Source organism: Podarcis bocagei (genome assembly GCF_964188305.1).
Source record: "Podarcis bocagei genome assembly, chromosome: 2".
NCBI lineage: Eukaryota > Metazoa > Chordata > Lepidosauria > Squamata > Lacertidae > Podarcis > Podarcis bocagei.
Window position 1 is genome coordinate 29740034 of NC_138126.1, and position 288358 is coordinate 30028391.

A 288358-nucleotide genomic window follows, 5' to 3' on the forward strand; every position below is an offset into this window, starting at 1 on the left:
CCCTCCCACTGAGATAAGAAAAAAATTGCCATTTTGTTCTCAAGAAGCAAAAAAAAGCTGGTGGCTGGAAAGCCTTTTCTTCCTGCTTTGAAAAGAACTGTGTGAGGCAGGAAAATGTGCACATTTTCAACAACAGAAACTGGCCCACAAAAAGTAATGTCTCAGCACTGTCCCCATGATTAGCAGTTATCACAAAACCTCGTGGTTGTTCAGCCTGGAAGCCCAAACGCCAACATTTTTAACCAGGGACCCTTCAAATCTTGAGTAAACTCTTTAAAGCTTACTGTATATAGTAGACTCTTCATGACTCCTTTCTAGGCATCACATTTTTTGACTATATACAGAATACATATGCTGTTTTCAGAGAGCTTAACTGGCCAGTCTCATCCATCAATATAGAGAGCTCAGAATCAAGAAGAAGCACAGCAAGAAGGAGGAGGAGGAGGAGGAGGAGGAGGAGGAGGAGGAGGAGGAGGAGGAGTTTGGATTTGATATCCCACTTTATCACTCCCCTTCAGGAGTCTCAAAGCGGCTAACATTCTCCCTTCCCTTCCTCCCCCACAACAAACACTCTGTGAGGTGAGTGGGTCTGAGAGACTTCAGAGAAGTGTGACTAGCCCAAGGTCACCCAGCAGCTGCATGTGGAGAAGCGGAGATGCGAACCCAGTTCACCAGATTACTAGTCTACCACTCTTAACCACTACCCCACACTGGCTCTCAAGCAGTGGATGGAGAGCCAGGATCGGCTGACCACCTGTAGGCAATTCTTCTGGCATAGCAAGCCATGTCTGTTTATAAAGCATAAGAACCGCAAGAGTCCGTTACAAGGTGTTAGGTGGCTTTCCTCAGCAACAAGTGTCTCTAATCTATACAGGCCCATCTCAATAAACAAAACAGTTCCTTTAGAGAGGAGCTGGGAAGAGCAGGGGGTGGGACCCCATTCACAATGGTTCAGGGTAGGGTATGGGACAGCCTGGGTAAGGGGCACATGGCACAGGTTAGTGACTGTGCTGTGTGCTAGCCCCTCCTCCAACCTGGGGAATTGATGCTGGTCTGTGACCGTATTAATAAATTCATTCATTCATTCAACCTGGGGAATTGTGGTTGTCTTTTATCAGCCAGGTGTTTTATCAGCCAGGGTCTGTGGCTGCTGTGGCTGAATGCCAGGTTGGCTCTGAGTAAGATCTCTCTCATCCGCTAATTGTGGATGAGGAGGCCGATTTGGTCTGCATCACCGAGACCTGGATGGGTGAGCAGGGTGGAGTTGGTCTCACCCAGCTGTGTCCACCTGGGTACTTGGTGCAGTATCAGGATAGACTTGAGAGTCAGAGAGTTGCTGTGGTCTACAGAAATTCCTCCCCTCTGTAATATGACAACGTTTACCGATGTAATATAAAAATGTTAAAAAATAAATAAAATGCAAATTAAAAAGAAAAAAGAAATTCCTTCCCCTCTCTCTAGGATCTCTGTCCAGTTGTTGAGGGGGCAGGGGAATCTAGTGTGTATATTCCCTTCACAAAGCTAATTTGCATAGTGAACAGCATTCAGAAGCAATATAGCTGTTTTTAATATTTTGGTTTCAACAGGAAAGTTCCATTAATTCCAACAAGAGATATCTGAGCATGCTTTGGTACACTTAAATTCAGCTTGCCTCTTACCTGATCTATTCCCCTTCATTGCAATAATGAAGAAATGGAATCAACTGTCACAAGCTCTTTTTAAATGCAGCTTTTATTAAGGGGCTAGAGAAGCATCCCATTACACAGTCCTTCCTGGGATGATCTTTAGAGATTCTGCTGGTTATCTTATTTGGAGGGCTTTAATTTTTTTAATAACTAAGTTGCAACATTTCTAAACATTGCAATTTCCTTTAACTCGTGGACTTAGCTCATGGTGAAAGGCCATAGATCAGCAGTAGAGTATTTTCTTTCCATGCAGAAGGTTCCAGGTTCAATTCCTGGCATCTCTGGGGAAAGCTGAGAGTGTCCTGTCTGAAACTTTGATAGCTGCTGCCGGAGTAGTCCGGGCTGAACTAGATGGACCAATGGCCTTGACTCAGCATGAGAGAGTGTCCTATAGCCCTATGGTGAAAATGAGACAATTATTTCAACACATAAATCTATTGGTCTGATCCTGTGTGTTACATATTCAAGCTAGCTTTTAAAACAGATGCAAATGTGGAAAATCAGCTTTCCATTCTTTGTTTTTAAAAAAGAATGAAGTGAGAATCAATAAATTGTCATATACAGTAGTATTTCTGTTTTAGATCATGGCAAAAGTGTTGCACAGGTTATTCCCCAATAACTACTTCAATCCTTCAGGATAGAAACAGCTGACCAGACTACTCTTACCTCTAAAAAGCAGGCAATGAGGAGGCCCAAGCATCACACTGAGTGCATTCATTCCATAATCTGGGTGGCACAATCAAAATGATCTTCTCTCTTGTTCTCACCACCAACACCTCTGTCAGTGGTGGTGGACCATGAGAAAGGGCCTCAGAAACTACACAAAGTTATTGAACAGGGTTAATCTAAGAGGGGCTGTTTCTGAAATACCACAGCCCACTTCTGGCAGGTTGGCTAACCTGTGGCCCTGCAGAAGTTGCTGGATTCAAACTCCTTTCAGCCCTAGCCACCATGTCATAAGGTCAGGGAACTGTAGTCCAACAACATCTGGAGATGTTTAGGGATTTCAAAACCAAAGCTAATGAAGTAAATGCTTAAGGAAAGTTAAGTGTGAATATTCTGAGGCAGAACAGGTAATTTCATAAATTAATGCAGTTTGTAATCAGTTTGTAATAGGAAATTCAGTTTGTAATAGGAAATTCGAATCAAGTAAAGTGCAAATACAAATGTAGATATGGGGCAGAATCTAAAACAGGGACTGGAAATATTTAAATGATCATGTATTCTATCTTACGTGAATTAACTTTTCTTCAGAGCTTTAGCGCTCTCTTCCTTTCTTCTGTTTTCAAGGTTTGGCTCTCTTTTAAGAATTAAAGTTTTCCAAATTGCAAATTTGTGTTTCCCATACAGTGGTACCTCGGGTTAAGTACTTAATTCGTTCCGGAGGTCCGTATTTAACCTGAAACTGTTCTTAACCTGAAGCACCACTTTAGCTAATGGGGCCTCCTGCTGCTGCCACGCCGCCAGAGCACAATTTCTCATCCTGAAGCAAAATTCTTAACCTGAAGCACTATTTTCGGGTTAGTGGAGTCTGTAACCTGAAGTGTATGCAACCCGAGGTACCACTGTATTTTTAAAAAGTCTGATAAACATTGAAGTAGCAAAGATCAAGAAAGAAGGGGTGGGAGGATAGCTGTAGAAACAGAGGGATCAAGCAGAGTCATGGGGGGGGCATGGTTTAAAATGCCGAAACTCTTCCATTACATGTATTTGCATTTTTATGACACCCAGAGCTTTACGCACACTCCTCTGGGTTCTGTTTTTCTTCCTTGGGGTGGAGGAATAATGTCAGGAATTCCACTCTGTTGCTCCTCAGAAATGTGCCCCATCGAGAAGAGAGGCAGAGGCCTCACAGGATCCTCTCATTTAGATTTGCTTGAGGGGTAGAATAGCAGCCTCCTGCTTGCACCCCAGAGGAAGAATCCATTCAGGATTCAAGTGGCACACTTCCCAATGGCGTGTTCTAAATGAATATACTCAAGAATGTCCCCTCGGTGCTTGAAGAAAGGCAGCAGCCAAGCTGAAGTGTTCAAAACAGCGCTGCATTTCAAGACATGTGTGATGTTCCGGGATGTTTTATCTCGATATTGTGAGGAACGCTGTAAAAAACAACAACAGTGACTCTTTAATGAGGTTTTAGTTTCCATAAAGAGGAGCACATAATTAGAGGACTTTTAAGGCTCTAATTGGTGTGCTGCCAAAGAAGCATGCCATTGCCCAACACCTGTAAGTCACACTGTGCTAATCCTCATGCTGATCTCTGCCAGTCCAAAGAGTAGCACATCATTGCAGCCATAAAACCCTCAGACGACTTGGCTGTAGTTATCTCTTTGGCTTGCTTTCTACCCACTTCCTTATGCAGCCTAGTCCTCTGCATGTCAGCTTCCAGTGAAGCAAATCCCATTGGTGATCAATGAATGGCGCCGACTCCTAGATTAAGGAGACAACCCCATTTACCCAGGTGCAAGCCCAGCTGAATTCAGTAAGACCTGCTTCTCATGGTAGGCATGGTTAGGGTTGCACTGTACATTTGCTGAGGATGTGTACAAACCTAGCGCATACATGCTGGAAAGAAATCTAATTTAGCTTAACTGAGAGAAAAATACTGCATACATGGTGTAGTAAACAAGTATTATCTGTGTGTATCTGAAGAAGTGTGCATGCACACGAAAGCTTATACCAAGAACTAACTTAGTTGGTCTTTAAGGTGCTACAGGAAGGAATTTTTTTTATTTTAAGTATTATCTGCATCCACTGCTCCCTCTATTGCTTTCCCCATTGCTTATTTCAGACTGTAAACTCCTTGGAGGCAGGGGTTTATTTTTGCTTATGCCACTTGCACTCACGGACTGTGCTGTCACCCCTACTGGGGCTTACTCCCAAGTAAGAAGGGAAGGGCCATAGCTTAGTGGTAGAGGGTCCGCCTTGCAAGCAAAAGGTCCCGGGTTCAATCCCAGGCCTCTCCAGGTAGCTGCTGCCAGTCAGTGTAGGCTTTACTGAGCTAGACGGGCCAGTGCTCTGACTCGGTATAAGGCGGCTTCTAAGGAGACGTAGGATCGGGCTACGAGTCCCCCATCGCGCGGGAGAGGGAGGGCGCAGCTCTTCCCTCGGCGGGAAGACGCCGACTGAGGCGAGCGCGCCGCTATTCGCAGGGACGCTGCGCGGGGAAAAAACGCGCCGGAGTGGCCGCGCGTCCCCTCTCTTCAAAAAGTCCTCCTCCTGTTCTTATTTCTGCCTCCGCTTCGACATGCTGAGGAAGCGCGCCAGCACCGTCCAGAGGTTTGTGAGGGGAGAAGCGCTCAGCCCGTGAGAAGGCGAAGCGTCCCCTCCTCTCTCAAGCAGCGGCCCGGCCACCTCGCACTCGCTTCTTCAGGCGACTAGAGCGCGGCAGAGCGGCGAGCCGGGGCAGCCCACCCCTCCTCCTCCTCCTCCTCCTCCTCTCCTTCCCTCCGCCCAGCGCGCTCGGCTCGGGCGTGGATGTTCGCTGGGAGCTCAGCTCTTCTGGGTTTTTTCCCCCCGCCCGCCTCGCTCGCTCCAACCCGGGCTCCTCGGCTGCCTTGCTCGGCGCGCGCAAGCCGCCCAGAGCCTCTCCAGGGCGCTCCTTGCACCTGGACGCCGCCTCCTCCGGGGAAGCTGAAGTTTGCGCGCCAAAAGCCGGGCAGCGATGGAACCCGTTAACCAGGTAAGGGCGCCCGAGGGAGGGAGGGAGGGAGGCAGGGGAAAGCGCGCGCGCGCTGGGAGGCTTCGCCGCGGGGGTTGGCATCCCTACCCTGCCCTGACTCTGCCCTCACTGGCTTTTCTCTCTCTCCCCCCCCCCACTAGCTCGCCTCCAAGGGAACCTTCCGGGCGCTGAAGGAGCCCCTGGCTTTCCTGAGGGTGCTGGAGTGGGTAAGTCGGACTGCCAGCTGGAAGAGGGCGAGCGAGCGAGCGAGCGGAAGGGGTGGTGTTTGGGCTTGTGTGGGGCTGGATATCTGTGAGTGAGGGGTGCCTGGGTCGGCTGGGGGGAAGCTGTGCCTGGCGTTGAAGGGAATGGCTCCCCTTGATCTCAAGACAGTGGTTTCGGTGACTTCTTGACCCTCTGCTGATTAGGGGAAGGGTGTCCCTTTTTTGGGGGGGATCTTGCAAATCCAAACCCCTCTGGATCTCCACCAGCTGCTTTTCCTTTCGAGGGTGGGAGCAGGAAAACCCAGCTCCAGGTTTTTCTTCCCCTTCTGAGGTAGGAGGAGGAGTGCATTTCTTATTTTATTTTTAAGAGGGTTCTGGCATTCAAGTCCACCTAGAAAGGTTGCTAAGTGCTTGTTTTCTATTTAGGGAATAATAGCCCTCTCTGTTTTGCATTCACTTCTTCTGGCGTGATGAAACAGGTGTGTTTCCTTCTCCTCCTCCCCTCCCTCCCAACCCCCTTCAAGGTTCTGGTGAAGCCTGGCTAGGATTGCAAGTCCCTTGAGGAGGAAGAAGTCGGGTGAAGAATTGGATTTGGGGTTAAGTGCGGGGAGGTGGAGAAAGACACAGTCTTGCTGCCTTTCCTTCCCCAGGATAGGAAATTGGGGAGGGAGATAGGGCAGTGAGAGTTTCCCAAAGTGTAAACACAGGATGGAGTAGAGGCACATGTACCTCCTAGCAACCTGCTGGGGAAAGGAAAGAGGATGGGGGAAAATAAGGGCAGGCAAAATGGTTCAAAAGCTTCTCTCTATCCCTGTTATTCGTTATCTACTGCCCCTTTCTAAGGAGCCTATTTGGCCTCCCCACAAAAACCCTTGAGAAGGCCTGGCTTCTCCTTCCCCACTTTTTGAGCCAGCCCAGGTGAATGGTATTTTAGATCCCAGCCCCCTCCACCTCCACCTCCCCAAACTCAAATTTGTTTGCTTTGTGCCTGGCTTCCTTTGGCTTCATCCACTCTTCTCATTTAAGTGCAAAACGAAAGAACTGACGATATTTCCCCCTCCTTTCTATCAAACATTTCTCCCCCCCACCCCCTCTAGTTGTTATGCATTTAGCAAACTAGTCTCTGGGCTTGAGCAGTAAATTGAGGCAGATAATTGGTTAGCGGAATAATGTCAGTGTTTGTTTCTCTGATCCTTATTCGGAGTGAAATCTGCAGGTCAAATGACATCCATTGCCAGTAGGTCTGAAGGAAGAGGAAGAACCCATCTGAACGGAAAGTTCAGAGCCTGTCGTGGAAGATTAATCACATCCCCTCTAATGTTGAATGGCTAGCAAATTATGTAATATATATATATATATATGAGTGTGTGGGGTGTGTGTTTTGATTCACACATATTATGAACTTGTACATTCGTCTGACATTTAGTACACACATCTGACGTTTGCGTTGCGATACAGAAGCCCTTTGAAGAAGCATTTTTTTGTGATTCTTTTCTTCTCTGTGAGTCCAATGTTAAGTATGCTTGCATATGCACGTATGCCCATATTTCCCCATAAGTTTTCCCTAGCCAAGTAGTTTGCTTTACACATGGTTGTGTGAAACTTAGAATAGTTTTATATCTAACTCTTTCCTACGGAAATGTGTAAACAATGAGGGGAGTGCTGCCAATCTATTATTATTCCCCACCCCATTGCTTCTTGTGCATAAATTCATTTTATGTTTGTGGAATGCATAAGAAAGCTTTTAATAAAAAGTTTTAGCTGCTAATTAAATGCTCTGTAGGAACATCCTTAACTGCTAAATGAAGTGTGCCATAGAAACAGTTCATCAGTTGATGGGAATGCCTGTTGGGCATGAATTATATGCTTTGAGCCTACCTTTTCTACACGGAAATGCTGTTTGAAGGAAATGTATGTTGCTGGGCTAAATACTTGCAGTTTGTATCTTAGCCTGTGAATACTGTATTTTAATAGTTATTACAGTATCTCTATTTCAAGGATGGGGCAGAAGCTGAAAGGATTAAGTCATATGGCCTATCCAAAGTCTGAAGAACACCCAAAACAGAGCAAAAACAACAACAACAACAACAACAACAACAACAACAACAACAACAACAACAACAACTCAGGGAGCAGGGAATCTAGCTGGTGGTGAAGGCTTGCTTCAGAAAACCAGTTGTTGGTGTAGAAAACTAGCTAGGCTAGAAAATTCTGCATACTTTGGTTCCAAACAGTGTTGCAACTGGAGCCTAATGATGATGATGTGCTTGTTTCGTGCATCTTATCATCCAGCTAGACAATCACAGTGAAATACATTGAAGGACAAGTTAGGCATGGAAATGGAGCTTTTGCTTTCTGCCCATAATTTAATTGTGTTGCTATATCATGTGTCTGCCTGTCTGTCTCTGCAGCACATGTGGTTGGATCTGTGTTTATTTTATAGCAAACCATGATACATTAGGTCACCTATGTCTGCTGAAGATTTTTGGATTATGTATATGGAATTTCACATTATCTAGGCAGGGTAGAAATAATCTAGTTGTGACTATCTATGATTGTCTTAGAGTCAGTTAGAAGAAGCTTGATGCTTTCTGTCATATGACCAGTATATCATTTTGTTTTACACGAAAGCCACAATATCTATGTACCATTGTTTATGCATACCATCCTCTGTGCTTCCTGAACTTTGCAATGAAACTTGAACTGGGGCCTTTTAAGGGAAGGGTGAGGCATTGTGGCAGGATGGAAGAGACTACGCAGACTTTGAAGAGAAAGTGCTTCTCCTTTCCCCACCCCCTCCTGCCCACCTCAAGGTTCTTCTGTTGCCTCCCTTTTTTCAGCCAAGTCAAAGCAGAAATGTATGGAGCATTCAAAGGAAGATACAAAGAATGCTATCCAGAGACTGCTATCAGCTTAATACGAGGATTGCACCACGTACACTTCCTTCTGCCAACTCAAACCTACAGATCTCTTGAGCTTTGAGCCAGAGGTGTAAAACACTTCAGGGATTGGACAGCATGACTCCATGAGGGTGCTTATGGGGTGGATTGCTGACCCACAAAGAGCTTGGCTTAAGGAATAGTAGAACTGTAGAGTTGGACGAGACACCAATGCAAGAAGGCAGCAGTCAGGGCTTTATGGTGCTATCGATTTTGACTCTTTAGTCTTTTCAGCCACATTAGTTTTTGAGGAGCTTTCTACAATTAATAGCATCATTTGCATCAAGTATCCATCAAGAATCACAGAGTTGTTCAGACTTGTGTAGGCTGACTATATAGCTTGACTCTCACCCAATAGTCTGTCCCCTTGGACAGATTTTGATATTATGAAAAAATCTTCAAAATTATGACTTTTAGGTAGGAAAGCGAAACATTATAATTCATTTTTCTTCCAAACTGATATGTTGCTGATTTCCTAGAGCAGTTTATGATAAAGCTACTAAAGCACAGTGTTTTCTGTTTTCTTAAATGCCCTTTTTATTGACTAATTTTCTAGTGATAACCAGCCAGTGACAAAACTCAGCTTGATTCAGCCTCAAACCTAGTTCCAAAGATGTAACCACATTATTCTCCTGGCAAAAGAAAAGAAAAAAACCCCAAAGAGTTTTGTGGCATCTTCTTGTTTTGTTTCCCCCCCAGCATCTCACATCCATATTTGGATATATGCCTCTTCAAGTTCTCTCCATTGCTTTCTGCTGTTTGCTCCTTGCATCCACACAAGCCTTGCTGTTAGTTTCAGATCATCCGCCTGTGGTTCCGCCTTGGTCTTTTGAAATTGTAGGCTCTCCATTCTAACCCTGCTTTAGTCCATTGGCCTAAATTGCCCCTTGTAACATGTCCTGCCTTATGTCCAACTTCAACTTCATGGCCTTCACCACTCCATCCATAACTTCTGGTCTCTGTCATATCCAGTTACTAGCTTTTCTGTCTTTTATATTCCTGACATTGAACATTCCATGGTACATTGTGTTATTCTTAAGCTGTTCATGTTTCTCTGTGTCATGGTCCAAGTCTTCTCTCCAAAACACATCACATGTAATACATTATTTTAGTCTTGGCTGTGGGTTAAACCACAGAGCCTAGGGCTTGCCAATCAGAAGGTCAGCAGTTCGAATCCCCGCGATGGGGTGAGCTCATGTTGCTCGGTCCCTGCTGCAGCCAACCTAGCAGTTCGAAAGCATGTCAAAGTGCAGGTAGATAAATAGATACTGCTCCAGCAGGAAGGTAAACAGCGTTTCCGTGCGCTGCTCTGGTTTGCCAGAAGTGGCTTAGTCATGCTGACCACATGACCCGGAAGCTGTACGCCGGCTCCCTCAGCCAATAAAGCGAGATGAGCGCTGCAACCCCAGAGTCGGTCACAACTGGACCTAATGGTCAGGGGTACCTTTACCTTTAGGTTCAATCTTCAGTCCTACCTTTTTTGATACTTCATTTAGTTCTTCCAACATTTTTTTTATAGTTCTTGTTGACCTTTGGCTATTGCAACTATATCTTCTGCGTATCATAGACAATTTAGATCTCTTCCATTGATGTTGATTCCATTCTGGCCTCTTAAAGGCTAACAAATATCTTATGCCTTTTGTGGATCAAAGTTTACCGCATAAAATGCAGGAAGTGCTATGAGTTGCAGGTATACATATTGTATACCTGAATATATACCAACCAACACGGGATAACGCTTCATGCATCTGATAAACTGGACTGTAATCCATGAAAGCTTATGCTATAATAAATTTGTAAATAAATAAAGAAATACATTTGTGCATCTTTAAAGTTCCATAGGGCTCTTTATCACTTTTGCAGCAAACCTAAACACACTGGCCAGTGTGTGTATTCCTCTAAACATAGTGGAACTAAAAAAAGGAAACACTTAGGGTCACACAATCATCCTTGCCACATAATAGGTTTTAAATCTCACATCTCCCTTTCTTGCACTTAATGCTCCATATGAGTTGTCATTTAAAACTTAAAATAGGAAACAGCAACCTTCTGCTCATTTTGTTTTTGTTGTGGCAAATTCTACACCAGTTTGCATCCATTGACACATATGCTCAGAGCAGTCCAATTATGCCCCCTTAATTGCCAGATTTACAGCTGTTTCCTTTTGAGTGTTTAATGGCATGCAATATGACCAGTTTCTCTCCCTCTTAAAATAAATAAAGTGCTGATTGCAATGGAATCAATCTGTTTTTAACTACTCTTACTAATAGTGGTGTGTTCTTGGCTGATGCTACCATGCAAAGATTTGAAGTGTTTGTTCACTGTTTTTCATGCGAGGAGACTTGATACTGGAGTGTCTAATAAAGTTCTCAGTTTTGACATCTTTTCAATAGTATGTTGAGCTACAGTACTATGTTTCCTGCAGTGTCTCAAGAAGGCCCGCATCTCAAAACAATTCTCTTACTACAAGGGGAAGCCCACATGGTGCTTTCCTTATGTTTGTTGGACTCCAACTCCCATCATCCCTGACCATTGGCCATACTGGCTGAGGCTGATGGGAGTTGGAGTCCATCAAATATCTGGAAGTAGCTAGGATGGCTACCCTTGAGTTACTGTGCTGCAGACAGTGTATCTCGCTGCCAGCAGCAAGGTGTAAACCCTGAAGTGATCTCACATATTCATAATGTTTGAATATTCATTCTTTGGTGACCAGAGTGGTGTCATGATGGTTTGAGTTTGACTATTTCAATAAATTGTGTTAAGCTTTTTATAGCATTGTGTTTTAACTGTTGTAACCCTCCCTGGCACTTTCATATGAATGACAGGTAATAAAACAACAGCAGCAACAAGTAAGAGGAGCATTATTCACAGACTCTGTTCTTGTGGTTCAGGAAGTTCTATCTCTTTCCTCCCTTTACATCCACGGCTGTACCCAGCTGCCTCAAGCAGCCTATTCAGGGGCCCTGGATAAGGCTGACCCAACTCGGAGACCACTCAACCTGGATTGTCATGGGAATAGCCACACAAGTGGTAACATTTACATGGAAAGGGAGGATGACTCCTGATAGATTACTTAATTTATGAATAGTCAGTGCAATCACTTCAAAGTGTCCCTTTCTCTCAGATGGAATTCATAAGGTTTTGTGCTTTACCAGGTTACAATACTGGGGCTAATCTTGCAAGTAGAAAGGCAACTAGGGCAACAGTGGAAGAAGACTCACAGCAAACTCAACCGAGCGCATCTTAAAGGCCATTTTCCTAGAATCATAGAATCATAGAGTTGGAAGAGACCACAAGGGCCATCGAGTCCAACCCCCTGCCAAGCAGGAAACACCATCAGAGCACTCCTGACATATGGTTGTCAAGCCTCTGCTTAAAGACCTCCAAAGTAGGAGACTCCACCACACTCCTTGGCAGCAAATTCCACTGTCGAACAGCTCTTACTGTCAGGAAGTTCTTCCTAATGTTTAGGTGGAATCTTCTTTCTTGTAGTTTGGATCCATTGCTCCGTGTCCGCTTCTCTGGAGCAGCAGAAAACAACCTTTCTCCCTCCTCTATGTGACATCCTTTTATATATTTGAACATGGCTATCATATCACCCCTTAACCTCCTCTTCTCCAGGCTAAACATGCCCAGCTCCCTTAGCCGTTCCTCATAAGGCATCGTTTCCAGGCCTTTGACCATTTTGGTTGCCCTCCTCTGGACACGTTCCAGTTTGTCAGTGTCCTTCTTGAACTGTGGTGCCCAGAACTGGACACAGTACTCCAGGTGAGGTCTGACCAGAGCAGAATACAGTGGCACTATTACTTCCCTTGATCTAGATGCTATACTCCTATTGATGCAGCCCAGAATTGCATTGGCTTTTTTAGCTGCTGTATCACACTGTTGGCTCATGTCAAGTTTGTGGTCAACCAAGACTCCTAGATCCTTTTCACATGTACTGCTCTCAAGCCAGGTGTCACCCATCTTGTATTTGTGCCTCTCATTTTTTTTGCCCAAGTGCAATACTTTACATTTCTCCCTGTTAAAATTCATCTTGTTTGTTTTTGCCCAGTTCTCTAATCTGTCAAGGTAGTTTTGAAGTGTGATCCTGTCCTCTGGGGTGTTAGCCACCCCTCCCAGTTTGGTGTCACCTGCAAATTTGATCAGGATGCCCTTGAGTCCATCATCCAAGATGTTGATAAAGATGTTTATTCTATGATGGTGGCAAAGAAGTTACTGTTTTCTATCACCATCGCATCTGTTCAGTGTTGTGCAGTGGAATTCCCCCATGTGATGAGGGACTTAATTGAAATCAGTCTGGCCAGAGAGAGTCTCTGAGTTCCGGCACCTCTTTGTTCCATTACGGCAGCTCTGTAGAGTGGGGGGAATCACTGAATTCTTCTGAGTTAAACAGCTATCACCTGATCCAACACATTTTGGGTTGGGGGGGAGCAAGGGGAGTGTGTGGGTGGTGGTGGCACAGCTCCAGAGATTCTTGGATGGAATTGATTGGATGGAATTGATGAGATTCTTTCTCATCTGGCCTTTGGACTAGTTTGGGGACTGAAACTGACTTTGTTGTCCCACTGGATGACTTGAAAGGGAGATTGTTGGTGAGTGTGACCCTCTTGGTTCTTCTTTTCAACTTATCAGTGGCATTTGACAACAGTGGCCATGGTTCTTCTGGGTAACCTTATGGGGATGGGTATTAGGATTGTGGTATGGAACTGCTACCATTTATTTCTGACCACGAGGACACCCAGTGGCCTACAGGATTCTGTGTGGTTCCATCTTGTCTCCTATACTGTTTTACATCTATAGTGTATCACTGGAAGAAGGCAGCAGAAGATTTAGGGGGTGGCATCATCAATATGCTGGTGATATCCAGCTCTATCTTTTTTTTACACATACGCTCCTAGGGAGAAAATGGAAACCCTAGACCAGTGTTCCCCAACCTTGGGCCTTCAGCTGTTTTTGGACTACAATTCCCATCATCCTTGACCACTGGTCTTGCTAGCGAGGGATGATGGGAGTTGTAGTCCAAAAACAGCTGGAGGCCCATGGTTGGGGAACACTGCCCTAGACTACTGATGGGGTATAACAAGCTAAAACTTAATTCAGAAAAGACAGAAGTACTTGGGGTGGATGGGCCACCCAATTCAGGTTTAGGAGTGCAGTCTGCCTTGAATGTAGTTGCATTCCTTCTAAAAGTCCAAGCCTATAGTTTGGAGGTGCTCCTTGACATGGTGTTGCTGCTGAATGTACAGGTTTTGAGGAGCATCTTTTCATGACTTCAACTGGTACATCGCCTACAGTCTTACCTGATGAAAGGACCTTGCCATACTCACTCATGCCCTAGGTACCTCTAGGTTAGACTACTGTAATGCGTTCTAGATAGGGCATCCCTTGTAAAAGGTTTAAAAGCACCTGCCATTAGTGTAAAATGCTGTTGCCAGGGTTTTGACTGGAATGAGGTGAGCATAACATATTATTCCATTTTCTTTGATCTACTCTGTGTGCCAGCTTGTTTCCAGACTCAATTCAAGATCCTAGCTTTTACCTTTAAGTGCCTAAATGTCAAGGTGGTGTTACCTCTTCGCAGTAACACTCCAGTACACTCAGCATGATATTTACAGTCTTTATTACATATATACAACAGAACAGCTACAGTTCAAAATCATGTGTCCGAACCTGTCGAGTCAGATTCGGGGAGTGGCTTCTTTAGATTCCAGCACCAACAAAGTAGGCGTGGAAATCTCACGAGACGTCTATGATCTTTACGTTTCATTTCTCTCCTTGCCTGTGCTGATGTGAATGCTCCCCCCCCCCCTTTCTGAGTCTCCCGGCTCTGGTGGGTTATAGGGCTCTTCACCGTCTCTGACCCCCTGCTCCGCCTGACTACTCTCCGCCCCCTGTTCTGCTTCATGCCTCATTTCCCTGTCTTCCTCTTCTGACAGTCCCTGCTCAGAACCCTCCCCTGCTACTGATGAAGCAGCGCGTTCTGGCTCTTCCCTGACGTGGGAACCATAAGGACTTCCTTCTTCCATTTCCTCTATTTATCATTTGAGGCCCTGACTTGCTCTCCTTAGCTGTCTGAGACCTACTGGATGGCAACAAGGAACAGGGTTTTGGTGTGTTCTTGGGGTGGCAACACCTATCCTATGGAACACCTTTCTGGTTGAGATGAGACTCTTAATCTCAGGGTTGTGCATTTGAGCCCCACACTGGACAAAAGATTCCTGTGTTACAGGGCATTGGACTAGATGATCCTTGTGGTCCCTTCCAGCTTTACGGTTCTGTGATTCTAGATTCACCAAAACCTGATACTGTACTTTATGATTTTCAGCATTTGGTTAAAATGTAGCTGTTTAGAATGGACTTCAACTGAAGGACATTTCTCTCCTCATTATATTAGGGTTGTTTCTTTTTCTGTGCATTCAGTTGCGGCTTTTGAGGCTGCTTGGGGAGAGATATGAATTGTTTTGTGAATTTGGTTTCTATTGTTTGTATATTGCACTGTTTATGTAAGCCACTTCAAAGGGTTCCTTTATAGAATCATAGAATCATAGAATCATAGAGTTGGAAGAGACCACAAGGGCCATCGAGTCCAACCCCCTGCCAAGCAGGAAACACCATCAGAGCACTCCTGACATATGGTTGTCAAGCCTCTGCTTAAAGACCTCCAAAGAAGGAGACTCCACCACACTCCTTGGCAGTTTTAAAGATTAATAAATAAATAAGTTCAAAATATGCATGAGAAGACAAATATTTTGAATGGGTCCTGGCTGTGTAAACAGAGTCCACCATATGACATTATTTTCCCATCACATGAATCTCTGGTGGACAGTGGGACCAAAATTTTAAAAAAGAAATGTGACTCAGCCGGGTGGTGTTCAAGTCTGTGCTTGTGGTGTGGCTTTTTATCATGGTGCATGAACTTGCCCCAAAGCTGCTATAAGCCAAAGACACACAGAATTCACTTGTGTGCAAAGTAAGTGTAGCAGACAAGCAAGCTACACAGGTGTGGCAAAAGTTGGTAGCAGGACAATGAGACACACACCCCATTTCTGAAGCAAAGTGTGAGACCTTCCACCTCATTATCTCATAGATTATTCATGCTGATTTACACAATTGCTCTGACTAATAATAAGGACACTGGCACCAGGATTAGAAAGAGACGTAGGATTTGGGGTAAACATGTGTTTTTTCAGTAGCTATTGGTATTATTCCTTTAGTTTGAGTTGAGTTTTTTGCTTGTAAAAGGGATTGTGAATTTCATTTGGTAAAGTGGAGTTTTGTTGCTTTTTAAAAAACTTTTATTTACAGTACAACCCCGTGAACTTTTACTTGGAAATAAGTGTGCATCAGCTGGGAGCCCTAGAAATGCGTTGTTTTCTTTAGAAGTTACTCTTTCTTCCTAAGCCTTGAAATATCAGTTTTACTAATTTTTAAATAGTTTATTTCCCCGCTCGAACAAAACCTGACTGGCTTGCAGCTTCTGTTTTGAATTGCTGTCTTGGTAGAAAACATTAAACAAACACAAAACAGGCAGAGGGCAGTTAGTGAATCAATCCTTGGTTTCCTTTCATCTGGAGAAAACATCTTTCCTTTTCAGTGTTGCTTTCGTTCTGTTCTTTCTGTTCCTCTCACCCTCCTTAACAGGCATTTCACTTTATCTTGAGGCAGAAATTGCAAAACTCTTTAATGTACAGATAATGCTAGTGCACTGCATTTATCTGTCCATCTGTAGCTGGAATTTATTTTCAAGCCTTACCATGGCAGTCTTCAGATAATCAAAGCTGATAAGCCTCAATTTTCAACATACATCAGCATAAGTAATGGGAGAATGAGGGCAAAACAGTACTCTAGGAACAGAAATGCTCTGTTTGGGTCAATGTAAGTTGGAAAGAGCAAACATTCCAGACAACAAAAACAAAATTGGTTGGAGAAGATTCAGGGCTATATTTTTGTTGTATTCTGCAATTAAATGTATCACATCTAGGGTTGAGTATGTACTGAATGGGGAAGAGCATGTCCAGAAACTTTAGCTGGTCCAGAGTGGCACTCTGAGAGTGACTCAACATTTGGGTGGGACAGACAGAGGTCTAGGCCTGTTTTGTTTTCATTGAGTACATATTTGTTTTCAGACCAATTAGGGGGGGTAGCTTAATCCTAAATTATTTAATTTATTAGATATCTAAAGGACCATTTCATCACATGTATGCAGTCTTGTAGATGCAGGTCAACATCAGAATTCCTTGTGCCTCTGCATCACCAGTGAGTTTAGCAGGTTGGCACTTAGAGGCATGAGCTTCTTAGCTGTATCCCTTCATCAACATCTATTTCATCAATGTTTTTATTTCACTGTATTGCCAGTACATGGCTATTTCTAGAGGGTCTATGGGGACTGCTTCTATTGTTTTTTAACTTGAATACCATTTTCCACTTTGGGGTGTGTGTGTGTGTGTGTGTGTGTGTGTGTGTGTATATGTATATATGTATGTATGTAAAGGCAGGATATAACTATTTTAATAAATTGATTAAATGCAGCACTTACTGTTTTTACAAAGATGTTTGCAGTGTCAAAATATGATGATGATGATTTTGATGATTCCTCCCAGACTTCTTTGTAGAATATTAGTATATTTGTTAAATCAGACTTACTTTGATATTTGATATTGCTTTGATATTTTGTAGCCAAATATGATTGTGTTGATCTACATTCTTTTTTGTGAAACAGTGTCAGGAATGTGAATGTGACACCCTGTTTACTATGTGATCCCTGATGGGATGGATTACTTTACCCTATTGGGAATTGAGTTTGAGTAGTTCATGTATATTCTTAGCGGTTTTGTAAGCTGCTCTGAGAGCCATTTTTTAGAAGGGCGGGGTATAACTGCTATACCAGCAGCAGCTATAGTGTTTGCTATGGTATATTTAATGCACCTTTTCAATAGAATGGAACAATCTTATTTCCCTTCCACCTGACTTGGAGTGGCTAAGCCTCAATGTCTTCTGCTTTTGTTCAGTTTGTATGTGTTTATGTTTGAGTAAGCCCAAAGAGTACATAAGGTGCTCTGCACTGCTGTAAAATACTTACATGTCTTGTCATAAAATGAAGCTGCTTACAAATCTATCTTTCTTTGACTGCTTATTTGACGGCAGTACCTGTTTGGAAACCTTAATAAGCAAAGAGAGGATATGATGCTTTTACCTAACATTCTATTCATATATCCCGCCCTGCTCCACCCCACCCCCCGCCCTCCAGCAATTCTGTTTTCAATAGGTCCTATATAAGGCACATACGCTTTATGCTGCATCCAGGCTATAACAAAACCCACTCTTCTGTCTGTTGTCCCAATGTACTTTCATACATCTCTGCAGTTATAGTAGCATGCAAAGTAAGAAAGTTCCAGCGTAACTGAACTTTTTGATCTGCTGGTGTGGGGTTCTGTCATCAGCTTAATTTGTTTTTGTTTGGTTTAGGCATGCTTTTTAATAAGAAGATATAAAGCTGAAAATGAATGAACTGCAGCTAAAATATTATGTTCATTTTTCACATGGTCTAGTCCTAATCTGAAGACTGCAAAAAACAAAGCCATGCTTCCCCTGCCCACCCCCCTAATATTCTTAAGAGGGTCTCTTCTCCAGTCTTCAGAGAGTGGATGGAAGTGGAGAGGCAGAAAATGGTCCTCCTTTCCTTCCACTCTGTAGTTTTAATCTGAAATCTTAGGCGAAACTGCTCCCGCTAATGAAATTCCTTGTTGCAAAACGCACCTCGAACAATGGGAGTTTTGAATGCTGCAGGATATAATATTTGAATATTTAAAAATTTATCAAATGAAACTATAACTGGGAAATGGTTCTGACCAGCAGATTACTGGACTGTGCCTCAATTTCCCTAATTTCTGCAATTATGTAGGTAAATGCCCACATTTGCTCAACAGGTGACCTTGCTTCCTGTTCTGTAGACTCTGCCTCTTTCCATTATTAGAGGGCTGCATTGTGGAACCTACAATTTATTTTGAAGGCTTACAGCTGTGTCTCTTGGTGAGAGCTGTAAACAAACATTTGCTGCCCTTACCTGAGTCTCTAACCCGTTGCATTTATATATCGTGTACTGTAACAAAAGTGAAGGGAGAACGGGTACCGCTGCCGATGAGTCATCAGGTGCTGCTGCTCTGAATCTTTTTACCTTTGTGTTGTTTCACCAAGAGACATTGCCATCATTTAAAGCCTGAGAATATATGCTTGCTTTTCCACATTTCATTACTTCTTCACATTGCATATGATTAACTTAGGGAATTCACTATTACAAGGTGGTTAGAATCATAGAATCATAGAATCATAGAGTTGGAAGAGACCACAAGGGCCATCGAGTCCAACCCCCTGCCAAGCAGGAAACACCATCAGAGCACTCCTGACATATGGTTGTCAAGCCTCTGCTTAAAGACCTCCAAAGTAGGAGACTCCACCACACTCCTTGGCAGCAAATTCCACTGTCGAACAGCTCTTACTGTCAGGAAGTTCTTCCTAATGTTTAGGTGGAATCTTCTTTCTTGTAGTTTGGATCCATTGCTCCGTGTCCGCTTCTCTGGAGCAGCAGAAAACAACCTTTCTCCCTCCTCTAAGAGGAGGTTAGATGGACACAAACTTGGATGTCTTTAAAAGAGTTTTTATTTGAAATTTAAAAATGCAGATAAAACCAGTAAACACTTTTCCTGGTCAAAGTCCATAGAGTTGTGTTGATCCCATAGAACAAGACGACAGAGAGGCACACGGGACTCTTATCTGAACAAATTACTGTTGAAAATATATACAGTATAAGGTTTTCAGTGACCCAGATCTTCTTCCTCAGGCAGAATGTTTGAGGGAAGAAATGAGAAAATATTTAGATATTTCTGTGCAGAGACTCCCTGCTGTGCCTGGCTTATCCTATTGTCTGCAACCCTTTCAATATTAAGATGAAGTTGATGCAGATCATGCTTAACTATATTAAATGTAGGACATATGCTGAAGCTTCAAGATATACAAAGGCTTCCTAGACCAAAGAAGTAAATAAAAATCTCCTTTTAGGTATCCCTTTGGATCTGTTTGGCATTACTGGGTGCAGAGTTATGTCACACTAAGAGAATGCTGTAGTGGGAAAAGTTGGAGGGCACCCACGAATTTTAAAAAATGACGTGAGTCCTGTGTCACCCTGAAGACTAACAACATTAGAATGTGACCTTGCATGGCCAAAGTTATGCCACAATACATTTGTTAAACTTAAAATGCCAGAAGATTCTTTGTTACATATTTTTTTGTAGCAATGGATGCAGCACAGCTATTCCTATAGACTTTGCAGATTCAAAGTTCATCAAGGGAATGTACATAAAGCTATTCTCTGATCATGACATTGCTAGCAGTTGTCTACACTTCCAGCTCAAAAGCAACTGAGAGGAAAGGCAAAGTGTCTGCGTATTTCTGTCAGCTTGAAACTTTTTAGTACTTCTCTCCTGTTATCACTTTTATACTTGTTTTGACTCAAGTGTGTTTCATGGACCCAACCTGGCTGAAGCACCTAAAGCTGAAATATATTCAAACATGCCTGGGAGTAAGTCCTGTTGAACAAAATGGGACTTGATTTTGAGTAAACAGGCATAGGGCTGCACTGTATATATTTTATTATTTTAATTAAATTTGTATACCACCCTTCATCTGCAGATCCCAGGGCAGTTCACAACAAAAAATTGCAATACAGTGGTACCTTGGGTTAAGAACTTAATTCGTTCCGGAGGTCCGTTCTTAACCTGAAACTGTTCTTAACCTGAAGCACCACTTTAGCTAATGGGGCCTCCCGCTGTCACTGCGCCGCTGGAGCACAATTTCTGTTCTCATCCTGAAGCAAAGTTCTTAACCTGAAGCACTATTTCTGGGTTAGTGGAGTCTGTAGCCCGAAGCTTCTATAACCCAAGGTATCACTGTATAAAAACCACAAAATAAATAGTAAAAACAAGAATACCAACCAACCAACCAACCAACCAATAATTCCCCCTCTCCCAACACATTTAAAAGGGCATTGGATGTTAATAAAGGCCTGGTTGAAGAGGAACATTTTTTGCCTGATGCCTAAAGGCATGTAACGAAGGCGCCAGACGAGCCTCCCTAGGGAGACCATTCCACGACCGGGAAGCCACTGCAGAGAAGGCCCATTCTCATGTTGCCACCCTCTAGACCTCTTGTGGAGGGGGCACATGAAGAAGGGCCTCAGAGGATGATCTCAGGGTCTGGGTAGGTCCTTGAGGTATCACTGTCATTATACAGGTCAAAACCAGCGCTTTGAATTGGGCCTGGGATCTTGAGGGGGCATATGACAATTTCTTTTTCAGAGGTTACTTTTCAAAAGCTCCTCCCTGCTCACACACAAATTGGCCACCCTGTCAAGTATGATCTAGTTGACATTCCTGCACTGTAGGGGGTTAGACTAGATGACCCTCAGAGTCACTTCCAACTCAGCAGTTCTATGATTCTATGAAATTGCCAGTTTGAAAGTTTCATGAGAGAGTTGTTGAAGGGGAATGTTGCCTGTAGATCTCATGAGGTGTTATAATATAAGGGGTTCACAAATGCATGTAAAGTTTGCTCTTATTGTTCTTCCCAGATCCCAGTGTCAGTGATGGGGGGACAACAATATATGCTGCAAACAAGGCCAAACCTTGGTTTGCCCATGCTCAATATCTTGAAGTAGGGCATGCCACTGTGTAAGTTTATATGTCTCAATTGATAGGCCAAGATATTATCTATCTGTCTGTCTGTCTGTCTGTCTGTCTATCTATCTATCTATCTCCCTGCCACTTCTCGCTGTGGGGACTCACTGTGATTATTTGAGGAAGGACAAAAAATCAAAAATATATTTAAGATATCGAAATAATACGGTGAACTCCACAGCTTTTATGGATGAGCACCATGGAGTTCCATGTTTTGTTGTTTTCCAGCACCATGAATTAACTATGCACATCCTCTAAGTACGTTAGAACCTCCAAATCCCTTCCCTTCTTTTGGTCTATGGGAAATTTTGCTACAGGTCTGTGTTAAGAGCCCTGCCAATGAGCTCTGATTTATTAGTCGTTACGATTTGAATCCAGTAACCAAGGATTCAACAGGCAAAGCATAAGAAACAGAAATTTCCATTTGGATATAAGGGATCTGGCCTAAAGATCTACCATTCTAGGGATGCTAAAATATAAACAAAAATGACGATTATATTACTTATACTCCACCCAAGTGGCTGGGTTTCTCCTTATTAGAACAATGTATTAATATAAAGAATAGCATGCAATGTATTTTCTAACCTTTTTTGTGATGCTCATTCCCTGCCTTTCAAAATATTTTATACAAGATGAAGGATGTCATGGGAATGTCAAACATTCGTCATCTTCAGCCTGCATCTTTTCAGGTTTTCTCTTTTAGTCCAGGTACAAATGGTCACAAAGTGTTTTGCAACAAAACGTCCATTTTGGTGTAGTAGAGAGGACCGCCCCCCCCCGCCACTTTCTCTAGACTTGCTGAATTAGACATGCAGTGCCAACTGTGGAATTGTGTTGCAACATCTGTGAAAAATCTGTGATGCCCATGTTTAATTTTTAAAAAAATTGTATTCAACTTTTCCCCTCAATAAAAATAAGTATTACCTGAAGTTCTGCACATAGCAAATGGCCAGCTCTGCAGACTAGTGGAACTGTTGGCCTGTCAGTCTGATGTTTATTGCAGAAGAAATACCTGATGTAGCAGGCAATCCTGTAGAACACGGAGTTTGAAGTACATGATTGTAGACTTAAAGTACAGAGGAGGTGGGAGGGGAGGGGAAGTGGAAGAAATGTCCTTCCAAATTTCCAAAAGAAAATTGTTTGAGATCCTGTTTACCTAAGAGAAGGGTTTAAAGCAGTGCTTCACTGTGCATCTACATTTCAAAAGAATCTTCTTTCGGTGTTTTTAGTCCTTCCAAAATCCGCTTCTTTACTTGCTAAGTATTAACTGCAGCACTAATATGCATTTCTGCAGATGAAGCGAATCCATAATCTTCTTCTTTTTTTAAGTTGAAATTTTTACACTTTTCTAATTTCAGTACAAACTATGTGGTACAGTGCAAACTTATAAGAGTACAGCAGCAACAAAACAAGGAGGGGTTGTTAAAGGAAAGGAAGGGGGGCCACAGGAAAACAAAATGAAAACCTAGTACTGTAATGCACGTCCAAGCGTCAAACATACAGCAGATGCATAACAAAATGTAGAGCACAATATTCAGGAAATTAATGTAAGGAAGCTGCATGAGTTAATGTGTTGTGATTTTCCAGCAAAAGCACCCAGTGTGCAAACCAGGGCCAGTGAGGAGTGTGGTCTGGGGGAGGGTTCAATGAGTCCTAAAATCCTTCACCCCTTCCTTTGCTGAAGCTAACAGATGTGGAAATGAATTCTATGGGGGTAGGGGGAATCGCAGCAGCAGGCTTCTCCCCTGATCTAGGTGCATTAGCTTACCCTCCAACACTCCACTTGAAAATAGCGATATTCTGTTGGGTGCCGTATGTGCAAATGATTCTCCATATATGTGGCCCTCCAAATGCTGTTGGATTCCAACTCCCTTTAGCCCAAGGCAGTATGTCCAATGGGAGTTGGAGTCCGATAACATCTGCAGGGGCCACAGCCCTTCTAGTGAAGATTCAAGTGGCAGAGGATGTGTGGGAGGGGGCCTTACCGCAGGGCCTGCAGCGTGCCTGAGCCATGTGTCTCTCCTGGGAGGGACGTGTTGGCTTGGGTGCCTGCAGGCTCTGTGCTCCCTGAAACAACAGCGTGGGACTTGAGTCTGACCTCCGCCTCTCCCTCAGCCACCCTACAGCTGAGGGGGAGGTGGCAGAAAAAGCTCCATGCAGCACACCCCACCCCCATGGGCAGCTCGCCCCACCCTGGCTGCAGGATGGGCTCCTGGCAGCTGAGCAGCTAGCTACGCCACTGTCTAGAAAGATTTCCCATCTGCACAAACCTGCACAGGTGTGTGTGTGTGTGTATATATATATATATATATATATATGCAGGTTTTGGTGTCTTCGGGTGTCTTCCCGTGTAAGAGTTGGGGTGTCTAGGCGACGTTTCGACGAGGTCTCACTCGTCATCTTCAGGCTGGTGCTTTCGGCTTCTTGTTACTGGAACAAGAAGCCGAAAGCACCAGCCTGAAGATGACGAGTGAGACCTCGTCGAAACGTCGCCTAGACACCCCAACTCTTACACGGGAAGACACCCGAAGACACCAAAACCTGCATTCCTGTACCCGTGAAAATCTACGAAAGCAAATATCTCACCTCTACGGGGAGGAAACCTTCCAGCTGACAAGAACCTACGAGAAACTTGAAATCCGAAGAGCCACCATCTTATGTGATCTCTTGTTCCTACGCAACTGCCGAGACAACAACTTAATTCCCACATGCTTCCAACTTAAATTCCACTCTAAAACCCCAGCTACCGAAAGGATCCTGAAACGAACTGAACTATCCCTAATCAGAAACGAACTACATAAGAAAAGATACCTACTAAACCAAACCAACAAAGATCTGCTCACTCTTCACCTCAAACTCTGTAACAAAATCCACCCTGCACTCTGGGACAAATGCAAACAACTAGCCGTTTGGAGAGCTGAAACTGAGTCCTCACATAAGACAGACACACACACCAACAAACTCCACAAACTAGAGAAACGCCAGAAACCCAGCCACCCTCCACAACAACCCATGAAACAAACAGTACATAACATATCAGACAGGATCCTCACCTCAACTGAAACCAAAGTACTCTCCAAAGGTTTCAACTTTGCAGTCGCCCCGAGACGCATCCCCACAGAAAACATCATATGCGGAGTCGAAGCTAGCCTAACCAAAATCAACCCAGATGAAGCCAATAAAATCAGACTTGAAGTCACCAACATCCTCTGCTCCAGCAAACCACCCAGAAGCAATTTACACAAAGAAGAACAGAAAGCACTCACCAACCTGAGGAAAGACAACAACATAATCATTCTCCCAGCAGACAAAGGTAATGCCACGGTTGTCATGAACACATCGGACTACCAAGCAAAACTATCAAATCTACTCCAAGACCCTACCTACCAACCTATAAAAACAGATCCCACCACCTATCTGGAAAAAACCACCAAATCCAAAATAAAAGCCTCTCCTATCAGTGAAGAAATCCAGCTAAGAATCATCCCCAGAGAAAAATCATCCAGATGCCCCAAACTCTACGGTCTCCCCAAGATACACAAAGAAGGAACACCACTCAGACCAATAGTCAGCTCCATAGGCTCACCTCTACAAAATCTCGCTAAATTTCTCGCTAAGCAACTTCAGCCCTATGCAGAATCTATCGCTTCACACGTTACAAACTCCTTCCAGTTCATAGAAACAATAAAGAAGCAAAACCTACATCCCGATGACCTACTTGTGAGCTTCGATGTTGTATCTCTCTTCACACAAGTGCCCATTAATGAAGCCTTGACAGCCATTCAAAACAAATACAATCCCCCCGAATACATCCTGGACCTGACCAACCACTGCCTAACCAACACATACTTCATCCACAATGGACAAAGATACAAACAGATAGAAGGAGCACCTATGGGATCACCCCTCTCACCGGTCATCGCAAATCTGTACATGGAACACTTTGAAACCAATGCTTTAGACAAGTCAGAACACAAACCCAAACTTTGGCTCAGATATGTTGACGACACCTTTGTAATTTGGCCACACGGGAAGGAAAAACTAGATAGCTTCCTCACACATCTCAACAGCCTACACCCCAAAATACAATTCACTATGGAAATAGAAGCCAACAACCAACTTCCCTTCCTTGACGTCCTAATCTACAAAAAACCTGATGGCTCCCTAGGACACACTATCTACCGAAAAAAACACACACCAACTGCTACTTACATGCACAATCACACCACCACCCTGCACAAATAAACTCCGTAGCCAAGACTCTCATCTCCAGAACCAAACGCCTGGCTGACAAAGACCACTTGACAACTGAGTTACAGAATCTCTCAAATGTGTTAATCGCCAACGGATACCAGCAAAACAGGGTTACGAAGCTAATCCAAAAAGAAACACCCCCCAAAAACCAAGACACAGAAGAAAACAATGGCATGGCCCTCCTTCCTTATATCAAGGGCACTACAGATAAAATTAGCAAAATCCTCCATAAACACAATATCAAAACAGCCTTTTGCACCAACCAAAAAATAGCCAATATCCTCAGAAACCCCAAAGATAAAATCCAGTTAGAAAACCAAGGAGTCTATGAAATACCCTGCAAAGTCTGCCCAGCCACGTACATTGGACAAACAAACAGACGAATAAATGCACGTATCGCAGAACACAAGAATGCCGTTAAAAAAGAAGAAAAAACTTCCTCTCTTTACCAACACATGAAAGAAACAGGACACGAAATTAATTTTGCAGATTCCAAATTGCTCTTTAACATGGAACATCACCACAAGAGAATAATCATGGAAGCCATCGAAATAGAGAAACACCCTCACAACATGAACAAGCGTGACGATACGTCCCGCCTGCCAGACATCTGGAAAATAGCCCTCCCCACAAAAACCGACACCAGAACCAGAGGCACACAGAACGCCATCTCCAATCAACCACACCAGACCCAAACCCAGACCCTCTCCACAGATAAATTACAGACACCATCCAGTAGCCAAACCATAGTGGCACCTCCGGATGCTGCACCCCCCTGCAATCCCTACACAGATCTGGCTGGCACAGGGCACAAAACCACAGCTCGCCCCTATACACGAAGCCAAGCCAGAGCACAACTAAATGCAGTACAGCCATCTTCTCAGAAAAACTCTTCACAAGCTCAAGAGGTCAAGACACGAAAGCTTTAGCAACTAATCCACACCTAATGACCCTCCTAAGTGGTACTCAGAATATCACTCAAGAAATCACTCAAGATATCCCTCAAGTAATTAATGAACAAAAGAAGAAAAGGCACACTAACCTGGGAACTTCCTCTCTGCCCAGAACGTTGGAGGATATACACCACACCCCCTCAACAGTATTTATAGGAACTCAAACACTGAGATCCTGCTCTGTTCCAGTAACAAGAAGCCGAAAGCACCAGCCTGAAGATGACGAGTGAGACCTCGTCGAAACGTCGCCTAGACACCCCAACTCTTACACGGGAAGACACCCGAAGACACCAAAACCTGCATTCCTGTACCTGTGAAAATCTACGAAAGCATATATATATTCATGCAGACTGAATATGCTGGTGGTATACACTATGGATGGGTGAGCTTATCTCCTTCCCCCAACCAACCCCACTGCAAGTGAACCCCAGCTGGAGCCAAGTGCAAATTAGAGATTTTGATTGGAAGCCCATACTTAGAATTAAGGAATAATGCACCTTTGATAGCATCTCAGTCCAGGAATCTCTGCCCCACCACCCAGTACTAGAACTGAAACAATCCTTCCACACACAAAAACTGTTTCTGGTTCCCACCCAACCCCACTTTCTTCATTGCACAACCTAACTGGGGATGGGGAGAGTTCTTGCTATTGTTAAATAACCAGGAGACAGAAATCCTTGGTGATCTACTGCAAACCACCCAGAGATCTAGTGTGTAGATCCCCGTCCACACACTATGAATGATATTTTTCTTAAATGAATTGATAGCTCGTTGTTAAGAGATACCTGCATCTGCAAAAGAAGCACAAACCTTTCCCGCTCCCCCAGCTGTCATCATTTCTCCCCAACTCATTGCAGCCCCTTCCCAGGATGCCCTTCTCTTATCCTGACTCAGTTGAAATATTACAGGCTGGGGAAAGGACATCAAAACTCACTGCAACAACAAGGGCAGTAGGCAGGAAAAGGTGTTTAATTATTAGTTTACATGGAGCTGAAGATGTCATTCATGGTTTTCGCTGTCGTCACAACTACTTGAAGGAGGAACAAAGGTTCTTTAAAGCCCTTCAGGGGAAATTTCAATCATTGCAGTTGTTATTGTCATTATCTTCACTCCCTCTGCTAACACATTTATATCACACTTTTGCTCCAAGGAGCTCAAGGTTCTGTATGCATTTCTCGCCCTCACTATTTTATCCCCCACGGTAACCTTAGGCTGAGAGACAGTACCTGGCCAGCAGTCATTCAGTGGGCTTCATGGCTGGGGGGGGGGGAGATTGAACCCTGATCTCCCAGGCCCCTCTAACTACTATACCACCCTGGTCCTGCCACCACCAACCACTTTGTGTTTTGCCCTCACCCCTGCTTTAGACATGGCTGGAAGAGGTGAAAGCTCGCTGTAGTCAGGTGCAGTTAGATTCTGAATTTCTTGGCCTCTTTCAAAGTACAGTACTCTTTATCCAGTTGCTCCTTTCTGGAATATTTTTTAAAAGAGAAATAGTTCTCACTCGGCCCTTTCTTTTACCTGATAAGAGTCTCATTACATCAAGAGTTTACAGAGCCCTTTTGAGAATCACTGCTCCTGTGGGAGATACATTAGTCCTACTTTCTTCGTTATTCTTTCATTCTAGGTATTAAGGCATTCTTTCACACACACACACCCTTTAACAGCTTAGTAAGATTTGCCTGTTCAGTTTATTTTAAAGTTTAAAAATGGGCTGCAGTAACCCATTTCAGTAGCTTTCCCCAGGGGTTCCTCGCTATATTGCTTTCTGAATCTCTGTGGGAGAGTTGGTGGAGTTGTTAGATCATTCAGGCTTTTAAACTCAACTTAAGTTTCCTTTCCCAGGGAATTCTAGTGCCTCTTGTACCCTACAAAGAGAGAGCACACCTTCTCAAGGAAAAGGATCTGGCTATGTTTAGGCTGGAAAAGAGGAGACAGAGAGGATATGATAGTCACCTTCAAATATCTCAAGGGTTGTCACATGGAAGATGGAACAAGCTTGTTTTCTCTTCTCCAGAGGGTAGGACATGAATCAATGGCTTCAAGTTACAAGAAAGGAGATTCCATCCAAAGGGGGATTAGACAAGTTCAGTGGCTAGTAGCTATCAAGGGCTATTAGCCGCAATAGTTAGCTTCCACCTCCACTGTTGAAGGCAGCTTGCTCGTGAATACCAGTCTCTGAGAATCACAAAGTAGGGAGAATATTGTTGAACGTGTGTTGTCGGGCTTGCAGGCTTTCCATCAGCATCTCACCATCCACTGAGAAACAGGACTAGATGAGTCTTTAGTCTGATCCAGCCGGGCTCCTCTTATGTCCTTACATAACCCAATTATTTCAAAGCCTCAATTCTATTCTGTGTTTTACTTTCAGTATTCAGTATAATCACCAAGCCATGCCATCTTCATCATTGGTCCAGACTTGCTTCATGTACAGTTAGGGCACTGATTTTTCTATCACGGCTGGAGTTGGTATGTTCAGTGCAGGAGAGGCTGAGCTAGTTCAGATGGGAATTGAGCTGAAAGAGCAGATAGGCTCTTGCACACTGGATATTTTTGAGGGGATCGCTACTAAGAACTGTCCTGGGCAAAATACTGGTACTGTCAGGTGTATTGTTGCTTATGGGAGCTATCTCGTTGACGCAAGTGTGGTGTAATGGTTAAGAGCGGTAGATTTGTAATCTGGGGGACCAGGTTCGCGTCTCCGCTCCTCCACATGCAGCTGCTGGGTGACCTTGGGCTAGTCACACTTCTCTGAAGTCTCTCAGCCCCACTCACCTCACAGAGTGTTTGTTGTGGGGGTGGAAGGGAAGGGAGAATGTTAGCCGCTTTGAGACTCCTTCGGGTAGTGATAAAGCGGGATATCAAATCCAAACTCTTCTTCTTCTCTTCTTCCTTTGCTAAGGTCTCCTTACACACAATCCCAACAATCATCACTACTTCTTAACTTTCACAGATTTCAACAGGAGAGGGTCAAGCTGAAGTTTAACCCTCCAACATAAAAGTTGCACCTTGAAAAACCTTAAGCATGGCCCTTAAAAAGGTAAAGGACTCCTGACAGTTAAGTCCAATCGTGAACGACTCTGGGGTTGCGGTGCTCATCCCGCTTTACTGGCCGAGGGAGCCAATGTTTGTCCACAGACAGTTTTTCCGGGTCATGTGGTCAGCATGACTAAGCCGCTTCTGGCGAAACCAGAGCAGCACATGGAAATGTCGTTTACCTTCCCGCCGGAGCAGTACCTATTTAGCTACTTGCACTTTGACGTGCTTTCGAACTGCTAGTTTGACAGGAAACATGGCCCTTAGTATTCCTAAATTGAACAACAGAAATAAATAAGGCTGGAAGTCTATTCAGAATTGCAGAAAGCCCAACTCCTCACAATGGAAGGACACTTGTGAAACATGTACCGAGGCACAAGGTACAAAATAAGCTTTGTATCTCATTATCTCTTCCCTAAGCCATCAGCTGTACTGACTGCCTGTTTTCATCCAAGGACGTGTGTGTGTGTTTTCCACTTCAGTTGCCAAAAAAAGAAATAGTTAAAATAAGTTAAATCACCTATTTTTGTACTTCTGAAGAGACCAGTTAAATAAAAGGCTCTTGCTGACTGAAAATCCAAGAGTGTGCCAGACCTGTGCGATTAAGACCATATGTTTCCTAGGTGATAAGCTCTTCATTCCACACACACACACCCTTCCCCGCTGGAAGACTTTTGAAATAGGGGAAAGGAAGATTAATCCTCCCTCCTGAGAGAAATAAGAGTCCGTTGACTAATTTTTTCAGCATTTAGATGTTATAATTAATGCATATTGATTCACCCACTTTTGTTTCTTCACCATATAATGAAACAATTAAAGGGGAAAAACTTCAGTGAAGCGAAATCTGATTCTGTGCTGTTCTATCAAACGTGTTCTTTCAAACCTGATATCCATTATGCGAAGGCATGGGGAGAAATGACCACTTACCATGCACACATAGAACCTTTTTTGAAAACCATCTACACAATTAAACAAAGTTTTGGCAGCCCAAGGCACTACTTTATCCTATAGACAGCATAAATTGTTTTACCTACATAAATGTTGCACTGCTGTTTGATGAGATGTAAAGGCTTTGCCTTTTGCAAGGTTTGCTTGTAGAGGCACTGGTGTTTGGGAGGTCACTCCCCAAAAGAAATAATTCTAACACTGGGAAGTCAAAAGGCATTGGTCCCATTACCCACCCTCTGTTTACAGCCCAGCTATTGCAAAAATGTCCATTCATTCCTGCTTTCTGCTTTCTGTTCTTTAACAAATTACTGTTTTTATCCCATAACTGCTAAGCTTACACAGAAGTCTTTGGTGAGGAACTTTGTCAAAAGCCTTTTGAAAGTCCAAGTAAATAATGTATATCACAGGACTGTCCAACTTCGAAACGAGCCATTGCTTACTGTTGTAGGCAGAGCACATCTTATTCTGATTCAGAAACAAAGCAAACATTTTAGAGAAATGTGTAACCTTAAAACACATTTTGAGAGGTGTTTTCATCCTGCAGGAGCTGCAGATATATCTCAACATTTAGAATGGCTCTCCAAAATTTCAACAAAATATATCTTTGTTATGCAATTCTCATTTTTTTGACTTGGTATAGTTTTTATTAAGGGACGCTGGTGGTGCTGTGGGTTAAACCACAGAGCCTAGGACTTGCCAATCAGAAGGTCGGCAGTTCGAATCCCTGTGATGGGATGAGCTCCCGTTGTTAAGTCCCAGCTTCTGCCAACCTAGCAGTTCAAAAGCACGTCAAAGTGCAAGTAGATAAATAGGTACCGCTCTGGCGGGAAGGTAAACGGCGTTTCCGTGTGCTGCTCTGGTTCGCCACCTGGAAGCTGTCTGCAGACAAACGCCGGCTCCCTTGGCCAATAAAGCAAGATGAGCGCCGCAACCCCAGAGTCGGTCACGACTGGACCTAATGGTCAGGGGTCCCTTTACCTATAGTTTTTATTGGATCATTGGCTGATTTTGGATGCTTACAACAGAAGACTGACGAGAGTGACTTAAATTACTAAAGGGCTGTATTTCTGACTATCACCCTATCTCTGTAGTTTCCAAAAGGCCCTCCAATCCCTAAGAGCCAGTGTTCAGGGAACTGCAGAAGAAAGGAAAGTTAAGATCCAAATCAGAACGTCCCTGCTTTGCAGTTTGTTTGGACTTTGGGTCCCTTCTAACTCTACAATTCTATGTTTACCTTACAATGTGTGTTTTAGGTTTCACAGAGTTGGATACTCATGTGGCAGAGTTTCTCAGTCCTTCCTTTATAGCATTCAGTTGTTTTCCTATTTCCAATGCACATCTGCTTAAACGTTTACCCCTGCCACTCCTATGGGAAAATTCTATCAGCTTGTAAACAAAGTTCAAATGTATGCTTTCTGTTTGATGGTTTGTTTGCATGCCAACACCATTATTGCTACAGGAGTAGGAATTTGATTTCAGGTGGAGGGGTAGAGCAGGCATAGGCAAACTTGGCCCTCCAGTTGTTTTGGGACTACAATTCTCATCATCCCTGACCACTGGTCCTGTTAGCTAGGGATCATGGGAGTTGTAGTCCAAGAACATCTGGAGGGCCGAGTTTGCCTATGCCTGGGGTAGAGGTTTGGTTCAGGAGGATGGCATGAAACAACTCTTGATGAACAGTTCAGCATATGTACACGCCCCACTATTAGATGAAACACAAAGTTCCAGATAACAGAGGCCCATTCTATTGCATAACACAGTGGACAAAGCAGTATTTTTGAAATACGGTAATTATCAGTTCATGTCCCAGAGGCGGATTTAGGACAGTGCGAATGGTTCTGCTGCACTGGATGCCAAGCCCAGGGGGCGCTGCAGAGCGCCGCAACTATGACATAGTGAATTGAGCAGAACGAAAGGCCCACATGCAGGGCGCCACTGAAATTTGAAAGACCAAAGTCTGCTTTTGTGTGTCTCTTATGGCTATCCAGCTTGATCATCTGTGTTCATGAAGGCCACAGGGTGGGATGAGGAAGCATCACCTTGTTTTTTTATGGCCATGTAAGTCTCCTTGAAGTAAAAGATCTGATGTGAATATAAATTGGGATTTTCCTGCCAACTAGTGTTTGCTGAAGCTTGCAGTAATATTTGTTTCTGTAAGGTGATGCTATTGTGTAAGCCAATTAGCCCTTTGCTGGGGTGAATTAGGCTTTGATTGAGCTCTTTCGGGCATACTCATTGTATGCCGTGCATATGACTCATTGAACACACCAGAATTATTTCTTGTGCATAATTACTAAATGTTTTTGAAGAGGAGACACCCATCCTCCCACTTGCCCTTTCAGCCCTCCAGTTGTAGGGGCCAATAAAGCAAGAGGGATTGGCTGTTCTTTAGGAATCAAGCTGTTTTTCTGTTTTTTTAAAAAAATCATTTTCATGCTTCAGAGACTGAATATAATGATAGTCACATTGTGTGTAAGCTACTCTCTCCACACCACATTACACTAAAAATAAAATAAAAAATGACAAGCATTTTAGGAGCAGTAACCTAGATGACAGTGGAGTAATGATCTACACTTTTGTTGTGGTTTGTTTACTTAATAACCTGCCTTCCTGAAACCAGTTCCCTAGACACAATTCAACCTCTGTCTTGCCTACATGTCCACGTAGTTAAATCCAATGATAAGTGAGTCGAAAGCAATACCAAAAAATCCTTTGAGGGACTTTTGAGTACATTTTATCTTGGAACAAATACAGTGGTACCTCGGGTTAAGTAGTTAATTCGTTCTGGAGGTCCGTACTTAACCTGAAACTGTTCTTAACCTGAAGCACCACTTTAGCTAATGGGGCCTCCTGCTGCTGCTGCACCACCGGAGCACGATTTCTGTTCTCTTCCTGAAGCAAAGTTCTTAACCTGAAGCACTATTTCTGGATTAGCGGAGTCTGTAACCTGAAGTGTATGTAATCTGAAGCGTATGTAACCTGAGGTACCACTGTAACCATGTCAAGTTTGAATGTTATGAGAGTGGTAACTGCCCAAATCAGGTTGCGCTATATAAATAAGTTAAAATGTTAGCCATCACATGATGAATCGTGCTTTAACTGCTTGATACTTTAATGACATTTTTAATAAAACACATGCAATTATATTTAATGCAAAAAGATGCATAATATGCATGCAAAAGATTGCGACTGTTGGCATTTCTTCAGATTTACCAATGAATGTTACAGTTTCCTGGCTTTCTAACATCATAAGGCCAGTGTCTCTTGCATTGTGTAAGCAATAATTTACTCTTGGTGATGATGCTTTGCAAAAGGATGGCAATTACTGATTCACACCTGGCTTCACAAACACAGATACCCAAAAGGTAATGGTTTTTACTACATTGTATATTTGAAATAATTAAGGATAACTTATTCTCAGTTGTTCCTAATTCTGTCCTTATCATTCAGAACTGAAGATGCTACTGGTGCTGGAAGCCTACAGCTGCAGCAAAGATGCATAGGAAACTGATACCTCATCTGTGTCTGCTATAAATAATGACAAATGGCTAGGCAGTAATCAGTAACTGCTTCTTGATGGCAATTTGGTGCCATTTCATTTTACTTTTTTTTCCCAAAATTGGATTTAAGGGGCTATGGCTGAGAAAAAGAAATCCTTGCATAAGAATGAAAAGGACTAAAATGCTTTTTGTTGCTGGCCAGCACCCAAGTTCTGCCAAAGATGTGCTTTGGTACCTGCTTGAGACAGGCTGCCTCATCATATCTAATGGTAGGACCGGCCCTGAGTACCATCATCTACTGTGCTGAACACTCAACTCATCTCATCTCCTTGCACTATATGAGAGGTACCTTGATGCTGTTCCAAGACAGTGATCATCATTCTGTACAAGTGATGGAGAAAAGCCTGTCCATTATTCTGGAATTATTTTATTTTGCAGGGTTGAACTGGTGGTTAAGAAACAGTGGTGTGGAAGGACAGTCTTTCCATTTAGAGCTGATGAAATTTTACACTGTTGAGTAGTGTTTTTTTACTGTGCAGTTTGTTGGACTGAGGAGTTATGGGAAGCAAGTGGGACATAGATGGTAACTCTTCCTCACTTGCCAGATGCCACTTAATTAATTGCAGTCAAAACATTGGCTTGCACTACAACAGGGTAAGCCTGCATAGGTTTTGGCTAGATTAGGGCTAGATTGTAATTTGCAACTCACAATGGATGAATATGAGTTCTCTCAAGTTAATTACCTGTCATGGACTGGTTGGACACAGAGGAATGGTGGGAGGAACCAGATCAGGACCACCAAGGGAAGAAGGCTCAGAGCCTGGGGAATGGTGGTGGAAGAATGATGAAGGGTCAGAGGGGAAAGACTTGGAAGAGGAGATGTTGGAAACTTAGAGGTAACAGGACTTAGTGAGCTGGGAGAATCTGTGGCAGAGAGAAGTCCAGAATAAGAAACTGAAGCTGGTGCATGGGAGGAGGGAAGCCAGGAGTCAGAGATCTCTGACTGGTGAAGAGTTACAGGTGTCTCCCCCTTCTGCCTCAACAAATTCCCCTACCCTCTGTCTCCCAGAACCAGGAGAGGCATGAAAAGGGCGGAGGAGAGGTTGGCTGCATGGAGGCAGAGTCTCTGATTGCTTGGAGAAGAGAGGACTTAGATGGTTGTGGGGAGGCAGGAACTTTCAGTCTTGGCAACTGACTTTCATGGAGTAAGACCACTGGGAATGAGCTGCTGTTCTCTTTAGGCCTGACACTCTGCCAAGTCTGTGGAGATTGTATTTTTTGCTACTAAAGAGTTAACTCCAACTTTGAGCTGTGCGATTACTGCCCAGCAGGCTTTGTGACAGTACCTAAGTTCCAGTTACAGGTGAGGTCAGATGTACGTGTGTAGCATGCTCCCTGTCTTTCTGCCTGCTTTCAAATTTTCTATAGGTTTTGGTGGCTAATAAACATCTTTTTCTGACAGGCGTTTGGAGGAGAGACCTTATTGCTGCTGCTATAGTAGTTATTTAGTGATTTATTGTTACATGTTTTTAAAGGATTGCGTTGTTTTACTTGATTTTATGGATTATTATTTTATTTAAAAAATCTATTTGCTTTGTTGTAAACCTCCCTATGGCTTGTGCAAAGGGTGGCATATAAAAAAAAGATAAAAATTAATAAATAAAACACTTCAGCACTAAAAGCCTGATAGAGAAGGACAGTGAGAAATATGAACTATAAATGTTAACTGAAAAAGGCTGGTTTAGCAGCTGTGTGTACCTTTTCTGTATGAATGAGAGAGAGAGAGAGAGCCCTGATTACGAAATGCTAGGTAGCAGCTGTGGTGCACTTTGGAGAAGGATTACCAGATGGTTAAGTGATTAACTTGTCTCCATGGAGATCACAGAAATAAAACCAAATCTCAGAGATGTAAGGAACATGCTAGGCTTAGATATTTTTTAAAATGTATATATGTAAAATAACACATATATGTGCCAGGTTTGTTTATATGCCTTTTCAAGAAAAATATGGCGGCTTGTTTGACATACTGAAGACAGCTTCAGTAAACACTCCTGTCACAAACCTGTGCTCTTCCATTTGGAAGTATGATGCATGTTATCATGGGGGGGGGGTTGCAAGGGGGGGGATACTTCGGTAACAGATTGTTCCTCTAGCAATACAAAATGCTGAATTGTACAGATGGGGTGCTTAAGTGTGTTGTCCTAACAGAATGTTAAAGATTATGTGAAGGTTAAAAATAAATATATACATACTACCTCCCCCTCCCCAAATATTCACTTAACCCTACAGCAGCAACAAAAGAGAACAGCTCATTTCTGATCTGAATTCAAAGTGCTGGTTTTTGAAATGGCAGCTGCTATTGTACTTTAAAGACCTACATAGTCTGGTTCCAGGATAGAGCTGGACTGCACACTTGCAAATGGGAATAAGCTGTTGTGGGTCCCTCACACATCCCACAATCAAGCATGCACTACAAATCTATTCTATTGGCTATAACAGAATTTGTTTTTCAAGCCAAACTTCAGTGAAGGGGGTGGGGGAGCAGAAGGAGACCCCCTTGGGAGGCAGGGAAGGCATCCACAATTGCATGTGCACTCGTGGGCACCATGTTGACAACGTTTGTTTTAAGATATTGAGGACAGGGTCTACTATTGAATGCTGCTGCTTTTGGAGGTAAGGCACACAATATTTTCTGCGGTGACACTATCTGAAGTGGAGATCTGCGCCTAGACGGATATATTTGACCTCTGATTGAATCTACTCAAATACTGTAGGTAGCATAAACATTATTCTTTAGGAAGACATTTGTTTAGCTGGACTCTTGCTGGTGCTATGCTAATAGGCCACTTCATTTCATTTTCTGTTTGGTTTCTGTGGCCTGAATAGCTGAAGTCCTCTTCATTGTATCTATTATAACATTGACCACCATCAGAATCCTGATACTGAGCAGATTGGTGAGATAATCGTTTTACAATACAATATGTGAATATGTAAGTGGCCGGCTGTCCTCTGGAGGCTTAAATCATCATTATGGAAGGTGCAGGTTGGTGTTTGGAGGAAGACTTCTTTGATGAGACTCTGGTGCTTGGAGGAAGGAATTATATTTGTCAGTCCACTTTTTGGGGCGTGGGAAGAGGGAGCCATATCCAATGTTAGGCACACTTGAATTAAAAATAGAACCTGACTAATGGTGCTTTAAAAATAATATCTGAAGGGCTGCCTACTTCTACATGGCCCACTCTTTGAGCTCAAAACAGATACATCAATAATCACAAAAATTAGTAGTTGTGTGTGTGTGAGGCATCTAATCATAGCCTGCATTTTTATCAAGGCTTATAGTTTGATTAGGGTCTGTATTTTAAAATGAGCTTAAAGATTTTCAAATGTTTTATGCCAGGCAGAAGACCAACTGCCTAAGTACTTTGGCAAGATGTTTATCCTCCTGGACAAGGGGGCCCCCTGATTTATAGCAGAAAACAATTCTCAAAGTCGTAAAAAGGGAATTACAGGCTGAGACCAAGGTTACACTGACCCTACATAATTAATAGTTGGTAAACAGTAAAATAAAACCATGTGCCTTAAACTTGAGCCATATCTTCCTAAGGTTAAAGGCCAAGAGTAAATGGAAAAGAAAACAACTGGCTGAGAAGGGAAGTGTAAATAGAAGAAGAGGCTTTTATTTTGAGGCTGTAAACTGGTCCATCCTTTCCTTTGAGAAGGTTTATTCTTCCAAAAAGGCTATCTATGATAATGTATGAAATATACTGGCTTAAATGTAATTATGCAAAGGATCTAGAAAGAAAGAAATGTTAAATTCTTATTTCATAGAGTCATATTGCTGTAGGAGACCAGGGGGGCAGATGAGCCCAGCCCCCTGCCAGACAGGAGACGCCATCAAGCACTCCTGATATATGGTTGTCAGGCCATTGTTTAAAGACCTCCAAAAAGGAGATCTTTCATTGATGATGCATGAGAATGTGAACCCAAGATCCCTGACATCTGTCTAAGATAAAAATTTAAAACTATTAACCATCTGTTTTGGAGGGCCATAGGGCAAGGAGGGCAAGAGGTGAGCTGGTAATTAAGGTTCCTTGTTGAGACAAATGTAAGATATATGACTACTTATTTGTCATTTATAGATAGAAGAATATATAGCTTTTTGTATCCCATAAAAGGCAATAGGAAATGGGTGTATCTTTTAGGATTGGTTATAGCAATCAGCCAATAGGAAATTCAACCAGGCTGATTGGACAGAGGCAGCCAAAGGAGGAGCAAGGGGCCTGGACTGAGGGAATATAAGTGCTGGCCATAATGACAGGAGACCAGGCCAGAGCTTGGTGACCATATACCACTGTGCCTCTCATTTATTTGTCTGACAAATAAATTATTATTTTAATTTCTCTATTGCTGCGTTGAATATTTCATTCCAGCTAAGCGTTAACCACAAGCAGGGTGCTACATGTGCTTTAAAGAGTAAATGGCAGTCAGGGTGTTGATCTAGACTGCGACCATGGCAGTGTGGAGTGGGGACTGTTTGCCACTGCCATGGTTCAAATCTGGGTTGAAGAGGACCCAGCAGTTTCTATTAAAACAAAAGAGGCAATCTTGCCATTGCCCATTCTGTTGTGATTATCCTTCCAGCGTGGTGTAGAGAGCCAGCGTGGTGTAGTGGTTAAGAGCTGTGGACTCGTAATCTGGTGAGCCGGGTTCGCTTACCCGCTCCTCCACATGCAGCTGCTAGGTGACCTTGGGCTAGTCACACTTCTCTGAAGTCTCTCAGCCTCACTCACCTCACAGAGTGTTTGTTGTGGGGGAGGAAGGGAAAGGAGAATGTTAGCTGCTTTGAGACTCCTTAGGGGAGTGATAAAGTGGGATATCAAATCCAAACTCTTCTTCTACCTGTGCATGGCCCTTTGAGGTCCTGCTCAAGGTGACCTCCACTTTCAGAATATTGTTAGGTGCAGCTAGAAACAGGGCCTTTTTTGTTGTTGGCAGTGCCCTGTTTGTTCATGAAATGTCCTTCCCAGAGTAACTCCCCCGCCTTTTTTTTTTTAATGGTGGGTATACACCTTTTTCTATGTTCCTTGTGCATTTAATAACTGATAAGTGTCAGTTCTCCTGTCTGTCTGTTTTAAATGCTACTCTCTTTGGCTGTTTTAATTTTTATGTAAGTTTGTCGTGATGTGCACTACTTCAGTTTTTTATGTCTGGATTTTGTTGTTCTTTCGTAAGCTGCCTTGAAGGCCCCTTTTGAAGCAGAAAGGTGAAATATAAATAGATAAAGGTTGTAGAGCAGCCTGCTGCAAATGTCAGTAATTTTATTTTTGCCCTCTGAAATTTATTTATTTATTATTATTTTAAAAAAGCATTCAAGGCAAGGATCACACATGCATAAAATGCTATAATGTGTCAGTATATTTTTCTTAATCTCTTGTTTCACAGGCATACTATCTGTGTAGTGTAGAATCTCTAACTTGTATGCATTCCCCCACCCCACCCCCCCAAAAAAAATCATAATGGAATTTATATACAGCCTGTTACACTCCATCTCATGGCAGTGTACAAATTAAAAGTGCCAAAAGAATAAAATCACAGTAATAAAAATAAAATGCAACTGATAACCAATAACCCAAGGGCATAATTAATTAATACGTGGCATGTTTCTTTTTTTAGGTCCTCTACCCAATAACCTAGTGGCATTGTTCTCAGTACATATCATAATAAACTATTTACGTGAGTGCAACCTTTGTTTGAAAAGGTTAACTTTTTATTTTTACACCAGACTCTAATTTCAGTCTTCTCATGCTAAAAATATTGCTTTCTGCGCAGCACTAAATCAGCACTTGCAGGAGATAATTGAAGCTTTTTTGTCCTGGATATACTTCTGCAGATATGTTGTCTTTCTAGTTTTCATAATCAGATTGGGTAATTGAAGGGGGGGGGAATAGTACACAAAAAATCGAATTGTGAAATGTGACTATTAGTGCACAGTGATCCACTGAGGATGAGCAATGAAAAGGGGAAGCCAAAAGCTGCTTGATATGGTGGGGTTTTTTTGTCCTACTCCAGATACCTAAAGAAAAAAATCAGAACTGTCAGAGCTGCTTGAAGATCCTAGCTCACAGAGGATCACGCTAGCCAGCGATCATTAAGTAAAAGTCTTTATTGAATTACAGTTTCCATTCTCACGCTGCTGCGCGCAAACTCTACGTCTAGTAGCTAGATCGGCGAAGCTCCGTCTGAGTCTCCGCCCCGTGTGCACCAACTTAATATCCTAGCCTTGCTCCACCTTTTCCGCCTGACTGTCCTCCTCTGGGTCCCTCTACCCCCCGGGGCTTCTTCCTTCCGGGATTCTTCTGACGCTGACCCGGACCCTCCTGCCTCCTTGCGCCGGGCTTTAGGACCTGGTTCCCTTTCGGGGCTGCTTACTGCGCCGCCTTCCTCTGCATTTGAACTTGGCGCGCGCGCCCAACCTTCCACTTTCCTCTTAACCGTTTCTTCGCTCCCCGATGGAGGCGTGGCCACTCCTGACTCATGCCCTCCCTCCTGTGGTGAGCTGCCAGCGCTTCCCCCCTGGCTCCCTTCCTCTTCCCTGCTTCCTGGCGGTGACGCTGGTCCCGATTTCCAGCTGCTCCCCCCTGAGTCCCCTCTGGCTCTATCTTCCTGGGGTGCCCCCCTAGACTCCCCCCTTGCCCTGGCCACTGGTGCTCCTTTCTGTGAATCCTCTGATTCACTGGAAAGACTGGGAGATCTCGGGTCGTCGTCATCACTCATCTTTTCTTCTGCCTCCTCCCCTTCGCTCTCTGTCTCCTCCCTTGCCCGTGCCTCTGCTCCTAAACCCCTGACATCCATCCCCCCCTCGAAGCCCCCCAGTCCCCCCTCCCCTCCTTCCGGTGCTGGAGCTGGGGGCTGCTGTTGCAAAGGGACGAACGTCGGATATCGGTCGCTTCCCGTGGCGGGCCTCCATCTGAACTCTTCCGGGTCTTCCTCCCTGCTCTCGTCGACGACGGTCACCTCCGCTTCCATCTCTGTGCCGCCGTGCTCGAAACCAGGGTCGTCCCCGAAAATGTCCATGTCCGTCTCTCCCTCACTTCCTCCTGGCGGCGTTGCTCGTCCTGAGCAGTCCAGCCACTTTCTGCGGAACTGCTCCTCTGGCCTATCGTCCCACCAATACGAGGGTTCTGAGACAGATCCCGAGGGTGACCCCTCCGGGGAACGGACGTCTCGTGTTGGTTCCTCGTCCGAGTCGAACCCCCGGAACGTGCTGGCCGAAAGCGTGGGCGTGAAAAGCCAGTCGTCGAAAAAGTCTGCTGGCATAGGTCTATGTGGGAAGAGGGCATGAAACTCGTCTTTGAGCAGAGGTTCGTCTAAGGCGTAGCCCGGCACCCAGCTGTTCGCACTGGCCGGGGTGCCCTCCTTGGCGAGAAAGTATTCTACCCCCTCTTCCCCCCATCTGGAGTCCAAAATCTCCGTGACTTCGTTGATGCGCTCCTTCTGTGCCGCTCCCGCGTGCCCTGTTCTGTCTCTGGCCGGACTCGGCGCCGTTCCGGGTTCCTGGAACCTGTGCGGTGCCTTGTAGGGAGTGAGCACCGATCTGTGGAATACCGGATGCATTCTGGAACCCTCCGGAAGTGCCAGTCTGAAAGCTACCGGGTTGACCTGCTCTTCGACTTGGTAGGGCCCCAGTTGTTCATGCCCTAGTTTCTTCTTGGCCAACGACCTGGCCGGCACTGCGTGGGCCGCTAACCAAACCCAGTCTCCCACGTGGAGCTCTTCTCCAACCCTTCTGTGCTTGTCTGCTTGTACCTTGTATGCGTGCTTGGCCAGCTCCAGGTGGCGCCTCAGCTGATCGTGGACTTCCTGCAGCTCCGACGCGAACGCATCTGCTGTCTGCGGCTCCCCCTCCCCCATTCTTTCCAGTCCCGGGAAGGTTCTGGGGTGCCTCCCGTTGTTGGCGAAGAACGGCGTGACCCCCGTGGATACGTGCTTCGTGTTGTTGTAGGCGAACTCTGCAAGCGGCAGGTAATCCACCCACGTCGCAGGCTGTTGATTTGCATAACATCTCAGGTACTGCTGCATGATGGCATTGACCCGCTCCGCTTGCCCGTTGGTCTGCGGGTGTCTCGCCGACGCCAGGTTGATCTTGACGTTCAGGAAGCCCATCAGCTTCTGCCAGAAGTTCGAGATGAACTGCCGCCCGCGGTCGGACAGAATAGACCGTGGCAGACCGTGAACCTTGAACACGTGGTCTATGAACAGTTTGGCGGTTTGCTCCGCCGTGGCCACCTTAGCACACGGAATGAAATGCGCCATCTTGGAAAACAGGTCCACCACCACCAGCACTGCCGTCTTGCCCCTTGAGCTGGGCAGGTCCGTGACAAAGTCCAGGGCCACCCTTTCCCAAGGTTCGACCGGAGTTTGCAGCGGCTCCAACAGTCCGGCCGGCGGTTTGTGCACTGGTTTGGCCCTCTGGCAGGTGTCACACCTCGCCACGTAGTCTGCGACCTCCCCTCTCATTCCAGGCCACCAGAAATCCCTGGCTACTAATTCCACCGTCTTCTCCTTGCCAAAGTGCCCGGCCGTGGGCGCGTCGTGCAGCTGCTGCAGCACCTTGGCTCGAAGTTCGTCTCCCGGCACGTAGATGGCCCCTTTACGGATGAGCAATCCATCTCTTAGCTGGAAACCGTCGGCCGCTGCCTTGCCCCTTCGCACCTCTGCCATCTTTGCTTGTGCGAAGGAGTCCCCCTGCAACGCTCGCCGCACCGCCTCTAGGTCCACGGTCGCCGCGGCGGACGCCCACACTGTCGGTGCGAAGATGTGCATGGCGGCCGCTGGTGTTGCATCCTCCAGATACTGTGGCTTACGGGAGAGAGCGTCTGCCATGATGTTGGTGTCCCCCGGGACATACTCTATTCGGAAGTCGAAGTTCGCAAAGAACTCAGCCCAACGTATCTGCCTCTGGTTCAGGAACTGTGCCGTGCGCCAGTGCTCTAGGTTCTTGTGGTCCGTGCAAACCTGCACCGTGTGCTTGGCACCGATCAGAAAGTGCCTCCACGCCTTGAACGCTGCATGAATGGCCAGCAACTCCCTGTCCCATATGGTGTAGTTCTGCTCGGACTTGCTGAGCTTCCTGGAGTAAAACGCTCCCGGTCGCCACACCCCCTGCGGGTCTTTCTGCAGCAGGACCGCCCCCACGGCTCTGTCCGAAGCGTCTGTCTCCACCCTCATCGGCTTGCTGGGGTTGACATGAAGCAGCTGCTCTTCCGACGCGAAGAGACGCTTGAGTGCCTGAAAGGACTGCTCCGCCTGCTCTGTCCAAATGAACTTCTTTTTCTTGGAGCTAAGCGTGTCAGTGATGGCCGCCGTCTGCATCGCGAAGCCCTTGATAAACTTGCGATAGAAGTTCGCAAAGCCGACAAACCGTTGGACCTCCTTCCGGTTGCGCGGGCTCTTCCAATCCAACACCGCTCGAACCTTGGCGCTGTCCATGGCGAGCCCCTTGTCAGACAGCTTGTAGCCCAGAAAATCCACCTCCGTCACGTCAAATTGGCACTTCTCCAGCTTGGCGTAGAGCCTATGTTGCTTTAGCCTGCTCAGCACTTCCTTGACGTGCTTGTCATGCTCCTGCTGCGACTCCGAAAAGATCAGGATGTCATCTAAGAAACAGACGCACGTCTTGTAGAGAAGTCCCGCCAACACGTGATGCATAAATGCTTGAAAAACGTGGGAGCCATTTTGCAATCCAAAAGGCATAACTCTATATTCGTAGGTCCCCAGGGGCGTGAACATGGCTGTCTTCCACTCATCACCCTCCCGCATGCGAATGAGGTTGTACGCCCCCCGCAGGTCCAACTTGGTGAACACTCTGCCCTTCCGTACCTTTGCGAGGAGGTCGTCAATTCGGGGCATGGGGAAGTCCGATGGCCTAGTCACACTGTTCAAAATCCTGTAATCCACTACGAGTCTCTTTTGGGGCGTGTCCCGCTTCTTAACAAAGAATACGGGACTGCCCCCCACTGCCTTGGACTCCCGGATGAAGCCGCGCTGCAAATTATGATCAATGAACTCCTTGAGTTCCTGCAGTTCGTCCTCAGACATGGAATACAGCTTCCCTTTGGGCAGCGCCGCCCCCGGCAGCAGGTCAATTTTGCAGTCATATGGTCTGTGGGGGGGTAGCCTGTCTGCCTCCTTCTCGCAGAAAACTTCCAAAAATTCAGCGTACTTGTGGGGAATCGCTTGCAGCGTGCCTAGCAGCAGCTGTGACTCCTCTTCCTCTCCTTCCTGCCTGGGCACGATGCAGTGTTCAGCACAAAAGGAAGAGCCGAAGGTCAGCTGCCTCTGGTACCAAGCCATCGTTGGGCTGTGCTTGTCCAGCCAACTCATGCCCAATACAACGGGCGTGTCAGATAGTTGAGTGACGTTGAAGCTGATGATTTCTCTGTGATTCCCAAGTCGCATCACCATTGGTGGCGTCTGCTTCACCACTTGCCCCCCGAGCAGCTCCCTGCCATCCACCGTGACAACCTGCAGGGGCAGTGTGGCCGGCAGCAACTGCACAGCGTGCCTGTCGACAAAGTCCTGCCCTATAAAGTCCGCATTGCTGCCTGAGTCGATGGTGATTGGCACGTCTATGGTGATTCCATTGGGCAGCTGGAGAGATGCTGTGAGCCTCACTACTGGTTTGGGCGGGAGGGGGTTCACGGGCTGTAAAATCTCTGGGGACTGCGTCACTAACACGTCTGGCTGGGCCCCAGTGCCTCTTCCTCCAGCCAGACTGCGTCGTTTCCCTGCTGTGGTCCTCCTTGCTGCGTTGCTGCAGTCACCATTGCTGAGGCTGCAGTGAGCTTGTGGGGCCTCTGGGGACACTCTTTTGCCATATGCCCTGGTTCCTCACAGACGTAACACTTCCTGTTCCCTCTAGGAGGCTTCGCTTTCACTGCTGCCGGTGCTAGGGCTCTGGTTGCTGACTGAGCCCTTGCACCTCCAACCTCCATAGGTTCGGCTCCTCCTCCTGGCGGAGGCGTGGATTGCGCCCGCGCTGCTTCTCTGGGAAGGAAGGAGGGGCCCCCGGCTGGTTCGCGCCCTCCACGCCCTTCGTCCCTGCTCCACGGACGTCCTTCCAGCCTCACCCCCACTGCCAGTGCCCTCTGAACGACCTCCTGGGTGGTTCGGGGTCTCTCCCCCCTCGCGATCTCATCTTTAATCGAGTTGTGCAGCCCCTCCCAAAAGAGGTCTCTTACAGGAGCCGAATCTCTGTCCCATTCCAGGGCACTGACCAAGGCGAAAAAGCGGGCATGATACTGCCTGACGCTGGCCCTCCCTTGTCTCAGCCCATGCACCTCCTTCCGTGCAAGATCCACGTCAATACTTGATAAAAAGCACCCATCCATCGCTTTAATAAAGGCATCCGCATTCTGGAGCGCCGGATCCTTATCTCTCCATAAATTGCGTAGCCATGCTTTCGCATCCCCATGCAGATGGGACATGATGAACCCCACTCTCTCTTGTTCATCTCTAAAGTCTTTATGCAGCAGTTGCAGTGCGCACAGTACGTCGGCTCTAAAGTTGGGATACTGTTGCAGGTTCCCATCGAAGTGAGAGACTAGCCCGCCTGTCCGTCTCGCCAACCCAATTCCCTCCTGCCGGGGTGTCTGCTTTGTCAGCACGTCTAACCTGACCTGGAGATCCCTGCAGGCGGCAGCTGCCTCCTCCTCTCTCTTCCTGGATGCGAGAACCTCGGCGTTCAGTTGTGCCACTGCTTTTCTGAGGTCCTCTATCTGCTGCTCAGCCGTCATGTCGTCTGCCGTTCGTGAGCTCGCTAGTAGGCACCTGTTTCTCTCCCCTCCTCGAGGCTGTAGATGCCCACAATGGAGAGACGGAGCTTACTGTCAGAGCTGCTTGAAGATCCTAGCTCACAGAGGATCACGCTAGCCAGCGATCATTAAGTAAAAGTCTTTATTGAATTACAGTTTCCATTCTCACGCTGCTGCGCGCAAACTCTACGTCTAGTAGCTAGATCGGCGAAGCTCCGTCTGAGTCTCCGCCCCGTGTGCACCAACTTAATATCCTAGCCTTGCTCCACCTTTTCCGCCTGACTGTCCTCCTCTGGGTCCCTCTACCCCCCGGGGCTTCTTCCTTCCGGGATTCTTCTGACGCTGACCCGGACCCTCCTGCCTCCTTGCGCCGGGCTTTAGGACCTGGTTCCCTTTCGGGGCTGCTTACTGCGCCGCCTTCCTCTGCATTTGAACTTGGCGCGCGCGCCCAACCTTCCACTTTCCTCTTAACCGTTTCTTCGCTCCCCGATGGAGGCGTGGCCACTCCTGACTCATGCCCTCCCTCCTGTGGTGAGCTGCCAGCGCTTCCCCCCTGGCTCCCTTCCTCTTCCCTGCTTCCTGGCGGTGACGCTGGTCCCGATTTCCAGCTGCTCCCCCCTGAGTCCCCTCTGGCTCTATCTTCCTGGGGTGCCCCCCTAGACTCCCCCCTTGCCCTGGCCACTGGTGCTCCTTTCTGTGAATCCTCTGATTCACTGGAAAGACTGGGAGATCTCGGGTCGTCGTCATCACTCATCTTTTCTTCTGCCTCCTCCCCTTCGCTCTCTGTCTCCTCCCTTGCCCGTGCCTCTGCTCCTAAACCCCTGACAAGAACCTTGTTAAAGTTCATGTTGTTTCCCACCACAAATGCAGGCCCCAAATATTATCACTTGTTGATGAAAGTTTTTCCATTGATGAAAATGAGAAAGCAAAAACGCTTGTGTACTAAAAGAAGTTTCATTTTAATTTGTTTGGGGGAAATCAAATATTCGTTTTATATATATATGTGAAAGCAGTCAGGTTTTTTTAGAAAGGCTGTGGCCTCATTCTACAAATCCTTTTTGCTTGCTACCAGCCGCTTGCATACATCTATCAATTCCATGTCATTTCATGCAAACCGTTCATTGCATGACATTTCGCCCGCAAGTAGTTCCTAGCAAACTTTGTGTGTCCCCAGTAGCATAAACAGTGAGAGGCTAGACTCATGATTTCAAATTCAAGAAATCCAGTTACAGCGCTTTGTGTTTTGTTTGTTATGAATTGGTGATGGGAGGGGCAATGTCACTTGATCAAGGTTTTCGGAAATGAACCCTCTCCTCCCTCAAGAAAATATTGAAACTATGGCTAGAAACAATAAGCAAGCGACCTTTCCCCAAATCTGGTTCGAAATGGTAGTTAATGATGGGAGAATGGTCTCTGGGAGATGCCCCAGAGTACTGGCTGAACTACAATAAGATGTTTACAGTTCTGGAAGCATAACGAAACTTGGATTTATTTCAGTGCATCAACAAAAAACTTCCTGGATGGTATTAGAAGCCAAATACATAATATAGAAACTGTATTTTGGAGCTGCATTCAACCAAGCTAACAAAGTGGATTGGCTCAGGCATCTACTAGATGACTCCTTTAATTGATTGTTAGATTGCTGCCTTACAGAGGCAACCTCATGCTTTTGCGCAACAGTAGTTCCTCTGCTTTTATATCTGTATTTCTGTCCCTTTATGGCAGAAATGTAGAATCTGGGGTCCTCCAGATGTGCTACACCTCATCTCCCCTCAGCAGCACCAGATGAAAGGTGGTGCAGGTGGTTCTCCTGCACAGGGCACCAAGTTGAGGGGGTTCATCATCACCACCATCTATATATGGGTACCTGTCAAGAAGATCCATTAAAAAAGCAGCTGTACCGAAAGGAATTATTGTGAAAATAAGAAATATTTGCAGGGGGGCCCACCAGATTTTGTCCTTGCTCAGGTCACCATATTACCAAAATCCACCCCTAGGCCGTCAGCCCCAGCTAGCAAGGCTAGTGATCATGGATGATGGGCAACCTATCATCATAGGATGATGGGCATCATGGATTATGGATGATGGGCAACCCAACATCATAGGGCAACCTATCCCTGCTTTAAAGAAACTAATGATGACTTCAAAGGGGGAGGGCAGGTATGAAGGTTCCATTGCAGAAGATTATAGGGTATAGACATGATGTAAGAAAGCAGAAATGAGGCAGTCAGTGCCAAGATCAATTAGGTTTGTGCACCTCTGGTGAGGAAGGCATCATGCTTCTGTATACCAGTTTGTTGGGAATCACGGGTAGGGAGGATATTGTTTTGCTCTCGTCCTGTTTGCCAGCTTCCCTGAATCTGCTTTAAATGTAAGGTGCAGATGGAGCCTACAGTCCGCATATCGAAAAACACGCAGAGAGAATAAAGTGGTTGAGCGCAGCAGAGCAATGAGAATGAAGCGGCTCTGGTTCTATTGGCTCAACTTGTCACTAATCTGGTACAAAATTGTTAACATAGCAAAGCTGCTTAAATAGAAAATGCAAGCTTAACACAAAAACACTGAATGATTTAGATGTATTAGTACAGCTATTGGCCTCGGGCAGCCCAGCACTAACAAACCACAACAAACTGATCCTTAAGTGTAATAGGATTTGGGGTTAGGGTTATTTGGACTAATTTTCTTTGACTTTTAGTTTCTGGGTCTTTGGGGAAAACTCTCTCTCTCTCTCTGTCACACACACACACACACACACACACACACACACACACACACGTAATGGGCAGTTTTACAACTTCTGCATCACTTGTTAACTGCATTCATACCCACTTCAAAGTACCTTTTGACATGATGTACAGTGTATTTCTCCTCATTTTGAATGATGCAGTTGCTGGAGGACAGCATTCTTCACGTAAAATACTTGCAAATCCTTCCCCAATCAGTCTGAAGTCCTTCCATCAGGCTGACTCCTTCAGTGCCCACAATATCAAGTGATGGTGATTTTCATGTGTGAATGAGACATCACAGATAAAGCACCCATGTCACCCAGTATCCAAAACAGTACTTTGAAATGGTCAAATTATACCAGAGGTGGTTAGCTTGTGACCTTCCAGCTGTTGCTGAATGGTAACGCCCATCATCATGTTTTCTGCTGCTCCAGAGGGTAGGACCTGAATCAATGGATTCAAATTATAGGAAAGGAGATTCCAACTAAACATTAGGAAGAACTTTATGATGGTAACAGCTGTTTGACAGCAGAATGGGCTAGACTTGGCCTTTCCGCAACCCTTGAATGGTACATTTTGGGGCTTTCCACTGGCCCCCAATGGCAGGGAAACAGCCAGTAGGATGCCTGCCCACTCTCATGTTGGCTGGCTGAACTAGGGGAACTGGATGGAGGGTGACACTTTTGCCTAATCCAACACAAGCAACTCAGCATAAGGGAAATTTAGAGTGTTTTGCCTGTCTTTAATGTGCTACAAAAACTTATGTCTTGCCCTTACTTTTAGAGCATTAATAGAATCCCCTGGACTTAGCCAGTCCAACCCTGGAATTTCCACATGAGTTCCTATTCTGAACATGCCTCTTGTTAGGAAGAGCAATGATTCATGCAGGAACCAAGTGGTGACCCCCTCTGAATATGCAGAATTCTACTGAATTTTAGGCTGAAACATCAGGGCCGCATTTGCTTCTGGTCAGCCTTATGGGGGCCACATGCAAGTGGTGGATTTATACAGTAGGCTAGTTTTCACACACACCTACTTCTCTATCTTCCACCTGTCCAGGGAAGATTCATTACCAGAGCTCAAGGCATCCAGACCAAAAAATACTCAAGGAGCATGCTCAGTAGGGCTAAGGAGGAATGTGGACTGGGGAAAGGGAGTGTTGAGATTGTCCCAAGGGGCTTTGAGTTCTGCATTTCCCTGAGGGTCCCTGCCCCTGTTTTTCTGTGCATGAGTGTCTTCTTCTGAAGTGACTTGCCCATGCAATGCAAAGACATGGCAGAATTGATAGACCGGTGGAGACTGATAGAAAAGGGGTGAAGCCAGAGCTGTGAATCGTATCATACGCAGACTCCTCTGGGGGTCTGTGCTTTGGCCATTCCAGAGCCTCTCAATTTGTTCTAGGCTAGCTAGCAGTTCAACATTGTTGGACGGGAACTGTGGAAATTATCTAGTCCAACCAGCTGCTCTGTACAGTTTGCAGTGTTACAGCATCCCTGGCAGGTGGCTGCCCAGCTTCTGCTAACAGCGAAGGAGAGCCCAACGCCTCCTGGCTGTTCCACCTTTGAATAGCTCTTGTTGTTAAGAAGTTTCTCCTCATGTTAAGCTGAAATCCGCTTCGCTGCCATTTCTGCCCATTAGCTTTTACAGCCCTGCACTGTAGAACAACAAGGGACACAGGTGGCGCTGTGGGTTAATCCACAGAGCCTAGCACTTGCTGATCAGAAGGTCAGCGTTTTGAATCCCTGCGACGGGGTGAGCTCCCGTTGCTCGGTCCCTGCTCCTGCCAACCTAGCAGTTCGAAAGCATGTCAAGGTGCAAGTAGATAAATAGGTACCGCTCCGGCAGGAAGGTAAACAGCGTTTCCGTGCGCTGCTCTGGTTCGTCAGAAGCAGCTTAGTCATGCTGGCCACATGACCTGGAAGCTGTACGCCTGCTCCCTCGGCCAGTAAAGCGAGATGAGTGCCGCAACCCCAGAGTCGGTCACAACTGGACCTAATGGTCAGGGGTCCCTTTACCTTTTACTGTGTAGAGCAACAGGGCAGAAGTCTGTTTCCTTTTTCTGTATGATGGCTCTTCTGATAGCAGAAGGCAACTTTCAAGTTCCCCCTTAATCTTCTCTTCTCCCAGCTAATACAGCACTTTCAAACGTGTTCCTCAAAACCCCTCACGTTCCGGCTGCCCTCCACTCATGAAATACTAGTTTGCTCCCACAAAGTTTGGGAATTGTTGTTTTAACCTCTTGACTAACTTTATGGCCTGATCTTCGGTTTTGGACTAGATTGCACTGGCAGAATGGTATGATTGAATAAAGAGCAATGGTGTTGGGAGTGTGTGTGTTTAAACTTGGGAGGAGGATGGAGAATTGCACACAGCATCAGGCGCAAGGAGGTCAGTAAGGAATGTTGTCATTGCGGGGTTGGGTCAATAAGTGGACAAGTGGAGCATGCACTTTACGACTTTCTGATTTATAAAGTGGGCTTTTTCTCTCATTACAGTACTTCCTAAGTACTTGCTCTTTTAGTCAGACAGTTGTTGCCATTATGATGTGGGTTTGTAAAACAAGAGTTTGTTTGAAGATCAGGCCTTTACTTATTTGATCAAGAACTTAGTGACACCTGGTGGCAGTCTTCATATTGCCTCACAGAAAGATTGTTCAGCAAATTATATGTACTGTGGGCTGACCCACTTTTGCTAATAGATTCCTTTTTAACCTTGCTTCTGTGAAAATCAGCTTGTTTCCCTAATGAAAGCGTGCTAACTGTAGATAACAGCAATATGCTGCTATGGTGATACCAGCTGTCCTCATTTTTTTTGTCAAGATGATCCAGAAAATATTCTGCATATTGAATGCAGAATTTTCTCTCTTAGAAAATATCCTGATTTATTTTAAAAATAAAAGAATGTATGCAACATACAGGAGTCCATTCATATGATATGGGATGTTTTTATTGCATATACATTACATGGAACATTTCAAATAAATCCAGCATTTGGCAAAAATAGATACTTATTCTATGTGAAGCTGGAGTTATTTAATAGGCTGTGAGCTTTCTCTGTGATCTGGAATGGAAGAATGAGAAGAAATTGTCTATTTCCTATTTACAAATTTCCTATTTCCTATTTACAAATGAATTTACAAATTCTGGTGCTGTTTTTGTTTTGTTGTATTTTTGAGCACACAAGTTGATTTTTCCTTTGCTGAAAAAAGTCCACAAACAAACAAACAAACAAACAAACAAGCAAGCATATCTGAAAATAGTGGAATAGGAATGTTGGCTGACAACTGCTATAAATAGCTCATTCCATGTTCATGATTGGCCAAGATCCTTTATACATGCATAACTTTTGCACCCCAAAATCCATAACTAAATAGTTGGAAACTCTTTAGAGGGGTGCAGCTTTTACAGAGGATTGACAGCTTAAGGTCAGTATTTGGAAATCTAGAAACTTAAGTTGCATCTTGCTTTTGGCTAATGCAGCAACCACATCCTGTTATTTTCTGTTTGCCTTCTGAAAATGCTTTACTACCAGGAAACAGTTGTGCTTAATTTTGCCAGTTAATGAAGAGTAGGTGTGGGAATTAGTAAGGAACATGTGGATTGGAGTGGATGAATAAAATTAGTAAGTAATAAGGCTCACTTTTACATTTTGGTCACACACACACACACACACACACACCCACCAGAGGTGTGGCCTGTTGCCCAGAAAATGTTACCCTTTCTCAGTGGCTGCCCTGGAATGGGCACAGTTATTGCACTGGAGCTTTTGGACTGAAACAGGGTCCATAAATGTTATTCTTTCATGAATTACACCTTGTGTTATTCAACCAGCAATCCTGTGCTGTAGGGGTGCCTTGTACTTAGCTCTTTGCCCTGCTGCAGAGATATCTGCACCTTGTGCTATAAACCACATTCAGTTATTTTGTTGTTAAGTTATTGTGGTTAAAAGCATCTCTGTAGCCTGCACCTGACTCAAGCTCTCACTTAGCTTTCCTTAAGAATTGAATTGACTTTGCTGACAAACACCTGCTCTACACAGCTGTCTCCCCACCCCCCAAAAAAATTACTCTATGCAAGGGTTCCGTGTATTCTGCAATATGGAATTGTGTCTTTCCATAAATTTTTTAAGTTTAAATATGTAGTATAATCTAAGTCATGGGTTGTAGTCTGTGAAGGACAGCAGATCCAGCATCATTCTGCCCTGAAAATGTACTGGAAGTGATGGGGGTGGGTGGGTAGGCACTTGAAAGGAGTGGAGAGGATTAGGAGACAGAAAAGCAGAGCGGGATGAAGAAGGACGAAGCAGCGAGAAAGAGTGAACAATACAAGGGAACAATGGTGAGCAGATCCCTTCCAGTCGGGATTCAGGCCTCATCATGGGACTGAAACTGCCTTGGTCGCACTGGTTGATGATCTCCGGCAGGCTAGGGACAAAGGTGAGAGCTGTTTCCTAGTTCTGCTGGATCTCTCAGCGGCGTTTGATACCATCGACCATAGCATCCTTCTGGGCCGTCTTGAGGGGCTGGGAGCTGGGGGCACTGTTATACAGTGGTTCCGTTCCTTCCTCCTGGGCCGTGTTCAGAAAGTGGTGGTGGGGGATGAGTGTTCAGACCCCTGGGCTCTCACTTGTGGGGTGCCTCAGGGTTCTGTCCTCTCCCCCATGCTTTTCAACATTTACATGTGGCCGCTGGGAGAGATCATCAGGAGGTTTGGGCTGGGTGTTCATCAGTATGCGGATGATACCCAGCTCTACCTCTCTTTTAAATCAGAACCAGTGAAGGCGGTGAAGGTCCTGTGTGAGTGTCTGGAGGCGGTTGGAGGATGGATGGCGGCTAACAGATTGAGGTTGAATCCTGACAAGACAGAAGTACTGTTTTTGAGGGACAGGAGGCGGGCAGGTGTGGAGGATTCCCTGGTCCTGAATGGGGTAACTGTGCCCCTGAAGGACCAGGTGCGCAGCCTGGGAGTCATTTTGGACTCACAGCTGTCCATGGAGGCACAGGTCAAATCTGTGTCCAGGGCAGCTGTTTACCAGCTCCATCTGGTACGTAGGCTGAGACCCTATCTGCCTGCGGACTGTCTCGCCAGAGTGGTGCATGCTCTGGTTATCTCCCGCTTGGACTACTGCAATGCACTCTACGTGGGGCTACCTTTGAAGGTGACTCGGAAACTACAACTTATCCAGAATGCGGCAGCTAGACTGGTGACTGGGAGCGGCCGCCGAGACCATATAACACTGGTCTTGAAAGACCTGCATGGGCTCCCAGTACGTTTCCGAGCACAATTCAAAGTGTTGGTGCTGACCTTTAAAGCCCTAAACGGCCTCGGTCCAGTATACCTGAAGGAGCGTCTCCACCCCCATCATTCTGCCCGGACGCTGAGGTCCAGCGCCGAGGGCCTTCTGGCGGTTCCCTCATTGCGAGAAGCAAAGCTACAGGGAACCAGGCAGAGGGCCTTCTCGGTAGTGGCGCCCGCCCTGTGGAACGCCCTTCCAGCAGATGTCAAAGCGATAAACAACTACCTGACATTCAGGAGACATCTTAAGGCAGCCCTGTTCAGGGAAGTTTTTAACGTGTGATATTTTATTGTATTTTTGGTTTTTATGGAAGCCGCCCAGAGTGGCTGGGGAGGCCCAGCCAGATGGGCGGGGTATAAATAATAAATTATTATTAATTATTATTATTATTATTATTATTATTATTATTATTATTATTATTATTATAGCAGAACGGACCTGGAGTGATGGTGGAAGGAGTCACTTGAAACACAAAGGAATCGTCCAGCTTCTAGCACAGTGCATTGCAGTTCCCACAAGAGGCAGAAAAATCATCATGCTTCCCCCCCCAAGACCCTCAGCAGTTTTCAAGTGATTTGTAGGAGAGGAAAGTGAACGCCTGGCTCTTTCACTGCAATGTTTACTAAGCTGCTGCTGTATCAGTGAACAGGGTTTGCCATGTTAACTGCAAATGGGAAATAAATTTGTCAACAGGAACAGCTGGCTACCCAAAAGAAGATCCTCACCCCCGCAAAAAAAAAAAAAAAAAAAACCATTTTAAAATTGTGCAGGGGGGGGGGTGCCAAAGGGTGTGATACACACAGGCACCATGTTCAGAAACCCAAGAGCAAAGCCTTCCACTGCTATCTTGGAATTTAACAAGGTATGGTGATTGGAGGAGATTATTAAAGTTACAGACATTGCGGAATAAGGATTCTGTGTATCCAATGTATTTTATTCCCCAGATTTCAAAAGCAAGTGACATTACTGAGCTGTGTTGTTCTGGAGTAATATAAGGAAATAAGAGTGCTCTTAGAAACAAATTAAGAATTTTAAAATATATGTTTAGCCCCTTAACAGGGGCAGTGCTTTCAGAAGTGCTGCATATAGTCCCAAGCAAATTGCTTTGTTGTGATGATCTTACTATTTGAAGAAGAAGAAGAGTTCGGATTTGATATCCCGCTTTATCACTACCCGAAGGAGTCTCAAAGCGGCTAACAATCTCCTTTCCCTTCCTCCTCCACAACAAACACTCTGTGAGGTGAGTGAGGCTGAGAGACTTCAGAGAAGTATGACTAGCCCAAGGTCACCCAGCAGCTGCATGTGGAGGAGCGGAGACGCGAACCTGGTTCCCCAGATTATGAGACTACCGCTCTTAACCACTACCCCACACTGGCTCTCTATTTGAGGAAATAGATGCATTGGTGCCCACTTCAGGCTTTAAGCCCTGGTCCTATTTGTTGCTCCCCACCCCCGGCATTAAAAAGATGAGCTGTCTTGTTTTGATAGGGATATTTAATAGGAACATTTCAGTTTGCTGATTTTTAATCATCTCCAGAAAATGTGTGAACAGCTTGCTGTTTTGCTGAATACATTTGAAAATATTTGGCTAGTACCTTTTCAAATAATTTATTGTCCTGTTTTGATCTTATATTATATTCATAACCTCCTACATATGATGAAGGCTACCACACACACATACACACATAGATACAGCCTTGCACTCTCTCTCTCTCTCTCTCTCTCTCTCTCTCTCTCTCTCACACACACACACACACACACACACAGGAAGATACATTTTCACAGCCATCTGAAATAGAAAGTGACAGCCGTGGAAAAGCAACATGTCATGCAACAAAATGTTCACTTTTGCTAACACTTAGGATTTTTTTTGTTAAAAATCACAGCTTCTGCAATCATTCTCCAACCCTTTCGAAACCCTTAGACCCTGAAGCCGTACTGTAACTGAACAAACAAAAGTTTGCAGTTTTTGAGGTCTATATATAAAGTTTGAGTCAACAGTCAGAGGATTCTCCATCTTAAGTTTCAGACACTCCAAGGTACATAACAAGTAATGAACAGAAATGTTCCCAGTTGTGGTTTGGGGGCATCATTTATTGAACAAAGTGTGACACATACACTGCCAATTAATTCCTATCTTCATGTTAAAACTGTCCATCTTAATCAGTTTTTAACCCAATGCACAAATGCTTGCAACTGTGAATGTAAAGAAGAGCTTTGCGTAGCAAGGTCCTGAACCCTCCCCCATTGTAGAATAAAGACACTTGACACCAGAATTTAGGTTAATGGGCTGAAAAAAGGCCACAACTTTATTGATTACAGAATGTGAGTGGTATTGGAACCAATGACTATATCTGACTCCTGCCCACCTGCCTCCCGTCTAATAAGGGTTAACCACCAATAGCCCTGTTGATGCACATCAACTAGGAATTCCCCCATGATCACCGATAGGGGTCATGCTATGGCCCTGGCCCCATCTGGGCTTCAGACAGAGGATACGCCCCCCAGATTCCTTTAATGGAATACCCTTGAAATAGGAGGAGTAGGTAATGGCCGCCACCTCCCCTCACCTCCAACCAAGTACTCCAATGCCTAACTGCCAAGCCTTACAAAGTGGTGACAATTTGCTATGAGGTAGGTGAAAAACCAAGTGTCTGGTGCCAATTTACCAAGTGGAAAAAAATCCTACCAGGCCCCTTCAACAGGTGACCAACTGAAGTCCATAGCAAGGTCAAAGGAGAATGACCTAACCTTAGGGAGGGAGGGAGAACTCTGCAAGCGGGAGTGAGGTAGAAGAGGGTGGGAGCCTGGCCACGGCTTCTTTAAATAGGCTAAGTCACGCCCCCCTCGGCTGATTGGACGTGACGCAGCCAGGAACTCCCTGTGATGCGGAGCTACCTAAGCTCCGTGTGAGGGATCGGGTTCATGATCTGCCCGCAACATTGACTCCCTGCGAGAGGAATCGGCTTTGCAGGATCAGAACAAAGGCCTATCTAGGCCAACATCCTGTTTCTCACAGAAGCCAGCCAGATACTTAAGGGAAACCCACAAACAGAGCATGAGCACAATTGCTCTCTACTGCTGTTGTCCCCCAGCGATTGGTGCTTAGGAGCATTCTTCCATCATAGCATTTAGTCATCATGGCCAACAGCCATTTAGAGCCGTGTCTATATACAAATTTGTCTCATTCCAACAAAGCCACCCAACTCCTCAGCATTTCAGGTAGGGCTGAGAATATTCTCAGTCTGAAACCACGGCAAGCCATTGCCAGTCATTGCGAATAGTACTGAGGTGATTCAGTATAAAGCTATGTTCCTAATCACATTTATTTACATACGTGTATATATATATATATATATATGCAGGTTTTGGTGTCTTCGGGTGTCTTCCCGTGTAATAGTTGGGGTGTCTAGGCGACGTTTCGACGAGGTCTCACTCGTCATCTTCAGGCTGGTGCTTTCGGCTTCTTGTTACTGGAACAGAGCAGGATCTCAGTGTTTGAGTTCCTATAAATACTGTTGAGGGGGTGTGGTGTATAGCCTCCAACGTTCTGGGCAGAGAGGAAGTTCCCAGGTTAGTGTGCCTTTTCTTCTTTTGTTCATTAATTACTTGAGGGATATCTTGAGTGATTTCTTGAGTGATATTCTGAGTACCACTTAGGAGGGTCATTAGGTGTGGATTAGTTGCTAAAGCTTTCGTGTCTTGACCTCTTGAGCTTGTGAAGAGTTTTTCTGAGAAGATGGCTGTACTGCACTTAGTTGTGCTCTGGCTTGGCTTCGTGTATAGGGGCGAGCTGTGGTTTTGTGCCCTGTGCCAGCCAGATCTGTGTAGGGATTGCAGGGGGGTGCAGCATCCGGAGGTGCCACTATGGTTTGGCTACTGGATGGTGTCTGTAATTTATCTGTGGAGAGGGTCTGGGTTTGGGTCTGGTGTGGTTGATTGGAGATGGCGTTCTGTGTGCCTCTGGTTCTGGTGTCGGTTTTTGTGGGGAGGGCTAATTTCCAGATGTCTGGCAGGCGGGACGTGTCGTCACGCTTGTTCATGTTGTGAGGGTGTTTCTCTATCTCGATGGCTTCTCGATCGAGATAGAGAAACACCCTCACAACATGAACAAGCGTGACGACACGTCCCGCCTGCCAGACATCTGGAAATTAGCCCTCCCCACAAAAACCGACACCAGAACCAGAGGCACACAGAACGCCATCTCCAATCAACCACACCAGACCCAAACCCAGACCCTCTCCACAGATAAATTACAGACACCATCCAGTAGCCAAACCATAGTGGCACCTCCGGATGCTGCACCCCCCTGCAATCCCTACACAGATCTGGCTGGCACAGGGCACAAAACCACAGCTCGCCCCTATACACGAAGCCAAGCCAGAGCACAACTAAGTGCAGTACAGCCATCTTCTCAGAAAAACTCTTCACAAGCTCAAGAGGTCAAGACACGAAAGCTTTAGCAACTAATCCACACCTAATGACCCTCCTAAGTGGTACTCAGAATATCACTCAAGAAATCACTCAAGATATCCCTCAAGTAATTAATGAACAAAAGAAGAAAAGGCACACTAACCTGGGAACTTCCTCTCTGCCCAGAACATTGGAGGCTATACACCACACCCCCTCAACAGTATTTATAGGAACTCAAACACTGAGATCCGGCTCTGTTCCAGTAACAAGAAGCCGAAAGCACCAGCCTGAAGATGACGAGTGAGACCTCGTCGAAACGTCGCCTAGACACCCCAACTATTACACGGGAAGACACCCGAAGACACCAAAACCTGCATTCCTGTACCCGTGAAAATCTACGAAAGCATATATATATATATATATATATATATATATATATATATATATATATATATATATATATATATTTTACAAAAATCCAACAAGGCAGTGTATACTGTACAGTAGTTGTGACAACAATAACAAATACCAGTAAAAACATCTGTTAAATACTGCTTGGTCAAAAGGAAATTCACATCTCATAGCCCTGTCTGTATAGCACAATCTTTGAGTGATTACTTCAGTAAGGCAGGCCTGGTACCTGACAAATCTCTACTGGCAGGAAATTCCACAGGGCAGAACCTGCCACACCTTAACATATTGTGTTAGTGAATTCCATAGTTTAGCGATGCACCATGTGAAGAAGTTCTTCTTGCACTGTTCAGCTTTGTCGGACGACCTTGGGTACTAGTATTGTGAGAGAGAGGGGGATGAAAACTCTCTATCCGGTTTCTCCACAGTATGCATGATTTTGTAAACCTCTATATCAGTGGCATGATGAATCTAAACTGGCACCAGTCCTAATTATCTGCATCTGTGGATTGTCACAAACACTCATCCGGGGATTACTTGGATATTTAACATTAGTACTGATCACTGATCATTATCATTAACACTTAATTGCCCTTCTCTGGTCTTTTAAATATTATAGAGCAGAAGGCTATTATCTTTTAGCTATTTCCTCCTGGGTCAGCAATTTGCAAACTTAACCATTCTGCATTCATAAGAAATGAGGTGTATGCATATGGTGGTGCTTGTGTTGTATTTAGCCACAGTGATTTAACTGTGTGCTATCCTCCTTAAGAATTAATTTAATTTAATTTAATTTAATTTATTGTTTGTACTTGCCCACTTACCCAGTGACTGGGACCATGGTAGGCTATAGTTAAAACAGGTACAGCCAGATTCTTTCATCCCCATTTCTCTAGATTAGGAGAAACCCTGCTGCTAGGTTGTGTTTTTTATACAGAGAGCTGTACAAAAGCCTGTTAGTTACCAACACTTGTTACCAATGCCAGCATTCAAGAAACAACAGGAAACACGCCACTGGTGTGATTTGAAAAGGGGGGTTACAGCATAGCTGTCAACGTTTCCCTTTTTTAAAGGGAAATTCCCTTATTCCGAATAGGATTCCTTGCAAGAAAAGGGAGAAGTTGTCAGCTATGGGTTACAGTCAGCCAAATGCAGGAAAACCTGAAATATACCCCCCCCCACCTCTCCACCTCCTCCCCATTCAAGCTCAGGGTATTTCCCTAGTCAACTTGTTTTTTCTTTAAAAGCAATGCACCATTTGTTTTATTTTAAACGGCAAAATGCAGCATTTTGGAGTCCACAAAAAGCGACGCTTTTATAACTCAGTATGCCTTACTAATGGTGCAATTTGCTCAGACAGACGAAAATATCACCCAAATCACCTTTATTCACCTCATAATTCAGGCTGTACACAGGGTTGGTACACACCTCTAATACAAATACCCAGTGCTTCTCAGACACTCTGATATTAAATGGCCAGAGTGGGCTACAGCACATTTAAAAACCATTAACACTGCTTTCTGGAAGCATCTAGTAAAGTCAGAGGGATCAGCTTTAGCTTCTTCCCATGCAAGCGGATGGATTGCATGGCTGAAGTGAATAAAGAAGCAATTCCCAGGCTATTTATGGTGCACTTGCCTCCTGAAGGCAAAAGTGAAACTCTCTCTTTTCAAAGGCTACAAATCCTGTATCCACTTATCTAGGAGTATATCCCATTGAACTTAATGAGACTTAATTCTGAAAAGGCATGTGATAGGATAGCACCCCTATAGCAAGATCTGCCAGGATGAGCAGGGTTAGGATCCAGCAGATCTCCCCCAGGGCAGGAGGATCCCTGTGTTCTGCTGTCCCTCATCCTTGGCTCAGCCTGAGATATGCTGCCTGCATTACCATCCAACAAGCCAGATGAGCCAAGCATAGCAGACCCAAAGCTGGTGTGAGCCAGAAAAGGTGGCATTTTGTGGGTGAGGCTAGGGACCAGAGGGGGAGGTCCTAGGCTAGATCCTAAGCCCATTCAGCTGGGTCACATAAACCTGACAACCTGGCATAAGCCAGCAAAAAGGATGGTGGTACCTCAAACACTATTTTTAAAGGCTTGCTTTCCCTCTGCAAGGATTAGTCAGCAGTGGCCCTACTCCTGAATGGAGTTTGGATGTTTCCTCTGGCTTAACTTAAGCCAGGCTTGCTTTTTATGCCAGTTCTTGTGCGTAGGATTGCTCCCCAAGCCTGTTCATTCATTACTGCATTTGCTCCAATATCTAAGGGTGCATCCACCTAAAAAGACTTTGAAAATGAGCAAACAGTCCATGGGAAGTACAGGCAGATACCTGGAGAAGAAACCCAATTCCACTAGCATGGGAGCTGCTGGCGTACATGAGATACAAAATGCCATGCCTCTGCAAGATACTTGGGAAACAACCATATCCCTGACCTTAAGCAAGTAGCTGATTAGGTGTCTTTTCTGAGACTATTGCAGGAAGTGGGCAAAGAAAATGGGTGCAGGCATGTTTGTCTTCATTATGCAAACATAAACTATTCCATTCATCCCAGCAGGCCAATTTAGCTAGGCCGTTACACCCAGAGTAAATCTTAGCTACAAAAGAGCACAATAAATTCTACTTTGTCATTGCATGTGCACAGCCTCTCCAGATTATGCTAATGCGGCTAGCACTTGGGGAGCTGGAAATATTCAATGTGAAAATCCTGTCTAAACATTTTCTGTTTATGTAAAATATCCAGATAAGGAAAACATTTGAATAAGGAATATTTTCTTTGCTTTACGTAACCTCCTGATGATGCTTTCATTTCCTCATATGGAGGGAAGTAAGGTTTTCGAAAGGGGAGGAGGAAAGGTGGAAGGCAAGTAAGATACAGTACTCCCTCGGGTTACATACGCTTTAGGTTACATACGCTTCAGGTTACAGACTCCGCTAACCCGGAATAGTACCTCGGATTGAGAACTTTGCTTCAGGATGAGAACAGAAATTGTGCTCCGGCGGTGCGGCAGCAGCGGGAGGTCCCATTAGCTAAAGTGGTGCTTCAGGTTAAGAACAGTTTCAGGTTAAGAACAGACCTCCGGAACAAATTAAGTACTTAAACCGAGATACCACTGTACTGTTGTGTGTACCCCAATCTCTGAGCAGCAAAAGACTCCAGGGGTTCCTGCATTTACCTAGGATGCAGTTACCTTGGAATGAAGGCCAGTGTCCTTAAGATAATATGGTTTTATTTACACATACATCCAAGGCTTTTTTCAGCTGGAATTCACTGGAACTCAGTTCCGGCACCTCCCAAGTGGGCGCCATTGCCATTGTAAGAGAACAAGGGAGGCATTCATGGTGAGTTCCGGCACCTCTTTTTCTAGAAAAATAGCACAGCACACATACATGGAGAGCCTCACAGCATTAACGTTCTAATAGATCTTGCTTCCCCATTAGGTTTCCAGGAAAGCCACACTTTTGGGTCCAGCACAAAGCAGACATGTCTCCGTGTATCCAGCTTACGTTGATACTCTTTTCCCAGCCTCATAAACCCGAAATGTCTGTTGTTGGAGTCACATCTGCAAGGAAGCAGTATGTGTCTGTGGCAACATGTATACTAAACCATCCAAGGGGTTAGGGCTTTAAAGTGTCATAGATTCATAGCATTGTAGAGTTGGAAGGATCCATGAGGGTCGTCTAGTCCAGCCCACTGCAATGCAGGAATCCTGCACACAGCCGTCCCTGGGTAGACTCGAACCACCAACCTTATGGTTAACAGCCAGGCACACTGACCTGTTGTGCCTTATGTGGTGGTACAATTTGAGATAAGCTCACATGAGACCATCTTAAAATTCTGGCCGTGTGCCATGTCCATAACAAAGCAGTTTCCCTATTGCCTGTTCCTGGTTGCTCTGCAGCGCCCTCTTGTGTCACATTTTAATAATACATTGTTGTTGTTTAGTCGTGTCTGACTCTTCGTGACCCCATGGACCAGAGCACACCAGGCACTCCTGTCTTCCACTGCCTCCTGCAGTTTGGTCAGACTCATGCTGGTAGCTTTGAGAACACTGTCCAACCATCTTGTCCTCTGCCGTCCCCTTCTCCTTGTGCCCTTCATCTTTCCCAACATCAGGGTCTTTTCCAGGGAGTCCTCTCTTCTCATGAGGTGGCCAAAGTACTGGAGCCTCAGCTTCACGATCTGTCCTTCCAGTGAGCATTCAGGGCTGATTTCCTTCAGAATGGATAGGTTTGATCTTCTTGCAGTCCAGGGGATTCTCAAGAGTCTCTTCCAGCAGGGGAATAACACATTATTAACAAGCAAAATGTAACGTGTCCACTATCTATGTTATGGAAATAATTACTTAACACTTCCTTGACGTTATCAACCATGAGTGTATATCCACCCTGGTGTTGGGGATGGGATGGGAGAAACTACACATTATGTACAAATGCATGTAGTGAAGCCCCTCCCCATTTAGAAACACCCAAAAGAGGTCTGTTGGTCCTACCAGATATTTGAGAAATCTACAAGCTTTTAATGAAAAGCAGCCATAGGCAGCTGCAGTTCTGAGAGGAGGAGTGGTAGGGAGGGTGAGGGGCTGCTTAATCCTTTCCCAGCAGCACCGGCAACAATTTATTTTTGTACCCTGTGCATCTGATTGGGTTGCCCCAGCCACTCTGGGTAGCTTTCAACATAATATATAGAAACACAACAACAACACAATAGAACATCACACATTAAAAGCATCCCGATACAGGGCTGCCTTCAGGTGTCCACAGGTCGTATCATTATTTCTCTCTTTGACATCTGACAGGTGGGTGTTCCACAGGAAGAGTGTAACTACTGAGAAGGCCCTCTGCCTGGTTCCATGTAACTTCACTTCTTGCAATGAGGGAACCACCAGAAGGCCCTCAGAGCTGGACCTCAGTGTCTGATCTGAACAATGGGGGCGGAGGTGCTCCTTCAGGTATACAGGGCTGAAGCTGTTAAGGGCTTTAAAGTTACACACTAATACTTTGAATTGTGCTCAGAAAACATACTGGGAGCCAATGTAGGTCTTTTAGGTGTGGTGTTATATGATTCCAGTGCCTGCTCCCAGTCTAGCGGCTGCATTCTGGATTAAAGCCACCATTGCCCTCAAAATTGCCCCATCCCAGTGAGGTTCCATATATTTCTTTCTGAGGCTTCTGCAACTGGCAGGTTCATTACATCTATTGAACTTGAAGCTCAGGAACAGCAGGTTCCAAGTTACTTACAAGCACACATCTGGAACTCTGTGAGTGAAGAAAGCTGTTTGGGAAAGCAATCTTTTGTGTGAAGGCAATGGGTGGGGAGGAAAGAGATGAACAGACCCTCCCATCTTTCACTCAAAGCTGCAGCCTGCTGAGGCTGCTTTTTTATAAATAAATAAAAAAGAAGCAAAACTGCCAGGACTTCATTACACACACTTGCACGTAATGTGTAGTTTGCTCCTCATTTGCCTGCTTTCCCACAGACTTCCTTAAAATGGTGGCTGACATGTGAGATTAATTACAGAGGCAATTAAGTGGCTGTCACACAGGAAGAGCTTGGTTCCATATGGTTTGTACGGGGGGAGTCCGTATGCAGCTCCTGAGACACTTGGGTGCCACAAATTTTATCTTCTGTTGTTTTGAGATCACATGGTTGCAGGGCAACATTTGAAAATGTTCTACCTGCGGCTAAGGTCTTTCCCCACCCAACTCCAAAGGGTTTGATACTGCCCTTCTAGAAAGGACATGAATAATAATCACAACATGTCTGCCCACTGTAACTGTAGATCAGGCAGGTTCATAAAATGCTTACCGGCAATTAAAATACAAAGATTAAGTGTAGCATTCCAGCCAGCCTTTCTCAACCTGTGAGTCCCCAGATGTTGTTGAACTACAACTCCCATCACCCCTAGCTAGCAAGGCCACAGCTCAGGGATGATGGGAGTTGTAGTCCAACAACATCTGGGGACCCACAGTTTGAGAACCACTGATCCAGCTCATGTTGAGTTTTTTCCATTACGAAACTCCCTGGATTGCGGTTGGCATAAACAACTGGAAGGTGAAAATAATTGTTTAGCATTTCTATAGGGCTTCTGTGCTGCCCACAGATAATGGCAGTTTTAAGAAAAATAAAAAGTTTTAAAATGAAGCCCAGTATAAGAATGGAAATCCAAGCAATTACCGGTAATCAGTTTGCACTGAAAGCCTGTGTGCGATAGAGGACAAAGTGCTGGGCTTTTCCTTGAAGGGCTTCAGTTCAAGTTGCTGCTCAGCCACAAAAGTTCCATTGGTTCTTATAAGTTCTATTACTTCTAATAATTTGGGAGTAGCCAGGACTCTTGTACGGAATAGAGAGAAAATGTAAGACCAGTGGGACTTTTATTTCAAAGCCCAACTGCCAAGTTTGGAGGGGCATGTAACTAGGGAAGCCAGGTCTACACCAGATTTGACCAGTGGTCCAAAGGTTCCCACCTTGGTAATAAAACCTTAGATAGAATCATAGAATCATAGAATCATAGAATCATAGAATCATAGAATCATAGAATCATAGAATCATAGAGTTGGAATAGACCACAAGGGCCATCGAGTCCAATCCCCTGCCAAGCAGGAAACACCATCAGAGCACTCCTGACATATGGTTGTCAAGCCTCTGCTTAAAGACCTCCAAAGTAGGAGACTCCACCACACTCCTTGGCAGCAAATTCCACTGTCGAACAGCTCTTACTGTCAGGAAGTTCTTCCTAATGTTTAGGTGGAATCTTCTTTCTTGTCGTTTGGATCCATTGCTCCGTGTCTGCTTCTCTGGAGCAGCAGAAAACAACCTTTCTCCCTCCTCTATGTGACATCCTTTTATATATTTGAACATGGCTATCATATCACCCCTTAACCTCCTCTTCTCCAGGCTAAACATGCCCAGCTCCCTTAGCCGTTCCTTATAAGGCATCGTTTCCAGGCCTTTGACCATTTTGGTTGCCCTCCTCTGGACACGTTCCAGTTTGTCAGTGTCCTTCTTGAACTGCGGTGCCCAGAACTGGACACAGTACTCCAGGTGAGGTCTGACCAGAGCAGAATACAGTGGCACTATTACTTCCCTTGATCTAGATGCTATACTCCTATTGATGCAGCCCAGAATTGCATTGGCTTTTTTAGCTGCCGCGTCACACTGTTATCACTATTTATCAAAGGGGGTGTGTGGCTCAATTGCCCATCATCTTGCCTTGTTTTCAGTATTCTCATCTGCAGCTCGTCTTTCAGTTGGGACCGGGAGAGGTAGAGTACTGAGGACGAAAGAGAAACCTGGCTACTAAAAGTGACGTGTGAATGATTATGTAAACCCATATAGACCATGAATTCCCAAATCAAGCCCTGGAATTTGAGATTTATTTATTTGTTCTTAATTTTGAATATAGGAAGAAACATACAGTCAGTTTCCCCCATTTACCCACCCCCTCATGATTTCTTCATTTAGTGTGAGTTTACGTTCATGACACAGTGACTGCAACACTAAACGATGGCTTGTGTCTGTTGAATGGTTTCTTTAAATGTAAAGGTTCATCATTGTTCCACTCCATGTGTGTGTCTTTAAGGGGCCAGAGCAAGGGCCAGAGCAAGATAACGAGACCCAGCTTTACAGCTGTGAAACATAGCAGGTGCTGCTGAGTTGTATTTGATTAAGGCGTGTCAGCATTTGGGTAGAGTATATAAGGAGCAGCACCTAGCTCTCCCATTACCCTGGGGGATGGGTTGGTGGTTGGGTCTGGTTTGTTGATGTATTTAGTGTAAATGGAGTTTTTGTTTTTCTTATTAAAACCTTTAAGTTATTTTTGAGTCCTTTCTTTTTAATGCATGGTCTCCCCAGCAAGCTCTCTGCAGCGCTACTATACTGCAAAAAAAAAAAAAAAAAAAGCCATCATCTTTGGTTATGGCCCCAGCTGCTGAGTGGATGACTGCATATTTTTGGACTCTGAGAAAGGTTTGAAAACTCCTTCTCCTGTTAGCGTAGTTTTTGTGGGTCTGGAAGAGTTCCAGAATGGTTGACCGGGTCCCTGAAGCTGAGAAGGCTCTGGTCTTCCCACAGCTAACAGATGAGAACTATAGTTTATGGTCTTTTCGGGTGGAGGCGCTTTTGACCTCTAGAGAAGTATGGACCTATGTAACTGATGACCCTCCTGACCCTGTAACTAATGCTTGGTCGAAAGGAGATGCAAAAGCCAGGGCGATAATTAATTTGGCAGTCAGCGACCAGCAAGTAGTCTATATAAGAAATAAGAAAACTGCCAAAGAAATGTGGGACAGTCTTGCAGCAGTGCATGTTAGAAAAGAGTCAGCGTCTGCATTGACGTTTTTCAAGCAGTTGTACCAGACGAAGTTGCAGCCTGGTGGTGATTTGGCAGCACACTTGAGACGTCTGGAGGCAATACGTGGCGAGTTGATTCGAAGGGACATGGAGATACCTGATATTCAGTATGTTTTTATCATCCTTTGTTCCCTTAATGAGGACTTTGATGGTATAGCTAGCCAGATATCTGCCGTTCCACCAGCACAATTAACTGTGGAAGGGGTAACGGCAAGATTAATGGGCGAGTTGGATAGAAGGGAGGCTTGTGCCATAAGCACTCCTGTTTCCAGAAAGAATGAGGAATGCCATATGCAAACCTGTGGCGATACAACTGCATTTAAAGCTGCAAAGCGTTGTTGGTTCTGCAATAAGCAAGGACATTTTGCAAGGGACTGCAGAGCCAAAAGAAAGCAAAGTACTCCCAAGCCTGTTTCTGTTCGTCAATCACGGTCGTCAGCCCAGCAGCCGACATCGTACCGTAAAGACAGAAACGAGCCGCGAGCTTTTCATGCTCGGACAACAGATCGTAAAAGACCTAAAGATGCCAAGTGGAAGTCTTTTGTTATCGACTCAGGAGCATCGCAGCACGTTTGCAATGATCGAAGCTTGTTTATTTCTTTCGAAGAGGAAATTGGTAATGTACATTTAGCCAATTCACAAGTCCTGCAGTCGCTTGGCAGGGGTACCGTTAAACTTGACTCTTTAAACATTACAATAGCGAACTGCATTTACTGCCCGTCAATAGACAATTTATTATCAGTAAGGTGTTTTGCTCATCAAGGGATAACTGTGCGTTTCTTAAAGTCAATGTGTGAGTTTTTCGAGGGGAACAAACGTCTATTATATGCCCGGGAATCTGATGGTTTATATAGACTGTATTTTCGAACCTACTCCCAATCGCCTATAAATTGCAGAGCAGCACAGTCAAGCCAGGGGTTGAAGAATGTAAGACCACATTCTGGATGTGTCCACATGGCGCACAGATTTCTGGGACACCTGAATTTTGCTGATGTAATTAAGACACAGAATATTGTCAATGGCCTCAACTTAAAACCATGTAAATTCTTTATGCAGTGTCTATCCTGTTGCAAGAATAAGATTAAGGTTGCACGCAAGGGTAGGTGCTCAGATAGGAAAGTAACTGAGCCATTTGAGCGTGTACATTGTGATTTAGTTGGGCCACTCCCACCATCATTAGGAGGTTCAAAGTACTGGCTTACTCTGATAGACCAGTATAGTAGATATTGTTGGACTTATGCAATAGCTGAGAAGTCCCAAGCATTTGAGAAGTACAAGGTTTTTTGCAACTGGGTAAAAACGCACTTCAACAAACCTATTAAGAACCTGTTTTCTGACCGGGGCGGGGAATTTGTTTCTGAGGATTTTGAGAAATTTCTGGAAGCGCAGGGGACTACTCATGAGTTATCTTGCCCCCAAAGTCCCTGGCAAAATGGGCTTGTTGAAGTTGTGCAGCGTGACCTGCAGGCAGGGGTTAAAACTTATCTGCACGATGCTAATCTGCCCAAAGCGTTTTGGGCTGAAGCACTCCATGCTTTTTGTTATGTTAGAAATCGCAGTTATCATTCTGGTTTAGATGTCACCCCCTATGAGAAGCTGTTTAAAAAACGCCCTAATCTGAAATACCTACGCATTTGGGGTTCAGATGTAATTATGCATTATCCTGCTAAGCAGAAATTGGGTGAGCGTAGTGTCCAGGGAAAATTAATGGGCTACCAGCAGGGGGCGTACAGAATTTACATACCAGCAACTGGCAAATTTCATATTACCAGAAGCATGATACAAACTGTAAATTGGAATGGGGTTGCTGTTTTCCAAGATACTGATGGTATAAATGATACTGAGGAAGAAGAGGAAGCAGGAGCAGCAGCAGGAGGAAATGGTGATTCTGAATTAATAGAAAAAGACAAAAAGCCTGTTGAATCTGATAATTTGTTTGAGGATTTAAAGTCACAGGCACCCGAGGGGAGGTTAGATTCTCTTGAGTTTTCTGACCGTGAGCTTAGCCTACAGGCACCTCTTCAGTCTGACAATGATGATTTACAACCTGAAACTAGTAGTTCACTTAGTCCCATTAAGTCTGAGGAGTCTGACTCTCCTTCCGGACTGAGACGTTCAGATAGAAAGAGGCAGAAGCCACAACGTTTCGCAGATGAACACTTTAATACTGTGTATGCCAATAAGGTGGTTTTTGAGCCAAAAAGCTACAATGATGTTCAGAATTTACCTAAGCACCAAGCTGTAAATTGGTATAAAGCTATGAACTCTGAGATAGCTTCTTTAAAAGAGCATAACACTTGGTCTCTTGTACCACAAACCCCAGATATGAGACTTATTGATTCAAAATGGGTTTATAGAGTTAAAATGAATGACAAAAATGAAGTTGTAAGGTACAAGGCAAGACTAGTTGCTAAGGGTTTTCAACAAATTCCAGGAGAAGATTATGATTTGTGCTATTCACCAAGTGTAAAATATGAAACAGTTAAACTTTTGTTAAAAGATGCATCACAACGTGGACATTCTGTTTATCACCTAGATATAAAAACTGCATATTTGTTTGCAGATTTAAAAGAACAAATTTTTATGCGTGTTCCTGAAGGCATAGACGCCGCTGAAGGTTTGGTATGCAAATTAAATAAATCCCTTTATGGTCTGCACCAAAGTGGAAGGAATTGGCACCAAACTTTAGCAAAAGAATTGCTAGATATTGGTTTTTCACAAGGAAAGGCAGACAACTGTGTGTTTATAAAGGAAAGGGCAAACTCTGTAACAAAAATATGTGTGTATGTAGATGACGTGTTAATTTCTACAAAAACTAAACAGGAATATGAACAGGTAGTTTCACAGTTACAGAAGAAATTTGATGTGGTGGAATTAGGCATTGCTAAAAATTACTTATCCATGCAAATTGAGAAAGGCAAAAATGGATCTTTTCTAGTTCATCAAACTGCAAAAATTGATGATCTTGTGGAAATGCTATGTTTAGAAAATGCAAATGGGAAGGAAACGCCTATGGTGTGTGGTTTCACCTTTACAGGTGAAGATAAGCCATTTCCTAACAAAACTTTGTATCGTTCTGCTATAGGCAAGCTAAATTTTATTCAAAGAATCTCAAGACCAGATATAACTTATGCTTTTCACTTTCTGGCAAAATTTGTGGAAAAGCCCACTACACAATGTTTCTCTGCTCTTAAGAGAGTGGTAATGTACCTTAAACATACCAAACATTATAGGTTGCAGTTTACACCCAGTATTGATAAAGGTTTTGAAATTTTCTGCGATGCATCTCATGCAGTGGAACAAAATAATTGTAGGGGTGTGTCTGGTATGGTGTTTTGTTACAACGGTTGTCCATTTGAATGGAAGTCCCAGACACAAACCATTATTTGTCTCTCCACAACAGAGAGTGAATTATGTGCATGCGTTCAGGCCACTCGTGATGTAGAATGGTATCTGCAAGTATTTGCAGACCTACAGATGCAAGTAACACTACCAGTAAAAGTTTACCTTGATTCCCAGAGTGGACTTGCTATCCTGTGTTCAGAGACCAATACGCAGCGCACTAGAGTCTTAAGATTACGTTTAGAATTTGTAAAGAAACTAATTGCTGATGAAATGGTTGTATTTAAATATGTTCCAGGTGACAATCAAATTGCGGACATTTTTACTAAAGCTCTTCCAAAGGTTACACATGAAAAACATGTACAAAGTATGCTTTATGTTTTTGTTCCACAATGATGAACCGCAGGGGAAATGTTGAATGGTTTCTTTAAATGTAAAGGTTCATCATTGTTCCACTCCATGTGTGTGTCTTTAAGGGGCCAGAGCAAGGGCCAGAGCAAGATAACGAGACCCAGCTTTACAGCTGTGAAACATAGCAGGTGCTGCTGAGTTGTATTTGATTAAGGCGTGTCAGCATTTGGGTAGAGTATATAAGGAGCAGCACCTAGCTCTCCCATTACCCTGGGGGATGGGTTGGTGGTTGGGTCTGGTTTGTTGATGTATTTAGTGTAAATGGAGTTTTTGTTTTTCTTATTAAAACCTTTAAGTTATTTTTGAGTCCTTTCTTTTTAATGCATGGTCTCCCCAGCAAGCTCTCTGCAGCGCTACTATATTGCAAAAAAAAAAAAAAAAAAAAAGCCATCAGTGTCCAGGAGGCGGTGGTCATGGATCTGAGACAATTACTCCAACCAGAATACATTTCAGTGGAGCTCACGCAGTCAACTATGGGTTAAAGAATGTTGAGTAACCGAATGAAGCGATATACCTTCCTTTGTGAATGGGCTCCTGGAATGCCAGCAGTTGAAACACATTACTCATGTCAAGGGGCAAAACATGTGTCAAGGAGCTGTGGGGTTTTGCCTTTAGCCCTGCCCTAACATTGCACAGTGGCCCCTGGCTGCTCCCTCATGTTTTTCCATGTGCTGGGTGAAGATTTGCTGAAAGTGCATTAGCTGTCCCTGTGAGTGAGAACCCTGAGCACACAAGGGTTGCGTATAACAGGGATTCCCCTAACATATGCAGGTAGAACAACAAAGTTATGCACTAGCAGAAATGCTCTCCCTCCACACACTGTCAATCAAGTGGAGGCTGATTTCCTAAAATGTATTTAGGCTTTGTGTTTAGTTTTGAGCCATGACCCTCCCAGTTATCTAGAGCAGACATAGGCAAACTCAGCCCTCCAGATGTTTTGGGACTACAACTCCCATCATCCCTGACCACTGGTCCTGTTAGCTAGGGATGATGGGAGTTGTAGTCCCAAAACATCTGGAGGACCAAGTTTGCCTGTGCCTGATCTAGCCATTAGTTGTTGGGGTAGGGGGTGTGGGGCTCTTTAAGTCACCTGTTCATTGGCTTTTGGGTGGGGACCTTCTTTGCCTGGACCAATTCTCTGTGCTTCACTTGGCATCTTTCTGCTGGGAGGAAGGATTTGGTTGTCTAATATTTATTCTGTAGCATCTCTTGAGGTAATCATGTGATTTGTTCAGTTAGACACAGAGCATTGTTCCTGCTGCTTAGTGATAACAAATGGCAGAGTTTTAATGTGCTGCAGATGTCTGTAATGGTGCATCGGGACATTGGAAAGCTTCCAAAGAAGGAAACCTTTTGCTACTGAGACTCATGTGCCACAGGCTGAAGCCGGAAATCAGCCCAGGCCGTAATTGCATACTTTGTCATGGTGTAAATGGATCTAAAGCCCTAAATCTCAATTTGAGGTGCATTGTGCAGATGTTGGTCATTAGGACATTTTATCTGCTGCTCTCGCATTCTTTTTTTTGCTCCCGCCTCATTTGCAATCACTTTAAGCCATGAGGGTACACATGGCTATGAATAATTTATTTTAAAGACGTAATGACTGCCTGAGTTTGAAACATGTTTTTTTTCTTCCTGAAATGTTTTGATGTTATCAGTCGGCTTGCCATTTTGTTCATTAGGGCAAGTTCACCGTAATGTGAAATAAAGGTAATGTTAACTGCCTTGAAAGGACTCGCCGCATGGTAGGGCAAGGACTGAATTTACATGAGCATTTGGGGGTCGCTAAAAAGGAATGGAGGGCAAGCTGCTTTAAGCTGGAGCGTCTGGAGCGCACTTCACTCAGCTGGGGGTCAGGAGCAAGAGTCTTGCAGGGCAATAGAGTGAGATAATAGTACCAGTGGCAATGCGAGGATAATGGCAATTTGCAAATTACAATCTAATTGATTATAACAAATTAAGCCCTCTGCAGTCCTGGCACTACTTATTTTATGCCAGCAGCCTTGCACCTCTTACATCTTGCCCACCCTTTCGACTCTGCAGCACGAAACATTCGACAGGCATTTTCAGGAGATTCCTCACCTAAGTGGCAGTCCCATTCTGGGAAAGAAGAACGGTTTGGGTGATGTAAATGAATGTATTGGTGCCTGCTTCTCTGTCCCACTCAGGAATGGGGAACCTGGTGGCCTTCCAGCTGCTGTTGGACTCCAGTTCCCATCAGCTCCAGTCAGCAATCAGCGATGATAGGAATTGTAGTACAGCCACATTTAGAGGGTCACAGGTTCCTCACCAGTGGTCTGGCTCAATATATTCAGAGGCAATCCACATCTGATGCTGGAGGTTAAGCAGCCATCATGACTAATAGACGTTTATCGTCTTATCCTCCATATATATCTGCTTGATACCCTTGTAAAGCTGTGCAAGTTGGTGGCCATCACTACATATTATGGAAGTGAAATCCATACTTGTGCTGTGTGAATATATATTTTCTTTTCGCTGTACTGAATCTCCCAGTGTTCCACTTCAGTTGTGCGAGATGCCATGCCACCTCTTCTGGGCAAAAAGATTTGGAGCAACAGCTGGGTTTTTCTTCAGCCGAATGAAATGAAATATGTCAAGTGTTCTTAGCACAGCAGCTTAGGATGGTGGTAGTACCTGAAAAAGTTTCCTCGGGAATCAGAATAAAGTGGAAGGGATGGGTATCATCCCCTTCCTAGGGTTGCTTCTATTTGGCCTTCTGGGTAGGCTTCTGGGCCAACAGAATTTCCTCCTAGGCTTTCTGACCCTCTCTTCCAACTCTCCCTCATCCCTGTTTCGCTGTCTCTCAGGATAAGGGCTGTGCATGTTTGACAAGCCTCGTCTAGGGACCCCAATTACTGTGAGACTTGAGGGCAAATATTTTACAAGGGAACCTTGCAATGCCAAGTGGCTAGCCCTACTGTGGAAGCAGCTCCCTTTCTGATGTTTCTCTCCCTGGCTCCCACCTTCCTCAGGTGGTGCAAAACCTCACCTTTTGCAATTTCCTCATCTCCCCAACCTCACCAAATCTGACCTTCCTTTCTGCTTCCCCCATCACGGCTACATTGGTGCCTTAAATATATCAGCTCAGTATAAACAAGCACTTAAGCCAGATACCAGCAGAGGGCATATTGCTTTCAAAATAGGCTATGTGCACCGGCACCTTTTAATTATAAAGGTTGTGCTTGTATGTATTCTAAGCTTCTTTGCAGACTATTGGAGAAGCAATTTCTTTACACTATAAAATGATTAGGCTTGAAAACTCATAAAAACGAATTCTGTTAAAATTAAAGGCATTTCACTGCTATGCCATTCAAAGCAAATAGCATGCGGTAATGTAGCTGACACTTGCAAAAGGCTTTGTGAGAACTATGTGATTTCCCCCCCTGAATATGAAACAAGCACAGTGCTTATGTGTTTATACATCATGTGCTGCCCACATTTTTAATATCTGGTATATAGAGGTGAGACACATAAGAACACAAGAGCCTGCTGGATCAGTTGGAAGGGACCCTGAGGATCATCTAATCCAATCCTCTGCAATTCAGGAATATGCCACTGTCCCATATGGGGATTGAACCTGTGACCTTGGTATTATTAGCACCACACTCCAACCAACTGAGCTACCCAGTGGTGATGGTGCCAGTTTAGACTGTCTAGTCCAGAATCCTGTTCTCACCAGTGGCAAAGCAGATGCCTGTGGGGAACCTGCAAGCAGGACCCAAGAGCAATAGCACTCTCCTGTCCTGTGGTTCCTGGCAATTGGTATTCAGGTGTATTACTGCCTCCAGCTGTGGAGGAAGAGCACAGCTATCATGACTAGCAGCCATTGATAGGCTTATCTTCCATGAATTTGTCCAGTCCTTTTTAAAGGCCATCCTAGTTGGTGGCCATCGCTACCTCCTATGGAAGGCAAGTACCTTTGTTTAAGTATGTGCTGGGTGAAGAAGTACTCTTCTTTTATCTGCCAACATTCAGGTTCATTGAATGTCCACAATTTCTAGTGTTATGATAAGAGGGAGAAAAACTTTTCTCTGTCCATTTTCTCCCTGCTATGCCATAATTGATCATGTCACCTCCTACTGACCTTGTCTCTAAACGAAACAGTCCCAAATGCTGCACCTAGATTCAGATATCTTAAGACTGCCCAGGATTGTCATGGAGATAACATGGTGTTGCGCCATGTGCAGCTCCTTAGAGCAGGGGTGACTAACCCGTGGCCCTTCAGATGTTGCTGGACTCCAGCTCCCATCAGCACCAGCCACCAGAGCCAGTGCTCAGGAATGATGGAAGTTGTAGTGTAGCAACATTGGGGAGAGGGCAAAGGGGAGCCAACCCTGCCTAAAAGGAAAGGCAGGACAAAAACACAAACAATTGCTCTTAAACCTTGCTTCCTAGTACAGTACTTAAGAGGTTAACACCTCCCTGAATGAGTCCAGTTTTAAAATCCAGTCCAAAACAATTCTCTGAGATCGTCTGATGATTTGAGTATAACCATGTTCAGTTGGGTTCATTAATTTCAGATATGAATTCTTTTTACTAAATAGAAAGAAATTCACCGTTTTCCAATATGGCAGCTTTTCTCCAAGTTTGATTTGAGGGTGGCCAGGGAGGGTGCAAGACTTTTTCCGCAGCCATCAAATGAACATGCCCTACAATTTTCAGCTTATTGTTCAAAATATCTGGGTTGGGCCTAAAATTTTGTTAATTGCAGTGGTCTAAAACACTCTTGCATTCACCACATGGAAGAAGTCCAACCCTGCTCCCTGCATAAGTGCTTTTCAAAACTTATTTATGTCCTTTATCATTGCTGCGCTTTAGTTGTTTTATTTCTATTCATTTTTTAGAAAGTTCTGAAACTAGACCTTCCCTGTGGTTCTGGGGCTATAGCTTAGGAACCTAATGATTCCGGTTTTTGACACTCAGTCACATACATTTATATTTTTAACAATATCGTTCATTCTAAAGAATGGATTTTAATCTTAGATGTTTTTAGTTTTAGATTTTTATAAAGTTGCATATCCCACCTTTCTAATACAAATGTGCTACTCAAGGCATCTTACAGTACTCAAAATCACAATGGGAAAATGCAGCAAGAACAGAAAGCAGAGTCTTAAAGCACTTCAGCCTGGCAAATTAAAGGGTTGTGGGAACAAAAAGGTATTCACAGGCTGACGGAAAGCATTCAGAGAGGAAGCTTATCTGAACCTCATGGGGCAAGCTGTTCCACAACACTTGTGAAGCCACTGAGAAAGTCCTGTTCTGTGGACAGAACACAAGGCAGGACTCCCCCCCCCCCCCAGATCTAGATGATAAGAGAGGATAAGTCCCTTCAGATGAGATGGACCCAAGCCATTTATGGCTTTAAAAGTAATAGTCAACGTTTGAATTGGACCTGGAAATAACTTGTTAGCAAGTGGGCAAGTGCTGCAGGGTGCATGTAATATGAGCCCATGGGCAAGCACTCACCAAAATCCTTGTTGCTGGATCCACTGATGTTTCCGAAGACTCCTTAAAGGTAATCCGATAATCTAGTTCAGGTGTTACCATAGCCAGGTCAGACCTCTCCAGGAGCAGCTACAGCTGGGCAGAGGCACCCTTGCAATGTGGGCATCCCAGTCCAAAGCTGAACCCAGGACCCAGGACCCTGAGATTAAGTCTTGTGCTGCTCAAGACCAATTGCCACCTGAGCAAAATGCCCAGGATGATTTTGAGATGGACAACAGAATCAAAGAAGCAAACGAAGGAGGAAATATTATAGTAATAGGTGACTTCAGTTACCCTCACAGACTGGGTACGTTTTTATTGAAAATAATTAACAAAAGAAAGAGTCTTCATGGCACCTTAAAGTTATTGTGACATAAGCTTTCATGGATTATAAATTTGTTAGTCTTTAAGATGCCTAATAAGCATCTTAGTTGTTTTTCCTGCAACAGATTAACATGGCTACCCCTCTAAAATTTATTTTAATGCCTTGGTGCTTTCACAAACAAAACAATAAAAGCAACCTTAATAGAATTTTAAATATATTTGATTCTATTGTTGTTCGGTTTTTCTTTTGTTGGCAGATGCTGCTCTCCTGATCTTCCATGTCTTGCACAGCTCCGTCACCCCACCCACCCAGCTATGTGAGAAAGTAATATTCAGCGTTGTGTGTCAGAGTAGGGTAGCCAGAGTGTTGACAGCATTTCAAGCCTTCGGCAAAGTTAAATGGGCAGACAGGGTTATCTGCTGCAAGCTTCCTGCCTTGCACTGTTTCTTCCCTAATGCCTTTGGTTAGCAGTTGGGTTCATTTAAAATAATATCAAAGGTTCTGTTTGAGTTAGCATAAATATTTGCATTTCGTAGTTTACATCAACTGAAAAGATCTGGGAGGTTGAATTATGCTGAATCCATTTTGCTTTCTGCGGAAGCAGTGGAATTTTAATTGACTTTACTTCTCATGTGCATTAACCCGTGAGTAATATCTGCTTACATGTAGAATTCAAGGAGAATAAAGCAAATCCGTTCCACCACATTAAAATTACTGCTGGCAGGAAGGCCTATTTTTGCGACATTTTTCCCAAGACAACCCATTTATGAATTTTCACAAAGAGAGGATTATGCCTCCATTTTAAATGGCTTCAACACAACTAGATTTCGCTCGAAAAGGAAACTTAACTAAATGCACTCAGCCAATAACTCGTTTAATTTAAAAGAGAAAGTGCTGGAGGAGTAGCTATGTTAACCTGTTGCAGCAGAAGCAAAAAGAGAATTGTGTCACCTTAAAGGCTGACATATTTGTTGGGGCATACGCTTTCATGGACCAGAACTCTCCAACATATGATCAGCAACTATCCTTAGGCCCTATGGAGAGGCACCAAAAGGAATTGAACAACTTGAAGTAAACATTCCTATGGAAGTGTATGAACATATTTCAGGAACTAGCACTCCCTTATCATACCTTATCATATCATTTGTGGTATGATAAGGTAAAAGCACATAAAGCGTTTAAAAACCATATTGTTAGAAAAGCATTGTTTAATGTTTGGATAAGATATAAGGATTTGTTAGAAAAGAGAACTCCAAGATGGTTGTCACCAATGGAAGCGAAGGTACAGAAAAAACTCAATATGGAGGCCAAATGGCCGAAATATTGGGAAATTTTGGAACAAGATGGAGACAGAATAAAATTACAGAGCTTTGAAAAATTGAAAAACAAAGTGCGAGATTGGCTCCATTATTACCAAATAATGGAGGCATACAATTTGGACAAGAAAGTTGGTTTCCAATTTTTCAATTTTGAAAAATCAAAATTGGAAACAGAATTGTTGGATCCAAAAATTAAGAATTTGTCAAGAATGTATAACTTGCTGTTGAAATTGAACACTCGGGATGAAATGGTGAAATCAGCTATGATTAAATGGGCACAAGATGTTGGACATAACATAATGATGGCTGACTGGGAACAGTTATGGACCACAGGTATGAAATTCACGGCATGTAATGCCCTAAGAGAAAATTTAATGAAAATGATTTATAGGTGGTACATGACACCAGTCAAGCTTGCAAAAATTTACCATTTGCCCGACAATAAATGTTGGAAATGTAATGAGACTGAAGGTACATTCTTTCACCTTTGGTGGACATGCCCAAGGATTAAGACATTCTGGGAGATGATTTATAACGAAATGAAAAAGATATTTAAATATACTTTTCTGAAGAAACCAGAGGCCTTTCTCCTGGGCATGGTCGGCCAAATGGTGCCAAAAAAGGATAGAACTTTTTTTATGTATGCAACAACAGCAGCAAGAATACTCATGGCGAAGTACTGGAAGACACAAGATTTACCCACCCGGGAAGAATGGCAGATGAAGTTGATGGACTATATGGAAATGGCGGAAATGACTGGCAGAATCCGAGACCAGGGAGAAGAATCGGTGGAAGAAGACTGGAAAAGGTTTAAACACTATTTACAGAAATACTGTAAAATTAATGAATGTTAGAAAAATGTTGGAATGAAGTTATATGGCTTTAGTAGAAATGTTATAAGGAATTAAGTATAAATAGATTAATAGAGTATTAAAGGGAAAAATAAGGTTAGAATGTGTTAAGATAATTATAGGATAGAAAGCAGAGGAAGATGGAAAGGAATTGCTGAAACAATTAACAGAAGTGGAATACAAAAAGGGAGGTGTGAGGAGGTCGTGGAAATAAGTGAATGAAAGATAAGATATTGAAATTGTTTTGTGTTTTAAATGGTTTTTGTTTTGTTTTGTTAGTCTTATGTGTTAGTGTTTTGTAGTGTTACTGTATTGTATTGTATTGTTGTATTGTTTTTTTTTGTTTTTCTATAGTGTTGTAGTTAAACTGTTGGAAAATTAATAAATATTATTAAAAAAAAAAAAGGAACTAGCACTCCCGCCATGAGCCACCACCAAGAATCATCTGTTTTCTATCCAAACTCCACAGACAGGTACCCCATGGTCTCAGGCATTTACAGAATGGCATTGACAGAAGCAGTATCTGTCTTTGTTTGGTGGTGGGGGTGGCGAGGGGGGCATTAAGCAGATATTCTAACTGCACAAATTCCCTGACAGGCACTCCACAAAAAAGAAAAAGGCTGAGTTATTAGCTCCTTGCTTATACCCTGAAATAGGACTGGCCTCTCAATAGGAGTCTGCAGTTCCTATCCACTGTACAGTAACTAACAGGGCACTGCTGTCACTCAGTGACATACCTGTGCAAGGACCATTGGATCATCCTGAAAGCTGTCTATTCCTGCTGCCTCATTAAACTTGCGCTGCCAAACATGGCATTTCTCTAACACTGGACTTCTGTTTACACCAGGATTGCCTGTTAGGCACAACTCAGCTGGTGGCTTGAACTGGTCCATGTTACACTCCAGTCAATAGGGTTTGCAGTGCAAACTTTCAGTACTGAACATTGTTAGCTCACATAGGAAACAGGACGACTCCTGGCACCATATGGTATTGTGAGTGAGGGGTGAGGGGCATATGAGCCTGAGCTTCTACAGCCACTGCCCACCATGAACCACAATTGGAAGGATTATTATTATTATTATTATTATTATTTATATACCGCCCTATACCCAGAGGTCTCAAGGCAGTTCACAAAAAAGATCGCAATATATAAAATCAAAATAAAAACAATAACCCAATAACACACCCATACCCCCCCAAAAGAGCCACATTTTAAAAGGATATAGGATGTCAGTCAGGTCAACCAAAGGTCTGGTTAAAAAGGAACATTTTTGCCTGGTGCCTAAAGGTGTATAATGAAGGCGCCAGGCAAACTTCCCTGGGGAGAGCATTCCACAGATGGGGATTGGCAGTGACAGCAGAAATCATAGAATCATAGAGTTGGAATAGACCACAAGGGCCATCGAGTCCAACCCCCTGCCAAGCAGGAAACACCATCAGAGCACTCCTGACATATGGTTGTCAAGCCTCTGCTTAAAGACCTCCAAAGTAGGAGACTCCACCACACTCCTTGGCAGCAAATTCCACTGTCGAACAGCTCTTACTGTCAGGAAGTTCTTCCTAATGTTTAGGTGGAATCTTCTTTCTTGTAGTTTGGATCCATTGCTCCGTGTCCGCTTCTCTGGAGCAGCAGAAAACAACCTTTCTCCCTCCTCTATGTGACATCCTTTTATATATTTGAACATGGCTATCATATCACCCCTTAACCTCCTCTTCTCCAGGCTAAACATGCCCAGCTCCCTTAGCCGTTCCTCATAAGGCATCGTTTCCAGGCCTTTGACCATTTTGGTTGCCCTCCTCTGGACACGTTCCAGTTTGTCAGTGTACTTCTTGAACTGTGGTGCCCAGAACTGGACACAGTACTCCAGGTGAGGTCTGACCAGAGCAGAATACAGTGGCACTATTACTTCCCTTGATCTAGATGCTATACTCCTATTGATGAGGCCCAGAATTGCATTGGCTTTTTTAGCTGCCGCGTCACACTGTTGGCTCATGTCAAGTTTGTGGTCAACCAAGACTCCTAGATCCTTTTCACATGTACTGCTCTCAAGCCAGGTGTCCCCCATCTTGTATTTGTGCCTCTCATTTTTTTTGCCCAAGTGCAATACTTTACATTTCTCCCTGTTAAAATTCATCTTGTTTGTTTTGGCCCAGTTCTCTAATCTGTCAAGGTCGTTTTGAAGTGTGATCCTGTCCTCTGGGGTGTTAGCCACCCCTCCCAGTTTGGTGTCATCTGCAAATTTGATCAGGATGCCCTTGAGTCCATCATCCAAGTCGTTGATAAAGATGTTGAATAAGACCGGGCCCAAGACAGAACCCTGTGGCACCCCACTAGTCACTCTTCTCCAGGATGAAGAGGAACCATTGATGAGCACTCTTTGGGTTCGGTCAGTCATCCAGTTACAAATCCACTGAGTGGTAGCATAGTCAAGACCACATTTTACCAGTTTCTTTACAAGAATATCATGGGGCACCTTGTCAAATGCCTTGCTGAAATCAAGGTAGGCTACATCCACTGCGTTCCCTTCATCTACCAGGCTTGTAATTCTGTCAAAAAACGAGATCAGGATAGTCTGACATGACTTATTTTTCAGAAATCCATGCTGACTATTGGTGATCACAGCATTCCTTTCTAGGTGCGCACAGACTGTTTGCTTAATGATCTGCTCCAGAATCTTCCCTGGTATTGATGTCAGACTGACTGGGCGGTAATTATTAGGGTCCTCTCTTTTCCCCTTTTTGAAAATAGGGACAACATTTGCCCTCCTCCAGTCTGCCGGGACTTCGCCTGTTCTCCAGGAATTCTCAAAGATGACTGCCAGTGGTTCTGAGATCACATCTGCCAGTTCTTTTAATACTCTTGGATGCAGTTCATCTGGCCCTGGAGACTTGAATACATCTAAACTGGTGATTAAGAGTCTCATGCTCCAGTGACTGAACGGTCCCATTAAATGTGCATTCTGCAGTCGACTTCCTTTGTAACGTTTTATTTTGAAATCTTTAAGATATTTTTGTTTCCTGCCGATTATGTTGCTTTGGGTGTAAACTTTATATTTGACTTTCTTCAGTAGTGTTTTATTCTAGATTGTTTTATTTGATGTTTTAATGTGTTGTAATCCACTTTAAGATTTTTTTGTCTTAAAAAGCAGTGTAGAAATGAAATGAATAGTAATAAAAATGATAATACGTATTAAGAAAAAGAAAAGAAAACAAGCTAAACACTCCACCTGTGTCTGACTAAAATCACCCTTGTACAGTGTCAGACTCAGATCTTGTCTTGTGCTTGTCTTGGCAGCAAGGAAGTCCAAAAATTGCCTCCGGCATCTACAGTTGTTCTCTGCCCTTGAGTGTCTTCTTGCTCAGTCCTGGTTCTGCTCAGTTCTTCCAGTGGTTTGCTGCTGAATCGCACCAAACAGCAATCAGGTTTTCTGCATATTGCTGTTTGTTCCAGTTCAGTGGTAAAGAGTGTTGTTTTTTTCTGGGGGAAAGTGAGCAGGGTAAATGTAAAACCACTTGGACCCGTACTTTCCAGGCACAGGATAAGCAGGCTTGAACATATTTCAGGCACTAGCCCAATGTACTAATACTTAGCCTTACACGATTGAGGGCACATCCACATTTCTGCTCACACACACAGTTCAGCTCTGAATCAGAACTCACAGCAGCCACTCAGACCTGTGCCAAGAAAGCACGGAGCAAGTGGGAAACCGCTCATACCTGTGTTTTCTACCCACAGTACAAGCAGAAGTATAGGCAACTCCTTTAAAAAAAAAAAGGAAAACCCATCTCGAAGCAGAAATAAGTTGCTTCTGCAGCCAATGTGAAGTCAAAGCAGAGTGAGATTGGTAGTTTTGTTCATTGTGCTTCACAATCAGGATGATGGTCCTCTTAGTTCCCTGTGCTACAGCATTTTGCATTGTCTGCAGAACCAAGATGCCAATCTGCGGAGCATTTTCAGAGGGATTTTAGGTGGTCTGTTTCAGACTCAGTCTAGGCCTGTGATTCGCCTGGCCAATTTGAAAGGCCTGGTTAGGACACAGAGGAGTTAAGTGAGCAATCCAAAAGGGATTGATCAATGACTAGTAGTTCTCATACCCAGCTGAAGTTCTCTCTGTCTCTCGTATTTTTGTGTAATATTATATTTCTTTTTATATTCTGCCTTTTCCCCAGACTGGGGCTCAAGGTGCTTTACAGATAAAAATACAATGCTGGGGTCAGGAGAGTGGCGCAGCTGGCTCTGCCCAAGCATACTGGGTGCTGCTGACCAGCATTCTCAGTCATATGTGAAACATCACAGATTTTCTGAGGGAACCGAAGCTCATTTGTGATTTCCAAGAAAGCGGTATCCTGGCAGCAATAGAAATGGAAGTTCTATGCACCAATATCCAAAACAGTGGTGCACCACAAGCCATCAAAGAAGTTAAATACTTGATAGTATCGCAGCCCACCTGTCAGCTGAGCTTCCCAATGTCTTCTGACAGCTCGTCTCTTCAGATCAGTGAGGCTTTCTCCGAACTCTCATGTTTCAGTATCAGCCACATAATTGCATTTCAGTTACATAATAGGCAGAAGAAAAAGAATCATTACCGTAGCTGTCTTTGATGTTAATAAAATTGTTGCATTTAAAATATGTACATTTATCCTGGCAATAAGGCAAGAGAGTGAAAACACCTTGTGAGCTGACAGGTTTATGGCATCACACATTGCTTTCTTCATCTGCTGCTCTTCCTCTTTTTCCCCCCCTTTTTTTTGGTTTTTGATAGGGGATAGCTCCCCTATCATCAGACAGGCCTCAAAATCTAGTCATGCCCTTAAGGCGAGCAAGCTGAAGTCTTTAAGATGGGAGGGAGATGAGGTCTTTGTTCCTTCAGCTACAATTACTGAGCTGGACTTCCACTTTGTCTCTCTCTCCCCTGCCTTTCCTGATCAATCTGCTGTTGGCTTTTGTAGGCCAAGAAATCAGCAGGCCTGTGCACAATGAGAAAGTTGCAGCGCTTATTTGGGTGGGAGATGGGAGCCTTTCCGAGTGACAGCAGGGCTATAGAAAGAAAGGGCAGAGTGAAAAGCCAACAGAATAGCACCAGATTTCTGATATCAGTAGCTGATATAATCCTGGCAGTTGATACAGTGGCGTTTGCAGGGCAGAGACTCATGGATTTGATAGTAAGTCAGCCACAGATTCCTGTAACAGATGCACAACATGGGCACACTGCAAAATTACATTGCAAAGTAACGAACTCCTGCTTTGCAGGGGCTTGGACGAGAGGATCCCTTCCAAATTCCAACTTTACAATTCTATGATTCTATGGGCAAAATACAACTAGAGCTGTATCACTGAGCCAATTCAGTCAGTTTATTGGATCACTTAAAAGACCTCACGATCAGATTTATATATCTGATAACATACAGACATATAAAAATGAGATGCGAAGAGCAAATACCCAGTGGCGTAGCGTGGGTTGTCAGCACCCAGGGCAAGGCAAGTCATTTACGCCCCTAACCCGTGGATTTGCGCCCCCTAACCCGTGGATTTGCGCACCCTAACACTAACCCCCAGATGTTGCGCCCGGTGCGGCCGGCCCCCCCTGCACCCCCCACGCTACGCCACTGCAAATACCTCTTTGTTACATTTGTTTGGAAAAGATTGTAGTTCATGTCTTCATTGGTCTCAAAAGACTATCATTTATATTGATTCATCTAAATAATTAACCATATTTGAAATATATTTTCTTGCCTTAATTATTCCAGGTTTTTTTATTTGCAAAAATAACAGAAAAAAGAAAAAACAAATAATATAATAGTGATAAAACCACAGCATATAATAATAATAATTGCAAGCTGACCTTAACACTAAGAGTTATTCCATAAATCCTGTTTTAATTGTATTAATTCATATTGGCAGTCCAAATAAGTATCAAAACAAAATTGAAATAAGCAATGCATTCAAACTTTGAAAAGCTGTTAACTGACAAGAATAATGTTTTACAATAATAATTGTTAGTTTTATTTAAAATGATAATCAGGAAACTTAAAATAACTTCAGGCAGTGACAGAACTTTTCAGAGCTGTATGAAGACTCTATATAGAGTTTCTGCCTTTGATCTTTCACTTCGTTTTCTGCAGACTGAACTAAGAAATGTAACTTAATATATCTTTAAAAATGAAAAATGAGCAATTAAAATTAACCTTTTCTTTTGGGATGTAGCATTTCTTTTGTAACAATGGATCATACTAATTATCAAAGTGCTTTAAATAGCATCAGTTATGCTTACGCAGTTCTGTCCAGTTATTGAGTTCACCTCAAGGTTGGATAGTATATATTCAGTTAATTAAAGTTGGAAAAAGTAATGAGTAAGTGTATAAAATTAAGAGAGAGAGAGAAGAAAGGGTATATTTTTAATTAGACAGTACAATGTGCAGATTGAAGTTGCAATTACTTAAAAATAGCCACCAGATTTCAAAATACAGTTATAGCTAGACATGATTATTTAATGAATAGATTCATACATCCATACAGTAGCAAAGAGAGAGGCACCTCAAGTGGTTAGAATAAGGAAAATGTGATGGAAACCCTAGAGGAAATGTCTGTGCTTCTATTAGAAAAGATTAAAAGATAGTCCAGAACGTTCGCAAATTCGCTTAAACTGTGAACAATCCTGAGATCTATGAATACAGAGCAGTATCCAAATTTAATAAATAAACAAACAAACGATAAAACCTTTAATGGAAAAGACCCTAGGTCAAATAAGTATTTTGTAGTGGTTTGTTTTTACATTTGCATCTTTACAAGATGCCAACCTAGTTATTATGGGGACATTATTATCTGTCATCATCATCAATCTTTATTACGGTCCAGAGACCCAACAAATCATTACAAAGCAATACACAATTCATGCAGCCTACCTCCAGGTTAAACAAGCATTTTGTTCAGAATATAGGGATCATTTGTTCTTGCAACCACCGATAAAAACTTTGCCACTGCTAATGTTCTAGCATTTGTCCGGTCTTCCAGTAGGAACCTGACATAGTGAGCCTCTGATTTCCCCGGGAAAGGTACCAGCAAGGGTATTATCAGTTCAGCCCTGGCTTGCTCATATTTTGCACAATGCAACAATTTATCTGTAAATCAGTGAGTCCATGATCAAAATTAAGTGGCTTGGATCTGAATGGGCCCTTCTGCTAGCAGAAGGCCTTTTCTGCACATGGAATGATTGTTCCTTGGCTCAACAAAGTAGCGTTGTAGGAAGAAAGTGACCACAAACTTAAGGAAGTTGCACAAATCCTGTGGACCTTCTTATGGCCCAGTAGAGTTAGCATCCTAAAGTTGGTATTTTCCTTGTTCGCTACGTTCTGGTACATTTTGACACTTTGCTGCAAGAATTCTTCCTCTTCTAGTGCTTGCGCAATAGCTCACCAAATAGCACCAACACAACATTTTCTCTCTCTGTTCATAGTTCTTTGCATCCTGGATCAGATTTGGGAGTAGCCAAACCCTCACAGCTGCTACTTAGAGTTTAACCAGTTTAGTTTAATGCCGGATGAGATGGGAGTCCACTTAGGTTTATTCCATTATTCCTTCAAATTGTTATCTATGGAATAAGGAAGGGTACCAAAACATGACTCCAAGAACAAATACCATTTTATATTTTCAACAGGGTGTCATGGCATCAGAGGACGATTCACTTTCTCCAGTTGCACAGATTTCTCCCAAACTTGCATTTGTGTTCCAGTTTGTCAACTGTCATGTTTTTAAACAATCTCATTTGACCTTGTTGGCTAATCTGAAATAAAGCATTTGGTTTCAAATGATAAAATGCGGTCATTGTTATGAAAAGTACTTATCGGATATTACTGAACTTCTAATAAGAAGAGGTTCTTTATCCTAATTAGTTTTGAACAGTTGCTCTCCATGGAAAAGGATGGTCAAATAAAAAGTGTTCCTTAACTCCAGAGACATGGTGCATCTGGTGTTGACTCATTAGAAGGAAATTCTATTTTTCAGTTTGTTTTCATTACCCCATTTACAAGGAATCAACGATACATATCTAGAAAAAGGGGCACTGCTGAAATCAGAGGGGAAAAACTTCTGCTTCCAAATAGTGGTAAGCAGCAAGAGAAAGAAAAATGTTCCATTTTTCCTCTTGCAGTGGCAAAATTATGAAGTTTTTACATGAAAACCCATTATATAGATTGTTATCTGGATAACTGAGAATCTCATTGCTTGTTTGTTTTGTTTTTTTACTGCTCTTGTTATAAGCTAACATAGCTATAGGATTTTATTTATTTGTTTATATGATGATTTTATCTTGTGAAGATTAAACCTCAAAACAATAAAAAGGTAATTAGCTGAGAAAGGCAGTAAGCAGAGTAAAAAGAAAGTACAACAAGAAGTACAAACAATGTATAGACTGCAGTTGCAATTCATAGAATCACAGAATCACAGAATTGGAAGGGACTTCAAGGGCCATCTAGTCCAACCCCCTGCAATGCAGAAATCTTAACTAAAGCATCCAAGGCAAATAGACATCCAACCTCTGGTAATAATTACAAAACTACATAATATTTCATTATTGTGTGTGTGTGTTTGTGTGTGTGCGCGCACACATGCACACACACACACACACACACACACACTTGTTCCTACAGTGACAAACACTTTAACGGGCTGTGGTAAAATTAAGCAGGCTATGCTGAACAATGAACATGAAGGTACTGAAATATGATTGTGTGCTTGCCTGCCCCTTATGCACTGCAAGTGACTATGACACCTGATTGAGATTGTGGTAATAAAAAGTATGGGGACACAATATGGCCGCCCATTGGTTAACAAAGGCTTCCATGAGCTTGCAGCTAAGATTCTTGAAGGACCACCAGCTGCTTGACGTGTCTACCTGTACCTTAAGCAAAAATACCTTGCTATCTGGTGAGGATGTTGCTGTTTTTATCAGGGAGAGGACCTTCTTGGTGGTGTAACTTCAACTAAGGAATGGCCTTTGGAATGGTTGCTGCCTTTCAACTGGCTTTTTAAAATTTTTGTTGCACTTTAATTGTGTTGCCGTTATTTCCTTTATATGTAAACCAACCTGAGAATTCAGTTCAAGGGCAGCATCTCAATATCTAAAATAAACAAATAAAGATGGTTCCCTCCACATCCCCTATTGGCAGCTTGTTACATTGCAGCTTCAAGTTCACCTATTAAGTATCTGAACGCTCACTAAGATAACACATATGCCAGTCACTAATATTTCTACCTAGGCATTTTCCCATCTTTTAGACACCCCCCCCCCATTTCGGTGGTTGTGTGAACAGGATCGGTTCAGTACTTCAAGAATTCTTGCTTTTTGACCAAGATGCAAGCAAAAGGAATTTTAGTATTTCATGGGTATGCATGATACAAGTGAGACGGCAGAGTACTCCTGTTCAGGGTGCTTTCTTCCAAAATATTTGATTCCATTCCTTCTCCCCTGATTGGGATGTTTTTGGGTTTTCAACTCTCCTTTTAAATATTTTGGATTTTTGTAGTTCTTCAAGCCTCAGGGTTTCCCCAAGCTCGCTGACACTTCTGGTGTGTGTGGTTGGTACCATCTTGGCTATACGAATTTGCTATTAGTACGTAGGATTTTAGCCCCATTCCTCCTCTGCTTAGCTTTGGAAAGATACTGCATAGATGTAATGGAATGCTTGCTTTGTTTGCCTGTGACTCCTCTTGTCCTTAAGTGTCAGCCAAATAACTTGGTTCGCTTTATCCACGCCATCTCCCTCTCCCATCCACCTCCATTGTCTGCCTTCAGGATACTAGCAAGCCTTTTTTGTTTTGAGGACATGCAGCATAAGAGTTTTCAGAAGGCTGACAAAAAGGGAACTGGGATTAAAGGCCTTCTGCCTGAATATGCCGAGCTTTTACATTAAAAGGATATGATTGCTTTCTGCCCAAACAGTGCATCACGTGTAGAGGAGCTGGGGCCAGAGCCTATTTAATTTATTCGTGAATTATCTGGAGTCAGGGGGGTATGTGGATGATAATTGTATGTTTCAGGATGGTGATACTAGATAACTCAGTCTCTGCAAACTGGGCTAATGGGCAACAAATGGCAAAAAGAGATTTGGTGTAAACAAGGGCAATGTCATTTTCACTGGGCCAAACAAAAAGAAGAATCCTCACTTAACCTTTGTGCTGAAGGGAATCTGAACTGTCTGTGATTCTCCGTGAAAGATCTTGCAGCGTGGGGGGTGAATAGATCACTAAAACATCAATGTGGCTTTGAAAAAGACAAGTTAGGGATCACAAGTGGGGATCTGCAAGAAAATGTTGGAGTGTTTCTTGAATTAATACCTCACAGTCTGCCTCTTTCCATATGAACCTACTCAGACCCTGAGATCATCTCTGAGGCCCTTCTTTTGTTCTGGTATTTTGACTTATTACCTGCCCTGAGGTCCCTGGGAAGTAGGAAGCGTAGGAGCTTTATAAATAAATTGTAATTATCAGTGTTACTAATTTTGTAAGACCAACGTCACTGACGTAGTAAAACTTTCTGGATCTTCTGCTCAGCAGTCTGGAGTTGAAAATTGATGAAACCACTAGTGCCCATCAAAATATTTCGGTTCGAAATCTCACCAGAGGGAGTCATGATAAGTTGAAGGATACCTGCACAACCCTCTAATCACAGTGACATGGCTGATTTGTTTATGAAATGCTAATTTTGACTTTTACGTTGAGGTCAGGTTCTTGCATGAGTTATCAAGATAAGTGCAGATACCTCTTTTTATAGCACTTAATTGTCCATCTGAAATATTTGTCAAATACCCACTTAGATGTTTCACATGTTTGCTTTAAAAAGTAACTTTGTGGTCTAGCTAATGGAGACTCCAGAGATAACAGGCAGGCCCCTGGCCCTGTTCTTTAATAATAATAATAATAATAATAATAATAATAATAATAATAATAATAATTTATATCCCGTCCTCCCCAGCCAAAGCCGGGCTCAGAGCGGCTAACATCAAATGTATAACATATTAACATAAAATCAGACAATCAATTAAAATACATCCTCAAATCAGAGCAGGATCAGAATAAAATCCAATCGGATGGCAACCCGCAGATTAGGGTTGGGGACCTTAAATGCTCACCAGGCCCAACTGTTTGTGCTGAACTTATATGGGCCTGTGAGAAAAATTGGGAGACCACTTTCATGCAAGTTCTTATGAAAGGGGAGAGGGAGTCAGACTGAACCCCGACCAAAGGCCTGGCGGAACAGCTCCGTCTTGCAGGCCCTGCGGAAAGATGTCAAGTCCCGCAGGGCCCTAGTCTCTTGTGACAGAGTGTTCCACCAGATTGGAGCCACAGCCAAAAAAGCCCTGGCTCTAGTTGAGGCCAGCCTAACCTCTCTGTGGCCTGGGACCTTCAAGATGTTTTTATTTGAAGACCGTAAGTTCCTCTGTGGGACATACCAGGAGAGGTGGTCCCGTAGGTATGAGGGTCCTAGGCCATATAAAGCTTTAAAGGTTAAAACCAGCACCTTAAACCTGATCCTGTACCCCACCGGGGCGTGCAGCTGGTATAGCACCGGGTGAATGTGATCTCGCAGCGAGGACCCCATAAGGAGTCTCGCCGCGGCATTCTGCACCCGCAGAATGTTTTTTGTATTGTATTGTATTGTATTGTATTGTATTGTATTGTATTGTATTGTATTGTATTGTATTGTATTGTATTGTATTGTTTTCTGCCTTTCATTCCATGGGTCCCAAATTCTGACTTCTTAACTAGAATTTCTAAGGTTAAATCCAAAACTGGAGCATGTGGAGAAGTGCCTTCTTCTTCCACATAAGCCTGCCCCTCCTTTGGGTGTTTCCACCTTTAAAGGTTAGGTAGGTTTCTGAGAAAGAGCCATAAAAGTCATAGACACTCCCCGCCCTCTAGAATGGCCTCCCCAGGGAGGCTTCCTCAGTGACAGGCGCACAGGGACCTCTCTTGTGCCACCTGCTCAAGAGCAGGAGTATTATGCATGGGGGGCCTGAGCCCCCATCTGCTTTATGTAGATCAGGCTTCCTCAACCTCGGCCCACCAGATGTTTTGAGACTACAATTCCCATCATCGCTGACCACTGGTCCAGCTAGCTAGGGATCATGGGAGTTGTAAGCCAAAAACATCTGAAGGGCCGAGGTTGAGGAAGCCTGATGTAGATGATTGTTTTGACCAATCTTATAAGGTTGTTGTATAGATTAAGGAAAGCTGTTTATATGGAATATCCGGGGGGCGGGGGCTTATATCAATAGTATCATCAGTGATTTCATTTTAGAAACTTATTGCAAGATAGTGCTTGTAATTTGCCCTCCAAGGTAATCTGCTCTTTGTACAACACTGTAACTAGAGTTCCCATGAGGGCTGATTTATTTATGATTGTAACAAAACAATTATCCAACCTGCCTGACTTAATTGCTTTTTAATGTCGTAAAATGATGTACCAAGCAGTGTGTGTTTTAATCAGCTAATTGAGTGGCCAAACATAAAAAGCACCCAGTTCTTTGAACCAGACCTTTTATTTGCAGCTTGGAGCATGTAAATAGTTCTTCCAATTGTGAAAGATTAAGAACAAATTTACATGTTTCGCTGTCTCTTCTTAGCTTGCCTCACTCTTAAGCAATTTGCTCAACATAACAGGAGTTGTGGTGTTTCACACACTCCACTGGCCAGTACTGCTACATGAGGAGCAGGCATGTGCCCACAACACCTCACTGCAACACAGGCTGCTTTTGCTGAATATCTGAAGGTGCGGACCAGGAACCAAGATGATGGGCAGGTTCAGATGCCAGAAAGTGGTCACAGATAATTTAGGTCACTGTAAGGTGTGTGTTTTAAGGCCTTACAGTTTTGCCTGGAAACAAGCTGAGTGAGATCCAGTGACAATATTTAAGTACAGATTAAAGATACTAATTACAGTAGGACCCGGTTAATAACTTACATTCTAGACCAACTATGTGTATTCATCAGGTAAGGTGAAATTCATTTTTATGGCTGCCCGCTAAAAGCTCCCCAAAGCAGTACATAAAAAGGTTAACCACAATAAAATACATATTGCAAAACATATTGCAGAATGTAATAGACGTACCAGATGGAGATTCTGGTGGTGGACCAACTACAGTTGCAACAGGCACAACTTGATCAACTGCAAGAAAAGCTGGTTCTCGGACCCTGAAGCTGTAGGATTGACCTTGAGGAAAGTCTGCAATCCCCACTCCCAGCACTGCTTGTGTGTACACCATACATTTAAAGTACACACCATACATTTAAAGTACACTGCAAGAATCCTGGGCACTCTAGTTTGTTAAGAGTGCAGGGGATTTTAGCTCTATGATGTGTCAACTATAGTCCCCAAATTTCTTTAGGCAGTGTTTTAAATGTGTGGTGTGTATGCAGGCTTGGCCTATGCATACAAATCTCTGAAATATGTTTCTGTAAAGCAGTGTTACCATTTTATTAGTTTTCTTTTTTCATTTAAAGTTTGCTTGTTGCTTTCTGTTGCCTTGTTGCAGAAATCCATGCTTCTCAAGCGTGTATTTTGAAACCAGAAGGATTGCTCTGAATTTGTTGTTTTTCTTTTGATAGTCCTATCGGTGTCATGAAAAGCGGGCATGCTCTGTCAATACATTTTCTACATATTGCAGGCATATGAACAATCCACACATTCTGTGGAAAGAACCAACCTGATATTAGATGAAAACGAATTGTGAGATGGGGAAGAGCATTGAGATGGCCGTTTTGTAAGTTCAAGTTCTCATGCGTGAAATGGCAGCACTTTCAGAACTTCAGGTTTATGGAGGCTCTAGCAAACGGGATCTTTAATAAGGGATCCAGAAATGTTATGACAGCACATAGAACAATGCCTAGGTAGTGTCCCAAGTTGCAGACCCAATCTGACAGACATGGGACCTGGAATAAGCTCACACTGGGCTTTGTGTGTTGGTTTCTTTTTGTGGCCCACAAGGACATCTCAGGGTGTCAGCCATCAAAGGTCCTTTTTTTTCTTCTGCCATTACTACCGGCTCAACTCAGATGGATCCAAGTGTTCAAAACATCATTAAAGGCAGTTCTGCACCATACATTTAAAAAACATCCAATGCACATGACTTCCCCCAAAGATTCCTGGGGGCTGTAGTTTCTACTCACAAAGCTACGATTCCCAGGACCTTTAACAAAATACTGCTTTTCGTGTATGTTTGTGATGGAGAAGAAGCTCTTGGAAAGCACTTGGAATCAGTGGCGGAGTTAGCTGCATGGGCGCCCCAAGCAGTGGCCAGGCCGTGCACCCGGGAGGGGGGAGGGAGTTGTGGGGCGGCAGTATGATCCGCCGCATGTGGTGGCACCTTGAGCCGCTGTGCACAGGGGTGGCAGGGCAAGCCTCCCACAGTGTGCCTTTTTGTCACCCCCCCCAGGGATGACACCTGGGGCGGACCACCCCCACTGCACCCCCCCTCCTATGCCCCTGCTTGGCATTAGCTCCAGTTGGCTCTCCAAAAAAGGTGTCTGTGTCAGACTCCACCCTTTTTATTTATTAAATTTATATACCACCCTTTGTCCAAGGTTCACAGGGCAGCTAAAAGTATAAAAACACAAAAATACACAGCATAATAACAAACAAAGCAATAACCTCCCACCATGGATCCTATGTTGGTGATGGACACTAAAGGACTGCCTGGATTGTCCCCTTACAGGCACCAAGCCCATCTAATTCTCTGGCCTGCCTTCCATGAACACAGTCTTAACAGTGAATCCGTAAGTGACTGTGGAGGCCAATTCTGGATCCACACGTCCTTCCACAGTGGGGACATGGGTTTCCGGGCGGAAGTTGATCATGGTGAGGGTCTGCCAAATGTTCCTTCCTTTTAGCACGTTTCTCCCTTTCGTCCTGAGTTTGAACATTTTCAAAGTCCATGACAACTTTTGGTAAAGGCTGTTCTCTAGTTGGAACACTCACAAGCCAGTGTTTCCCAGTTATCAGTGCTTATGTTACATTTTTTTTTAGATTTGCCTTGAGAATGTCTTTAAACCTCTTTTGTTTTCCATCAGTATTACACTTCCCATTTTTAAGTTCGGAATAGAGCTCTGGCCTACTACATACTTAGCACAGAGTTTTATTACATGTATCAGTGGAGAGGAGGCAAGGAGTGTCAGCAGAGAGCAGTTTATTTTTTGCAATAGAGATGTGATTTGTACTATTACAGACACATAATTATTGAGGAGCAGAACCAACATTTGCATAATGCAGTAGCCTCTGACTTTGCTCATTATATAAGCTAGTATATGCATGTTCAGTTAAGTGAGCCATCCTCTCTACCCTCACATTCTTGATCCTACTTCCAGTGGACACAGGTGGGCAGTCAAATGTTTTGGAAAAGTAATTGGTTGCATTGCGCTTTCCCTAAATTAAACAGCTTCCCTAGCTCTAGTTGCCATAGCAAAGAAGTTGAGTGTTCCCTTGATGCGAGCAATAATTATGGTGATTATGGAATGATTCCCCCCCCCCTTTTTGGAGCAGCTATTGCAAGTGGTTATATTCCGGTCCAAAGTACAATGTGAATGACACGTTAATTGTGTTTGAAGAGAAGAGGAAGCTGCTCTTTTGCTAGGGAAATGACTGTGAAACAAAGCCCCAGAGGTGAAACAAAGAACCAGCATAATAGTTCAGTGGCAGCAAAAATAAATGCGCCGTGAGAAGGGCACACAGAAAGGACTTCAGTGCCAGCGAAATGTATTCAGTTTGGCCCAGGTGATTGGTAAGCATCTGCTGTGCTGTCAGGGGTCCCCACCTCTGTGCCAGGGGTCACCTAGTGTTGGCAACACTTAAACTCTGCTCCCCCGAACAGTGGCGTAGCGTGGGGGGTGCAGGGGGGGCCGGCCGCACCGGGCGCAACATCTGGGGGTTAGGGTTAGGGTGCGCAAATCCACGGGTTAGGGGGCGCAAATTACTTGCCTTGCCCCGGGTGCTGACAACCCACGCTACGCCACTGCCCCCGAAGGCCCCAATTTCCAGACATGCTTCACCAAGCTCACACTTAGATGTCATTCCTAATGGGACCCTCAGGGCAGTGAACAACCATCATAGAAACGTAGCAATAGACCAAGTAACAAGCAAGCTTCTGCTGAAGTGGACTCCAGTCTACAAAAGCTTGTGCCATGTTTAATATTTGGTGTCAGTTCACTGTTGGAGGCAGTATTCTACTGAATACCAGTGCTGTGCTGTTTGCAGCTTCCCATAGGTGTCTGGCTGGCTATGGTGAGAACAGGATGCTAGACCAGACAAGCCTTTGTCCTGCTGCAGATGCTGGTTTTCCCTACAGCCTGATGTGCAGTTTCTGTGCTAAGTCCAAAGAAGGGCATTTACCTTCAGAATGTCAAACAAGAAAGAAAGCAGGACTACTACATGTATTCTGAATAGAACATGACACTGGATGCAGAATTCCTGTTCCATCACAGCAATGTGAGGCACTGCTAAGCAGGGTCAGAATGAAGCAAGGAAGCATGGTGGTAATAAGGTTGTGTGAGCAGCTATGATGAGCACAGACGAATAAGCCCTCGTACCCACTGCTGCCAACCTGGCACTTCCCCCATCCTCACAATTATGCTGCCTAACTTCTTCCTGGTCCAGATGAACAGCAACAGAACTTAATTCAGCTGAAGCAAAAAAAAAAAAAAAAAAAAATGCATCATTTGCATAATTTATACAGGTTGCAGAATTCGGCTTTTCATGGCACATAATTTTGTTTTTTGATTGTAGCCTACTGTACACACATCCCTGGCAGAGTGTAAACTATTCAATAGCAGCAAAGATGTTTCTGCCTGCCTCCCAACTGCACTGGCAACCAGTGAAAACAGGAGTTTAGAATCTTTTGTCTCCCCTCTTCATTTGTCACATACATTATTTGTTTGTTATTTATTAATTTGTTAGTCACTTTATCTTGCCCAGGGCAACCCAAAGCAGCTTAAAACTAACCAAACAGACAGACACACACATCCTAATACATAAAAATCAAGAGGAAAATGAAATATATTAAAAACATCCCATCCACAGATAGGTAAAAGCCAAGGCCTGGTTATAGAGTAAAGTTTTCACCAAGTGAGCCTCCCATATATGCCTATACCTGAAGGGCAGCAACTTGATTATAGAAAGAACTGAACTGAACTGGAGGCAGTGCCGGATTTACGTATAAGCTAAACAAGCTATAGCTTAGGGCCCCACTCTCTTGGGGGGCCCAAAAAAATTTAAAGGGAAAAAACCTGGATGTACATTTCCAAAATATAAGATAAAAAAGAAATAAAACAAAACCTACATACAGCAACAGTGTTTTGTGTTGTGTAGGCTCCTATGATGTAAGTAGTGGGCCCCGCCTGCTAGCCTGCTCCGTAAAATATGACTAGTTAGATACCTATTAGGTCCATAAATTACCATATAGCATATATTCAACACACACACAAAAAAAACCAGTGACAATTTGTTGTTGACAAAGGACAGCTGGACATATAAAGGGCCCCATTACCTTCAGTAGCTTAGGGCCTCAATAAACCTAAATCCGGCCCTGACTGGAGGTTATACAGTGGTACCTCGGGTTAAGTACTTAATTCGTTCCAGAGGTCCGTTCTTAATCTGAAACTGTTCTTAACCTGAAGCACCACTTTAGCTAATGGGGCCTCCTGCTGCTGCTGCACCGCCAGAGCACAATTTCGGTTCTCATCCTGAAGCAAAGTTCTTAACCTGAGGTACTATTTCTGGGTTAGCGGAGTCTGTAACCTGAAGCATATGTAACCTGAAGCGTATGTAACCTGAGGTACCACTGTAATCTGTGATAGGGCTTCTGATAGTTGGGACAGAGATCCAAATCCTAACCATGTCTACTCAGAACTAAGTCTTTTTATAAAATTGGCAGGACTTATTCCCAGGTAAGTGGAGTTAAGCTTGTGGCCTAAATTCCCTATTTTTAACTGGAATAGAAGCAAGTAGATGCGCATCTTTATTTCTGTCCACCACAGTGAGCTTCTTGATCAGGGGTAGGCAACCTAAGGTCCGAGGGCCAGATCTGGCCCATTCACCTTCTCAGTCCGGCCTGCGGATGGTCCAGGAATCAGCATGTTTTTACATGAGTAGAATGTGTCCTTTTATTTAAAATGCATCTCTGGGTTATTTGTGGGGCCCGCCTGGCGTTTTTACATGAGTAGAATGTGTGCTTTTATTTAAAATGCATCTCTGAGTTATTTGTGGGGCATAGGAATTCATTCATTTTTCCCCTTCAAAATATAGTCCACCCCCCCACATGGTCTGAGGGATGGTGGACGGGCCCACGGCTGAAAAAGGTTGCTGACCCCTGTTCTTGATGCTAAGCTGATTTCTCTCATATTTTTATTCATGATTTGCTTTGTAGTGTTCATCTCTGGCCGCTAGAGAGCAACCATGGCTCAGCGTTACTGTCTTTGCTAAAAGAGCATGAAAGTAGTTTGATATTCAGCTACTCAGGAAGGGCGGCGATTTAAGTGAAAGAGCATTGAGTACAGGGTGCATTGTGGAGGGGTGTGTGTGCTATATTTGCTTTTTTAACAGCTACCCAGCAACTCAGAGTGATCTGATGAGAGACTGTAACAGTGACAACTCTGTGTTGCTGTCTCTGAAGTGTGATTGATTTTTGGCAACTGGCAACATGCCTCTGCCACATTCCATGTTTTTTGTTTTAAATAATGGTTCCTAAGATACCCATGCAAAATTGCAGAATTAAGCTGATGCCTGCATGCTTCCTTAAGTCACCGCAACCTCCTGCAGCAGATAGCTGGCATACATGAGGTATGGACTTCCTTTGGGAGACAATAGAGTTGGCTGGGAAGGACGTAAAGAGACCTGCTGATCACTTCCTTTCTAGCCACACAAGGCCTCAAAGTCATTTTGCTGGTGAGAGAAAATACGTCAGACCATGAGCCATACTGCTAATTTGTGACACTGCTGCCCCACCAGGTGGGTGAAAGGGACCAAGAGGATAGGAAATGTGGGGAAGATCAGGGACTTTTATTTGTAAGGGTTAATTTTGTCTTGGGCTGGGCTGGGCCAAGGACGAATCCCAAAAATGGCTCCCTGTTCCCCACAAGGGAAGCTCTACATGTGGATCAAGGGGGAAAGAAAGATCAACATCAGGATCCTCCCACCTGAGGCAGTGATCTCATCTTGCTTTATGTGTGGACCGGCCCTGAATAAAGATCAGCATTGGGATCATGTGCCCCTGTGGATTCTGCCGCCTGGGTCAGTTGCCTCATCTTGCCTCACAGGTGGGCTGGCCCTGGTCTTGTGTGTGAGAGGGTGCAGAAGCAAAGGAACTATTCTTCAGCTACTGACATTGTAAGATCTGATCCATTGGGAGCAGCTACTCCTGTGTTGATTGGGAACAGACTGCTGTTTTCATTTCACCCAGATACAAATGTGGCCATTCAGTAAAACCCTGTTGCATTTGATCACAGTGGGCTAGATGGTCAGATGAAAAGTGAATATAGTCAGGCCTTGGAGAAATAACTCTTCAAAAAAATTCCATTAGGCGGCAACTTGGGGTTTTTGATTGACAGATCCTCTTATGAAGCTAATATTGTAAGTTTGGCTATGAGTAAAATAATGATTCTTGTGTGGGAAGCAGGATAAGGAAGACAATTAGTAGTTTAATAACAGCTTTCTGCGGGCTGAATAGTAGCTGGAAACTTAAAGTACAGTTGATGGTAATCAGCTGATTTTTTTTAACTCCTAAATAAAAACAACAACAGCAAAAAAAATGAATATAAACCCATCTTATAATAATAATAATAATTTTATTACGGCCGTAGGCCCATACAGATAAAAACAAGACATAAATAACAGCTTGTGCACGTGGGAAAAAACAGCCGCTAAAACACTACTATAACAATAAAATACCCATCTTGCTCCTTCCTACCTTTCAGTGTTTTCTGTTTTTGCATGATTGGTGGTGCATTTAAACTGCCTTGTATTTGAGAAAGAGAGAGAGAGGAAAGGAGGTTGTTTCTGGAAGTGAGCGAAGCACAGAATAGTGGGCATGGATGAACAGAGCAATGTTAACATGGTGCAAGTAATGCTTTCATGAACTGTGGAGTAAACTGCCTGATACAACAGAAGCTGAAAGGTTCTCCAAGGTTTATGAAGAGAAGATGTATGGATACTTAGTCTGGCCTCCTCTTAAAAATATATATGGAAAAGGATTCTTCTCATGATTTCCCTAGTCATTTCCCCCTGTTGTCCAGCTTTTCTTACTATGTGCAAAAAATGTCTGGATATGCATAAGGTTCAGGGCTGGTCTACCCATAATGCAAGATGTCTGAAAAATGTCTGGATATGCATAAGGTTCGGGGCTGGCCTACCCATAATACAAGATGAGACAACTGCTGCAGTATAGCAGCAGATCTTGAACTCAGTCTTTCTTCCCTTCTTGTTCCTGAAGTACAGTATATCTTCCCTGGCAGGGAGGGGAGCACCATTTTGGGGACCACCAGAGGTGCCAAGATGTCTTGAGCTGGTCCTGCTAAGACTGAGTTGCTTCAAGTTGCTTTTTCCCCCTTTTGAGGAGTCGTCCTTATTCTTTAAGGATTCAATTCTATTGCATATATCCCCAGAAGGCTGTTGTATTCTCCCCTCTTGTTTTATTTCTTCTAGCCAGGGGCATGGCTAGATACTTAAAAGAGAAACAAATCTGAATATAATGTATATGTATAGTTGCTTCTGGGCAAATTAAGGTGGCAAGTGGGCTCGGGGATGTTCTGATTTCTTTAAAAGTCAAGAGACTGTTACATGCATCTCCCATGTAACATCTAGTTTGTTGTTGTTGTTTAGTCATGTCCGACTCTTCGTGACCCCATGGACCAGAGCACACCAGGCACTCCTGTCTTCCACTGCCTCCCACAGCTTGCTCAGACTCATGTTAGTAGTTTCGAGGACACTGTCCAACCATCTCGTCCTCTGTCGTCCCCTTCTCCTTGTGCCCTCCATCTTTCCCAACATCAGGGTCTTCTCATGAGGTGGCCAAAGTATTGGAGCCTCAGCTTCATGAGCTGTCCTTCCAGTGAGCACTCAGGGCTGGTTTCCTTAAGAATGGAGAGGTTTGATCTTCTTGCAGTTCATGGGACTCTCAAGAGTCTCCTCCAGCACCATAATTCAAAAGCATCAATCCTTCGGCGATCAACCTTCTTTATGGTCCAGCTCTCACTTCCATACATCACTACTGGGAAAAACATAGCTTTAACTATACGGACCTTTGTCAGCAAGGTGATGTCTCTGCTTTTTAAGATGCTGTCTAGGTTTGTTAGGTAAGAAAAATGCCTGGGATTTTACAGGGTTTGTGCTCCCTTACAGTGTTTTGTTTCTGTGAATAAAACAAGCACGGGGGTGGGGGTGGGATGTCAGTTGCCTGCTCACATGGATGCCTCAAAATTTGAAATATTTATTGAGTCATGTAGCATTGGGTTGTAAAATTTTGAGGCCAGCTTCTAGAAACATGAAATACTCTTCTAGCCTTGAATACAATCCTAGAACAAGACACTTTCCACCCTTTGCAGAACACCGCTGCTGTTGCTGCCCTTAGAAAGTGAGAGCCAGAGCATATATTTATATTTCTAGGATTTGCTGAAATCCTTATAAAATTTGCCAGGAAAGCTGGAAGTGACTTACGACATGATTGTGACTGCTGAAAGCACCCCAGCTACATGAAGCAGAAGAACAAGAGGTTTGGAGATTTGCTGCCGCACTGTGCATTGAGTTCATAGTCTTGTTCTTTCCCACTCCAAACAATACTGCTGTAAATCAGAAATGATTCTACTGTAAATCTTAAGGATCCAGTCTGCAAAAACTTTCTTACTGAGAACTGTTTGTTTTTTTTAATATAGCTGCCAGGAGGGTGTCTTTGTTTACATTTGGCATGCCAAAAATCCCTCTCTGAAACCAGCTTACATAATAATGTTTCAGCCCTGGTTTACTTATTAGCATTGCAAACTGCAGCAGTAAGCCATGGATTGATGCACGCTCTGTGACATTTGCATTTAGAAATGAAAAGGCAAGTGTTCATTAAGTAGTGTGCCATTTCGAAAAGGAAAGGGGGGGAAATACTTCCAGTTGTATTTAAGGCTTAATTAATTAGTGTGTGTGTGTGTGTGTGTGTGTGTGTGTGTGTGTAACGTTCCCCAGATACTTTTTGCCACAAGGGTTATTAGCAAATGCACACTGCCATCTTATTATTTTAGTTGCTGTGGCTAAGACATCAGCCTATTATAGCATCCTGAAAATGCCTTTAGCCTTGTAAATATTAGAAAAGAGTCTGAATATAAACCACAATAGTTCTGATGGCGCCTGGGAATTAAATTGCATAGTTCTAGAAAGCTCTAAATTGCAAGTATTCAAACATAAGGACTTGAGGCCTGATGACACTTACATGTGTTATGCAGTGCTGCTGTTTTGTTAATGTTTCTCTAAATGGTAGGGGTGAGGTATTTCTGAGAGTACTGACCATTCCTATAATTCAGGTGTGCTTTGAAGGTGTTCTGTGGGCTGAAGCAGCTATCCTCAACACTAGAACTTTCTGTGAAGGACAAGACCAGGGCAGTCTGTCAATGTTTTAAGCTTTTGTTTTGTTTTGTTTTGTTTTGTTTTATAGTGGCTTTATTTTTTTGTCATATTTTTAGGTAGGCTTGAGTTTTCTTTTCATAAAAAAGTGACTAAATGCAATTAAGAATAATAAATAATATTTGCCCATCTACCATTCTGTTGTGTGTACTGCTTAGAAAGGATTGGGATTAAGTGGTCTTTAAATCTCCCGAAAGCGATAAATCACAACCAGCACACAGGAGACACCTGCAGCCCTATGCTTCCATACCATGCAATTCTACTCACAAGGGAACTCTCTCCCTAGAAAAGCCAGACTGGCTCCCTCCTTGTTGTCCTTCTGCTGGCAGACTTTCTTGTTCCAACAGGGAACTGGCAGCTTTTAATGAAAGGGCTGGTGCCATGCTCTTCTTATTGTAATTATTTGTATGGTTTTATTAGATTATAATAAATTTTAACAATGTTTAATTGTTCTTCATTAATTGTTTCTTCTATGTTTTTAGTGATTCTTATTTTTATCTGTAAGCCGCTTCAATTATTATTATTTTATTTACCATTATTTATTAAATTTATATGCTGCCCTTCATCCAAAGATCACAGGGCGGTTTACAGTATAAGGTTGTTGGGCGCCTGACTCCCACCAGCCCCAGCCAGGGCAGACAGTGATCAAGGATGATGGAAGTTGCTGTCTGAAACATCTGGAAAACCTATTCCCACCATCCTCGATGTCCCTGTCAGGAGAAAAGGCAACGTATAAATAAAATATAATAAAAATATAGTAATATTTACAACAAGTTTAGCAAATGATAACCTTATTGCCTCTTTAAGTAGTGGTCAGGTTCCTCGTGGCACAATCTCTTGAATTCCTGTAGGCTTTCTTGTGTGGAGGAAAAGTCCAATTAAGTGACTATATATTTCTCTTCTGATCTTTGCTTCGATCCAAGAATTCTTGCCATGTGAGCAAGAAGCCCTTGCAGTCCCCGGCCAAAGTGCGATGCCATAACCACCTGTGGTCTCAAGCTGCTCCTGAGGGTCTCCTGACCCTTTGGAACCAGAGTGAGATCTTTTGGGATCTTTGGATCCAAACTCTATGAAACTCAGTGAGAGATGTGGGGTTTAAATAACAGTGGCAGGAGGACGCAGATCATTCCCGATTCAATTACAATGGGATTTTGTCAATGGTAAGTTTGGGATTTTTTCCTCCGTGTTTCTCAATCACCTTTTCACACTGTGTTGGATACGCCTGTTGGTCAGTCTTGCATCTTGTTACTCTACTTGTTCTTGCTGCGTGTCATTGTGAGATGCGTCCGGAATGTTGACTAAGTGCCTCCTGTGTCTCGTCCAGTGTAAAAGACATTCATTCATCAGGCAGCTGTGATTAAGGCAAATTCCGAGTGAATTTGTGAAAGTTTCTTTCTTCCCTGTGTAATCTGTATCTCTCTTTATTTTGCAGAGCTGACAAAAGAGAACGAGGGAAATGAATGGCCTGGCATTGAAATTTCCCCCAGCAATAGGAGATTAGAGAGAGATGTCTCTTGGGTCTTATTCTTTGGAAGTCCAATACAGTTCACCATATACAAGTATTCCCATACTATGCTTAGGCTTTTCGGTTCATTGTTAGACATGGCAGCTTATTATTGGCTTAGCTTCAGAATGTTCCTGCAAGTCACTCCTGTGCCCAAACGGAAATGCAGATTCCATGGACTCTAAAAAAAAGTGAGGCATTGCAAGAGCTTTCATCACCATTTTCTTTTTTCATACCTGTCGTAGCGTCCTTTTATACACTGGAGTGGCATCAGAACAATCCTATGTTATATTAAAATAACATAAAACAGAAGAGGTTTATGAATTATGTAAAGCTATGCCCAGGCTGAAGTGACTTGCTGTTGGGTTTAGTGCAGGGCTGGAGTATTTTGCCCAGCTTTCTCCAGCATTTCACGGGGATAGGAGTGAAAATGCTCCCCCAAAGTTTGATTTTATCTTCGGGGGGGGGGGGATTCTAAGACATTTCATGACCAAGATGCAAGTCTTCTTAAATAACCAAGGATTTCACACACACATAATTTTTTTTAAAGGAAAAAGTGTGTTGCTAAAAGCAGAAAGTCCACTTCGTTTTGGCCACCAAGGAATTTCAGCTGGAGAATCTGACGTTCCTGATCACAGAATTTGCACCCTCTTGCCCCCCATTTCAGAATTCTAATTCTCACTTCCGTGTTGTCATCGCTAACACTCCAGCCCAGAAGTGAGAGGCCAAGTTCTTCTCTCAATTATGCTGATTCAACGCCATTAGGTTCAGGAGGGTTGCAGAACATAGCCCAATGACTCCCTCGGGTTTGGCCCTCTCCTGATTAATTTTTAAAACACATGACGTGCATTAATTTTATTTTGAGATTGTGCTTGTTTTCCTCTACCTTTGATGTAAAACAGAACTGCACAGTGATCTGTCCTCAGTTATAATAATAATAAAAAATGTTTCACTGCAATGTTGTACCTTGTGGTTTTCTTGAGCATGGCTTAGTGGTCATAGAAATGAATTACAAGGCGGCGGCGGCAGCAGCAGCAGCAGTGGAATACAGGGAGAAGCAACCAGTGAACTGATCTGATGTTGATTCAGTAAAATCAAACAGTTTTGCAAATAGTGAGCCATCACGGGAACCCGATCACTTTCAGGAGATAATGTTGCCATGCATTTCTTCTGGACGACTGGCACACACAGCCACTTTCACAAAGTAAAAGAAGGCGTTTTTGAGAATTCAAATCTTGCTGAAATGTAAGTGGCAGCTCAGTGTTCAGGTTAAACAAGCCACAGGCATGCTGACTGACCCTCCCCATTACTCCAAGTTGCAGACTAACAAACCAGGGCGGGTGCAGAGAGCAGAGTCCACACGGTGGACTTCAGCGCCATAATCAAAGTAATACCCATTTCTCCTGCTACAAGTTCCTCCATTCTTGGTTCTTTGCAAAGATCCCAAACCAGGATCAGAGAAATGCATTGCCGGATGCCCCCATGTTGGTGCAAGATAGTTTTTGTTCATTTTTTCTTGCTAAAAGATAAAATAATTTAATTTTCTGCTCTGCCTTGGGGCATCTGGCATTGCGTTTCTTTGAGTGTGGTTGAGATGAGTGTGTTTAAAAGCATTATCAGGAAGTAAAACTGTTTTTGCTCCGGGGCTGGTTCACACTCATCTCAATTATCTATACAGGCCAGCAAGAAGTATAATCAAAGGTTCAAGGACATCTTCAAGCCAGGCAAAAAGCACTCAAGATACAAAGGAGGACAAGGAGTGAGGACTGGGGAGAGTCCAGAGGACCAGATAGAGTGCCGCATTTGGCCCACCGGCATAAGGTCCCACATCCCTGCTAAAAGCTACCAGTTAAGAGATGAGTTGTCATAGAACTGTAAAATTGTAAGAGATCCCCCATGAGTCATCTAGTCCAAACCCTTGTGGTGCAGGTATCTCAGTTAAAGCATACATGACGGATGCTGAAACACTCACAGCTTGTTTAAAATAGATGATAGTTGTGCAATGGATCAAACCTCAGCTTTCAGGATTATCTTTGCAAATGGTTCACGGACAGCCAATTTAAGTAAAATATTTGTGCTGTTCTGAAAAGAATTCCCATAAGTGCCAAGTGTGGCGTCAAAACTAATGGCTTTTTCACACATTATACTGCAACCAAAGCCAATTCTAGCTTGCTGGATGATGCACCTTTGTAAGATGTGTATGCAAGCATGTTTGCACCCATGTGTTATCTTTTCAGGTGTGTATTTAAGACAAGATAAGTGTTTATCTAAAAATGCAATGTGTGAAGAATTACCATTACCAGTAAACTACAGGAGTTTAACTGGAGTACAGTTCCTCCTCCTATGTCAACATTTTTCTCTCTTGTGGTTGTCTGAAAAGTGGAGGTTCAAATTCGTAGCATACTGCTTCACATCACCCTCTTATTTCCACAGTGCTTGCATATATTTTGGGAGCACAACAGTGGAAAAATCACGCTGCTCCATTCTCTCCATGCACAGCCACTTCATTGATTGATAACTGGGTGTCTGGTTGTAGCGTTGTGTCATTGAGGACACTCTTTGAATGCAGGGGTGATGGAATAGCACTTAGAAGCTGTAGCTACAATAAGCAAACAACATGCAGCATGACCAGATATGGCTTAAGTTTCTCTGTATATTGCAATCTCCATATTGCAGTCGCACCCACTCACCCATCCTTGTGCTACACATGAATCCATATAAGACAGCTAACACGTGTATATATGTTCACGGTATGCATTTGCAACATAAATCTACTGCTTCATCCAAAAGTATGAGTAAATGACTAGCAATGGCTACTAGCCGTGATGGCTGTGCTCTGCCTCCACAGTCAAATACAGTATCCTTCTGAATACCTGTTGCTGGAAAACAGCAGGAGGGGAGAATGTTCTTGTGCTAAGATCCTGCCTGCAGGTTTCCCATGGGTATTTGGTGGCCACTGTGAGAACAGGATGCTGAACTAGGCAGCCCATTGGCCTGATCCAGCAGGCCCTTCTTGCATCTGTAAGATTGAAACGTAATCTTTCTTTGCTATCCTAATTGTAACGATGATGATGCTAATTTCGGTGGGTGTGGAATGGAACATATAAATTCATGTCAGGCAATCCAGCTGGGTAATGATTTGCTGAAAGGGGGGAATTGATTCAGGATGATCTCTGGGTAGGATATTAATCTGAAGAGCTGGGTGGCAGAAACAGAGAGAGGAGAGTGGCAGGGAGAAAAGAAAAAAGTAAGTGACCCCTGGATGGTTAAGTCCAGTCAAAGATAACTATGGGGTGTGGTGTGTTAGAATTCCTGCTCCATGATTGCAGTTATGGGATTGTTGTTTATCACATGATGGTGTATATTTTGACTCCACAGAGTGGGAAGTGACGGAGACAGGATGTTTGTGTTACTGTGTTCCGTGAAGTGGGACTATTGTCCTTTGTTCTTTCTCTTTGCTTTCTGATGCTAGAGAGAGGGGGAGCCATGTTGCAGTGCTCTGTGTATGTTTATATGTAAATAAAGTAGATTAGCCAAAATGCTGAGTTGCTGAGGTCTGTTACACAAGCTGTGAAGACTCTGCGGATCCCAAAGTGTGCTGATGTCTGTTGCCATTGGTCGCTGTGGTATTCAGGCAGAAGAGAGCTTTTGAAGCTCCTGAACGATTGACCAGGAGGGAGGGAACACGACAGTCGGGCATGTGTCTCTGCCAGGGTCCTACTTGAGAGTAGGACGTGCTCCTGACATCTCGCTGTTCAGCCCGAGGGAGCCGGCGTTTGTTCGGGTCATGTAGCCAGGATGACTAAACCGCTTCTGATGCAACGGGACACTGTGATGACTGCCAGAGTGCACAGAAATGCCATAAGTACCCTGCCACAGCGGTACTTATTTATCTACTTGCACTACAGTGGTGCCTCGCAAGACGAAATTAATTCGTTCCGCAAGTTTTTTCTTCTTGCGAGTTTTTCGTCTTGCGATGCACGGTTTCCCATAGGAATGCATTGAAAATCAATTAATGCGTTCCTATGGAAACCGCCTTCAGACCAGGTCCGTGGACAGTCTGTCCCCCGACCTCTTCTGAAGGCTGGGGGAGGGACAAGGGCTTTTCTTCCCACCCCCAGCATTTTAAAAAACCCTGGGACAGCGGAGGACTTCTCCGCTGTCCGGGGCAATCTTAAAATGCTGGCGGGCGGCATTTTAAAATCGCCCGGGACAGCGGAGGACTTCTCCGCTGTCCGGGGCGATGTAAAAGCCCCTGGGAAGGCAGGCAGGGGGGACAAAGACTTTCGCCCCCCGCCCGCCTTCAGAAGAGGTCCAGGACCTCTTCTGAAGGCGGGCGGGGGGGCGAAAGTCTTTGCTCCCCCCCGCCTGCCTTCAAAAGCCGTCCGCGATAGCGGGAAGCGCTTCCCTGCTATCCCAGACTGCTTTTAAAATGGGGACAGAGGGGAAGCACTGCTCTGTCCCCTCTTTTGAAGCAAGGGGCTGCGGGGAGAAGATAGCTTCTCCCCGCCGCCCCTTGCTTCAAAAGAGGTCTGGGGACAGCGGGGAAGACGCGCTGCGCTTCCCGCTGTCCCCGGACCTGGGGCTGCGGGGAGAAGATTGCTTCTCCCTGCCGCCCCTTGCTTCAAAAGAGGTCTGGGGACAGCGGGGAAGAAGCGCTGCGCTTCCCGCTGTCCCCAGATCTCTTTTGAAGCAAGGGGCGGTGGGGAGAAGCGATCTCCCCGCAGCCCCTTGCTTCAAAAGAGGTCCGGGGACAGCGGGAAGCGCTTCCCACTGTCCCCGGACCTGGGGCTGCGGGGAGAAGATCGCTTCTCCCCGCCGCCCCTTGCTTCAAAAGAGGTCCGGGGACAGCGGGGAAGACCCGCTGTCCCCGGAGCTTGCGGGGCAAGCTTCGTTTTGCGAAGCAAGCCCATAGGGAAATTCGTCTTGCGAGGCAACTTGAAAACGAAAAAACCTTTCGTTTTGCGAGTTTTTCGTCTCGCGAGGCGTTCGTCTTGCGGGGTACCACTGTGTACTTTCCTATCGGTTGGCAGGAGCTGGGCCAGAGCAATGGTAGATCACCCCATCCCGCGAATTCAAACCCGCCATCAGCTTTGGCCTCTCTCACACACCACCTGCAGGTGGGTGCTAGCAGATTAACCCTGAGGGAGTTCAACCTTTGACAGACAGATGGCTCCCACCCCATATATGCTAAACTACAGTGGTGCCTCGCAAGACGAAATTAATCCGTTCCGTGAGTATCTTCGTCTAGCGGTTTTTTCGTCTTGCGAAGCAACCCTATTAGCGGCTTAGCGGATTAGCGCTATTAGCAGTTTAGCGGCTATTAAAGGCTTAGCGGCTTAGCTGCTAAAAGGCTATTAAAGGCTTAGCGGCTTAGAAAAAGGGGGGGGGAGCGAAAAAAAAATCTCAAGATTCGCAAGACATTTTTACCTGCATGTGCAATGAAGCTGCTGTGTTTTATTGCCTTGTACACAGTAGCCAGAATAAGCCGCTGGGGCAACTATGGATGTGCTAACATAATAATAATAATAATAATAATAATAATAATAATAATAATAATAATAATAATAATAGTAGTAGTAGTAGTAGTAGTTTACTGAGTCTCCCCAGCCACTCTGGGCGGCTCCCAATCGAGTGTTAAAAACAATACAGCATTAAATATTAAAAACTTCCCTAAACAAGCTGCCTTCAGATGTCTTTTAAAGATAAGATAGCTGCTTATTTCCTTCACATCTGAAGGGAGGGCGTTCCACAGGGTGGGCGCCACTACCGAGAAGGCCCTCTGTCTGGTTCCCTATAACCTCACTTCTTGCAATGAGGGAGCCGCCAGAAGGCCTTCGGTGCTGGATCTCAGTGTCCGGACTGGATGATGGGAGTGGAGACGCTCCTTCATGTATACAACATACAATTTAAAGCCAGCAGGGGGAGAGATTTTCCACATCCGTTGCCTATGGAGTCCATGTGATTTGCATCTTGTGCTTGTGGGGTCAATAGCAAAAAGCAGGTGTTGTTCATACTTCACTACAGCATGATTGACCTAAATCCAGTGCTTTTTTTTCCTGGGGGTATGCATACCTCTAAACATTTTGTGAATCTTTGTACTTTTGTCCATTTACTATATTTATTTTTCCTGATTTGAACTATAAAATGGTGGGATGGAAATGTGATAAATAAGTAATAAGTCATGTCCCTTCACCTTTACCTTTACATGTTTAGTTGGCGGTTGTGGTGTTTGCAGGACCTTTGCGTTTTGTGTCTCTGTTTTTTTGTTTGTTTTGATTTGCCAGTCCTGGCTGTTCACATTCAAAGTGCCCCCTTACCAGTATTTGCCCCACAATTTCTTCTCAAATGAACACGAAGGTGAATGAATAATGTTCAGGCTTATTTAGCACGAGCCCAGGACCCAGTTCTCCGCAATGACCTTTCCCACAAAGCAAAGCTAGTGCGTTCACAGGTCTGAGCAACGATCTGTGCAGCTCTGTGGCACTTCCTAGACAAGAGCTGAGCACTTGCTACAAAAGCAGCCGGGTCCCTTCTCCCACCAAGGGAGAAAGTAGTATTAGATTCCTGTCCTTAGACTGTGTGTAGTCATTCTCTAATAACATGAGACCATTTCTGCACCGTTCCCACCTCCCTCTAGCAAATAAGGCTCTAGCTGCTGCCTGATTGGTATATCATCTCACTTTCCCTGAGCATTGATTTTTTCTTCTTCTTGCTTGCTTTTTATTTGCTTCATAAAAACAGGGACAGGAGCTACTGCTGGCTACTGAGGAGCTTTTGGGGTGACTCTGTTTTTAGCATGAGCCAATTTTTGTCTTCTTTCAGATGAGGGAAGTTGGATTATAAAACCTTTTGTAAATGTGTATGGTGATATTTGCTCCGGTAAGTTAATAACAACTGTAACCAGTCAATGTTCTTTTTCCTCTAGGGGAACTCTTATTTTAAAATCCAAAGCTACCTTTGTTACACTGATCTGTGTGTATCTGTGTCTCTCTGTCTTAGCAACTGCACCCTAATCTTAGGTGATTTTGTTTCTGTGGGTTTCCTTGATGTTTATTAAAAATACTGCTTTTGGGGGTAGAGAGAACTGTTTTAGTGAACTTATTCTGCACTTCGGGAAGCTGTAGTGATGTGTGCATAAACAAACAAACAAAAAAGATTGCAGAATTTATTTTAAAATTATCGTTGAATCTTTGGTCTGTACTGCCCAAGTGTTTTCAGAATATTTTACTTTTCTTTCTTTTCTTAAAGTAATGCAGTTTTTTTGAACAAACTAATGCAATATATTGAAAAAAATATCAAAATTAAGGACAGGCTGCATGGTGTCATACTGTAATTTGATGCAGATGTTTGCTGCCATTGGATAGTATTATGCAAAACAAAATAGTTAAGTGATGGTATCACAGCAGCTGACCATTTCTCACAATGCAGATCAATAGCACCTTTGGAGTTGTTATTAATCTGATACAATCTATGCATGATTTCTTCTGTAAAGCAGAGATTTTTTTGTGCATTAAATATTTCACTGTGTTTTGTTTTGTTTTTATATACTACCTTTTCATTGAAAACATTCTTTATTCTATGTAGTCATAGGATATAGCATTTATTTTGATATGCAGCATTGTAATACTGTGTACATTTATGACACAGTACAGTAACTCTGTAGCTAAGGAAAACAAGCGGTGTGTAAGTGGTTAAGTTGCACAATAGAATTTCTGGGTTTGTAACGATGAGCATTGTAGCTTTTGCTCCTCCTGGAAATAGTGGCTTTTGATGCCAAGTGTTTGAAAAGTACAAGCAAAGTCCATTAATTGTTCTACTGCTCGGCACTGTTAACAATCAGAATACATGTATGAACAGAGATTTCCTTGTTGTCTTTCAGCACTTAACTAATCCATCAACCTGCACCCTGACACATTTGCTATCATAGTATCAGTCAAATGGCATTGTTCAAAGTATGGAAGATGAGATTGGTTTAAATGGAAAATCAGAAAGAAAACAATAGCAGAACAGTGGCTTTCAGGGGGAGTTTAAAACCTTCTGTTCCAAATTTCCTGGGCAGCAACTTTAGAATGGGGATTAAATTGAAGCTGTCCCATTGTAGATTTCCCCTCCCCCAAAAAATAACCCAAAGTCCTTTGATTCTCACCTGCTTCAGCCAAAATCAATGCTAATAAGTTTTGCAGAGTGCCCCTTTTCTGGTCTCCAAGTGTAAAGGATAGTGAAGCATAATGGAAAGAAGGGAGAAACCAGTAATTTGAACGCATGGCGATAAATGTTACTAATTTGAATTTTTGTGATCATGTAATAGAATCTGAAACTTTATATAAAAATGTTAAATATTTTAGATAATGCACGAGCAAGCATATTCATTTCAGAAAATTATTATATGGAGTGTAAACAAGTTAGTGTTCTTTTTAGCAATAGCAAGCCTATCATCATCATCATCATCTTGCTATTGATAACATAGATGCTTCCATAGCTAGAATCCAAAACATTATTCCATGCACATGGGATCACTTTAATTGGGGACGAAAGAACAGTAAAGGAACTACTTGCTTGGTTTTGCCACAGAACCAGATACAATATTTTGCCTCACTGCTCCCAATATGTGCAAGTTTCAATGCCTTATAAACCTAAGACAATCAGATCCATGATATCCAGAGATGTGGATCAAGGATCGTAACAAGTTGCACATTTGCAGCTGAGATAGTCAACACTGAGTACCCCCATTTGTCCATAGGTCCTCTAGAATATATCACACATTATTTTTGGTGGTGGTGAGTGACAAACCTGTGTCTGGGTTTTCTTCTTCTTTTTTTAAGTTACCCAAAGTTTATTCCAACCAAACCAGCACGGGTGGTACACATATATAGCTTACTGCTATATGAGTCAACACACTGACGTCTTAGACTAGCTCTATATAAAAGTTTCAGCAGTGCTCATGCCCTTGAGTGGCTCTTGTAGCTGGTGAAGCTGCAGCTGGGGCAGAATGTGGCAGCTCGACTGCTCACTGGGGCAGGATGTCACCAACATTTTAGCCAACTGTTGAAAGAATGCCACTGGCTGCCAATTAACTCCTGGACTAAGTTTGAGGTGCTGGTTTTGGTGTATAAAGCCCTATGCAGCTTGGGATCATCTGAAAAATTCTGTCACCCCTTAAATATACAGCCAATCATGGTGCTTTGCCAGTGATGGCCTCCTGCAGATCTCATCTTCTCAGGAGGTCCAGTCTGCACAATGTAGGATTCAAGCCTTTAATGTGGTGGCAGCTACCCTTTGGAATTCCTTCCCCAGAAATATTACACAGGCACCATCTGTAGTCTACTGGAGACCTTCCTGGCTCCTTACTCACCATGCCCTCTGACACAGCACAACTATGTTTTGGGCTACATTAAGAGTTGAAAACTTTTGATTTGAAAAATTATCATAGCTAGGATAAAGCCAGGAGTGTGTCAGGCAGCAGAGGCTAGTGGACTTCATCAGGAATGGAAAAGCTTCTCTGTTTGCTCATGTAGATAGAGCTAAGTGAACCTGTGCTTGTGTCCTAGTGTGTGATGAAGGAACTGCACACAGAGATGGATAGAAGGCAAAGCCTATTGCTCTGCCAACAACCACCGAGTCCCTTATGGCTCAACTATCAGGTGTGCGGTTGGCAGGGCAAGCATCCTTCAGTCATTCACACTAGAAGTAGCCAACCAAATCACCCCACCCACCCCAGATCCTGTTGGGCCACCAACTCCCATCAGTCCCTGATCCAGCCTGATCAGTGGTCAAGTATGATGGAGCTTGTAGACAAGTTGCATCTAGATTGGCTACCTGCTGAAACTTAGTGTGCATTGCGTAGGTTATATAGTTCAAACATGCATACTACATAAAAAAAGGATGCTTCTACCTGTAACTCAAAAGTATTCCAATTTTACACGCACACCTAAAACCTTGCCAATGATTTATAGGCTAGCCACTAAGCTAGTAGTCCTCACCACCATGTCCCATGACAGCAGATTCCATAAACGGATTGTGCTTTGCATGAATGAGGTGCTGTATGCCTGTTAAAACAGTGTCAGTCTGGCCGTCAAAAGCTTTGCATGCTACCCGTGGTGCTTTTAAGGAAGCTTGATTCCTGGTCTCAACTTTTGTGCCTCATTATGTATCAGCATGCCTCGAAAGCAATCCGATAGCTTCAGCAGCTGTTAACAGATGGGTGCAGGCAACTTGTTATATTGGAGCGATTTAGTCCAAAAGGGTGAGGAGATTAGGGTGCAAGCTTTTCCTAATTAAAAAGTGGCATCAATTTACATCTACCACTGCTAGAGGAAAGAGAGCTTTTGCTTTACATCTAGGAAGCTGGCCTGAGAAAAGTCTGAACGGAGCTGTCCAAACAGAAATGCTCACACCTGGCTGATGCAACAATTATGGCTATAACACAATTCAATCTGATTGATTTAAGGTATTTATATATCCCTTTCGTCATACAGCTCAAGGTGGTCACAATCACACAATAATTTCAACTAGCTCCCGAGAAGAGGGCAATATTCCTTAACAGCTGCTGCCACTGGACTGTCAGTACCCCCCCCCCTTCTGATACCATGAACTTTCCCTGCTGTGTTCCATTGATAAAAGGCTTAGTGTGATCACACCCCTTGTGCTGTCCTAACATCCAGGTCAAGGGATCCTAGCATACAGTGCTAAAAGGCAGCAGATTGTCACTCTTTAAATCTTTCCAAGCAATGAAGGGGGGGGGGAGTTTTATCCCTATTGTCTGACCTCTGCATTGTAGGAGCACAAGATCCAAAATGACTCTGGTACATCACAAACAGCTCAAAACTGCAATACCCCAAGGACTGCCTTGGCAGGAGCAGGGACCAAGCAACGGGAACTCACCCCGTCACGGGGATTCGAACCGCCGACTTTCAGATCGGCAAGCTCAGTGGTTTAACCCACAGCACCAACAACATCCCTAACCCACAGTAGTATACCACCCTTCGTTTGAAGGAATGTGGAATGCTCTCGCCAGGGAGGCTCACCTGCTGCCTTCATTACATATCTTTAGGTGCTAGATAAAAACATTCCTCTTCTTCAGAGCCTCAGCTAATTAAACAATATACGGCCTTTTAAACTGTGTTTGGCATGGGGGTATTGCTTTTGTTTATTACTATGTTACATATTTTTGTGTTTTTATATTGTACACCACCCTGCAAACCTAGGATGGAAAGCAGTATAGAAACGTGTTAAATAAAATGAATATAAACCTCAATCATGTTATCAAGGCATGGCATTTCTTTCTGTCCCCATGCTGGATGGGGCAGATGGGAGTCATAGTCTAAAAGGTCTGGAGAGCACTAAACTGGAGAAGGTTGGCCCTGCCCTTTTTGCACATCTTGGGTGCTCTTTCTTTTTACAAGAGGAATCCAAAGTAACATGGTAGCTCTTACAGCGTGCTGCATCCCACCCCAGCCAGGATCTCAGCACCAGTCGAAGCTATTTCCACCAAAGTCGTTTCCCTCTCTCAAGAGCGGCTTTTGTGATTCTTACAATATCCCTCCCAGTGGCACGCTGAGTCAGTGCATCTTGCTGTTAACTGGAAGTTTGGTGGTTCGAGCCCACCCAGGGACGGCTGTGGGCAGGGTTCCCGAATTGCAAGGGGGCTGGACTAAATGACCCGTGAAGTCCCTTCCTGCTCTACAATTCTGTGATTCTATTTCACTCTACGTTCCATAATGGTACCTTGGCACTTTGCAAGCCTGTGAAGTCTTTTTATTTTTGTTGCAAGAAGAGAGGAGGAGTGAATCATTTATGCACTGAATAGCAATATGTCAGGATCGATTGCTGAGCCCTGTTATCACCGAGCTATTCTGAGAGCTGATGTTCCTCCCCTCCCAACCGCTGAGCATCACCACTAGACAGCCCTGTCTCGGGGCCAGCTCCAGCACAGCGTTTTCCTCCGCAGGACTGCTCTTCAGATTATTATGGAGAAGACAAATCAAGATGGATGTTGCAGGAAAGATATGTGGGGAGGACACTACATTCCAAGAGCCTGGTGTTCCTAAATCTCTCCAGAGGAATCCCATGCTGATTTCCCTCCACTTCTCCAACACAACATCTCCACCCATGCCTTTTTCCTATGGGAAAAACTCCAAAAGCAAACAGATGCCAGAATTGGTTGCTGGTATTACCATCACCATCTCTATATTTAATACGCGGAGGTCTATGGTCATATGAGGCTGTCTTGTATTGACTTGGACCATTGGTCCATCAAACTCAGTACTGTTGACATTGTTTGGTTCTCCAAGGTACCCACAACCCAACCCACCCTCTTTGCTACCTTATTGTCATTTTTTCACTGCAATTCTTGGGATTCAGCCTGGGATCTTTGCACCTGAAGCACATTTCTAAGCTACAGGGCCCTCCTCCAAGTTTCTACATAGAATCCCACCCTCTTTTTTATGTAGGTTTATGCAGACCTTTAAGAAAAAGAAATACTTTTTGCAGTAGCTAGCCAGCAATCTGTGATCTTAGTTTTTATGTGGTCTTATTTTATATATAGTGGTTGTAAAGTGCTCTAGTTTATTAAAAAATGAAATTGCAGCATAGGATATGTTTTTATAAATACATCCATAGGTTTGCTGTAATTTTTCCGCCGCAAGGCATGGGGTACCAGCAGGATCTGGTGGGGGAAAGCTGGGTGCTTCATCAATGCATCAGTCCCCCAAGGCTGTGTCTAGTGCAAAGCTGTAGATGGATGAAACACGGACACTTGCTGTCTGCCTTGGGCTCCATGTCAGTTGTGTGACTCACTCACACACACAGGGTTGGCAGTGCAGTGAGGTCCAATCGCTAGCATACCTTATAAGGTCATGATGGTGCTATGACGCTCCTATAATAGGGTTGCTAGCATCCGGCAGTAACAGCCCTCCAGGAAAACCATGGAACAGGCTCACAGCTTTATGGTACAGGCATCTCCCCACTTATGTATGTTCAGCATGCGTGTTCCCGCTGACACACGCGCTGAAAACAGCACCTAAAGGGAGTGGGTTTGGGTGGAGGGGGAAGATTCAGATTGGTCCTGGTTTCATATTTGGTTCAAGACTGTTCTCAGAATGTTTTCATTATTTACTTTATTTGTTATTTGCCGAGTACTGATGACTTTAGTGATGAGCTTTCCAAATACTGGTGATATTAGTGTTGGGGCCAGGCAGGTCTCACTAGTGCCAATGCTAATATATGATTTTGGTGTCAAGCTAAAATACTCCTTCTCACCCAGACTTTTGATGAGATATGAAATTTAAGTGTTTCCACGGGGATAGCTGACTCTTGCAGAAAAATCAAAGAGTTTAAAGACAAGCTTTTGTAAACTGCACTTCTTTGGATATATGAAGTGCTACCCTCAGCTACAAACATTGGAGCCAACTCCTAGCCAACCCCCCATAAAATATTTGAGGAGATCGCCACCACCATCCCAGAGAAACCACCCCTCCAATTCTACACTTCTGTGCTCAGTTCTGAGCATGGTCGGAAAACCAAAATGCATGCCCTGCTTTTCTGGGGTACCAAAGTGGCTTACAAGTGGCTTTCTTTACCAGTTAACACTTACATTGTCTTACATTGCTTTGCATTTAGCAGGACCTTAATTTTTTCCTATGTTGTCAAGTTATAAAAGATAGATGCATAAAACAATTTGCACGATTTCATTCCCCATTCAGTGATGTAACAGCAGAAAGAATTTTCCTTAACTGTACCTGGAAAGATCACACATGGCATGCTGTACTTTTTAAAAAGCAAAATCTGAAGTGTGTTGAAAAATATAGCACGCACACACACAGCTAACCAAGGAAAGAAACATATTACTGGGTGCATTGCAAAGATACTAACATTGCACATGCTTACCCGAATGGGATGGGTAAAATATTGCGCATATCTTTTACTTCTGCTCCAGTGAAGAAGAATAAGAGAAACTGAGGGTAACAAAACATTTGTGTCAAGTTCTCCAAAGAGCTCCTACATAAAATTAATGAGGAGTTGTTAAAATAGACTGTGATGTTCACAATTGGCGCAACGTCTAGCGTGATGATAATGAAGTTAGCAACCTCATTAATTCGACATCATCTTGGATTAGGTTTAATTGAAGGTTGCCAATGAGCAATTTAAATTATAAATAATATAATGCAATAGAAGCCTTTACTATAACAATAACTAAGAGTTTACAGTCATCAGTTGCAAACATGGCAGTGTGGTGTTTGGGGTTTTGGGGTTTTTTGTCTCCTATTCACCTCTCTGACCCATCTGATTTCCTTGGGTAGGTTTTTTAAAAAATCCCAAGTTGAATTCCCACTGCATTTTCTTGATGAAGTCCTCCTGTTATCTACAATTGCTGCTCTGGGGAATTGCTGCTGTACAATAACTGCTGGAGATCAGTGAAAGAGCATCTGCTTTGCATGGTTCAATCCCTGAGATCTCCAGTGGGGTTGGCAACTTCCCCTTGCCAGAAACCCTAGAGAGCTGCAGCCCATCAGTGTAGACCAGGCATCGGCAAACTCGGCCCTCCAGATGTTTTGGGACTACAACTCCCATCATCCCTAGCTAACAGGACCAGTGGTCAGGGATGATGGGAGTTGTAGTCCCAAAACATCCGGAGGGCCGAGTTTGCCTATATCTGGTGTAGAGAATGCCAAGCTAGATGGGCCAATGGCTGGACTCAGTGTAAGGCAGCTTCCTATGAGAGATGTCAATAGATGTATAAAGCAGTCTCTAGGAATAGGGAGGGGAGGGAATCACTATGCTAATCTAAGAACAAAGCTGCTACTACAAAATAATAATAATGAAATGAAATAAAGTGACTGCAGTGACCTTATTTATGAATTTATTTGGAGAAATTCTAAAATGCACCTTCATCCAAACATAGGTTCCAGCGTGACACTCATAAAAATTCCAGAAATCAATGCAATGTTGAAGTAAGCAGTAAAAATAAAAACAACATTATGAGTTGAATCCAATTTTTTAAAAGTCATAATCAGAGTAGACCCACTAAAATCAGTGGGTTTAAGTTAGTTGTGAGATCCATGAGCTTCAGTGGGTCTACTCTGAGTCTGATTTATTCCCCCATATGAACCGACCCAGACCCTGCAATCATAATCTGAGGCCCTTCTTTGTGTGCCTTATCCGTGAGATTCCAGGAAGATGGCAGCATGAGAACGGCCTTTCCTGTGGTGGCTCCCTGTTTGTGGAATGCTCTCCACAGGAAGCCTTGCTTGGCACCTTCATTTCATATCTTTATGCACCAGGTGAAAATGTTTCTTTATGACTAGGCCTTTGGCTGATCAACATTCTATGTCCTTGTGGTAGGAGCCTTATTGGTTTGTTTGTGTTTTATCATGTGTTTTGTGTTTTCATTTTTGTATTTTTATATTGTGAATCGCCCTCTAATCTTTGAATGAAGAGCGGTGTACAAATTAAACAAACAGGAATAAAATAATAATTTAGTCAGATGCAACCTGTTAAAACCTCATGTGTTGGCCTTGTCCTGATATACTTTCCAAAGGTGTGGATTTGTAATGTGGAAGCAGCAAAGCCCTGCTGTGTTATGCTTCCACAGAGCCAAGTGGAGCCAAGGCCACCCCAGGAATTTGCCAAGGGCAGTGCTGTGTTCTTTGGAGGGAGCAATGACCTGCTGCTTTTGGCAGCTGATAGAAGAGACTTTCCCCCTCCACAGTACTCCTTTGGTCTGTGTACCTTTGCTCCTCAGGAACAGCAGGGAGGAAAGGAAGCGTGTGGAGCCTACCGATAGGGTCTAATGCGAAGAAATTGAACTTTCCGACATTGTGTGTTTGTGTTTTGGTTGTAAAATGGTTGCTTTTTGCTTTAGAAGGGCTCTCGGGCATAGCGAGGTCAAAGGTTCACAAGATGGTTAAAAAGTACAAGGAAATTGTACACAGGAGGGTTAAAGGTTCAGGCGATGGACCTGGCAATTGGGAGGAAATAGCATTTATCAATACCTAAACTACTGAGAGAGCAGAAGGTGGTTGATGGAATTCACAATGGCATTTAATGTTTCATCATAGAATTGCAGGGTTGGAAGGGATCGCAACGTACATCTTTTCCAACCTCCTGCCAGGCAGGAATCATAGAATAATAGAATCACAACTAAAGAATCTCTGGCAGATGGTCATCCAACCTCAGTTTAAAAACCTCCCATGAAGGAGAGTCCACCACCTTCCAAAGCAGTTTGTTCAGCTTCCAAACTGCCCTTAATGTCAAAAGGTTCCTCCTAATGTTCAGTCAGAATCTTGCTCCATCTTTCATGTGAAAGTCCTTTAGATATTTGAAGATGGTTATCATTGAATCAAAGAACTGTAGAGTTGGAAGGGACACCAAGGGTCATCTAGTCCAACCCCCTGCAATGCAAGATCATATCTCCTCTCAGTCCCCTCTTTTCCAGGTTAAACACACCCAACTCCTTCAACTGTTCTTCATAAGGCTTGTTTTCCAGACCCTTGATCATCGTGCTCAGCCTCCTCTGCACATGTTCCAGCTTGTCAATATTCTCCTTAAATTGTGGCGCCCAGAACTGGACATAGGTGTGGCCTGACCGAGGCAGAATAGAGTGGTACTCTTACTTCCCTTGATCTAGACACTACTTCTGTAGTCATTGTTTACATACTGGACTTTTCAGGGATGTGGTGGTAGCTGATGCCGCAAGGTGCTGCTGTTTTGCAGGCATCTGCTATCTTCTGAGCTACGGATCTTAACTGAGAAGGTAACATTCTATTACTTCTGCCCACGGCTTGCCCACCCAAGGGGCAAAGTGGGGCGATCACCTCAGGAGGCAGGATCCACAGAAACTGCAGATCTGGCCTCCAAGGAACAAGCTTCTTGGAGACCAGATATGAGCACCCCGAATGCCGCCTCTACAAAAGGCAAAAGGAGACCTTGCTGGTCTCCTCCCAATGTAGATCTTTATATAGATCTCACTCCTTCTTCCCTGGTGGGGTGAAAGCACCTTTTTGTGGTTTGCCTCAGGTGCCAAAATATCTTTGGCTGGCCTATATCTGCCCCATCCCAACTATGGTAGCATTCCCTGTCCCCTAAGACTGAAGGCGAATTTAAGCATTGCAGTTCCTCTCTGGAAGTGCTGAGAATTATTTCCATGTGGCAATGTTCTATCTGGCAGGAACAGTGCCTGAAAGCCATATACATTTGCCCCAACCAGCACCATACATTTGACTTATTGTCAGGCTTCGGGGAAGCGGCTTCCTCCTTACCTTTGGCCGTGATAAGCAGAACAAAGCAAAAATAGTATCTTACCATTTAAAGATATTTTAATGATCACAGCGAAAGAACAAAGAGTCCATTCTCAGAGTAAAGGTGCTCCCAATTAAGGTTTACACCCACTCCCCCCCCCCAAATCACCCAAGTCACTTCCTTACCTTGCAGCCTGATCTGGCAACCACTGTGCCTTCTGTGACCTAATCTCAGTGACCTTGGACTGATTGGCTGGACACTTTCCAGCGAACCGGAGTCTGTTAGCTCTCTCCCTCCCGGTTGTTCTCCTAGCTGTTCACCCCCCAGTTCTTCCCAACTTTTGTCTTCTGAACTATGTCCCTCTGCGAACCACTGTTTCAAATCTATACTGTCCCACTGCTCCTGGGAAGATTCAGGATCCTGATAAGGAGCAGGTGGAGGCTCCCACCATTCCTCAACTGTGCAGCCCTCCTCAGCACAGTCCCTGACACTTATATGGGCAGATACACACAACTGAGCCATCCCTGTGGAATGAAGCTCTAAGATATTATGCCTCTGGTATGGAGCATCATTGCCTGGAAACCCTGTGCAGGAAAAACATTTCAATTGATGTCAGCTTCAAAACTCTAGAAGAAGGGATGTCCTCCCTGGATTTGATGAACTCCGACTCCCATAAGCTCCAGCCATCATGGCTGCTTGTCAGGAGTGATAGGAAAAGAGGCAGCTGTCTTTTGCTGAGTCAGACCAATGGGCCATGTCAGTAGTGTTCACATTTACTGGCAGCTACTGCCCAGGGTTTTAAACCGAGATCTCTCCCAGCCCTAACTGGAGATATCAGGAATTGAAGCAAGAACATTCAGCGTGCAAAGCAGATGATCTTAGCACTGAGCTATGGCCCTTCCAACAACGTTCAGAGGTGACAGAGCCTAGGACTTGCCAGTCAGAAGGTTGGCGGTTCGAATCCCCACAACGGCGTGAGCTCCTGTTGCTCGGTCCCTGCTCCTGCCAACCTAGCAGTTCGAAAGCATGTCAAAGGGCAAGTAGATAAATAGGTACTGCTTCGGCGGGAAGGTAAACGGCGTTTCTGTGTGCTGCTCTGTTTCACCAGAAGCAGCTTAGTCATGCTGGCAGAAGTGGCTTAGTCATGTACGCCAGCTCCCTCAGCCAATAAAGCGAGATGAGTGCCGCAACCCCAGAGTCGGTCACGACTGGACCTAATGATCAGGGATCCCTTTACCTTTATATGGCCCTTCCAACAAGGTTCAGAGGTGACCAGAATTAGGGACACATCAAGTGCTTTTAAAATTGCTTCCTTCTCTTCTGAGTTGTCATTATGGGCAGGGAGATTTTTCCTTTCCTTTCCATTTTATTATGATGACTTTGCAGATGACCTACTTCAGAGCACCTGGTGCTGGTTATTGCAACTTCAAAGACTGTTGAGGGGGGAGTTCAAATGTACATATATTTATACCAACAAATGCAAATGAGAAATTGCAGCAATCGTTTACTCCTCTGGGAGAGGTGGCAACCACATGTGGATTGTGCAGAAGATAGAGAGTGTTTATGTGCCCTAGGAGGCTGATTGCCTTACAGCTGTGTGCGATGGATAAGCAGAACCAGGTCTTCTATCATGGATTAACATTCTCTCCAAACTATTAATCCCACTTTGATTCTTTGATCAGCATTCTTGCTGATCAAGTTTCCTCCATGGACTTGAGCTCATTTTGCCTTTATCCTAAACTCTCTTATCAAAATGATCCAGATTCCGTGAGTGTCCTTCACATCATGTCCCATGTTAGCACACATTCTCAACTTCTGACTTATTAAATACTTGGAATGTTTATTGGAGCCATGTGGATCACTGAAGTTGCATTGCATTTTTAAGGCATTAAAATGGAACCCCTTTTTTTTGCAAACAAAAAAACCCAAAAACAAACACAAACCTCAAATACACCATATGGTGTATTCAAAAAGACTGGGGCAAATTTATACTTTATATGAAAGAAAATTGTAAACAGTTGAAAACGCTTGTAGGTTTGAGTTGAAATGTTTGGTAATGGGAAATTAAGGAGCTGATTTACATATAAGAAGGTGATTGCTAAAAGATTGATATAAGGTAAAAAAGTGGATATAGGTATGCGAAGAAATTGGTAAAGGTGTGTGGAAGTCTGTCAGAGGGAGGGAAGGAAGTTGATGCTTTATTTAAGCAATGCTTAAAGTTATGGATTGTTTTTTTCTTTGATTTTTGATATGTAATGAAATATAGAAAACTTAATAAAAATTATATATATATATATATAAACAAATACACCATATGGAAACGAAGCTTCACTGGAAACTAAGACTATAATGGCCAGCTTTCTGGGTGCACTTAAAGCAAAAAGTTTATATTCTTTAGTTGCAACTCATTTGTAGTCTTATTGTATTAGGTGTCCTGTACACCATTTAGAGACCATATTGATTAAGCGGCATACAAATTATTGAAATAAATAGGTAAGCATTGTTGCAGCAGTAGCATTTATAATATCAGGCAGGGTCAAAGGAGCGGCATGCAAGCTTCAAATCCAATCCAGTGAAGAGCAAGTCCTTCCTGCCGGGATCTGCATTTCCCAGCACTTCTGGCTTGCACCTGACTCACAGCCATAGCAATGTACCAGATGCCAGGAAGCCTTCCTCCATCTCACCATGCCTGGTAATTGGAGGAAGGCTGAGGAGGTTTGAAGACAGAGGGGAAGCAGAAGGTATGGAGGCCTCCTGGGGGATGGAGAATCTGTCTCCATCACACTCCCAAAAGCATCCTTAAGGGTATGACAGAATCCAGTTTTGCTTGGAATAGAGCTGTTTTCTGAATTGGAAGTGTGTGGGTGTGTGGGAATAGCTCAGTTTTCCATTGCAGATAAATGCCCTCTGGACATACCAAGGAACCTGCTAGCATCTTAATAGTTTAGATTAGAATACAATTGAGTTTTATTCTATTTCTATTAAAATATAATGAGAGAGGAGGAGTACTAGTATTCCATTATGTGGTTAAGCTAAATGGTGTGTTGAAGGGAGAGGGGGGAATGGTTATTTTAAAATAATCAATGGGAGATGATTAAGATAAAGCTTTTCTTCAAAGGAAAAGATGGAAAATTGTCTCCCTGGAATTAAACTATTATGCAAGTAAAATTATTAGAACATGATGGTTACTCAGTTTAAAATATTCACAGCGCCAAGTGCCATCATCCATCGATTTAAGAATCATATTAAGTGGTTTTCATCTTAAAACGTGAAGTACTAAATTGGAGCGTCTGCCGTTAAAGGCAGCATTCAGGGAACCCTTTAATGGAAAGTAACAGAAATGAAGACACACAGACGACTTTTAAAAAGGATTAGATAAATTCATGGAGAATAAGGCTATAACTGGCCACTAGCCAAGCTGGCTATGCTCAGGAGGGGAGGGTCTTTTTTTGTTTGGGTCATGTTTGTGTGGTGTAGTGGTTAAGAGCGATAGACTCGTACTCTGGTGAACCGGGTTAGCTTCCCCGCTCCTCCACATGCAGCTGCTGGGTGACCTTGGGCCAGTCACACTTCTCTGTAGTCTCTCAGCCTCACTCACGTCACAGAGTGTTTGTTGTGGGGGAGGAAGGGAAAGGAGAATGTTAGCTGCTTTGAGACTCCTTCGGGTAGTGATAAAGCGGGATATCAAATCCAAACTCTTCTTCATCATCATCTGGTTGACCTCTGTGAGAGCAGGATGCTGCCGTAGATGGGCCACTGACCTCATCCAAAAGGTTCTTATGTTCTTAAGAAGATAACTTTGAAATAGAAGCTTTGAGCAACAGGTGGCCCATGTAAATAAGGGCAATTTCCACAACCTCCTCAAAATCTGAATATTGGCCTATGCCCCTCAATAATGTTTCTGGTGCAAGTGCAGGAAAATCTTGGTTTCCCAAAGGGAAACACCTCACCGGATGGTAAAAGTGTTCTTGGACTGTACCACTGTACAGTCTGATGCAGACTGAATGATCCTGCCTGAGTATTCAGTCATATAGGCCTGGTTCACACATTACAATAAGCCAAACCACAGGTTACCGTGACTGCACAACCTGTATGTACGGTGTGGGTCTGTCCCACTCTGGCTAATGGTAGGGCTGGTCCTGACATCTTGGATTCTTTTGGGCAACCTTCCACAGTGGTGTTTCATGGTGGTTGCGGAGTTCAGGAGTGGCAGAGAGAAAATGCATTACCTGGATCCAGTCCCGACTAGAAAATGTATGTTTTGGCCTGGGCGTTGCAGATTGCCAATGAGCCAAGCATCAAAAATGTCACTGGGCTCATGATTGAATCTGTGCACAAGCATGTTGGACCATATTAGATGGTTGTGTATATGTATATCTGGGTGGATGGATGGATTTATGGATGGATGGATAGATGATAGATAGATAGATGATAGATAGATAGATAGATAGATAGATGATAGATAGATAGATAGAGAGAGAGAGAGAGAGAGAGAGACAGGTGATAGATAGAGACAGATGATAGATGATAGATAGATAGATAGATAGATAGATAGATAGATAGATAGATGATAGATAGATAGATATAGATAGATGATAGATAGATAGATAGATAGATAGATAGATAGATAGATGATAGATAGATAGATAGATAGATGATAGATAGATAGAGATCGATGATAGATAGATAGATAGATAGATAGATAGATAGATGATAGATAGATAGATGATAGATAGATAGATAGATAGATAGATGATAGATAGATAGATAGATAGAGATAGATACATAGATAGATGATAGATAGATAGATAGATAGATAGATAGATGATAGATGATAGAGATAGATGATAGATAGATAGATAGATAGATAGATGGATGTAGAAAAAGCCCAGTTTATTTAGGCTCCTTGCTAAAAAGGAGAGGGGAAACCAGTTTTGGTTTGACTGTTCTAATAGTATGTATGTTGCTCGGAAGTTAAATCAGCAATAGGAGGAGGAAGAGTCTGAAGGAAGAACAGGAAGTAAGGAAATAGAGATTGGGAGATGGATAGAGAGGCGAGGAGAGAAGTGTAGGCCCTGTAACTGTTTGAAGTACTTATAAAAAAGTACACTGTTGAGAGCTGCTCCTTTGATTACACAGACAATGTCAAATGAAACAGCTGAAGCCTACAACACACGTAAAACCCAGAACATTTGGTGCAAGTTGATGCTGTCCTATTTGTTTCCAGTGATTTATTAAAATGTAAATGCTAAAAGTGTACATGTGACAAATAGGTGTTTAAGAGCACATGCTTAATAAGGGTTTAGCCAAGACTGGCTATGGCTCCCTGCTGAAGGTACATATGGAGTTGCTGTTTGATGTGGGAATGGCCCTAAAAGTCCGTTGTTGTTGTATCTGATTTGCTGACTTTGCTCCTATCCTGCACCAGACAGCTTGGTGGGGTACCACCACTGATCCAGTCAGGCACATCACCACTGGGAGGTAGGGAGGCAGCACTGATGTTAGTGCAATGCAAACATGCCAGCAGAGCCAATCCAGTGCTCCTACTAGTGCGTTTGCTCACTTCATTCTCACTCACCCTTCACCCAAAGGCCCCAGGGTGGGTTGCGGCATTACAGCCTTGCCCCTCCCACTCTGTCTCCTAGTCACAGGTTAGGTGAAAGGTGGTGCACAGCGTCTGATACTGTATGTATATGAAGCATCCTTATACTAGCTCTGATTTCTGGCTCATCTCACCCAAGATTGCTTTCTCTGACTGGTAGAGGCACCAAGGCCTTGGGCAGGGATCCTTGCATTGTGGGGATCCCTCTCTCTCACCCCTGCCCCAGTGCGAGGGCAACAGTTATGATGTAAAGGAACAAACAACGATTTGGGATAGAAATTGGTCACAACTTTATTGATTGCAAATATAGATGGACTTTGGCTCAGGCATTGGGCATATATCCATTTCAGCCTCCTGCTAGAGGGCTTAAATTTTGAACAGGGTTGTGCCAAGGATTGTGGCCTTACCAAGAACGAGGTGGCCGACCCCAGGCCATCCCTGGAAGCTCTATGGCCCATCTGCCCCACGCTTGGCTTCTGGATAAAGACTTCCACCTAGGCCCCTTTAGTTAGGTTGGGTGATGCACCAATTCACCCCAAATCTTGATGACTAGGATTCCAACCAATGCCTTACCCACCAGAAGTTATCGGTTTTAACCCTGGCCAGTGGACCAGGGCAAGATTTCAGCCCTCAGGTCTGCCGTCCAGGCTCCTGCCACTTGGATTCCCCTTGCCACGCCTTTTGCCCTACAATGCTGCCAGGCAGGGAATTTAAACGGCCGCCCACTGGGATATGACTCCTTACTGTCCCGGGAATGGAGGGCAACCCACGAGGGACTGCAACCACTGCCCACCCAGAACAGGGTAAGCGGCCATTAGAAGCTTTTGGATCCTTCTAACTAGAAATTCCATGGACTGAGCCGTGAATCATCTGCATGCAAAGTGTCTTCTCTTCCACTGAGCTATATCCTTTTCTTGCATACTGGAATGAGTGTGGACGCCGTTTACCTCTTCATTTATCAGATTATTCGAGTTCTGTCCCTGGAATTCCTAACTGAATTATCACCTGTGCATGGATTCTCACTTCCAGCCTTCAGAAGACGGCATATCAGAATTACTCATGAAAAGTTCCCCACACAAAAGCGTGGCTTTAAGAAGAAGAATTGGTTCCATAACAATTGACAAGTGACAAATGTTCAGAAATACTTTGTACCTGACTTGTTGCACATTTATTTTGGTGCTTCTGAAGCACCTTGTTAAATGGAGCTGCCTCCATTTTCCTTTTGGTGTTGTTGTTGTAAAAAAATCACAATAATCAGAACTTCATCAAGATACTACGCAGTGTGAATTAGATTGAATGCTGACCTGCTGTGGCAAATGCTGAAAGTCGAATGGCTGAAAGCCAATAATTTCATCACACTACATAAGTACTCCATTGACTTGCTCTCCTGAAGCACTTTTGATGTCAGCTGGAGGCAGGTAGATTATGATTCCATGCCGGGGTCTAACATTTCACAACCTTTCCTCTGCTTATAAACTGAAATATTTTTGAGGAGCATGGTGTTGGTGCTAAACAAGATTCCCTGTACTTCATTCAGTGCATTTTAAGTCAACAAAAGGCAGAACTTAAATGCAGCAGATATGTTCTTATATTGGGGGGGGGGGGAGGATGAAATCACCTTATAAATATACAGCCATAGAACAAAAAGATGCTATATATCTATAGCAAATGTGGAATCCTTTCTGCAATGCATTTTCTCCAGGTTTCTTGGACCCCAAGTTAACAGTCAGTTGCTGGCCACTCTCAGTAGCATCCTCCCTTAAAGGATCTAATAGCCTTTTTAAAATAATAATAATGAACCATAGCAGGTTTCCAAAGGATAGTTTTGCAATGCTGCAGTAGTGATACAGTACAGTTTGCATGCAAAATGTTTTTGATTAAATCTCTTGTATTTCCAAACAGTACTTGGGAAAGATTCCTATCTGGAAGGCCACTGCCGGTCAGTAAATAATGTTGAACAGGACCAGGGGTTACCAATGTTTTTGTAAACCAGAGAAACTGCTGTGGACACTAGACACCACAATCTCTTATTCTATTGGCTACAATAGAATGCTTCTTCAGTAGAATGTGACTCTTGAGCTAGATGGATCAATAATATTGGTTGATATAATGCATCTTCTTAGGTGCTTTCATTGTCTGATCCCAACATCACATGGGCAGCAGTGGTGGCTGTGTTCCATCCTTTGGTCACTATACCAGGCAGTGGTGGGAAATGGAGTGGGGGTGGGGATACCCAAGCACAGTGTTTATAGTGTGAACCATCCTGACCTAATGAGGGCAGGTTAGAGGCGCTGCCTTACCTCTTCTAAAAATGGTTGCAGGACATGTGAAGAGCCAGGCCTTTTATTAGTCAGATCCTGTGTCCATGCGCTGATGGCTCGCAGTTCATCCAGTGCCTTTTGAGTCAACAAACACAGAACTTAAATGCAGCAGATACGTCCTAATACTTTTTGTTTTGCAGGGTGTGGGTGTGTGGGTGTGTGGGTGTGTGAGAGAGAGAGAGAGAGAGAGAGAGAGAGAGAAATAGCTATATAAATATACGGTATTGTCCGATTGTTGGCATTTGAGAGACAATGGAGTGCACCTCTGGGGATGAAGTCAAACCACTGTGTTAGCAGCACCAAAGTGACCTCCCTGGGGCGCAAGCCTGGGCAGTGTGTATGGACGTCCTGAACTGCCCAGATGACAAGACCCCCTTCTTGGCCTCACTGATGTGGTCCAAAGGAAAGCAGAGCAATGAGTTTGGCACCAGCTTGGCTGCAGGAGTTGCCAGAAGGAGGCATGCAAAATGCCATCCAACCACCTTAGGGATTCTGAATTTGTGTAGGGTTCACTCCTTAGTCTTACGTTCCCAGGTTGACAAGCCCAACCTGCCCCTCACTTCCCTCTACAGCTCGTGCAGAAACTGCCTTCTTGACTGTTGGACCCACCATTAATCTCATTTGCTCGATCTGCCAGAGCCTGTCTTCACATGTGGCAGAAGTCCCTGATTCACCAAGGGCCTGACACCTGGTTTAGCCAGTCAAAGCCATTTCCCAAAGTGTGGTTGCCGTCACGTGTTGACAGTTTCTAGGCACCACGGGTGAGAGCTGGGTGCAGGGCAGGGACCAAAGGTAGACAAACTACCCTAGGAAGAGCACACCATGTCCCCCACCAGAAGTACTACCCCCCCCCAACACCCTATACACCCCACACTATCCTATACTGGCTATTTATTTATGACCACAGTATTTTTTTCCAGATTCTAAACACCACTGAAAGTTTGTGAACTGAACACAAGATTGGGAAAATGAGGAACTGAGAGAAACCGGGTTGACAGATCTGCCCAGCTTTACTTGGAGAGGATGTTGAACGTGGGCAAGAGAAGGCTGATGCCCCGCCGCTGTGTCTCTGCTCCCCTATGCCCACCTGTGTTCTTCTAATCAACTTCTACTTAAGCTGTTTTAGCCACTGCTCACATAAGCTGAGCTATTGCCCATTTCACAAAGGTGGCTTTCTATTTCCTCACCTGGTGGGCATTGCCAGTGGTCATCTGAGAGCACAGATGAACCTCAGACCCAAGTAGAAGCCAAATAAGAAAAATACTCTGCCCTATTCAGCATGAAATGGAGGCAAATCCCTCTCCCTGATGCTGATCTTCCTCCCTGCCACAGTGTGAGAAATTGTAATTCTCTCAACTCTCCCAAAATGTGCTGGTTGCAGACTTGCTACTGGTGAGTGGCTTTGCCTTAACAAGCCGTATCTCCTGACAGGTGACCTATTGCCGGAATGACAAGATGTCCTTTAAAGCAGCACACTGGAAGTGCAAAACTCTTTTACATTTGTTATCTAGCTAATCCTCAAATGTCAACCTAGTTGTGTAGCTCAGCATTATCGTTAATGTAATTATTCGGTTGTATCCAGTTCTATCCCTCCACTGAGTAGAAAAGGGAAGGTGATTATTATTTTTTGGAAATCCGTCCCTTTGTCCTGTAGCTCCTCTGCACCACCTTGCACACTGTTTGAAAGGGTCCACCAAGCCTCTGGAGCAGATTTGGTGGGGGCATAAAGAAAGAAGAGGACTGCAAAGAGAAAGGATAATTAGAGGGGGAACTCCCCCCCCACCCTTATGTTTATGGAATACTCTCAGTGCAGGGTCAGTTCAGGGAAAGAACTGGATACAACCCATTATAGTGTGCTTGAAAGAATCCTTGCTCAGTGGAAGAATTGCGTATGTCACAATTCTTGCCATCCTTGTCATTTGCCTCGTGCAGCAAAACCTCTCAGGTCAGCCCTGGACTCAAAAAGGTCTTTTCTTTTTTTATAATTTTTCTATTAAGTTTTACACAACAAATTTAAATTCAAACACATCAATCACCTCTTCATTTAAGATTCCCTGAATTCTCTGACTTCCCTCCACCCTTCCATAGTTACCATTATCAATCCAATTTTCCATCTGCTTATCTTATTTCCTCTAAGCTGTTAAAAGAATATTGCCCATTTTTCAATTTTTTTGTACATTACAAGCATTACTCAAATCCTGCCAAAGTTTTTAGTTGTTTACAGTGTTCTCTTAAGTACATTAAAAATCTTCCCCATTCCTTCTTAAAATTCTTCTCTTCCTGGTTTCCAGTCACTTTTGCCATTTTGCGATAGTCCACCATCTTCACCAGCCATTCCTCTGCGGTTGGAACTTAGTCTTCTTTCCACCTCTGGGCCAGTAGTATCCTCGCTGCTGTTATCACGTACATGAATAGTCTTTTCTGGTCTCTCGGAATCTCTGTACCTAAAATGCCTAACATAAAAAACCTCTGGTTTTTTCACAAATGTTATTTTAAACATATTTTTCCAACTCATTGTACATCATTTCCCAGAATGTTTTAGTTATCTTGCATGTCCACCACATATGGTAGAATGTGCCTTCTTTCTCCTTACATTTCCAGCAAAGATTAGGTAAAGGTAAAGGGACCCCTGACCATTAGGTCCAGTCGTGGACGACTCTGGGGTTGCAGCCCTCATCTTGCTTTATTGGCCGAGGGAGCCGGCGTACAGCTTCCGGGTCATGTGGCCAGCATGACTAAGCCACTTTTGGCGAACCAGAGCAGCGCACAGAAACGCCGTTTACCTTCCCGCTGGAAGCACTTTGATGTGCTTTCGAACTGCTAGGTTGGCAGGAGCTGGGAACAAGCAACGGGAGCTCACCCCATCGCGGGGATTCGAACCACCAACCTTCTGATCAGCAAGCCCTAGGCTCTGTGCTTTAACCCACAGCGCCACCCGCCTTTTCAACTATGACCACTAAGCAGGCATAGGCAAACTCCGGCCCTCCAGATGTTTGGGACTACAATTCCCATCATCCCTAGCTAACAGGGCCAGTGGTCAGGAATGATAGGAAGTGTAGTTTGCCTATGCCTAAGAGCCTAAATCCATCTGTGTGGAAAGTGGTGTCAAGCTGTGTATGCACCATAACTTTAAAGCACAAAGAATATTGGGAACTGTAGCTTATCTTTCACAGAGCTACAGTTCCCAGCACCCTTAACAAATGATAGTTCCCAGGATTCTTGCTGGGGAGGCAGAAATGTGCTTCACATGTGTAAGTGTGTACGCAGCCTAAGAGACCCTGCGCATTTGCGGTACATTGAAGCCACTGGAATTAAAATGAGGCATTGGGGAGAGGGAATGCTGCTTCCAACAATGCTTTTCCAGGGCTCACCAAATATATTGTTTTCTCCCTTTGCCGCACAATTTGTAGCTGCACGATTAATACCAATTTACAATGCTGTTCCCTGTGCAACTCAATTAATTCCAAGGGGAGATCAGCTCTGAGTGTTTTGTTAGAGGAAATAATTGAGCCTCATTTACTTGTGAGAGGTCTATTGTTCATGACATAGTGGCAACAATTACAGCTTCAGTGTAAATATATAACAACAAAATGCACACGGAGCCGCCTCGTCCCATTTTTTTCCTGCCTGTCAGTTTGGCCCTACCTGGGCCTGGACAAATTGTTTCATTAACATTTTATTACATCTTGCTATTGTTGTTCAGAATATGTGAGCAGCTGAGAGACAGTTTGAACAGAACTGCCCAAAAAGATATTTTTTTCATGAGCATTTATTCCTTCACATAGCCCATTTATAGTCAGTGAGTGGCCCTTCAGCCAATAACTGAGGCCTGTGCTGACCCAATAAATTTTGCTGCCTGGGGCAGTGAAGGAAATGGCTCCCCCTCCCTCAGTATCCAGGGCCGACCAAGCTCTTTTAACACCTGGGACAGAAAAATTCCACGACCTCCTCTTTCTGGAAGTAAAACAGAAAACAACAATAAGCTAAATAACCCAAATTGCTGCTCTTTCATGATGCTGAAAATCTGCTGCATGAGGTAACTCTGACTCATGGCAGGCTGGTACGGCCTTGTGGCCTTTTGCAGCCATTCTAGGCTGGAATATGGTGGTGGGCCTTTAAATGTTGCTGCTAAGCCATTGGGTGAACCCACAGAAAAATGAGTCACTTGGCACTGCTATAATGTCTAAAGGTCGTCTTAAAGTGTGGAAAGGGCTGTCGCTCAGCAGCAGAACACACGCTTCAGACACAGAAGGTCCCGTACTCAACGTGGGCACCTCCAGCTAAGAGGGCCCAGGCAGCAGGTGATGGGGAAGACCTTTCTGGCTCTCAGACCCTGGGGAGCCACTGCCAGCAGTAGCAGCTGGTAGGGCAGCTCACCTGGCAGACAATATTGGGCTAGAGAAACACATAGCCTGACCTGGCACAAGGCAATTTTCCATATTAGCATAGCAAGCTGCCTTATGCTGAGTCAGTCTCCTGGCTCTCAAGAGTTTCAGACAGAGGACTAGGGCTGGGTAATATATCCATAGATGTATCGTCCAAAACCAGTTTGAAGATCATATCGTGATATTGGTTTCATAGTTTTTGACCTGGCAATATATTGTGGATCATGATGTGTGTGTGTGTTAGTTATGCAAAAGTCACAATGTGGGGAAAACTGTGAAACCAGCCAATGTTCCTCCTTATTTCAGACACTATGATACAGTAGATCAGTAGATCTTGATGTTTAGCTGGTGATATATCATGAAGCTGAAAACCAGATATCACCCAGCCCAACTGTTCACCTCTGCATAGTTCCAACTTTATTTCAGACATTGTGATATTGGTATATTGCGAAGTTTAGCTGGTGATATATTGTGATGTTGAAAACCAGATATTGGCCAGCTATTCCCCCAACCCTATCTGAAGATATCAGGGACTGAACCTGAGGACTTCTCCATGCAAGGCAGATTCTCTGCCACTGAGCTGAGAGCCCCTTCTGTGACAGGGGAGAATTTATGTGGCTGTGGATGCAGAACTAGAAAGCACTAATTCTTACGAGTTGGTTCAAAGGTGTGATCTTGACTATGTTGTGCAAATGAAGTTTGCTTTTGTTCGCGTTTGTGCGCCTTAATCGTGAGTCTTTCTTTCTGGGTACCCCTCGTTCCTTTCAGCTGGAGTTGCCATGCCATGCTAGAATAAATTCCAAAAGGGGAACAATGAAACTAGAATTCAGCTGCCCGCAGTCCTAAGAGGTAAAAGCAGATAAGTGCTATTAATTGTGCTAAAAGCAGCCCAAGGACAAGGGAACACACCACATGTGAAGAACTGCAACAAAGGAATGTTAGAACAGATTTGTAGGGTGCTGTATTGAATGAGCTAGTTTTCTAGTGCTAGGTTTGCTTTGTGTTTGTAGACAGCATATGACATACAATATTTATAATGGCTCAAATAAATAGACTTCGTCCTTGAGCTCTTGTTGGGCCCATCTTCACGAGGTAATAAAAGGAATGTGTCCTCCAAGAAGATTCAGTGAATTGATTCAAGTGTAGAAAGCTGCAATATGCTGTCTGGTTTCCAAATCTGCCTATTTAATAGGTTTAGCCGCTGCTTGCGTTTGTAAATTCAATGCTTGCCTAATACAGGGATAGTCAACATGGTGCCCTCCAAATGTTGGACTCCAACTCTCATCACTCTTGACAGGCTGGGGCTGATGGGAGTTGGAGTCCCACCAGACTGGGGGGAGAAACAGGGCCGGCCCACCCATGAGGCAAGGTGAAGCAACCACCTCAGGCAGCAGGTCTCCAAGGAATGCATCGCATGCTGCTGCTGCCATGGTGCATTGCACTCTTTAGAGGCTGGCTGTGCTTCTTCCTCAGCAGCCCCCCACCAATGCTACCTCTACAGCGGCCTCTTGGCAAATAGGAGTCGCTGCTCATCTCTTCCCACCCTTGTTTCCACCAGTGTAGATCTTTATTCCCCACCCCCTGTTCCTGATGTCAACTTTCACTTACCCTTGTTCCCTGATGGGCAGAGTGCCATTTTGTGGAGAGGTGCCAAAATGTATTGGGCCAGCCCTTGGGGGAGTTTCTGCATAAAATAAGCATCAGTACATATACCCAAGCAGCACATACTCTCAGCCAGGTGTCTCATCCTGCCCAGAAAATATTTAGCAATATGTTTGGCATCAGCTTGGCTGCAGGAGTTACCAGAAGGAGGTTACAAGGTGCCATCCAATCGTCTTAGGGACTCTACTCTGGATTTGCGTAGGGTTTACTCCTTAGCCTTTTCTTCTGAAGATATCCAGCAAGGCAGTGGAGGTTTAGGAACAGAGTTTATGTTCTCCTAGATGAGCTACCTTCCCAGACTGACAAGCCCCATCTGCCCCTCACTTCCCTCTACAACATGGGCAGAAACTGCCTTCTTGACTGTGGGACCCACTCTTGGTCTTGTCTGCTCAATCCGCCGGAGCCTGTCTTTGCATGCAGGGGAAGTCCCTAACTCATCAAGGGTTTGAGAGCCATTGGCTACCCTCACTTGGTTTAGCCGGCCAGTCAAAACCGCTCCTGGGTGTGGCATGCTGTGGCATGCTGACAACTTCTAGGAGTCACGGGTGAGAGATGAGTACAGAGTGGGGACCAAAGGTACACAAACTATCCATTAGGATACCCTACACACTGTGGTTTGTATGAACTGGCTGTCAAATTCACTTTTGCTTTGGAATGTCCTTGTGTCTCTTTGCGTTGATCTATATATACAGATATATAACTGCATGTAACATCTAATAATCCGAAATTACAATTTAAAGTTGTTCGAGGCAGTCTTGCGATGAATTGCTAGCGCTTGGAGCAGGAGGCATTTTCTTTAAGCGTGGCTCCTGATTAGGAATGTAAAAATCGATAACGTCTGAAGTATTGTGAGAGGACTTCCTAAATATGGCTCATCATGTTGGAAAAAATCAATGCAAAATGGGCATGTGGAGTCAGTGTGTCCTAAGAGGGGAGCATTAAGGAGGGTTAACCCATAGAAGCAGGCAGGAAGTAGTCACTAAGGATGAAGCCGGCAAAGGATAGGAAACGTCAGTGATGCTTTCGTTTGATGAAGCTCTTGTTGGTTTCCTGTATGTTGGGTTTTTTGTTTTGTTTTGTTTTTTGATTTTATTAACTCCCAATGGTGCCCTCCCAATGTTTTGGGGGTCCAGCTTTCATTATTCCTGCCCGTTGCTAATACAAGTTGGACCTTACAGTAGTTGGAGTCCAATATTGCCTGGTGGGCACATGCTGGGTTGCTTTCTTCCAATAACTCATTCTTCTTCATTTGAGAGCATGCAACCCTTTGCTGCGATTCACAACTACTGTTTCTCTGGGAGGACAAGTCACTGGCTTTTGATTTAACACTGGTATAGTATCCGTATTAAAATGAAGACTATGCTACAAAAACCCATTAACTTCTGCTTTGGGGGGGGGTATTGTTTTTGCTTGTTATTATGCTATGCATTTTTGTGTTTTTATACATTTAATCGTCCTGTGGTCTTTGGGTGAAGGGTGGTACAGAAATTTATTAAATAAGTAAAATACCTCTTTCCTCTTCCAGAGGACACCTATAATTGTACTGTCATAACTGCTATTCCACAAATGTTTTCACATGCTAAAATTGCACTGGTAGATGAGCTAAAATTACACATGCACATCTATATGTATGTATGTATTTCCCCCCACAGCTTTTTGCAATCTTTGCATTTGCAACATGTGGCGGCTATTCTGGAGGACTGCGGCTCAGCGTGGACTGTGCAAACAAGACAGAGAGCGACCTCAGCATTGACATAGCCTTTGCCTATCCATTCAGGTAATCTGTTGTAGTTCTTTGCCATTCACATGCAAAGGGGTAGCCATTGTCTACTGTGGTTCAGTGTAGTGCTTCCTGTAGATATTTGCAGATGACAAGACATGCAAAGACTTAAGGTGATGTCACTTACTGGTGCATGTCAAGTTGCTTCTAAGCTGGAACCCTTTAGCACTGCTGAGGCTTTGCTTTCCCACAGTTAGCTGGAAGTGGAATTAAACTGAAGACTCCTCAGAAGCACTCAGATTAGCTCCAGCTGATACGTTTGCACCTCACTGACTTCCCTCTGCCAGTAAGTGACTGAGGTCTACTTGACAAGAATCTAGGATAGTGGCTCTGCAATGCCTGGTGACCTGCCTCTGGAAGCATGTGATATTGTTGCACACCATCCCAATCTCTGAGTGGTGCAAGATTTCAGGGGTTCCCAGGGTTTGTGTTTCCTTTTGGGAATGAGGCACAACAGAGACTGTGGTGACTTTATGCCATTTGGTTTATTTACGTATATATGCAGCCCAGCCAGATGGGTGGGGTATAAATAATAATAATAATAATAATAATAATAATAATAATAATAATAATAATAATTTATTATTATTATTATTATGCAACCTGAGCCTACGATGGAGGGGGTTCACACCATCAACACCCCAAAAAGGTCTTGTTTCTCCCATAGCCATAGCCTTGGATTCAAACAGAAATCAGACATTGCTCTCAAACTTTGCTCTGACTCTCTCTCCAGCTTGCTGCTTTACATCTAGGTCACACCACTGCCCCTTTTAACTCAATGCTTTGTCCATTTGTCTCTGAGTAGAGGGAGGGGCCTTACCTATTTAAGCCTATTTCCTTTGTTTTCTTAATGGCCCATCACCCAAGTGATTGCCTCAACACAAGAAGCCAGCCTGGTTTATATTTTGACACTTGCTGGATTCAGGGGTTAGAAGGATCTTGCATACAGCCTACTTCCAACCTCCCAAACTTATAATGCATTTATATGGCAGTGTTCTTCCCCATGGCCAAGTCTTGACTATAATTTTTAGTCCTGTTCACAAGGCTAATGTTTAGGCACAGCAATGTTAATGAAAAGTTTACCAGAAACAACAACAACAACAACTACTACTATCTGTAACTACTACCTATCTGTAACTACTACTACTACTACTACTACTACTTCTAATGAGAAAGGTGTGAGAATAGTGATAAATAGACTCTCGATTTCCCCCCAATTTAATCATTTCTTTAAAAAAGAAACTTTTAATTTTTATAGGAAAATAGTACTGTGCTGCTATTAAAAAGTGGGGGAAAGATTAGTTGATGGGTGTGCTGAACTGGTTACTGGCCACAAAAATGGACTACATCAGAGTCAATAAACTGAAGCTCAGTCCAGACAAGACTGTGATGTTTCTATTGGGTGGTTCTTCTGACTGGACAAGTGGTGTAGACCCTTCGCTAGATGGGCTCACATTCGCTGTGGAAGGGCAGGTCTGTGGTTTGGGGGTGGGGTGGGGATCCCCCTAGATCCACTGTTGTCACTTGAGTACCTTCCACTAGCCTTGACTGGTGGCCCAGCTACAACCTTATCTGGATGATGATAACCTGTCTGCCATAACCTAGGCTCTGGTAACTTCAATATTATATTACAATATTATATTGCATTGTGGTTTTCATGGGTTTGCTTTTGAAGACAGGTGAGGTGAGCCAATCATATAACACTGAATCTGGCACAGGTGCATTGGCTGCCTGTATGCTTCTTTTAATCCATAAAGCTCTTTATGGCTCGGGGCCCCAGTATCTTTCAAAGCACCTCTCCCACTATGATCCTACCTGGACCCTTCGGTCTTCATCTGAAGCTCTCCTCCAGGTGCCTCTGACTTCTTTTGGTTGAAGTTCCCTGGCTGTAGAATGCTGTCCCCAGTGAGGTCCACTTAGTGCCATCATGAATGTCTTCCATGTACTAGGTTTAAACATATCTCTTCGCCCAGACATATGACAAATTATGACAAGTTGGCTGATGGCCTACTTGATGGAAAGTTTTTGCTGCTGAAGATTTTTGTCCTTTTTCCCTGCACTACGAAATGGTTTTCTTGACATATGTTGTTTTTGGTTTTGTGTCATTCCTGTTGGGCTCTTGACATTTTGTAGGAAGTGACTAACAAGTTAAATAGATAAATAATTCTCAGAATGTATGAATGCATTGACTAACAAATTGCCTTTTAAAAACATCAGCTCTCCAAAAGATTCAAATATGTCTTGGTTTCATAGCATCTGAGCTAAGCTGTCCTAGAAAGCCTTTTTTAGCCTAGTGATGTGTCTGATGTGTTTCATAAGCCAGTTTTGGGATGATAAACACCAATGGAAATGAGGGCAAGTGTCCAATGCCAGAAGTTAACAATGCAATATTTTTAAAACCCTGATGTTAATAAGACATAACACATTCACAAGCAGATGCAATGCAAAAAATAAATAAATATGGCTATCAGCCTTCCCCATCCCCCTTGCATCTAAACGGTCATGTCCTGCATCTATAAAAAGTCCCCAAACCTAAAAGTAGATTCACAGATATCTATTTCTTTCTATACAAATTCTATTCCAAGAAATGTTTTTAAAGACAGCAACACCATCTGTCTGTAAAATGGCTATTTCCATCAGACATCATTTGCTGTTTTGCTTTTGAGTTCCATTTATGTCTTTATTGATAGTAATGCTGTTCACTAAATGGATCTGAGCAGCTGGCAAACTCGTGAATTGTTGTTAATTTATGAGATATTTATGCCATACTTGTGCTCCACAGACTTGTACTGCCCTTTATTACAAATGTTAAATTTCCCCCCTTTTTGCTAACTTTGCTGTTCTGTACAATCTTTCATCTCTTGCTTCTTTTAGTATTCATGAAGCAGCTTTGGAAAATTGAGTTATGCAAATTTATAATTTGATTCTCTTCCAAACTTGTCACATTTTATGAGTGTTCTTCACAGAGGATGGGAGGGAGTTCCACAATAGAAATTGCTATTTAAGATGTTGGTTTATATATGTTATTAGTTTATAATAATAATAATATATAAGAAAGAAAGCTTGAAAGCCAGCGTTATTTGGCTCAGATCAGAAATACATAGCTTATTGAACAGAGGTATGCATGATACTTGCTAGTGCACTCCATCTTTATACTTACCCCTTCCTTCCTCCTTTTTTGGTGAGCTGTGATTGAAGTCTTCCTCGGTTAATTAACCATAGTTTCCTGTGAAGTGTGAATCAGGAAACTGTGGTTATCAGCAGGGGCAGACATCTTTCACAATATGGCGCCCTGTGTGAGGCTAAAATTTGGAACCCCCAAATGGATCTTCTCAATTATGGATCTTCTTAATTTTGTTTCCCTTCAACTCGGCACCCTGTGAAGGGGAACCAGCCACACCACCCAAAATCTGGTGATGTTACCAGTACTGGAACAAGCCAGAATATTACTGAAGCCAATTTCAAATCATGTAAGAGCCAAGGCTTATTCTCATCACCATAGTTCTCCAGTTCAGATGTTCTTAGAACTATGGTTAATCAACCCAGGAAGTCTTCAAAAAGAGCACAATGAGAAGGTGGGGAAAGGTAGCATGAGGCTGGGGCATGCGAGTGAAAGACTGCCCCACTACTCTCTTTTTTTAAGGTTTCTCTTAAACCTACAGTCTGGCACTCCTGTTGCCATGATGAGATGCGAGGTTGTGTTTTCTTCAGTATTGTCCATCCTTCATGCTGCCTTGCTTCCGTTGAAATTGCAATACATGCCAGATATAAGGTTGCCCTGTTTGAAGGAAACTTGTAATAGATCTGTTCAAAATTGGGCTAACTGTTGTGATTAAGTATGGATTCCTGGTGCCCATAGCTGCAAAATACTGAATTAAAAAAGTTAAAGTTAACCTCAAACTGTTGCAATTCTCACAGTTTTATTATTCTGTTAAATCTGATTGTGGTGTCTCTGCCCCCCTCCCCCATCCTCTGTTTCTGCAATGATTCACTGCTTTGAGATTTCAAATTATGCCCACAGCATTATTCAAGGGGAGAGATGCAGGAATACCTATAAATGGTTGTTTATTCAATTGTGTCCAGAAAGAGGAAGGAGGCCTATTATATTGCTCCCTGGATAGTTCCCCTGGGGAAAGATTTTTGAAAGAGAGTCTTGAGACAGGTTTGTTTGTTTTTAACAGTGAGGCGAAAAACTGTTTCTTATTGCTTGACTAGGATAAATATATTGTATAAAAGGTTTTTATGTTTGCTCTAGGTTCCCAACAGATCACAGTGCCCTGGAGACCACCTATGTTAAAATGTATCTTTCAGCTTGACTATGTCTGAATTTTTGTGATGACCAATGCTTTTTAGCAAATGAATTTGACTGACACAAGGCGTGTGGATATCTTGGCTTATTAAGATAATGAACATCTAGCTGTTGACACCATTAAGGGATCCCTGACCATTTGGTCCAGTCGTGACCGGCTCTGGGGTTGCAGCGCTCATCTCGCTTTATTGGCCGAGGGAGCCTGCGTACAGCTTCCGGGTCATGTGGCCAGCATGACTAAGTCGCTTCTGGCGAACCAGAGCAGCGCACGGAAACGCCGTTTACCTTCCTGCCGGAGTGGTACCTATTTATCTGCTTGCACTTTTGACGTGCTTTCGAACTGCTAGGTTGGCAGGAGCAGGGACTGAACAACGGGAGCTCACCCCGTTGCGGGTATTCAAACTGCCGACCTTCTGATCAGCAAGTCCTAGGCTCTGTGGTTTAACCCACAGCGCCACCCGCATCCCACATTGACACCATTACCTTCATGCAATATAATGTTTCAGAAATAACATCCATCAGTGGGCTTACTTTAAAACCATATTGTTTATTAAAAGATAGTCTGCCACACATTACTGGAAAGCCTTTGTTGTGGTGGTCTTTCTGCAAAATAAAAATAAAAATCCATGCTTAATTTATTAATTTAATATATAAATAGAAGGCATTATTAATACACTGTCAAGTGGAGATTCATATAAGTTGTCCCAAATAAGCAAAGATATGATCTACTCTGTTATTGACTAGTGTGTATAGAGATGCTGTGTTAATAAAGGAAGATATGAGTCTCACTTGGTAGGATATTATTCATTAATACAGAGAGAAATAATAAAGTTGGGGTTTTATGCAGAATACATCCTTGAGCAGAATTCTTACGCTTTTTTTTTTGGAGTTTGATCAAGCATTCCTTCATGCTATGAAAGGGCTTGAGGAAAGTTTTGTTGGTCAAGAACCACAATTCATGGGATGGTAGAAGGAATAAAAAAGGAAGTGAGTATACAGTTACATGACATGAGGCCATTCATCCACTCCCATTTATTGTAAAGCAGGCATCCCCAAACTCGGCCCTCCAGATGTGTTGCGACTACAACTCCCATCATCCCTAGCTAACAGGACCAGTGGTCAGGCATGATGGGAACTGTAGTCCCAAAACAGCTGGAGGGCCAAATTTGGGGGTGCCTGTTGTTAAGCTTGGTTTGGATACCCAAGAGCTAATGGTGCTGAGCAAGAAGACAGTTTCCTCATCAGGAGGAACTTGTGTATATTCCTTTCTGTTCATGTAATGACAAATACTCAAATTTTTGACATTCTGCCATTGGATATAAACCTACATTAGGCCCACTTATATATGCAGATATCCATATCTCTGATATCTTTTTCCTTACACTATGTCCAAGTCCGCTTGTTCAAATCAAATCAATCTTTATTACAGTCCAGAGACCCAACAAATCATTACAAAGCAATGCACAATTCATACAGCCTACCTCCAGGTTAAACAAGCATTTTGTTCAAAATGCTTGTTCATTCTTTCTTACACATACACACATTAATGGACACAGGTCCACAGTTCCTTAGGGCCACATAGTCCCATAGGTCTATTATTATTATTATTATTATTATTATTATTATTATTATTATTATTATTATTATTATTATTATTTGTGCAAAGCTGGAATGTCCGTAAGCATTTCATAACCTTGCATTCCAGCACTAACCTCGTGGCTAGCAAGATCTTGTTTCAATGTTCTGAAACTCTACGTTCTTATAGCCAACAGCAATGGTGGTTTCAAAAGTTGTGCACCTTTTGTTTGCCTCGTTTTGTTTTTGTTTACTTGCTTTGGAGTGGTGGTGGTGAGTAAAATCACTATTTCCCCCCTGCAATCCTTTATATTAATTTGATACCTTAGTTGTCCGTCTGCAATCCTGCTAAGAGATTACAGTGGTGCCCCGCAAGACGAATGCCTCGCAAGACGGAAAACTCGCTAGACGAAAGAGTTTTCCGTTTTGGAGGTGCTTCGCAAAACGAATCTCCTATGGGCTTGCTTCGCAAGACGACAATGTATTGTGAGTTCCTGCTGGTTTTTTTCCTTTTCCCCCTCCTTTTTCTAAGCCGCTAAGCCGCTTATCAGCTGATCCGATCAGCAGATAAACCGCTAAAAGCCGCTGATAGCGCTAATCCGCTAATCCATCAATGGGCTTGCTTCGCAAGACGAAAAAACCGCTAGACGAAGAGATTCACAGAATGGATTCTTTTCGTCTTGCGAGGCACCACTGTACTCAGAGCTGACTTTGAAAAGAGATATATAGATTATGATTCAAATGTAACAGAGAGTGCCTTTGCTGGCAGTGCTGGCATCAAAAGGCCTGAGTAAATCACCTCTGTATCTGTTAAATTAGGACCTTCAGCCACTCAGCGCCTTTGTTCAAGAGACAGGTAAGCTTCTTCGTGGAAAGAACATCACAGGTTTTTCCTTCACTGCACCTGGGAGTGAATAAATCTGTTTTTGTGCAGCATTTCTTCACCAGTTCCTCCCTGATTTATGATTACTGGTTGACAGTGGAAGAGTTGAGGGGGTGAGCCTGAAACAAAAGATGCCACGCAGAGAGCCCACGGAGCTTGTACCTGTCGTGACTGTCAAACGCTGTGCTGGAAACAAGAAGCTAAAATTTAAAAATTTGGATCTATCGGTATGACTCAGTTCTAGAAGCAGTTGTGTGTTTGTGTCAGTTTTTCTCTTTCTTCATCCTTGAACTTGGTGCAAAAGAAAGGATATCTGCCGTGGCTTGGAAAGCGTTGGAACAAGACGGTGCAGCTGATCATACAGGAAACTGTGACAGTTACTGTATTTTTCACCCTATAAGACACACCCAACCATAAGACGCACCTAGTTTTTAGAGGATGAAAACAAGAAAAAAAATTCTGAATCAAATGTTCTTGAAGAGGCTTTGCACGGCTATCCCTAAAGCCAGAACAGCAAGAGGGATTGCTGCACAGCAATCCCTCTTGCTGTTCTGGCTTCAGCGATAGCTGCGCAGCCTGCATTCGCTCTATAAGACGCACACACATTTCCCCTTACTTTTTAGGAGGGGAAAAGTGTGTCTTATAGAGCGAAAAATACGGTAAATAAACAAATGGTACCTAAACATGAACGAACCAAAAGCCCTTCCCTAAGAAGGAATTGATCTAGAAAAGAGCTATTTAGCAACACACTTAACTAAATTTTGTACAGTTGATAAAGTGGAGCTTTTAAATCATAGAATCATAGAATCATAGAATCATAGAGTTGGAAGAGACCACAAGGGCCATCGAGTCCAACCCCCTGCCAAGCAGGAAACACCATCAGAGAACTCCTGACATATGGTTGTCAAGCCTCTGCTTAAAGACCTCCAAAGTAGGAGACTCCACCACACTCCTTGGCAGCAAATTCCACTGTCGAACAGCTCTTACTGTCAGGAAGTTCTTCCTAATGTTTAGGTGGAATCTTCTTTCTTGTAGTTTGGATCCATTGCTCCGTGTCCGCTTCTCTGGAGCAGCAGAAAACAACCTTTCTCCCTCCTCTATGTGACATCCTTTTATATATTTGAACATGGCTATCATATCACCCCTTAACCTCCTCTTCTCCAGGCTAAACATGCCCAGCTCCCTTAGCTTTTCCTCATAAGGCATCGTTTCCAGGCCTTTGACCATTTTGGTTGCCCTCCTCTGGACACGTTCCAGTTTGTCAGTGTCCTTCTTGAATTGTGGTGCCCAGAACTGGACACAGTACTCCAGGTGTGGTCTGACCAGAGCAGAATACAGTGGCACTATTACTTCCCTTGATCTAGATGCTATACTCCTATTGATGCAGCCCAGAATTGCATTGGCTTTTTTAGCTGCCGCGTCACACTGTTGGCTCATGTCAAGTTTGTGGTCAACCAAGACTCCTAGATCCTTTTCACATGTACTGCTCTCAAGCCAAGTGTCACCCATCTTGTATTTGTGCCTCTCATTTTTTTTGCCCAAGTGCAATACTTTACATTTCTCCCTGTTAAAATTCATCTTGTTTGTTTTTGCCCAGTTCTCTAATCTGTCAAGGTCGTTTTGAAGTGTGATCCTGTCCTCTGGGGTGTTAGCCACCCCTCCCAGTTTGGTGTCATCTGCAAATTTGATCAGGATGCCCTTGAGTCCATCATCCAAGTCATTGATAAAGATGTTGAATAAGACCGGGCCCAAGACAGAACCCTGTGGCACCCCACTAGTCACTCTTCTCCAGGATGAAGAGGAACCATTGATGAGCACCCTTTGGGTTCGGTCAGTCAGCCAGTTACAAATCCACTGAGTGGTAGCATAGTCAAGACCGCATTTTACCAGCTTCTTTACAAGAATATCATGGGGCACCTTGTCAAATGCCTTGCTGAAATCAAGGTAGGCTACATCCACTGCGTTCCCTTCATCTACCAGGCTTGTAATTCTGTCAAAAAACGAGATCAGGTTAGTCTGACATGACTTATTTTTCAGAAATCCATGCTGACTATTGGTGATCACAGCATTCCTTTCTAGGTGCTCACAGACTGTTTGCTTAATGATCTGCTCCAGAATCTTCCCTGCTATTGATGTCAGACTGACTGGGCGGTAATTATTTGGGTCCTCTCTTTTCCCCTTTTTGAAAATAGGGACAACATTTGCCCTCCTCCAGTCTGCCGGGACTTCGCCTGTTCTCCAGGAATTCTCAAAGATGACTGCCAGTGGTTCTGAGATCACATCTGCCAGTTCTTTTAATACTCTTGGATGCAGTTCATCTGGCCCTGGAGACTTGAATACATCTAAACTAGCCAAATATTCTTGTACTATCTCCTTAGTTATTCTGGGCTGTGTTTCCTTTGCTGAATCATTTGCTCCAAATTCTTCAGGTCGGGCATTGTTTTCTTTATCGGAGAAGACTGAGGCAAAGAAGGAATTGAGGAGTTCAGCCCTTTCTGTGTCCCCTGTTTGCATTTCACCATCTTCTCCTCTGAGTGACCCCACTGTTTCTTTGTTCTTCCTTTTGCTACGAACATACCCATAAAAGCCTTTTTTGTTGCTTTTAACCTCTCTAGCAAGCCTGAGTTCATTCTGTGCTTTAGCTTTTCTGACTTTGTGTCTACACGTGCTGGCTATTTGTTTGAATTCCTCTTTGGTGGTTTCCCCCCTTTTCCATTTTTTGTACACATCCTTTTTTAATCTTAATTCAGTTAAAAGTTCTTTTGATAGCCACCCTGGCTTCTTTAGGCACCTTCCATGTTTCCGTCTCATTGGTATTGCCTGACGTTGTGCTTTTACTATCTCCCTCTTAACAAACTCCCAGCCATCATGCACTCCCTTTCCTTTTAGTATTGCTGTCCATGGGATCTCACCCAGCACTTCCCTAAGTTTTATGAAGTCGGCTTTCTTAAAGTCAAGAAATTGAGTCCTAGTATGCTTGGCTGCTCCTTTCCGCTGTATAGTAAACTTCAGAAGAGCATGATCACTCGCGCCTAATGATCCTTCCACATCTACCCCACTAACTAGGTCATCAACATTGGTTAGGACCAGATCTAAAATGGCTGTTCCTCTTGTTGCTTCTCCCACTTTCTGGACAATGAAGTTGTCTGCAAGGCCAGTGAGGAATCTGTTTGACCTTATGCTCTTGGCTGAGTTTGACGTCCAACAAATATCCGGGTAATTGAAGTCCCCCATTACTACTATCTCCCTTCCTTTTGCATGCTTGGCCATCTGTTCCAGGAAGGCATCATCTATGTCCTCCGTTTGGCTTGGGGATCTATAGTAAATTCCCACAATGAGGTCTCTGTTATTCTTCTCTCCCTTAATTTTGACCCAAATGCTCTCACTTTGGCTTTGAGGTTCTAAATCTTGGATCTCTTCACAGGTATACACATCCCTGACATATAATGCCACTCCTCCTCCTTTCTTGTCTGGTCTGTTTCTCTGAAATAGATTGTATCCCCCCATTATTACATTCCAATTGTGGGACTTATCCCACCAGGTTTCAGTGATGCCTATTATGTCATATTTAGTTTGCTGTACCAAGAGCTCAAGCTCATCTTGTTTATTTCCCATGCTTTGTGCATTAGTGTACAGACATTGAAGTCCATTGATCATTCCCCCGTGTCTCTTATTTAAGGATTTTTTCCTCCCACCACTAGGTCCGCGTGCTGTTTGCTCCATTTGGTCTATGACATTTGGATGATCATCTTCATTAATTGATAGACTCCTACCTTCAGGAGCACTGTCTCCCTCCCCCACATTAGTCAGTTTAAAGCCCGACTGATGAGGTTTCTGAGATTTTTGGCAAAAACATTTCTCCCAACCGTTGTGAGGTGCAGCCCATCACTTGCCAGAAGTCCATCTTCAAGAAACTGCAGTCCGTGATCTAAGAATCCAAACCGTTCCTGTTTACACCATTTGCGAAGCCAGCTGTTCACTTCCACTATTTTCCCCTCTCTCCCTGGGCCACGTCGTTCAACTGGGAGGACAGACGAGATGACAATTTGTGCATTTAGTTGCTTCAATTTCCTGCCAAGAGCCTCGTAGTCTCTTTTGATCTTCTGGAGGCTATTGCTTGCAGTGTCATTGGTTCCCACATGAACCAAGAGGAAGGGGTATTTGTCAGTGGGTTTTATGATTCCTTGCAGTCGTTCAGTTACATCTTGGATCTTAGCCCCGGGGAGACAACACACTTCCCGAGACATCTTGTCAGGCCCACAGATCACTGCTTCTGTTCCCCTCAGTAGGGAATCCCCTATTACCACTACACGCCTCCTCTTGGGTTTGGTCGGGGTTCTACCGTGAGCTGTCCGTTCCAAGGTCGCCTGCACATTCCCTGAGGACTGACTTTGCTGCTCGTCTTCATATACCTGATCGACTGTAATGAGGGAGAGATCCTCAAATGGAGTCTGCTCTTCGTCTTCCATGCTAGGGGAGAGGACCTCAAAGCGATTGTGTATTTCTAAACAATCAGAGTGAACCCTGGGCCTCCTACTTCTTTGAGTCACGTTTCTCCATATATCTGGCTCCTGTGTTGGTGAACTATCCTCCTTCTCAGGGGAGTCCCCTGTCTCCTCCTTGGTGGGGACGGTGTGCTCTGTTGCTTCCAAGAAGAGCTCCAGCTCTCTAATTCTTTGGAGCGTAGCTACACGTTCCTCCAGTTGCTGGACTTTGTCTTTTAAGAGGGCAATCAACATGCAATTGCTGCAGGTAAAGCTGCCTGCAACCTTTGGCAAGATGGCAAACATTTCGCAGGAATCGCAGGCGACTGCAGCTGTTCCCTCCCCTTCCATCTTGAGATCGTGTCGTTGGGGGTGGCTACAGAGGTCCTCCATCATAAAAAGCTTGAAGACAGGACAAATAACTTCCCCCACAAAAAAACCTAGGTCTCCCCCAACAAACGTTTGAGACTAGCTCCCCTAAATCTAAAAGATGGGTATAACTGCGCGCGCCACTAGGCCCTGCAAACTCTGATAAGCTCCTCCCACAGCTAATCCCCTGCCTCAACAGAAACCCTGCCCCCTCTGACCTTTACACAGGGAAAACAGCTAATCAGCCACAAAGAAACACACACACACACACACACACACAAGAAAACCCTTTTTGCTCCTTCTTCAACTACTGTACTTCGCCAATGGTAATTTTAAGAGAGCATTCTCTTCCCATTGGCATGTTTTATAAATTATTCTTGCGGAGCTACGATAGCGAACCTCAGGGCCTCCTGATGTTGCTGGACCACAACTCCCATAATTCCTGACCATTGGACATTCTGGCCGGGGCTGGTGGGAACTGGAGTCCCACAATGACTGGAGGGCCACAAGTTCCCCTTTCCTATTCTGGAGGGATGCACACATAAGGAAAGGCTAACAATCAGAATTTACACTGAGAATTAAGCTGAGATCTGAACTAAGGGCCATGCCCAGAACTGGCCACTGGCCTACACTGGTTCTTGCTTGCTGGGCTGATGAAGCATCCATTCAATTCTATTGTTTTATTTCTTTATTTCAATCGTGTATATTCGGCTAAGCAACATAATTTTTTGTAAGCGATGTACAGCAAAGTTGTCCAAGGGACACAAAAGATAAAATCAATTAAAATCAATCAGGAAATCAAATTCCTTTCCCCCACCCCCACCCCCCTCACACCTCATATAGTAAAAAAATAAAATAATATCTGCTGGGTTCAGTCTACCCAGCACTTTATGCATCTGTGTTCAATAATGCATCAGGACAGCCAGAGATCTGAAGCTCTGCCAATTAATTATACAAACCGCCCCGCCAGGATGGGCAGCAAGGAATAGGTCAGTGCTTTTATGATCAACTTCCACAATTCAGTGTCGCGTTGTGGTCCCAGCAGTGCAGTTTCCATGTAATTTGGGGCTTTTGTGAATGGATTAGCCTAAGCGGACCTTTTTTCGTTGTGTTTCTTTTTCTAAATTGCTCTCACTTCAGTTGGAAAGGAAACAAGCAAAGAGTGTAATGTTGCACCCCGCCGTGCAGAATTTGGGAGAAGTATCCTTCAGGGCACACAAAACTCTCGTTGTGACATTTTCAGCAGCTCAGCTCCCCTTTTTTATATTTAATGCGACCTAATGATAGAAAGTAGACCCAAGGCTCCAGCATCTTTCTTAGGAAGGTGAAACTACAAGTGTCTTCATTTAATAGTGATCCCGGTGGTCAAGAAGTTATTATAGGTTTGGGGGGCAGGGATGGGACAAGTCCTAACCCAAATTTTGCTGCCTCATGTATAGGACCCATGACCTTGACCTGATTTTCATTGGTGTTTCAAAGGGAGTAGAAAAATAAGAAAAGCTTGTTCATTGTGCTGCCAGGGCTGGCAAAACTGCACAGATGCATTGGCTACTTAACACAGAGATGTTTCCCTCTTTTCATATACTGTGTGCTGTAGCCTTGTGCCAGAGGATTGCCTGGGAAACCAATTGCCTGAAAGGCTAGCCATTTTGCAGCCTAATATGAAGGACCAGATGAGCATCCTCATCACTCTGACCAGACAGCAGCTGAATCTTTCCTCCACACTGACAATAAGGCAGCATCTTCCGTTGTGCTTAAGGGGCAGCGGGTTAACTTAGGGTGCACAAGTCAAGATACGAACCATACAGGCACAGCCCTGTCCTCTGAACACGTGGGCACCACTCATTACTACCAGCATCTAATGCCTAGGGCAACTGACACACTCTGCCCAATGGCAGAGCTGGACCGGATTGTCTAGTGGGGAAATGTGACTCTGATTTGCTTGTGTCGCAGACTCGCTTCCTCTGCAGCAGGGAAATTTGTGAGCAGTCACAGAAGAGGTGAATTATACATAGATCTGCAGGAGTGTACCATGAACTCTATAACCTCCCATTTCATCATCAAGTCTCAGCTTTGCTCAACCCTAGTTATTATGGGGGGGTAATGTCTAAAATACTTTTGTAGTAATAATAATAATAATAATAATAATAATAATAATATTTTATTTGTATCCCGCCCTCCCCAGCCAAAGCTGGGCTCAGAGCGGCTAACAACAGTAAAAATAACACAGTTTACATAAAATCACAATCAATTAATTGATAATCAAGTAATTTCGTTGTCCCCGAAGGGGGCAATGACAATAAAGATATTATTATTATTATTATTATTATTATTATTATTATTATTATTATTATTATTAAATATATTCTAAAATCAATTCATTCTAAAATCAATTCAGAGTCAAATTAATGGCAACCATTGGGCTAGAGTTCTATGAGGATTACAGAAGGAGGGGGTCAGACTGTGCCTTGGCCAAAGGCCTGGTGGAACAGCTGTGTCTTGCAGGCCCTGTGGAAAGATGTCAAGTCTCGCAGGGCTCTAGTCTCTTGTGACAGAGCGTTCCACCAGATCGGGGCCACAGCCAAAAAAGCCCTGGCTCTGGTTGAGGCCAGCCTGTGGCCCAGGATCTCCAAGAAGTTTTTATTTGAAGACCGTAAGGTCCTCCGTATTTATTACAACTCTGCTTGCAGTGAGATTGAAAGATTAAATGAATGTGTGACTCAGTGCATTCATTCATTCATTCATTCATTCATTCATTCATTCATTCATTCATTTTTTTATGGTTATACCTCCTCTGTCCCTCCTACCAGAGCCCAGGGTGGCTTACAACTGCCTTAATAACAGAGCACAACTATCACATGGTTAGGATAGCACTTTGTTAGAGAAGGGCTGTATCTCCCAATCTCTGAAGTACTCTCAGAAAAACCATGACCTTCTACAAAGGCCTAGAAAGACCCCAGCCCATTACAAATGGAGATGGGCAGATTTCACCCTTCACTAATTTCTGCAGGATGTAAGAAATCGATCCTTTAGAATATTGGCTCCATTTGTGTTACCCAAAATACATTTATCCATGGTTTGGAAGACTTTAATTTAGTTCTCTGCTCAGTGCAGTGATGGATAGGGTATGTAAATGATTATTCAATCGACATTTCTGACTGATGTTTTTCCCCAGCTCAAAAAAATGGAAAGAAATGTGCAGGTAGGAGGGGATGGGGTTGTATGTTACAGATCAGCTTTTCAAAGCCTGCTGCAAAAATTGTTCTCCATTAATGCATTATACTATGCATTATACCGGAACTTATCAATTGTCCTCATTCCACTTCCCCAAATTCCCCAAGCTACCTGTATGGTTTCAGTTTCCACTCTTTTAAAATCCTGAAAGCCTTTGTACTTTGAGAAGAGTGTGGATTCCAGTTCATAAACTTAATTTGTAGAGTTTAGAATGCTCGAATCCATTAATTGCTGTTGTGGAAGAGAGATGGAGAGCTTATAAAAAAGGAAAATTAATGCCTGGATCAAATGCTTAAGGGGGGGGAAATGTGCTTTTTTTCCCAGTGGTCCTTGCTTATCTAGTTGGTGCTGATGGTCAGCACACTCATCTTTCAGATCATCCTAATTCTGTACCGACCACAACCCAATTGCACTCATTTGTAAACCTTCTTTACCACCACTTCTCCACTGGTGGAACAATCATAATAATGCAACGCTGAATTCCACCCAAAACTTAGAAATTGCAGAATCTTACCAATTTTTGTGTGTATCCATTCTCCTAATGGATAGACATTCTCCTAACGGATAGACTTATTTTGTTGTGGAGACAACAGCTATCTCAGCTGGCAAGCTCTTAAGGTTGTGATCCTGTTGACAGTATGGGATGGGCCCTTCTTTAGATAAATTCTAAGCCATTCAGGTCTTTAGAAGTCAAAACTAAAAGCTTGAGTTGGGATTCATGACAAATAGACAACCAGCACAGATCTTTGAAAATTAATGACCCCGTATAGTCTGGTCTGTTGAAACTCTGTTCACTGCATTTTGCACCAACTGCAGCCTCCAAAGTGTATTCAAGGGCAGCTCCATGTAAAACAAATGGCAATGGTCGAAATAGGGGGTTACTAGAACATATTAAACTACAGTCAGGCTTTCACCTGTCCCAGGATGGCTGTAACTGGCAAACCAACTAGAGGTAGGATAAATCATTGTTTCTCATTTTCCAAAAGAACTTCCTGGCTTCTTTCTTTAACTCCAGAGGTTGAAACTCCATTTCTACATCCTGCTACAACCTAGCAAGTCATTATTTTTCTTTATAACTGTGAGAATACATGGTGGAGATTTCAGATTTCTTCCCATGGATATATCCATAATAAGTAAGGAGGAGTCTGCTGCTGAGAACCAGTCTTTGCCAGCCTAATTGGACCCAGCCCACATTTCTCTACAATCTGTGGAAGAACTTGCTGCTGAGATGTAGCATTTGCCCAGCTCAGTTCAACCAAGCCAATATTGTGGGACAGAATTTTTGCTGGAGAGCCAATGACCACCCAGCTAACATTAAACCTAGGTTTACCTGTTGTTTGCAGAGCACGTTACTAATGAGAACCAGCATTTTCAACCCAAAGATTCCCCCTTCCCCCCTTTTTTTTATCAAGGGACTGAGTCAACCCATCCAAAATGCAATTCTCCAGGTGAGGCTTGCCTGTTTTCCCCACCTGTGTAATGAATGCAGGTCTAATCATTCCCTATATGCTAAAGCAGAAACAATAGTGCATTTGTGCCTGTACCAAATGCAACCTTGAGAATACATTCAGACTAATTTTAGCTGATTCACGCTAGCTCCTCTTAATGATGAGAGGGTTTTCTAATTTTTGAAAGCGTAGATGATTTTGATGCATACCAATCAGGATGAGTCTGTCTGCTAACACAGCTTGACTGTCTGTTGGAGGAGCTTTCTCAGGAGAACAGAATATACCTGCTTCTGCCATACACTGAGAGGAGTAATGAGAGAGCGAGGAACAGCAAAGAATAGTTCATCACTGCTATGAATACCTCCAATTACTCCTGCCATTCTGTGTGTTGAGGAGTTTTCTGTTAGGGAAGAATGGGGCAGCCCAAGGGAGGCGCAAGCTACATATTACACACCACCTGCAATTTAAAGCTAGGAGGTTGTCAGGGAGCAATGAATGATGAAAGTTACAGGAAAGTGCCATGCAATCATGTGCATATTTGCCCAAGCTGCATACACACATTTTATTCTAGAATCTATGGAGACTCTGGACTCAGTCCACAAACAACACAAATCTGTTGCGTATTTTGCATTCATCAGAAAAGAACCTCAAGGAACAATTCATGCCCACTGCCTTGTAGGACATCTTTGGGTGAAGTCAAGGCTAAGGAGTAAACCTTACACAAACTGAGGGTGGGGTTCTTAAGGCAGTTGGATGGCATCTTGTATGTCTCCTTCCAGCAACTCCTGCAACCAACCTGGTGTCAAATGTATTCTTTTACTTTCCTTTGAACGATATCAGCGAGAAGCCCAGGATCTTGATTGTTATGTACTGAGTTGAATAGGATCCAAAATGCATCAGTCGGATTGGTCCTAGAACAATAGGATTCAGAATGCAGCAGTCTGATTGGTCCTAGAACAATGCGGCAGTATGATTGGTCTACAGGAGCCACCCGATCCGGCTCCAGATGGAAGTGAATCCACAACCTGATTGGCCTACAGGAGAATTCCAGAATTAGCCAATCACGTGCAACCCATTGTGTAAATAATGTATATAAGAGAGGACTTTCATTCCTCCTCACCACTATGAGCTGAATAAAGAGCATGAAATCCACTCTCGACTCACTGATACACACTACTCAGGCTTGTGCCCCAGAGAGGTCACTTTGATGCTGCAAATGCAGCATGTCCAATTGAAAACAGGTGTAGGCTATCCTGGAAAGGTGATGTGTGTGTTCACCTCTACCCAGTGATGTTGTGGGTGGGTGTGATTGGGCAATGATTGGAAGATAGAGAAGCAAGGTTGTAAGAGTGTTTGTGCCACTGCAGTCTATTTAAAGATTACTCAGGTCTTGATTCAAGGGGTGCTGTGTGGATTAATAATAAATTTTATTTATACCCCGCCCTCCCCAGCCAAGACCAGGCTCAGGGCGGCTAACAACCAATAATAAAAACAAGTTGATTGAAATACAACTTAAAAAACAAGATTAAAATACAACATTAAAACAATTAAAACATTAAAATGCAGCATCACAGGAGGAGAAAGCAAAAAAGAAAAGGGGGGAGGGAATCAAATTGATAAAGAGATCCTGATCCTACTGAAGTCCATGGGATTTAAGTTCTTCTGTTTTGAGTGTCCTCTATATTTACCATACATAAGAAGCAACTTGTTTATGCATTGCTGCTTGCCATCTAGTGTTTTTGTTTTTCTGTGCCCTAGTCCATCTTCTGTTTCAAACACTCTCAGTAACCTTGGTTAGCTTTAGGGGGGGGCCTTTGTCTCCATGCTTTGCAAAATTGCAAAGGCAGATGCAAAGAGAGAATTCCCCCTCCATGAGAAGACAATAAACCCTGATGAATAGTATTTGCATAACTGAGATGGAAAACCTTAAAGACTAGTCAGAAAGCTCTGGCTTTGTTTAGAAGCATCCTTATCACACTTCTAAGTTCTTTCTTCTGCCCAAATGGTTTTGTCCACATGGCCTGTAGGCCTGTGTGGGTGAGGGGAGATGTGTGCAAAGAGAGAAGCAGCTGTTGTTGTGCGGCTGTATGTGTCAGGGACCGTGCTGAGGAGGGCTGCACAGATGAGGAATGGTGAGAGCCTCCCCCTCCCCCTGCTCCTGATCGGGATCCTGAATCTTCCCAGGAGCAGTGGGACAGTGTAGATTTGGAACAGTGGTTTGCAGAGGGACATAGTTCAGAAGGCAAAAGTTGGGAAGAACTGGGTGGTGAACAGCTAGGAGAAGAAGAATCAGGAGAGAGAGAGTTCATAGACTCCAGTTTGCTGGTAAACATCCAGCTGATCAGTCCAAGGTCACTGAGATTAGATAAGGTATCTACACAGAAGGCACAGTGGTTGCCAGATCAGGTTGCAAGGCGAGGAAGTGACGAGGGTGACTCGGGGGGGGGTGTTAACCTTAATTGGGAGCACCTTTACTCCGAGAATGGACTCTTTGTTCTTTCTCTGTGATCATTAAAATCTATTTAAATGGTAAGAGACCATTTTTGCTTTCTTCTGCTTATCCACAGCCAAAGGGAGGGAGGGAGCCACTTTCCCAAAACCTGACAGTATGCTAGCACAATGTGGAGAGCAAACTTTTAATATTAAAAAAAAAAAAAATGTGTCAAGCATGTTTCAGCACCTCAAAGCACAGACTACATGCCATCTAGCTGGTTTTATAAATTATTGAAACAAAATACATCAGCTGATAAATGCCAAACACCACATTTTTCCATGTATAAGACGCCCCCATGTATAAGTTCCTATTTTAAGGGACTCCAATTTAAGACAATATGGAGATTGCCCCATGTATAAGACAACCCACAGTTTTTCACATAATTTGTAAGTAAAAAAGCCTAGTCTTATACATGGAAAAGTATGGTACATACAAATATATACTATTAGTGGAAACTATGGGATCCACTTAGATGGGGAAACTGACTAAATACACAGTCTTTATGCAGTCCGAAAACAGAAGACTTCTATAAGTACTAGCAACACAAAGCAACTTATGGCAATCCACCAGAAGTTCAGAGCTCTCCAGGACAGATTTCTAGGCAGCAGCATCACTGAGTTTTTGCTGCAGTAGAAGGCTTTCCTTGTGCTTCTGCTCCTCTCTTCTGTATACGTGACAAGTGTTGGTAACGGAATTACATAAATGATGGAATCAAATAGTGCTTTCCTACTTCAGATTAAGGGATGCGGGTGGCGCTGTGGGTTAAACCACAGAGCCTAGGATTTGCTGATCAGAAGGTCGGCGGCTCGAATCCCCGCGGTGGGGTGAGCTCCCGTTGCTCGGTCCCAGCTCCTGCCAACCTAGCACTTCAAAAGCACGTCAAAGTGCAAGTAGATAAATAGGTACCGCTCCAGCGGGAAGGTAAACGGCGTTTCTGTGCGCTGCTCTGGTTCACCAGAAGTGGCTTAGTCATGCTGGCCACATGACCCGGAAGCTGTACGCCGGCTCCCTCAGCCAATAAAGCGAGATGAGCGCTGCAACCCCAGAGTCGGTCACGACTGGACCTAATGGTCAGGGGTCCCTTTACCTTTACTTCAGATTACTCAACATGTGCCCCACTAAGCCAAGTGCAGCCTGGCTGTCATGTTCAGTGGCTTACAAGATACTTGGTAGCCTTCCAGGTTTGGCAGTTCCAAAGGCAGGAAAAATGGAGTACTGTATATATTAGCTCCTGGCAATCAGTGGCTGGTGGGCTCAATGTAACTCAGCAGGTCACAAGTTGTGTTGCCTTGCAAGCTTTGAAGTGGCCTGTGGTTCTGTGGCAGTGTGGAACTGGAAGTGGCTAAATGGCTGCTATCTCTAAGTTTCTCATTGGTCATTCATTTGTAAAAATAAAAAAAAGTATTAGCTTAAGACCCAGGAATTGACCCACTGAATTCTAGAATGGGGCAGTTATATAGAGATGATCATATAACTGTCACCCACAGGCAGCCCAACTGTTTTGTTTTCTTAATTAAAAACTAATCCAACTCTCTGTCCTCTCATTCTGGATTTTAGGTTGTACCAGGTGAATTTTGATGTTCCCACCTGCGAAGGCAAACGACGAGAAAAACTCTCACTAATAGGCGACTTCTCTTCTTCTGCGGAATTCTTCGTCACTATTGCAGTCTTTGCCTTCCTCTACTCCTTGGCCGCAACGGTGGTTTACATTTTCTTCCAGAACAAATACCGTGAAAACAACAGGGGCCCTTTGATTGTAAGTGTTCGTTACACAGACAGCTTTGTTCCTATTTATTGATTCATTTGTTTAGCCTCTCGCTTTGAATACCCTCTGTTGGGTCAGTCTGAGTTCTGGTGTAGTATTGTTTTTCTTTGACACCAGGGTTGAATGAAATATTCAGTCGTCTGACATCATTGCTGAACACAGCAATGAAGATTGCAGAGGAGATGAATGGATGGATGGATGGGACTCTATCAGTCAGGACCACAATGTATATGCTCTTCAGCATATAATCCCTGCTGCATATAATATTATGTCCTTATTTTATTTTCATTTACGGCTTTGCACAAACTTCACCCTTTTCATTTTCAAACCTTTCCCTCTAATTTTTTTATCAGAACTAATTTTCCATCCAGATCCTTCTGGATCCTATACAGTGGTACCTCAGGTTAAGTACTTAATTCATTCTGGAGGTCTGTTCTTAACCTGAAACTGTTCTTAACCTGAAGCACCACTTTAGCTAATGCGGCCTCCTGCTGCTGCTGCGCCGCCGGAGCCCGATTTCTGTTCTCATCCTGAAGCAAAGTTCTTAACCTGAAGCGCTATTTCTGGGTTAGCGGAGTGTGTAACCTGAAGTGTATGTAACCTGAAGCATATGTAACCCGAGGTACCACTGTATCAACCTTCCTAATCTGAAGCACCACTTTAGCTAATGGGGCCTACCACTGGCTCGCGATTTCTGTTCTCATCCTGAAGCAAAGTTCTTAACCCGAGGTACTATTTCTGGGTTAGCGGTGTCTGTAACCTGAAGCGTATGTAACCCAAGGTACCACTGTATTGCTTTGTCCAATTCTGCCTCTGTGCAACCCACTACTGGCATGTGGTTCCCTATCTCTGTCTAGAATGATGCAACATACAGTTTGGTATTGTCTATCTGGATCCCTTTTAAGGATTACTACTACTACTACTACTACTACTACTACTACTACTACTACTATTACTATTGTTCTTGTTGTTGTTATTTGCAGATTACACCAATCTTTATATTCCCATTTTACTGCCATGTCCCATCTATTGTTTCTGTAATTGCCAATTATTTCACATTTCTCCCCTTTTTTACTCAGTAAATCATTATCTGCATCTCACATTGTACTTTTCATTTTATATAGCACTAACTTATATTTCAGTTATATATTCTTTTTATCATTTCTGTCTGTTAATGAGGCGTCTGTACAGTTCCATTGCCTGTTTGCTGGGACTGGAACAAATCTTCCAAATGCACTCTACTTTGGTCTGACTCTGGTTCCTCCTGGATCCCACCCCTCGCTTGCCAGAAGGCTAAAATTAGAACCTCTTTTCTCCATCCACCCCACGAATGACTGAAGAAGGAGCTGGCAGGATGTCTGGCAGCACCGCCTTAGTTAATTCCAATGCGAAAAGCTGCAGAGCTGCTGGAATATTAATTAGAAAAGCTATACCCAATATAAAACAAACAGTCCTGAAATGTGCTTTGAGACTGCTTTAATATAGAATACAGTATCAACGCAGAGGCTTTACAACATTAAAATTTCCCCGAAGTAACAAAACTCTTTTGCAACATTTCATTAATTAAAAAAAAAGTGAAGCTTTGGAAGCAATACTAATGATTACATTGTATCAATTATTCATGAAAAGTTAAACGCCTTTTTCTTCCGCTGAGAATTTAAAACAACCTTTATTTTCATTGTATATTGATTATTCCCTTTCCAGCCAAGTGGTAGCTTTAATAATAATAATAATAATAATAATAATAATAATAATAATAATAATAGCAGGATTCGGTCTTTTTTCCCCCTAATGAAAAATTCCATTTTCTTTAAATAATCCAGCACAAATATATATATATTGTTTCACAGGATGCTGTTGGCATGCAATAAATATTTGATGTTAATGAGGATTTTGTGCCTCCTTTAAACCTGCAGATGTCTCAGTTTCCCAGAAGAACTGAGATCCACTGAGATCAATGGGGCATTTGCAGCTGAAGGCTGCAAATAGGCAAAGGGTTGTCACACACAGATGATGGAGCAAATTTGCTTTCTGATGCGCCAGAGGGTAGGATCCGTGCCCACAGGTTCCAGTTACAGAAAAGGGGATTTTTCTGATCATTAGCTGAAACATTAAACATCATACCTGATGGCATGAGCTGTCGGACAAGGGGACAAACTACCTTGGGAAATGGTGGACTCTCCATGATTAGAGGTTTCTAAGCAGAGGCTGGATGACCACCACGAATGAAGAATGCTGTTGTAGTGGATTTCTTGCTTCAGAAGCATACAAGCACTGCCAGTTACTAGACAGAGCTGGAGAAAAATAGCGCCTCGTGTACACACCATTTAAAGCAGATAATTTCCCCCCTCCCATAAGCCTGAGAACTGGACTTAACACCCCACAGAGCCACTGTTCCCAGCACCCTTAGCTACTGTAGTTCCCAGGATGCTTTGGGGGGAAGTCGTGCAATCTAAATGTGCTTTATGTTTATAGTGTTTTGCACAGCCACAGCCAAATTTGTGAAACTGAGACCTACCCTGTTTGCTTGGGAATGTGTGGCCTTACTTCTGAGTAAACAGGGTCCTCGCTGTGAATCTTGGTCATCAGCACATTCTTTTCTTTTTAAATGAAAATATCCCAAGTGTTACTGAAAGGCTCCATGGCTTGATAGGAGCATGTGCCTCCTTCCACATACATAAATTGAAAGGTAAAAAAAAAAGTTTGCCGTTTCACTGACCATGTGCAGAGTGCTTTCTGTCTCTTCAGCTGGGCATTGACTTCTAAACAAACGTGCCCAGGGAGCTGTGACTGACAGACGTTCCTTAGCAAGGGACGTTAAAAATGCCTACCTATCTTCCAGCTGCAAACTAGAAGAACAAGGTAACAGTGAAATTGGGGGCGAAGGAGCCTTATGTAAAATCATAGTCATACAGTAAACAGCTGGCCACGCCACCATCTTGTGTATACTAAACTTTGCCTCATAGACAAAGTTTGTGATTAAGTTGCTGTCCGCTGTAGCCACAGTCCCAGAGACTGGGAAAGGCATTTTTCATGGTGGCAAGTCGTTGCGGTTTTCCAAAAATCCACCTCAGAAAAATGGCCTCTGCTTACACCAGGGATAGAGAAGCCTAAGGGCCACATTTCTTTCTGTGGAACCTCTCAGGGGCCACATGCCAGTGACAGGCAAAGTCCTAGGCAAAAGCGAGCAGAACGATAGACATGTGAATTTGACTTTTGTTCCATAGGCTGGTTTCTTCAGCCTCACCTCTACCCTCTATATCCTCTGTTTAGGCCAGCAAGAATCATGATCAGGGTTCATGAATAAAATTACCTCATTCTTTGTGGAGGAGTCTTAATCTGCCCCATTTACAAGTCTTAAGGAGGATTGTCTATCAATTAGCTCCCATGGAAAGACAGCACTGGAATAGGCACACAGACACACTTACAGAGAAGTTCTAAAATTAATCTCAGGAAGCACCTATTTGACATGTAGGACTGTCCATAGCAAACCCCATGCTTTAAAAAGAGGAATTGAGTATGTATAAACTCCATAGGAGCAAGCTGTATGGGCACCATTCCCTGCGCACTTAATTTTAACAGGGCGGTGTGGTCGAAAGCATATTTCATCATTCAGCAGGCAGCATTCCCTTGCCTGGGTTCCGCTTGACATGTAAAAGACATTCCCAAGTCATGGGCTGCACCTAATCTAAGACGGATGGCCCCCTATCTGAGTTCCCTGACACTATTAGGGCTCCATTATTTTCAGGGCAGATAATCCTGATTAGCAGGGGTTGTGACAGAATCTTAATGCACTGACTCCTCTGCTCTTTTCAGTAATGTCTTTCTAGTCCATAAAGCCTGAACTAGCCACAAGCAGAAAATAAACCATTGTAATAAACCGTACCAAGGTTGTAATGTAATGGTGACATTTTCATTGCCTGCGATTTCTGAAAATAATTAGATGGGCTATCACACGCTGCATAAATCAGGGTTGTGTTTCCATACAGTCTCAGGAGAGAGACAAATTGGATAATCAGTAGCCTGTATAAAGGGAACCTTTTCGTTGATCTGCACTTTCTCCCCCATCTCTGCCACATTTTCTCGAAGGAACTCTGGATGGTGTAGCTGCTTTGCCTCCCTTTTTATCTCCACAATAACCCTGAGAGGTAGGTGAGGTAAAGGAAGTGGCCCAGGATCTGAACTCAGTTCTTCCCAGATGGTGAAACTACATGTTAATGCACCACAGCAGGGTGCTGCTCGGAATGACATCCCTCTCTTGTATTGTCTCATTGGGACTGACAGGGAATGGGGCAGGGAGACAACCAGCAGGTGGCGCCAGAGCCAATTCCTCCTTCCTGCTGAGAGGTACAAAAGCAAGCAAAATTGAGGTAGATGAAGGCTGGCTGAGGGCATACAGATGTTGGTGGGGCCCCCAGTGGCCCCAATGCCTTATGCTCTACCAGCCTCAATGGACACCAGCCACCATTTCCCCTCCCCCCCGGTAAATTTACATTTGAGCCACACATCTATGACCCACTTTCTTACGTTACTCTGTTGCTAACATAGCCGTATGCCTGCAATCATTCCCTTTGATTGGAGGCCTTGGTGAGAGTCCTCCAGGCCAGCATTTAAACCCTGCCACAAAGCGCTTTAATGTTTCAATGCTTGTGATTAGCTCCGAAGCTTTAAAACACGAGCTCTGAGGGAAACCGAACTCCGGTCACCGCTCATCAGAGCCCTGTTGAGGCTTTGTCATTTTCGGGCCTGTAATTCTTACGTTTGCCTTCTGGTAGAATGCACACAGAAGGATTGATGTTTTCCTCCACATCCCAGAGAGCGCTGGTTTTCTGTTGGTTCTCCAATGTATGCTGAACGCCAAACCTCCTCCTTACATATGTGTTGGTATGGCTTCTTGCCATGATGGCCACAGAAAGGCTGCGTGGTTGGGACTGTGTTGCCCTCCTGCCTTCCCAATGCTATACATCACTACTGAGCTGCAGGCGCTGTGGTGGAGACAATCTGATGCTCCCGCCACCGTGTTTGCACTGCACCAACACCCCACAGAGCTCATGCTGCCTTGCCCCTCTCGCTTTTGATTACGCAACAACAACACATGATGTTGGGACGACTGGAGAGCACTGATCGCCTACATGTGAGGAGACACTGATGCAGGAGTACTTTGAAACCAAAACAATGCAGAAGGCTGTACCCCATGCCCCTCTGCCCCATTCAGGCATCTCATGAACCTGCACTGTTCCATTTTCTCTTTTCTTTTCGTAGGACTTCATTGTGACGGTGGTGTTTTCGTTCCTGTGGCTCGTGGGCTCCTCTGGTTGGGCTAAAGGGCTCTCTGATGTGAAAGTTGCTACAGACCCCGACGAAGTGCTCTTACTGATGTCGGCTTGCAAGCAGCAGTCAAACAAGTGCATGCCTGTGCGCAGCCCAGTTATGTCTAGTTTGAACACTTCAGTGGTAAGAATTTGCTTTTATGTTATCGAAAGGCAGGCCGGGGGGGGGGAGCATCCATGGAAGAAGATGGATGGTCCTTAGCTATGAGATCAGACAAGAGTTTTGGGTTTTCTATTTCCCTGCCAAACCACTGGAGTCCAACACGCACCACATCATGACTTCACCTAATTCACAGGCTCTTCTGTGAAGCATAAACACCAGAGAGGGAGCAATGATAATAATCTGAGCAACCGACTATAGTAAATGACAAACTTCTTACCTGAAGATTAAAAGACTGGGTGCTGTGGCACACTTAACAATCAAGATGCATTCATCAAAGTAGCTTGGAGAACAAGCATGCAAAATAACTTGGTAATTAGATTATGCAGTATTTGGAGTAAAAGGGAGTTCTTACTTACCTATTCTTACAGATGATTGCCAACGCTACTACTAATGTTACTGTTACTTCCACCAAGGGAGTTGTCATCTGCCTTGCAAAAGAGTTCCTTTTAGAATGGTTTTAACATCTTTGCGATCAGAAAAGGCAACTAGGTAGTGATTCATCTTATCTAATAATGCACACAATAATTAACAGGGGCCACAGGCGTGTAATGCCTCCTGCCAAAGTACGTGAGTCTTCTTTGAATCAGGGACCAGCAGTCCTCTTACTGGAAGAAAGCTGTAGGCAGCCTTTGGTAGATTCCTGTTTACTCCTATGATCTCAGTTTATAAACACTAGGATCAGCTAGATCAATCTTTCATTTGCTTTAATGGGATGACACGCTTGGCCCTTGGTGTAGACCAAAGAGCTTGTAGAAAGAAAAGCAAACATGATCTTAATTGCTGGAGTGATCTGTCTGCATCAATAATCCTCTTCAGTCTGAACGCATAAAATGACAAGTGGGAATGTGCTGACCAAGCCCCATCCCATTGATGCCAAGGTATGTGCAGGCAAACACTTCCTCACCATGGTCGATGTTCGTCTAAAGGGGGCTACCTTACTCACCTGTTGGGAAATACTCATCCCCCTTCAGAATCACATGGGCCAGGGAGGGCACCCAGGACACACAGTATCACTGAAGGTGCTTGACCTGCACATTGTTGCTTGATTCTTCATGCATGGAGATCCGAAGGAGGCTTAGATCAATCTAGAGCTGGGAGGAGGAACATGCCCCCCCCAGGTGGCACTGGACTGCAGCTCCTATCACCCTTGACCATCGGCCAGGTTGACGGGAGTTGGAGCCCAACACTGTCAGGAGGGCCACAGGTTGATGGCAAAACCATATGTGAAAATTCATCGAGTTTTTAAAAAATATATATCATTATTTATACATTTCACTAATTTTACAATCATTCTAACATTTCAAAACTTGACTTCCTTCCCCTTCTTTCTGCTGTTCCTTAAATTTATTTCTAATATCTTCTGCATATCCAAATTAACTTAATTTGCTCATTTATCCATCTACTTTAAATATGTTCTCTTATGAAACTGCCGATTATTACAATAATCCTGCCAATGTTCTTATCTGTTTACAATTTATCTGTGAATATTCAGTAAACCATTTCCATTCCTTTATTTTTATCTTGATTTCTTATTCTTCTAGTATGTTTCACCATTTCTACATAGTCCATAAGTTTTTGTATCCATTCCTCTTTTGCTGGGACTTCTACTTCTTTCCATTTTGGGGCAAGTAACATTCTAGCCGCCGTAGTAGCGTACGTGAATAAGTTTCTATATGGTTTAGGTAGTTCTTTCCCTATAATTCCCAAAAGAAAAGCTTCTAGGTTTTTTTCAAATGTTATTTCAAACATCCTTTTCAATTCATTATATATCATTTCCTAGTAAGCTTTAACCTTACTACAAGACCGCCACACATGATAAAAATAACCTTCTTTCTCTTTACATTTCCAACACGTATTTGATTTAGATTTATGCATTTTTGCCAATTTACTCGGTGTTAGATACCATCGATATATCATTTTCATATAATTTTCTCTTAGACCGTAACATGCTTTAAATTTTATTCCAATATCTACTGCCCAATGTATCATTGAGGATTTTACTTGCTCATCCTTTGTCTCCCATTCCAATAATATTTTTAGACAGCACTTTTACATTACATTCCAACAGGTCTCTCTCCAGTTGTGATATTTGTTCCTCAAACCTTCGTATCCTATCTTTCTTAAATACTTCATTCAATGGTGATATTGTATCCATGTTGTTAATTTCCCTGATAATTCCTTAAATTCTTTTAATTTATACTCTCCTCCCTTTTGTTTTAATAAATTTCTATAAGTTGTCAACCCATCTATCATATTGTTTTTCTTTACTGCCATAGCTTCCAAAGTGGTGTTTTTACCTCTAATAAATTATTGTATTTATCCCATACTCTATACAATTTTTTCCTAATTATATGATTTGTAAATCCTTTATGAACTTTCACCTTTTCATACCATAAATAAGTGTGCCAGCCAAAAATATTGTCATGATCTTCTGAGTCTACAATATGTGAATTCTGTAATGTCATCCATTCCTTCAACCAACAAAGACAGGATGCCTCATAATATAGTCTCATATCCACGTCTTGATTTACTTCCCATTTAGGTCTTCGGATTCTTGAACTTTATTCTCTGGGCAGGAAACATTTGGTTTGTTTTCAAGGAGACTGGCTGGCATTCTTCAGGCACGAGGCACCCTCAAGACACCATGGAGAAGCAGTCTGGCAGCTTTAACCAAGGTGGCTACAATCAAGATAGCTACGGGCCAACTGGTGGCTATAACCAACAGGGAAGCAGCTTCGGGCAGCAGACCAACTATGGCCAAGTGGATGAATTTGGCCAGCAGCAACAGAGCAGCCCCACCTCCTTTGCTAATCAAATTTAGCACGCACAGAGTTCCAAGAGCTCTTACATTGAGCATTGTGTGTGGAAAGCTGAAACACAGTGGCAGGCAGCAGATTTCTCAAGTTTTAGATAAATGTGACAGAATTTCATCTAAATCAAAGGTCTACGGGTACCATCCGAAGAAGGTGGGTTGTGGTTCTTATTTTGTTTATATATGAAGCATCTTCTCCTTGTGAGTAGATGATTGAGGTTATAGTCATCAGAGGTGGTGGATTGGGGTAAATAATTGTTGTATGTACTGTATAGATAACCTTACGGTAGATTTGTATGTGTATGGTGGCAGCATTTTGTAGCCTCGAGTCTGTAGTATATGATATGGAGAACACAACTGAATTAGCTTTAGATTTTCTTCTGCATTTTGGTGAACAGCAAAATGTGTGTTTTCGCATTATTTCTGATCGTATCACAATGCATGCATTGTAGCGCCTAAGTTTTCAACTTTGCCTGTCTATGACTGTTGGTTTACAATATTTGGTTTTGGGGTTTTTTCTACATAATAAATTTATTTGACATTTGTCCTGATTAGCAAATTTGCAGAGTGTCTTAGTGCATGAGGCTGCATCATTTTCACGCCAACAGAATGTTATGAACTGTGTATATGGGATTTTTTCAATACCACCACTACTACTGCTTTTTAATTGGTTTGTTTGTTTGATATAATGTTTTAGATAATGTATGTATGTATGTACGTATGCCTATTTTATATATTTTGCAGAGTTGGATCAACGGCTTACCCAAATCTTGAATGCTGCATATAACTAAAACAGTTTTCCTTAAAAGGGCATTCAGAAATAATATGCTGTAAACTGACCAATTTGTTTGTTTAATCGAGCTCAGCATTCCTTCTTTAAATCCATATTTTGATGTTTTGTGACTCTTTGAACGTGAACTGTGTAATATAAGGACCAAGTAACTGTGTTTACATGTTTACAAAGGTATTTATTTAATTAGGATAACAGAGGTGCAGATATCAGTAAGTGAAACTATCTGGTGGCAAACGCCACCTTGACAGATAGCGCAACAGAGCATGTGCACATTCAGAGCTGTTGCGAAACACTTTTCCTCTATGGCCATTGATGGTGAAGAATGTTTTTCTCTTTAAGCTGTTTCAAAGTTGTTCAACGTCTGTTTGGTCCAGTCGTTATGATGATGTATACTGGATTTGGTGCTATTCGTAAGTAGAAAGAGAGTGTCAAACACATAAGATCTCAGCAATCGAGAACACAGCCATTTCCTTAGCGGGGTAAAGGTAATTTAGAGATCATGCTGATCTCAAATTGTGCGTAATATTTTTCCAGGGGAAAAAATGGTTTCTGCTCAGCCATTTTTCTGCAGAACCCTTTAGCTCCATGGCAAGGCAACAGAGCCAGACTTCTGCTGCTAGGTGGAAAGCTTTGTTTTCTCTTTCCTCCAGCAATAGACAGGACTCCACATAATAAGCAGCAAAAGAACCCAAACCATGCTGCAAAATGGAGCCAAATTTTGAGAGCAGCAACCTCTCTCACACTGCAAGGGGAAAGACATTTCCATGTCTCCACATATACACATATGTACTGCAGGGAATTGGTAGGGTCAGGAGGGAGTTAAGTACTGAGTTGCTACCTTGCCTCAGTCTCACTGATTGAGACTCATCCTGGTGAGAAAGTGTCACTAACCGCTAACCTAAAACACATTGGATACTGCGCAGCAAAGCTAGGGTCATCTTAGCATCCCTTTCAGCTGCCCTGCAACCCCCCGAAACTCAGTTTGCAGCCTACAGATGAACACACCACTGTAAAAACTGAACATCTGCATTTCTAAATAGAAGTGTATCTGTCTATGATATCATTGTATGAGCTGTAAATGTTCAAAGCATATTTTAGCATAAAACAGCATAGTCACTTATATGATTGTTGTAACCAATGTATGACTGCTCAGTGGATGACTCAATATTGTGATATATCTATTTGACCCGCATAAATAAAGATTATTGCATACAATGCTTGTTTAAAGGCATGTGGTGGTGCCGCAACACACACATACACACACACACAGAGAGAGAGAGAGGGGGGGGATAAAATAGGTCATGCATCTTCTAACCATCCATTTTCACTCCAAGTTATTGTCTAACTTGGGCTTCAACCTGAAATGACAAGTCAGCTTGTACATACATTATGTTTGGATTGAAAATAATGGGGGAAATTATGTTTTCTGTTGGATCAGCTTAACCTGATATGGGAATGTGCAACATAGTCTTGAGTATTCTTCTGCAACTTGATAGTCTTTCAGATATTTTGGACTACAGCTCACATCATCCTGTGATTCAAACTATTGGAGAGTTACAGCGCCTGCTGTGGCTGTAGAGGCCAATATTGGAGAGACATATTTTGTTGTAGCTCTGCAGTATTCAGCTAAATAACTGTGTGAGCGGAACAACGTCCACTTGCGTAATGGGACTGTCCCTCCTCTCCTCCCCGTACGCACACTGTGACTGTTCCAAACTTGCTCCAAGGGTTTGGGGAACACCTAGAACAGATGTTGGGGTACATGAGAGGGGGAGAGCATTGAACTGTACAAGGAGAAGTCCTTGTGCTGATAAAACCTGAGCGCTATGTTGAATTTCACCCCAAAACATCTGGAAGAGACTTGGTTGGAGAGAGTTTATGCAGCCGTTCATCATTACAGATGAGAAAGGTAGCAACATTTCAGGAATACAAGTTACAATGGCCTGAACAAATTTGTCTTGTTGGCAATGGGCTATTTGCAAAGCTGAGTGACAAATGACATTTGTATTGTAGGAAACATTCGACATTCACTGTCAGGGTGTTTGGTTTTGACATTTATAAACATCCCATTAAACAAAGTCATATGGGTGGCTCATAACACAATACCAAGCTACAATCAAAACTTATATTAAAGTATACCACCTAGTGTTTTTTCTGTTAACCCCCTCCCCCACTAAATCAGCAAAAAAAAAAATCAAAAAAAATCAACAACACAAAACCAGCACAGAACAGCACAAAATCAATCTCAAATGGCCTAGAACCAGCACAGGGGGAAATCATTAGTGCCTAGAAGGAGAAATATGTAATCACATAATTAACATTCTTTCAGAATCCCTGATTTATGTGCTGTAAGCTGCCCAGAGTGGCTGGAGAAACATAGTCAGATGGGTGGGATATTATTATTATTATTATTATTATTATTATTATTATTATTATTATTATTATTATTATTATTATCATCATCATCATCATCATCATCATCATCACCACCACCACCATCATCTGATTCTAAGGCATAAAAATGGGGGGAGGGGAGACTCTGCAGGATCAGATCAAAAGGATCCATCTTTTCCAACACCCTATTTTGAACCACAGCCAATGAAATGCCTGGCTGTGGCATTGAGAGTGTTGCAAGATTTCCTGTTTACCAACAGGAATCAATAAATTCTTGCTCTGGATTACCTTGAGACTAGAGTTCATAGACTGCCTAGCTTCACAGATATATTTTTCCTCCAGGAAACCTACACAGCACATTCGGAAAACAAACCCAGGACTTAAAGTTCACAAGGAGAAGCAGAAAGCACATAGCAGTCAGCCTTGTCTCTTGCAGTCTAGCAAAAGGGTGAAAACAGAGTGGTTGTACAGAGTGGTTGTAAAGAGGCATTGTAGGAAACAGATGGAAGGGGAGTTGAGCAGCTGATGGCTTGACACCTTCTGCAAAGCCCAAAATCTAGCATAAATGCCTCCTTTGCCATAAGGGCACATGCCAACCCTGAAGAAGGCACATCATTATGTATTTAGCAAAGAATGGGAAGCAATGAATCATAGGCTATTTTCAATCTGTGCTGTTAAGGTTGTACTGGCTTTGCTGTCAGGAGGAGACTGGAGATATCACAATAAAAAAGGGTGATGAACGTCTTGCCTCCGGCTTGCATGGTGACAAGAATGTAGAGGAATTCTCAACATGGACACATCATGTATCTTAATCTTATAAAGAACGCCAGAGATTTGTTGCCTTCTAACAACACTTTCTTTTAGGCAACTGGAGAAGACTCTTGGTTAGGAAAAACATAACATTTTGTTCTGATGTACCTCTGTCCTCTGTTAGTGAAGTTAACTCTTTATTCGAAGAAAACAAAACAGTGACGGCCTAGTGATCACAGCAACTCTTCCCGTAGGTCTTGCCCCAATCAGACAGTTACAAGAACTGAAAACCCCTGCCTTCTCAACACTCTCTAAGGCTCCTCCCCTGGGTCCTTCCCCAGAAGCCTATGGCTCAGTTGCCTTGTATCTCATTGCTCTACCTTCTTCATTCCTCTTTGTGTTGTGGGAGACCAGAGGGGAGGGGAGCTGGTCGCAGCAGGAGGGGGAGTTTCTCTGGATCCTTCAGCAGCCTACCTCACTTCTGTCTCCTGGCTCCCTCTTCTCCTGCCTCTGAATCTGGACCGCTCTCTGCCCTAGCTTCTTCTTGCTCACTAAAACCTGTTGCCTTTTCAACTTCCAACACCTCCTCCCAGTCTGCTCCCTTTTCTCCCTCTGACCACGCATCGTCATCCCACCACCAATCCCCTGGCTCTGAGCCTTCATCCCTTGGGGGTTCCCCAGCTTATGCCTCCCACCACTCCTCTGCATTCAGCCAGTCCATGACACCTAATCGTCAGGACCAACAGTTAAGGATGATAGGAAGTGTAGTTCAACATCTGGACATTCAATAGATTCCTCACCCCTGGTCAGTACATTTGGCTAGCATAGTAATAACTAGCCAAAGGGCTCTGCAACTCATAGATACAAGGCAAAGGCCAAACCACATATGGCACTAAATGCACTTCTATAAACACTTACCACCTCATCCTGTGCTGCTTGGCACAATGGGCACTAATAGCAGCACAGGAGACAATTTCCATTGAGATCACAGAGAGGGAAGGGGTAAGGTCCACTGAGCGTGCCATCATGACCAGGGGTCAGCAAACGTTTTCAGCAGGGGGCCAGTCCACTGTCCCTCAGACCTTGTGGGGGGCCGGACTATATTGGGGGGGATGAACAAATTCCTATGCCCCACAGAGATGCATTTTAAATAAAAGGACACATTCTACTCATGTAAAAACACATTGATTCCCGGACCATCCATGAGCTGGATTTAGAAGGCAATTGGGCCAGATCCGGCCCCTGGGCCTTAGGTTGCCTACCCCTGATCATGACTATGGTCCCAATATATCCCTGACATGCTTTGTCTTAGGACACATTTAGTTGGCCCTAAGTGGAAACTTTGCGCCTTGAGTCTTTGATGTAGCCCAAGCTATAAATCTAAGCAAATGCATGCTCAAACAGTTCTCTTTCTGTACTATGGTTTGCACTACCTTGCAAATGACAGACTTTTAGTAACGACATTCTAGAACAATGCATAGGGCACCACAAACTATAGCAGCTTGATAGTAGTTTATTGCATTGCTGCCCCAGGCAAGCTTACTCAGCAGCAAGTCATGCTGCGTTCAGTAGACCTTACTCCCACGATAGGTAAAAAAGGTAAAGGACCCCTGGATGGTTAAGTCCAGTCAAAGGCGACTATGGGGTTACGGCACTCAACTCGCTTTCCGGCGTTTGTCCACAGACAGCTTTCTGGGTCATGTGGCCAGCATGACAGAACCGCTTCTGGTGCAATGGAACACCGTGACTGAAGTCAGAGCACACAGAAACACCGTTTACCTTCCCACCACAGCGGCACCTATTTATCTACTTGAACTGGCATGCTTTCAAACTGCTAGGTTGGCAGGAGCTGGGACCGAGCAACGGGAGCTCACTCCATCGTGGGGATTCAAACCGCTGACCTTCCAATCAGCAAGCCCAAGAGGCTAACTGGTTTAGACCACAGTGCCACCCACGTCCCTTATATCTCCCAGGATAACCATGCATGGATTTGTAGCCCTGTTATTTAACCATTTCCCTTATTAATGGAATAGCTACAATCTGTGTTCAGATGAATAGCGCAGTTAGCTATTTATCAGTAAATTAATATCAATGAAGTCGGTCATTATTTTATCAGCAGGTACCACTGCACACACACACACACACACACACACACACACACACACACACACACCCTGATGAATTCCTATTCTGCATCACAAAGTATTGCTTGAATTGCAGGATGGTTCTGAATTATTCTTAGCAGGGCCTCTGATATATTGATGAAAAGAGGCTGCATGCGACATTTATTCCATCTGCCTTGTCTTTGCCACCTACCGTTATCACTCATATAACTCTGCTTTTCCAATCTTTGCTTGCTCCCTAAATGATTTAATCTGAGCTACAAAGGTCGTTTCTCACATTAGACAAGAGGGGACGCAGATTGCCACTCGGTGCATATGAAACAGGAACCTGCAGCCATTTACAGGGTCCCTGGCAAGCATTCCTGTATGATAAAATACCACACACACACCCAACATGTGAATTGGCCCTACATCTCTATAATTAGTTCCTTCCTGGAGCTTTAAACTACAATCCTATATCCACTTACCTGGGAGTAAGTCCCTCTGAACTCAACGAATTCAATTGCTTCTGAGTATAGGATCATGCTAGTAACCACCTTAATTGAAATCCATCATTACTAGATGGTATCTTCAGCGACACCTCAGCATGACAGAATAGATACTCATTCGTTTGTTACCAGATAAACTCTGTATGTTCTTTCAGCTGGGATGAACATAAGGACATAAGAAGCACCTTGCTGGATCAGGCCAAAGAATCATCTAGCCCAGTGTCCTGGTCTCAAAGTGGCCAACCAGAAGCCTACAGGACCTGAGTGCAACAGCACACTCCCCACTTGCAATTTCCAGCAAGCAGGATTCAGAGGCACCACTGCCCCCACAGGACATCTGTTTTTTATTCAATATTCACAGAGAGAGGCTTGGGAATGCAGCCTCTAGGAATAATGGCGTTGTCCTGAGTGAGTCTCCACCCCCCCCCCCATGTGTATTGGTGCAGGTGTTGAAAAGTGTCCTCTGCCTTTGAGCTCTTTGTTCTCCCACTTTCAATGTTGGCCAGGTCCTAGAATAGAGGTGGGTCTGGAATGCCTTCTTAAAGACACTGTGTCCATCAGCTGTCACCCCCTGCTGGTGCTTCTTCTTCCTCCTCCTCCTCCTCCTCTCCCATTATTTCCCAGCTTTTCCCCTCCTCTGCCTCTGAGCTGTGATCTCCCTCAAACCCCTGTTGTAATTCTGAACTGTCTTCTTCTCTGGAAAGGCCAGTCTAGCGATGCGGTCTCCACCATTCCTCCTCTGCCCAGTACCTGACAACTGCCTAGGTTTTTTGTGGGGGAAAACCAATGTAACCTAAAATATATATTCACAACCAGTGCTTTTTTCCTAAAAAAATGTTTAGGGGTACTCTCATTTTCCTACCCATACAGTCATACCTCAGGATAAATACACTTCAGGATAAGATTTTAGGGTTGCGCTCCGCTGCGACTCGGAAGTAACAGAGTGTGTTATTTCTGGGTTTCGCCGCTCGTCCATGTGCAGATGGTCAAAATGACATCACACGCATGCACAGAAGCGACAAAACGTGAGCTGCGCATGCGCAGACACGCAGTCACATCTTATGTTCTGTTCAGGAAGCGAATGGAGCTCCGGAATGGATCCCTTTCACATCCCAAGGTACCACTGTATTGAAATACCAGCCCTTAATGAGGCCAAACTTAGATTCACAATATGTTAGGGGTATGCCTACCCCTGCATACCCTCAGAAAAAAGCACTGCTCACAACCTACAACCCCTACTATCATACCTCCTTCAACAATGAAGGTAGTACATAACCATCATAGCAAGTAGCCATTGGTAGCTTTATCTACCATGAATTTGTCTAATCCTTCTTTAAAGCCATCCAGATTGGTGACTGTAGTTACATCTTAAGTGTTGCACATGTAAATTCACATTGTGGCACATGTAACATGGACAGAGATAGCCAAACTACTGTCGTCTGTGCTCAGGTAACTTTTAGGTGAGATCAGGGGTAGTCAACCTTTTTGTATCTACCGCCCACTAATGCATCTTTCTTGATGGTAAAGCTTCCTTACCGCCCACCAGTGCTCGATGGAAGGAGGATTCAGCTTGTGCCGTAGAACCCCCTACCGCCCACCTAGAACCCTGAAACGCCCACTAGTGGGCAGTAGGGACCAGGTTGACAACCCCTGGGTTAGATAGACACAATGTTATTCACAGGGCTGCCTCTGAAGATGGTTCGGAAACTTCACCTGGTGTAGAATTTGGTGGCCAGGTTGCTCACCAGGACAAAGCAGTTTGAGCATGTAGCACCAATCCTGGTCCAACTGCACTGGCTCCCAGTGGTCAGGGACGGTGGAAGTTTTAGTCCAGCAACATTCAAAGGGCCGTAAGATAGCTTTAAAAATGACACAGCCAAAGGTAGGAAATTTGTCCCGTGGACCCTCTTGGCAAATGGGTGTTCAGCTTTCACACAATTCTTTTCAGATTATTTTATTTTATTTTTTTTATGCTGGGGAGACAGAGAAGCTGGAGAGGCAGTTTAAATCACCCCACAGCCACACTTCCCTGATGATGATCCAGTTCTCCATTCCAGTTGATACAAAGAGATGGGGGTTGCATTTTAAGATGAGAGGACAGGAACATGCAGGTGATTATCTACAAATGCAAGGTGAGGCTCCATAATCCCTGAGGTACCTTGAAATTCAAAAATAGCCTTTTCACATTCAGTATGGTGATCTCTTTCTGAAGCATGCCTGGAATTGAAGCGATAAATGATATGCCCTCACCTGCGCAGTCATAGGCCTATTATAGCAGCTCCTCAGAATGACATTTTACCAGCTTTATCTTCAGAAACAAGTGATTAGTATTTTAATCATTAGTGACCCACAGAGCTCAATTTAACTGTCAGAGCTGCACAAAGTGTGTTGTCAGCTGAAGAGCATAATGGATTTCTAAAGCTGAGTTTTACCACAACCAAACCACTCCTGAGTCTTGCTGTTCACACCTACAGGCTAAACACCATTGTCACATCCTGCGCTGACAAACCACTTTAAAAGACCATATATTTAAAGCGCATCTGTCAGAGCTGCTTGAAGATCCTAGCTCACAGAGGATCACGCTAGCCAGCGATCATTAAGTAAAAGTCTTTATTGAATTACAGTTTCCATTCTCACGCTGCTGCGCGCCAACTCTACGTCTAGTAGCTAGATCGGCGAAGCTCCGTCTGAGTCTCCGCCCCGTGAGCACCAACTTAATATCCTAGCCTTGCTCCACCTTTTCCGCCTGACTGTCCTCCTCTGGGTCCCTCTACCCCCCGGGGCTTCTTCCTTCCGGGATTCTTCTGACGCTGACCCGGACCCTCCTGCCTCCTTGCGCCGGGCTTTAGGACCTGGTTCCCTTTCGGGGCTGCTTACTGCGCCGCCTTCCTCTGCATTTGAACTTGGCGCGCGCGCCCAACCTTCCACCTTCCTCTTAACCGTTTCTTCGCTTCCCGATGGAGGTGTGGTCACTCCTGACTCATGCCCTCCCTCCTGTGGTGAGCTGCCAGCGCTTCCCCCCTGGCTCCCTTCCTCTTCCCTGCTTCCTGGCGGTGACGCTGGTCCCGATTTCCAGCTGCTCCCCCCTGAGTCCCTTCTGGCTCTATCTTCCTGGGGTGCCCCCCTTGACTCCCCCCTTGCCCTGGCCACTGGTGCTCCTTTCTGTGAATCCTCTGATTCACTGGAAAGACTAGGAGATCTCGGGTCGTCGTCATCACTCATCTTTTCTTCTGCCTCCTCCCCTTCGCTCTCTGTTTCCTCCCTTGCCCGTGCCTCTGCTCCTAAACCCCTGACATCCATCCCCCCCTCGAAGCCCCCCATTCCCCCCTCCCCTCCTTCCGGTGCTGGAGCTGGGGGCTGCTGTTGCAAAGGGACGAACGTCGGATATCGGTCGCTTCCCGTGGCGGGCCTCCATCTGAAGTCTTCCGGTTCTTCCTCCCTGCTCTCGTCGACGACGGTCACCTCCGCTTCCATCTCTGTGCCGCCGTGCTCGAAACCAGGGTCGTCCCCGAAAATGTCCATGTCCGTCTCTCCCTCACTTCCTCCTGGCGGCGTTGCTCGTCCTGAGCATTCCAGCCACTTTCTGCGGAACTGCTCCTCTGGCCTATCGTCCCACCAATACGAGGGTTCTGAGGCGGATCCCGAGGGTGACCCCTCCGGGGAACGGACGTCTCGTGTCGGTTCCTCGTCCGAGTCGAACCCCCGGAACGTGCTGGCCGAAAGCGTGGGCGTGAAAAGCCAGTCGTCGAAAAAGTCTGCTGGCATAGGTCTATGTGGGAAGAGGGCGTGAAACTCGTCTTTGAGCAGAGGTTCATCTAAGGCGTAGCCCGGCACCCAGCTGTTCGCACTGGCCGGGGTGCCCTCCTTGGCGAGAAGGTATTCTACCCCCTCTTCCCCCCATCTGGAGTCCAAAATCTCCGTGACTTCGTTGATGCGCTCCTTCTGTGCCACTCCCGCGTGCCCTGTTCTGTCTCTGGCCGGACTCGGCGCCGTTCCGGGTTCCTGGAACCTGTGCGGTGCCTTGTAGGGAGTGAGCACCGATCTGTGGAATACCGGATGCATCCTGGAACCCTCCGGAAGTGCCAGTCTGAAAGCTACCGGGTTGACCTGCTCTTCGACTTGGTAGGGCCCCAGTTGCTTATGCCCTAGTTTCTTCTTGGCCAACGACCTGGCCGGCACTGCGTGGGCTGCTAACCAAACCCAGTCTCCCACGTGGAGCTCTTCTCCAACCCTTCTGTGCTTGTCTGCTTGTACCTTGTATGCGTGCTTGGCCAGCTCCAGGTGGCGCCTCAGCTGATCGTGGACTTCCTGCAGCTCCGACGCGAACGCATCTGCTGTCTGCGGCTCCCCCTCCCCCATTCTTTCCAGTCCCGGGAAGGTTCTGGGGTGCCTCCCGTTGTTGGCGAAGAACGGCGTGACCCCCGTGGACACGTGCTTCGTGTTGTTGTAGGCGAACTCGGCAAGCGGCAGGTAATCCACCCACGTCGCAGGCTGTTGATTTGCATAACATCTCAGGTACTGCTGCATGATGGCATTGACCCGCTCCGCTTGCCCGTTGGTCTGCGGGTGTCTCGCCGACGCCAGGTTGATCTTGACGTTCAGGAAGCCCATCAGCTTCTGCCAGAAATTCGAGATGAACTGCCGCCCCCGGTCGGACAGAATAGACCGCGGCAGACCGTGAACCTTGAACACGTGGTCTATGAACAGTTTGGCGGTTTGCTCCGCCGTGGCCACCTTAGCACACGGAATGAAATGGGCCATCTTGGAAAACAGGTCCACCACCACCAGCACTGCCGTCTTGCCCCTTGAGCTGGGCAGATCCGTGACAAAGTCCAGGGCCACCCTTTCCCAAGGTTCGACCGGAGTTTGCAGCGGTTCCAACAGTCCGGCCGGCGGTTTGTGCACTGGTTTGGCCCTCTGGCAGGTGTCACACCTCGCCACGTAGTCTGCGACCTCCCCTCTCATTCCAGGCCACCAGAAATCCCTGGCTACTAATTCCACCGTCTTCTCCTTGCCAAAGTGCCCAGCCGTGGGCGCGTCGTGCAGCTGCTGCAGCACCTTGGCTCGAAGTTCGTCTCCCGGCACGTAGAGGGCCCCTTTACGGATGAGCAATCCATCTCTTAGCTGGAAACCGTCGGCCGCTGCCTTGCCCCTTTGCACCTCTGCCATCTTTGCTTGTGCGAAGGAGTCCCCCTGCAACGCTCGTCGCACCGCCTCTAGGTCCACGGTCGCCGCGGCGCACGCCCACACTGTCGGTGCGAAGATGTGCATGGCGGCCGCTGGTGTTGCGTCCTCCAGATACTGTGGCTTACGGGAGAGAGCGTCTGCCATGATGTTGGTGTCCCCCGGGACATACTCTATTCGGAAGTCGAAGTTCGCAAAGAACTCAGCCCAACGTATCTGCCTCTGGTTCAGGAACTGTGCCGTGCGCCAGTGCTCTAGATTCTTGTGGTCCGTGCAAACCTGCACCGTGTGCTTGGCGCCGATCAGAAAGTGCCTCCACGCCTTGAACGCTGCGTGAATGGCCAGCAACTCCCTGTCCCATATGGTGTAGTTCTGCTCGGACTTGCTGAGCTTCCTGGAGTAAAACGCTCCCGGTCGCCACACCCCCTGCGGGTCTTTCTGCAGCAGGACCGCCCCCACGGCTCTGTCCGAAGCGTCTGTCTCCACCCTCATCGGCTTGCTGGGGTTGACATGAAGCAGCTGCTCTTCCGACGCGAAGAGACGCTTGAGTGCCTGAAAGGACTGCTCCGCCTGCTCTGTCCAAATGAACTTCTTTTTCTTGGAGCTAAGCGTGTCAGTGATGGCCGCCGTCTGCATCGCGAAGCCCTTGATAAACTTGCGATAGAAGTTCGCAAAGCCGACAAACCGTTGGACCTCCTTCCGGTTGCGCGGGCTCTTCCAATCCAACACCGCTCGAACCTTGGCGCTGTCCATGGCGAGCCCCTTGTCAGACAGCTTGTAGCCCAGAAAATCCACCTCCGGCACGTCAAATTGGCACTTCTCCAGCTTGGCGTAGAGCCTATGTTGCTTTAGCCTGCTCAGCACTTCCTTGACGTGTTTGTCATGCTCCTGCTGCGACTCCGAAAAGATCAGGATGTCATCTAAGAAACAGACGCACGTCTTGTAGAGAAGTCCCGCCAACACGTGATGCATAAATGCTTGAAAAACGTGGGAGCCATTTTGCAATCCAAAAGGCATAACTCTATATTCGTAGGTCCCCAGTGGCGTGAACATGGCTGTCTTCCACTCATCACCCTCCCGCATGCGAATGAGGTTGTACGCCCCCCGCAGGTCCAACTTGGTGAACACTCTGCCCTTCCGTACCTTTGCGAGGAGGTCGTCAATTCGGGGCATGGGGAAGTCCGATGGCCTAGTCACACTGTTCAAAATCCTGTAATCCACTACGAGTCTCTTTTGGGGCGTGTCCCGCTTCTTAACAAAGAATACGGGACTGCCCCCCACTGCCTTGGACTCCCGGATGAAGCCGCGCTGCAAATTATGATCAATGAACTCCCTGAGTTCTTGCAGTTCGTCCTCTGACATGGAATACAGTCTCCCTTTAGGCAGCGCCGCCCCCGGCAGCAGGTCAATTTTGCAGTCATATGGTCTGTGAGGGGGTAGCCTGTCTGCCTCCTTCTCGCAGAAAACTTCCAAAAATTCAGCGTACTTGTGGGGAATCGCTTGCAGCGTGCCTAGCAGCAGCTGTGACTCCTCTTCCTCTCCTTCCTGCCTGGGCACGATGCAGTGTTCAGCACAAAAGGAAGAGCCGAAGGTCAGCTGCCTCTGGTACCAAGCCATCGTTGGGCTGTGCTTGTCCAGCCAACTCATGCCCAAGACAACGGGCGTGTCAGATAGTTGAGTGACGTTGAAGCTGATGATTTCTCTGTGATTCCCAAGTCGCATCACCATTGGTGGCGTCTGCTTCACCACTTGCCCCCCGAGCAGCTCCCTGCCATCCACCGTGACAACCTGCAGGGGCAGTGTGGCCGGCAGCAACTGCACAGCGTGCCTGTCGACAAAGTCCTGCCCTATAAAGTCCGCATTGCTGCCTGAGTCAATGGTGATTGGCACGTCTATGGTGATTCCATTGGGCAGCTGGAGAGATGCTGTGAGCCTCACTACTGGTTTGGGCGGGAGGGGGTTCACGGGCTGTAAAATCTCTGGGGACTGCGTCACTAACACGTCTGGCTGGGCCCCAGTGCCTCTTCCTCCAGCCAGACTGCGTCGTTTCCCTGCTGTGGTCCTCCTTGCTGCGTTGCTGCAGTCACCATTGCTGAGGCTGCAGTGAGCTTGTGGGGCCTCTGGGGACACTCTTTTGCCATATGCCCTGGTTCCTCACAGACGTAACACTTCCTGTTCCCTCTAGGAGGCTTCGCTTTCACTGCTGCCGGTGCTAGGGCTCTGGTTGCTGACTGAGCCCTTGCACCTCCAACCTCCATAGGTTCGGCTCCTCCTCCTGGCGGAGGCGTGGATTGCGTCCGCGCTGCTTCTCTGGGAAGGAAGGAGGGGCCCCCGGCTGGTTCGCGCCCTCCACACCCTTCGTCCTTGCTCCACGGACGTCCTTCCAGCCTCACCCCCACTGCCAGTGCCCTCTGAACGACCTCCTGGGTGGTTCGGGGTCTCTCCCCCCTCGCGATCTCATCTTTAATCGAGTTGTGCAGCCCCTCCCAAAAGAGGTCTCTTACAGGAGCCGAATCTCTGTCCCATTCCAGGGCACTGACCAAGGCGAAAAAGCGGGCATGATACTGCCTGACGCTGGCCCTCCCTTGTCTCAGCCCATGCACCTCCTTCCGTGCAAGATCCACGTCAATACTTGATAAAAAGCACCCATCCATCGCTTTAATAAAGGCATCCGCATTCTGGAGCGCCGGATCCTTATCTCTCCATAAATTGCGTAGCCATGCTTTCGCATCCCCATGCAGATGGGACATGATGAACCCCACTCTCTCTTGTTCATCTCTAAAGTCTTTATGCAGCAGTTGCAGTGCGCACAGTACGTCAGCTCTAAAGTTGGGATACTGTTGCAGGTTCCCATCGAAGTGAGAGACCAGCCCGCCTGTCCATCTCGCCAACCCAATTCCCTCCTGCCGGGGTGTCTGCTTTGTCAGCACGTCTAACCTGACCTGGAGATCCCTGCAGGCGGCAGCTGCCTCCTCCTCTCTCTTCCTGGATGCGAGAACCTCGGCGTTCAGTTGTGCCACTGCTTTTCTGAGGTCCTCTATCTGCTGCTCAGCCGTCATGTCGTCTGCCGTTCGTGAGCTCGCTAGTAGGCACCTGTTTCTCTCCCCTCCTCGAGGCTGTAGATGCCCACAATGGTGAGACGGAGCTTACTGTCAGAGCTGCTTGAAGATCCTAGCTCACAGAGGATCACGCTAGCCAGCGATCATTAAGTAAAAGTCTTTATTGAATTACAGTTTCCATTCTCACGCTGCTGCGCGCCAACTCTACGTCTAGTAGCTAGATCGGCGAAGCTCCGTCTGAGTCTCCGCCCCGTGAGCACCAACTTAATATCCTAGCCTTGCTCCACCTTTTCCGCCTGACTGTCCTCCTCTGGGTCCCTCTACCCCCCGGGGCTTCTTCCTTCCGGGATTCTTCTGACGCTGACCCGGACCCTCCTGCCTCCTTGCGCCGGGCTTTAGGACCTGGTTCCCTTTCGGGGCTGCTTACTGCGCCGCCTTCCTCTGCATTTGAACTTGGCGCGCGCGCCCAACCTTCCACCTTCCTCTTAACCGTTTCTTCGCTTCCCGATGGAGGTGTGGTCACTCCTGACTCATGCCCTCCCTCCTGTGGTGAGCTGCCAGCGCTTCCCCCCTGGCTCCCTTCCTCTTCCCTGCTTCCTGGCGGTGACGCTGGTCCCGATTTCCAGCTGCTCCCCCCTGAGTCCCTTCTGGCTCTATCTTCCTGGGGTGCCCCCCTTGACTCCCCCCTTGCCCTGGCCACTGGTGCTCCTTTCTGTGAATCCTCTGATTCACTGGAAAGACTAGGAGATCTCGGGTCGTCGTCATCACTCATCTTTTCTTCTGCCTCCTCCCCTTCGCTCTCTGTTTCCTCCCTTGCCCGTGCCTCTGCTCCTAAACCCCTGACAGCATCCAACACACATTTAAAGCACATGACTTTCCCATACCCTGGAAAAAAGGAGACTGAGAGGTGATATGATAGCCGTCTTCAAATATCTCAAGGGCTGTCACATGGAAGAGGGAACAAGCTTGTTTTCTCCTGCTCTGGATGGCAGGACCCAAACCAATGACTTTAAATTACAAGAAAGGAGATTCCAGATTTTCTGAAATTAAGAGCTGTTTAGACAGTGGAACAAACTTCCTTGGAAGGTGGTGGACTCTCCTTCCCTGGGTATTTTTAAGCAGAGGTTGCAGGGCTATCTGCCATTGGTGTTTTAGCTGAGCTTCCTGCACTTCAAGGGGTTAAAATAAATGACCGTTGGGGTCCCTTCCAGCTCTACAATTCTATGATTCTTGGTGTGCATGTAGGGTCCAAGAGTTCCAGAGCCAGCCCCTCCTTCATGTCAATACAATACGATACGATATGATATGATAATCTTTATTGTCATTGTCCCATACAGAACAACGAAATTGAAAAAATCTATGTCAGGCATTCAAAACCAACAAACCTGCTATCTCAGGTATCCCTGCCTGGACAACCCCCTAAAAACTCTGATACCCCATAATTAAATACAATATACTGCCATAGAGACTACGTTGAAATGTAAAGGTAAAGGGACCCCTGACCATTAGGTCCAGTCGTGACCGACTCTGGGGTTGCAGTGCTCATCTCGCTTTATTGGCTGAGGGAGCCGGCGTACAGCTTCCAGGTCATGTGGCCAGCATGACTGAGCCACTTCTGGCAAACCAGAGCAGTGCACGGAAATGCCGTTTACCTTCCCACAGGAGCGGTACCTATTTATCTACTTGCACTTTGGCGTGCTTTAGAATTGCTAGGTTGGCAGGAGCAGGGACCGAGCAACGGGAGCTCACCCCATCGCAGGGATTTGAACCGCCGACCTTCTGATTGGCAAGTCCTAGACTCTGTGGTTTAACCCACACTGTCACCCGCATCCCTTCCAGAGACTACCTTACACTGTGTTTAAAACCACAATTACATTTGGATAGAAACTGTTTCTCAGGCAGTCCTAGTCCTATGTCCTATGTCCCTAGTCCTATGTCATGTCACAAATGACTTTTGCAAGCCCCCTAAGTTTCAAGAGTAAATTGACACACAATGCTGCCCAAAGCTGGTACTCAGTCTAAACTAGAGATGGGGCAGAAAGACGAACCTACCCGATTCACAAGATCTAAAACAATATGTGAACTGAAACAGCCATCCTTTGGAATTCGCAGCTCTCTGAATTTTGCAATGCGCACCTCCAGCCGTGTAATATGCGCAAAGGCTAGTAATGTTTCGATGCAAATGCACATGTTAGCAAAAGTAATGCAAAAGTGTGCTACAATAGGCAAAAGAGCTTTGCAAAAAGAAATTTGTGCTTTAGGCAAAATTGCATATAAATGTGTGTACAGGCACAAATTCACAATTGATGTAGAAGTGTGGAAAACTGCACTGAAAAGGGGGGAAATCAGAAAGTGAGACAAGCTAAAATTGATAGACTCACCCTTCCCACATCCAAAGCAGTTATTGGTTCCTGGCCAGTTACTCTAATCTTCCCAACAGCATAACTGAAAACGTTACGTGCCATATTGTGGGGTTCAGCTGGAGGGGAAAACAATCCAGATTATTACTCACACTTCATGTGAAAGCTCTTTCTAATTTTCAAGCTGGGAGCAGATAAATTTCTGTGTAATTTAAGTGTGTTAACTGAAGGAATAATGAGCATGGATTACATGCATTTTGGCAGTGACATTGCAATTACAGGCTCTCTTTTATTCATAAGCCTTCCCTAAAGAAGGCACCAGGAATATAAGAAATCTTAAAGCACTTCCAAAAAGGGCAAGGGTGGGGAAAAGAATGGCTTGAAAGATGACACACTAAATATGGTGTGGGTGAGATGAGGTGAGGTGTATGGGATGATACGTTCCTAGATAATTAAAGATAATTAAAATCCAGAAAGAGTGATGGTTGTAGATATCTATATTTGCTTTGGCCTCAGTAATTTCACTGCAGCTAAATGAGGGAGAAGTCTTAATTCTTTCAGCCATCTGTTGCAACCTTCTTTCTGTGTCGTCATCATGTTAAATAAAGAGTCGCTCCAGAGAGTTTTGTCGTTGGAATTTATCACGGCACTGGAAATACTAGGTAGAAATTTGAGAAGCAGTGATGTGCAGTGGCCTATAGGGATGGGTTGGTAGGAAGAAGAAGAAGAGTTTGGATTTGATATCCCGCTTTATCACTACCCTAAGGAGTCTTAAAGCGGCTAACACTCTCCTTTCCCTTCCTCCCCCACAACAAACACTCTGTGAGGTGAGTGAGGCTGAGAGACTTCAGAGAAGTGTGACTAGCCCAAGGTCACCCAGCAGCTGCATGTGGAGGAGCAGAGATGCGAACCCGGTTCACCAGATTACGAGTCTACTGCTCTTAACCACTACACCACGCTTGGAAATTTCACGTCACCAGCAGTGCAAAGAGCTCAATGCTGCGGTGGCGGCCATATTGTCCAAAGGAAAACTGCTGGGGAACACCAAAATAATAATGAGGGCAGAGGGGGAAATGAATCTGAATAGCAGCTCTGTCTAATTTTTTTCCAGTTGCTTTCACAAAAGGGTCGCATGTCTCAAAACACATTGCCAGTGTTACAAAAGCAGAAAAACAAATTTCAAAACCATTATTTAATTTCAAAAACACGTGCAAGCAAACTATGTATGAATTTTTTTCGACATTCCAGAGTTGGTTTCCACAGATGAAAGGATATAATTTTTATATCAATTTTCTAAATATAAAATTTGATATAAAACTATTCTGTAGCATCAGGGATGCTCAAAACAAGTGTTCAATATTTTACTACCGAATTTATTTGACGTATCCTGAAGCAAACTTACATTTAAGTGAACTGCCCTGAGACCTCTGGGTATAGGGTGGTATATAAATTCAATAAGTAATAAATAATAATAATAATAATAATAATAATAATAATAATAATAATAATAATAATTTAATGTCTCACAATGGCAGAATTAGGGCTCATAAAACATGCCATACATCCAAGGGGGCTGAGGTGAATCCCAGTGTTTAAGCCCCACATAAACTGACAGGGGGATTAGCACTCACGCCATAGGTTAGGGTGGGCTCAAAATGTCCTTCAGATCTGGGGAAGCGAGATGGTTATACATTTTCAGCAATAGCTCATTTGGCATCAGACTCTTAATCTCAGGGCCATGAGTTTAAGCCCCACATTGGGCAAAAGATGGTTGCGTTGCAGGGGGTTGGACTAGATGACCCTTGTGGTCCCTTCCTTTTTTAAAAAATAATCTTTATTAATTTAAACTACAAACTTATACAAAGAATTTACAATCTCATACTACAAAAAGAATATTAAAGAAAGGACAATTAAGAAAAAAGAAAATAAGAAAATACAGAAAAAGAAAGAAGAAAAAGCTAATTTACGTATATAAAAAAGCCTTAATCTTCCTAATTAATACTTAATTAAACACTTAGATAAAAAAGACTTCTGACAAAATGAGTCTTCCCATCATTCTCATTGTACTGTTTATTTTTTTTATAAAAAAAAATTTATTGGTTTTTCAACTTTTATGAAGACAAAACACACAAAAAAAATAACAGAAGACAAAAACATGTATAAATTCAGAAAATCTTAATTTCCTAACCCTGTTTCCTGACTTCCCCCCACCCCCCCTCGTGCATCCCAATTCCCAAAATTGTGTCAGCAAATTGGTATTTCTCCTCTTAACCATCTTATTCATCTTATTACCTCTTTTATAAAAAATATAGATTTTCCTAAGTTGGACTCAAGTTCTCTTCCATCGATTTCTCATTTTGTCTTAGTTAAAAGTCATATTAACCAAACCTAAAGGTCTTGAGTGTTTTTAAGATTCTCTTCTTCCCTCCCTCCCATCCCCGGTTTTTGTCCCTTCCCAATACAAATCCAAAATAACAGTTCTTAGCCTGGGTTCCTCACGTCCGAGGCTTTCAAGTCTCTTTCAGTCCCTCTCCGCCGGTCTTGTTGGTAGTCCTTTGTGTCAGTCATCAAGTCTGGAAAAAGTTCTTTCACCATCAATTCTCTTCCCACAAGGAGATTTGAAAATAGCTGCTGAAAAATTTCCACAAATCCTGCATCTTCAGAGTCAAAGTCAGAATGGAGGCCCCACTCATATTTCTTTGTTTTAAATTCCTGTATTCCATAAACTCCCGGGACCTCCTCCTTCATCTTCTGCATCTTTCGCAGGCTTGTGGTGAATGTGTTCCAATAATCTCCTTGTCCGTATTCCACAGATGTCGGCTTTTGGTTATTACTTCCCAGCTTTACTTTCTCTTTTTCTTGTTTAGTCTCTTGGCCCTCTTTAGATATCATTTCCCATTCAGCTGTGGATTCTTTCTCATTCAAGTCCTCAATACAAACAGCAGAGTTGCCTGTTCCAGAAGTCAAGGTCAAAAGCTGTTTATTCATTGCCAAACTCTGCTCTTGTAGGATTCCCACCAGTTGAAACATCCTTTCGATTTCCGCTAGTAACTTTCCATCCACAGCCATTGTAGCCATTGTAGTTTCACAGAGTTCCCCCTAGGGGGAATCTGGTTACTTATTAGTCTTTTCTCCAACAATCCTTTAACTTATTATTGTTACTTTGTTTCCAACAATTTTAGTTCAATTGTAGCTCATCATAGTCCAGAGGGATCTTAAATAGCAACTTTTCCACTCTAAACTGCCCGTTTGACAGCTTTGACAGCTGTCAAACTCCGCAGCTCTTACACAGGCACAGAAACAGGACACTCCCGGGCCCGGGAGGAGGGTTGTTTAAAGCAAAAAGAAGGTTTCCAAAGCTCCACTCTCCAGCTCAAAATTCACTTTAGCTAAATCTTGGAAGTTAGTGTCCTTTTTAACTCACCCCTCCAAGGGTAGGCTCTCCAGCTTAGCTCTTATGTCGTTGCTTAGATGGTCTGCAGGGGGGGTGCGGACTTCCTTTTAGCACACCCCCCGGTCGTCTCCAATTCAGGATAGTATTTTTAGAATCCAATTCCGTCTCACTCACGGGTTTTTCTTTCAGTCCAAATTTCGAGGAAGAAAGTCAGCGCTCTCCGGTCATGGCTCGCGGCTTCGCTCCACCGAGGTAGCGATCGACTCTCAGTGCCACGCCACCCTCCGTATCCTCTCCGCAGCCTTTAAAAAGGCTCTTCGTGGATCGGGGGGCGCTTAAGGCACCCGCCGAGTCTTCAGTCCGCAGGCTTCCGCGCCTGCGGTTTTTAAGGGTCCCCGCGTCGCCGGCGCGGCAAAGACCCGTCCTCGGTTGAGCCGATTCCCTCCGCAGCTCGGAGGGAATCCGCCATTTCCAGGTCGCGCCAACCCGGAAGTCCTCCATTCTCATTGTACTGTTTATACTTTCATTGTTTTTTCGCACAGTTTTATATTCTTTAATATTATTCCCGTCTACTCCACAAACGGTATTTGTTGTGTTTACAAGGATCACTCAAGTTCTGTTAACATGGTGTGATTGGTACCATATGATCTTATATAATCCTTAAATATTCTCCGTTCTCCAAATATTTTCTGATTCAATAATCCTCTAACTCTTCCCTTGTGGTCCCTTCCAACTCGACAAAATTCTGATTCTATGTACGTGGGCTGCATTATACCCTGAAAAATGGTTAATATAAATTTGATATCAAATCAATCAGATTGAAATGCTTTGATATAAAATTTTAATATAAATTTGATATCCCTTGATTTAAAATTTATATCCTTCCATACAAAATTCATATCAAAAGGTGAGACCACCTGTCACTTTCTTTTAGAGATGATGGGTGGCAATCCCTGTAGTTTTCTAGCTCAGAAGCACAATCCGAGTCTCTTCTGCAGGTATAGTCAAACAGGACATTACGGCTGCAATCCTCTGGATTAGTCCCATGCAGTTCAATGAGACTCATGCCCAGGTGTGTGTTCAGCACCGCAGCCTGTAAACTGCTGGGTGAAATCTAAATGTAGTATCTACATTGACCAGAAAGTACTGCATTCCTTAAACAAAGTGATTTCCCCACCCCAATTTCAATCTCATGTTAGCATTCACACGTTGTTGTCAACTCATATTCACAAAGTGTTCGCAGGAAGTGCAAGATCAGGGCCGTATTTACCCAGGGGTGCAAGGGGTGTGGGGCACCCAGGCACCAAATTCTGGGGGATGGGGCGCCAGGTGCCCACCGCTGAAGCCGCCTAAACTCTTAACTATCTACCTGTTATGAAATAATAAATAATTTTGATCAAGCTAGAAAAACAAAATACATATATACCTAGGTATTACCGAACTGTATACCTACTGTTTCACTAAAGGACTTTCAACTTTTTGTGCTCATTTGCCAAAGATGCGCCGCGCCAGCGGCGGCACTTGTCATTCACAACAGCGGCACTTGTCAGACTCAACAAGTATAAGTCTATTGTAAATAAATGAGCAAATAATAAAGTTTGTTTCTTTTCCCTCCCTTCTTTCGTAAACAAGAGATAAGGCATAAGCATGGTGTCTGCCATAAACATAACGAAAGTTAATTTAGGAGCTAAACTAAATTTGGGGGTGCTGGGCAGATCTTTGCACCCCGGCGCATATGCTAAAGACTCCCCTGCTCAAGATGGTTTTTAGCACCGTGCACTGAAGCAGCCTGAGCCAGGTGTGTTGCACAAGCAGCGATGAGCTTCCTTTGTTAATCTCTCAGCGTAGAATGTCCTCCCGGGCTGATTTATTTTGCCAGCAACTTAGTGACCAGAGAGCCTTCCCATTATTAATAGGCCTGGCTGGTGAGCAGGCTGCACCCCCTTCCCCCTTCACAGCTTGTGTTTGTCTTTTTTTTACAACCTCGGAAGTTGCTAAGAGATCGTAAACAGTGCTCAGGCTGTAGCAAAAGATGTGTGGCTGTGCATCTAGCGCTGCGGACAAAAAGTCATATTCTCTAAATCAGCCGGGAGATGCTCCTTCTTCGAAGAAAGGCACAAATTCAACTTCCAAGAAGATGGCCAAGCCGTAAGTGTTAATCCTGACCTCTTTCCCTCTAACAGGCTCTCCTACAGTTTCCTTGCTCTCTGTGTCTGTGTGAATGAGGTTCCACAGGAGAGGAAAAGACAGAGGTTTCACAGCTTGTGGGCTGGGCTGTAATGAGTTTCTCACACTTCGGCAAAACTAATCATACTGTCTATTAAAATGTTAAATCCTAGGGGAGAATAGGAAAATCCTCCAAGAGCATTTTCTTGATATGCGCTTAAAAAAATTGATTACTTTATTTTTCAAACTTCCTTTTGAAATCCCAGAGCCACTTAGATGGGCTTCTCACTGGGCAACTAGCAAACCCAGGTCGACTCCTAGCCACTAAGGCTAGTAGAGGGAGTAGAGTCCACAAACAGAAGCCGGAATTGTCCAAAATGAGTTGAAAACATCGGAGCCAAGTCCTAAGGGCCAAGGTCCCTTTGCCACCCCCTTATAAAATATTTGGGGGGCTGCCCCCCCAAGTTAATGAGCTTTGCCATTCAAATGGTGTAGGTTGCACCATGTCATGTGATTATGTGGGGCAGGGCTTACCTGCCCCCCAATATTATATTCAAGTTGGCACCCCTGGTTCTAAAGGTCTTTTCTTAAGATGTGTTCAATATACACAGGCACAGATTCTATTATTGCATGCAGCCGAATCTGATTATGTTTTGAGGGGCATTACATTTTTATCCTATATCTCAGAAAAGAAAAGAAACTTTTAACGAAAAGGAGAGTGACCAGCCCAATATTAAAAGCCCTCCCACTATGCTCTCAGATAATAAAAAAAATCATTTCTTGCTACATTGACCACCCAGATATACCAGTAACAATGTCTATTTAATTTCCAGTATTCCAATATCCAAGCAGCTGGCTTCCATAAAAGGTAAGTGAGCTACTCCCCTTGTTTCCTTTATAACATTCATCTATTTTCCTGGACAGGGCAGCATAAAATGCTGTGATGCACATAGCATTTCTAACAACGTTTACTTCTAACCTTATTCTATTGGGCTCACTCCCAGGTTATTGGGGTTAGAATTGCAACCTGAATATATATTGCAACACAGAGCACACACCATTCCCATCCCAAAGCCAAATGTTTTTTAGGTTCTCTTAAGAACGTCTGAGGAAACAAATACATTTTTAGTTGATGCTGAATTTTTTTTTTAATGAGTTGGTATGACGCGGGTGGTGCTGTGGGTTAAACCACAGAGCCTAGGACTTGCCGATCAGAAGGTCGGCGGTTCGAATCCCCGCCACGGGGTGAGCTCTCGTTGTTCGGTCCCAGCTCCTGCCAACCTAGCAGTTCGAAAGCACGTCAAAGTGCAAGTAGATCAATAGGTATCGCTCTGGTGGGAAGGTAAACGGCGTTTCTGTGCGCTGCTCTGGTTCACCAGAAGTGGCTTAGTCATGCTGGCCACATGACCCGGAAGCTGTACGCCGGCTCCCTAGGTCAATAAAATGAGATGAGCGCCGCAACCCCAGAGTCGGTCACGACTGGACCTAATGGTCAGGGGTCCCTTTACCTACCATACATTACTCAGAGGGGAGGACATTCCATCAATGGAGTGTCACCGCTGAGAAGCCCATTCCTGCATCATTACAGAATGAAGCTCTTTCCACACCAGGATGTTAACAAGGCTCCTCTATAGATTTTAAGGGTTGGGCAGGCTCAGGACTATTTTCGCAAAATGGCAACTCTAACCATCAGCCTGAATCACAACCCTCTCTTAGTCTGCAAGTTTGTTCCACTTCTAAGCAGGCATCCATAGTGCTGGGCTCTATTACAGCACACCGGGCCACCGCTAAGGGTCTTCTAAGCCTTTCTTTGAATCCTGCAGCCGGCTCTTCTGCAGGTAGCTCACAACCATCAACACCCTCGCCGTACAAATGCAGTATGCAGTGTCATTGCTGTCAACTGCAGGAAGCTCAGAATAATTTACTCTCGCTGACTCTGGACTCTACTGTTCTTCTTCTTGTTGTTGTTGCTGCTTAAAAAACTGCTTCCGTTGGCCTCCCACTTATTGTATTTCGTCCCTCAGCTCTAGGGAAAGGCTCAGATCTGGAGAAAGCTGTTGCGACAGCAGCCTTGGTTTATGACAACGTTGCAGACACAGAGGGCAAGCTCAGCAAAGCCGAAGCAAAAAAGTTGCTCGAGACTCAGTTTGTGCATTTCATGCAGGTAAGTGGGTTGAAGGAGTGATCAAGCTGGTGTAAAGGGAACATCGGGGGAAGAGACCAAACTCCTCAGCCCTAGGCCAAGAGCATTGCCAGGCCCAGTTGAAAGTACCAATATCACCTTTAATAAAGCCTTAATAAAGCCTCAACTTTCTGGGGTTTAGAATATGTGAAGGAACACCTGCTGAGAGCTACTGGGGGTGAGGAGTTGCATGGCACCCAACATCCCATGGCTAGCTGAACGGGGGCTGGTGAGGGTTTAGGGGCCCAGAATCTGGAATTCCCATTTCTGGTGATCTTCTTATAATAATTTAATAATCATAATTTATTATTTATACCCTGCCCCATCTGGCTGGGTTTCCCCAGCCACTCTGGGCGGCTTCCAACTGAATATTAAAAACAATCTTCTTCTTTGAAGGGTAAACAACATTTGGTGAACAGTTAATCTTATGTGGGATCCTGTTGTTGGTTTTTTTAGTATTATTGCTGCTGTTTTCATTACGTTTTCTATTGCTTTTCTCTTAATACAGTTTTCTATTTTGTCGGCTCAGAGGACCAAAGAGCAGCATATGAGATTTTAGTATAAGCTCCTCTCCAGGCCTTAAAAAAAGCAGTGTGTTTTCAGAGCCTTTCTTCTGGCAACTTCTTCTGACATCAATCCATGTCAGCTGGTCACACATACCCTTTCTTTTCTTTTCCTTTTTTACCATTGCTATTTGTGCCTTTGGCATGCTTGCACCGAACGCATTTGACTGTGTCTGTTAATAGTCTCTTGACGTGCAGCACTTCCCCTTAAATTGACCCTGATTCTGCAACCTATCTAGGAAGCATGTTTTGTAACTGTTCTGCTCTCCCTCATTAGCAGCCGTGATGAAAGCAGCTTCCATATTTTGCCACAACATGATTCACGTTTTTTCACAGGGTCAGGAAACCAAGCCAAAATACCAAGAGATCATTTCTGCTCTTGAGGAGAACAGGGACGGCGAAATTGACTTTGAAGACTTCATGGTTCAGTTGCTTAGCCTCACCCTGATCTCCGATCTCCGGGAAGAGATCCGAAACGTGAAAAAAACAAAGTGATAAAGGATGCTGGATTGAACAGATCTTTTGGGTGGTGGGATGGGGGGGGGAGAAACTAAGGGGAGCATCTTATTTTTATGGCATGTTTCCAGAATGAAAGATAGATCACTGGTATCCTTGGCAGAATTGTGGAGCACAGACGTATGGGTGACTCCCCACTTATGCGGGGGTTTCATTCTGGCACCCTGCGTGCATAAGTGAAAATTCTGTAAGTAGGGAGCACACGCTAAACACACTTTTCATGCCCTCTCTGCCACTGTCTCTCCAATTCAGATAAAAAATGCTGTACCAAAAATATCCGCAATGGGATTGAAGCTCTGGGGGGCAGCTATCCCACACATCAGCTGTTAGGCGGGGAGGCTGAGCAGCCTAAACAAATTCCCACTGTGCCTCCAGTCTCTTTTCTGCCCCCACTAAAGCCCTCTTTGGACTCCAGAGAGAGTCTCCTCACAAGCCACCAGGACTCTCCAGCTCTCTCTCCTGTGCACGCCATTTCCTGGTGTAAATGGAATGATTTAATTTCCTGGCACCACACATATACACAGTCACACACAAGTTCATCACACGCAAATTGGGGGATGCCAGTATTCTAAAAGGCTTTTTAAAAAAAGGTTATCCACCTTCCGTTAGGCTCTAGTGTGACCATCAAGGATCAGATGAGTAACCAACAACCCAAATCTGTGCAGGTTTGCCCATTGAACTGTGGGGCTTATTTGGAAGTAAGGGTGCATTTGGCTGCCAGAGATTGCAATCCTGCGCACTCTAATCAGAGAGCGTCTCATGAAACCTTTGGATCAATAAGCTTTTGAGTACATATGCATAGGTTTGGGCTGTAAGAGCAATTTGCATTTCAATTGCAAGTTAAAGGGCGAAGAAGTATGGCGAAAAAAGAGATACTGGCCCAAATCCAGAGATACTGGTGCACAAGAAGGTGTTGCATGAAGCAAGCAATGGGGGTGTGAAGGCTTTGTGTGTTGGCCCCGAATACCTTACAAGCATTCCCATCCACACCAAGACAGATGAAATGGGAATGTGCACTTTCTGGAGCAATGGAGAAGCCATGAGTTGACTCACATAAGTGTCTTGCCTTTACTGAACTCCACCTGCAACCCCACGTCTGTTAGATTACATACACATTATGCCCTGTATCACGCACTCCCTTGTACCGTCTCCTCCACAAGAACCCTAGCTGGGTGAGCATGTGAAGCAACCTTAAGAGTGGACCAGGTCTACAATACAAATAGTTTCATCTCCTAGGTATATTCATTGACTAGGCTATTGTGTGGGAAATGTATAGGAAAATACCTAGAGTTAGTATTGAGGACTTTGGGTGCTGCAATTAAATGTTGGCTTATTGAGCTGAGTTGAAAGATTATATTGAACCTTAGCCTGATGCATTATAACGAATAAAATTAACGCTAAACCAAGACAAATAACGGTTTATCTATTTATTCTTGTAAAAGGTACAGAGCTGTCAAAAGCACAGAATTTCCTTAATGTTATTTCACATGAAGTACATTCTCAGGCATCCTGAAACTGGTCTATCTTGGCTTTGCCTCTGGACAATTTTGTGACAGCTAGAATCTCTCTTTTCAGATGGTCCATGTTGCGCAAAAGGTAGTGGGGGGACATTTCTTTGATAACCTGTACACTGATTATTCAAATGTCAGGTTTTCAGCTCACAAAGCAGCCCTGAGCGATGATAACTTTGGAAGGCTGCACATTTACTTGGACGTAAGTCCAACTGATCACAGTGGGACTTCTGAAGGATAATGAATGAGATCATGCTGTAGGGTTATTGACAACACAATCCTATGGAGTCCATTCCTTGGAAATAAACTTCATTGTGTCCAGAGATGTTTATTCCCTACTAAGTGTTTAGGAGTGTGGCCTAAATGCCATTGAACGCATTGGGCATCATTCTCAGAAAACACATTTATGAATGATATCGCTAGGTTTGTCCTAAGAGACTGAAACAGTTGGAGGATGTGTCTGGGAGCAGGGAATTCTGAATGCTACCCTTTAGCTTTACCAGCTCCTGTTTATGAAAAGTTTCAGAACTTCAAGCAGAGTGTGTTAGAGCAAATGTCTATTAGTGTAAACACAGTGTGTGTACTTTGTGAAGACTCCAGAGATCTGAAGGGAAGACCCCAGATATTCTTTCCTGTTCTGTGGAATCTGGTCCTCCATGTAGGATGATGATCAGATGCAAAAAGAGAATAGGACTTTTAACAAAATACAGTCGTACCTTGGAAGTCGAACGGAATCCATTCTGGAAGTTCCTGCAGCCAATCGGAAGCCATGCCAGACATTCGGCTTTCGAAAATCGTCTGGAAACCGAAACACTCACTTCTGGGTTTCAATCATTCGGGAGCCGATTTGTTTGGGAGCCAAGGTATGACTTTATAAGGAACCTGTTCAATACAATTCAGAGTTTTTGGCTCTGCCCTGGTTTGCAGGCATGGTCATGGCTGCCTTATGTAGCTGTTTGAATATTGCACTATTATAGACCAGGGGTGGATCTACACACAGGGGTGTATATAACAAAAGGGGGGGAAACGCTATGTAAAATCACAAAGAATATTTGTCCCTCTCCAGCGCCATCTAGTGTTGCATGTTTATAACACATTTAAAACACTGCTTTTTTGACTACTGTAGCTTAGATTCACTTCCTCACTCAGCCATGAGGGGTGACTGTGTGAAGTAATCATTAGCTCACAGCCTAACCAACCTTAGCAAGGTTGCCATAAGAATCAACTGGGTGAAAAAGAGAGCTATGCATGCCCTGAGCAGCTTGGAAGAAGAGTAGGATGCACATGCAGTAAAATAAAATGGCGGAAAACTAGTGGATGCAAAATGCAAAGATACAGAAGAGGAGGAGGAGGAGAAGAAGAGGAGGAGGAGGAGGAGGAGGAGGAGGAGGAGGAGGAGTTTGGATTTGATATGCAGCTTTATCACTACCCGAAGGAGTCTCAAAGCGGCTAACAATCTCCTTTCCCTTCCTCCCCCACAACAAACACTCTGTGAGGTGAGTGAGGCTGAGAGACTTCAGAGAAGTGTGACTGGCCCAAGGTCACCCAGCAGCTGCATGTGGAGGAGCGGAGACGCGAACCCGGTTCACCAGATTACGAGTCCACCGCTCTTAACCACTACACCACACTGGCTCTGGCACCATTCATAGTTGCATAGAACCATAGAATTTTAGCGTTGGGAGGGACCCTAAGAAGATTTTTAGGCAGATGTAACTTGCATGAAAATTCTAAAATTCTAAAATCCCCTCTTTTACACACCTGTTAAAAGGTTCAAGAGCCCTGTCTGCTTTGGAATCTGGCCACTCTACTGAGTATGCCATTTTAATATTTTAACTTTAACAGGTGCATTTTTGTACTCATCCCTTGGCAGGAGAACTGCATTGCAAAACTCAGGGAAGCGTGAATTTCAAAGGACAGCTGTGTTCCAGTTTGTGCATTGTTTCAGGAAGTGCAATTTCACCTTTAGATGCAGACCGAATTGAACCTGTTCCCCATCGCTGTTGACGCCTGCATATTAATGTACACCTCCCCACACAATAGATTTAGCAAGGAAACATTAATCTCTTAGAGGAAAGTGCAACTCAACAATGAAGAAGATTTCCTGGCTACATTTGGATGATCGTTAGGCTTGTCAGGGTCCCACTGAGAAATGGTGGGTGCTTTCCTTATGAGATGAACTAGCTGGAGTACTTCCTGTCCCCTTGTTCTGCCTGTCCCGTTGCTAAGCCTCCTTTCTTGCTTGTGGGGTGAAACGAGGTCTTACGATGGAGAAAACCAGGTGGCCATCAAAGAGACGGAAAGAGCACTGGGGCCAGACTTTCACCAGCTGCATCTCCGTTTGGTGCGTCAGAGATTTTAATGGGAGAGATGCAATCCCTGGCAACAGCTTTAGACAGTTAAGGGGGGAAAGTGAGAGACACAAGGTAGTGGGTTTTAGGAAAACTAAGCATAGGCAGCAAGCTTTCAGAGAGCAACATGCATGTTAAAGTGAGACGAATTAACTCTAGCAAGCCTTGCCTTCCACGCTAAGTATGTTTCTAATTCCCCTATTTTAAAAAGGCAAAAAATATGTCTAAGTAATTAGTTGGAAGGAAAATGCCCCTAAAAGGCCCTGGAGATATCAATGTGTCTACAAATGTTCCAACCCTTTCATTTTCTCTCTCGCCTGAGCAGAGGAGGTGGGCGGGCGGTCCTTTTGCCTTGGCACGCTCTTATTTTCTTTAAGCAGGAAGAAAGAGAAATGGGGGTAAATTAACCCATTCGCTGGTGACCTTCGGTGCTAATGAAGGAGTACAATATAGGGGCTTAAGGACAGATTTAGCTCACTGACACCAGAAGCGTTGTGCTATGGCAACCTGCGTTTCTCATGTCCATGCAGTCCACCTGAAAGAGGAAGGCTAGGGTGGATTGACTTTGCATTTTCAACCCACACGTCCCCCCTCAAGGAGCTCTCCATCCCGCTTTTTATGAACAGAGCAACCCTGTGATGCAAGTTAGGATGGAAGAAGGAGATTGACAGAAGGGCACCCAGAGGGACTGTAGCTCCGTGGCACAGCACACACTTGGATGTGGGTACAGTGGTACCTTGGTTCTCAAACACCTTGGTACTCCAACAACTTGGAACCCAAACACTGCAAACCCGGAAGTAAGTGTTCCGGGTTGCGAACTTTTTTCAGAAGCTGAACGTGCTCTGTTTTGAGCGTTACGCTTCCAATTTGGGTGCCACACTTCCGTTTTGAGTGTCATGCTGAGGACTGTCTGTTTTTGCTATTTATTTTGCGTTTTTGTTTTTGCGACTCTTTTTGTTTTGTTTTGTTTTTTGTGACTGTGTGGAACCCAGTTTAGCTACTGATTGATTGATTGTGTGACCGCAGTACATGGTTTATTGCTTTCATTTTATGGATCAGTAGTCTCATTTTATAGTAAAATTCATGTTAAATTGCTGTTTTAGGGGTTGTTTTTAAAAGTCCGGAACGGATTAATCCGTTTTGCATTACTTTCTGTGGTAAAGCGCGCCTTGGTTTTGGAACACTTTGGTTTTGGAATGGACTTCTGGAATGGATTACCTTTGAGAACCAAGGTACCACTGTATAATCCCCAGCATCCCTAGGTAGGGCTGAGAGAGATTCCTGTCTGAATCCCTGACATAGATACACGATACTAAGTTGGATGGACCAAAGGTCTAACTTGGTAGAAGGCAACTTCCATCCGAGTGTGACACTTATAGTGTCTCTCAAGGCTGGACTATATTGGAATGTAGCAGGAGTTCCCATGTGAGCCATCTTAGATACAAAGGAGAACAGGCCTCCTGCTCTTTTAATACTTTCCAGCAGGTCACAAAAGCTATACCTGCTGAAATTCCCTCTTCTGCACAACTACTGAAGGTGCCGGAACCTAGCTTCCTTGTGGATCTGCTCACCCTAGAGTCTTCTCAAGGCAAATAGGAAATTCCTCATGTTTCCTCAAGTGAATGTGGTTCTTTCCTGTTTTTATGGAAAAATCATGGGGGGAAAGCAGCAGTGAGGTTGTCCAATGAAGCTTGCTGTTGTGTCACACCTTGCCCACTCGGGTGAATGAAATTTAGCACAACACGCTGGCATATTGATCAAAAAGCCACCTTTCTATAACACAACAGGGACTGCTGTATGAAAGGAACACTGGAAAAGAGGGCAGAAGCCCTTGCATTATATTCAAGAAAGCTAACACAGGGGCCACAGAGAGTGGGGAGGGGTAAGGGAATGGAACAAACTGTCTAGAGTCCTGAACAGAAGCATACCATGATGCACACTTCTATTGGAGCTCTCACTTGTACAAGTCATCACCTCCATTAATTTGGTGAGCCCAGCAAGGCTACTATTACAGTCTAGTCACCTGTGTTCTGTGTTTGCTTTGAGTCTGCTTGTCTCTATAGCTCGGTGTGTGGGCAGTGGAGGTTTTCGCCTTAAGCAACTGCAAGTTCAGGCATGTGCCTCTTCAATTCAAAATGTGTGTGGGTCTATTTAAAAAAACAACAACCCCAAACCAACAAACCTAAAGAATGTCTTCAAAAGAAGTTGAGGAAGCTGGCTGCTTGCCACTCTCACACCAGCTAAATCAATAGCAAACAAGTATCAGGGTAAGTGATCCCCATGGCAAAACTTTGTCTTACTGTACATATTTGCAGAACAACTTCTTCTAGCAATTACCAAGGAATGTCACCGAGCTTGCACAAAACAAACTGCCGGTAAAAGAAATGGCAGTCAATCCAAGATCAGGCAGCAGCTGTCTGGATGAATTGATCCATGCCATATAATTAGCTATCCCTCCCCCTTTTTTTTAAGGAAGTGGCATGGCTGGAATGGGTATATATTAATACCTGGAAACGTACCAAGGAACTAATGTAGTGAAAAATGGTAGTGCTCTAACCGAGGCTGGTAAACAGATCCTTTTCCCATTTAGAACATTTGCTATTTTTATAATGTCAGCACTAGAGGGAACAACTTTATTAGACAGCAATATTTTTGCGAGGCAAGGTGTGTGTGGTACCTGTGCCCTGGCTGTGTAAACTCTGGAATTTCATTTAGTGGCTGGGGTTTCTCATGGTATAATTGTTTTTAAAAATAGAATAAATGTTCCCTGAAATATATTAATAATAATGGAAGCAGAGTTTGTTCAGTGGTGGAGCACATACCTCAGCCATAAGACCCTTAATCTCAGGGTTATGGGTCCAAGTGCCACATTGGGCAAAAAATATTCCTGCATTTCAGGGAGTTGGACTAAATGGCCCTTGTGGTCCCTTTCAGCTCTCCAGTTTTAGGATTCTATGTTTTGTCCAGGGTTCAGTCTCTGCCATCTCCAATTGAAAGGCTACAGAAGCTGGTGAAGAGGAAAGAGAGAGACCTCTGCTGGAGAGTGTTGCTGGGACTGAAGTAGCTGGACTAAGACAGCTTCCCATATATCCAGCTGTTAGGAGAGTAAAGATATATGTGGGCAAACTTCAATAGAAGAAGCCAAAGGGAAGAATCAGGACCTTCAGTGATTTGCCACCCAGCAGCATAAGTGATGAAATCAATGGCCACCAGTGACCTTCTAGAAGAACCTTGTGGATTAGCATCAATTTGGCACACGTGATGCTGCCTTCTGCTGAGTCAGACCATAGATCCATCAAGCTCTTTATTGGCTTGCAGTTCTGGCTAACTCAATATTGACTGGCAGCAGCTCTCCAGGGTTTCAGGCAGGGTCTCTTTAACTACCTGGAGATGCTGTGGATTGAACCAGACACTTTCTGCATGCAAAAGCACATGCTTTGCCATTGAGCTATGCCCCTTGCGGTTGGCAGGCTCAGGGCCAGATTTAGGTTTGATGAGGCCCTAAGCTACTGAAAGTAATGGGGACCTTTGTATGTCCAGCTGTCCTTTGTCAACAAGAAATTGTCGCTCTTTTTTGTGTTGAATATGTGCTATATGGTAATTTCTGGCCCTAATAGGTATCTAAAGCCATTTGCACATAACAAAATATGTATTTTAGCAAAGTAATTGTTGAACTGAAATACAATTAAGAAGAAGTATATTAAAAGTGACATTTGGGGGGGCAAGAAAGTGGAGCCCTAAGCTATAGCTTGTTTAGCTTATACGTAAATCTGGCACTGGGAAGGCTGCTAGTTCAAAATTATCCTCACTCCCCCTGCCTTACTTCTTTCTGAAACTTTAAGTGTTACTTAGAAAGCTTTTTGGCCACCTCACGAGAAGAGAAGACTCCCTGGAAAAGACCCTGATGTTGGGAAAGATGGAGGGCACAAGGAGAAGGGGACGACAGAGGACGAGATGGTTGGACAGTGTTCTCGAAGCTACCAGCATGAGTCTGACCAAACTGCGGGAGGTAGTGGAAGATAGGAGTGCCTGGCGTGCTCTGGTCCATGGGGTCACGAAGAGTTGGACACGACTAAACAACTAAACAACAACAAAGAAAGCTTGACTAAAGGCACTGGAGAACAAAAGTTCCCAGATAATTCTTAGTTGGGCGGAACCCTGGGGCAGGTTTCTTTATTGTACATACATTGCCCAGTTGCCAAATTCATCTTTTGTTTTCAGACTTTGTGGCCAGGGCCGTCTCTACCCGGGGGTTCAAGGGGTGTGGGGCACCCGGGCATCGAGCTCTGAAGAGCCCTAGGCCAAGTGTCTGGGGAGGAGAGTTGCAGTCTGGAGAGAGCAGAGCCCGTCCGAGTGTCATGGGCTCTTCTGCCGCAGGCTCTGCGTCCGGGGCCAACGAGGTGATGACGAGGCGGCTGGCTGGCTCCACCCAGCGGGCGTGCCTGGCAGCCTTGGACTGGTCTAGGGCTATCGAGGGGCCTGCCCACCCAGCGCACGTTGCTAACCCCCCAGGCACATGGCTTCGCTCAGTCGCCACCATCTCATGTTCTGCACTGCTGTGAGGCGCTGAGGCGGCTGGCCATGTGGGAAGAGGGAGGCGGGTGATGGGGAAGCTGAAGTGGAGTATGAGGAGGAGGAAGGCACCACCACCATGGAGGAAGAAGAGAGGCGCCCCAACTCGCCCCTGTTCTTCCTCCTCTATCCGGGCCACGGGTTTGCAGCCCCAGAGCGCCTGGAGAGGCCCCCCGGGGGCCCTTGCAGGGTCCCCTTGTTGGGATTTTCCATTCCACCTTTAGTGGCAGGCATGGGATTGTTACTTGTCACACATCTGTTTACATTCCAGGACAGTTTGCTGGCACAAGCTGAACTTTCGCTGTATTGTTTTTCTTTTGCTTTGACTTTCTCTCTGAGGAGATGGCAACAAGAGACGACATGTTTCTTTGTCTTGATTTATGCTTAATAAATCTGTAGTTCATAGTACAGTGGTACATTGGGTTAAGAACTTAATTCATTCTGGAGGTCCGTTATTAACCTGAAACTGTTCTTAACCTGAAGCACCCCTTTAGCTCATGGGGCCTCCTGCTGCAGCTGTGACGCCACCACACAATTTCTGTTCTCATCCTGAAGCCAAGTTCTTAACCCAAGGTACTATTTCTGGGTTAGTGGAGTCTGTAACCTGAAGTGTCTGTAACCCGAGGTACCATTGTATTATTAATGTTATTGAATACAATGCTAGTAATTCTGTCCTGCTTTCTAATGTTGCTTTCACACTGCAGTACCTGTTGCGTTATGGAACTGTGGCTTTTTGGTGACATCCTGGGGTGTCACACTGACTCTCATTTGTACCAGTGACCATGGTGTGACACAACAACAAATGTCATTGGACAGCGCTGTTAACCCCCTGCCCTTTCTGCGCATGCATGCTTCTGTTCCCTCATGATTCTCCCATGAAAATAGCTGGAAAGAAATGTATGCTGCCACACCACCCAAAAATCCACCACTTAAGTCCTGTGATTTTCTGGGTTAATAGGGTTGCAAAAAGATTTTTTTCCTGGAACAAATTAACACAGAAATAAGCCCAAAACGTCTGCCATATTGCACCAGATTTTCGGAAGTCACTTTTATGTCATGCGAAAGCCCAGATATAATGCAAAAATTAGCAGGGAAACATCGGGGAAACAGAATAAACTGCTATGGGAATGCAGCCTAGCTCAGTTCAACTGTACTCTATTGAGCTCTGTTTCTGAATTTTCTGCTGATTGATTATTGGCATCGTTTTATTGCTCTTTTAAAATTGCAGTCTATGTTTTAAATTAATTGATTTCATTCCAGTCAAATAGGTTTTTATTGCATTAGCCGTGAGGCCATAGCATGATATACATTGAAATAACAACATAAAATGGGGATGGGGAGATAAAGGTAAATATCGTCCTGGGCGATTACTTAAAGAAAGAAAGAAAAAAACTGCTGAGGCTGGAGGAGGACCGTTAAAGGGTCCTTCAGCTCCTCAGATATGTCCTAACTCGATTGTCCTTGTACAATAAGGCTACTTGGAACTGCGTTCGGTTGTGCGGCGTATCGACTGCAGCTGTGGTGTTAAGGAAGAAGTTAGTGCCGCTTTCCTCTTCATCACACTAAGCAGGAAGTTAGCTGTCATCTCAGTAATCCAACAATCAGAATCCTGCAAAAAGAGGGACACTATCCAAGGCTGGATTGGGAGATGAAGCTTATTCACGAGGGGAGTTAAAAACCGAGATCTTTCATCTGTCCAGTTGGGACAGAAGAGCATTACATGTTCCATAGTCTCCAGGGTCGTGTCATTACAGGTGCATGTTCTGTTTGCGATGGGAACTCTGGAATAACGACCCGACAGAACTGCTGTAGGAAAACAGTTGAGACGGGCACAGGTAAAGGCCCTACGCTTAGCCTCCGAAGAAATTGTGAAGCAGTATAGAGGGATCCCTTCAGGGGGTGGAATAGCTAGGGCTAGGCCTGAACACGGTCCTCTTGCATAGGAAGCTGTGTTAGAGAAGTCAAGTTGCTGTAGTTTCTTTTTGATTAGAGGTAGGGCCGCCGGGCTGATACACTCTAAGTTGAGAACAGTTTTACAATTCAAATTGAGAAGAGAGCGGAATTTGAGGTTAATTGTAGTTTTCCAAGGGGAATTATGAATGTCTCTTAGGATCAGATTGGAAAAACCACCTCTAATTCGAGCATCCGATGCTAATAGGTGGAAGCTGTAGGAAATGGCTCGACTCCATGCTCGTTTGACAATTGAGGGCTGGGCGAACTCGAGACGTAGGGCTGCACCTGAGACACATCTCGGGACGCCGGAAAGAGATCTCAGAAACATATGAAGTGGGCGATCCAAGTTACCTGATATTGCTGTAGTCCATACTTCACATCCATATAATAATTTAGGGACAACTTTAGCATTAAATATTTGAATTGCTGCTGGAAGATGTTTGCCGCCCTTATTCTTATTATGAACTATCTACTGATGGGATGGATTTAAAAGAACAAAAACAAATAAATTATTTTGATCTATCAAATGCTTCAAAAAGAGCTAGCATCTTTAGTATAGGCATAGCTTTAGAGCTAGACAGAAGTCTTTAGTATAGTGGTGAAGGAGGTTTCTTTTTAAATAGTGTGAGATATAGTTCTGCCACTTTGGCAAAGGAGGATTTCTCCATCCTTTCTGCTTCTGTCTCCAAGCAGCGGCATTTTGGCCAAGTGTAAGATTAGTGGGCTTGATATGGTACAAACTGGACAGAAACTCAATTGACCTTTACCCTGCAGGAGATCACATCTCTTCCCATCACAAAACTATTGTTCAATTGACAAATTTCCTGTGACAAGAAAATGGTATTCGCCCACACAGTAGGAAGAGTTCTTAAATGGACTTGGTTTTTGACACTCGCAGCAGAACTGTAGAGAAGAGGAGGGGCTAGAGTGGTAACTTATCCTGGCATTCGTGAATGTTCACTGACAACATATCTAGATCAAAACGTGATGCCTTGAAAAATGGGTTGAAATCAGATGCCGAGTCCTCTGATGCAGGCAGTTACTGGAGCATTAACCAGGGCAGTTAAATACACAAAAAAGAACTGAAAATAGGATCAGGGGAGTGGAGACTCAGTACAGTGGTACCTTGGGTTAAGTACTTAATTCGTTCCGGAGGTCCGTTCTTAACCTGAAACTGTTCTTAACCTGAAGCACCACTTTAGCCGCCACGCCGCCGGAGCACGATTTCTGTTCTCATCCTGAAGCAAAGTTCTTAACCTGAGGTAATATTTCTGGGTTAGCAGAGTCTGTAACCTGAAGCGTATGTAACCTGAAGTGTATGTACACTGTATTGGAAGGGGGCAAAGAAAGTTCAGATACTGTAGTATAAAGGAAGCAGTGCAACACAAAAGTTCGTTGAGATCCTTTCAGCACATCTCCAACTGCTCTATTATAGCAGCAATGGTGAAAGCTGTGTTTCTGTGTAATGTCTGGTTTTCTGAAACTCTTTCAGCTGGCGAGGAAGTCAGTGAAATTCTCCTCCACCTCTGAATTATCTCCCATGGACCTTTATTCGGGAAGAACGTGAGCAAAATGATTGCAGTACAAGCACCTGAGACAGATCTGGGCATGGTTTCCAACAGACAGGTCAGAGTTCCTACCTGATTGGGTTTTCTCTTTCACTTCAGTGGAGAGAGCAAAAATATGCAAGCCCTGAGACACACAGAGCTCCATTGAAGTGACTGAGGAAGCCCTGGCAGCCGGGTGAGCTCAACAAATACATCACAGCTCCCATATCAGCAAAAGGGATTTATGGGATGGAGACATGAGGTGGAAATCTTGAACACAGCGATATGTACACTGAAGTTAATGGGATTTATGTGTGTATAAATATGGATTGCAGCCTAAACATTTTATTATTTGCTCTCCTACATCCCCAGGTCCATAATTCCCCAGACTTAAACTACCTTCGATTGTTTCTCATTCTCTCTATCTTTCATATTTACATTTTTATTGATATTTTAATGAAAGCTGTAGGACAAGATATAGGAGCCACTTGGAGTTCTGATAAGAAAAACCCTTGTGGAAATCGAAAAAGTTAAAAATTACATTACATTGAATTGGCTAAACTAACAGAGGTAATCGGAGACCAACCTAAACAAAAGTTCAGAACAGAGTGGGGGAAGTGGAAAGATTACTTTATAAAACAGTGTCCCCAAGTGAAAACCTGGACTTGTTTTGATTAACTTCTGCAAGATGATTTATGATTCTTAGGTTATGTATATGAGACAATCATAATAATAATTCACAAAGGAAACAGTTGAAAAGAAATAAATTTAAAAGCCGATATCAGGATGAAGGAAGTCAAAATTTTATGTTATTTATATTTATGTGGTGTAAATGTATAGGTTTCGTTGGTTGTAACTTTTATTGTCATTATCTAATTTCAAATATCTTTTTATTGCTGTATATATATTTTTTCTTCTGTTTTGTTGTTGTTGTCCTGATGTATCAATAAAATCATTTTAAAAAGAAAAGAAAAGAAAAAGTAAAAAATCACAGTTCCATCTGACACTGGAAATGGTAGCAAGAAATATATGTAGTAAATTATGTCTTATATCCCCAAACCCAAAAGCAGTTAGAAAAATATTGGGATGCCTTGTTAGAATGAATTTACATCCTAAGGATGCATTCACTTTAAGAAGGAATCATAAAGAAAAAGAAGGGGAAAGAGGAGCAAAGTAGACAAAAACAGAATGGCAGGCTGTACAAGATTCTGCTTGCACAAAACGGCTTTGCCCCCATCCTTTCCCCCACTCCCCCCCCAATTGGCTGGGGGGGGGGCAGGAGAGACCCCAGAGCAGTGTTCAGGGGGAGGAGAAGAGGGAGCATCCCATCCCGCAAGCTGCAATGCTTGTGCAGATAGAACAATGGGAACTGTGTGATACTGAATTCCACCCTACAGACTGAATGAATTGCTTTTAAAAATGTGAAAAATTGCTTCTGCCGTCTAATTATGTGAAATGCCTAAGCTCATCATGGTGGTTAATTAGGTTAATGTGAACTACAGTGGGGGGGCTTTAAATTATATATATATATTTAAGCCTGATGGCTTCCAGCGGCCGTGCCAGGAAGAGACAGGCGTATTGGGAAATGATGCATTGGGCAGTATGCACCGGAATGGGGAGAGGCCACTAAGAAGTTTGTCAGAGATCTGTAGTTCAAATTAAATATGAGGGTCTGGGAAGGAGCTACAGACAAATGCATTTAACCCACAACAACAACCCAATCTTGCTTTAGCATGATCAAATCCAGCACATCCCTCCACGATGCTGCACAGGCCTTTTTTAAAAAAAACAACCCTTATTTTGTACATCATTTGTCATGCCTGTGTGAGCATCATGGAGGGTCCAGCTTTATCACGCCACGGGGTACCATCTGCCGCATTGTGCCTGTCACTCTCTGGCATCCAATAGAGGGCTCCCTTTCTCTTGCACATGCATTATCCAGCTCATCGATACCATATTTTATCTGTCTCCATTTGCCTCCTGTGGTTCCTCAGGGTGGTTGACAAATGAAAGTGTAAAGACAAAGGCTTTGATCCTGCCCGGAGTATGATAAGTTTGGCGGTTTCAAGTCTGGCAGATGCGTCTCCCAGAATCCTTTGTGAATATGTGAAATATACTTGGAGTCGAGAGTGGATTTCATGCTCTTTATTCAGCTCATGGTAGTGAGGAATGAAAGTTCACCCAAAATATTTGCTTTATATACACATGATTGGCTAATTCCGGGATTCTCCTGTAGGCCAATCAGGTTGCGGATTCACTTCCACCTGGAGCTGGATTGGGTAGCTCCTGCAGACCAATCATACTGCTGCATTGTTCTAGGACCAATCAGACTGCTGCATTCTGAATCCTATTGTTCTCGGACCAATCATACTGCTGCATTTTGGATCCTGTTCAACTCAGTACATAACAATATGGAAATTGGGGAGGCTGTACAGTCGTACCTTGGTTTTCAAACAGCTTAGTTCACGAACAACTCGGAACTTGAACATTGCAAACCCGGAAGTAGGTGTTCTGGTTTGCGAACTTTGCCTCGGAAGCCGAACGTCTGGCACAGCTTCTACAGCTTCCGATTGGCTGCAGGACGCTCCTGCAGCCAATCAGAAGCCACACCTTGGTTTCCGAATGCTTCAGAAGATGAACAGACTTCTGGAACGCATTGTGTTTGAAAGCCAAGGTACGACTGTACAGTGGTACCTCGGGTTACATATGCTTCAGGTTACATACGCTTCAGGTTACAGACTCCGCTAACCCAGAAATAATGCTTCAGGTTAAGAACTTTACCTCAGGATGAGAACAGAAATAGTGCTCCGGAGGCGCAGCAGGAGGCCCCATTAGCTAAAGTGGTGCTTCAGGTTAAGAACAGTTTCAGGTTAAGTACGGACCTCCGGAACGAATTAAGTACTTAACCCGAGGTACCACTGTACTTCCATTCACTCTGACAACGTGAAGTGCCATTACCAGATGCGATGACAGCCACCGACATGGGCATCTTTTAAAAAGAGCTTAGACAAATTCCTGTAGGATCAGACTATTGATGGCTTCTTGTCATAATGGCTGCTAAGGTCCAGAAGTTGTTTGCTTCTGAATTCTCATAACGGGAGATAATGAGTGGCAGAGCACCATTGCACTCATGGCCTTTGGAATGTTGTACTAGGTGGGTCATTTGTCTAATCCAGAGAGTTCTTCTAATGTTCTTCTGGCACTAACTGGTTAGCAGCCGCAATTTAAGGTTATTTAAGCCTCTCTGCATCAAAGAGCATTTTCATGAGAACACTAATTATTCTCCAACCCGCTCCATTCATCATTTGAACAATTGCACTAGGAAAGCTGTTAGAGACAATCATGTATATTCATGTTCAGAATCCAGGAGACTCTGTGCTTAATTAATGTTACTGGGTTCTGTCAAAAAAAGAAAGAAGGAAGGAAGGAAATTGCACAGAAATGGAATAAAGTAGTTCTGCAACAATCTAAAGGGGAGGGGGGACCACCACCAAGCTGAAATGCCAGTTTGGACTGATTCCTACGACCCCCTGCAAACCAGCTCTAAACATCCAGAAAATTCAAAGCTCATTACAGTTGGTTGCAAAGCCAGTCATGTTAGGGCAGGGCATTTTGATACTGAGAAGCATAGCCTCCTACCATTCCTGGTATCTCCCTAACACCTGGGACTCAGCTACATTAGTCAAGAAACAGTGTTTTGAATGTGTTATATACATGCAACACCAGATGGCACCAGAGAGCAAAAGAATTTTCTAAGCAATTTCCCATAGTGTTTTTTTCCCTTTTGTTATAATGTAAGGTTACCAGATTTTTTTCCAATGAATCCAGGGACACTTCATTGAAATGAGTCGGAATGATAGGATTTTGTCAGGGGACTGATTTCTAAATCTGGGGACTGTCCCCGGGAAACATTATAATGATTTAATTTCTGACTTGTTTATAGTGTTTTTTCCTGTGTGTAGATCCACCCCCAGACTTAAAAACCCCAGTGATTCGTGGTGGGACTAAGATAGATACCTATCATGGGAAAGGAGCAGGCACATTGTTTGTCATTCCTTAGATCAAAGAAGTAGCTGTCACTATCTAGGCAAGATGTGTGAGGCATCGGGAATATTCAGATGTATTCCTCCCTGCCCAGTTCCTCCTTGCCCATCTTTGCTTTCATGCACACCAACACAAACATAAGAGACATAAGAGAAGACCCCCCCACACACCCCATGTTGTTTACACTGGAGAGAAGGAGCTACAGATCTTTATGCCTGCATGTCAACTGGAGATCAAATATCTATGGTGCATACGTTGTAGTCTTGAAGATCAGGAACTTCTTTGGTTCCAAATGGGAAGGTTTCACTGACCGGATATTACAGATGCACCCCTGCCTTCCAGTTGACCATTGCAAGCCCTGACAAATTTGTCACTACCCAAACCCAACATATAGTACTGCCAAATGAGATTTTCCACTAGGGCAGGGGAGACTTTGGGCCTCCTTTTAGAAATGTCCTTGGCCCTCATGGTACTTTGTTATGAGTATGGCCAAGGGCTCCTTTCAATGGAGGGAAAGCAAGGAAGTGCTACAACAACTGTAACTGGCCTCAACCTGGACCACTAAGCACCATGGTGGAGGCTTCCCAGCACCAGGACAGTGGGAGTAGGGAAAAGGATCCTGTTCATTTGCTGGCAATTCATCGTTTCATCTCTTGCAAACAAAGAAATGTGCCTAAGTTGAGGGCTGTGCAAATTATTTTCCTTTGTCAAATTAACCTCTAACAAGTCACCTGGCATAACCAATCAATAAGTGAAATTAGTCTCTTTCTGTAGCTGCATATAGATTTCCCCAGTGTGGCTGCCCATCGCTTCCCAGGCACGAGGATGACAATGATGAGTGCCTGTCACAAACTCCATGAATATTAAGGCCTCGTTTATTGGACAGCCTTAACTAATGAGATGCATTGAGAGTCACTCGTCCAAAAACAATTGCATTTCAAGGAAGCCCAGTACTGTAAATCAGAGGGTTGTATTGATGGGCTCCTGTGAATTTGCTGCAAATTTCCAAAAAAGTGCACATGCATTCTGCTTACTTGTTTCTCTACCTTCTTCACGTATTGACTTTTTCAGTGATGGGAAGAGACAGTAGGTGCAAATTTAATAATTCCAAACTTCCTAGATATGCATAGAAACCAGATTTTGAAGAGCCTTGGTATGTGATACCAATCAGGATTCCCCTGCTCGATCCAAACAGGTTTTAGTTTTCATTTAACCAGCACAATGTGATATAGATAAACAAATTAAATGGAGCCACCTAGAGAAATCATCAGCAATCTGTGCTGGAAAATAAAAAGAGAAATATACCCCCTTGCAATTTTTGGCATCCAATTTCTTCTTTTTAATTTCATTCCTTTTGTCAGGGATCCAAGTGTCATAATAAAAGCACATAATCAGAGGGGAAGGTGATGGACTAGGAATTGTAGCAACGTTAAGAAACGCATCAAAACTCTTTGTGTGGTTTCCAGCTAAGTTTTAAAAAATCTTCATTTCACCATGGTCCAAATAGGATTCAGGGCCATCTACTGCTATTAGTCATCTTTTTAAAAACAAAAAACAGCAGCAGCATGTCACCCCATTGAGTTCAATGACAGCTGCTCCCCATAAAATATACTGATGAATCAGTGGAATGAATTGGTGAAACAAAATGGTGGGGGTGGGTGATTCAATGAAACTATTCCTTCTGTAATGACTCAGTTCCATGATATATTTTTTTGGTTAAATCACTCTTTTCCACCAGCTCTAGTTTTGATCAGCATTGCTTCCTCAGTCAAATTCCAAGATGAATTTAGAGCCCATGAAAAAGGTTGAGCCAATGTGAAAAATTTATCTAGCTAAGGAAACATAGTTGATATTTCAGAGCAGCAACAAGCATCCTGATATTTCATCCTGACAATCTTTTCAGTGTGTCCAGATTTTAAACAAAAAAAATTGCAAAGTGTTAATGGTTTAAACCAACATTACTGATGATCCAAGATAGGGCCACCTAGAATTGATTGCTGTCACTGCTGTCACTATGGAGATGTAGTCAAAACATTTACTTACAGCTCCAATATCCAACCTATAGAGGCCTCCAGATCAATAGGTAATAAGTAAATTAAACTTCTAAGGGAATTGGTTTTCCCCATTCCTCTTTTTCCTCTTTTTAATAAACCTCAATACAAAGAAAGCAATTGATCAAATTTTCTTTTTTAAAAATTAAAAAATGATTAAATGCCATTTTCATATCAGAGTTATTGAATTAGACATTGTTGATTTATAAAGCACTCAGATGCTCAGGGAAATCATAGCAAAACGTAGGCCCTTTTCAAAGTTTCAAGGATCCTAATTAGATATACAAAAACCAGGAGTAGTAGTACAATCAAGAAATTGCCTTTCAGCTGGAAAATGGCTTTAGCTCAATGGGAGATCACAAGTTGGAGTTGCATAAACTTCTAACATCCCCAGAAAAAGGATATCAGGTAGCAGAGATATTGGAGAGCTATTGGACTATGTGCATCCTTAGTCAAATTCATGCCAGATTTAGATGTTAGCTATGAGCACATAATACTAAATCAGGGTTTAGCACTATATGAATGAGATAGAAATGGGGTGGTACCAGATCCCACATCCCCTACATCCTATTTGAGTGTTTTTTGCCTGCCCAGAATGAGTCCTTGCACTCTGATAATGCCTCTTGTTTGCCTAGGTAGAGGAGATAGATGCTCTGACCACTTTCGCCTCTGGATCTGCCCCCTGGAAAGTTGCCCTTGAGCGAATGTGGACCTCAGGCTTAATAACGTTCCCTACCATAATTTCATAATACAAAACTCATGACACGATGTCCTTGTATCGTGGGCTTCCCTGGCTTCACTCTACTTTCGGCAGTTGCTTAGAGATGCAGGGTGATACAACGATACTGTATGGTGTCTTTCCAAGGACAGAGCCCATGTCTCAACAGCCTTCAAAAACAAACATGGCTTCATTCTAAAAACGTTTCTTTTCATCCATATTCAAAAGTCCATCTGAACCCCACTCCTTGATACTAAATCCATCTTCCCGCTGAAGACTAGTAGAGAAATAGATCGGATGTGATTAAATGATTGGCTTTAAAGGCTGAAGACGTTATGGATCTTTAGGGAATTTCATTGGCATGTTCTTTTCAGGAGAGAGACTCTGAGACACCGAAGATATGCTTGTGAGATCCAGATTGTTTCTGATGGGTTCTTGAGGGACCTTCCACTTTCTTGCTCCTGACTTGCTGTTATACTGATAGAGATTTCCTGTGACTAAGGAAGAAAAGAAAAATGGTGCAACATTGCATTATTACCTGTGAGTAGAATGAATGCAAAGTTAGTTTCATTTCTGAAAATTTTGCTTCATATTGATGAAGAATATCAGAAGTGCCTTGCTTTATGAAACCTAAATCCCATGTAGTCCAGCATCCAGTTCTCACTTTGGCCAACCAAATCATAGAAACCTAGAGTTGGAAGGGACCATGAGGGTTATCCAGTCCGACCCCTTGCAATGTAGGAATCTTTTGAACATCGTGGGGCTTGAACTCATGGCCCTCAGATTAAGAGTCGCATGCTCTACTGTCTGAGCTATTTATGAGAAGCCCACAAGCAGGGTCCTTCCTTTGTAATTCCCAGTAACTGGTATTCAGAGTGGGAAAAGAACACAGTCATCATAGGTAGTAGCTGTTGAATACGAAGTACTGAAGGAAATGAATAAGTGAGGTCCAGGAGGCCTGGTGGCACCATCTACTGCCAAAGGATTTTCCATACAACCCATAGAAGGCATGTGTAAATGATTGCTGCAAATCATCTTACTCCTCAAATACTGACCAGATTGATACAGTTGAACTCTGGAAAAGGAAACAGATTTGCTATACAGGCTGGATCTCTCTGTGCTAGTGTGTTTCCTTATATCAGAGCTTTCCAAACTGTGTGCCGCGACACGCTAGTGTGTCAGTGTGTCGTGTGAATGCTCCCCACATTCCTCCTAGGGAGGATATATTACCTGGATCTTTGGCTTCTCCGTTGAACACAGTTTCAGAAGTGGAGGTTTCCTGAAGTGAAAACAATAGCAGTCAAGTTTCATAAACATCATAATTAAGAAATGACTTGGTTTCCATTAACATCAGTACCTCACCAGCAGCTGCAGCAGGAGAGAAGTAGCAGCCAGACCAACTGCAAAGCAGGTAAAAGTTTTGAACCAGCACCCTTCTTTGCCTTGATGCTGATTTCCACTGAAGGAAGAGGAGAGATGCTGGACCATCCCTGGAGGAAGATGCTGGACACACCCACCGCTGATTTGCAACAGCCTGATACCAGACTTTTGGGTGGGGAAGTCAAAGGGAGGGGGAATATTTGCTTATTTAGCTCCTCAGATGTTGTTTTGCTACTACTCTCATAATAGTCAACCATTGGCCATGCTGCCTGGGGCTGATGCAGACTTCCCACGTTTGCTTTAATGGAAGTGATGGCTCTCTCGGTACCTCGGGTTAAGTACTTAATTCGTTCCAGAGGTCCGTTCTTAACCTGAAACTGAAGCACCATTTCGTTCCAGAGGTCCGTTCTTAACCTGAAACTGAAGCACCATTTTAGCTAATGGGGCCTCCCCCCACCGCCACGCCACCGGAGCACAATTTCTGTTCTCATCCTGAAGCAAATTTCTTAACCCGAGGTAATATTTCTGGGTTAGCGGAATCTGTAACCTGAAGCATATGTAACCTGAAGCGTATGTAACCCAAGGTACCACTGTATATATATTTTCTTTACTGGGACACGGGTGGCGATGTGATCTAAACCATTGAGCCTCTTGGGCTTGCTGATCTTAAGGTCAGCAGTGCAAATCCATGCAATGGGGTGAGCTTGTGTTGCTCTGTCCCAGATCCTGCCAACCTAGCAGTTCGAAAGCACACCAGTGCAGGTAGATAAATAGGTAGCACTGCGGTGGAAATGTAAATGGCATTTCTGTATGCTCCGGCACTCATCATGGTGTCTCTTACACCAGAAGTGGCTTAGTCGTGCTGGCCACATGACCCAGAAAAGCTGTCTACAGACAAACGCCGGCACACTCAGCCTGAAAGCTGAGATGAGTGTTGCACCCCATAGTCAAATTCGACTGGACTTTGACCTCATAGCAAAAATGGGTATACTTATTTAATTATTGTGAACTTTCATAATAAAATTCTTTACTGGTTGTGTCATTTTTCAACCAGTGTCACAATACTACTTACTGTTATCACTTCCATGTTTTCTTTCTGGGTTCCTGTATCAACAATAAAAGTCATTTTACTTATGGGAATAAAATCAGTGAACACAGACACACATATTATCCATTATATGGATATAACAAAAAAAACATTATAGCAACAGTATTTATAGTTCCACAGAAGGACTTACCTAAACTATATTTCTTTATTCTGTAACAGAAAGACATTTAATGGGAGTAAGGCATATTGCAAATACTTTTACTTCCATGTATATAGAACATAAGGCATCAATTCTCGCAGATGCTTGCAGCAGGTGGATCAAAATGTGACCCAGCATTTATTTTCACTGGCAACTGAAAGTTCAGGTCCTTGAATCAACTTACCAGATTGGCTTATGGAAGTCTGTCTGAGGTGGGAAATGGTAGCACAACAAGGGAGGCTACAAGACTGGTATTAAAGACCTCCCCCCCCCCGCCCCCCGTTTTTCCATAGAAAACAGAACTGCCACAAAGGATCCCAACTCTAATTGTATGCACAATCTTCCTGTCCTTCACAGGTTTCCACAGAATTTCATTCTTTGGATTCTGGCCATTATGTCAAAAGACATACCTTTTTATTTCCCTGGGAGTTTTGGTCCGCTGTTTCAGACATGCTTCCTTACACCCGCCATATCTCCATATCAGAAAAAACCACCAAGCAAGCAATCCAACAGCCATAATTGCCGCCAGTGTGAAGATGAATGGAACATACCAATTATCAGAACGGAATGTGTTGACTGATGTGTATACAATGGTCAGACCTTTCTTTGGCTGTATGGGGAGGGAGGGAGGGAGGGAGGGAGGGAGGGAGGGAGGGAGGGAGGGAGAGAGAGAGAGAGAGAGAGAGAGAGAGAGAGAGAGAGAGAGAGAGAGAGGAATCTCTGAAACCATTTTAGTTTTGATGCAGTGCATGGGAAATCCAAGCTAAATCTCAACAACAACACAAGACACTGTAGGATGGCTCTGGGTGAAGTGTGATTAAGACTAACTAAAAGAATGTGCCTGGGGGTGGGAAACTATTTAGAACACAAAAATGACATGTCAGGAGTGTTTAAATAGGATAATCTACCCCAAGAATGGGATTTCGTGTCATGAGGAACATGCAATAAAATGTGTATATAAAGACACTGCAGAAATGAAGGCATTGTTGTTGATGCACAATTCAAAGTGTTGGTGCTGACTTTTAAAGCCCTAAACGGCCTTGGTCCTGTATACCTGAAGGAGCATCTCCACCACCATCATTCAGCCTGCGAGAAGTGAGGTTACAGGGAACCAGACTGAGGGCCTTCACGGTACTGGTGCCTACCCTGTGGAATGCCCTCCCATCAGATGCCAAGGAAATAAACAACTATCTTACTTTTAAAAGACATCTGAAGGCAGCCCTGTCTAGGGAAGTTTTTAATGTTTAATGCTGTATTGTGTTTTTAATATTTGGTTGGTAGCCACCCAGAGTGGCTGGGGAAACCCAGCCAGATGGGCAGGGTCTAAATTATTATTATTATTATTATTATTATTATTATTATTATTATTATGCTGTACAGATTTATTTTTTTCTGCCTCACTCCCCCAGCTCACATCCCAAACCTACAGATAAGGTATACAGAATTAAGAGCACTTACTGATTGCATGAGCAAACTCCCCCAGTCCACTGGCCTAGTGCAGCCTTCACTAGGGATGGATGGATATGTCATTTTTGGCTTCTTCGAATATCTCATTCCTCCCCCCCCCCAAATCTTAAATTGAGTTTGCCCCCATCCCTTCATCACTTCGAAATTATTATTTTTAAGTTCACAGGAAAACACATTTTTGTGCCTGATTTCCCCTAGTACAATGATATTTTTGTGTTATTTTGACTTATATATACATTTTTTTTGTCTGCGCTTTTCAAAATGTAAGCATTTATCTTTGCATTTTCTGCGCTACACTATTTGGAGAAGCACAAATTCTGAAGGATAGCTGCCTTTTGGTTCATGTATCGGTTCAGGAAATGTGAATTAGCCAGATTTGCATAGAAACTGGATGAGATTTCTCCTCCACCCCTAGCCTTTATAGATAGGCGGAGGGGTGTACCTAACATGTGCAGCAATGAGAGTTGTGCCTTTCTATTGTGGCATAGCCATCAAGGCCACAAAAAGGAATATTGGGGAAAAGGTAGACTCAGAGACCAGACTGAAAGTCTGGGCAGCTGCTAAATGATTTCAGGTGGGCGGGTGGGTTGGGGGAGTCCTCTTGGAATTCAAGCATAGTACCAACATCACTAGTCCTGAATGTTGTTTGATAAAGAACTTTAACAAAGTTTGTTCAAAGCCATTATGCCAAACATTGCTAAAATTGACAACTCCCAAAGGGCTGAAAACTCAAGGAGGTTACATCCAATTTGGCCATTCTGCAGCTAATCCCCCTCTGGGATTTCTACATTTTGCTTTTAACCAATTAAGGAATACATTCCTTTTTAATTTTATGCTCAAGTTAGCAACCAAATAAACAGAAGTATTCAAGGCTTTCCTTTCATGAGATTTGGCAGCCTGTCTGAAGCTGTGGCAAAAGTGTCCCCCTCCATCTCCGCTATAGTCATCTTGCTGTGGGCTCTCTGTTGCATTCGCTGAACAAAGCCACAAGTGTGGCTGACAGCCAGGATATTGAGTGGCTCTGAACAGCCTCCTGACTTTTAATAAGAGGGAAGAGTCAATTTGAGTTGTTCTCCACACCTGCACTTGCCAGGCAGGGATTGCTTTAACAGGCAAAAGCAGAAAGAGTTTGACTTGTTATCTTTAAAACAAACATATCCTTCACTTCCCCCATGTAGCGCCCCACCCCAGGGAAAGAAAGTTTGTTAATAGCATCTTCTGTAACTAATTCAGTCTTCTGAACAATAAGACCCAGGCCTTTTCTTTTTTGGATTTCTAATATCAGTAATTCAAAGAAAAGTACTACGGGAAGGCAGGGGGTTGGATTTGAGTAGTTTTTACTCAGAGTAGATCCATTGAAATTAATGGACCTAAGTTAGTCATGGCCATTCATTTTAATAAACGGACTTTGGGGCTGGATCTACACACGGGGGTGGAAATGCTATAATTAAGTCATAAATTAGATCGTTATAACAAAAGAAAAAACCCTATGTAGAATCACATAGATAAATTTTGTGCTCTACAGTGCCATCTGGTGCCACATCTTTACAATGGAGTTACAACAATATAACTGACTGAAAGTAGCTGAGTCCTGGGTAAGTTAGTTGAGTTGCAATGTTCAGGGGCCACTTGCAATTCACCCTTACTCAAAAATAAGGATGAGGAACCTATGACTCCATAGATGTTCTTGAACTACAGCTCCTATAAGCCCCAGCCAGCAGGGCCAGTGGTCAGGAATGATGGGATTTTGTAGTCTAACAGTATTTGTACAGTCACAGGCTGGTAGTGCAATAGCTTTGTAAGCAAGCATTTTGGTTTCCTTGCAAATGTCCCAGTCCTCAAACACTCTGCACTTCAATCGGGAGAAAGCTGCACTCACAGGCGATGCTGGATTTTGGCATCAATATTGGCCCTTGGGAAAGATAACTGCCCAGGTATAAGTGATTGACACTTTCCAACGTTACACCATTGAGTTGGGTGATACTGTATGTTTATGAAACATGGACCACTTATAAACACCATCTCCAACTACTCAAAAGATTCCATCAAAGGTGTCTCCGAAAAAAAAAATACATATCACTCGGGAAGATAGGCGAACTAATGCCAGTGTGCTGGAAGAAGCAAAGATCACCAGTGTCAAAGCAACAATTCTTCAACAGCAACTCTGTTTGACTCATCATGTTGTTCAGATGCCTGATTATCATCTTCCAAAGCAAACTACTCTATTCTGAACTTAGAAATGAAGAAGAAGAAGAAGAAGAAGAAGAAGAAGAAGAAGAAGAAGAGAAGAGTTTGGATTTGATATCCCGCCTTTCACTCCCTTTAAGGAGTCTCAAAGCGGCTAACATTCTCCTTTCCCTTCCTCCCCCACAACAAACACTCTGTGAGGTGAGTGGGGCTGAGAGACTTCAAAGAAGCATTAAAATGAAAAGCATAATGCTGGTGGTCAACAAAAGAGGTCTAAAAACTGTCTCAAGGGAATTTATTTTTTTAAAAAAAATGTAGTAAAAACACTGGCCTGCAAGTGCTCCAGTTGGAGAACAGCCTTTGCCAAAGGTGTCATGAACTTTGAAGACACTCGAACTCAGGACGCAAGGGAAAACGTGCTAAGAGGAAGGCACATTTGGCAAACCCTCACCGTGATCAACATCCCACCCGGAAACCTATCTCCCCACTGTGGAAGGACATGTGGATCCAGAACTGGCCTCCACAGTCACTTATGGACTCACTGTTAAAACTGTGTTTATGGAAGACAATCTTTCTCGGCTAGAAGTGATTGCCAAAGAGGACGAGACAGCCATAGGTTTCTCACCAATGGGTAGCATTTTTCCCACTGGACACCAGTTTGTTTCACTTGGTCTTTGCTAAACACAAAGTACTACTTACATCAAAATATGGCGTTGTTGGAGGAGGAGTCCTGGTTCTAACCACAGAAACATCTATCAGGACTGTTCCTGTCATAGCTTTGGAAACAGAGTTATTGTACAAGTTGTCATCTATAATGTGAACCACAAGATGATACTGGGTCTGCATGTCCATTCTATCTTCAAAGTCGAAAGGGCTTTTCACAATCAGTCGCGGTGAACTGGACCCTCGAATTGGGTCAAAACCAAAATGGTTACCACCATTTCCTTTGCGTGAAGAACAGAAAGAGAGATTAGAATGCCTCTAAATGCCTCTAAATTTTATCTTATCTCGGGTGTATTTTTATACAAAAAGGCTTACAATGAATGCACTTTTAGTGGTATCACCAATGGCAATAATAATACCTTTTAATTATTTTCTTTTGTCTGTATATATATATGCTTTCTCTTTTGAAATATGCAAAATTCAGTAAAGCATTGATTTTAAGAATGATGATAATAATGGTTCCTTTTAAAATGAATATTCATAAAAGATGCACATTTGAAAAGCAGATGTCAAACAAAGGTACAAACTAGGCTTGCAGGGGCAGGGAATTGTTCTTCCCTCTTGAGAGTGTCAGTGGTTATGATGGCCTGAGAGGCATTACAGTGTACGACAATTTCATGGAACTAATCCTGTGTACACACCAAACATTTAAAGCACGACTCCCCCACCCAGCAAGAATCCTGGGAACTGTAGTTTCTTAAATGGTGCTGGGAGCTGTAGCTCTGTGAAGGGTGAACTACAGTTTCCAGGATTCTTTGAGGAAAGCCATGAGTTTATGAGGCCCGAGAACCTATGCCCTTAACCATCCATAACCCAGAAATCAACAAATGATGTTTCTTCTCCCACCAGCACATATCCATGCCAGAAAAGGTTTCACTTATTGCATTCCTGCATGACTCACGCACAGCTCTTCAAAGCACAGAGCCTCTCCGTTTGGTGGTTAGGGTGGAGACTGCAACCCTAGCTAAGCCCAACGAGGTTTGGAAAGTGTTGTTCCACATCAAAAACCGTAAGGAGACATTTCGTGATGCCAGAACTTTTACCGGAAACAATCTCAAACCGCATTGAAGTATCAGCAGAGTCTCTATCGTGGCAGGTAAGCCGAAAGCTGTTTATATTTGTTCCTGGGGAGGTACTGTCAAGCACTGTTGCTCTATAGGTAAGGGGTGTGCATAGGGGGGCTTCATCATTCTCTTCTCTGATATCTATTGTCACCTATTAAAAGAAACAACAGCAAATCAAGAGAATCATAAACAAAAGGGGCCTGCAGAAGAGTGCTGAAGGGGCATGGCTCATCTACTGTTGCTAACAGGATCTAACGCCCTGGAAGAAAGACTGTCACAAGACATAGCGGTGTCTACTTGCTCAGAGGAGATAAAAAGGAATGAGATGATTCAGGGAGGATGAGTCTGTCAAGGCAGTAGCAGGAGTGGGGCTCACTGTAATGCCTCTCCCCATATGAACCAACCCAGACCCTGCAATCAATGCCTGAGGCCCTCCACGAGAGGTCCAGAGGGTGGCAACATGAGGACGGGGCCTTTTCTGTGGTGGCTCCCCACTTGTGGAATGCTCTCCCCAAGGAGGCTCGCCTGGTGCCTTCATTACATATCTCTTGGCACCAGGCAAAAACATTCCTCTTCTCCCAGGTCTGTGGCTAATTAAACAATCTATGGCCTTTTAAACTGGGGGGGTGGTGGTGGTGGTATTGCTTTTGTTTGTTAGTATGGTTTGTGTTTTTGTGTTTTTTATATTGAAACTACACTGTGATCCTTGGATGAATGACAGTATAGATATTTAAAAAGGTAAAGGTGCCTCCTGACTGTTAGCTCCAGTCACGGATGACTCTGGGGTTGCGGTGCTCATCTCGCTTTATTGGCCAAGGGAGCCGGCGTACAGCTTCCGGGTCATGTGGCCAGCATGACTTAGCTGCTTCTGGAGAACCAGAGCAGCGCACGGAAACGCCGTTTACCTTCCCACCGGAGTGGTACCTATTTATCTACTTGCACTTTGACATGCTTTCAAACTGCTAGGTTGGCAGGAGCAGGGACCGAGCAATGGGAGCTCACCCCGTCGTGGGGATTTGAACCGCCGAACTTCTGATCAGCAAGTCCTAGGCTCTGTGGTTTAACCCACAGCGCCACCCATATCCCTATAGATTATTATTATTAATTAAATATATAGAAATAAATAATAATAATAATACCTCCCATCCCCCATGCTGCTGCTGTTTACTGGGGATGGGGAGAGGGAGGCAGTGGTGAGGTTTGGTGTTCTGCACCTCCATTCTGTTGCAGGTTCTACTCAAATATTAGAAACCAAAGGGTGGGAGGCAGGGGAATCGGCCATGTTCATTTACACAGAAAAGATCAAAACACCAAGCAAGCTGGAAATGCCAGACTCAGCCTAAGGGTTACTTGCCTCGGAGATGATGAATGGTTTCTCACCTGAAACATTCATGAGTAATCTCAGTAAGCTCATGTCTCAGAACAGCACTTGGATGAGAAACACTGTAACAATGCCCCTCCCCCCGGCCACACACAGAAGCACACTAGAAAATTAAGATGCACAAGAAGAGTCGTCTGGACCAATCTAGTCCAGCATCCTGTTCTCCCAGTGGCCACCAGGAAGCCTGAAAGCTGGACATGAGCTCAGCTGCATTTTTGCCCCCATCAACTGGGGTTCAGAGGCATAATGCCTTTGTGAAGCAGCCAGGTGAAATATAGTCACTGGCTTGCCTCCACCTCGGGAAAACTGCTTTAATAATTCTCAAAGAGAATTGCTTCAGGAAGCTTTCCCCCTGCAGGTGTGGGGACTGAACAGCAGTAATGGCATTTTCCAGTTGTTTGCAAGCAAAGGAAAACCGAAAGTACCAGCACTCCTCCTTGATCTACTTGTGCAAGAAGGAGACAGTAGCATTTGAAATAGTAAGGCATGGTTCTCAGCAGTTTTTACGATTATCTTTTTTTTTTTAAGTAATTATATTTATTCCAGGCTTAAAATGAAAGATGCTGGAGCTCAAGCCAGTCTGAAACAGAATCTTCTGACTTGGAAACTCTGAGGAACTGAGATCTGGTTGCATAATGAGCCCCTGTGGGCTAAAGGATGAGGAAAGCTCTCTGTACAACCTAATAGGCACTCACTAGCAAGTCTACAGGTGCAGAAAAGAGCAGTCCTTATCAATGCATAATATGGGAGATTCAGGGGACAGGAGCATGCTGCTTCTCTCACAGATTGGATGCATTCATCCAACACCTTTAATATTCCACAGCTACTGTGGACAAGGAGACACAGCCAAAGAGGTATTTCAGGGACCCTCCCCACATGTTAATGTGGGGCAGCTGCTCTTCCAAGTGGGTTGGCCAGGTGTCCTGTTTTACAAAGAACAGTCCTCCTGAAGGTGTCCTGTATCTGAAGTCCTGCCCACTCCAAGTGATGGAAAAGAGTTTCTCCCTGAGTTTCCAGAGAGCTGCTGCCAGCCTGAGTAGACAGTACAGGGATCCATATCAGACCCTCCAAGTGTCCCTTTTTCCCAATGGACAGAAGCCATCCCAGTTTCTGATTTGACCTCAGAATGTCCTGCTTCTCCTTAGGACATCCCTATTTTAATCGGAGAAATGTTGGAGGGTATGGCGTTATCCAAGCCCCCAAGCCATCTGAAGGCAGCCCAGTATAGAGAAGTTTTAAAATGTTTAATGTTTTATTATGTTTTTATATATGTTGGAAGCCGCCCAGAGTGGCTGGGGCAACCCAGCCAGATGGGCCGGTATAAAAGTTGTTGTTATATAAGACATTCCTATTTTCATCCTATTTTCATCAGAGAACTGTTGGAAGGTGTGCCATATGGATGAAAGGTCCAAGCTGGTATATATCAGCTTCTTGCATTCCTCAGATACATTACACTTGGGGAGGGGATGTTAATTTTAAAAAATGCAGCATAGATGTATACATTTGTCCCAAGGTGAAGTTTTGGTGTTAACTGAGCACCTGTATTTGACACCTATTCTGGTGGCTTCGCCTCTGCACTTCTAGATCACCCTAGGGCCAGGTCTCTGCTTGGCTGACTGAACTCCATCTGCCCTCAGGGCCCATGACACCTGTAATTAGCTTATCTGCTTTGTAGCAGCATGTAGGAGACAGAAAGTGTTAGCAAAGTGCTACTGCTGCTGAGAAAATCAGTGCAGCTGAATTTTTCAAATCGTTTTTTAAATCACTGCAACAAAAGTCCACAAGCAACAGGGCATTGCTTAAGCAGAAACCTGCTCTCCAGAAGTCAGAGAAGAAGCTGCTCTGATCAAAGAAGGACAGAGAAACAGCAAGAGGCATTTTACACGACAGGTTACGCTTCATCTCCTGTTGGAGCAGACTAATTGCAGCCTAAGTCCGTGTACTTTAATCAATGTTGCCTCTCCACCAGAAAAAAAAGATACATTTATGTAGATAAGGAGAGTATAGTGGTACCTCTGGTTATGTACTTAATTCGTTCTGGAGGTCCGTTCTTAACCTGGAACTGTTCTTAACCTGAAGCACCACTTTAGCTAATGGGGCCTCCTGCTGCCGCCGCGCCGCTGGAGCACGATTTCTGTTCTCATCCTGAAGCAAAGTTCTTAACCCGAGGTACTATTTCTGGGCTAGTGGAATCTGTAACCTGAAGCGTATGTAACCTGAAGCGTATGTAACCCGAGGTACCACTGTTAAAGCTTCTAAGACACTTTCTTTCCCCACCCAGTAAAATACTTCTTTAGTTTTTGTACCCTGCCAAGCCAAAAGAGGCCCAGCAAGCCATGTATTCTGGCTTGCCAGGTACTTGACACACCTCTTTTGGGCAGTCTGCGACATCATTCATTTGAGCTTTGTTGGGCCACTGTACTAGTAGCTGGCTTAATGTGTCCCACTGCAAGCAACTGTTTTCTTGGATTTATGCAACCTGTTCTGCTCTTTCGCTATGCTGATTTTAGCCTCCTTGATTTCTGTGGGATTAATCCAAATCACCAAAATCAGGTCATTAAATTTAAGTAACAAATCTAACTACTTTGTGATGTTCGCAGGAGCAGTGCATCTGGATGATGATGATGATTGTTGTTGTTGTTGTTGTTATTATTATTATTATTATTATTATTATTATTATTATTATTATTATTACAGGGAGAAATGGAAAACCAACCAGAACAGTCTCTTTGGCTTAGGCACGATCTGCTGTTATGTGTTCCGCATGCCCCCCCAAATATATATATTCTGTTGTACCTATCATTATTACACCCTAGTGTTACAGAAGAAAGTGCTGCAAGCTTGTAATTTATTATCAATGAATGAGCTTTCTGTGTTACAGTAATCCTATGCTTGTAGGTGTTAATTAAAATGTTCCCAGCAGCTAGGGACAGAACAGCAGTACAGAGACATGCTCAACAGATGAACTGCTTGCTTGCGGTGCATCCGTTGCAACAGCCAGCAGCTCCAGCTGACCCCAGCTGTGACCAGGACATCCAATGCTAACTGTCATGACTTTGCATGACAAAAAGGCAGGCTGGCATATAGAGCCACACCTTCCTCTCTAGATGAGGAAGGGGAGGTCTTTGCTCATTTCTGATATACAGTGGTACCTTGGGTTAAGTACTTAATTTGTTCTGGAGGTCCGTACTTAACCTGAAACTGTTCTTAACCTGAAGCACCACTTTAGCTAATGGGGCCTCCTGCTGCTGCCGCTGCACCACCGGAGCACGATTTCTGTTCTCATCCTGAAGCAAACCCGAGGTACTATTTCTGGGTTAGCGGAGTCTGTAACTTGAAGCGTATGTAACCTGAAGCGTATGTAACCCGAGGTACAACTGTACTCGTGTTTTTATACTGAAGCCCCTCATGGCCCAGTATATAAAGTATGCTGTAATTTGGGGTGTCGATTCCAATATGTCTCTTTCCTCAAGACCCACTGAGAACCCTAGCCCAAAATGGAGCTTTTCGTATTTCCAGAGTTCAGAGCTTTCCTGGTCTGACTTGATGCTTGGCATACCGCCACAGGGTGCTTTTGAAAGGTGGCCCTTCTCGGCTAAGTGGTGTCTAGCAGCCCCCCCCCCCTTAGGGCCTGGAGGGGGGAGAGTGTGGTCTCCAAAGGCTGATCGATCGCCAAATGACTGATATTTGTGGAATACAGTTTATCTACATTGTAATATTGCAAACAGTTTTGCCTAACAATTTAATTTGGAAGGTACTGATTCAATAAAGCTCGAAAGGAAGGTTTGGACAATTAATGATTGGGAGTTCCTGTGCCATTAAACTTCAGATAACAGACTTGGACAACATCCCGGATTGGAATGGAGTCAGAGGAAACTACACTGATAAAAAGACAGTTGGAAAAATATATACTAATAAAGCTGTACTCGACGGATGTTTGACATGATTGAGAATCGTAGACCCAGGGACGGAGAATTATAAAGCGTCAAAATCGAGATGTGGAAAATATGGACACAACAAGGAGAGGCAGAACTGAGATGTGGAGATATGCTTCAGAGATCCAGACCGTGGGGAGCTCCGAAAAATTAATAATTATAATTTGGACTATAATTTGGTCTTTTTAATTTTAGTTTTTTATTTTAATTAGAGTATTATGATTGGATAGATTAATTGGATGTTTTTTATTGGAAAAGCAATAAAAATGATTTTTTAAAAAAAAAAAAAAAAGAAAGGTGGCACCTTCTCGTCCTCCACTAATCCACATGGGACAGACACCTTTACCGACAAGATGGGGCTAGAGCTCTTCTGAAAGTTGTTTTCTGGTTACTTCTGCTTCGCAGGATGCCAGACCAGATTACTGCAAAGAGCTTTTTGGTGGTAAGATTTAATGATCTTTGTGTTATTGTCTCCATATCACTCACCAGGTAATCCTTCCTTCCTTCCCTACTCTTAGTTGTTTCATCTGTTCCCTTGCCCCCCCATCTGCCTCTACCCTCTGCAACCCTATAGTAGTAGTAGTAATAAAATAATAATAATAATAATAATAATAATAATAATAATAATAATAAATGTTATTTATACCCCGCCCTCCCCAGCCAAGATCGGGCTCAGCGCAGCTAACACCAGGTATAAAAACAATTGATTAAAATACAACTTAAAAACAAGATTAAAATACAACATTAAAATGCAGCCTCATTTCAGTAGAAACTCAAATCAAAAACTTTTTGGGGATGAAAATGTCAAATCTTCACCAAGGCCAACTATCCAGACTGGTCCTATGTGGGCCAGAAAAAAGCCAGGGAAGTCCCCACATAGGAGTTCCATCACAAAAGAAGAAAGGAAAAAGGAAAGAAGGGGAGGGGATCAAGTTGATTCCAAGCCAAAGGCCAGGCGGAACAACTCTGTCTTACAGGCCCTGTGGAAAGAAATCAGATGGCCTTCCATTTTTTGACATTATTATTCTTCATCCATGACTTCCTTGACTCCTTTTCAAGACAGAGCTTCATATGATGCATGGAGCTACCACGTAAAAAAACACCCCTTGTGTTGAATTCTTTCCAACAGCCCATAATTTGTGATAAGAACATAAGTCCAGCATCCTTTTCTCACAGTGGCCTACCAGATGCCCGTCGGAGCCCTGAAACTGTTGTCTCAATCCAATCCACCTTGAAAAGATATCTAAATTGGTGGCCATTACCATATTTTGTGGCAGAGAATTCCAGAGTTTAATTTACCTTTCCTTCTTTTCTAAAAGAAATGCTACTTTTACTGCTCAGCACTACATGTCTAGCCATTAAATAAGTTCCTTTGGGGTATGTGATATGAGAGTTTTGCTCTTCGGTCATGTTGATGGTTTGACTTGGAAGAAGCAGTGAAAACAAAGGCGAGGCCTACCTTTGGAGTTCTTAAAATGGTGTGGCAAAGGCACAAGAGTTTCTTTACAATGGTACCCTATGAAATAAAACGGTTTGCATGACACCCGCCTGCCTTTGATTTTCCCATTCTAGTGGACCGATTGCCAATAATTCAGCTACTATAGAAAGGAAAGTTAAAAGAACTGGCTGGATAATGTTCATAAGAAAAATTGTTAACTCAGACTTACTACAGTACTAGCAGTTCTGGGATGAAACAAATCACAGTCAACAGCTTCAATGATCAGTTTGTACTGCTGGACAGATTCGTAGTCTGGTTCTGTTATCAGTCCTATCACTCCAGACACTGGATCCAACCAGAATATCTCAACGGGGTAAAAAATGCCTCCATGGCCTATTCTATAGGTCACACAGTCTGATGGGTAGTCTTCATCTGTGGCGGTTACTTGTCCAACTTTATGGTGAGCTGTAAGAAGACAGTGGTGTTTTACAAGTGCTAATTTTCAGACTCGATTTCATTTACCTGGAATTAATGTAGTAGTGACTAAGTGGAGCCCTCTCCTTTTTCAACAGTGAAAGCCGAGCGCTCAGAAAATGAGCCTATTACTGTGCTGCCTTTGTAAGGCTTATTAGCAATCCCTTCTTATTTAGCCATATAACAGGGCAAAAATGACACAAACAGGAGCTCCTTAATTACCTCACAATGAGTACAAGGCATAAGCTGCATTTATCGCTGTTGGGATGAGACTGCGGCGTAATTGACCATTAAATTCTTCTCCAATTGGATTTCTTTTCTCTACAAAAGACTCTAGGGGTGCATCTTCCCCCGAACTAGTTGCGTGGCATTTTGTTTACAGGCAAAGGAGAGAACTCAAAGGTGAGTGGTGGGCGAAGAGGAAGGATCCACGTGTCGCTAAATATGGAGATCAGTGCTGTTAATTTATATTATTATTATTTTTAGTATTATTATTATTTATACCCCGCCCTCCACGGCCAGAGCCGGGCTCAGGACAGCAAACACCAATAAAATCACAGTAAAAACATAATAATGGAAAGAGAGAGGGGGGAACAATTTAAAATACAGGTTAAAATGGAATTTAGAATGCAGCATTTTAAAGTAGCCGATAAGTCAAGACCGTAAGGGGAGGGAAACATAAAGGTCAGACTGAGTCCAAACCAAAGGCCAGGCAGAAAGATGTCAAGGCCCTGCGGAAAGATGTCAAGTCCCACAGGGCCCTAGTCTCTTGTGACAGAGGGTTCAACCAAGTCGGGGCCAGTACTGAAAAGGCCCTGGCCCTAGTTGAGACCAATCTAATGACCTTGTGACCTGGGACCTCCAAAATGTTGTCATTTGTGGACCTTAAGGTCCTCCGCGGGGCATACCAGGGGAGGCGGTCCTGTAGGTACGTGGGTCCTAGGCCGCATATAGTGTACTGCTTAATAAATAGCCCTAAAATGTCACAAAACAAGAACTTCCAGGATAATATTTGTATTCCCTAACAGGAATTGAGGTCGGATTAAGCAACTGTGGGTTCAAATTCAATGGCTTGGGTAAAAGATGGACTTAAGTTGTCCCCCCACCCTTGGCTGTTGCATTTGGCTCTGGCCATACCATCAGACCAGCAGCTGCCTGGCTCTTCCTCCTAAACCCTCTGTTGGAGGACACATTTGCGTATGCTTTGTCGCCTGTCCTGGCCTCCCTAAACTGCTCTGCTTCCTCAGGTGCCATGGAGGATGCTATCCCATCTGCAGTGCTGAAGTACGATTCAGTTGTCAGCCGAAACAGCTTTCATACATGGAATGAGGAGGAATTCCAGCTTGTCTTTCAAGCTGCAAAATGTTTTGTATCAGCTCCGCTCTGGCCCCTGGCTTCTATCCTACCTCCCATACATAGGTCTCCACCTCTTTGCAGCATCTGCATCAGATCTCAGTAAGTTGCTGCCACCGTTGTCCTTTTCCCGCAGTGTCCTCTTAAATGTTCAGAGCAATGGAACATAATAAGACTGAAAGGAGCCCAGACCAACGGCAGGAGGAGATGCTGACCGATTAAAATCTGAGGTCCATAGGCGAGACCCACATGAGTCCAGCCTGAAACTGTTTGGGATTTCTGAAATAGCGTGCCTAGTGTTCATGTAAATGCAGCAAGCAGACGCCAAGTAGTGACTAGCTAACGTGGTTCTGTTTATTAGTGAACTGTTTTAAAACAGCTACCCCAGTTGCCAGTTCATTTCCAGCCCCAATTCAAGGTGTTCACATTAGTGCTCCAACCTCTAAAGGTTTTAGGCCCCCAAAACCTAAAAAATCACCTCCTTCACTCTAAGGTGTTAAGATCAGCAGAGGGGGCCATTTTGGTTGTTCCACCAGCCTCAGAAGCTCAGGGAGAGGGTATTCTCTGTGGTAATCCCCAAATTGTGGAACTCATTCCCCACAGAGATGCATCTGGTACCTTCATTACATACGTTTGAAGGGCACAATTCCCAGTATGTTTCCGGGCACAATTCAAAGTGTTGGTGCTGACCTTTAAAGCCCTAAACAGCCTCGGCCCAGTATACCATCGCTCAGACCGGCCACTGCCGAGGGCCTTCTGGCAGTTCCCTCATTGCGAGAAGCGAAGTTACAGGGAATCAGGAAGTGGTGAATTATTGTATTTTAATATTTTACTGGAAGCCACCCAAAGTGGCTGGGGAAGCCCAGTCAGATGGGTGGGGTATAAATATATTATTATTATTATTATTATTATTAATTATATAGCTTTCGGCAAATGCTGAATACACACCTCAAGCGTCAAAAGCCAGGTCAAAGAGATGCACCTCAGCACCCACCTAATTTCTAGAATAGTAAGTTGTTTGAAGCTGCCTATAATGTTGTGTTTTAATTGTAAAATGACCCAGGACTTAAGGGTGACGGGTGGGCAAAGGAGAAGAGGAGGAAAAAAGAAATGTTTCCACTACCTTTTATGTCTACGAAGCCTGAGCTGAAACCTTTGCAGTCAGACAAAAGGTGTCCACTACTGGGCCTTGGTTTTGCTAACAAAGCGTGTAGCATAGGAATATGCCTTACAGTTGTATCTCGGGTTAAGTACTTAATTCGTTCTGGAGGTCCGTTCTTAACCTGAAACTGCTCTTAACCTGAGGTACCACTTTAGCTAATGGGGCCTCCTACTGCTGCCGCGCAGCCAGAGCACAATTTCTGTTCTCATCCTGAAGCAAAGTTCTTAACCCGAGATACTATTTCTGGGTTAGCGGAGTCTGTAACCTGAAGAGTATGTAACCTGAAGTGTATGTAACCCGAGGTACCACTGTATACTGGATCAGGCCACTGGGTCCACCTAATTGAGTACGGTATACACACTGACTGTCAGCAGCTGTCCATGGCTTCAGTCAGAGGCCTCTTCCCATTCTACCTGGAGATGATGGTGAATTACTCTTCCACATGCCAAGCAGGTGCTCTCCCACTGAGCCCTTCCCCTCAAAAAAACACAACAGCGGGTTTAAAATGCAGCTCATATTGCACAAGTACATACAGTGGTACCTCGGGTTACAGATGCTTCAGGTTACAGACTCTGCTAACCCAGAAATAGTACCTCGGGTTAAGAACTTTGCTTCAGGATGAGAACAGAAATTGTGCTCCGGCGGCACGGCAGCAGCAGGAGGCCCCATTAGCTAAAGTGGTACCTCAGGTTAAGAATAGTTTCAGGTTAAGAATGGACCTCCAGAACAAATTAAGTTCTTAACCCGAGGTACCACTGTACTAAGAGTTTCTCTCATTTCCACATTGTAACTCTGTTAAACATAATAGAAAGCCAATACTTTTACGTGGGTATGAAATTAACCTTTCAATAAAGCATAAAAAGCTAACCTGAGCACTTCTCAAGCTCGAGTTTAAAATAGAGCCATTATGAGGGCTCCTGAAAGGCTGCCAACTTTTCTCCTTGAAAAACTACTGTAAGCGAATTGCATTTCCCTCGTGGCTTCCGGCACAATGTGATTGAGCTTTTCCGTTTATCATGAAGCTGTTTCGGATCTTTTTAAACAAGATGGGGAGGTGGTGGTTAAAAGGAAACTAATTTCGTGTGTGTGTGTGTGTGTGTGTGTGTGTGTGTGTGTGTGTGTGTGCCTTTTTCTTTTGCTGTCAGCAGCGGATCCGTGTATGTGTCAAACTTCAACAGAGAAAATTACTTTAAATATTTCAGATTGCTGTATTGTGTTCAAATTATATAGTTACCAAGACCCCATACAAGGCAATTTTGTACTAATGCAAAAAAATAAATAAATGCAGCTCATTCTTTTGGCCTTTTTATGGGCACTGCTATAAAGGAAGTTATAGCATCGTGATGTTCCTGTATTTTTTTTTATTTTCACCTACCTGATTTCCACCCTCCCTCAACTGATTCAAGTCAATGCCCATTGCTATAGCTCAGTGGTACACAGGTCACAAACTCTGCAAACAGAAGGCTCTAAGTTTGATCCCCCACATCTCCCGCTAGCAACAATTTAGTAGCTGGTGAAAGAAAAGACCTTTGCCTGAGACCTTGGAGAGCTACTTCCAGTCAAAGATGACAATATTGGTGGCCTAGGTGGAGAAATATGACTAATGGCAACGGTATCCAGTTCAAATTTCAAGTCAAGGCCAGTAAAAGTGTGAATAATTATGGATACTTATGAGCAGGTGACAACCTTCCTTCCTTCTTTCTTTCCTTCCTTCCTTCCCATAATTTCTATTCCATGCCTTCAATGTAATTTTAAGTTCCAAAGGCGACTAATAATAAGCAAGAAACAATAAGAGTATACTTTTTAAGAAATAGAAAATAATAAAATAAACCATACACACTAACACAGAGAACGGCAATTTTTATAATTTTATAATTACAGTGTTACAATTATCACAGTATAATGATCATTGCCATGTTATGACTTAATTTATCTTTATTTTGAGCTTCTGGTTCAAGTTTAGTACAGCAGCTCTCGTGCTATGCTCAAGTTTTGCTTTATTTGTTGTGTCTTTATTCGTATGCTTCTCTGAGCTTTTTTTATAAGGCAAAGCAGTTAATATATTTTACTTAATTTTAAAAAGGAACAATCAAATATTGTAACGTACCTCCAGCTGTTTCAGGAACAACAAACGCATAATCTGCTTTACTAAATGCCGGCCCAAATTCATTGACAGGTAAGACTTCCACAATTATCGTAGCAGTTACTAATAAAAGAACAAGCAGATCAGCATTTTCCAAGTATTAACCTGAGAATTCACCCAGCTGACAGCAAATAGGAAAACAACCAACAGGAGAGTAAATTGAAACAAGAGGCCCAGGTCTTCATTGTGTCAGAGGGAGCCAGTGTGTTGGTTAGAGTGCTGGACTAGGACTTGGGATGCCATAATTCAATCCAAACTGGAGCACGAAACTGTCTGGGAGACCATGAACCAATCATTGTGCTGCAAAGGGTTGTTGCAAGAATAACATGGAGAAGGGAGAACCATATATACCACTTTGAGCTCCTTGGACAATATATGGGATCCAGGTGTCATGATAAATAAATACTAAGCTATGGCCAGTATTTCATTCCCAGAATCAAGGCAGAGTGGGCCTCAAAAGTGCCACTTACTATTTCATGGTCCTAGTGAGAGATTTTACTTTCTTGGGCTCCATGATCACTGCAGATGGTGACAGCAGTCACGAAATTAATAGATGCCTGCTCCTTGTGAGAAAAGTGATGACAAACCTAGACAGCATCTTAAAAAGCAGGGACATCACCTTGCTGGCAAAGGTCTGTACAGTTAAAGCTATGGTTTTCCCAGTAGTGATGTATGGAAGTGAGAGCTGGACCATAAAGAAGGCTGATCGCTGAAGAATTGATGCTTTTGAATTATGGTGCTGGAGGAGACTCTTGAGAGTCCCATGGACTGCAAGAAGATCAAACCTCTCCATTCTGAAGGAAATCAGCCCTGAGTGCTCACTGGAAGGACAGATCGTGAAGCTGAGACTCCAATACTTTGGCCACCTCATGAGAAGAGAAGACTCCCTGGAAAAGACCCTGATGTTGGAAAAGATGGAGGGCACAAGGAGAAGGGGACGACAGAGGACAAGATGGTTGGACAGTGTTCTCAAAGCTACTAACATGAGTTTGACCAAACTGGGGGAGGCAGTGGAAGACAGGAGTGCCTGGCGTGCTCTGATCCATGGGGTCACAAAGAGTCAGACATGACTAAACAACTAAACAACAACAACAAAGGTTCCAAACCTAAAGTTGGGGCAAGTTGGGGGGGGACCCTAAGAAGACATAGAGAAAAGATGGATTCCCCACACAAGAATCTCAAAGGAGGACATGGTCAGAAGAGCAAAAGGCATGGCATGCCAAGAAACACTTGGGTTCTTATTAAAATTCTCACCTGTGTGTGATGGAATTGCATCATCAAAAACAGAGAGAGTCATTTCATGAGTGCTGCCAACTGCAAGATTCCGTGGGTCTTCATAGTCCAAATATTGTGTTACCTTCCAACATAGCAAGAGTGAACAATTAAACCAAGCAGCATAATATCAAAGGCAGATTGAAGCTCATGCATATTTCAAATTAACAGTTAAAAGTATCTCAATTTTCCTGTTAGAAATGCAGATGCAACTATGGATAAGACTCAACCAGGGGCAATTTCACACTTGGAGGACTGCTAGAAAGAACACTTGGCTCCAGTTTCCATAGGAATGCAGAACTGAAAGGAAGTATGTGCTGGTCCTACCCATCACCTGGAGGATGAAACACTGCTGGGTTGTCTGTGTGTGTGCGCGTGTATGAATCTTGGGAGCTTGAATGCGGAACGGAGTTTGTGTTATTATCACAAGCTGTTACTTGTAAACTGCCTTGAGAATCATTTGATTGGAATGCAGGGTATAAACCACCAGGTCCAGATGGCCTGATGGCATCCACCTGAGAGTTCCCAGAGAACTCATGTGAAATTGCTGATCCAGTAACAAAAGTATGTATTTGTCCCTAAGATCAGCTTCCATACCTGACAACTAGAAAATGGCAATGAAATGCTATTTAAAAAGCGTGGTGGTGGTGGTGGTGGTGGTGGGGAACGTGGGGGATCTTGGTAATTACAGGCCAGTTTGCTAAAAAATAAAAGGGTGAATGCAAATATCATCATCTTCATCATCACCTTATTCTTACACAACACCCTTTCTCCAAAAGAAGGCTAGAGTGGCTCAAACTATGCATATTATCGGACAGTGATGGACAGCCAGGAATGGCGTTAGCTCCCACTTGCCACTCAGTGGCAAACCCAGGCTTGTTGCTGCATAACAAATAATAATAATTTTATTATTTATACCCTGCCCACTTGGCTGGGTTTCCCCAGCCACTCTGGGTGGCTTCCAGCAGAATATAAAAACATCATAAAACATTAAATGTTTAAAACTTTCCAATACTGGTCTGCCTTCAGATGTCTTCTTAAAAAAAATGCTTATATAATATACTTACATTATATTATATTTCTATAATATACTTATATTATATTATTATAATATATTAGATTATTATAATATTACATTTATATAATGCTTAATTGTAATAAAACCTCAAACTGGTTTACAAAAAGAATAAGATTATCAATAAAAACTGTTAAAAACAAAATATTCAAAAATAGTAAGCTAAGACCAGAAATTGGCTTGATTCTGCTGCAAAAGGGGGGTGGGAAGAACCCCACCATTGCCAGACTAAAGTTTGTGCATTTTACTAAAGGAATCTTTTCCCCAGCTATCCTGGGAGGTCCAGTAGCATCCATGAGCTCCCTTAGATCAGATCAATCTAATTGTCCCTCTAGCCCAATATGGTTTATTCTGTTCTGACTGGCTGACTAGAGTTTCAGACCTGCCATGGGCTTCTTTCACCTGGACATGCCAGGGATCTAACCTGGGATGTTCTGCATGCGAAGCAGGCAATCTGCCACTGAGCTATGATGGATCCTCCCTTGTTCAGCTCCTGTGTCCTTGACTTATCTTCTCCCACATCTTCATTTACTCACCCGAATGGCATTTTTAGCACCTGGAACTTGTTCAAACAGCTTTCCAGCACCAACCGGGCCACTGTTGGGTTCATAATGGAGTTCATCGGGGGGACTGTCCGTATCGTGACATCTGACATTAGCAACCACTGTATTAATTGCAATAACTTCTCTGCTGGTATATCTGATTAAAAGGAAGTCATCAAAATGTGACATGCTTGTTCCAGCAACCTCAGTTTTCTTTAATAATAATAATAATAATAATAATAATAATAATAATAATAATAATAATAATTTATTATTTATACCCCGCCCATCTGGCTGAGTTTCCCCAGCCACTCTGGGCGGCTCCCAATCAGTGCTAAAAACAGTACAGCGTTACATATTAAAAACTTCCCTGAACAGGGCTGCCTTAAGATGTCTTCTGAATGTCAGGTAATTATTTATCTCTTTGACATCTGATGGGAGGGCGTTCCACAGGGCGGGCGCCACTACCGAGAAGGCCCTCTGTCTGGTTCCCTGTAGCCTCACTTCTCGCAATGAGGGAACCGCCAGAAGGCCCTCGGCGCTGGATCTCAGTGTCCATCAAATCAGAAGCCGTTAATGATAGTGCCTATCATTTTAAGATAACGTTCCACAAGGTGCTCAGACTGGGAGAATCTGGATCTGTAACTTCGCAAGGCACACTGCGATTTATACTGATTATAAGAAGAAGAAGAAGAAGAGTTTGGATTTGATATCCCGCCTTTCACTCCCTTTAAGGAGTCTCAAAGCGGCTAACATTCTCCTTTCCCTTCCTCCCCCACAACAAACACTCTGTGAGGTGAGTGGGGCTGAGAGACTTCAGAGAAGTGTGACTGGCCCAAGGTCACCCAGCAGCTGCATGTGGAGGAGCGGAGACGCGAACCCGGTTCCCCAGATTATGAGACTCCCGCTCTTAACCACTACACCACACCGTCTGAAATTTTTTATACCCAGTAGTTCAAGTGCAACCATGGCAGGAGTATAATGGAACCCTATTTTATAGTCCTATAACTGCACTGTCATGAATGCTTCTTTTAAACATATTTGTAAGAGTCAATTCAACAGAAAGAAAAGACTTAACCTGACTACTTTTCCCTCACATTTTTAGGGGGATTCCAATAAGATTTCCCCCTCTCGTAAGCACTACAGTGCTACTCACAAATTTTCAGAATAAATGGAAGTGGGTTGAAGTCTCCTTAAAACAATACAGTGGTACCTCGCGTTACAGACGCTTCAGGTTACAGACTCCGCTAACCCAGAAATAGTACCTCGGGTTGAGAACTTTGCTTCAGGATGAGAACAGAAATCGTGTGGCGGCGGCGCGGCGGCAGCAGGAGACCCCATTAGCTAAAGTGGTACCTCAGGTTAAGAAAAGTTTCAGGTTAAGAACGGACCTCCGGAACGAATTAAGTTCTTAACCCAAGGTACCACTGTATGTGCTGGCCAGTTGCGGCTGGTGCCCACTGGGACTTGCAGGGTGGGTAAGAAGACCAACAGTAGGTGGAGACAGAGACAAAGACAGAGACAGAAAGAGGTGAGTACGGTAATTCTAGTTTTGCCCTTATCCTCCTGCCTGCTGAGTTCTACAAGGGCAACACTGAGGCTGCCTACACACTTCCCATTTTGCAGAGCGAAAAATCAGTTTCTCTCAACACACATCCTCAACAAGATTGCAGATCTTGCGGTCGAGACAGGTGGGTGCAGTTACTTGATGTAAATGTAAAGGGACCCCTGACCATTAGGTCCAGTCGTGACCGACTCTGGGGTTGTGGCGCTCATCTCGCTTTATTGGCCGAGGGAGCCGGGGTACAGCTTCCGGGTCATGTGGCCAGTATGACTAAGCCACTTCTGGTGAACCAGAGCAGTGCACAGAAATGCTGTTTACCTTCCCGCCGGAGCGGTACCTATTTATCTACTTGCACTTTGACGTGCTTTCGAACTGCTAGGTTGGCAGGAGCAGGGTCTGAGCGACAGGAGCTCACCCCGTTGCGGGGATTCGAACCGCCAACCTTCTGATCAGCAAGTCCTAGGCTCTGTGGTTTAACCCACAGCACCACCACAAACCCTCCCCTTGATTAGATTATGCATTTCAAAACCTTGCCCTTGCTATCGTGGTATATGCCTACCCACGTCATCATTGGTCAGGTATAGACACACACCCATACACCCATTGCTGAGACAGCATGCATCTGTTTTCAAATAGGCTCACTGTGGGGTAATACAGCATCAATCTGCAATGAGCTTTTATTTTCAGAACTAGCTTGACAAGTGCTTTTCAGAGGGGGGGGGGTGTGCAATCAGTCTAGACCAGGCAAAGGCAAACTCCGGCCCTCCAGATGTTTGGGACTACAATTCCCATCCTCCCTGACCACTGGTCCTGTTAGCTAGGGATGATGGGAATTGTGGTCCCAAACATCTGGAGGGCCAGATTTTGCCTATGCCTGGTCTAGACTGTTTGTGAACTAGGTAGGACAAAGCAAGAATTTAGTCCCCACTGGTTCTAGAAGGAAAATGTGCATTTGCAGCCTGAGACTAAGGAAATGGAACCTGACAGGCAGTGCCACCAACTGGACTGCTTGTCAGAAAGAAGGCAGGCAGGTGTGGGCTGCCTGGCGGCAGACTGAATATGGTGGGGCAGGCCTTCATTTGCTCCATTGGCATGGGGTATTTCTTTGGCCCATTTGTTCGATTGTTGTCAATGAGCTTCTTTATATATTTTGAACATCTATGTGAAGGAAAATATATTATGAGAAAAACATAGCTATCCATTTGCTGCCATTTCTTGACTCACTAGCTCACCTGTATACATACTGATGACAGAATGGCACATTGTCATTGATTCCATGTACATTCACTATCACAGGAATGCCTGCACACCTCCGGGTACTGCTGCAAGCCACAACAGTGAATGACTGAGCACTGATAAATCCAGCCTCTTCCATGTCCAGTCTAGAATCAATTAGTAGAGTCCCACGAGCTGCAAAATAGTTGTTAGGATGCTGATGATGATCTGTGGCCTGGCCTGGAACATTTAGTAATGCTTACTAAACTATGAACCTGCCCATAATCTAAGACCTCCACCTGATGTTCTGCTTGTGTGCCCACTACTGAAATTGGTTACGTTAATGAACACGTGAGCGGGGCCTTCTTGGTGGTGGCCCTACAGTTGCAGAATTCTCTCCCAGTTAACAATTCCTTGGCGTATTCTATTCTGGAATTCATTAAGTTTTCAGAAACTCCTATTTTAACTTATAAGCACATTGGGGGAGCCCTGCTGTGTCAAGCCCAAAGGCCACCTAATCTAGCATCCTGTTCTTAATGTGGCCAACCAGATGTCTAGGGAAGCCTGAAAGCAAATGGGCACCAGCAATGGTGAAGGACCATAGCTCCATGGTACAACACATCCTTGGCATCCCAAAGGCCTCAGGTTAAGGCTCGAAAAAGTCCTACCTGAAGCCCTGTAATGCAGCTGCCGTTCAGTGTTGACAATATTTAGCTACCATAGAATGATGGTCTGACCTGGTATTAGAGGAAGTAGAGCAGAAACAGGACTAGGAGACTCCAGGGATAGGCAGTGGGCCTCCAACTGGGGTATCAGCAGCTGCCTAAGGTACGATGCTGATGCTTGGTGCCTGCCCTGTAACATCCCAAGCGTCTCTTTGCATATTCCATGGGATATGCTGCCCCTTGTAGAAGATACAAACTTCATATTTTGCAACATTTTGGTTGGTCCTCTTAAAGCCATCACCCACTGAAATAATGGTATCCCCCTCCCCCTTATGCACCACACACCTTGGCTACCTTTGTTTTTCACATAAGCTAGCTTTTGCCAGTCTCGTGCCCTCCAGATATTTTGGACTACAGTTCCCATCAGTCTTAGCCAGCACAGTCGGCTTGGGCTGATGGGAATTGTAGTCCAAAACATCTGTTCCAGGAGAATGATGTAGACTGACAGTGAGCTATCCTCTTCTCCTGTGGTTGCAATCAAAAACAAAGCATTAAGGGTAGGGGTGGGGTTTTGCCAGGATTCACATCCGTCATGGCTTACCTTTGTCAATCATGAAGTAAGGATTGCTTGGATCAAGAACAAAGGTGATAGGATCCATTGGATCTTCTCCCACAGCATGGCACTTGCCAACTGTCATCCCAATGGGAATTTCTTCATCCAAAGTAATGTCCACCAGAGCCATTGAAACCGAGTCTTCTGTCCTAGGAGTCAATCTGCCTTTCCCAATACTGAAAAAACTAGAAAGGCAACACAGCTTATAAACAGTAGTTACAATGTACAGCTCAGCAGCGGATCATATCTTTTTCACTGAGCCAGCCCAGTCTCAGTCATCACTTTAGCAAGTGTGGATATGACAGTAATTATCCAAGATGTGGCAGCTTTATAATTCCCATATTGATGGTAGGAAGATGAGGATGAAATAGTTATGCACTGGGCAGAGGAAGTTTTGAACTGGGGACTCTCAGGCCTATAGTTCCTACTCTCAGGTACCACTTCGCTTATTTAAGGAGCTTAGAAGAGTTTGGATTTGATATCCCGCTTTATCACTACCCTAAGGAATCTCAAAGCGGCTAACATTCTCCTTTCCCTTCCTCCCCCACAACAAACACTCTGTGAGGTGAGTGAGGCTGAGAGACTTCAGAGAAGTGTGACTGGCCCAAGGTCACCCAGCAGCTGCATGTGGAGGAGCGGAGACGCGAACCCCGTTCCCCAGATTACGAGTCTACTGCTCTTAACCACTACACCACACTGGCTCTTAGATGGGGACAGATCAATAACTGAAGGATTTCAGGGGTGGGAGGGGGAGAGAGAGAGAGAGAGAAAGAGAAAGAGAGAGATGGGTGTGGTACAAAAAAAATAAAATTATTATTATTATTTCAGAGTTTCAGACAATCTCTTCTCCCAAGCAGAAAAGGTGATATGGTTTTCCATACATGACAATAAGGAACTTATATTTCCATGGCTGTGAAGGGAAGATAGCTGTGTGTGCCTGTGTGCATTTTCCTTTTTAAATAATCTTGAAAGCAGCATAATGAAACTGTAATAATAATAAAATCTTCCCCACTCTTATCCCTAGTCTGGCTATAATAGTTTTAGTAACGTCTCTGAAATCTACAAAACCTTTTGGGTTTTGTACTGGGACTAGGGGAAATGAGCACCTATTCCAACAGGTGAGACAGCAGAAAATGGATAGCTGTTCCTACATTCCAAGCCCAGCCCCACAGTCCTACTATGTTCCTACAAGAAGCTCTAGAGACTTTATTCCACCATCAAGGGTCTCTTAAAAAGTCTATCAATTATACACAAGCACAATATACACACCCTATAGAACCAAGCACTACCTTGGATGCTTACGTGCAATTAAGAAAGACGTCCCCACTGTGCTTCACTTCCACAAGAAACACTTTGATATATCCAGTCACAGAGAGACCTTCTGGATCAGCCACAGTCACCTTTACTGAATAGCTGTAAGCAAATGATATATTTACCTACTGCAGTGATATCCTGCTTTCCCCCCAGCCCAAATAACCCCAACACCATTCTCTGACCTCAGAAATGGGGGTATCCAGAAAGTAACAGGAACACCTATCAATCTTCCAGGACACTCTGTAACTGACCTTTATCAAGCAATTCAATTATGTCACCTGTGGGTTACATCAAGATTGCTGCTGTGCTGTTCTGTTTTTTTAAATCACACTACATGTGCTAATTAGTTTACTAATGCCAGGCTGTTTGCATTAGCACCAACACTACCATGTTAATTGGCCACTCTGCTGCGTTGTTAATTGGTTACTGTAACTATTTTGCTTTCAGGTAGCTGTCACTTTCTGCTCTTTTTACATTTCATTTCCTCTGGCCTCAATTCTCTGCATTCTCTACTCTTCCCCTCCCCTCTCCGTGTGTCTGTCTTGCCAATTTAGGATCGTAAGTCGTGCAGTTGATGAAATGGACTGTGTTGCGTGAAAGTTCATGCCATAATAAGCTTATTGGGATTTAAGGTGCCAGAAGACTCTTAAGGTCTTTGGTTTTGTGGAATCCACCTCTTTTGATGAATTTATACTGTTCCATTCAGGGTGGTAAGGTTTTGTTGGCTGTTATAATTTTAAAGGTTTTACCACTTTTCATAATTGCTTGTTGCATTGTTGTAACTCACCCTGGGACTTTATGGTGAAGGGCATGTAAGAAATAAAAATAATAAAAATTGGTGCCAGGTGCTCAGAAGGCTTCTTCCCATATAAACCTGCCAAACAGCTTAAGGTCCACCATTCTATGTCCCTGCCTTTGCTTTGGAAAGGACCATGACTTAGTGGCAAAAGAGCTGTGTTGCATTCAGAAGGTCCCAGGCTCAATCCGTAGTATCTCCAGATAGGCCTGGTAATGTCCCTGTCTGAAAACCTGGAGAGCCGTAGCCAGTCAGTGAAGACAATACTGAACGAGATGGACCAATGGTGTGACTCAGCATAAGGCAACTTCCTGTGTTCCTGTACTCAGAGGTGATGCAAGTGGCCACTAGGAAAGGAGCTTTCTGAGTAACTCTACCCTAGGAATGTTGCCCTGATTGCGACTCTACCTACTATCTCGAATTCAATATACTTCAGGGGCCAAGGGAAGGTTTTCTGGTTTACCCAAGAGCTTTTGTTTGATGGTTTGCATAGTTTTCAGTTACTGGTTACTGCTTTCTATCATCTGTGGTTCGCAAGTACCGCTTAGTTTTCCCTGCCCCTATTTCATCTGCTGAGGTTTGGTTTTATATATGTTATATTCATACTCATAAAATTTATACACCACTTGATTGTATCAACAGACTTAGCAGTTGGTGTGAATTAGATTGAAATTCAAAGGCTTTATTCATGCAGGAACGATTTACAGGATGAGTGGAAAGAGGAAATAGAGGACATCTTATCTGGAGAGAACAGTAGACAAAATGGCTCAGCTTATAGGGTTGGAGTTAATTTAGACTACAAGCATAAGCAGAGTGGCTAGATCATCATCTTGAGAAGGAAGTGTATTTGCTTTCCTCCAACAGTTTGTACAATAAACCTCAAAACAGTTTACGAAAGAGATTAAACAATAAAATTATCACAAAGAAAAAAAATCACAAAAATACATACACATTTTGTATGTGTGTATACAAAAGTCTAAAATACTAAAACAAGTTAAAACTCAAATCAGCTTTCTAAGCATCTGGGAGGAGCCCAGTTGCGCTAGCGTAAGTCCTCGCTCAGGCTTCTGCTAGTAGGACCAGATAGTTGAATCAGGTCCCATGAAATTATCTCATCCTCTTTACTAATAATAAGCCAAATAATCCAAGATACGACTGTTTGAACATGGGCATTGTGTTGTAGAAATTCAGCAGAAACAGCCTCTAAATAAATGACCTACACAGAAAGCCGAATATGTCCATGGGCAACTTTCCGCTCCTTCTGTATAGTACCATTTCTCTATCTTCTCTTTGTCTGTCTTAGCTAGTTAAATCACATCTAATTGAAAAACTCTCCAGAGTAGAAACTTTGTCTCTCGCAATATTTTGTTTCAGCTTTGAAAGGTACAGCAAGTGGTGGCTTCAATTGTCACTTTAGCCTGCTGGAGTAAAACTAGAATGATAAACAATGAGTGCCTGTAATTGGAAAGTGAATAATTAGATCAGAAAGTTTCTTCTGGATGAGCAGAAAGCTCTGCAGTCTCTCTGGGAATATGATGAAGAGCTTTCCAGATCTCATTTGGGTAACAGCCTCTCTTCCACTTGACAAAGAGGAGGGAGCAAGAGGGGAGCTATGCATACTTTCCCTAGACATGTTCATGCATTTCCAAGTCATCCAAGTAAGAAATGCTCTGATTAAAAAAGACACACCTTCTATTTTTAAACAACACCAGGCGGTATTAATATGCAGGTAGAGGGAAATGACTAATTAATGTAGTTCAGCCTTATTAACATACAGCTATAACCCTGTTGCATCCTGCAAGGGCTGGTGAGGTCAGCATTGAGGTAGCTAGAATTAATTAGACATCCCAGGCTCCCTCCGCCCCCCTCTGAATTCAGGCACATCCTGAATCCCACCAGAAGGATAGATACAGAGCTAAAAGCTGAAGGTCTTTTAAGCTTATGAACAAAAACAAACAAACCCTGCAATAAGCAAGAAATCTATTAATAGCAATACTAGTTTTTTCCATCCTGTCATTTTCAAATGCCTAATTTAAATTTATTTTTGCATACACACATGAATCAACTGTTCTTCTAAGCTTTGGGCAGAAATCAAAATGTTTTTGTTCCCTTAGTTTTGCTTCCCAACTCACCCTGATTTACGTCCTTGACTAAACTGTGGGGCGACGTCACGTGATACGACCACATGATGTGGAACTTCCACACTGAAAGGGTCAGGAAGCGGGTGATGTAATGATTTGACACACCTGTTGTTTTGTTACTCCTTATGAGTCACAGGAAGGCTATGATATACAATGAATTGAAAAGGAGGTTCAAAATAACTTTAAAAAAAAAAAAAACCAGAAGCTTTTCTTTGGGGAATTATAGGGGCAGAACTACCTAAATTGTATAGAAATTTATTTATGTATGCTACTACAGCAGCAAGAATACTACTTGCCCAAAAGTGAAAAGAAGCAGAAGTCCCAGCAAAGGAAGAACGGATACAAAAACTTACGGAATATGCAGAAATGGCGAAACTTACTGGAAGAATAAGAAATCAAGATAAACTTTTTTATATAAAAGAATGGAAATGGTTTATTGAATATTTACAGATAACTTACAAACAGATAAAAACATTGGCAGGATTATTGTAATAACCTGCAGTTTCATAAGAGTATATATTTAAAGTAGATAATTAAATGAGCAAATTAAATGAATTTGGATATGCAGAAGAGTTAAAAAAATAAATTTAAGGGACTACAGAAAGAGGGGGAGGGAAGTCAATTCTTTGAAATGTTAAATTGATTATAAAACTAATGAAATGTATAAACTTGAAAAGTATAAATAAAAGCTTTTTTTTAAAAAATGAATGCTGTGGGAGTTGGTTGTAATGATAGGATCAGTGGTGACTTGAGGAAAAAGTCACTTGCTAAATTTTTATTTTTTTAAAAAAAAGAGACTTCTACCCACTGACCACCTCTTCTCACCGGAAATCCTCTTCTTGATCAGGCAATCTATCTAGTTCAGCATCTTGTTCTCACAGTGGCCAACCAGAAAATGCCACCAAGGGAAGCCCACAAGCAGGACCTGAGTTCAACAGGACTCTCACCACTCTCACCAATTCCCACCAACTGGTATTCAGGGGCACACCTGCCTCCACCAGTGGAAGCAAAGCCTCTCCTCCCTGAAAGAGAGGGGAGTGGTTGTGGTCGGGAGCCCGAGCACCGCCCAGCAGGGGGCGTGGCCCCCTGCCTCCAGCTCACCTGGCTGGCGCTCACGCCCCCCCGGTGGCCACCCAACCAGGTGCCGCGGAGGGGGCGTGTTCAGCAGCCTTTTGCTGCAGCGCCAGCCTCTCCCTGGCCTCATTCCTCATCATCGCCCCGTCGCAAGTCACCCACCCTCCACTCCCTTTTAGTTAGGGCTTAGGTCATTGGCCTTGCTATGGACCTTAGGTTGGTCGCCCTGGTTGTCCGGGGGGCCTGGTAGGAGTTTTTCCATTTGGCATTAGGCTTTTTGGTTTTTTCGCCTACCTTGTAGCAATTGTCACAACTTTTGTGGTATTGGTGGGTAGGTTAGGCATTGGAATAATGTGTTGTGGTGTGTCGAAGTGCTAGGTGTGGCCATCGCCTATGCCTTCAATTTTTAGGGGTATTCCGTTAAAGGAATCTGGGGGTCGTGTATTCCGTCCGATGCCTGCTTGGCGGGAGGCCATGGCACGACCCTCGGTGACAGCAGGGGTGAGCCTATAGTTGGATTAGCATCAACAGGCTCCACCTACTGGTGAATAAACCCACTTGTTTCGATCCAATGCCTAAGCCAATACCTTTTCATTGCTGTAATCAATAAAGTTGTGGCCTTTTCTAGCCCATCAACCTTATATCACGTGTCCTTGTGTCTTCATTTCACTTCGCGGGGGTCGGGTCCTCGAACCACAAAGTGTAGTTATTGTGCCCAGTTGACATTGCTTTATGTTTTGAATTGTTTTAATTGATGCCAGCGTTACTTTATTGTTTTTATGATATTTTATGCACTGCCCTGTGCTTCATCGTAGGGCCCAGAAAAATTGAAATACTTTATTGTCACTTGTACAACTTGTATACAGGGAGATTACATGAGCACCCCTCACTCAGCTCTCTTAGTCTTAATTCCCCTCATTTACTAACACACACCAAACCCGAAAGTCAGTTGCCCTGTTGTTATCTTTTCATTCAGCAGCCTAACAGCCCACCGATAGAAGCTGTTTTTTACCCAGTTGGTGCGACTAATCATGTTTCTATATCTTCTGCCTGAGGGCAGGAGATCAAGAAAGTGCCGGCCAGGGTGTGAATCATCCCTGAGAATTTCCCTCACTCTCCTGAGGCAACGTTCTTCTGCTATTTTATGCAGCAGATTCATGGGACAGCCCATAATATCATGTGCTGTATTCACCACCCTCTGTAGGCACTTCCTATCGGTTGATGTCAAAGCAGCGTACCACACCGTGATGCAGTATGAAAGGACAATTTCTATTGTGGATCAGTAGAAGGAGATCATCAGATGTTGATTGACATCATTCTTTCGCAGTGCTCTGAGGAGATGGAGTCTCTGTTGGGCTTTCTTAACCACTTGGGTTGTATTGATTTTCCAAGTAAGGTCTTCACTGAGATAAACTCCTAGGAATTTAAAGGAAGAGACTCTCTCCACACAGCCCTCTCCGATGTACAATGGGGCTAGTTCTCCTCTCTTCCTCCGAAAGTCCGACACCATCTCCTTTGTCTTGCTGATATTAAGGTGCAAGTTGTTCCCTAGGCACCATGTAGATATTTTTTGGACCTCCCCTCTATATGCTGATTCACCTCCACCTGTTATTAAACCCATTATGGTGGTGTCCTCTGCAAACTTAATAATCGCAGTAGACGGGTCAGATGATACACATAATGCACAAATAATAAAATGGAACAGCATGTTGCTAAAGAAAAATCAAAACTTGTACTGTCCTTCCTCATGTCACAGGAAAAGCTGACTTCCTTCCTTCCTTCCTTCCTTCCTTCCTTCCTTCCTTCCTCCAAATGCTCTTGCAGTGTTTGTTACCCCCACAAGCAACCACATGCGGGAAATAATTTTAAATGAAAAACAGTTGGGATTTTCTCCACTTCTGAACAAAATAAAACCACAAAATAGATATCTGCTTACCTCTTTTCCCTGTGTGCAGATCTGAAGGTCTCTGTCGTAGAAATTGTCCCTGCACCATCAATCTTGAATACTGTGAGGTTCGGTGAGATCTCGATAGAGAACTAGTAGGAAAGGGTGGCATCAATTTTTAAAATGTTACGGTTCATGCAAAATGTCAGAGGTTGGAAAACAATGATAGCAAAGAATAATCTGATATATTAGAAGTATTGCTGTGTTTGAATGCCCAGTCCATCCCTATGCAAGTGAACCCACAGGATAGTATCAATAGTAGAAGAGATCTCTATACAATCTATATAAATCTATTGAACTGTTATTCCCCTCTCCCCTCATAAAGCAACATTTATTTTCTGACTGGCTTTTCTTGAGGGTGGCTGAATTTGCTTTTGGTTGTCACCGGCTCCTTGTATTACTTTCTGATTTTGATTTAAATCCTATAGTAAGTCAAATGAAGGAAATTTCCACATCCCCTCTATTCCCTTGCTCCTATAAGCCTCTCTGGAGAGTGGCGGGAGGGGGCCTGTGGGATGTGGCACAGGGGGAGAGAAGAAGAAATCCTTCTGTAAACTCCCTAAAGATCCAGTTCTGATTTACATCAGGGGGACAATAGCATCATCACCCGCAATGATTCTTTGGAGGAGTCTGCCCCTTGAGAGGAGTCTCTGGCTTGCTGGACTTAACGCCTTCCTTCTTGACACACAGAGTACTTCTGGTATATCCTTCCTTGTCCTTATAGAGTTTATAGCTGGAGATAACTGTTAAGTTGTGGGTGAACGTATCAGATGACACAGCGATTCTTCAAACAGCTCTTGTTTATTCACAGAAGTGAACTGAAGGGTTCAGCCAGCCTGCTTATATAGAGCTCCACTACAACGCAACAGCAGCAACTTTCTGTAACTATCCAATCACTGAACGTCACTTTCAATCCCTTATTTGCATATGTGGACCTGAGTGAAAACTATCTACAGTATCCCCCTGCTGGCCCAGGGTGAGAACTTCAGTACATAATAATAACCATGTCCCACAGGTTCTCTCAGTTCCACCAGGTTTCCACTCACGGCCAGCCCTTCCATGAGGCAAAGTGAGGTAGCTGCCTCAGGTGGAAAATTCTGAGGAGCAGAAAGTGGCTAGAAATGTGGGCCATGCAGTCTACATTCCTTCCCTAGGGTGTGGAGGTGGGGCTTTGTTCCATCACCAGTGCTTAAGGATGATTCAGTTACCAGCCTAGTCAGAATTTGTGCACGGAGTGGGGAATGCCTTGTCCTTCGCCTCAGGCAGCAAAATGGCTTGGGCCACTCGTGTGCCCACTATTTCAATGCCATCGCCAAAGACCAACTGCTGTCCCCTAAGACCATTGTGCAAATTCATACAGATTGGCTTTCTTTTAATGTGAAAGAGAAGAGTTATGTCACAAAAGCTTTCTCTCCCCCCCCCCCCCCCGCACAAACAAAGTGTGGCTGATGGCTTGTTACAGTCTGATATACTTCTGTTTACAAAAGGACTCACATGGTTACTAGGCAACAGAAAGACTGGAAGTCAGCTGGAGGAATAAGGAAGTTTTCTGCTTGAGTTTTTGGAACCATCACAGCCAGCAAGTGAGAACACAAATAGCCTCTGTATTAGAGCAATTGGCTTGACTTTATTATCAGCAGATGGACAGGCTGTTGCTCCCTGGAGATTTTTTTAAGTCATTAAGGACACATTAAGGATTGAAAGCAACTTTTCAATCCAAGTGATTTCAATCCAAATGTTTTCAATGAGAGAGCAAACATGTTAATTACCTCTCACTGAAATCTGTGAGATTTAAAAGTGCCTGAATTTATCTGGATTATGTTTCAGATACAGTATTACCACCTAATTTTGCCATATGTCTGGAAATTCCCGGACATAGCCAGGATTTGGCCGTTGGAAACAGGGCCAGGGCAAAAAGCGCTTAATTGTCAACACAAGTCTTTCCCCTAAAGTAGAACCACTGAAGTGAATGGACATGACTAACTGAAGTACATTGGTTTCAATGGTCTACTCTGTGTGGGGCTTGGCTGAATACAACCAGTGTGTTATCTCAGCGCTGTGAGATTTGATAAGGTCATCCAGGGACATAAACAAAAATAATAATGTGCAGATACTTCTAAAAGTAGATTAGTAGGCCATTGACATTTGAGGCACTAAAGGCGCACAGCTCCGTCTCTGAAAATGGTAACTCCACAGAAAAATTAGCAAAGGCATTTCTGCTGTGATCAGTAACATCGTGAACTAATCTGCCGCCTGGTGGCTAATTTGCCTTTAAAACCCAAGGATATGGTTTGCAACTCACCACCACCACCTTTGTTCTGCTGTAGTAGTTCTCGAATTTCCAGGATCGAGTCTTAAGGAGGGTATGAATGTTCAGGAATCGTATGCACTGACAGAGCTTGCTGTGCCATTTCAAGAGAGGCTTATCTTTTTAACAGGAGAAATGGTTGCCGCAAGACCAGAAAACAACACTGGCTCATACTTTCACATTTTTTCTATGTCTCCATGCCTGTTATTCAAGCTGGGCAAAGCCAGTGTGTGTGGTTTATCACAATTTGTTAGAAACCAGGCTGAGGAGTACTGCTCTGATGAGGAATGGTGGGAGCCTCCCCCTCCCCCTGCTCCTGACCAGGATCCTGAAGCTGCCCAGGAACAGTGGGACAGTATAAATTTGGAACAGTGGTTTGCAGAGGGGCACAGTTCTGAAGACAAAAGTTGGGACGAACTGAGGGGTGAACAGCTAGGAGAAGAAGAACTGGGAGAGAGAGAGAGAGAGTTAACTGACTCTCTTTTTTGCTTGAAAGTCTACATCTGCCCAGTCCAAGGTCATGACGAGCAGATAAGGTGGTAGCCCAGAAAGCAAGGTGGTTTCGAGATCAGGTTGCAAGGCACGGAAGTGACTAGGGGGGAAGTGGGTGGAAACCTTAACTGGGAACACCGTCATTCCGAGAATGGCTGCTTTGTTCTTTTGCTGTTATCATCAAAGACTCTTTAAATAGTAAGCGACTGTTTTCGCTTTGTCCTGCTTGTCTATGGCCAAAGGGGCAGAGGAAGCTGAGTCCTCGAAGCCTGACACCATCCTACATTTGGAAAACGTGCTCTTGCACCCTCTGTTTTTCAGCATCCTTTGTAAAAGCCACTTTCTCCACAAATCCACACTTTAACAGCACATTTTAACTCCCCCAAATCCACATTGTGCCTGTGCTTCTGATATACAGTATGCAACTAGCTATACTGGATAATTACACCAGTAGCAAACACAAAATGGAGCCACTGAGAAACGAGCAGGAGGTATCAGCATGCTTGGGGATGTTTGCAGAAATGCAAACAACTCTTGAGGGGGGGGGCAAGCAAACAAAATGAAACAAACCCCAGAAGCCAGAACTGAAAAACAGAATTGGGAAACCCACTAATGGTGCACCCTCTGAAAGGGCATGGCTGTTTGGCTGGCACACTGAACAGGAACACTTCTCTGCAACCTTTTGCTGCCGGTCCCACTTGTTAAAATTGTTTGTTTGTTTGTAGAACCTTTTAAAGAGGGTGAAAGAGGAGAGGGCAAAATATGGTCTGAAGCTCAAAATAAAAAAAAACAAAACGAAGATCATGGCCACTGGTCCCATCACCTCCTGGCAAATAGAAGGGGAAGAAATGGAGGCAGTGAGAGATTTTACTTTCTTGGGCTCCATGATCACTGCAGATGGTGACAGCAGCCACGAAATTAAAAGACGCCTGCTTCTTGGGAGGAAAGCAATGACAAACCTAGACAGCATCTTAAAAAGCAGAGACATCACCTTGCCAACAAAGGTCCGTATAGTAAAAGCTATAGTTTTCCCAGTAGTGATGTATGGAAGTGAGAGCTGGACCATAAAGAAGGCTGATCACCGAAGAATTGATGCTTTTGAATTATGGTGCTGGAGGAGACTCTTGGGAGTCCCATGGACTGCAAGAAGATCAAAGCTATCCATTCTGAAGGAAATCATCCCTGAGTGCTCACTGGAAGGACAGACCCTGAAGCTGAGGCTCCAATACTTTGGCCACCTCATGAGAAGAGAAGACTCCCTGGAAAAGACCCTGATGTTGGGAAAGATGGAGGGCACAAGGAGAAGGGGACGACAGAGGAGGAGATGGTTGGACAGTGTTTTCGAAGCTACCAGCATGAGTTTGACTAAACTGTGGGAGGCAGTGGAAGACAGGAGTGCCTGGCGTGCTCTGGTCCATGGGGTCACGAAGAGTTGGACACGACTAAATGGCTAAACAACAACAATTGTTTGTTTGTTTTAAAATAAATTGATGTTTCTTACATAGCTCTCAAACTGAGGTGGAAATGTGAAGAACTGAAAAATGAGAAACTGGGAGAAAACAAAATGGACAGATCTGCCCCATTTCTAGTAACAACGCCACTGAAATAAAACCCAGCTGCCCAAAGACAATGCTAAATTCCACTTCACAAGGACTGATCTATCATGTGGGATCCGTTTGTTCAAGGGGAATGGGTCTATGACCTGAGGCTGGATATCTTTATTTTTATTTTTTGCATTGAAGAAGGTAACAACATTCAATCTGGGCTGGAGTTGTACAATTCCCACTGGTGCTATAATGTCATAAAACAAGAGCAAAAGTAGACCTGAGGGAGTCATGCTCATTAGCGGAACATCCACAGTTTTGAATAATGTATTCTTAAAAATACATTACATACATTCTTTAATAATATATATATTCTAGGCTAGCATTTGAAAAACTTAGCATGAATTTCCCCAAAGGTTTTTTGTTTTTTTTAAAAGAAAACAACCAAGGGAACAAGCTATAATCATAAATAAAGCTGATGGCCTGTTCCATACCTTGAAAAATGCCTTGCTTGTGTTTAAAGTTTGTTTCATAGCTGAATTATCAACCACAGAAGATGGCAGTTTATAATTAAAATCCAAACTCTTCCTTAATTACAGGTATTGCTAAAGTATCGTTCCTTGCTATATAATTACTCCTCATGGAGATGACTAATTATTTTATTTTATTTTTGAAATGAATCTCCTAGTAAAGTAGCCCCAAAATGTGGGGCTGCCAAGGCACAATATGTGGCCCAAAATTTTAGGGGAGAACCTAAAATTCTTCTTTTGGAGAACATGGAGGAAGGGGAGAAATCTCAGGTCAGGAGCCAGGGCAAGCTGTCTTCTCTTTCCCCCGGACCGCCAGTTCCATTCTGCACTTTAAACCACCCAGTATTGCAGTATGTTGCTCAGCCCTGTCTCTCCCTCTCCCTCTCCCTCTCTCTCTATGGGAGAATTGGCCTAAGGAGCAGCAAGAAACACAAGCAATTTTTTTTTTTAAAGGAATTACATTTCTTCATGCCTGGTGGGCCTGCAATGCAGTGCGAATGTTATTGCGGTTGTCAACCAGGCGCCCGTGGGACACCTACAGGGCTGGCTTACCCATAGGCACTAGGGGTGTGGGGCACCCAGGCGCTGGGCTCTCAGGGGTGCCAGGCCGAGAGTCTGGGGCCAAGATTTGGAGTCCGGAGATTGAAGAGCCAAGCCAGTCGACAGCCACTGCCGAGCGGATCACAGCCTGTCGGAGCGCCACAGGCTTTTCTGCTGTGGGCGCTGAGGCAGCTGGCTCTGTCCTCCTGCACACCTGGGATTGGCAGGCCGTCGAGGGGCTTGCCCAGCGCACACACACTGCTCACACGAGGCATGCAGGCCATAGTCACCATAGTCCTGGTGACTGTTACCCACCAACAACAATGGCTCCGCTCCGACTCCACCGCCGCCTCCTTCTCCTCCCACCGCAGCTCCTCCTCACCCCCGTCCTCCTCCTCCTCACCCTGCGGTGCCTCAGCCTCGCCCACAACCACCACCACAACCAGCAGCCAGAGCAGTGGCAGTGCCCCAGCAGCCCCCCTCAGCCCAGAAACGACAATGCAGACATCAGAGACTGGTTCGGACACAGGTTCGACAGTGACTTTACAGACTTTTGTAGCTGGCCAAGCAGCCGTGCCTACCCAGGTGGTACAGCAATTACCAGTGCAACAACAGGTTCAGCAAGTGCAAATGGTGCAACAGGTCCAGCATGTCTACCCAGCCCAGGTGGTATGTGGAGGGAAGTAACACCGTCTACACAAATGGAGCCATACAAACAACCACGTATCCTTACACAGAAACTCAGATGTGCAGCCAAAACACTGGAGAGAGTTGTGCACCTGCCACCTATATGGCTGGAGGGCACACAGCTTCCCTCCCAAGCCTCAGAGTTGTGAGCTCCCCCCCCCTAAAAAAAGCTCAACAAGTTTCGCCTACCCCAACTCCCCAATGGAGGCGCTGGACAGTTTTTTGCACCCTGGCACCCCATATGCTAAAGACGGCCCTGGACACCTGTGAGCAGGACCTGGACACAACAGCACCCTGTGTGCCTCGCTGCTACCCTGCCCCACAGTGCCCCAGTCCCAACCAGCTAAGCAGCTGTGACACCCGTGTCAGGAGGGCATGGTCTCCAACCCACCATATGCACCACTGCTGTTCACGTTGGCAATTTTGATGCGCCCGTGGGATTTATTTATTTAAGACATGTATAACCCGCCTCTCCTCAAAGAAGCTCAAGTCAGTGCATACGACCGATCCTGTGAAGGAGGTTAGAAGGAGAGAGGGAGAGCAACTGGCCCAGGACCATGGTTGAGTTGTCTTCCCAGTCCCAGACTGACGTTCTTAAGCACCGTGCTACATTGCCAAGAGTTCTGTGTCTGTGTCACACACGACAAACAGAGGTGAAGCCTTGTCCATTTCCCCAATATTCAATTTAAGGAACATGGGTGGGGAAAAGTAATTTGAGACCTCACCTTATTAAGATTAAGCTATAGAAGTCTAAGAGTTATTGAGAATTACCTTCAGAGGGGCTCCCTCAGGATCTCTGGCAGTGACTCTAAAAATTCCAGTGTTTTGCAGGGTATCCTCTGTGATATAAATTTCAGGAGCTGCAGATAAATATTGTTGATGAATCATTCATTTGTTATTATTACCTAATCATCTGGCAGCTGTAATTCCCACCTATGGGCTTCTTTATTTTGATTTCTGCCCCTCACACCGTTCCTTAGACAATGTTAAAATCCTGAAACAATCAAAACAGAATTGGCCATGCTAGCTAGGGTTGATGGGATTTGGAGTCCAGTTACATCTGGAGGACACAGTGTTTTCTACCCCTGCTTGGGATATTCTGCATGGATTGAAGTCATCCTAGTAGCAAAAGTTGGACCCAGAGTCTGTCTTCCATGGACAGATTTGCAAAAGGGACTAAGGTCCGGGAGAGTCCTTCCTGGAACAAAGGAAAGGCAGGGTCAATGCAAAACATGCCATTGCCTGAGGTGGAGCTATGATTGCTTCTCTGTAGCAACCCCATGACTTGGACCTCCTCCCCACTGCTATTCTCAGGAAGAGAAAGCCAATTCAGAACTCCAAGAACATAATACTTGCCCCATCCTCCAGCCCTAGGAGTCCTCATAAGGGAGCTGTGCTTAAAGGAAGAACTGTGAGGGGAGAGGTTTCCAGCCGTCCATTAAATATCATATGCTGATATTTAATATTCTATACTATCCTAATGGATTGTTTAATATTACTTTATTTGATATTAGTTGCTTATTTTAAAGTTATGTTTTATTATCACATTGTTGTATTGGATTCGATTGTTATAAGGTGTACATTCTTTGTTTCTTCAGCTTTACAAATTAAATGTGAAATGAAATGAAAAATTCCAACTTTCCACTGAGTGACTGGGACAAAAAATTACACAGGGAGTGGCAATCAAAATAAATGGGTTTGTGACCTTCTGAAAAGCCTGAGATGTAGCCTGCTGGTCTTAGGGCTGCCATATGTCTGGAAAATGGCCTCCAGGTAGATTTTCGGCCACTCGGCAAAAAGTATGGTAAGGGGAGTTATATTATTCCCCCCCACAAGCTCAACAACTTTGAGTAAGAAGAAAATAAAAACTTGGTTCACTTTTGGGAATATGGCAACCCTATCTGGTGTAGCTTCATTGGGAGGGTATTTCAAAGGTGTGGTGCCACCACAGAAAAGGCCTTCTTTCTGGTGGTTATCCATCCTACAGATTTAGGCCCCAGACACACCAAAAGGATCTCTGGTGGAGATATTAATGTGCAGGTAAAATGGTAGAGGTGCGGGATGTTCATGAGTTTGGCCACAAACTGTTTAGGGCTTTGAAGAGTGACACTAGCAGCTTGAATTGGTTCTGGAAATGCAATGGAATCCAGTGTAGCTTGTATAATATAGGTGCTATAGAAGCTTTACACCCTTCAGGACTCCACCAGCTGCATTTGAAACTGCTGAGTTTGCAGTCTGTCTTTAAAGGCATCCCCATATAAAGAACATTACAGTAGCCTCATCTGTATGTGAGCAGATCATATTGGCAGAAGGGGGTCAAAGACAGGTCAGAGGGTGCGAACCTTTTGAAACCAGCCATTGATCATGCCATCAAAATGTAGTTGCTTCATACCTTGGCTAGGCTGAGTCAGAAGCCCAGTGAAGACAGGTGGTTCGTTGACATCAACAATCTGGACAAAGATGGTCTGAGAAGCTGAACTCCCCTTATCATCTCTCACAAGGATGGGAATTGTGTAAAGACTTGTGACTTCAAAATCCAACTTGGGTAATGCAGTGGTCATTAACTGGACAGGTTAGAAATTCAAAAAACTAAGTGTGAGTATAAAAATAATAATACACAGACTACTATTTCCAGCTTGTAGCATTTTTCTTATTTTACCCTGTTCAGCAAAACTGAGATGGATGTGAAGCTAGCAGTTCAGCAGCTGTCACTTATGTCTTCTCTGCCTCAAGAGCTGAGTCATACTGAGCCCTAATTTGTAGACTGTTGAGAGGCATTCATATGAACTCGCCCACTGTGACCAAGGGGGCTATGCCCATTAGTGCCTCTGTAAGAAAGCACCACTGAGATGCATCTTCTGTTAAAAAAAAAAAGGTGTGGTGAGATTCTGGGAATGAGATCTATTGTATCAGGGATAGAGAACCCCTCAATATGTTTTTGGGATTCCAACTCTTAGCTGCAGATAGCATAGCCAGTGGTCAGGGCCGTGGGATGCTGGATCCAACAACAGGACGGCCACAGGTTCCCTGTCATTATATGACCTAAAACCTGGAGCCCAGACTTTCTTCTCTGCTCTACCAATTGTACAGTCTACTCCAGGCTTCCTCAACCTTGGCCCTCCAGATGTTTTTGGCCTACAACTCCCATACTCCCTAGCTAGCAGGACCAGTGGTCAGGGATGATGGGAATCGTAGTCTCAAAACATCTGGAGGGCCGAAGTTGAGGAAGTCCTCGTCTACTCTATACCACCACTATCCATGCATGCACAAACAAGTCCTTTACTGCCTTTTTGGAAGCATCAGCAACCGGTGCAACCCAAGAGATGTTTTACATTATTTTAAATGTGTGTATATGGTCAGGTAATATGTCTGTCAGTGCCTTCATCTGCAGCAACACGGAGGCTGCACTTCTGATGCCTGGTGGGCAGGGCCGGATTTAGGTTTGATGAGGCCCTAAGCTACTGAAGGTAATGGGGCCCTTTGTATGTCCAGCTGTCCTTTGTCAACAACAAATTGTCACTATTTGTTATGTTGCAGAACGTGAAGAAGGGGAGGGGGATGACCAACAAAAAGGGGGGGTGATGGGTAAGGGTGCCGTTTACAGCCCCTTTGATTTGAGGAATAGTGCATCAAGCAAAACAAGAATTGGTGGGCCTGTCCTGGAGGGAGTGATGGGTTGCCATCTGTGCTTCCGGTCCTCAGGGTAACACAGTGAGTTGGGCTTCTGATTTTTGTATGCTGCTTGGTAACCACCTGTAAGAGCAGCTTGTGGTAATTTATGGACCTAATAGGTATCTAAAGCCATTTGCACATGTTGCCCTGCAACCAGTCCATGCAGAATGTAGGCACCCTATATATAGAAATGAGCAAACCTGTGATATTTTAGGGAGCAGGCTAGCAGGCGAGGCCCATTACTTACATCATAGGAGCCTACACAACACAAAACACTATTTTTTTTATCTTATATTTTGGAAATGTACATCCAGGTTTTTTCCCTTTTAAATTTTTTGGGGGCCCCCACGAGAGTGGGGCCCTGAGCTATAGCTTGTTTAGCTTATACGTAAATCCAGCACTGGTGATGGGGAAAGAGGTCAAGTGGTAGGCAATGCATATAAGCTTTGAGGCTTCTTGCACTTTTTTCTATGATTACCATCCACAAACACCTGCAAACTCTAAACTAAAGGTTAAGGTACAGGTAACCCTGACCGTTAGGTCCAGTTGCAGATGACTCTGGGGTTGTGGTGCTCATCTTGCTTTACAGGCCGAGGGAGCCAATGTTTGTCTGCAGACAGTTTTTCCGGGTAATGTGGCCAGCATGACTAAGCCGCTTCTGCCAGAGCAGCGCACGAAAATGCCGTTTACCTTCCCGCTGGAGCGGTACCTATTTATCTACTTGCACTTTGATGTGCTTTCGAACTGCTAGGTGGGCAGGAGCAGGGACCAAGAAACGGAAGCTCACCCCGTTGCTGGGTAAACTCCAAACTAGATGTAGTCAATTTAGGTTTTATTTCATTCTTGCATTCTTATACCCAGTGCGCAGTAGCTGACCCTTGCTGGAGGAATTTCCTTCCTTCCTTCCTTTCTTCCTTCCTCCCTCCCTCCCTCCCTCCCTCCCTCCCTTCCTGTATCTATTAAATTTATCTCCCACCCTTTTCCTCCCAAAGGGGCCCTGGATGGCGAACGCATCTGTAATCAGAAATACAATTCCAAATAAAATAAATACAAAATTTGCTGAAAACATCTAAACATCTGAAACAGATTTAAGAACAGATGCATAACTAAATCACGTGTCTGGATGGGACTACCGAAATAGAAAAATTTTGGAAGGCATCTAAAGAACCACGGTGATATTGCCCACCTAATGTCAAGCAGTGTTGAAGTCAGCAAGCCCATGCTTCAACATGAAAGCTTTCGGGGGTCTAGGGAGACACTGCGCAGGTAATGAAAGGATGATACACAGTAAGGAGCTGCACCATAACAGCATATACCGGTACATCAAGGTTCTTTTCTACTTGAGCTCAGTGCTAGTTCCGCCATAAAAATTAATAAGAGACAGACACAAACACCATCCCAAGTTCGGCTTACCACCCCACATTCCCGGCTTATTTTCTGCAGCTAATTGTGCTCTGACAGGTAGCAATTGGCAGATTATAGAGCAGAGCGTTCCGTGCCTCTTTTCAAACTGATGTGCCTATGCAATCAGTGCATTTTGTTGCCTTACTATTGTTTCCTGGCGAAATCGCTGTTGTTTTATTTGACTGACTGCCCAGATCCCCCTGCTAGGTGGAAGGAATAATTGTAAAGTAAAACGAGCAAGGAGAGAGGAGCTCGACAATGGGTAATGATATGATAATGCAAAATACAGGAAAGCACAATTGCTCGCTGATGCATGATAAAAGATGTCAAGGAAAAATAAATATATAACACAAAGCAACAGCCGCAGCAAGGGTAAACTGCAACTGTTTTCCTCCACTGTTGCTTTACAAATTCATCCTTAAGCGACAAGTCCATTTTTAAAATGAACTAACAAATAAACACCTGTCGAGTTTGTCAACTCGTCAACACATGTAGAGGAATCAGCTTGCGGTTTCTGAATGAGGGGAAAAAATCAATGAAAAATACAAACAGATCATCATACATTACTAGTTGAAGAAGAATCAGTTAGCAAATAAACCACTAATCACAATTTCCCCCCTCAAATGAATGGGTTAATTCATGAAGAAAATCGCATAGCAACAATGATCACTTTAATCCACACCCACCACTGATGTGCATCCACTGGAAAGTTGCCCGTGAGAGGTTCTGGAAGGTTGCCCTTGGGATGAAAAAGGTTCTCCATTTCTGGCTTATAGGTTGTATTTGACTGCCACTCTGGTATGCTTCCAAATTTGGAATTGGGGAAGGGAGAGCCATCTTGTCCTTTGCCTCAAGCAGGAAAATGACTTGGGTTGGCCCTGGTGCAGGGCAGGCCATGTGGCACACATTGCTCTGTCCACTCCCTGCCCCTCAGTATCTGCTACCTGAGGCAGCCAATTCACTCCATCTAATGGTAGGGCCAGAGGATGAGATGGTTGGACAGTGTTCTCGAAGCTACCAGCATGAGTTTGACCAAACTGCGGGAGGCAGTGGAAGACAAGAGTGCCTGGCGTGCTCTGGTCCATGGGGTCATGAAGAGTCGGACACGAGGACACGGCTAAACAACAACAACAATGGTAGGGCCGGCCCTGCATTGAGCATTCCTTTTGAATGATGATTTGACCATAAATTGATTTATTGTATTTCTATACTGTTTTCGTTCAAATGAATCTCAGAGCATCTTACAAACAATCAATAATAATATCATAATAAGACATAATAACTACTGCCTCCCATGCCGTTTTTGCTGTGTTAGCATCACTGAAGTGACCTCCCTGGGGCGCAAACCTGGGCAGTGTGTATGGAGGTCCTAGGCTGCTCAGATGACTTGGCCTCTCGGCCCAAAGGAAAGCAGAACAATACATTTAGCACTAGTCTGGCTACAGGAGTTGCCGGAAAGAAGCATACAAGGTGCCATCCTTAGGCGGTTGCCTTAGGGACTCCAGATTTGTGTGGGGTTTACTCCTTAACCCTTTCTTCTCCCAAAGATACTCCACAAGGTAGCAGGTATTGATTGTTCCTCAGAAGTGCTTTTCTTCTAGAAAACAAAGGTGCTGGTACTGTGTACCCTTGAGTACCCCCAGGCAGTGGCGTAGCATGGGTTGTCAGCACCTGGGGCAAGGCAAGTAATTTGCGCCCCCTAACCCGTGGATTTGCGCCCCCTAACCCCCAGATGTTGCGCCCGGTGCGGCCAGGCCCCCCTGCACCCCCCACGCTACGCCACTGCCCCCAGGGGGAAAGCACTGTTCCTCAGAGTTTGCTCCCGAAGCCTTTCCATGAATATAGCCACAAGGCAGTGGAGATTTGGGATTATTATTATTATTATTATTATTATTATTATTATTATTTATACCCCACCCATCTGGCTGGGTTTTCCAGCCACTCTGGGTCAACTCCCAACAGAATATTAAAAACACGATAAAACATCAAACATTAAAAACTTCCCTTAACAGGGCTGCCTTCAGATGTCTTCTAAAAGCCAGATAGTTGTTTATTTCCTTGACATCTGAAGGGAAGGTGTGGGTGCCACTACCAAGAAGGCCCTTTTCCTTCAGACTTTTCCTTCTCCTAGATGGGCTACCTTCCTGGGTTGATGAGTCCCATTTGCCCCTCTAAAACATAATAGAGCATCACAAATAACATGGACAAACAGTAAGCCTTGGGTTCTGTCAGATCTTGTTACACTTTCATCGTCTTCCTCCTCACATCTTAAGTAAATAAATAAGCTCTGGGAATGGAAGTTTCCAAGAAGTTCCAGGCCCTTGCCACAAATGAAAGGAGTATCCAGTGGGCAATGTGGGGTTTTGATCAGATGTAATTAACTATATCCATTTAGTACAAATACCCACCTGCCATTGATCTGTGCCCTTTGGAGTAATGACAAAGGGGTGCTCTATTGGGTAAGCATTAACTATGGCTGGTCCCCCAACTAAAGAACTGTGGTCAGGAACAACCACGCTGATGTTGGTTACTACCGTATGCTCAGGTGTGTTTTCTGCCAAAGGCCGAGGTCTTTCAGACATTACGCTGAGTAACGTGAGACCTGAAAGAGAAGTTATATACCACGTTGACACTTTCCATCATTTAACCTATTTCAGTTTTTCAACGCATTGCAGTCCGTTTGCCAATATTAAACTTATTACTTTATTAGAAACAAACAAAACAAGGCAGTTGCAGCACAATGATAACCATGTCCACTCAGAAGTAAATCCTGTTTACAGTGGGTCTTACTCTCAGGTAAGAGAGTTTATGATTAAAGTGTACACACCATACATTTAAAACGGTTTAAGGCATGTAACTTCTCTCAAAGAATCCTGGGAACTGTAGTTTGCCCCTCACAGAGCTACAATTTGCAGCAGCCTTAACAAACTGCTATCCTCATGGATTCTTTGGGAGAAGTCATGTGCTTTAAATGTGCTTTAAATGTTTGGTGTGTATGCAGCTGGTTTCCTGCATCACATCTTAGCTATTTGAACCAGATGTTCCTTTTTAAAAGTACATAAATAGATAAAGGGGGATCAGCCAGTTAAAGAAGTCTTGATTGATCCTGCGAGCTTTAACCAATTAATCCATCTTTTAATTGATTAAAACTGCATACATTTGTACACGAGTTGTTTTAAAGCAGCCAACCTGCAGTCGGTCCCAGTTCACAATCCTACAGGCAGCTGTATATTAACTGGTCCTCTCCACCAGTGCCCATACAGTGCTTCAGGGCAAAACAGGCTCTTGCCTTTTGCAAGGACTTCTTCAATGGGACTTAATTCTGAGTAGATGCGTTTGCAGTGTGAGTTGAGATTTGCCTGTTTCAGATATCATCTCCACAATGAATTCACTAGGTGATCTTAGGCAAGCCCCTGTCTCTCAGTCTCATCCCCCATCTATAACCCATGGGGATCAGAATTCAGGCTACTGAGAAATCCAGGCTTGGGTCCAGCTACAAACTTCAGTGGGTGCGTGGTGTTCACATCAAAGAAATGTTCAAGGTGTCCATTTTATTGTGCATTCATGAAGGTTTGGACTCATGATGATGTAAGGGCCAATATCCTGCTTTCAATACCATTTGTGCCTGTGGAAGTTCCAATACTGTTTTGTTTCCAATCACTGCATGCCCTGTAATTCACTGCTGGAATCCTGCAACTTTTCATGAATGTTCTGCTTGTCAGGAGCTCAGCCTACACTCGAGTAGGATCCTGGTAGAAACACATGCCCAACTGGCAAGTTCTCTCCCTCCTGGTCGATTGTTCGAGAGCTTCAAAAGCTTTCTTCTGCCTGAACATCACAGCGACCGATGCCAACCGACACTGGCACACTTAGGGATCCACAGAGTTTGTACACAATGCGTAACAGACCTCAGCAACTCAGCGTTTTGGCTAATCTACTTTGCTTACATATAAACACACACGGAGCACTGCAACATGGCTCCATCTCTCTCTAGCATCAGACAGCAAAGAGAAAAAGAACAAAGGACAATAGTCCCACCTCATGGAACACAGTAACACAAACATCCTGCCTATCACTTCCCACTCTGTGGAGTCAAAACATACACCATCATGTGATAGACAACAATCCCATGACTGCAATCACGGAGCAGGAATTCTAACACTGCTTTTTCCCCGTTATTGATCGGCTATAGTGCAAGAGTGCCCCTCTAGATGGCAATAATGCAGTGGCATTGCAGAACAACTAACAGAGCAAAATGCCTTGCGGATAGTCCAGTACAAATTCACCATTAGTGCACTATTACAGACAGTGTCAATGGCATGTTGAAGAGCACACCCACAGAAAAAAGCAAACCAAACCCCAACCCAGTCTGGAGGGGCCCTATGAAGACCCGAGCATTTACAAGGCTCCAGAATTCTTCTCCAGTTTACATTAAAATCCAAGAAAAAGATGAGTTAAACAAAGTTTACTAGCTGTGGCAGCAGCAGCAGCAACAGCAGCAATTATTATTATTATTATTATTATTATTATTATTATTATTATTAGTTGAATTTATATACTGCCCTATACCCGGAGGTCTCTGGGAATGGTGTTCTGACCATAGGAGAGAGAAATCTAATCTCCCCCTTTCTTCCCCATTCAGTGCCCGTGTATTTGCTTGCCATCCCCTTTACTCTGGAAGTTAGAGGACACAGTTCTGTGCGTCATCATAAAGTTGGCTTGGCTTTGGCAAATAAGCAGAACTATTTCAGCTTGTTTTCTCAGGCAATCGATCCACTGTGAGCTGGGATGCAGTTGCCTGTTTCTAATCATAATACTGACCTATCTTGCAAGGCTGTTCTAAGGAGAGCAGGGACAATGTATGTAAAGAACTCGCTGACTATTGAAAGCACTGTATTACATACCCTCCAACATTCTGCATGAAAATAGGGACATGCTATACTACTATAGGGACGTGGGTGGCGCTGTGGGTTAAACCACAGAGCCTAGGGCTTGCTGATCAGAAGGTTGGCGGTTTGAATCCCCACGACGGGGTGAGCTCCTGTTGCTTGGTCGCAGCTCCTGCCAACCTAGCAGTTTGAAAGCATGAAGTGCAAGTAGATAAATAGGTACCGCTCCAGCGGGAAGGTAAACGGCGTTTCCATGCACTGCTCTGGTTCTCCAGAAGCGGCTTAGTCATGCTGGCTACATGACCCGGAAGCTGTACGCCGGCTCCCTCGGCCAATAAATCGAGATGAGCACCGCAACCCCAGAGTCGGTCATGACTGGACCTAATGGTCAGGGGTCCCTTTACTACCTATACTACTACTACACACCCGGTAAAGGATGCCTGGATGGTCCAGTCAAAGGTAACTATGGGATTGTGGCACTCATCTCGCTTTCAGGCCGAGGGAGCCGGAGTTTGTCCACAGACAAATGGGTCATGTGGCCAGCATGACTAAACCGCTTCTGGTGCAATGGAACACTGGGATGGAAACCAGAACACACGGAAACGCCATTTACCTTCCCGCCGGAGCAGTACCTACCGGTATTTATCTCCTTGCACTGGTGTGCTTTTGAACTGCTAAGGTTGGCAGGAGCTGGGACAGAACAACGGGAGCTCACCCCATAGCGGAGATTCGAACTGCTGACCTTCCGATTGGCAAACCGAAGAAGCTCAGTGGTTTAGACCACAGCGCCACCCACTTCTCTACCACCACCACCACCACCACCACCACCACCACTACTACTACAATAGCAGTTCAGACCATCTTAATATTCCATCGCCTCTGTACCAGTGCAGTGCTTTTGCAGAGAGAGATTTCACTTGCACTGATGCTGTTGGAATGGTGCTTAGAACCAGCCACTGGGCAGATCCAGTAAAACCAGATTTCAGCTAGGTTTGGGACACAACAAATCAAAGTGTCCTCATGGGCAAACTAGAAATGAATGTAATTGTAGCCTGGTTACCTTGGAGATGGGGGTTTGGTAGAGCAGGAGACTCTTAATCTTAGGGTTGTGGGTTCGGGTCCCATATTGGACAAAAAGATTCCTGCACTGCAGGGGGTTGGACTAGATGGCCCTTGTGGTCCCTTCCAATCATACAATTCTTTGATTCTATGAATCTCACTACAGTTCAAGTTGTTCTGAGGATAAGATGGGGAGGCGGAGAGGATGGCATACCGCACCTTGAGCTCTTTGAAGGAAAGGTGGGATGATAATAATGCCCTTTCACTCCAATCCTGGTGAAAATCCCCTCCACACCCAGTAAGAAAAGGGAGAGGGGGGAACCAGGTGTAGATGCTAGCTATGCTGTTAATATAACAACATGCCATTTGAGCCTTAATCCTTTTATTATCACATTTCATTCCATTTTTCGCAATTAGCTCCTCACTAGCTAAGGCTCCAGGATGGCTCTTCCTGCTAGCTCTGCAAACCCCAAAGCACTCATCCATTTATAGCAACCTGAATAGCTGTCCCTCTTGGGAGTATGAGTGGTTGGTCTGGCAGCAAAAGAAATGCCAGTTGATTAGAAAAATGAGTTAGCTCATGAGGGACCTGCCAGGTAGCTCATGAGGGTTCTGCCCCATAAAGAGGAGCCATCTCCAGGGGATAAATAAATGAGGGGCTGGTACTCCTATTTGGTATAAGTGCTGTGATTACCAGCAGAAAATGGCTTCCAGAGGCAGCAAAAAAGGACATTGTGGTACTCCATACTGGTGAGTTCTCTCTCTCTCTCTCTCTCTCTCTCTCTCTCTCACACACACACACACACACACACACACACACACACACACAAGCACCGGTCATCTCATATAGCGAAATAAATAACTATGACCATGTATTCAGGTTTGTATCATTGGAAGTAGATGATTGAGGCACTCACCCTGTGTGGTTTCCAGCCAAAGAAAAATAAAAATTTTAAACATTTTCTCTCCCCCTCTTTTCCTTCTTCTTCTAGAGTCGCCTACTGACTAATTTGTATGCGCGTACAGCAATGCCTTCTGCTTTGATGCACACCCTGTAGTGTAAGGGCAACCCAAGCTCTTCCACAGCATTAACATGAAGTGTTCTGAGTGACAGGGTTTGTTTCCAAGTTTTCCGTACGAACTTGTTGGTTTTTCTTTCCCTAAGCCAACGGCAGAGTCTGGTTACCACGTAAAATGGGGAGCTGCCTTTTTCGCTGCCAGCGTAACAGCGGCAGTTTCCAGGAGGCCCGGTGAATGACAGGTCTTGGCACTCTGCAAACAAACTTGGACCCAGGTGGGCCAGACTGCGAACAGCTTCCTTTTGCTTGAATTCAGGCACGGTTGGAGATTTGGAAATCTTAGATGGCGTCTTATGCAAGCGAGAGCCACAGAAATGTCTCCGAAACAAAAGGCCTTTAGAGATCTGCCTTTTCTTTCCCCTGGGGGTTGCTATCCACCTTGTGTTTCTCCTACAGTGGAGAAATGTTTTGGGTAGCGCCCTGGGAGAGGCACTACAGGGGTGTGAGAGCATAGGAGTCAATGACTAGGGGCCAAGGGGTCTTTGAGCCACCCCATAAAATATCTGAGGGGGGTGGGACCCCCCACAGTTGGTGGCCATCACCATTCAAATGATGTGTGCGCACCACATCATGTAATTGATTGTGCATATACAGTGAGATCTTGGTTTTTGAATATCTTGGAAGTCGGACATTTCGGTTTTTGAATGCCGAAACCCGGAAGTAACTGCTTCGGTTTTCGGATGCTTTTCAGAAGTCAAACGTGCCACATGGCTTCTGTATTGAGTTTTCCTTAAGTAAATGCTTCCAGAAGTAAGCGCTTCAGTTTTCGAACACTTCAGAAGTCAAACGGTCTTTCGGAATGGATTACGTTTGAAAACTGAGGTACCGCTGTATTTTATTAAAGTTGTCCCCCCCCCCCCGTGTGAGAGGCACTCTCCTTCTGGGAGGAAATAACAGTGGCACTTCATTCTGTTTTCACAGCATTTCCTTACCTGATGATTTCCACATTTTATATGATCTGTCGCATGACATAAAACATACCGTCCAACATTTTGGAAGGGCAGTTCGGGACACTCCAGCCCATCCCTCGCCCCCTCTCTGCTGCCGATTCCTTCCTCGCCCACCCACTCGCCCCTCCCCCTCCCTACATTTGCAATCTTCCTCCTTCTCCTCCGCAGCATCTGGGGAACATCGGGAGACGCGGCAGATGCCGGTGAAGCCTTCTAGCATCACTTCTCTGGACTCAAGAGAAGCCAGCATGGCCTTCCAGCAGGCCACTGCCCCCAGAGAAGCAGGAAGCCTGGTGCAGCCTTCCAAAGGCAGGTCGGTCAGCCGGCCTCCACCACCTCCAGAAAAGCGGGCATCTGGGTGTGACCTGCCAGTGTGACATCTCCTGACGCAACGCAGACTGGACATATCTCCTTCTCCTCCTCCGGCATCACAGACAAGGTTCCGGAAGAGGAGGTCAAGGTAAGTTTTTCTTCCATTTTTTGGTTCTGTTTATGGACTTGTGCTTGAATTATGGTGCTGGAGGAGACTCTTGAGAGTCCCATGGACTGCAAGAAGATCAAACCTCTCCATTCTGAAGGAAATCAGCCCTGAGTACTCACTGGAAGGACAGATCGTGAAGCTGAGGCTCCAGTACTTTGGCCACCTCATGAGAAGAGAAGAATCCCTGGAAAAGACCCTGATGTTGGGAAAGATGGAGGGCACAAGGAGAAGGGGACGACAGAGGACGAGATGGTAGGACAGTGTTCTCGAAGCTACCAGCATGAGTTTGACCAAACTGCGGGAGGCAGTGGAAGACAGGAGTGCCTGGCATGCTCTGGTCCATGGGGTCATGAAGAGTCGGACACGACTAAACGACTAAACAACAACAACAATGGAAGCCCAGGTGGCTTCTCCCAATTTGCGATGTCCTGAAAAAACCGGGACACTTTAGGGGGTCTGCGTAAAAGCCACTGCTGGTTTTGGGGAATTTTTAAAGTAAATCTTTATTAATTTTCACATAGACAAATATACATGAATTACATAACATATAAAACAGAAAACGATACAAATGAATAGAAACAATGAAATAAGAAAAGATAAAGAAACAAACAACAACAAATACAATATATTACACTTGCATGATGATTAAAATATATAACTTCCAATAATTCTCATTATACTACTTATCTGTATTCCTTGCACAGATTCATATTATTTTGTTTTGTATATAGATATATAGTCCACAATTATATTTTATGTAATTCTTGGTTACCAGTATCACTCTATTTCTGAAAGTATCTTATTGTTCGTACAGTACATTTTTAAGCATTCGTTAAATATTTTCCATTCCCTATATACCTTCTGGTTTGACACTCCTCTAATTTTTCCAGTCAATTTTGCTAGTTGCAGATATTCTATCATAAAAGCCACTTCTGGAAAACAAGCAAAATTGCTCATAATTCATTTGACAAAAATTTCAGGTGGTTTTCTCTGAGCAAAGTGAGCAGCCCCAATTATGCATATATACAACACCCACATACTTAGAATCAAAGAGCAGGGGTTCATTGAAGGACATGCGACAGAGACTCCGTGCAGGCCTGGGCTCTGGCATCTTTTAGGATTAGAAAGCAGGTGAGGTAAAGGACTTCTGCCAGTCAGAGAAGACAGAAAGCTAGATAGACCAATGGTCTACCTCGGCTTATTCTGTTCCTCAAGTAAGTTACAGTTCTTATGTAATTCCCACCTGCCACCAGCACCCAGACATAAGGAATCACAGAATCATAAAAATGAAGGGTTGGAAGGCACCCTGAGGTCCAACCCCTTGCGATGCAGATTCTAAGAGTGTCTAAGAGTGGAAGAAATTCCACAACATGAAATGGCATGTATTTTGACATTCCCGGAAAAGAGATGCTCCAGGTGTGTGTTTTCAAGATCCTCTGGAACAGGTATCAAAGCACTGTAAAGGACCAACATATTATGCAACTCTAGACATACATTTTAAACTTCTGAATATATGAAATGGAAAAGACCATAGCAAACATGCGCAATTTACCCTTTTGCCAATTCAGAGCCGCTAAGAAAATACAGGCAAATTTCATCAGAAAACAAGGCATCGTAAGAGGACACTGTGATCCTCTGCTGTCCTCTGCTGTTCAAAAAGCGCTACTGCAATGCCTTCTGCTGAACTACAGTTGACTTTGGGCATAATCCACACATAAACAAGTAGGGCAGCCATTTGCTCTGCCCAGGGAACCCTGGGGACTGTAGTCCTGTCAAGGGAGCTGTGAAGGTATCCTGTGGGTGTAGGAAGGGTGCTCACTGTGTAAGGAAGCCTTGCAACCCGTCTGCCCTAATACAGTGGTACCTCGGGTTAAGAACTTAATTCGTTCTGGAGGTCCGTTCTTAACCTGAAACTGTTCATAACCTGAGGTACCACTTTAGCTAATGGAGCCTCCTGCTGCTGCTGTGCCACCACCGGGCGATTTCTGTTCTCATCCTGAAGCAAAGTTCTTTTAATATTTTAAAGTATTAATATTTTAAAGTATTTTAATATAGTGGTACCTCGGGTTACATATGCTTCAGGTTACATACTTTAACCCTAACCCAGAAATAGTACCTCAGGTTAAGAACTTTGCTTCAGGATGAGAACAGAAATCGTGCAGCAGCGGCGCAGCGGCAGCAAGAGGCCCCATTAGCTAAAGTGGTGCTTCAGATTAAGAACAGTTTCAGGTTAAGAACGGACCTCCGGAACGAATTAAGTACTTAACCCAAGGTACCACTGTAGATAGATGTATTCATTGGTAAACAACAGATGGACAACTCGGCATACTAGCTGCACAGGAAAGTCTAAAATTCCAACTAGTTCCCACTCAGCTGGGGAATGAACCACACCCAGGGAGGGGAAAGAAGTTTCCATTACAGACCAGGCTTGTCCCGTAAAGAGACGGGCCACACACACACCACATTTACTCAGAATTTTCAGCAAAACTCAGGCTTTGGTAGAAAAACTGCCAGTTAATGTGGTATTAAAAGCCATGTGACTATAGTGGAGATAGGACCTTCATCACTAGTTCACCAAACAATTGACCATTTGGGATCACGAATCATTCCCTCACAGAGGCGAAACTAGGCTTTATTTCACCCGGGTCAAAGACCCAGTTTGGCACTCCCTCCACACGCATTCACGTACATACGCACACAGGCTGGGAGCCTCAATGGCGCCCCTCTGGAGGGTTCACCTGGAGGAAAAAAAACACCCCAGCTAGTAACCCCCCCCATAGCTACAGCCTCCATTTCCAATGTTCAGGTTTGAGCGCCAAAGCTTTATATAGCCAGAATAGCACTATCCACATACAAGAGGGAGGGACTAGCTGTTTTGGGGAAACTCTAGCATTAAGAGAAATGGGGGGGGGACCTTTGTGGGGAGGACAGCTAAGGGGAGAATCCCAAAAACAGACCAATGAAGATTTAGATTGCTCAGTAGCCATGCTATGGAATGCTAATTGACTGGGAGACGGGGGGGGGGGTTGAAAATGCAGTGGAAAGGGGAATGGAATATCCGGGGGGGGAGTGACTGAAAGGTGTATTCACTTGCATTCAGGTAAAATCCATCTCCAAGTCCTCTTGGGCAGACTTGGCTTCATTCACCGAAACAGACTTCCTGTGTGCACACAGAAAGCAGTGAATGCCACCAAAGACTCCTGGCTTCAAGGAGGTACCTCAGGTTAAGAACTTAATTCATTCCAGAGGTCCATTCTTAACGTGAAACTGTTCTTAACCTGAGACACCACTTTAGCTAATGGGGCCTCCTGCTGCCACCACGCTGCCACCACGCACAATTTCTGTTCTCATCCTGAAGCAAAGTTCTTAACCCAATGTACTATTTCTGGGTTAGCGGAGTCTGTAACCCGAGATACCACTGTATTTTCATTGATAACTGAAGGCTGCAGCTACTGTTGAACATATCTCTTCCCTACCACAGCAAAATCCTCTTTCTGTGGCCATCAGTATTTTAGGTACAAGGAAAAGGAAAGGGTGAGTGAAAGGTGGCAATAATTCCTAAATGGCATCTTAAAACAGGAATTATTATTATTATTATTATATCCCAGGGCATTCTATACAAGATCTCAAAGTAGCTGTCATATTACAAAAGAATTTCAGAAATAGACTAGAAAGAGAAGTTGCTGAATTACAACTTATTACCAAATTTAAAACTACAGAGAGACCTGGTCTGAAAAGAGACATTGGATTCTTATCTCATTATACATGATAAAGCTATTTTTGGCCATCTCATCCCTTGCTTTTTTCCTGTAAGACCAACTGCAGTCGTTAACAGGTCTACCACACCTATCAGTCAATCACCCATTCCCACCACCCTTCTGAGTAATACTCCTCCCCACCCTCTCACTGCATATAAAGGTCTGGTGACTTCTGTTTCAGTGTATCTGAAGAAGTGTGCATGCAAACTAAAGCTCATACCAAGAACAAACTTAGTTGCTCTCTAAGGTGCTACTGGACAATTCATATATATATATATATTTCTACTGCGTCAGACCAACACAACTACCTACCTGAATCTATTATTGTTGTTGTTGTTGTTGTTGTTGTTGTTGTTGTTGTTGTTGTTGTTGTTGTTGTTGTTATTACCTCAGTCCAACCCTCTGCAGTGCAAGAAACTTTTTTTTGCCCAACATGGGGCTTGAACCCACAGCCCTGAGATTGAGAGTCTCTTGCTCTACCGACTGAGCTAACCCACAGTTTCCTAGACTCCTGTGTTGTGGACTACAGCTCCCTCCATCCCTACTGACCATGCTTGCTGGGACTGATAGGAGTTGTAGTCCACAACTTCTGGAGGGAATTACATTTGCAACTCCTGTCTCACGGCCATCAAAACAAAGGGGCATCTTGAAAACCCAGGAGTTGCAAGGTGGAAGATGGCAGCCTTTGAGGAGAATCCACACCCTTGTCAGTGAGGATAAAATAGACTTCACTCCGTCCTCTTGTGCTAAGTCCAAAAATGTGTCACATCTCTGAGGAGGAATTTACCACGCCATGAGGAGCTGTGTATTGTGGAATTTCCCAGGGCTTTGACAAATTTGTTATTAGGCCGTGTGATTCTCAATAAGTAGAGCCGTTTCATGACACAACCTGCCCAAATCTCTACAAGGCAAGGAAAGGTGTTTCAAGGAAGCGCCGAGCCCTGAATGCACATAAAGGTCCCGTATTAGGAATCTACTCAGCCTGGGAAGGAAAGAGCTATGCGCCGCAACCCAAGGTGCTTTCCTGGTCCTCTTCGGAGCTGCATGCGCAGACCTCCTAGTGAAAAGATGCATGAAGCTCAGGGAAAAGCCATCCAAGTGAAAGGGAAAGAGACCAAGAGGTGAGCCACACTAATTCTTCACTTGCACCTTAAACAAGTTGTGGAAATTCCCCAGGAATTTCAGTCACACATCTGGTCAAGGGCTCCCTGACTCAGAAGAAGTTTTCAAAAGGCACAGCTATGCTTTTTGCTTTGTGGGGATTTTGGCTGTATACACACCATACGAGCAAAGCACATTTAGAGCACATTTCCTCTCCCCGAAATCTGGGAACTGTTGCTCTCACAGAGCTACAATTCCCAGCACCCTTAGCAGACTAGAATTCCTAGGATTCTTTGGGGTGGGATGTTTATGGCGTGTGCGAAGCCTCTATTCTTTGGTTTGCATTGTTGTTTCTCAATGACATTGTTCGTAGTACAGAATACATACATGGGATAGGGTGTTTAGTAAACTGGGACTGTCTTAGTATTAAGCACTATATAAATATATGAAGTGAAATGAATGAATACAGTATTCTTGCTCCAGGAGACATCTAGTCTATTGGCTTGAGTTGTTTTAACAGGCTGATCCTCTGCCTTTTAGGGTTGTGCCTGCTACTCCGATCTCTGTTTTTAACTCTTTTATGGTGGTTGTACTAATTTTTGTATTTCCGGTGAATGTACTAAACAACAACAACCTTGGACATGCACAGAGAGATGTCTATAGCAGCCTGCCCCAACCTGCAGACATTTTGGACTACAACTCCCATAATGTTGTGCTTCTATTAGCTTTGGCATTGTACAGCCATGCTGGCTGGGGCTGATGGGAGTTGTAGTCCAAAGCATCTGGAGGGCATCCTGTTGGGGAAGGCAGCTCTATAGCTACATATGCCACAGTTCTCTGCTTGGCGAAAATTCTGGAGAGACAGGTGCTACAAATGCCTGTTGAATTCTGTTTTCTTGAAAGGAGGTCTCTGGAGGCTTGCTGGCATTTTGTGATATCTGCTTTATTTGCATATAGAGAGAGACAGAGAGAGGGAGAAGCAAAGTTACTCATGTTGAGCCATAAGAAGAAAACTCTACAAAATTGGGTAATTAGGAGCAACCATAGGGTCATCAAAACATGTCAAGTTTTCAAGTTCTTCCTTTTTGAGGGGTGGCTTTTGGGTTGGTCCTAAGAAAGTTATTTCCCAGCTGCGAGCTTTGGAAGTTGAGCACAGAAGAAGATACAGCCGAACTCCTACAGAGGTGCCAAAGCTCCCATCAGATTTCTCAGGGAAATGCCAGCAGCACCATAATATTCTTACAGAAGACAACTCAGCCCTCTGTCCTTCTGTTAGCTTTACTGCATACAGAGAATTAGCACAATCCACAGCTGGGAGGGTGGAGGGGGAAGGTGACCCCCACCCTGACAAGGCTCTTTCTTCTCCTAGGAGGTCTCCAACCATTAGGTCCTACAGCAACAAATCACCTGTACTTGGTCAAACCAGACCTGTCCAGCATGTTGGACCACTTTAGCAGTCCTTCTAATGTCTAGACTCCAACCTTACAACCATAGAACCACTCAGCTGGAAGGCATCCAAGATCATTCAGTTCAATCGCTAACCTTATTACTAACCCATTATGCACTGGGAATTCATTTACAAAAGTTAAGGTTGAAATTTGTACAATGGTACCTCTGATCCCTTGCAAATGGGATCTGTTCATGTTGAGCGTCTGCGCATGCGCGAGCGGCAAAACCCAGAAGTAACCCTTTCCTGTACTTCTGGGTCACCGCAGGACGCAACCTGAAAACGCTCAACCTGAAACAAACGCAACACGAGGTATGACTGTACTTTTCTTTTTACTTTGTTAGAAAGGTGCTCTTTTATAAACAAAAATTGGAATGGTACGAAATCCTAAAAGCCCTATTTTGAATTTCAGAAATGCAGCCTCACGTGTCAGTGCAAAGTTTTGTTTCAGTATGTCTACAACAATACAGTGATCCATCTGCATAAACCAGGACTGTGGGCGGCCTACTCACTGGGAGAGTCAGTAATTATCCATTATCTTTATTTTCAGATGGCAAAGAGTCATGCCTATTCATTTGGTGAGAGAGGAGGATAGGCGGATGCCTCAAGGACAGGTGTCTGACAGCTCTGAAACTCTTGAGTTCCACGTGGGCAAGAGAAAGAGCCTTATGAAACAGTTTAGGGCAACAATGAGGAAGTTATTCCCTTTCTATCAAAGGGCAAGGAAGAAGGCCAAGCTCCATGGTGAAGACGGCGCTCCAAAACCAGTGGGGTGTAAGACGACTTCTGTTCCCCCTAAGTATCATGCCTTTCCAAGGGCTATTCGGGCCTTACCTTCTCCCAAAGTATTTCCAGCACTGAAAAGGAAGAAGCTTTTACGGAACGGTAACTTAACTTGCTTTGCCAACGACCACTTTGTGTGCAAAATTTAAATTAAGGCAAACTGGGCACACATAGCATGCTTCAAGGGTGCCTGTTAAAATATATAATGTAGTCCCTATATTGTGGCCTAAGCACAACACGTAAAATCCACGGCCTGTAAAATAAGATGAGCATCACAACCCCAGTCGTTCGTGACTGGACTTAATTTTCAGGAGATCATTTCACCTTTAAGTATAATGTAGTGCATGGGGAAAGGACGCGGGTGGCGCTGTGGGTTAAACCACAGAGGCTAGGACTTGTCATCAGAAGGTTGGCGGTTCGAATCCCCGCGACGGGGTGAGCTCCCGTTGCTCTGTCCCTGCGCCTGCCAACCTAGCAGTTCGAAAGCACGTCAAAGTGCAAGTAGATAAATAGGTACCGCTCCGGCGGGAAGGTAAACAGCGTTTCCGTGCGCTGCTCTGGTTCGCCAGAAGCGGCTTAGTCATGCTGGCCACATGACCCGGAAGCTGTCTGTGGACAAACGCCGGCTCCCTCGGCCTATAGAGTGTGATGAGCGCAGCAACCCCAGAGTCGGCCACGACAGGACCTAATAGTCAGGGGTCCCTTTACCTTTACCTTTAGTGCATGGGGAAGGGGAAAAGGCATTGTGTATTTATGTACTGCATCTGCATAAGGGTCTTTTGTGATCTGCTCCTAGCCCAAGAAACAGTCATATTAATTCCAGGTTATCTAATCTAGGATGAAAGGATTTGATCTTTTATCGGTAATGAAACTGCCACCATTTCGGCTTGACTCGCTGTGTATCCTTTCTTTTCTCTTCCTTCCTCTCTGAAGCATCAATTCAGCTGGATGTAAACATTGTGGAAGAACATGCACAAAGCATGCATGGGACAAACACGGTTGTGCAAGCAAGACGGATGATGCGCCGCATCTCAGTGGTGTCTCTGCCACCTGGGATCCGAAAGGTAATGGATGACTGCTGGGAAGCAGACTGAATTTGTTGCATTTATTAAACGGCAACCGGCTTGTTTCTTTATAGAGCAAGTGGGTGTTTTACCTATGTATCAGCTCAGACCCTAGAGCTTCTGTTATTCACTTTACGCACGCATACACATGCCAACTCAGTGCACATATTTGGAAAGAAAATGCTCACTTTAAAATATGGCATTTATGTACATTTGCACAAAGTTTTTAAGTCACTCAGTTTAAGTACTGGCACAACTGGAGAGGAGAGGGAGCTCTGTCAAGTAAGCTGCTGAAATGGGGCACTCCTGAATAAATTCAAACATAACATATGTAAAAGTAGCTGTTTATGTTGTGAACCATCCTGAGAGCTGCAGATGAAGGGCAGCATATAAATTTTAACAATAACAATATTTTTCTGAGCTATTTAGCTGTCCCTTCGCAATGGCTCTTTCTTTCTCCCCTTTCGAAATGAATTTTCTGTGCTAGCAACCACACCTACAGCTCCTTTGATCACCTATGTACAGCCCTGATCACTCCATTAAAAAAAAAAAAAGGATATTGCAAAATTAAAGGAGACATTGGAAAAAATTCACTATAATCAGACTGAAGGTTGATCACTGGTTGCACAGTTCTTGCTTCTAGAGTGCTTGATCTTATCTGTGTTGTGCAACTGTTTTGTTAAATGCAGAAGCATAAAGGTTAATATAACACAGATGTCTTGTGGATTAGGATGCAGCCCATAATATAACTACTTGACCTGTGAGAGAAAAGGTTAATAAAGTAGGCAGGCTAGATTAAAGAGCAAGCTTGCAGGGAAACAGGCTTTCAGTTTTGAAAACCCAATTCAAAGACAACTTCCTGCCAAAGGAGGAATTCTCTTTTTTTCAGCGCTGTTTCCCAATTTTGAGCAGCTGGTTTCTTCAGGGGGAAAAACTACAGGACTTCTTGTCTGATTCAAATTTTGTTTGATGAAGCCCTCTGCTGGTCAGACCCGAAATTAAGTTTGTTCCTCTTTTTATTTGTTCATAAATGTGGAAAAGACAACTGTGCCTGATGAATCTTAAAAGAGAAGAAGAAAAAGAATAAATGAAAATAACCTAGATTCATCTTGGTTTGGGAAGCTTGTGAGCAGCAAACCCTGAAAATTCAACACAAAATTGCCTTGCTAGATCAGAGAAATGGTATATATTCTACAGTACTCCATTGCTAAGAGCAACCAAACAGAGAGCCCAGGGAACTTACCGTATGTTGCTTAACTTCCATTGTTTAAACATGTTGTTTCCATTTTTTTAAAGCTAAGAAGTGTAATAGCTCTTATAGACATATATACCTTATAGCAGGCATAGGCAAACTCGCCCCTCCAGATGTTTTGGGACTACAACTTCCATCATCCCTAGCTAACAGGACCAGTGGTCAGGGATGATGGGAGTTTTACTCCCAAAACATCTGGAGGGCCAGGTTTGCCTATGCCTGTCTTTTAGGAATGCACTATAAAGGTAGAGGAGCTTTCATGGTGAGAAGTCACCCACAATGTTTTAAATGGGATTGCACTGCACATATATAGCTATTTCCTACTTATTGAACATATCAAGATACATTTTTGACAGCCTGTAGCCTATAAGCCAATGCATAAGTGTGTTAAATTACCGTATTTTTCGCTCTATAACACGCACCAGACCATAACACGCACGTAGTTTTTAGAGGAGGAAAACAAGAAAAAAAATATTCTAAACGAAATAGTGGATATATGATTTTTGTGGTTCATGCTGTGGCCACAGACATGTGATCTGACAGTGAGTTTGGAGTAGCCCAATGCAAAAATCCTGAGGATCCATGTGGATCCATGCTTTGTAACCACGGAGGAGGGAAGGAAGGAGAACCATGGATCCTCTGCTCACGACTGCAGCAGATCCCCCCGGCCACCCGCAGGCATTCGCTCCATAACACGCACAGACATTTCCCCTTACTTTCTAGGAGGAAAAAAGTGAGTGTTATGGTGCAAAAAAATACGGTAATTTTAATTGTTTTTATTTTTATCTGCATTTTAATTTTTTTGTTTCATTGCATTTTATGATACTGTACTAGTATTAGCCAACTGGGCACCATGTGGCAGAAACAAGGGGTGCAAATTTAAGATAGAGACAAACAGACTTAGGAGTTCCCTGTATGAACTTTCCCCATTTATTATGAGGCTGGAAATCTTCCGTGTTCACAATGCAAATTGTATACCTAGGCATGGCATGTTCCTTTCTCATGGAAGAGAATGGAAAGCACCGATTCATGCGGATCACAGAATTCTGTTCTTGTCTGAATGTTTTGTTTCCCACCCCCCAAAAAAACAGGTTTCCTATTTGGCAAAAAAGAAAAATTTCTCAGTGTTCAAAAAGAAGAAGAAAAGTATGCCACCAGTATGGTACCATTCAGACATAACACTAGGGAAGCTTCAAATGCAGGTATCTTGAATCAAAGCATTGTTTAATTATACGGTGCAACATAGGACTTGGCTATACAGCTGCAAATAAAACGTTTTTAAGTGTGTTGTAAGGTGCATTATACAACTGTGACACTAGATGGCGATGGTGAGCTATGGCAAATTCAATATATTTTTCAAAACGTTAAAAAAAGCATTTTCAGAGTGTTTTTAATGTATCTAAATTCCACCATAGGCCTTTATCTTTCCGACTCCAATTCTTCCTTCTGCCTACCAGCAAACTATGAACAGTATGAATGATACACTATATTAGTCACTCTCAGAGCAAACCCATTTCTTTCAGTGGGTTTGCGTATCGCTCATTAATTAAAAGTGAGCCCAACTCATTTTAGAGTGCCCATGAGCTGCGCTTAAGAATTGTTGACCAAACTTCACTGTTGATTCATCCTGGAACCCGCCATGGTTGCTCCAGATTATGGGGGTTATGAGACGCTCTTATTGTGACTTTTCTTCTTTGGACTCCCCCATGTGATAAATTCTTATTTTAAATCTTTTATTTTAGTTCAGCGCTCAGCTCTTTTCTCAAGTTGAAGCTCCTGAGTTGATGGAGGGATGTACTTCTATGTACTGCACATGTAGGAAAATGCATGTACATTAAGTCCACAGCCTGTTGTGTTGCACGCATTGCAGTTCTATGGGCAAATATTGTATCGCTGATAACATAGTGTAGGATAGTCAGTTTTCTATCTTTACAAGTGACCGAAACCCTTCATCTTTCTTTCAGTTCAAACAAATTTGTTTTATCTTGTTATACTTCACCATTTTTTATCCTTGTTTCTCAACAGGTGGATAATCTCTTGGATAACATCAGTGAAAAATCCATCCAGCTATTGGCTCTGAGAAGTGCAGAGCTGCAGCAGTGCGAGTCTTTGGGAGACAGGATACTGCAGTCCTCTAAGCAGTTCCAAAGGGTTTCCTTAAGAACCACAAAGAAGCATAAACGGAAAAACACGTGCTTTCCGTGTAAATGCTGTTGCTAATATCCTTCATTTTCTTTCTTTTGAAAATATTACTCAAGTTTAAAGTGAACCATTTGCCGGGACGCTTCTAACAGCTGATTAACCATCTCAGAAAGGTCAAAGTAGATTAAGATTTGATGCTACTGTCAAAGCCAGCAGCAATTCATGTTTTTGCTATTTCTTCCTTTTGTTGGCCTCCATATTTCTCAAGAGCCGATGGAGTGCGCCTCCGGGGGGGAAGTCAAACTGAAGTGACCTCCCTGGGGTGCAAGCCTGGCCAGAGTGTATGGAGGTCCTGGGCTGGCCAGACAACAAGGCTCTTGGCCTCGCTGTTGTGGTCCAAAGGTTCTCTATTTCACAGCTTCAATAACCTGAGCTCAGAAGGCAAGAGTGTTCCTTTGTTTATTGCTAACACCTCAAACGGCAACACATACAAGATATATTTAAGAGTTATGCTTGAAGTGTGACCTGTTGGCTTTTGTGGTGACTAGAACATACATTACTCAACACTAGAAATCAAATACAATCACCTAACATTGCAGAATGGATTGAAATAATATGGGATATACTGTTCCTCAAAAAACCTGACCTATTACTTGAAATGTAACTCTCAAAATGACGTTACAGAGATATTATTCCTGTTCACGGGTTTCTGGAAATATCGCAATACTGTTCAACCTTATATCATTTTTTTCTACGTTATATCTAAATTTATAGCAATGCGAGCTAAGGTGACATCAAATAAGTGACCACTATAAGGTCATGCTCCTATATTATATTTTATGCGTTTTGCTTCCTCTTCTTTTTGTTGTTTGTAAATAGCTGTACTGATGTGTTAACATTAATATGGAGATTTTAAAAAACTGAATAAGAAAAAGACAGAAAAGAGCTCAAAGGCTAAAGTAGTATTTTAATTCCATAATACAAAAGCAATGTGAATCTAAGACTAAGTGTGTAATATCAACTATTTATTGTATTAAAAAGACATTTCAAACATTAAGTCAAATGCATTCCAATGGAAATACAATCTAGTTTCTCAGGAGACCAAAAGAAAAAAAAAGTATCCATTGGCTTCCAGGCTTTGGAGCTATATCCAGGGTCTGTCTATTGTTTATCTGCAGATACCATTGGTGTATCTGAGGCATCTTCTGCTTCTGAAAGCTTCTCATCATCTGAAATAAATATTGTGCTTGTTGTTTAAAAACATTCACTTTAAAATAAACATAGAAAAAGTCATGCCCTATTATTTTGAGTGCTACTGAGTTGAATCTGAAAATGTAAGTGGACAAATTGAAGCTTATGATGAAATTTAGGGGAGGACAGGAATTTGGCAAGCTGAGTGTATGAGGGAAGGAGCAACAAATAAACCTGAACCCATGCAGTAAGGAAAGTAAGTCAAGCCTTTATATACTGAACTAACTTACTTTCCAGTGTTTGCTGAAGTTCATGGATGGTGCTCAGAAGTACATGGAACTGCTTTCGTCTCAACTCCAGCTAAAAGAAAACAAAAACAAAATCTGAAGCATATGAAATATTTCTTTTGGATTCTCTCTGTTCTGCATCAATGAATCATCATCTAAGTAAACGTGGGTAAAGCCACAAAAATGTCAACCTACAGACCCAATTTTCATTTTCATATAGTTAACATGTTCTATATAATTTTAAAGATAATTTGCCAAAGTTTCATTTTGCAGAATGGCATTTTACACATGAGTAAAGCAACCAGAAGCATGGCATGCCCTATGACTCAGATTTACAGTACTCTATTCCCCCCCCCCTCTAAAGTTCAGTTAAAGACCTTTCCAAGAAAACAGACAATAGGTTAATGGCCCTTTATTGTATTGATAGTTTTCGCTTGCTCGTTTGGTACATTGACAGGAAATTTTATGTTAGGAAAAAAATCCAAGGAAATTAGGACAACAACACTTACTGAGTGCATTACGTTTGTCACATAAACACATACTTTCCCCCCCTCCACGGCAAATGAAAATCTATGTTTTAACATTATTTTCTTCTTCAAGGTTCTTAGCATGAAGGAAGTATGATATTACCTGCAATGTATTTTAAATGCAACATTTCTTGTAGCCTATGTTATGGTTTAGAAAAGTACAGAATTTATATTTCTCTACTAGGCCCCCACTCTATTTCTTGAAGCATGTAAAAGCTTCTACCAGCTTCCCTTCACATCCTGATTGGCTCTCCCTAGCTAGGCTGAATAGATTGGTGAATTGATTGAAGAAGTGTGCATGCACACGAAAGCTCATAACCAAGAACTAACTTAGTTGGTCTTTAAGGTGCTACTGGAAGGAATTTTTTATTTTGACTATGGCAGACCAACACGGCTACCTATCTGTAACTGAATAGATTGGCTTATCTAGAACAGGCATAGGGAAACTTTTTGGCCCCAAAGGCCAGATTCTTATCAGGATCTGCCTTGCAGGCCAAATTTGACAGGTGGGCAGGGCTAAAATATTAGTGAAAACACAAAATATTTTATTTAAAAAAGCTTATAAATGTTACACTGGTCGGTACGGAATTACCCATGCAGTATTTCATTGTAAAAGAAGAAGAAGAAAAATCAGCAAAACTTACTTTGTCTTCTACATTTTCTTTGATATGAGAGAGATGCTGAAGTTCTTTTCCCAGAGCTTCTAACTGCCTGAGAAGAGATTTAGCATACTGCCATTGAAGACACCTTATCTTTGTTTTGCACTATTTATTAATTAATAATTCCATTTATAACTCAACTTTCAACCTGAAGTTTTTAATCATTTATATTATGCTCTGCAACTGCCCAGTGGTTCCCAGAGCAGCTTACACAAATAATAACAAGTATACGAAAGCACGTGCACTTAAAACAGTGCAAAACGATGTAAGATAGAGGAGTCATTTTTAAGACGCCCGGGAAGTAAAAAGACACTGGGAAGAAATCAAACCCTCACCAGGCATGACTTTGGGAACCACATTCTGAAGGGCACCACATCAGCTCCACCTCTGCTTGTGGTGTTGGCAGCCTAGAAATACTACAAGGGCACATTTGTGTGGGAGAAGCTACCTAGATTCCAAGTCACTTAGAATGATTCAAACCAGCACACAGAATTGTGCCAGGGAAGATGTCCAACAGGCATGGAGGAATCCCAGAAGCATCACCTTTACAGAAAAAGCACAGTCTAATTCTGCTGCCTTGAATGAACACCCAAATGCAGTGTTAACTGGACTATGCCACTCTGCATGATCACAGTGACTGTAATTAGAATTACTTACTAAATCTAGGCATATTCTGTACAGGTGAACATTTTGTGTGAGTTTCTATGGTGCACTTTCAAATAATACCACCATATTGTTTTAATTTCAGTGACTGCTAGCTTTCAGATGCTCTGATACAAGTATTATCACAGTTTCATTTCAGGTGTTAGACCCATACTTACTTGAGTGTTTCATGCCTATCCGGATGATGCTGTATTACTTTAGCCAAAGCATCATATTCTGAAAGAATGAAAGATTATAAGCATCATATCTGACTTTATTTCAGTTTCACAAAGTTATAGAGTGTAATTTCACTAATTTTTAAATTTCTGTTTATAACTTGGCCCATTCTCAAACTTTCAGACGAGAAACAATTAAAAGCATAAGAAATATAATTAAAACAATATAACTGGGATGACAGGTGAATGAATGCTCTATTGCTTGGCATATGCACAGCCTCAACTTTAACTCCATACCAAACATCTCAATGTTTGCCCATGTGATGATGATGATAATTTTATTGTTTACAACATGCCCATCTGGCTGGGTTTCCCCAGCCACTCTGGGCGGCGTCCAGCAAAATATAAACAAATAATAACCTGTCAGACATTAAAAACTTCCCTGAACAGGGCTGCCTTCAGATGTGATACTGGCTTGCCCACTTCTTTACCAGTCTCCCTTCTGAAAAGAAATCTCCCTAGTTCATAACACTCATTCACCAGAGGGATGGGTATGATGTCTCTACTCCTTTCACACATTCCTCTAGCTTACAATCACAGGATCCACACCACCCTCTCTCACATAGGGGAGACATGTTTTAACCCATCTATTAGTACAGATTTCCAGCAAACCAGAATTACAAACACATGATTGAAACATGGATTGCGATCATGATTTGTGGGAAACCACACTTCGAGTAAGACATTATTTCCACTCATGTCACAAGGAAATGCAATGAAAGGGCAGGCACTTTATGCTTTAAGTTCAAGTCTAAGGAGTGATTGACAGCATAGGCAATATTTATTTCTAAACGAGATCTTTCATAACAAGTGAAAATAATCATGGCAAGTTAGAGAAGGATTGTCATATGCATCAAATCACTAATGTTACATGCCCCTTCATATAAAACTAGCAATTACTAACTGCAAAATAAATAGTTACCTTGGCGATTTTTTCGTATTCTTTTTGCCTGAAGAATCTGCTTTTTGCACTCTGCAATTTTCTCATGTGCGGCAGCTATGTTATTTTCTTCCAAAAGAATAAAATAAAAAAACAATTTGACACAAATCTATAAATGTCACAACGCCTATTTATTAAAATTCGAAAACTTGTACTGTTAAGTGGCAACATTACATAAAACATCTGGCTTTCAGGTTTCATCTCTAGTCATTGTGAATAGGTCCATAAATCACAATACATTGTGTATTCTAATACTGTAATTACTGTCAGAGTGCTCAGAATGCAGATCTTCTGAAATAAATATTTCTGTAGATATACCAGACAAATAAAAGATCCATTTCTAGTACGCTCCATGAAATCTGATCTGTTTACTGGCCAATTTTTTTGATGTGGAGCTAGGATTATTAAACATTTTATTTAAAATATTTCTATGACACTCTATAGCCACATTCTCAGGGAAACTTACAAGGAGTAAGAGATTTGTAAATAAAACAAATGAATAGCAAAACATACAAAAGCAGCACCATGTAGCAGTGCCAGAATAGTCATAATCGGAAATGGAATACAGTGGTACCTCGGGTTAAGTATTTAATTCGTTCCGGAGGTCTGTTCTTAACCTGAAACTGTTCTTAACCTGAAGCACCACTTTAGCTAATGGGGCCTCCTGCTGCTGCCGCGCCGCCGGAGCACGATTTCTGTTCTCATCCTGAAGCAAAGTTCTTAACCTGAGGTACTATTTCTGGGTTAGCGGAGCCTGTAACCTGAAGTGTATGTAACCTGAAGCGTATGTAACTCGAGGTACCACTGTAATTGAAAGGCCATGGAAAACAAAGAAGCATTTGACATCAAAGCAGCTGCCCATGGAGGGGGGCATTTCATAGCCAGGATGCCACCACTGAAAAGGTCAATTACCTCCAGCATCTCCTCCAGCAGGTGCTCCCTGAGAAAGCTTAGGAAGATCTTAAGTTTGGGAAGACACATGTGGAGAGAGGTACCCTAGTCCTAAGCCATGAAGGTCTAAAAGGTCAAAACCAGCACTCTGCCTTGGGCTCTGAAATGGACTGGGAGCTCAGAAATGGAAGCTGGCAAAGCAGTGGTCTGATACGGTCATATTTCCCAGTCCCAGTTACTAATCTTGGAGCTTACAGAGGTTTCAAGACAGTCTTCCGTGGCAGTCCCACATGCAACACCTTGCAGTAGTCCAAATGGGAGGTTACCAAGGCAGGGATAATGGAAGCCAGGTTATTCCCATCCAGGTAGGATCATATCAGGTGCAGCAGCCTAAGTTGCTAAATGGCTATAGAGACAACATGAGTTTTCAGCAGGCTGGACTGATTTAAATCAATGGTTTAATTCAAGCTTCCTATTGGTACTTCTTCTAAACAAGTGTGCAAATCTGACCACTAAAGCATGCTAAGTTGCATGCTTTACAACCAGCCCTTGCATCTATTTGTCACATTGCATTTATTTTTTCCGTACTCCCCTGTTTTACCTATAGAGGGAATGTCTTTAAAAAGTATTCCCCTATAGGGACTTTCTTATGACCGGCTCCCATGACAGTTTGTGAGGTTAACAGTTCAATCCTATCCATGTTTACTCAAAAGTGCTTCAGTCTGCCTCAGCCCAGCCTCACAAAAAAGAAGCAAACAAAAATGAACTCACAGTGACTGATATGCTATTTTTATCAGGTCCGTGTTTGACGGGAAAAGGGTAAATATTCACATTTAAGAAATTATCAAACTGATTTTTCATTTACAAAGCATGCCTCCTTCAGCACTACGTCTGGACACATTGACTCTGCTTAGTGATTATCTGCAGGGCTAAGACAGCCTTGTGAATAAGCTCACAGAAATCACTGGCTTCCTAGGGACTGGCAGAGGAGGGATGGCTTTTCTATGCTGGATGAGAACTCCATCCCTCCTCCACCAGCGCGCTCACTCACCTGTTTGCATATCCTCTATGCTATCAGGCCTGTGCTTAAATACAAAGGTGGGCTAACATGCATATGCAACAAAATCTTTTTTTTAAAAAAAAAATTTATTCACCCTAGTCTCCAATGGTAAGGAGGAATCAAGAAGCGCTCCAAACTATGTACCTGAGCATTCAGAGTACCATTGGGGAACTTGTAGCTCTCCACATGTCAACTGACAAGAACTCCTCTATCTGTTCCAGCCAGCACAACCAGTGGTCAAGGATAATGAGAGTTTAAGTCAAACAATATCTGGAGGGTCACAGGTTTACCCCCCAATCCCACAGGAGTGCAACCCTCTTCAGAACAGGGAGAATACCACCCATCTGAGTAGATGAACCGCCTGCTAACCATACCTCTGCCTTATCTCGACTTGAGCTGGCAGCTTCAGGTTTCAATTTATAAAATGGAAAGAACTGCAGTGTGGCAAGAATGGATTGCTTTTTGCGTAATTATATTATATAAAACAATTATATCACCATTGTTTATTGTATGACGACAATATTCAGTCGGAAATCCAGTATTTACCTATATCTTTGTAGATTTTTTCGTAGTTCTCCATTTCTCTGAGGTTCATATCATATACAAGCAAGGTTTTTCCCATTGAAAATTCACACTGTGACAGAGTGCTCAGCATGCGTTGGTACTGGGTGTAGCTGAAAAGGTATTATGCATTTCAATAATTTAATATCTCATGGACATACAATGATTCTCGGGAGCTCAATGCTGAATTGAAGCCTGATGCAAATCAATACAAATTAATTTTTGTGTGTGTGTATTTAAGGGCTCCCACAGCTACTTTCAAAGCTACCTGCTCTTAGTGGTGTTTTTCTGGCATTTATAATCACCATAATAGAGTCACTATATATAAAAAGAACATTTGTTGTAAAGCTGATCCCTTACACTCCTAATATGTGTCTATTATTACAGCTATCAAATTGTCATTCTGTAAATGCACAGGTTAACTGATATCAATTAGTTGCAAGGAGGGAATGCATACAAAAGGAGGAGGTAGGCTTCCTTTAACCAACATCTGAGCAATGCAGAATAGTCAGGAGGAGGAGGGGGATGCCAAGAAGACGTAAAGCAGCTGCCTGAATCATTGTGTTGGCTATTAATAAGGGTAAAACAGGCATTGCACAGTATTCTTCTGTGTAATCCTTTAGACTAAAGTTTACACAAAGGTAAGATGCAGCCATTGGTTCTGTTCTAGAAGGGTGGGGTGAGGCTGAGGAGACAGACTTAACCCCACTTACCTGCTAGTAAGCCCCATTGAATTCTACAGGATGTACTTCAGAGTATGTACGGTTAAGGTTGAGGCCTTAGTTATTGAAAAGCCCAGAGCAGGTGCTATAGATGTATTAATTTAAACAATGTGAAGCAGCACCCCCAACACCAGTCTGTTATTTGAAAAAAGGGGGGGGGGAGAATCCACATTTCTAACTAAGTTCCCTAATTGCTGCTAGTATCAGCTTCAAAACAGCAAGGAAAGCTGATCTTTACAGTAATCAAACTGTATACCTTAAACTGTTTACTTCAGACATAAATGGGGCCACAGTAAATAGTCTGAGGTTTAGATGCTCCTAGAATCTCAATCTTAAGGGAAATAAGTAGAGCTAATAAAAAGATGATAGCAGTCCTTGAGCACTGTGTGAAATGCAAATGTATTTAAATTGAATAGTGCAAGTGATTAAAATCTGGATGAGAAATCAGCAACAAAAAGCTCACTACATCACTTGACAGACCTAAGATGTTTATACTTCTAATTCTAAATGGATTTGCACCGCTTGTACTTCTAGAAGTGTGAATACAACTTCCTGATGCAGAATCTTTGGGCTTGTGGAAGTATTCATCAATGATAAATGATAATTACTAAAATTAATTTTACATACTATCCTGTCCTTTGCCCTTTGTACTATATCTATTACTTATATGTATGGATCACGATTCATCCAGGGCACTGTACACCAAACATATGAACAAAATTCAACTAAACAAAAAACATATATACACTAAAAAGGCAACAAACAAATTAAAACAGAATGCACACATTGCTGATGTGGTGGACACCTCTTATTTATCGAAGCATGAAGGCCTTGACAAAGAGAAATGTTTCCCTTGGCATCTGTAACCCAACAACATGGGAGACCATCACACCTCTAAGAGGAGATCAATCCAGAGTCAGAATATCCTTCCACACATCCTTTTCCCACAAAAGTCTGGTACTTCGGAGCACTTTGGAAAAATTGCTATAGTCCAGTTTAGAAATACTTTTTCTGATAAAACCATTCCATCTCAAGCAAAGCTTGTTTCAGACCAGTGTTGCCTGCCTGCCCCATCACATTTTATCATCTGAGTGATAGCCTTGGAAGTTCCTGTTTGAAAGCAAGAATGCCACATCCAACCCACATGGAATGGATGGCACAGATAGTGGCACTGGGAAAAGTTATCCTGTCATTCACTTTTTCTTGAAAGAAGAGATGAACTCCAATGCTAAACAGAAAGAACATACAGCCTTCAAGAGCTGTATCAACGGGATAAAAAACTCACAAAGGCTTGCTTTAAAGGAGCATGAGTGTGTATCCTTGATGCTGTTTGCCTTTACAAAAAACAAACACAAAAAGCAAAGCTAAGTGAGTGTTCCTGTGTAACAGTGAAACACTTTAAGGGAGCAATCCTATACACAAGAAACTGGCATGAAGCAAATTGGTGCAAATTAAGCTGATATAAAGTTATACCAAACTCCTTTCAGCAGCAGGCCTCCTGCTGGCTGAGCTGGTTTGAGCTCTGACAAAGGAAAAACAAGCCTTGTAGGTACACCACCCTTTTGCCAGCTTAATTTAGCCTGGATGAGGGAGTTAAGAGGGCATAGCCTGACCGTGCCAGAAATGTCGCAGCTCAGCTAGAGATCCGCTGGATCCTAACCCGCTCATCCTGGCAGATCTTGCTATAGGATGCTCCCCAAAGCGTTAAGAAAGAAAAAGTTTTAATCTCCCAAGTGTCACCCAATGACAATATTGTACAATCAACATTTGTATTACATTGTAGCACTGATGTTACAATCAGTACTCAAGGTGCCTGCAACGCTCACAACAGCCAACATTCCGCATGGCAACTCCATTATCTGGAGGCAGAATTGCATTTTCCTAAATAATAATAAAATCAAGCAAGCCTAATGTGAGGAATGTGGTAGGCCTGCAGCAAAAGCACAGCTCTGAAGGAAGTCATCTGGACTGCACACAACACAGCTATGCATTTACTTTACTAAAAGGACTGTGTTTGAAGACTCTCATAGTGTTTTGTTTAAGGTCAGTTGATCAATACACCTTTCCAGGGCAAACGATTTCGCCCATTTCATACTGATCACCAGCTGCTATAAAACACAGCTGCCAAAAACATTCCTACTATTAGAGTGGGTGTTCAACAGAATATACTTGAAATTGACAAGTAATTAAAAAACTGATGTATCATAGCTGGATTTCAATTGTTTACACTTCACTATAGTATTTAGACTGTTTAAATATTTGTTTTCCCAAAAGACACTTTCAAACTCTGAAATTTGGATGCAGTCGTACCTTGGAAGTCAAACGGAATCCGTTCTGGAAGTCCGTTCGACTTCCAAAATGTTTGGAAACCAAGGTGCAGCTTCTGATTGGCTGCAGGAAGCTTCTGCAGACAATTGGAAGCTACGGAAGCCACATTGGACATTCGGGTTCCAAAGAACGTTCGCAAACTGGAACACTCACTTCCGAGTTTGCGGCATTTGGGAGCCAAAACATTCGGGATCCAAGGTACGACTGTATAATGTTGTTACCAACATCTGCCACTGGACACAATTCCCACATGATATTAAAACTAAAAGCTTTTATTTATGCAGAACTGGTGTTTGATGACCTACTCCCACTTTCTATTTTATAGGTAAGACAGAAATACCCTTCTTCATGAGATCCAGAGTTGCACCACTTGATGAAACTCTTCACCAACAAATTAATTCGTCTGTCGTCGCCAGCACCATCTCCGTCAATCAATAGTCGTTTGCGAATAACTTCATCTAAGGCAGAAGCAATAATTTAAAATGAGCAACAATGATATGTTGGTTATTGTCACAGAAAGCAGCCATTTGATAAGGCAACTGCCCAAATCCTAAAACTGTTTACTTAAAAGTAAATCCTGGTTCCAGTGGGTTTACTTAGTTAAAGTATGTATTAGGGTGTAAGTATATTTTGTTAGTGCCATCCCATAGGATTACACTGGACTATTTAATTATTAGTTGATTTCATAGTGTTTAGTCCTGAGAGACAATTGATGGATGGATTTCAAGCAACACAGATGAGGTATCTCAACACAATCCTACACATGTGAACTCAGAAATAAGACCTAGTGATTTGAATGGGGCCTATTCCCACGTAAGTGAATACAGGATTACAGCCTGAGACTCACACAAATGTGGCAATATATTATAAATTAATAGGGGTTTTTTTTCTAATGCAAAGAAAACTTTTATCCTCATTACAGGTATAAACAAACTTATGAAGGCGGAATTAAGAGGGGAAATGGTCAAGAAATGTTTATATCACCACAGAAATAAGTTCTGAAGCCAGAGAGTGTGTGAAAGTACACTGTATATAATAAAGAGGATAGCTAAATGGCCACAGCGTCAGGTCGTAAGCTTATCATTACTGACTTGGTTGTCAAAAATACATCAAAGGGGGTGGCTACAGAAGAGGAAGAAGGCTATGTTGCAAAAACAAACAAACATACATTCATACAAAACCTGGAACTGAGCCGGGGGTGGGGACACACTGCACCATTGGCCTCTCAGAACTAACCATTCTTTGCCATGGGACGCAAACACAAGATGTGGGGCGAGAGGCCCTGTTACAGAAAAGTGTCATTATCTGCGGCTCACACTGTGCCCCTCGAGCGCATGTACCAAGCATACACACACATTTTTAGCATTTGCCCTGTGAGGACGAAATCCGCACAGACCTACGCAAAAAAAATCCCAGTTCTTAATTTCTCGGAAGGCGAGATCTCTAGATCCTAAAACACAACAATACACACAGTTAAGCATCTTCCCCCACATCTTCCCTCTGCGCCGTCCCCCCTTTCCCACTCTGCGCCCCTCTCTCACCAAGGGCTTCCCGCCCTGGGTGTGGGAGCATAATGGCAAGATGCAGTGTTGAAAGATGCAAGTCTTCCCCGGCGCAAGAGCAGCCGCACATCGGGGCTCCCCAATTTTATTTTGGATTGGCAGCACCTGCGGCTCTGACGGTCGCCATGTGCTCGGTTGTAGGCAAACTCGCCCACCACCTCCATGCATCTTCAAGAGGGGAGGCTGGGTTGGGTTGAGGGCGAAGAGGCTGGGGCGGGGGCAGATGGGGGTCTCGCTCGCGAGGATTTAAAATGTGATCGCGGGGAGAGTGAGAGGAAACGGCATTACATTATTATTATTATTATTATTATTATTATTATTATTATTATTATTATTATTATTATTAGTGGTGTAGTTATTTGGGGGGGGGGATCCCGCGCACGTGAAATAAAGGCTTCGCGAGGCTCCTGGCTCAGGAGCAGAAAACGAGGCTGGTGGGAGAGATCGGGCTTCTTGGGCGGGCAGAGAGGAGCGGCGGCGGATGAGGGAAGCCGGCTTGCGTAGGCCTGGGGAAAGCGAGCGCGGCGGCGGCGGCGACAGGGCCCGTCCGAGGCGGCAGCGCCGCGGGGGAGAGGACCGCGAAGAGGCCGCCCCCGGTGCCGGGCCAACGCCGCGGGGTCGCTCGGCCAGCCACCCAGCCTCTTACCATCGGTGACGGCGCCCATGGCGGCGAGCGGCTGATGCAGGCGGCGGCGGCGGCGAGCGAGCGAGCGAGCGAGCGAGGTGGGTCCGGCTCAGGCGGCCGCTTCCCACAATGCAGCGGCGGCGGCGGCAGCAGCAGCAGCGACGGCAGCCGGGTAAGCGGCGGCCATGGAGTGGGAGGAGGTGGCGTCGTCGTCGTCGTCGCTGGCGGGGGCGGCCGGGGCCTGAGGAGCAGCGAGGCGGGAGAGCTTTGGGGGCAGCGGGCGGGCGGGGTGGTCCGTGGCTGGGCCGGCCGGCCGGCCAGGAAGGGGCGAGCGAGCGAGCAGGCCTGGCACGGGCGGGCAGCCGAGCGCGGGCGGCAGCGCAGGAGCCCCCGCCCCGTGGGCCCCGGCCTCCAGCAGCACCTCAGCAGGGCTGCTTCCCCGCCAGGTGAGGGCGAGGCAGGCGGTGGGGTGGGGTGGGGGGTGGGCGAGGGGATGGGTCTCCACCCCTCAGCCACGCTGCCCAGGGTCGTGGCCTGGTTGTTGGCCAGCAGCCACCTAACCTTTGGTGACCTTTGCGCAGCCACCCTTGCGCTGCCACGACAACCGGCCGGCGCTGTGGGCACAGCACCCTCAGAACTGCCAAAGACCTGGGGCCGTCGTCACCTGTGTCTCCTTCATCACACCCGCTGCCCCACTTTTTCCTTCCACAGCCTCACTAGATCCGGCCTCCGTGGTCGCCACCGTGCTGTCGTCGTCGCCAGGACAGGTGTCATGCTGTCATTTCCGCCGCAATGCCCTGCATTGTTGCGCCGTGGTGTCGTGGCTTCTTTGGACAGTCCCATTGCCACCCCCCTTGCTTACTGTCTCTTCTCTAGCGTCCTCCACCGACCCCATTATTGCCATGCTGGTTTTACAGTCCTCCGCTGAAACTGTCACAGCTTCTATATAAGAATTGCTGCCATATCTCCGTTGGTGATACCGTTCCATTGGGTTTTCCCATAGTACCGCCATCTTCTTTGCCGCTGTTACCACAGCTTCTCTTGCCTCCCCACTAATCACTTCATCAGTTTGTCTGTGCCAATTTGACTTTCCTTGTGGCACCATCATTGAAGTTGCTTCCCTTGTTTCTTTCACTTTCATATCTCCTGTGTTTTCTCTAGGTCAGGTTTGACAACTCTTCTATTTCTCTTTACGCTATTGGAGAACCACCACTACCAGAATAGTACATACGTTAAGAATGCTTGATGTTGCCACCATTCCTTTTGTCTTTTGCCTTTTTGGTCATCCTTGCCATTTATCTCATTACCATACAAGAAGCCCGTCCATACTCATTACACCTTTTGCTGGTGTTTATGGCATTTTCCTT

General features: G+C 44.0%; 6 protein-coding genes and 2 long non-coding RNA genes across 12 annotated transcripts in view; 6 read left to right on the forward strand and 2 right to left on the reverse strand.

Annotated features, from left to right (window-relative positions):
• The first annotated feature begins 4849 nt into the window (after window positions 1-4849).
• SYNPR (synaptoporin) lies at window positions 4850-166238 on the forward strand. Of its 2 annotated transcripts, XM_081184346.1 has the most exons (6): window positions 4850-5367; window positions 5508-5573; window positions 135699-135823; window positions 156180-156378; window positions 161650-161841; window positions 164423-166238. In XM_081184346.1, the coding sequence occupies exons 1-6, from the start codon at window positions 5350-5352 to the stop codon at window positions 164699-164701; spliced, it is 879 nt and encodes a 292-aa protein (XP_081040472.1). In that variant the 5' UTR covers window positions 4850-5349; the 3' UTR covers window positions 164702-166238. The 2 variants fall into 2 exon arrangements, with proteins under 2 accessions (XP_081040472.1, XP_081040473.1); XM_081184347.1 differs by lacking the exons at window positions 4850-5367; window positions 5508-5573 and adding an exon at window positions 109373-109720.
• On the forward strand, window positions 92325-103796 carry LOC308581774. Its single transcript, XR_014005277.1, has 2 exons — window positions 92325-92449; window positions 102767-103796. It is a non-coding gene; the product is annotated as an uncharacterized lncRNA (long non-coding RNA).
• Window positions 166239-187201: 20963 nt separating the features above from the next.
• On the forward strand, window positions 187202-192079 carry SNTN (sentan, cilia apical structure protein). The gene is made up of 4 exons (XM_081181059.1): window positions 187202-187385; window positions 188237-188271; window positions 189428-189567; window positions 190485-192079. The coding sequence occupies exons 1-4, from the start codon at window positions 187270-187272 to the stop codon at window positions 190641-190643; spliced, it is 450 nt and encodes a 149-aa protein (XP_081037185.1). The 5' UTR covers window positions 187202-187269; the 3' UTR covers window positions 190644-192079.
• Window positions 192080-207496: 15417 nt separating this feature from the next.
• LOC308581583 (cadherin-related family member 3-like) lies at window positions 207497-252217 on the reverse strand. The gene is made up of 17 exons (XM_081184210.1): window positions 252072-252217; window positions 250451-250539; window positions 243570-243670; window positions 237611-237721; window positions 236297-236493; window positions 235048-235225; window positions 232246-232408; window positions 230617-230719; window positions 229327-229425; window positions 224460-224695; window positions 217456-217627; window positions 216389-216633; window positions 212446-212645; window positions 212027-212046; window positions 211861-211892; window positions 210639-210687; window positions 207497-209905 (listed from the first exon to the last, which is right to left on the reverse strand). Exons 5-17 carry the CDS (start codon window positions 236436-236438, stop codon window positions 209742-209744), a joined length of 1803 nt encoding a protein of 600 aa, XP_081040336.1. The 5' UTR covers window positions 236439-236493; window positions 237611-237721; window positions 243570-243670; window positions 250451-250539; window positions 252072-252217; the 3' UTR covers window positions 207497-209741.
• On the forward strand, window positions 241713-242274 carry LOC308581776. The gene is made up of 2 exons (XR_014005279.1): window positions 241713-241779; window positions 241969-242274. It is a non-coding gene; the product is annotated as an uncharacterized lncRNA (long non-coding RNA).
• Window positions 252218-267423: 15206 nt separating the features above from the next.
• LOC308581639 (uncharacterized protein C3orf49) overlaps window positions 267424-288358 on the forward strand; it is a 239089-nt gene continuing 218154 nt past the window's right edge. Inside the window, exons 1-5 of one of the 3 annotated variants that reach the window (XR_014005134.1) lie at window positions 267424-268092; window positions 270070-270404; window positions 271236-271366; window positions 273710-273820; window positions 274644-275387. Coding sequence is in view for 2 of the 3 variants with exons in the window: in XM_081184344.1 (XP_081040470.1) it covers window positions 267971-268092; window positions 270070-270404; window positions 271236-271366; window positions 273710-273820; window positions 274644-274838 (894 nt within the window). In the remaining variant the exon portion in view is untranslated. Of the gene's footprint in view, window positions 268093-270069; window positions 270405-271235; window positions 271367-273709; window positions 273821-274643; window positions 275570-288358 lie in introns of those variants that run through there. The other 2 variants (XM_081184344.1, XM_081184345.1) reach the window with 2 other exon arrangements.
• Window positions 275771-287181, reverse strand: THOC7 (THO complex subunit 7). Of its 2 annotated transcripts, none has more exons than XM_081184371.1 (8): window positions 287013-287181; window positions 285145-285262; window positions 281740-281867; window positions 279225-279311; window positions 278246-278303; window positions 277410-277476; window positions 276242-276311; window positions 275771-275989 (listed from the first exon to the last, which is right to left on the reverse strand). In XM_081184371.1, exons 1-8 carry the CDS (start codon window positions 287029-287031, stop codon window positions 275922-275924), a joined length of 615 nt encoding a protein of 204 aa, XP_081040497.1. In that variant the 5' UTR covers window positions 287032-287181; the 3' UTR covers window positions 275771-275921. The 2 variants fall into 2 exon arrangements, with proteins under 2 accessions (XP_081040497.1, XP_081040496.1); XM_081184370.1 differs by lacking the exon at window positions 287013-287181 and adding an exon at window positions 286346-286527.
• ATXN7 (ataxin 7) overlaps window positions 287351-288358 on the forward strand; it is a 97383-nt gene continuing 96375 nt past the window's right edge. Inside the window, exon 1 of the mRNA XM_081184055.1 lies at window positions 287351-287437. The gene's annotated coding sequence lies outside the window, so the exon portion shown is untranslated. The remainder of the gene's footprint in view (window positions 287438-288358) is intronic.

Excerpts from the sequence above, each read along its gene's own strand:
- SYNPR (XM_081184346.1), top strand. Across the intron at positions 135,824-156,179 it reads GCCTTTGCCTATCCATTCAG|GTTGTACCAGGTGAATTTTG; the intron begins GTAATCTGTTGT and ends TCTGGATTTTAG. Across the intron at positions 161,842-164,422 it reads CTAGTTTGAACACTTCAGTG|GTCTTCGGATTCTTGAACTT; the intron begins GTAAGAATTTGC and ends CTTCCCATTTAG.
- SNTN (XM_081181059.1), top strand. The coding sequence starts at position 187,270 with ATGTGTGGCTGTGCATCTAGCGCTGCGGACAAAAAGTCATATTCTCTA. Across the intron at positions 187,386-188,236 it reads TCCAAGAAGATGGCCAAGCC|TATTCCAATATCCAAGCAGC; the intron begins GTAAGTGTTAAT and ends TTTAATTTCCAG. Across the intron at positions 189,568-190,484 it reads AGTTTGTGCATTTCATGCAG|GGTCAGGAAACCAAGCCAAA; the intron begins GTAAGTGGGTTG and ends GTTTTTTCACAG.
- LOC308581583 (XM_081184210.1), bottom strand. The coding sequence starts at position 236,438 with ATGGCTCTGGTGGACATTACTTTGGATGAAGAAATTCCCATTGGGATG. Across the intron at positions 229,426-230,616 it reads TGCAATTCCATCACACACAG|TAACTGCTACGATAATTGTG; the intron begins GTGAGAATTTTA and ends TTCTTTTATTAG. Across the intron at positions 210,688-211,860 it reads AAAACATGGAAGTGATAACA|GAAACCTCCACTTCTGAAAC; the intron begins GTAAGTAGTATT and ends TTTTCACTTCAG.
- THOC7 (XM_081184370.1), bottom strand. The coding sequence starts at position 286,436 with ATGTGCGGCTGCTCTTGCGCCGGGGAAGACTTGCATCTTTCAACACTG. Across the intron at positions 276,312-277,409 it reads AAGAAAATGTAGAAGACAAA|CTGGAGTTGAGACGAAAGCA; the intron begins GTAAGTTTTGCT and ends GTTTTCTTTTAG. Across the intron at positions 275,990-276,241 it reads ACTTCAGCAAACACTGGAAA|ATGATGAGAAGCTTTCAGAA; the intron begins GTAAGTTAGTTC and ends TATTTATTTCAG.